Source organism: Pempheris klunzingeri, chromosome 10 (genome assembly GCF_042242105.1).
Source record: "Pempheris klunzingeri isolate RE-2024b chromosome 10, fPemKlu1.hap1, whole genome shotgun sequence".
In the NCBI taxonomy this organism is placed as follows: Eukaryota; Metazoa; Chordata; class Actinopteri; order Acropomatiformes; family Pempheridae; genus Pempheris; species Pempheris klunzingeri.
The window spans coordinates 21781137-21989237 of NC_092021.1; the positions used below are offsets into that span (position 1 = coordinate 21781137).

The window sequence follows — 208101 nt, forward strand, 5'->3', positions numbered from 1 at the left end:
ATCCAAATGCAAAACACAGAGCAGTCAAACAGGGAAAAGGGTGCATCCTTGACAATAGTTAAAACAGCAAAACTTTACGTAACACGTAATGACTAAAATCAGATAGCAGATGCACATGATGCTAAAGTCATTTTCAGGCCCTGACACACTGAAAACCGCTCACCTCTGCCTCCTTTCAAGTGAAAATCCAGCATCATATTTAGGTTTAAGGTTAAGACACATTTCTGAAATAATGTTTTATGGTGGAACGTTGGCAGGCCATGACAGGGCAGTCTTGTACAGTACACGAGTGCTGCAGAATGGGTCAGTGTGCTCACGGCAGAGCAAACACAGGATGCATTCAGAAGCCAACGGATAAATTGTTTAGATGTGTTTGTATGCGGGGCACGTCTACTCGCTTCATTCTTCGCCTACACTTCATCATTTGTGTTATTGTGAAAGTTAACACTGCACTTTTGTCTCCAGAAATAAAACAAACACTGAGATGACGTTAGTGCAGCAGCTACAGTATCCTCACCAGGGAAAAACTGTAGATGAGTGAATGCTTGTGGTAGACTGTATATAAGAAGTGGACAAATCCACTGTGATGTCATCCATTGGTTTGTGGACTGCTTGATGGGCATCGCCATCTTGGTTAGTGGAGCCAGAAGTAGTGTTCATTCCACAAAAACCGCCTCTGATCAGTTAGTTACAGGGTAGTCCTGCACTAAGGCATTCCCCAGTTTATCTCATTTCCTCTAAATGGGACCATAATTTAGAAAACGAACATCATGCTGCGTTAAACAAGACTTAAAACTAACGAGTGAGTCAATAAAATCATTAGGAAAATGTTTACTGAGGTAATAAATCAAGTGAGAAGTAGGGTCATTTTCTCATAGACTTCCATACAATCTGAGTTCTTTCTGGAGCCAGTGGAGTCGCCCCCTGCTGGCCATTAGACATAATGCAGGTTTCAGTCACTTTTGCATTGGCTTCACTTTTCAGACCCAGAAGCGATGTCCACTTGTTTTATACAGCCAATGGTGGTGGCAAAATATAAGAGTGGCATGATTTAAATGTTTTCTTATGATCACAGAGACATATCACCACATGCTAAGCTAGTTTAGAGCATCTTGAAATAGATTAAGACCTGTCACTCGATGATGGGAAAATAAAGAGGTTCAGCGACTGGGAGAGAGGGAAACAGAAAGAAAGAAAAGATGGAGACACAACCTCTGATTGAAGTGAGTTTGTTTTCCTGGCTTGGTAATATGATTGTACTAAAGCCTTCGTTGGTCTCGGCTCCGTCTTTGATCCCATGGTTTATTTGTATTAATCACCCGGAGGAACAAACTAGGACAGGCTCTGGAAGACAGAGCGGAGGAGGACAGGAGAGATTTGGACATATTTAGAGCAGCCACGCTCGGTAGGTGAAAGCAAACGGGAAGCTGGTGCACTAGACTGTGGAAAATAATCACCCACTCCACATCACATCATCACATCATTTCACACTTACCGAACAGAATACAAACGGCACAGTTTACAGTAAATGATGCAACAGCCTGAAAATCAGCACATTCTAGAGAAACAAATGGCTCCTTCTCTCCATTTTTCTATCCCTTCATTTATCTGTTAAACCATCTGGATTCTGGATTGTGAGGTACAGAAAAACAGGTTGTTCCAATGAAGAATTTACCTGGATGTGAACCAGAGTAAATCAACAAGTGACAGATGATGAAGTAAGAGGCACTATACAGATACACAGCAGTCCTTGTTTGACCTCACAGGAGATAAATATAACTCTCCACAGGTGTCCCTGTAGGGATTCATCTATTCGTCTTCATGTCAAAGAGTGGAAGGTTGGCGCTGCGGCAGAGCTGGTTACTGCATCCTGCACTGGCACAACATATTCATGAAATAACAGATTGAGGGACCACAGAAAGATGAAATACAAGGAGTAAAAAATTGTTTAGGAAAACTATTCTATTCTCAGTGTGAAACTGAAGAAGGAAAGAGGCACATTTTCTTATAGGTTGCCTGTAAGAATCAGATATGTCCCAAAAAGTCCAGATGTCCACTCTGCTATCAAGAAAAGAGTTCATTGGAAATGTCCTTTGTGAAAGTGTCCATGTGGCAGAACTGACAGGGGAACATATAACTTCACTGTGTTGAACTGACGGAAGAGACAGGGCGCATGGGACTAAATGGAAATTCAGATTTAGAATAATTTGGGTCTTTATAGTTTTGTAACATAACATTGCACTCACGCTACACAAGCTGAGCCCTGGAAACATGACATGATTTACAGTGGCATGCAAAAGTTTGGGCACCCCTGGTCAAAATTTCTGTTAATGTGAACAGTTAAGCAGGCTGAAGATGAAATTATCTCCAAAAGGCATAAAGTTACAGATGACACATTCCCTTTATATTTTAAACAAAATAATCTTTTTATTTTCATCTTTTACATTTTCAAAATAACAGAAAAGGAAAAAGGGGCCGCAGCAAAAGTTTGGGCACCCTGCATAGTTAGTACCTAGTAGCACCCCCTTTGGCAAGTATTACAGCTTGTAAACGCTTTTTGTAGCCAACCAAGAGTCTTTCAGTTCTTGTTTGAGGGATTTTCGCCCATTCTTCCTTACAAAAGTCTTCCAGTTCTGTGAGATTCCTGGGCCATCTTGCACGCGCTGTTCTTTTGAGGTCTATGCACAGATTTTCAATGATGTTTAGGTCAGGAGACTGCGATGGCCATGGCAAAACCTTCAGCTTGCGCCTCTTGAGGTAGTCCATCGTGGATTTTGAGGTGTGTTTAGGATCATTATCCATTTGTAGAAGCCATCCTCTTTTCAACTTCAGCTTTTTTACAGATGGTGTTATGTTTGCTTCCAGAATTTGTTGGAATTTAATTGAATCCATTCTTCCCTCAACACGTGAAATGTTCCCCGTGCCATTGGCTGCAACACAACCCCAAAGCCTGATCGATCCACCCCCATGCTTAACAGTTGGACAGGTGTTCTTTTCATGAAATTCTGTGCCCTTTTTTGTCCAAACATACCTTTGCTCATTCTATTTTAACCTCATCGGTCCACAGGACTTGTTTCCAAAATGCAACAGGCTTGTCTAGATGTTCTTTTGCAAACTTCTGACGCTGAATTTTGTGGTGAGGACGCAGGAGAGGTTTTCTTCTGATGACTCTTCCATGAAGGCCATATTTGTGCAGGTGTCGCTGAACAGTTGAACAGTGTACCACAGTTCCAGAGTCTGCCAAATCTTCCAGGTGGTCTTTTGCAGTCAAATGGGGGTTCTGACTTGCTTTTCTAGCAATCATACGAGGAGTTCTTTCTGATATTTTTCTTGGTCTTCCAGACCTTATCTTGACCTCCACTGTTCCTGTTAACTGCCATTTCTTGATTACGTTCCGAACTGAGGAAATGGGTACCTGAAAACGCTTTGCTATCTTCTTATAGCCTTCTCCTGCTTTGTGGGCATCAATCATTTTCATTTTCAGAGTGCTAGGCAACTGCTTGGAGGAACCCATGGCTGCTGATTGTTGGGACAAGGTTAGAGGAGTCTGGGTATTTATAAAGCTTTGAAATTTGCATCACCTGGCCTTTCCTAACGATGATTGTGAACAAGCCATGACCCTAACAGGCTAATTAAGGTCTGATACCTTGGTCAAAGCTATCTGAGAGCTCAAATCTCCTGGGGTTCCAATTCTTTTGCAGGCTGCTGCTTTCCCCTTTTTCACTCTAAAACTGTACAAAACAAAAATAATACACTGACATTGCTTAAAATATTGAAAAGAGTGTTTCACGTTTAACTTTATGCCTTTTGGAGATAATTTCATCTTCCACTTGCTTAACTGTTCACATTAACAGAAGTTTTGACCAGGGGTGCCCAAACTTTTGCATGCCACTGTAAAAGAAGGTCAAGAAACATTAACTGTCTAATGACCATACAAGCTGAAAACAAGCCGGCAGTTTACTTAGATTATCTAAAAACGTTATATAGAGGTAATGTCAAAAATGGGCCTTTCAGAAATGTCAGTATTAATCCATCAATGGAAGAAATAAATAAATTCCTAACATAAAGCAGCTCAAAGTGTATAGTTGAGAGAGTGCGTTTGGTATGACAGGATTTTAACTAATGGGACTCTAAAAAGACGACATGATCTGAAACTATGACTTTCTATAACAACTGTTTATGATACAGAAAAGACTCTTCTGTTACCAGTGATTTAACGAGGAAAATCCTTAAACTGACAGGGAGACTCATGAGCCAGTGGTCTGTGGTTGTTTACTATGTTTTCAATCTCCCCTAATGACAAAAACACTCCATTCTCATTCACATGGGGAGTGGATTTTCTGCTCTGCAGGAATGGATTACAAATGATACAAGCTGTGGAAGAACTGGCTGCCACACAAAAGGCACAGAGACTGTGACTTGATGCATCTGGAAAATATTCACCATGTAATGATAACTTATCAGCACCAGCCTGCAGCTTTAAGAGCGGCAACAGATCTTTACACAGGATGCAAATGTCCGTGCTGGATTACAGACTGTTTAGTTGTGAGGTCGGGCTTTCAGGGTTCAGAGGTGCTTTACTAACTTCCAAGTGATGACTTCTACCATTCTCCAAAGACATAAAGAGGAGAAAGACTAAATATCAAAGCCATCCCACCTCATTCAGTGTGAACCCAGAGCTGAGGGCAATGATATTTAAATTATTATTATTCTTCGGCCCATAGAAACAAATGACATGTTGATTTTATTTTCTAATGTTTTAGCCCATTTACTCCTGTTTTACTTTCCATTTTCCAAAGCGTACCATAAGGTTTTTTTAATTGATTTTCCTGACTTCCAGAAAACCAGCTCGCAGAGGCTTGCTTGAGATGCAATCCATCACGCAGAACATTGTGTGACCATTACAGCATTTCATCGTCTAAGTTATGTTATTACTGGGTGATCATTTATTCATTCATATGTTTGCAGTGGCTTCTTGTTGGTGCACTCCAGGATACCAGTCAGATGAGAGTCAGATGATGGGCAAAAAATAGCATTAATCAATTCAAAATATCAAGAAAACAAGAGAGGGAGATCCATTTGACAATAATCAGGTGCTCCTGATGCGTTGGTAGGCAATCACTGCCACCAAAAAGTCAAGGCACACTTTTTTCATACGAAACTTAAAAAGCACACAAAACATGCATTCAACCATGCAACGGTCTTCCTCAAGGTCAAAAACAAACACGGATAATTAAGTACCAGCTTCAGTCACACATATAACCCACATTTACTTTTTGGTTGTCTTGCAGGAGGTTTTTTTGCCCAACAATGTTCTCATGAATGCAATCACAAGCACCCCGTCATCCATTGTTAAGAATAACTGTTAAGAAGAAGAGAACACAAGCAAAAATCATCAAAGATTCGCGGAACGGACTCTAACTTCACCTAAACACAGCTGCACAACTGTCTCCTGCAAAGAGCTGAAAAGTGAATGCGCGCACACACCTGAAAGGCTCCCACTGTAAAAAGCAGTGGAATAGGCTGCAGTGATCGGCAGATAACCTGACATCATGTGCAGCATGTGGGAGATATTCTCCATGGCAGCGGCCAGGGCCAGGTCTGTAATTACCATGGTAATGCCTGATTGCATTTAATTTGATACAAATGAGTACATTATCCAGCAATTTACCAGGAGCAATTATTACATAATACCTCTCTTCATTAACAAACAGGGTATTGTGACTGGCATGTCACACCAAACATAAGTGTCAGTTGTGAGCTGGGAACTTTTCTAATCCTCTGTCTGTCTCTCAGGGGACCGTATATTCTCGGCTCTGATGTACTGCTGGTGTAATAAACTATGATTCCCCGAAAAACTGCTGAAAGATTCCTGACAGAAACAGGCCAGCATCTAATTGGGCCTGGAGAAGAGGGAAGTTCTAACTCTTAACTCTTTTTTTTTTATTATCCATCCCTGTGTTTCCCATTAAAATAGTTTCCAGCCACTGAAAAGAGGATTTGAAACAGCCAGCATCAGGTAATACCTGCTGGAGCGCTTGCCAGACAGTTGGGCTGAACTCTAGACCCTGGTCCTGGTGTTGGACTCTTGCCAGTAACTCCTCAACCTTTCAGCTAAGTCTATACCATTTATTCGCTCCTTTCTTGAAAATCCTTAACACGCAGGTCACTCTCAAAGTACTTCAGAAAAATAGTAAGATAACGCTGAATCATTTGTATCTGTTGTATCATAATGTGGCTGCTGTTTGTTTGCTTTATGTGAGGCTAAAAACAAGCTAAACATAAGCAACTCAAACCACAGGATAGTCTGCAATACTAGATTACAAAAGTAGTCTGGCCTTTGTTATCCTCTCTTTCACTTGGAGGTGGACACACAAACACTAATTCTTAGGCTACGGCAAGTCTAAGTTTTCAGTAAACTAGCCACAGACGTTGAATTCAACCGATCGAATTAGAACTGAAGAAAGACTAATGCAGATAGCCATACAGACTATGTGTTGTGCGTGAAATAAGACATTTGACAGAAGAAGAAATGTACACCAAAATGGTTCCATCTGTAGGGGCACGTGATTTTCATCCAGCTGGAAAAGCTCTGAAGAGAATTATGCTCAGAGGACCATCTTGTTGACACATTTTAATCAAGGCAACGGCGATGCAAAGAGACACTAAGTTTGGGTAAGTAGGGGTTGTTTATTTAGAGGTTATTCTATCTTACGCTGCATTCACAGCATGTCAACAAAATCAGGAAAAACCCCTGCTGATTCTGACATGGGAAAGTTTACTCATTACTCCAAGATTCATTTTAGCTTTGACTTGTTAGCACTTTTTTGTCAAGCGGAGGATATGTTAGAGTTGAATGCAAATGTAAAAATATATATAATCAATGGGGGAAAAAATGCCAATTCCTTTCTTTCTGTTTTTCAAATTTATCGTTTTCATATACAGAACTATTTTTCCTGCTTATGGTTTTGATTCCACTTTTTTTTTTATTACATAAACATTCCTCTGAGCTCTACTGGATGCCATAGAGCGACTACGAAGCTGGCATGAATGTTTTCTCCCACTTGGTCATTGATCTATACAATCGGGTGCTAAACGAGACATTTGGCAGCCTTAACTCAAAGTTAGCAGGAAACCAGCTTTGATGACTCTAAATAAATCGGTAATAATATTTATGCACAGATGGTATCAGACTACCAGTGGTCTGTTTTAAGAATTGAAGAGTATCCTGAGTCTTAGACTACTTTTAAATTACATTTACAGTTTGGAACTGATCCTTTGTCAAAGCTACACAGTCCATTCAAAGCTTCATGAAATTTCAGGAAGGCTTTGGGAGACAGATGAAGGATCTCAAACTGAATATTAAGGTTAAGAAGATACCCTGAGATAGTTTTACGTCTTGTGTCTTTTTGAAAACCCGTAAGAAGCTGCATGTTTGATAGCAAAACCATAAAGCTAAATTCAATGACATGAAAGTGTAGTTTTGAGCTGTAATTTATTGCTTTGATTCAAGTCCCTGACGTGTGTGAGAGAGGCCCCGTCTGGACAATGATTGCTGAGGCCATAGAAGGAGAAAAGAGCAAAGACATCCAGGTCTAATTGTGAGCAGGTGACCAGACGGCGGACGGTGGACAGATTGGAAAAACTGCCCCCGCTTCCAAATGCCACAGCCACCCCAACTGGCCTTTCTCCCTCACAGGCCTTTTTAATTTTCCATAACATTCCTTAATCCACCTGGCCGACTCTGCACACACCATACCCAGACGCATGCAAACATGCACACGCTTTCACATTTTTCCTCAGACTTTCATTATTCCACCAGTAGATGGATGTGTGTGGGCAGCTTTCAATGATGCATGATGCACACAAACCACAGCATGAGTCAACAAACAGTGGAGAAAGACCCACAACAATCAGAGAGCGAAGGACAACCAGAACACAAGGAGGTATAACTTACATACACACACACATAGATGCATTGCGTTACACTATACATGATACAACGTACAACACAGGGTTGTTTATCTTCAGTTGACAGGTCAGTGTGTAAGCCACAATCTCTTGATTACACACACTGGTTAAAGCCTTGGAAGATTTGTTTGGGCAAAGGACCATCTGGTTTCCATATGTCTTTTAGAAACTCACTATTGGCTGGAAACCAAAAAATATCAGCATCGCTCAGATCAGCCGTTGGCCGAGGGGCTTGTCGCTTCCTGAAGAGAGCAGCCCTCTGATCTATTAAAATCCCAACACAAAGATGGATGCTTCATGAAAGCATTGTTGCACCCAAGACTTCATTTAAAACAAGTGTAGCTGACCTGGGGGGAAATGGTGTTTTGCACCACACAGCTAACTCCTAGTGCATATGATCACATTATGCAGCAGCACATATCCCATCAAATATACACGGCAAACTACGTAAATGATGAGTTAGACGAAAAGTCTGATGCATATCTGTCTGTCATATGTGAAGCTGCAGCCAGCTGCCAGTCAGCATAGCTTAGCATAAAGACTGGAAACAAGAGGAAAACTGCTCGCCTGGCTCTGTTCAAACTTAACAAACTCTTTAGCAACACTAAATAACATATTTTTGTTGGTTAAATCTGTGCAAAAAACGAAGTGTAAAAACACCACATGTGTGGTTTTTCCGGGAGATTATATGCGGCTCTGTGTTATGTTCTGGAGCCCATGCTGGTTTCCTGGCAAATCAGGAAGTCACTGCAGCAAGCCAAGAAAATCTGACACATAATTCCCAGGAAAACCTCAACTTGTCCTCTCTACATTTTGTATGTGGAATTAATTTACAAAATAAATACAAAAATGTTAGACTACTCTTTTGAGTAAGTAAGAAAAAATAAGTGCCTTAATGGTGAGAAAATGGGTAGCACTGTGGCGCGGTGGTTAACACTGTTGCCTCACAGCTAGGAGGTTCAAGCCTGCTGGCTGACTGGGGTCTTTCCAATACATGATTCCTAATTCCCAGAAATCTCTAAAAACGTGTTGATATTAAGAGATCAGCTATTAATATTATTATCGAATCTCACATCTAAAAATCGGCGAAGATTAGTTCAGTCACTTTGCTGCTGTGCTGTGATCCCTTGAGGTCAGATCTGTCCTTAAAGTTATCACAGAGTCCATCGGGTTGGAGATGTCATGTCACCCAGGTGTGACAGGTTACAGGCACATCAAAAGAGAGACCCCAGGTGGTGCTCTAACTAGATTAGTGCCCTTTTTGCAAGGAACACTTTGGTGATGAAGCCTTATCCGTGTTACTACATCCATCTGGCACTCCTGGCACTCCTGTGCCTGTAATTTTGGGCACCTGAGATACTGCCATGGCATAGTCCCCTTCTCTGGGGGGGATTTATCTTCTTTAAGCTTAGTGCAACAGCCCCTAAACATGTCTGCGCATGCTGCTGCCTTACTACAATATCCTTTAACATTTTAGAGCCAGTGGAGGAAATGAAGTATGTATATAATAGGAGGTAGAATAAGAGGGGAATCAGGTTAGACAGAGAGAAAAGAAAACAAAGACAAACATCTGGGAGGAAAAGGCTAAGTGGATCAAGAGATTCTTTAAAAGGAGCATTGTAATCGCAGAAGATTTAAAACATCCTCCCAGAGTGTTATTCCTTCTTAGATTGGTTCGTTAAGCCTCAGCTTCTTCCTCACAGCACCATGACTCAAAACATTATCGCTGTCGACCACAGATATGAGAAATACCTCAACAGATGGGCCAAGAAAAACTAACCACGCGGCTGAAACACAGCAGGGCTGATGGAGAGGCAGAAATTAAATCTGCTCTCTACTTGCTTTGGGATCCTTTCCTCACCCTCCTGCTGCAACGCACCTCGAGAGACATCAAATCTTTTCTCATCCTGTGGCAGAGATTATTGGTATCAATCAGCAGGTGGACTAAATGTCTTCCCTATTCATTTTTTTGTTGACAGTTTCTTGAGAAGGTTGATACCACTCCCATACCACCACTAGGAAAAGTAAGTACTTGTGCTGCAGGAAAGGACATCTGTATGGATGAGCATCACTATTTAACAACCGATCATTTTTTAGATTGGTCACTGAACAATATTTTATTCATCTGAGGACTGGTTTGTATATTCTGTTTTGTTTAGTGCTGCTGTAAGGTACCTATTTTACCTTCTCCCATTCCAGCCATACTGTTTGTTTCAAATGAAAATGGCCAAACCTAGAGCACCAAACTGCTAAAGTACTATGAGAACAGTAATGGTTGACAGAGTAGAAGGAAAAAAACGAAGATAATCCCCAAAAAAGCCACTTCCCACCACTATTTCTCAACAAAAAAGACCAACAAAATGTCCAGAGGGATTAAACATCCCCATCAAACCCATTTTTACTTAAAATGCACTGTACTGTCTGTACATCAAGTAGTTTGCAAGGAAATAAATAAAATAAAAAAATGCACAAAGGAACAGCATTAATGTTGCACATGCAGAATTAATTTTGTGAAAATGATTGAGGCTCTGACTACAGCAGCATTATCTTTGTTTAGTATTGTGATTGGTTCAGCTCCTTGATGATGAGAAACAGTCTGATTCTGCTACTGTCTGCTGTTTGCAGACTTAAATTAGACACTCCACCTCCTCTCTCCACATGAGCAGAGGGCCTCAGAGGGCTTCTGGTGCTCTCCAGTTTTTACACCTGCACTCTGTCTCAGACATTTTTCCATTTCCACACAGTGTCTCTCTTTTAAATGCTGCCTCCGTGTTTCTGCCACCAGTTCATGAGAGTCTCACACACACATACAGACCACAAACACACATGAGGTTAAAAACGTAAATGGAGAATTGTAGCCGATCACAAACACCATTTAGACATTATCTCATCTTTTCCAGAGGTGAGAAAACTTCACTGACAATCCCACTTACATTTGTAATCATACAAATAACTTAAAATCCAGCCGGACGACGTAGCCTCTCTAAACAGTGTGTCATGTGGCTCACTCTAGAATGTTTATCCAATATTTCTGGGTTTTTTTTCTTCCCATGAGCCCTGGACAACAGCAGGTTAAATGTTACGGCTCGACAACAGAGGTGAGTTCAAGGGCATGTCGGTAAAGACAGAATGTTTTAGACAGCAGAGAAAAACAAGCTACAGTGACTCTGTTTACATGCACAAACTATTCCTAGTTTTTCTTGTTATTCCAAAAAAGACACTGTTCCTACTGAGCTGTTTACATTACTAATGAAAACAAATATCCCACTAATATATCATTTCCTTTATTATCTCAAAATATGGAGAAGAGAACGGCTTGAGCCGCTTCTGCCATTTTGCTTCTTTGTGTCAAAATAGGATTTCTTTTTTAGTTTTACTCCCCAGTGGTGGACTTGTTTGACCGTGTCTCGTTCAATCACAGTCTTGAAAAGCACTGAAATATCCAATCATTTCAAACTGTTTAAAATTAGAAACAGAGTGTTTCTCATTCCAGAAAGAAATATGTGCTTTTCTTTTGGGCATGCATCTCTACTCTAGCGAACTATTTGGCTAGTTGGTTTGTCAACAGGATAGAGGCCACAAAACTGCAGTTAAAAACTCCTGTTTACTTTTCCAAAGAATGCTTCTAAAACTCAAATAATATCAGCATATCCCAGGTCTTCATCTAAAAATGCTACATTCAGAATAAGGCCTTATTATCGATATCCAAATGTAACATGCTGTTTACATGACCCATATCAAATCAGGCATATTCAATAGCAGAATATCAGTGTGCATGTAAATGTCATTGACATAACAACAAAATCTGCAGCTTGCAGGAGGAGTAGTATTTTGTATCACAAAGTGATTGTTTAACTTTTAAATCAAGAATATTTATTTGGATGCCATCTTGTTATAGAATATCGAACGTAAACCCAATAAACACGCTTCATTTTTTCAGATGAAAGAAATATTGAATGAGGGATTGCACTGATTTTCAGAAGCCATGTGGGACAGAGGCCAGGCCGGACATGACGTCATGACTTCGGCTCTCGGTTGTTTTGCACAAGCTTCTTAGATCAATGGCCCAACATTTGGGCCTGTATGGTGAACAGCAGCCCTCGTGTGACTTGAGTAATGTTATTCCACACAGAAAGCCAACCAAAGAAAATAAGGAGAAATATTTAAGACTTTGATCAAAATTCATGCAGGATGCTGGCTTGTCTTCTGTGTCACAACAGCTTTCCCTCATTAACAGTCAGCAACCAAAGCAACACTCATGATCTCACAACACCAATACTGTAAAATCATAATCTCATAAACGGAGAGCATTTATTTATCATACGGGACTAAGAACTCATTATTTTTTGGTATTTCAGACATTAACACTGTGGTCTCTTAAAGCTAATGTGGATGACGTCAGTTCATGAGCAGCTCCTTCCCAAACCAGGAAAGGCACACCTGTCACTCACTATAGGCTGAGGAGTTGACGAGCCAGAAGAGGTTTCCCTGCGACATCCCTTCCCTGTGAGGAACTGCTTATTCCACTGGAACAAGACAGCTGAGATCATGTTTTTAACACTCTTGATTTACCAGTTCCAGAGTGGTTATAAATAATGCCGTGGAGTAAACGCTCCATTACACCCATATAATAGCAAAAGGGACATGATTGGAAAAGAGAATAAAACAAAAAAATATTCGTTTTGCATTTTATTTATGTCAGTGGGGACAAATGCCTCATCGTATCAAAGGGTTTTTTTAACCCAAGCTGTCTCAGCCTATTACTGCGGGTCGAGTGTTCGTACAACACAACAACAGTCACCAAAACAGAGGGACAACCAGTGCCAAACAGCCAAATGATATTTGATAATAAATAGCTTAGTGTTACTGCCTAAAGAATCTGGTCGAAATCTACCTCTGATTAAAGAGGGACAACAACAAAAACTGTGTTTGACTTCAGCCCTCTGAGGTAAAGAAGCTTGGGTTTATCCTAAAACTTTATATCTAAATTTGAGAACCAACCTCCTGCAAGGTAACAAAAAGCACAAACATTGCTCCTTAATTCAGCTGCACAGGGTACGTGGAGACTGTGGTGTAGCGTAATTAACATCAGACTAGAAATTACAATTTGATTCTTAAAAATATCCAAATATTGAGACAGTCTGAACATCAGATGTTGCAACTGAGAAAAACTAGCTACTAAGCAAGCAGAGAAGTGACTTTTCCACCTGGATGTGGATAACGGTGCAGCTCTCAAGCTATTAGGGATCTGCAAAACATGATTAAGGAGAAGGAAAGTGTTGCTTCCAAGATTTGCAAATTGTTGAACTGCTCTCAGACGGTTAGATGGAGTGTCGTGTCCTTCAAGGCAAGTAGGAGAGAGACCTGGGAGTGAACTCAGGTGTCTGGGGTTGACCGAAAAACTTCACAAAGTCTTTAAAAATAACTATAAAATGGTACATTAGATATATCCCAAGTGAGAATAAATAGAGTGAGCTTGTTACTGTAGATTTGTGTTGGCATTGTCGGCAGGAACAGAGGAGTTTATATTACACGGTCTGGTCTGGTCTGGTCTGGTCTGGTCTGGTCTGGTCATGTCCCGTATGTAAAGCACTGACAGATAAAGTCACTTATTCTCTAAGGGTCTTCCTGAACCACTCAGTCTCCTCTGCTGTACCTCTTTAACTTCACACGCCCTTTTTTTTTTTTGACATGTTGGTGATGGAGTCACCACATTGTTGAACTACATAATTCGGAATAATGGTTCGTGGTGGTTGAACCAATCAAGAAAATACCACTCTTCGATTTCAGTGGTCTTAACTTGTGACTTTGTTATCACACAGCTCACCTCTTTAACACCTCAGATGTATTTAGTTAATTTTCTTACCTTGTTTTATTTTTTCTAATCATTCTTTGATTACTGCTATGATTATGTTACGCATTTCATAACCTCTGTTTCTATTTTCTAGTATGTTATTATTGATTGTCTACGTGATGTGTGTGTTTATGCCTTTTAGAAAATAACAAAAAAACATCACATAAAGAAAAAGGGAAGCTAAATCTAATAGATAAATGGTTAGAACAGATTGTAATAAATGAATGATGAACTAGCTCAGATTAACAGATAAATGTCATGGCTGGTGTGTGCAGGTTTACTGATATTAAGTGCAAAAACATGACAGATGCAGGGGTCAAAACCAGAGGGGCAGTCCAAGCAGGCAAAACTGACAGAAAACCCAGAATCATCGGGCAGTGTTCAAAAACAGGTGGGTAACAGATTAGCAGAGCATAACTAACTGAGGCAGATGGCACCTCTGGGCACGTGTATATATACCACTGAGTGGCTGATGAGGGAATAAGGAACAGGTGGGGAGAAGGTTGGGGAAGCTCAGATATCTGCAGGGCTGATGAGAGAAGTGGCAACAGCTGCTTAGATTAGTGAGGTGCTTAGCTGATGGGGAAAAGAGGTAAAGGCCAAGGCTATCTGATGGATCAGTGAGGAATAACACTGAAGGGACCTGGGAAAGTGGAAATGTGAGAGACAGAGAAGCAGATTGTGACAATAAATGGACAGCTAAACGTAATGGATAAATATTAAAAACAGATGAAAGTGATGAATAAATGATGAAATATCTAAGAATGATGGATAAATGGTTAAGACATTCTTAAAGTGGTAGTACTGGTACTGTAAACTTGACCAAACCAACATAAACACCAAACACTTCCATTGTATGATAAAATATTGTAACAATATAAACTTGTTGTTTCTAAACAATTCACTTTTCATATATGACGGTGTTAATAAAAGGTGCTTGAGGTCATCTGCATGGGGCGTCAGAGAAAAGGTTGGAAACCACAATGATATAGTACGACTGCACTAATCTGCCTTTTCTGGCTGTGATCATCAACAGGATGGATTGAAAAGTGAAAAGGGAAAAGAGTATAAAAGTTTTTTTCATTACAGTGCCATACGACCTTAAGTGTTTCCCCTGCAGACTACCTTGGACAGCTCTGTATCACAGCTAATGGCATTACACTCATCACACAGACACGCACACACTACTTCCCAACAGGCTAACTGCTCATCCCACAACATCTGTGTGGTATAAATCACCCTCAGAGAGGTTACCTCACAAACCTCCAGGCCGCAGAGTGAAAGCGAGAGAAACCCTCAGCAGCGACTGCCAAGCAAGAGAAAGGAATTTAACTTTCACAAACTGCAATACATCATCTTTTAATTGCCAAAACACTGAAATAAATGCTTCAAGTGGGAATTGGAAATGAGAAGTAGGAGCGGGCCGAAAAATGAGGCGATGCACCGGCAAACTGAAATCAACACCACATTATGCTAAATGTATCTCCAGAGGTCTGTATCGCTGTGTAGATGTTAATCAGCCTCCCTTGGATGCTACAATGCTACTATGAATTACATGATGCACGATAGGAAGTCCAGATACTTCGCTGGGAAATGACCTACACTCATCTCTAGGCTGTGATTTTTGGGCCAGTATTAATAAAACATGCAAGAACTACACTTAAGAATGCACTTTAAGGAGGAAACGTTGCTAATGAGATGACATGGGTGAACCAAAACAGAAACATTTCAAGCCAGGAAACCAAAACAGTGAGCAAATGAATGCTAATTCACTTACAGCAGCTTGATAATCAAGAGCCCTGGTCTGAGTGTTTAATAATGGCCAGATTGGGGCCTGTGGCAGTTGACTATCAGGCCCGTCAGACTTGGGAAAAAAAGCTAATGATGACTTGCACACTCCTATCAGCCAGTGAACTCTTGGTCACCCATTACATGCACTACACTGCTGGTGAGGCACGTGGGCCGAAAAGAGAGCAGCAATCCAGCCACGTGCCTTTTCTTATTCTTTCTCCCTCCATCGGATTCGCCCTCCTCTTCTGTCCTTCTCCCTCTGAACACACACACCCACAGAAAACATACTGGAGACATTAATGGGTCCACATCGGGCTCCGAAAGAAAATATCTAGTCATAAGATATAAAAGGATATGTCAAGAGGAGGGACTAGTGCGAGTGCAAGACAGACTTCAGGAGAACGAGGAGCGAGTACCATGTGCCATAGCTTACTGCAGTAAAACATATTATTAAAGCTGATTCGCCTTCAGACGCAATTTTATGTTATTTTACAACAACAACAAAAATCCCAAACATCTGCTGAGAACGATGAATAAAAGTCTTAGGTGTAAATGGGGTCACATTCAAGGGTGCCAGCGTGTCAGTAGCAAACACGTGGCAGTGATGGGAAACACTTTGGTGCTGCATAGGTACAGGAGATAAACCCTCTGGTCCGTGTGCAGTGTTTCACAGCCAGCTGGTGAGGGCCAGGGTTGCACTTCATGTCATTTATCTGCTCGTAAATCAGCAGACTTTTATAAGACACTTAACAAGAGACTTCACAGACGGGAGGGAATGAGCTGCAGACTTATTGAGATATCAAATAACACCTCTGCAGGCTTATCAGTATAATTACATGATGCTGTTGTTGAAGAAGAGGCAGGAGGACAGGAAAAGATCTGTACAATTACAGGTCTGTAACTTATTACCGTCATGATGGCTGTCCAAAAGGGTTTTTATTCAGTGTCCTACTCCAACTCATGTCCAATCACACTCAGAGCCTCTCCAAAGGACACCGATTTCTTGACTTGAGACATAAGATCATTGCTCTCGCTCTCGCTCTCTCTCTCTCCCTCTCTCTCCCACACACACACACACACACACCAAGTGTTGCTATCTTTGTGGGGACTTACCATAGACACAATGCATACTGTAACTAAAGAATACTAACCTATCCCTACTTTAAGTTTGATCAATAACAACAACACCCTCCTTGTGAGGTCCAGCAAAATGGCCCCACAAAACACTGTGGGCCCCACACTATAGTGTTCTCCCAGTTTTCTGGTCCCACTAAGTGAGTAATACAAGAACATACATACAGACACACATTTGAGTTATGAAAACACAAAGAAGGGTAAAATCTCAAAAACATATTTAGATTTTCTTGTAAATAATACACACAGTGCCCTGATCCCTGATATATATTGTACTGTCAATATCTTAGACTCTTAACTTTGTGGCACAAGGAGCCATTTGTAACTGTGTGGAGCATGAAGACCTGCTATTTCCAATACAAACGACGAGGCTCATAAAAACCCATAAATTGCTAAAGAAACTTGTGAATTAAAACTTGATAATTCTTTTTGGTGTTTTTTTTTGGTTTAAGTTGGTCTGGTTTAGATATTACATCAAAGCTCAAAACAGTGTCAGTATTCATCACCAATGATCATCAGACACAGATTTAAAATATAATTAAATGATTAAATTAAACTCAGTTTACAATGTCATAAAACAGAGAAGAATCCTGAGTGAAAACATCACTACATTTTAGGGGGTCCAGGCTTTTTGCAACAGGAACACTTGCACCCCTTGGCGCCCATCCAAAACCACCTCAGGGTCAGAAGACAGGAAAACATCATTTAAAAGAAAAAACGGTTCATTTAGTAATTATTATTATTACCATGATGGACTCATACAGCAGTGAAGCCTGCAGGTCCCCAAGCAATATGGGAGTAACAAAAATGTCAGCTAAACACAAGGGTTAAATTAGTTTTTCCCGTTTTTCCAGAGACTAGTCGGTGTCATAAATTAGGCGCCCAGAAACTTGGCAGACAAAGTCTGAGGTTGGAAACAGATGCTTTTCTCACACGGGCAAACATCAACCCACCTGGTCAGGAACATCCTCCCCCACTGGGACTTTTCATCACTCCTCTACCCAAATTATCATCCAGCATGACAACATTACATGTCGGTCTGTCAGTGTGCAGTAATGATTTCCTCCCTCCTTTGGGGTTTTCCATTTTTCACCCACTTCCCTGCACTGCAGTGACACTGACTTCATGTGGGTGAAGGATCCAAACTGAGTGAGTCCAGAGCCACTTGTTGCTTTTGCTGTCACTCTTCATCCTTTGCTGTCTTTTAAAATGATAAGACTTCAAGCAGACACACCCTCCTGCTCCATAAGCTTGGTTATTTCTAATATCAAATTTAATTAAATGACGCCATCGCCGGCCACCCGCACGCCCACTGACCTCACCAAACCACCAAATATAATCCAAACCTCTGGAACAATACTCATAGTAAAACATAACAAACTGAAACAGCAGCTGGATCCATTTTTTCTGCATATAGTTCAACAGCACACAGTTCATAGTTGTATTGTTTCACAATGCCAATGTTTATACAATGTCCTTAACTTGTGCAAAGGCGTTAAATTACAAAAACAAATCCTGGCACTAGTGTGCAAGTGTGTGACCAAGGCTGATTACTGGTACGCACTCTTTTAGAAACTGTCATGGCCACAGACAAGCCTATAATCCATACCTGCTGAGGCTAATCTCCTTTTCGGATTATCCGCGAGCCGCTAAACACCTGGTCCAACAGCATAGCGGAAAAAGCAAATATAACAGCGAAAGAGCGAGTCTCACCCCACTCTTTTTTGTTTTCTTGACAACGACAAGAATAATGGTACAAGCATTCACATCCTCTGATTAATTAAAGTATCATTACCACCGTGTACATTTTCTCTGCTAAGTCATATTTTCAGAATTTTACATAAAGTGAACTGAAAAAAAGCCATGTTGTGACATCTGTGTGCTGCCAGGCAACCAGCTAAGACCCCCTGAGAATAGTCCAGACCATGAACCATTTGGTATGGGTTAAAAAAAAAAAAAGATATAGCATATTAATACATGTTAAGAGGTGCTGCTGGACAGATTTAGTTATCTTTGTACAGAGCCAGACAAGCTGTTTACTACTGCTACCGGGCTTTAAGCTAAATTGAGGAACTTGAACTAGCAGCTAATGGCGAATAGATTCATAAAACATAAAGGTAAATTTACTAATTTTGTAGAATAATAATTATTAGTTTATCATTACAGACACATTACATGTAATCAGCAATTTGTGCTGGTCAAAGAGGAGCTACTGCTATTTATTTGATAATGAATCGTTATAGTTTACAGGCTGGTGATGTATTCTCTAAACAAAGTCTTAATTTAAAAGTAACTAGTAACTAGTAACAGCTGACAGGTAGTTGCATTAAATGGAAATTTTAAAGTTGTACTTAAGCATGGTGCTAAAGTCATTCAGTCTGCATTTTATATAAAACATTTTATTTTTGTACAAGTTACAGTTTTTTGTTGGTAATTTACACAGCTGCACGGTGTGATAACACTGTTAAAATGGTGAAGCAGTTGTCAGTATAAAAAGAATATGTTCATAGAGTGAAACATTTGAGACACACATGATTTATATCCTACAACAGTTAACACTATCTTTACATGACAGAACACTGTATGGATGATTGGCCATTTCTCCAGGTGGCAGATGGTATGCATTGACACAAACTGTATGCAGACACAACTAAAGCGTGCATATAAAACTAAAATTCAGATTGCTAGAATTCTAAATATGCAGATTGCAAAAGGCATGACACTGTCACAAGAGTCTGCTTCAGCGGTGTATCTCGCTTGTGTAGACCTCTAAAATAAGAGCAAAAGATGAGAAGCGTGCAATGTAAACAAGAAGCTAGGACATGATCTACGCGTCTGATTCTGACCACCTAAGAGAACCGACGGCCGCAGCGGCCGACGGCAAGCGGAAACCTACAGATTGTAATCAGCTGCAGCTGTGAGGGCCCACTCAAGGGACAAGAGGGATCAAGCCCAGCGAGTCCAGAGAGGAACATATGACAATACCAAAGAAAACAGTGGAATTAGTCTGTCAAAGGGTTTCAGATTGAGGAGCATGATTATGGCCAAACAAGTAGTCACAGGGCAGATCACTTTATAAGAATTGCTGGCAACCTTGAAGTTTTTTCAGCAGGACACGCAGCTTGCGGTTGTCCTTCCAAAGAGCGCATGTTGTTTATCAGCTTGCAAATTCCTGCTTTTTCAGTTGCATTACATGTGACATCTGAAACCAGATTGATTGATCTGGGGCACTTGCCCCTGAAGCGTTTTTCCACTGAAACGTGTTTTCACTTATTTCTGGATCCCAGAGCTTTGGAGGGTTCATGCTTTCTGCCTTTCTCCCATCACCACCGTTTTCACTTTCTCATGTCTACAGTACCACGTTACACATTTTTATAAACATGCACTAAAGCGTCTGATTGATGGAGCCATTAAAAAGGCAGAAAAATCACCTGCCAGTAGTGAAATAGCTGGAATAACGTCCCACTCAACGTTCACATTGTGAAAGGCTGCTTTTGCATTGATGAACAGGATAATACACACACTACAGCTAAATTTGGCCCCTTAAAGGAATAGTTAGACATTTTGGGAAATATACTTATTGGCTTTACAGTGGAGATTTATTGATACCGATTTCGTATCTCTACTGGATTGTTTCCAGTCTTTGCGCCAAGCTAAGCTGACAGACATGAGAGTTCAGTTATTCTCATCTAACTCTCCACCAGAAAAGGAATACATATACTTCCCAAAATGTTGCACTATTCCTTTAACGCACAGTAATATATACAGAGTTGACCCATTGAAGTGTTGCTTTTAAAAATGAGTCATCATAGACCACTACAATTTAAAGAGCATTTCAAATTAAGATAGCACCATTGACTAAAAAAGAGCAGCTCTCTCAGTGTTTTTTCTGAGGAGAACTAAAGAGTCAATTTGAGCTTTGTAGAGGAAAAAAAGTAGAGAAAACTGTTTAGAATAATATGTCAACTAGGAAACATCAACAGTAACACTATATACATTTTCACAGTAAGTTCTTCCCTTCAAGAATGGACAGATATGACATGACTCATGACCAAAACTAATTATTCCACAAAGCAAGAGTGCTACTTTAGATAGTATTGTCATGAGTCTGACAAGAGTTCAAGTAATAGGATGAAGTCCGAGTTTCCCCAAAAGGAGACAGTAGATGAGCAGCAAATGCGTCCCAGCTTGCCCAGTCAAGAGAAGGCACCAAGGAAGGAGGAAAGACAGTCCACTCCTCTGCCCACACAGGCAGGGACATACACAGAGGAGGAGAGAGGTCGTTGGTCAGGAAAACACAGAGCAGCTAAACAGTCCCGAGTCCGAGTGCCATGGTGAGCAAGTGGAGAGTCTTGACAGGGAGCCTCACTTTTCTAACACAGAGGCATGTTTCTGTGCAGCAGAAGAAGTGTGTCAGTATGCAGGGTCCACATTTTCTACAACATGTATTAGACATACATAGCTAACATACACACTGTTTCATCATCAAATGTTTCTGTTTCTGGCCACTATAATCTCTTACTTATCGGTGTTTAAAATGGTCTTGATTCAGCAAAGTGAATTTGCCCTTAAGCTCTTGGAAACACCTCATTCTATCCTGATTTATGAGGCTGAAATATGCTGTAAGCCTCCAACCTTTTAAAGAATAGTTTTAGTTAAAAAGACCTTTTTGGAAATACATAACTATATAAATATGTAAAGAAGCCGGTTAGCAGCTGGTTAACGTAGTAAACAAATGATCCATATATTTTAGTTAGGTGTTTAAAAACGGTTTTTGAACCAATTTTGTCCTCTGGTCCAAATGCATATAAACAATAATTTGTCCCCATTCCTGAAACTGTTGATTTAATTGTTCTATAGGTAGTGATTGTAAAATGTAGGGACCTGGGGGGGAAACATTTACTAGCATTAAATAACACTTATGATCACACTTCTAATCTTCCACAATTTCCTCACTGAGATCTTTGAGCGTACATATATCCACATTATGTCTTCCAAACAAATGTAGCTGGTATTTTAAGAAAAAGAAAAAGTAAGAAAAAAGAAAAAGTACCTTGCTGTTCACAGGAGAGTTTCATGTCTGGATGGAGGAGCTCTCTCTGCGGGTATCCAGGACACTGCAGGACATAAAAACACATTAGATTTTGCCTCTTTAGGTAAATTAGTTACTTTATCTACTGCTCAATTGAGTACCCACAACTTAACTCAGGTTTATCTGGGATGAAGGATAGCCGTGGCACACAGAGTGGTGATCTACAGCCAGACGCAACTTAAAAACAGTCACCACTGTTACACGCAGACACACTGCTACTGCCAGACTGCTGGCAGAAGAAGGAATGTCTGTGTCTCCTAATGGTCTCTGTCTCACTGTATCAGCGCCAGGCCTGGCTGGTGAAGATTTAAGAATGATAAATCTGCTTCCACACCGGTTTGGCATTGGCTTGAACTCTTCATCTCCAGCTCTCAACTAACAAACTAATCCTTTTCTTCAGTACAATCTTGCCAGACTTGTGTATCTCAAACTCACTTCCCCTTTTTGCTCATATCCTGGTTTGCTTGGAACATGTGTTAATCTCATCACCACATAAAAGGAGAAACAAGAGAGGCACTCACGCTTGATGCTGCCGTACAAAATCTGCAAACTGCCTGTCCTTAGCGTAGAGCTCAATAATGCGTATCCTGTCTTGGATTTCCTGTAGAAACACATGATATCAGTTGGGATGGAACATCACAGTCAGATAAACAGAGCAGCGCCTCAATAAAAACAAGATATCTGAAAAAAAACTACAATGACTTTCCTATTTCAGGGACGGAAAAGACACGTGGTGATATTAGAAACTTACAACCTGAGATTTCAGATCCTTGTCAGGCAAAATTTGGGATGTGGGAAATGAAAGTGATTGTCCAGGGTCATTACCTACAATCCAGATGGACTCGAACAAGGCACAACTTTCTCTTCAGTACAACTGTATGAACTTTTATGCAGGCATGTCCACATTTGGCCAGTTAAACTTTAGTACACACATTTTTTTCTCAATTTCAGTCGTCCATCCAGGCTTTTCTGACATTGAAGTATGTGATTAAACTGCTAATGTCATTTTCCTGGAACATCTAAGAGTGTTGCAGTGGTTTGTTAGGTCGTGTACACAGATTTACTATGAAAGCAGGTGATAAGTGGCTATGCTGAATATTGCTAATAGTTTAGCCTTTTGAACATTAGTGCCTCAAATCACAGTAGATCATCTGATCATTCCCACAAGTTTTTAAAGAAAACAGGCTGGTAATTCTTATAGAGTGTCCAAGATATAACAGGATTGGGATCACAATCACAATAGGGATGAAAACTGTTCCTGCATATATGAAGCGCATGCATATGGCCATGCTCATCTGGTGGGAGGGACTTAGGACAGAGACAGGAGGACTACATTTTTCATATAGCAACTGTCTTTATGCTTTTTCCAGAGGACTGACTGCCTCCCCAGCTTTAATGTGTCTAAGGCATCTCCACTAGGAGCCCAAACACACCTCCTTAGTCAGTTCACTGTTCTCATAGATATGTCGTATCTCCTCGCTGCTGAAGTCAGTGGAGGCCTCAGCGCTGGCACTGCTGTACGCAGGAGCTTCAGGATAGCGGCGGTAGTAGTGGCTGTAGCCTGTGGTGGCCTCACTCTCATACATGGGGTTGTACTTAGTCGCCCTCTCCAGAGACGGGAGACTCTCTGCTCGCCTGCAGAGCACACACACAGAAATCAGTTACCACGTAGAGGCAGGATCATACACAAAGCAACACATCATCTAGGAAGACTGCAAATGAAGCTGGCAGTGAATAAGATGTTAGTGCTGTTTAACCAGACTGTCAGAAAGTTTATTGTGTTAGGTGTTAAAGGCTTTTTGGAAATAAATCAGCGCCATATCTGATCCGATAATTGGCTGAGGTTAACACAGCGTTTCTCCAAAGGCTGCTGGGAACAATGCCAGACACACACACACACACAGACAGATAGTGAACAGACACTTTGTGTGTCTTTGTGTCTGCAAAAGAAAGAAAAAGTAAAGGAAGGATCAAAGCAGGACGGGAGGAAAGAGACTCACACAAAGGGATAAGGGTGGCTCCACAGCTGTGTGTCTAGAGAAGTTTAAGAATGGTGCAGAGGATGAATATGAGCCATCTAACAGAGGATGCAGTCATGGGATGTCTCAACTTATTCTGTCCCCTGGAGAAAATAACCAGGCTCCTTTACAATTAGGTGGAGGAGAGAAAAACTTCAAACACACTTAATCTAAGGATCTCTGCTCACTATCAAACAGCAAAGTAAGGTGGGTTTATTTTCAGGAACAGCTTCTGGGGCTGATAAAAAAGAATCATTTACTAGTTATACATATACAGGATATACAGAGTTAAGTTTATGAAGTCTTTTTCCTTTAAATGTTTCCCTTAGATTTTTTCGACAATCTAATTGGTACCAGTCATCATTTTAATTTCAGATATCCGAAATCAAAAACCATTCCAGATATCCATAATGTAACTTTGAATATCCAGAATACATGGTTGGCATTATGACTAGAAACGATCCAACTGCAGATATCCACATTTTTATTAGTGAGATTAGTGAGTGAGATTAAATTCTGTATATCCAGAAATATAATGATAAAAGGCAAAATGGTTCGCTTCACTTTTTACGAGTAACAAGTGGATTGTAAATATCTGAAATGGGGATTATATTGTAAATATCCAAAATGTTCATTCTGGATATCAAAAATGACACTGTGGATGTCACTAAAAGCTCAATACACATGATACATGTGTCCAAAGTGACATTATTCCTAGGAAAAATTATGTTGTGCATATCTGAAATCTTATCTTTTTGACTGGGAAGAACAGATTACAGATATCCATCCATCCATCCATCTATCTATCTGTCTATCTATTTTGGATACCTATAATTTCCATTCCAACCAGTGAAAATACAATTTTGACTACTACTTTTATGGAAATCTAAAACAATATTAGGGTTAAATGCTTCATATAAAATATAAAAAAACAAGAAAGAGCAGACAACTCAGATATAATCTGGATCATTTCAATCCAGCTAATCCTGAACCTTTAACTTTCTATAGGACTAGCAATAATGTACTTGTAGATTGTACTTTTTGTGACAGTATCAGTTATTTATTATAAAATAAAAGAAAGTTCTATGGTATTCATTTTCTGTATGTATTTGTTCATGTACTACAAAGGGTTTACCAAACGATACGTCACACTCCAGTCACACAAACAGTATAATCCATCTCTGCTTGTTCCACAAATTAATTGCACTTTTATTGGACGTAACTTCATATGGATGCATCTTGGATACATCAAATAGAAATATTCTGTGTCTCTCTTTTGTACCCACATTTTTAAATTCAGCCTGACATATTTGTTATCTTTGTGTGGTATCTTTCCATTAGATGTTAAAATACAGCTGTTCTGTAGGCTTTTAAAAAAAAAGGTGGGCCACATAACATTTGTAGGTAAAGAAGTTTAAATGACACAAATGCACTCCTTTTTATTCACTGACAACCACACCTACGCAATCTAACTCTAAAAACTATGAAGGGATGCTGTGAGAATGAATAATGTCTAGTGCGTAAGACTTTCTGTTCTGTGTTGTTGAAAACGTGACATGGCATGGATTAGAAGTTTGATTATGTGTGTGTCTCTCATTATCATGGATGGCTGTTTGGCTCTATGGTCGATGAGCGGTTTCACCCACCGTATGGGGTCCTCTGATTCATCCTTGTCATACTGATCCCGTAACGTCCTGGCGAGGAAGAAGATGACTCCGGAGGCCACCAATAGGAATCCAGCGACGGAGGCGATCGCTATGCCGACCACCAGCGGCTCAGACACGTACTCCTCACAGTGCTCTCCTCTGTACCACCAGTTCTCCCCGACACGACACCTGAGATGAGGATGGATTTGTCAGCAAGGAGATAATTTCCTCTCAGAACTTTTTTTAGACTCTTAAAGCATTCAGGGAACAGTAGAAAAGCAACGTTACTGACCGCACTCTTCTTCTGCTTTTTATTTCAAGTTGAATGATTAAAGAATGGGGAAATGAATGACTGAATCCTCAATCGTATTGTCTTGACATAGTTAATAACATGTCTACAATTATAATGTTCTGTATGTGCCATTAAATCATGTTCATGATCATCATCTTGTTTTGGAATAAAAGCTCTTTGAATATTTGTTTCCAGTCTCCATGGAGCAATGCAATACATTCGGTTGGACAGCGTGAAATAAACAACAATCCAACAGCATCTGGAGCTGCCTGCGTGTTTTATGATGTGGTGGAGGGTGTGAAACAAAGGTTAGCGCTCATCTTGGCTCGCAGTCTCTCGTCTGCCTGTTCATAATCATTCAGCTTAAAGTGCACCACATACAACAGCGCCAGAGGACATGTTTCTGTCACTGATTTGGATTATTGGCGTTTCATTTTACACATCTCACACACATTAACCCGTGCAGATGTCTGTTTGGATATGAATATCCATGTTTAGACACAAACACTTACAAAAACAGGCACACACAGCAAAAACTGTTTGCAAGCAAGCCTCACTAATGTTCTAGATAATTAAACAAATAAAATACAGCTGTAACACTATATAATCAACAATATTTGACAGAACAAAAATATAATATGCATACTGGAGCTGAAGAAATGGATCACAATGTTAATCTTAGCAATTATGCCTCCCCTGGTGGTACTATTCATTCATGTACAGTAGATTTACTGCCAGAGGGAACAATCAAATTAAAAGTAAACTGGTTAAGTGATGACACAAAATGTTGACATGCTGATGTTTCTTTATACAGATCTTGATTTAGGCTAAAATATGTTAAGTAAATATTAACTTTGAAGACGATTTATTGGTGTTTGACAACAACTAAGGTGTAATACAAAACCTTTATTTCATTTCAGTAGGTCAAAACACATTTTTACTTATGAGGAGCCAAAAAGAAAATGCATTTTAACAAATGTTTGGAGTGCACTGGACTTCTCTCATCTGCACATGATCAACATCCAGCCAAGCAAACCCACATTAGAACTAGAAGCTAAGAATCTGAGATCCTGCACGTACTGCAGTGATATATTTGAAAAGCTATCTGGTTTTGTGTGATGAAGCGCTGGCCTGCAAACCTGCAAACTCAGACACTCTTTCCCGCACACACGCTCTTCCCCGTAATCCCCACCCACCTGCAGATGGCTCCCTGGCCGGGGATGATGTCACACTTGCCGTCATTGAGGCAAAAGTCGGTCTGCAGCTCGCAGATGCTCTGACAGGGCAGGCCATCGACGCTGAAGTAGCCAGCATTGCAGACGCACTCTGCCTCCCCTGACCACTTGTTCACCTTACATGCCGCATACTCGTTACACGCTTGGAATTTACAGGGGTCGGCCTGGTCACCTGGAAATGACAGAACCAGGAGTGATGACTTAAAGGTATTAAGAGAAACTGTAACAAGCAGCAACTGTAACTGTAATAACTATAACAGGCATGTGTGTGATCAGCATCTAGTCAAGATTTAAGATTATCAGTATTTCACCTCAAAAATCCATGAATGCCATGTAAAAAAAAAAAGGTAGGTCTCAAAAGAATAGTTTAACATTTTAAGAAACACATTTATAATGATAAAAGAATATTTACCTAAATGTGAAACTATTCTTTTAAAGTGTGACAGAAATAAAAACAAAATGAAACAAGCTCAACTCCACAATGTATAAGCCTACTGTTACACAGAGGAGTATAAATATTTTAGATTATTATATTAAAGCGGCCTGTAATGACATACAGACACATATAAGGGTCATTCTCCTTCCTTTTCTAATGCAGCCTGAATGCATGTTGGGATCCAACGTTTTGCGTTGGCTCTGACTCAGATTACGACAGCTCAGTCATGAATCATTGATATCATGAATGGCCAATTACAAGCTGACTGATGTTTTCATCCACAGAAGACTAGAGATCAAATGCTAAGAAAGTGTCGTGCTGGGTCCAATTTAGCCACATCATACAACATGAGGGAAATATGCTGGAATACACAGGCTGTGTAAAACCAGAGCTGCACCCAATAATCAGTCGGTCAAAGTGCAGTTAATGATATGTGTTAACTTGGCTGCCACCCGCGAAACCCTGATTATCTCATCCCAGCTGATGTGGCCGTGACATTCGCCTCATGAGAAGAAGAAGTGTCACAACAGGGCTTCAGCACCTGCTTTCCCAGGCCTTTTCACACACTGACACGTTTTTCAAAGCTGACTCGGTGCTGTGTTTTTACAGAACAATCCTCTGAGATTACACCCATTTAAAGAATAGTTTAACATTACTGGGGAAATATGCTTTCTTGCCAAGAGTTACATGAGAAGCTCTGTACTTTCAATATGAAGCTGGAGCCAGCAGCCAGTTAGCTTAGCTTAGCATAAAAACTGGAAACAGCTATCTTGACTCCAAAGATAACAAAATCCACCACCGAACACCTGTAAAGCTCACTCTTTAACAAGTTATAAATGCTGTAAATATTTGTAAAAACTACAAATTGTGGTTATACTGGAGTTAAAGACGGGACTATTTCCTCCTCTTGGGTTTTACAGGTGCCGTACGGCCAATTCTGTTACCTTAGGACAGAGCCATGCTAGCAGTTTACCTGTGTTTCCTCTACGTTAAGCTAAAACCATCATTGGCTCAAGCTTCATATTTACCAAAAAGACCTCATGTCTGTTTGGTATTGATCCTCTAATCCTCTATATTTTACAAAACGTCTAACAATACCTTAAAGAAACACCAGTTGATACTATCACAGCTGCTCATAAAAACCAAAAAGTGAGAACCCACCTGACTCGACGTCCAGCGAGTACTTATCGATGGCCAGGTTCATGGTCTGGTAGGCTGTGTTACAGAAGTCCTCCAGGATCAGATAGACAGTGGTGGTGAGGCCTTGTTGCACAGGCTTGCCAAATTTCATCCGGCTGTTGACCACAATGCTCCCATTCCTGAAGTTCAGGATCTCCAGGTTCTCAAAGTTACTCAGGTTGGACTGCAGGTAGGGCACAAGCTGGGGGGAGATTGAAAAATTGACAGTTTGGTGCCACAAACCAGAGGCTTTGACACAAGAGTGGGGATACCGATAACCACAAGCACAGTAAATGTGTGAGAAGTTTACCAGCTCTAGGAAGCGTTGCTCCAGAGCTTTGTACTCTGGGGAGCTCTTGTTAAAGAGATCGTCTGAGAAGATCATGTTGGTCACCCTCAGGCTGAAGAACACCATCAGTGCTCGTCCAGGGTTCACAGGCATGGCGATACTGACTTGGTCTGTGCCATGAGCCACGCCAAAGGGAAAGCCAGAGCTGCCCTCCTCCGTGTGGTTAATCAAATCATAACCATAATGAATCACATCATAGTCCTGGTTGTCACTGGTGACGTCATCCATGCCTTTGCTAGTGGTCAGGATCTGGAGGATGAAAAAAATGTATTAATTTTGAGTTCAGTCTTTTTACTTTTAACTGGGATACAACAATTTTTACTTTCTCTTATTAGACAAATTCAAGTTAAAGTCAAACTGAAATTAAAATTAGTTTTGCATTTACCAGAATAATAATTGATAATAACTAAAAAGAATTTTAAAGGTTTTATCAATTTGTCTGTAGAGACAGGGCCTCTTGTTGCTGCTACGGTCATTTGTCATCGCCACATCTGAACCACTGGAAGATATTATTGATATTTTCTTAAACAAAACGTGAGAATTCAAATTTTAGCTTGACTTTAAACATTTAAAGGCAGCAAGACATGCTTCCTCTATTAAAAAAAAACTAATAGCGTGTATTAGGGATAGTTGATGCATTTGCGTCACATCAATTCTTTAACTTTACCTCCACCAGCGAAGGGCTGATGATGTCAGGTTGCCCCTCAGTGGCAAAGCTTATGTCAGAGATACGAGTGAAAGGCGACTCCTTCTCTGGAGACAGGACTGTCGGTTGAGCAGGACTCAGAGAACCTGTCACTGATGCCTCTGATTCATCTTTGTTAACCAGTAAAATCTCATCCTCTGTAAGATCCTCTGTCAAGATCTGTGGAGCTTCCGGAGTCTCTTCATCTACAGGAGGAGCTTCAGGTGCGGTCTCCTCCTTTGCTGCTGCTTCCTCCGTGCCGCCTACAGGCTCCTCAGGATGGGTCAACACCACATTAATACCTGGCTCTTCCACTTCTGGCTTTTCAAGGTTAACTTCCTCATCTGCAGGTGGAGCATCTGTGAGGTTGAACTCTTCTTCTGTGCCCTCTGCTGAGTCTTCACCAACAGGAAGCAGACCTGTTTCTGCTGCCTCCGACTCTGATGTTTCACTTGGCACATCTACAGCCTCAGGAGGTGAGACAAGGGTAGGCAGGCCTTCTTCTTCTGTAGTCTCACCCGCGATTGTGGAGATCTCAAGCTCCTTTGGAATCTCTCCCTCACTCACAACAACCTCTCCCGGATGCTCCTCTTCCAGAATTGCATTAGAAGGTTCTTCTCCTGCTTCTGCAACTTCCTCTGTTACCGCTTCAGAGATGACATCTGCATTTATGGTGACATCTTCAGCCTTCAGCCCGCCTTCTGCACCAGTCTTCTCAAGAGACACTTCTTCTTCTGCTGCTGCTGCTGTTGGTGTAGGAGGCAGGAGCAGAGTCTCCAGGCTGTCTGTGCCTGAACCAGAGGCCTCGACCTCCACTGATGGTTCAGGCAATGTGACGCCCTCTGGCAGCTCTGGGGAGGGGAGCTCAGCTGGGAGCTCCTCTGGTAGGGGGGCTTCTACAGCGGGAGTCTGCACACTGTCCTTCACCAACAGACCCTCCTCCTCAATGCCTGGAGAAAAAAGATTTATCAAAACATTTGATCAGATTGCCAAAAAAGAGAGCAGAGAGAGATATAGAGAATAAAACCATCCGTTACTAAAAAGTAACATCAGTGCCAACATAAAGCTTTTATGAATTGTTCTGGTGTGGATGCTTTAATGCAGCCATTTCTGAAGAAGAGCCACTATAAGGGGATGGACTGTTTGTGTGAATGTGTGCTTGTGTTTAGGATAAACACTTACTGCCGGCTTCAGGTGCAATCGTAGTCAGGACAGTAGCAGGAAACATAACTGCGCTCTCATCCAGAACAATGACATCATTGTCTCCCGTTGACACTGTGTTGGTTTCGGAGATCTCGGGCAGGACGTCATCTTTGTTCACATCATCAGCGTCCTCTTCTAGGATCGTGACCTCAGGATGCTCATCAGCAGCATTAATCTGCAGCAAGATAAAGAATTTATCTATTAACCTTCTGGCACTGTTTCACTGGAGTGTACCATGCGAGAGGAGCTTTGATTGGCCAGCTGTGTGTTTACAGGTCAGGCCAATCAGAGGGGGTCATGTGGGTTGGACACAATTTTCAGCAGGTAAAGTGCGAATCACAAAACCAAAAGTATAAATTATGAAGCAACAAACAAATGAACAGTGAGATGGAAGATGACAGCAGTCACATAAGGTAATGCAGTACTAAACATGACATTTTACATCACTGCTGCAAGATGTAATGAAACGTACTTATTAATTGGCATTTTTTAAAACTACTGTGCCCCCACAGTGTACTATGAGTGCTTATCAGATTAATTACTGCGCTGTCTTTCCTATGAGGACTTAATGTTTATCTTTCACTGGCGACACTTTGTTTCTTTCTGGCATGAAGCACAGTTTGGCAGGAAAATTTATTTGACAGCTAGTCTAAACTTTTGTGGATCCAGTCTCCTTGTTACTAAACAAATTCATTTTACAATGCGTTTCTCAAACACGTGTTTATCTTTACTCTTCTTTTGCAATCACCCTTTTAATTTGTTGTCAATCAATGTTTCACAATTTCTTCCACTTAAAACTTTAAAGGCAATCCGTCTTCAACTTTTATGTGAAGTGTGTTTACCTGACTGCATAGCTGTGCAGCTGTATAGTGGGACAAAATTCACTTTGAGTTTATTAATAAATCTAATTATCTAATGGTATATATATTATTTTGCTGGTATACTACAGGCTTTGCACTTCTACTATCAACTCAAAGACAGCTTGAAAAAAAAAAAAAAAACAGCAGTTGAATCTAAAATGCCCCGAATCCAAAGCAGGACAGCAAAGTGCTTCGGTGGCACAGTAGCTCTGTGCTCTTCCATGTGAATCAGTTACTGATGAGAAGTTTGCCAAACCCTCCCAATTCATATAATGATTCAAATTAATCACTTAGCGAGCTGAGCTATAAAGTGAACCAGCAGACACTTTTAGTGCAACCCAAACTCTGATTATCACCAAAGAGCACAGTCGACCGCAAGACAGCACAAATGAAGACAGACTTTTAGCTGGTATTACTGGTCTGAATGAACTCATATGTGCTGTCTCTCTTCTTTACTCACCGCTGTAGTGTGCTGTGCTGTAGCATTTACCCCAGAATAGCAGTGGATTATTATAGCAAGAGCCAAACTAATCCTCAAAGCCTCACTTCATCCTCGCTGGTGAGCTCATCCCCTACCTGCACTGGTGTGGTCTGGATAACATCACAAGCCAGTCTCAGGTTATCGCAACATCAGTTACACTACAACTGTCAGCTTCCTTAAACAAAAGTGATTTATCAACTTAGTGGAGCTCAAAGCAGCTGCATAGCCCAGAGAGAGATTGTTGTCATGATAGTTGTGGAGGTAACTTTTTACTCACCGCGGCTCCATCTGCAGCGTTGACAGACTCAGGGATCTCAGACACTGTGGAACCAGTGGGGAAACAAATATTAATACAAACTGACACACAAAAGACCAATGTGCCAAATAGTTAAAATAATCATGCCTGCAAGAGTCTACAGAATCCTTTTAACTGGTACCATTTCAGCACTGACAGCTTTCATTTTGACAGCATTAGCTTCAGGGGTAAATATCTACAAATCAGTGCTAAAATCTGGAGTGAATATCAGCCGCTGTGGGCCAAAGCTATTACTGCATCAGCAACAAAGCAGAAAAACAAAGCCAAGATGTGCCTTTAAGTTCCCCATCCACACATGTCTGCCATATGAGAGTGTTTAGCCCCCATTTCACATGTCCAAGCCCATAATTAATGTGAGCATCAGATGGCATCCATCTCCTGGGGAGCTTGCTAACACAGTAAAGCATTCTCTCAAAAACATGAGCAGGGAGAAATCTAACAGAAGGAGGAGATGCTATTGACTTTATCACATCGTTCATTTTCTTCACATTTCTGGAGAAGGGCCCTGGCAAGAGGTAGGACTTAGGACGTTGTGTGTGTTTGTGTGTGTGTTACTTTTCTGTCCACAATGGCTGTGAATTAAAAGGGGAACTCCAACGACTTTACACATCAGATCAGGGTCTTGGGAAGTAATGGTAAATGATAAATGGTCTGTATTTGTATAGCGTCGTTTTGATGACTCGAAGCGCTTTTACATCACATCCTCACACATCATTCATACAGGAGGAATCTAGGTTTGCTAGCTATGCTTCAGGAGCAAGTTGAGGTTCAATGTCTTGCCCAAAGACGCAAGGACTTGGAGGAGCTGCATGATCGATGGATGACCCACTATGTTTATCTCTCACAGCCGCATTTGAAAAAAAAACTTGCTTGAAGCCTTTTGTGGCTCCAACAGGGTCTTTATAAAATGAAATGTGTGTGTGTGTGGGCAGCTCAGTGCTACATTAGCTGCTACATTGGCTACTACATTAACACATCTTAATGTGGTCAAGTTGCATTGTGGGTAATGTAGGCACCAGTTTTGACAACAAAGAAGAAAGTGTGGAAGAAAAAAGAAGACATCTCCTGTTCTGATGCATTAATTCTGTTTTTCTTAAACTGGACTCTCCTTACAGTTCACTTCTAGACCCACTTGGTGAAAATAAAAAAACTTAGGTAAAGGCTCAGACTTCAAACATCTTTTTTGCAGATCACTTAATGACAAGGATTCAAGTGTAGCACAGAATAAATACACAGTTCTTACAACTTATGACTCTTGAACTGTTATTTGTTCATTAAAAATGTCCCACTTTTGAGCTGACACTACTTTTTTTCATCTTCGACAAAAAGAGCAGACAAATAAGAAACAGATGAGACCCTGGAATGTCTTCTCAAGTGCTGTGGCGTATGTTGTAATATCAACGCTGAGTCTACTGTGTCTTTATTTGATGTGACATTTGAAAGTTTGCCTGGCACTGCATGCACAACCTTCTGCCAACGCGCTCCCAGTGACTTCACTGCCATGCCAGTTAAATAAATAGCTATAATGGTGGCATGTGCGTGCTATGTTACAGTGCAGGGAATATCGGTCATGCGCTGGCCATCGTCTTACCACTCTCCAGCTCGACGTTATGCAGGGCCTCAGTAGCAAAGCTTTTGACCTCGCTGATGGTGTCGACCAACGTAGGGCGCACCATGACCTCAGGGTAGGAGTTCTCCACCCGGTTCGACTGCAAGGTCAGGTAGTTCAGCTGCTCGTTGCTCACTCCTGCTCCATCCACCACCACTGTGACAGCGTAGTCCACCACTACGCCATCCACGCTGAAGACACAAATATGTAGTGGTTACACCCAATCCACAAATTGAACAATAACTCAATATTATGGTACATTCACTCCACTGCAACTTTCTTAGGTCCAATTATACAATATAAAGTAATGTAATAAAACAAATCTTCCACAAATTCTACATTTAGGATGTTAATGATGCTCAGTTTTTGTTGACACTGTCAGAGAGGTGTTAATTCGACTATGTGTTCATGACTAAGGTCATGGAGTTGGAGTTGTACTGGACTGGATTGTGTTGAATGTGTGTAAATGGAGTGGACAAAGCATATAGAGAAACACTTCTCTATATAATGCAGACCAGTTCAACACCACAGCAAACTACAACCTCAATGATAAACATAATAGTTAAATGAATACCTCTCTGAGAATGTCAATCAAAACTGAACATTATTATTTTTGTAAAGGTCGAATTCATGGCTGAGCTGTTGTACTGTATTTGATCATACATTATATTGTGTTCTCTACATGCAATTTTGCATGTTTTGCATATATATATAAAGATATGTATATATAAATATTTGTATTTACTATAGGACCATTGTGTAACACATGCATATTTACAAGAACACTGCAGAGCATGTGAATATATGAACATCATAAGCTATAAAATGGACTTTGCAATGAGATTGTTTTATTTGCCTCTTTCAATCTCAGTTCTTATTGGTGTTGTGACATTGATTTCTCTTCAAAAGCCCTTAAAGCATCAGTCCAGAGCACTTTTGTTTTTCTACCTGCAACTTCACCTTGCGAGCATTGTGCAAAAGAGCAATAAAAAAGATAAGTGTCTTGTTAAAAAGCACCTTAGTAGTTGATGGGTGAGTGGAGAAGCTTTCTTTTTCCTTTTTTCTAACACAAACTTGGTGAGAAATGCTCTGGTATCTAAACGACACCTAAACACCTAAAGTTTTACTTTCACCTTATACACACATTTACAAAAAGAAAAGTATTTTTAAAAAAAAGTCTCCTGGATGAGGGAGAAGTTCTCTACGAGGATGAAAATGGCTCAAGCATTAGTGAAATTTAACGTCCAACCTGTTAAAAAAGTTGTAGAGCAGTCACAAATGACTGATGACTTGAGTGATTTACTCCCGCTTGGAACGCAGGAGTTTGACTGTATAGGCCAAAAAACTGCAGAGTCAGCAGAATGATCAATATCATCATAATAAACATGGAAACCGCACAAGAGATTCCAGACCCTGGAAAAAGCCATCTATCAGCCTTCATTTGACGACTGGGAGCCCTCCACTCTGACCTAGTTTGTTGGGTTTCTGGCGACAGCTGAGCGTGTGTCGGCCCGCGGTCGGCAACATTTAGATGGAGATCCAATTTTTCCCCCATAAGTTTCACACATACACAGAGGCAGACACACGGAGCTCTACCACTGCTGTGCCCTGTGATCTGCATTTAGCAGCAGCATGCAACATTGAAGTAGAAGTATAGTAAGAGTACATTTCTCACCGCTTTTAATTTGTAAATATTTGCATAATAATGGGTTGATAGGGTTTAAAGTAACCTTAACAACAACAAGAGCAGGACATGCATCTAAGACATCTTTGAATTTTACTTGCAGGATTTAGCAGTGGCTTATAACTAAATACACTTTCTGCTGCTACTTTTATTTCACTATATTTCAGGGACAAATATTGTACTTTTTACCTCACAGCATTTATCTAATGGCTGTAATTAACAGCTTCTTTGCAGATTAAGAATTTATATACAAAGTATATGATAAACTTAAATATGCTGAATTGTTACGATTAAACTGCCCAATAGTATATAAGGTTCTCAAGTTTTTTTGCAGAACGACACAGTGAAGTTGACCTTTGACCTTTTGCATGTAAAATGCCATCACTTTATCTTATTAGACATTTGTGTGGCATTTTGTCATAATTAGTGTTAAAATTCTTGAGTTATGGCCAAAAATGTCTTTTGTGAGGTCACAGTGACTTTGATCTTTAACCAGCAAAATCTAATCAGTGCATCTGTGAGTTCAAGTGGACTTTTGTTCCAAATTTTAAGAAATTCCCTGAAGGCGCTCCTGAGATAGAACATTCTCGAGAATGGGATGGACAGACAAACAATACGAACAGACAGTCGACCCAAAAACATAAAGCCTCTGGCCACCCGCGTGAAAGCATAAAAACACATTAATACCATTAACTTCTCTCCCTCTATTACTTATATCTTTTTAAATTCCTCTCTTTTTCTTTTTCATCTTCACTCCCCTGACACCCACAGCACCTTTCCATCTAACCGTCCTCCTCTCCATCCCTCTGCCAGAGGTTGATTGGCGACGTCGTAAAGCCCTGATAATCGTCTCTATAGAGGAGCACCTGCTCGCTGTGGTGAACCAATCCTGATCCCACTTAACAGGTGAGTGGCCACACTAAGACCATTAACACAGCCAACTACTGACACACCTTAACACGTGCCCACGCTCACAAGTAAACACAGCGCGAGATGAAGGTGACGCCACACACACTTACGCAGACCTAGCTAAGGAATGGTTGACAGGGATCTGTGAGCTTAAATACAAGACAGGATGAGGATAACTACTGAAGGTCACACCGTTAGAGCCAGTACTGATGACTCACCCTTGGGTGTCCCTCTGGGGCCTATATAAAAAAAACAAGGAGAGTGAAATGGTGTTAGTGCTACAGGTTGAGGTAGTTTTGGCCGTATTGTGAGGACAGGATTAAACCACAAGCAGAGAGACTGACCTGAAGTCCAACACAGACACACTCTTAAATCCAGGAAGCCCCTCCAGAGCATCCTCCATCTGCAAAAACAAAAATGATCATAAACAAGCCTCAACTGGAGTGTGTTTCCTTTTTTGATAGGCTTACAATGAGCTTGCTTGGCAAAATAAATTTGATTTATTGTTCCAAAAGGGCTCAGTTCATTCAAAGCAATTAAAAGTCTTTTGTGCTGTGGCCCACATCATTATGCATGGGAGGCAGACTGTTGCATTGCGGTCAACTTTTTTTAGTGGTCTACAAAGCTTCGCTTCTAGGCGTAAAGAAAAAACAAAACATTTGCTGTTCTGCAGACTCACTGACCCAGTTTATTTAATCCATCAGAGAGAGGGGATTCTAGGTCTCCAGGGCCTTTTGTCTCATTCCTCTACATTCAGTTCTTCACACCCCGTCCTCCCCTCTACTCCACTCCCTCCAGGCTTATAATCTCTGCAAGTCACAGGAGTTTGTGTGTATATATCCGTGCAGGTATGCAGGTTTTATGTGTATAGCAGATATCCATCACGAATAACAAAAAAAAAAAAAAAAAAAAACAGGCCACGATTTGAAGAAACGTCCTCCTTTGCAGAGACAAAACCAAATATGTGCTTACAATATTGTTATTTACCGAAGTGTGTGTGTGCCCTCAAACATTTGTATGTCAAGCTCCATGCCAGGGGAAACTACCTCAACAAATTTGCAAAATTTTCCGTGTACCTTTACAACCTCTGATGGTGCTTCCAAAGGTAAGTACCTGTGCATATGTGTGCATGTGCAAAAGTTTATCTATTCCCATGACGAGTCATAAACCTGAATTTTCAGCACATACTTATTTCACTAAAACCAAATGCGTGCCATAAAATCTGTGTTTTTGAACTCCTCTGTTTGGTTTTTGGGTTTAACTGCTGCTGCTGTTTAAGTGTGTGTTATTAAAACTAACAATGCATCCATCACAGACCATAAACCCGGAGATATAGTGAGTCCAGTCTGGAGCCAAGACACAGTAGCACTGAGGGGAGTCATAAAGAGAGACAGAAGGAGCTGGAGCCAGAGACAAACCTTTTCAGCAAGCTGTCTGCTGAGTGTTTGGTACTGGAGGCTGGCTGGATCCTCGAGGCTGTCGCTGTACATCTCTCCGGTTAGGAGGATACTGAGCTCCACCACCTGCTCCAGCACAGCCGAGGTGGGAGGCTGCACGGCAATGTCATTGTCCAACTGTGCCATAAGAGAGAGATGCAGTAATATAGTGGTTAACTGTGCACAAACATTATCAATCCTAATCTGTAAAGGTCCTGCATGAGCACTCACTGGACTGTCCTCCACCTCTGGGACAATGGCGGCTGCTTCTTCCCCTTCCACTCTTTTAGCAGTGTCATCTGGGTGGTTGAGTTCATGTGTAAAAAAAAAAAAAGCGACTTGGTTTATTTCAAGTGGATGAGCGATTAAACCTTTGGCAAGTGCCGTGATTCCTGATGGCTGTATGGATTAGACTGTCCTGACCTCGAGTACTTTCAAAACCAGCCAAGTTCACTCACCAAACCAAAAAAATCTGTATTTTACTGCATAAACCAGGAATTTTGTAGGAATTTTGTACATGAAAAAACACTTAAGATAATGGACTGATGCTCAAACAGCAAGGATGCTTGTACTGGATGTTTATATGACACAAGAGACACCGTGTGATCAAAGTCACGTGAAGTCCTACAGCTAACAGTGCGGCCTGCAGTGACACTGACCTAGCTCAGGAGCCTCGACGGTTTCCGCTGTGTCTTGTGTTGAATTGCTGTGAAACAGAAGAAGATTGTCTCAACAGTGCCGATACTCATTACTAGATAATCAAAAATAAAAAAGGATGAACAGGACACAGGTTTTTGAGGGTGATTCATACTCTGGGAAGGGATACCAGCAGGATTTAAAGGATAAGGATAGGGTTATTCTATTCTTTTATTTTTAATCAACAAATCCTCTAAACATGCCAAAACCAATCATTAATTTACTCTATAAACATGTACTGTACTGTGTCTCAGCCAAAGCCTAATGTAGTTGCTCCCATGTTATAGGACTTCATTGGTGTCCTAAAATTAGTTTAACACTTAAAGGAATAGTTAGACATTTTGGGAAATTTTTCATTTTCAGACGAGAAGATCGATACCACTCTTGCATTTATATGTAAATTATCAAGCCAACAACTGCTTAGCCTAGCTCAGCATAAACCACATTGTATCTCATTTGTTTGATGCATACAAGAACCAAACTGAGACTGTTTCACAGGGGTTAGGTCACAGACCGCTTCTTGGCCAGTGACTTCTCAGAGTCTTGTCATCGTTGTTGGGCTGAAAGGCAACCAGTGGTGCCACCCTTTGGAAGGAGCCAAGCTAGCTGTTTCCCCCTGCTTCCAGTCTTTATGCTAAGCTAACATAATCAGCTGCTAGCATCATATTTACCGACACATGAGACCATAACATGAAAGCATTTACTATATCAGACTGTGGCTACACAGCCAAAAGGTGTTTGCGGTATTAATTAATTGTTGGTTTTGCTTTGTTTTGATCGGATTTGCTGAAAATAATGAAAGGATAAAATAATGTGTTATCTTTTAAGCTCAGAGAGAGGGAAGGCAAACATAATGGACAAACTTATTCAAACCTAATACAAGTAAAAGTGCACACAAACACAAGCAAATGAGACATCTGAAGTCATGTGTGGTAACGGACGAGCAGGAATATGAACAGGTAAGGTTGAAGAGCATTGACAACCTTACCTGCACATATGTTGCCAGGGCCTGGTGGGCTCACTACAGATGGTGGGAAGAATGACACAAAACATGGACTTAATGATGAGATCATGTATTTATGGTTGAAATGGTGGGTTAGCGTTGGGGAAAAGAGGTGGAGAGAGTTTGTTTACCTTTTCAAACCTGGCAATGACATTCTCTGGAAACAGGAGAAAATTGGGGGAAAAAAATGGTGTAAGCTACAGTGGCAGCCACCTGCAGAGAAGTATAATATGTTGGTAGACATTAGTCATCCACTCACCTTTCTAACCAGAGCCTGATGCTCCTCTGATTGGCTAAAGTAGCTGCCAATATCTTGTGCCGTAACTGTGCCCTCCTGGCATTGGCTCATCCAGCTTTGGTACTCTTCTTGTTGCGGGAGGCGATCCCAGAAGATCTTGTACGCCTCCCATATGGTCTCCTGGCACACTGGTCAGACCAGAGAAAGAGATCATCCACTTAAAAAACCAGCTTGCAGAACTTTCTAACAATTATTTTGGTTGGGGTATCACTTCTAGACCAAACCGTGATCTTTTCCTAGACCCAACCAAGTGGTTTTGTTTTCTCAATGTAACCAAACTGTGAGTGAAAACTGATAATAATAAAAGAAAACTGAAATATGAAAGTTCATCAAGTCTACATACAAATAAACATAATTCTGGGTGAATAACCTGTACCTAAACCGTTCTCCCACCATACTAACTATTAATTCATTCTTCAAACAGCACGACCAGACCAGGTGTACAAAGCCGAATCGTCTGGTTATTTGCACTCGGGTGCAAATAGACTTTTCGGCAGCAAAGACCACTCTTAATTTAAACAATGGTAAATCTAGAAAGTGGAAGTTCCAAATGCACAAATATATGTCCATTACCATGTTAACTACATGTGTTGTAGCCACTTATTCATAATGTTTGATGTAATATATGTTTGTAGTATTTGTCTCATGTGAAACAGTGTGAATCTCTCAAATTTGAGAAGAATATTCTGATAATTAAGTGAAATCAAATCAAATGTCATTGCTCCTTTTAATGAGTCAGCCTACTGGGCACTGATCCAAACATATTCTCCAACCTTCCTCTCCAACCGACGCTGTCTGTGAGACCTGAGACGACCCCGGGCACTTCCAAATCCAGATCAAGCTTAAATAACCAACCAAACTTTCTACCATTCGTTAACACCTTATCTCCGCCCACTCGCAAACATTACAGCATGTTTCTAAAGCAATAAAAGATCAACATGTTAATTCTCTGTTAATTTTGTGCTGTTTCACAACTCATGCCTACCTTTGATTCACTGTAGGCCCCTACCTTTCTGTTTCTTGGGGTGTCAATTCACTAGAATGACACAAAAAAGGATGTTTCTCTGATGGAAGAAGTATTAAGATTCTAACTCTAAAGTAAAAATAGCAATACCACTAAGTAAAAATACTCCATTACAAGTAAAAGTCCTGCATTCATATTTGTAAAAAGTAAAACTGCGTAAGTATAAACAGCAAAATCTACTTAAAGTGTCAAAAGTAAAACTACTTAGTATGAAGTGTTTGATCATTATTTATTCTATTATTGGTTTATTATTATTGAAACTTTATCATTTTACCGTCGTATTTGGTCAAGGTGGAACTTGGATCTGGTTTGAATCTTGGTTCTCTCTCCGGTTTTTATAACTAAATATCAGGTGACAAAAAAAGAATTTGCCAGGATAATCTGTCCAAGTTCCAGTGAAATCTGATAGATTGACTCAAGTGATGTCACTGAAGGCTTCATCGGCTGGGACTGCAAGTTTGAAGACGAAGACAAAATGTGGGAGGTGCGTTTGCAAGACCTCTGTAGTAAATTAGTCTGATACAAGTACACTTCTGTGGGTAGATGCCTCAAAACCTGGCCACATACAAACAAAACCATCTGCATGGGTAGGTATAACTGAGGAAATGACCTTTAAGGAGGCTCCTCTCCCTGAAGTACACCACAGTCTGCAAATCTAATAAGACCTAATTGCAGCTGGTGTCCGTGTCTGTTTGACCCTGGTGGATCTCTTCCTGTCAACGCGGCAAAGGTTAACACTCATGCTTATTGGACAATTAAATTCTTTCGACACAGAGAGGAAGGGGCAATGGGAAAGTTTGTTTTGTTATTGCCGACATCACTTCCTGCTGTTTGTGCGTCCTCACCCTTTATCTAACCCAACAATTACAGCGTGAATATCTATAGACTCTCGTTTGTGTTCAGTCTTACCTCTGAGATGAAAGTAGCTCAGATGGTTTGCAACAACTTGCGGGCCGGTCTCTTGTGCACAGAGTTTGACTCCATTTGGGAAAAGGATGTTCCGTTTCCGTCGAGAGTTAACTGCATGGCCTTCATGAGATACCTTGACATCAGACACACGAACGATGTCTGGAAACACCACAGGCTCCTGGCTATAAGGCAGACTCAGGTAACCCATAGAGGAGCCTTCCAGTGTTGCATCTGGGGTATCACAAAGAAACAACATATTTAAGACATGATGTTTGACTGTTGGTTGGGTGAGTAGTGAGTTAATGAGTTAAATGCCATGATACATACCTGTCCTTATGTCCAAAAATATTATCACAAAACTAAATACAACAGAGTAGAAAACACATCTCCAGGATACGATGCTCATGTTAAATCCGTGGTTGTGTTTAAATCCGTGGACTTGGAAAAGGATCAAGTAGATATGTACTTCCTGTCAAGTCATCTATCAGCGGCGAGAGCAGCTTCCTACAAGTTTGCATAGTTCAGAAGTCTCAGGACGCAGAAAAAGAGAAGCCCGTGTAGAAATCATTTGATGACACTATGACATACTGGTTTCACGCTTTCCGCCCCAGCTGGAGAGAGGTGTGTCCATTGGTGTTAAGAGAACAGCTCCTCGACCAGGTAGATTGGCAGATGGCTCTTGGAGAGAGGGGGATTCTTTAATCTTCTCTAATCCCGTTTACCCTAAGTCTTTTAGAAGAGCTCGCCAAGAAGTTACTGGAGCAACAGTGACGGGAGGGCGCTTAGTGTGGAGGAAACGTGGACAGAGAGGAGGAAACGAAGGCCACAGAGTCAACAGCAAGCAGAGACATGCAGCAATTCATACAGATATTATGATTACTGCTTTTAGAAGGGAATTTAGATGGGATTCAATGTTTTCTGTAAGAGCCCAGCAAAAAAACAGGCTTGATCCGGGTCCACCAGTTGAAGGACAGACCTTTTAACTGTTAAGCACCTTTACACCTAATCAGGCAAACAGCATTAAACACATCCAGCCTTTGGAAACCATATTGGCTGTCACGCATTTGCTGCTGTAAATGGGGGAAAAAAAACAACATCTATCCAAATCATATGATAGAAGAAAGTGCTGATCTGACAGGTGCAGTCGGCATTTAAATATAATCATATAAACTGCATCACCTCAGATAACTTCCTATAATCTAGGAAGAAGCTCCTTACAAATAACTGATGCCGTTTTGTAGAAATCCCCGACCAACTCACCAGTTCCCACGTAAAAATACAGTGATTATCAGGCTGGTCTAGTAGCTGAGGTGAGGAGCTGAGGAGGCCTAACTGAAATCCTCTCAGTATGCATATATTGACATCAGTGAAAGTCTTGGGCTTAGTCTGGAGCTGACCTTTGACCCCAAATTCTTCCTATGGGCTTTATCCTGTTTTTAAAAGGGAAATCTTCCTCTTCTTATTTTTAAGTAGCTGTGTTACGTATGTGAAAAGAAAAAGAGGACAAGGCTCACAAACTTAGGTTTAACTAAGCTTCTGACCTGCTTATCTTCAATTCAATGTAAAGGCGACGCATTTATAAAGACGTTTTATTACTCACATATGCTTTATATCCAGTCGTTAGCACGTTAGCATGCTCAAAACGCCAATGCTAACATGCTGATGTTTACCAATGTTTACCATCTTATTTAAGTGTGTTAGCATGCTAACATTTGCTAATTAGCACCTAAAACAGTAAAATTGAGGGTGCAAAATTTCAAATTCTTGACAAATTGAAAGTTTGACCCAATGGTCGTGCTAAGTGTAAAGCCAGAGAACCTCTGGGGACCATGAATGTCTGTACCAAATTTAATGATGATCCAACCAACAGCTGCCGAGATACTTGACTTACAACCACAAATATCATCCTCATGGTGGCACAAGAGTTAAAGTCAGAGGATCTCCACAGTTATTAAGACACATGGTCCAAGAACTATAAATATCCATAAATATTTTGTTCCAGTCGATCCAGTAGATGTTTAGATATTTCACTGTATATGTAAAAATTTGGCGTTGCTGGTGTCACCATCAAAGTCAAGCAATCACCAAAGTTATCATGATGCATCACTTGGGGACCGTGACTGTCTGCACTAAATGTTATTCATCCAATAGATATTCTAGTCTGGATCACAGCGGTGGATTGACAAACAGACATCACTATGCCTCAAACCAAGCTGCTAACATGGCGAAAACCACTAACAAGTACTTACACAGCTGACATTTTGACACCAGAGACAGAACATAGCAGCAACGTGAGGAACATTTACACACTGAAGCATCTACATGATGGCTGCATTGCAAGTATTTTATTCATGGATTCAACCTGAAGCAGAAAAACTTCTAACACAAAGACAGACAGAGGCGATCAATTTGAGAGGACTAACGGCCCTCTCTATACTGCAGGCATCTGGCTATAGCAATTGGCTGAACAATGTTTAACTCCAAAGAGTGCTTGATCCCATACCTTGAGATCATGGACAGCTAGCAAGAGAGCCAAGTAGGCCTAGAGGGCAGTGGTTTAACTCGCACCATTCGCTTACTGTTTGCATGCATTCCTGGATGAGAGATTTCAGCAATGTTATGTGAAGCTTTCCTCTGTTTCTACCATTATCACTTCAAACACAATACTATGTGCTTGCAGTGGACAGAACTTGCAATTCGTAAACATTTGGTGATATAAAGTAGATGCTGTACACTCCGAATGGCTGCAGCACAGTGCCATACAAAATGTGAGGGGGGATTACTCAGAGTCAGACTGCAAGGGGATCTGACAGACTGAGACAGTAAATACACCTAAGCCGACCATGTAACCCTCTGAACAGATTATATTGGCAAGCATAGTAATGTGCTGTACAGGCATTTCAAACAGAAACCCTTTTGGCTTGAGAAGAACAAAGTTGGATCCTCTTTGGATCAAAACGAGGTGATAAACAGTAATAGAAAAGAAAATGGTTTGCAGAACAGCAGGCAAAGACCTCAGACCTGATTTAGACATAAAAATGTCTAAATCAACTTATTTACACCACAGACATTCAGGCTCTGTTTTACTTACCTGGTCAAGAGTCACGACCACGCCCCATGTCGTCCAATTTACATATCACATATGATACTTAATAGAAAACATACTGGGTTTGTTTAAAGCAACTACACAGGTTTGTGCTTCCAGATGGAAATAAAAACAGTGAAAAGAACAACAGAATAACAAGTGTAATTGCATCTACAAGTTTAATGCTCCTGTACATTCATCCAACACAAGGTCTAAAAAAAAAAAAAAAAAAAAAGAAAAGAAACAAAAGTGACATCAAGGACGTCATAAAGTGTTAAAGGAGAATTTCAACATCTGGACGAAAAGGAAATAAACTACGAGACTATCAAGACTGATCTCTGTCGAGAGGAATTTAGGCAACAGTAGAGAGGGAGTGCGATGTTTCTTAGGTATTAAATAGGTGTTATGTTACGTATGTTAATATATGGCACCCCTGAATTTATAAATGGTAGCATACAACAGTTCTGCAGGGACAGGTGAGTGAATTATCCTAGTTTATTATCACGTGTGGACACAGTCACGTCTCCCATCGCGAGATGAAATGTCAAACAAATGTCAGCAAAGAAAATAAACCCAACCATAATTGTTTTTGAAAATAATTGTTTTTATAAAATATCTTGCAGTATAAAAACAATCAGAAAAAACAATCATTTTCATGTCAAGCTATAACCTACTTCCTGGTTAGATGGACGGCTACCTGTTTCAATTCACTGATGCCTTCATGTTCACTCACAGGACCGACCGATAGTCAAAAGTTTACATGTTTTGTTCAATTAAAAGTTGTTCAAAAATTAAATGTTTTCAGTTAACGCTGAAGTGTCAGTCGCTCAGTATGAGCAGCGATTTATAATGACTACGGGAAGTTGATGCACTGAACAGCAGCGCTGCGTCGTGTTTCTAGCTGTTACTGGCCAGTTTTTGATGTCGGTATAGGTGAAGTACCAGATCTCTGATTTCATCTCGTTTCCTTCGCACCTGCTGCCGTGGAAACCAACGTCCTAGGTGTAGAGGAAGGTCAAAGTGCACCACAGGGTCCTGAGAGCAGAAGCACAAGCAATGTCCCGTCACTGTGAACATGCTTTATAAAAACCTTTTAATGTTCCACTGAGGTTTACTCTAAAAAAAAAAAAGTAAAGTTGTTGCAGATCCAATATCACAGCAGCTATTTTCAAAACATGCCTGTGTGAGCTCTAGAAAAATAGAGGTTAACAAATTCCTTCATTTACCTTCAAAAAACTCTCTACATATTGCAGCAGGTAGAGGCCACAGTCGCTGCTGTTGTCCTGAAGGGGAACTTGAGAGTGTGAGCTTTGCATCTGATCAGGACTGAAGTCCCTCGATGAACCACGGCGTACCTCCCACTCTGACTGCAAGTACCTGAGGGACACGTACGAGTTATCTTACACACAGTTACAAACACACACACACACACACGTAGCTACATGCACGGAGTAAAAGTGTTTTACTTACTCCCGTAAAAGTTTGAAGACTCGCTCATGGAGAGAAAGTTTGAGGGAATCCATGATAAGAATACACGGCCTACAAAGAGAGGTACAGCTGTCATCTGATGTTTAAATCCCCAGCAGACATACATTCTCGCTACATTTTTAGGGTAGTGTGTATGCAACAGCAAGCAGATCATCAAGACCAACAAGTAATGGCAGATCAACTGTGGTCCATTACACCACCAGCACCAAACACAGGCATATTTTGCAGATTGTCTTAATCTGCTCTTTGTTGCTTTTGAGACATCCAAACCACTTCCATATAACTGACGTCATGCTGCCAACAATTTCCTCAGCTTTGGAGGACAAAAGTTCACATTAACCATCACTTTCTTGTGTTTTATTTATGCTGTGTGATAAGCTGTTAGATCTATTAGGGTGTCCACATTTGACACAGCGAGTTTAAGTGAAAGACTTTATAATCTACCATTTCATTAAATTAAGATTAATAATTAAAATTAACGTAAAATTACAATTATACAGGTTCATTTAAAGTACATAGTAGTACTTACTAGTAGTATTTGTCCACATATATTTGTTAATGTGAAAATATTTGTCCTTCAAGATATTAATCACTAGAACTGTCTTACAGCCAGAGTCACATTCATTACTTGTTAAATGAAGCAAAACTGTAATAGGAAAACTAAGACACTTGAGGTCAACTCTGAAATTATTATGTCACATTTGATCTTGGAGTGGATTTTAGACCATGTTACAGCATGCATAACAATGTGAGCTGCTACACTAAGGCCTTTTATAAGTGAATGGAAGATATTTTAAGACTTCTTCTTAAGGACCTGATGCCGCCCTGTCTGTCCATGTTGGGTAAAAGTGTTCAAAGTTACAGAACAGGATTGGCATCACGTGTGAAAAATGTATGAGTTGTAACTTTACTCTCAGAAATCTGACTTAAAACTCAAGAGTTCATGGTCATTACCAACAAATTTGATCACAATCCCATATCAAGATTGTTTTATCGCTTAGTCCTGATATCCAGTGTTTGATAGGATGCACATTTCTACGGTGCCCAACTGGACATGCAATTACTTTCAAGGGCTTTACACTAAATAATGATGGAGATTGTGTTGATATGAAAGTGTTTTTTCATTAGAGTGCTTTCTGGATACACCTAATTATTTAATACAATCATCAGCATGTATGTGAGAAATTGCACTAGTTCTCGTGTAACTGTACGCACACACTCACCTCTTGCAGACAGTTTTCCTATGACAGGTTTGCTCTGTGCAGTTCTACAAACAAAGGGAAAAAGTAAGTAACAAATGAAGACAAAACATTGTCTGTGAGATAAAAGCATTAAGAATATGTATTTTCATTTAGAGCAGAATTCTTTCTTACCACCACTGGATCAGGTGGGGCGTCTTTGGAGGTTTCTTCTTGAGCGCTTTCTAAAACACATGAAACCAATCATTACCTCTTAAGGCTGTGCTTAGAAAATACACCGGAAATATTGGATAATTGCAATGAAAAGCAGCCTGACAAGGACGGAATGAGTCATTTAGTCAAACATACCCTTCTCTGTGTCCACGTTGTCACTGTGGTTTAACGTGGGTGGCGTAGGTGGTGTCTCTGTGTTATCATTTGGGCTTTTAGATGCTTCAGTCACCTGTTGATCCAGTGACTCTCCCTTTTCCGTCCGTGACTTTGGACCATTCCAGGCCTCAGATTTTGGCTCATCCAGTCCAGGGAAGCAAATAACAACTAAATACCAATGAGCCCTAAACAGAAAAGGGAGCAATGTGATGTGTGTTGTGACCAAAAAACAATACAGAGTCTGTGCAGCGCAGCTCTTCATGTATTCAACTTACTCCTGATTGACAGGCACGAACAGGAAGTCCTTTTTGAAAATGTCTACATGACGTGTCCATGTCTTCACCCGTTGGTGCCTCCTCTGCCTCTGACAGCTGAGAGTGGGAAAAAAAAAAAACAGGGACACAAGTTTTGACAGTGTTTCACATGTCGCACACACAAGTAAGCAATGAGTCTTGCCAAATGTGACAGGCAGCCAGGATCCTCGGGCTAACAAGCACCGAGTCTTCTGTCTGAGTCTGGCAAGTGAGTCTCAAGAGGCTCAAGAGTCTGTGGCTATTTCCTAGAAGCTGGTATGTAACCAATGCAGGCCCAGTGCAGACCAAACACAGCAAAACCTAAATAGAACAGATTTGTTTCGTTGATGCTTTGCCAGCACCACTTACGAGTCATTGGTGCCTCCTTCACTGGCATTGTCCCTCCGTGTCAGCTGCTTGTAGAAGAAGCTGCTGAAGATGTGGCAGCGCTCGGTCACAGCTGCAGAGGCTTTCTGGAGGAGATATCTGGTTAAAAAAAAAACACATCAACACAATTCATTCAAAAGTGGATCTCTTCTCCAAAAAACTTGTGAGGAACCAAAGGAAATGTAAAGTGTTCTGCTGGAAAATGTGTTCATTACTTGAGGTAAAAATCAATGATAACATCATTGAGGAACTGCCCACTGTCAAGGCACTGCAGGTCCTCCATTGTGACCGTTATTCCTCCTTTCAATGGCGGGGGAGGAAACTGGATCAACCTGAGCAGAGGTGGAAGAAAGGAGAAGGAGCCTATAATACAGATGTAGCAGTATCTGTTCATGCACAGAGCACCAGGCTGCTGTATTCAGACTGTAAGCATTACACTGGTTTTATTAAGAATGTATTGATCTGATTCAGTCACAGTAGGGACAAGACTCATTCCCTGGTCCCTTCATGTCTTACACAAAAATGATCTTGAGGAGTTACATGTAGTGAAAGATAAACGTTCAGTTCACCTTCAGTCGAGGTGACATAAAACCCTGGATCGGTGCATCCCTAATTTTTATTATATTCTTAAGATTGTTGCAAATATCCTCATTTGGAAGCCACATACCGACCCCTGTTGGGCGAGGGCTGCATGAGGAGTTGCACATATGAGATAATACAGGTTACTTGCCTATGAGGCAGGCCCTGGTGTTTATATTTGGTCCAGCTGGAGTCTGGTTTACACAGGGACACAGCGTAGGATCCTTTGGTTCTACGATGGCACAGTGTATATACAGGAGTGGGTTCCTCCTTTTTCTTCTGTGGGAGGAAATATATACCATGTGAGCAAAATTGACATTGTGATCATTTAACATTGGTGAAACACACAGACCAGTTGGTGTCAGGAATCCTGCACAAAATAAAGAGGGAGGAAAAAGATGAAAAACCCTTTCTGCTACTGACAGTTATGCTCATTTTAGTTAGACTTTCCTCCAATTTCTGCTTTGGTTCTTGTAATTTAGCACAATTGTATCTATTGGGAATCTATAAGTGGTTCAAACATAGCAAATAAAATCCCTCTGATTTAACCGATCACAGCCCGTAAACGTGTAACCTTACCACAGCAGGATGTTCGTCTTCTTGGTCTTTCTGATCCTCCTCTGGTTTGAGTTGTGTCTCTGTGTCTTCTTCTGTCGCTGTCTCCAGCTCCTGTACCATCGTGTTCTCTGATTCAACCTCCAGCTGGATGAGCGGTGTGGTGTTTTTCTCTGTATCAGGCTTTGGATCATCCTGGTCTGTGTTAGGTTCAGGACCCATGCTCTCCAGGCCCAACAGAGACAGCAGATGGGAGTCCAGTCCACTTCGTCTAATCAGCGCTATGCATTCATCCAAAGAAAGAACAGGAGAGTGGAAGTCTTGCAAGGGGTCTGCATCCACGGGAACAGTGGGTTTTTCATCTTCAAGACTGTTGAGACAGTCAATGTCCAGAAGGGAGCGCAATAAAGCCCCCTCCATTCCCTCCAGAGGATCTCTCAGAGTCAGCAGGATGAAGGGGCTCACCTTGCCTATTAAAATAAGACATCATCACAACTACATTATGTACCATGCCCATGCATTTATATTAAGAATAACGTGACATTTCAAATAATAGTGAAAATGACTATGAAAAAGCGATAAAGCACTTATGTCGGCTTTGACTTGATTGTGATCTACGTGTCACCAGAAAACATTTTAAAATGTAGGGTCAGAACTTGTCAGCGGTCTCACCAGTGTTCGTGGCTCCATCTTGTTTGACAGACAGCTGGAGGAGGTCCCGCTGTATAGCAGCTGCAGCAGTATCGGACACACAAAACAAAAGGACGGCAGCAGGGGAAGGCTGCTCTTCACCCTTGAAGTACAGCTCCCGGTCCTCCATTTCCTGCTGCTCCCAAACACTGTACCTCCTCAGTTCTTTACGCTCAAAGGTTAACATCACCACCACCTCTTCACTAGTGTCTGCGGACAAGAGATCGTCAGGTTAGCTTAGCAGCTCACACTGTTGGTACTGTTGGCTAATGACGAACGCTGTTTCTTCATCTTTACCACAATCAAAACAGCGTCTCATACACATACAGCACAAAAATATTCTAGCAACTTCTTATTCTTCTGTCTGATGCAGATTTATGTTTCTCTCTGTAGACGTTTCAGTGGTCCCTCTGCAGATGCCTAAATACAGCCCTGGAGCTTTCCTAACCACATCCTACAAATATTTTTTTGACCATAGAAATCTCAGTGCACACTGGAAACATCTCTAGGTCATCTTCATTCGAGGAGTGAACCTGTACCATGATGCAAACGGATTTAAAATTATGTACGTCTGAACTAATAAATGAAGACGCTCTAGACATTTTTAATGTGCGCTTGAGATATTTCAGAAAGACTTTGCCATCTGTATAGTCATGCTGCTAGCAAGGCAAAAAATATCAATTTTTCTGGGAAAAATAAAATTGGACTGTAGAGCTTGACTGAGTATATCCTGTTAATTCTTGTGAGACTTTCTGAAGGCTACGCTGAAGGCTAAAATATTCAGCCGTTCCTTCATTCAAGGTTATTGAATCATGATTCATTTTCAGAAACAAACTTGTGCTTGCTAGAAAATGCAGAATGTTGGTCGGTTTGCCTGAAATTTTTTTAACAAACCTAAAATGTAACCTCTTTTGTTTAACAGACCTACTTCTTACACACACATGGCCAAGATCAAGTCTCAAGGAACAACCACCTTAGCTCACTGAACAAGAGATTTCACAGGCTCAAAGGTGAAAGGGCACTAGGGCCTTTTGAGGGTCTAATCCAGGAACTTACACACACTTTAGCATCTGAAATAGATCTCTAAGCTGGGAGTAGATAGTGTGCAGACTGTACAACCAAAACAACAGTGTTCAGTGTTTATACAACCCAGACTAAAGGTCACAGGCAGGCCACAGCCACTCTACAAACACACACAAGTGTTCACCAAATTTAAAATAAATAAATAAAAAAACATTTCACAGCATTACCTTTCAGTGGGATGATGATTTTTTTGTCTGCTATCTGTGAAAGGAGAGTAAACAATGTGTTACACTTCATGTCCTTGTAATCATCAGAAAAATGTATGCATTTGTGGTTTATTCAGGTTACCATAACGTCTCCATTCGCACTCCCTTTGTAACCCCCACAGTGGAGGGTGGAGAAGGCTACACCCATGCAGGAGAAGGCAACTCTGGGGATGAGAGAATCTGCCACTGAACCGGGGATATCTTCTACAACTACATGCAACAACTGCAACACACAAGCACACACACACACACACACAGTTTGGAGAAGATCAGCCTTAGGTCAGCATACTAAGGCAGGCACACATATCAGTATTACACAATAACCTCCAAAGTACAATGACACCAAGCACTAAGGTCAGGCGACAGTAATGTTAATTTTCCAATTTCAATTTTAAGAGGCACATGAAAAGTCCTAACTTTGGCGCCATCTAGTGGTAGTATCAAGAATGACACCAAGGTTGACAAAGCACACTGCTACTTTTTTTGTAGAAGTCAATCATCTTGTTATCAAAGCATCTCTCTCATGAATATGTTGTGAGCAGGAGAGGAAATGGAGGTTAAAACTTAACATCTCCTCTCTGAACGTGCCCAGCTGACAGTAGTAAAACTGTATGAACTGTATGACGTATGAATCACATATAACAGCAGGACACATTCAGCCAACCTGCACGTTCTGTATGTCAGAAGGTTCTTGCTGCCCGGCCACAGCTCCCTGTGGGGCCTGTCCCTGCATTAACGTGTCTTCCACGGTAACCAGTGTATGGAGCTTGGGGCTGCGGTGCTGAGGAACGTCACGGCTCTCCTCATCGTCACTGGACAGCACGACTGAAATACAAGTGTGAAGAGCGCATGAGGCCTAGTGTGAATTATGCTGTTTTACTGCTGTGAAAAACAAGCACACTCCCAAGCACACACATGCCCTTAAATGACACTGCATGAAGGAGTTGTAATGGGCTTTAAACCAGAGCAAGGACAGTAGTAATCCCAGAAAAGACACATGGGTAGGCTAAAAAAAACCAAAGGTAACACAGTGGCCACTAAGATGTAGAGCATACCCACATGCAACATAAACCAAAGGTCCAAGGCAAAATGGGATTAAGCTGTTTGAACATCTGTTACCGGAGTTTCCTCACAAATAAATTGCAATAGAAAGAAGCTTGCAGGTCTAGAGGATTATCTGGCACCACTTGGCCTGTGTAGGTGTACTCACTGGGTTCAAAGGGGCTGTTTTTGGTTGCGTTGTCCTGGCAGGGTGAAAGACTTTGCGCCGGGGTACCAATAAAGTCTCCGGTCTCCGAATTAGGACTGATGATTGGAATCACTACTTCTGTTCGATCATCTGCTCCCACAGTGAACTGGACAATAGTTCGGTCCAGGCTGTCCAAATCCCCATCATCTCCAATTTCTTCCAGACTAATACCTGCGGCAGCTGCTCCTCCATCACATCCGTCTTCTCCAGTGAGGCGAAGCACACTCTCACGGTGGCGTTTGGGGCTGCCTGTCCCATTGCACTGGGACCCTTCATTCTTTCTTTTCCTCCTCTGTGGAGACGGCAGCAGAATACAGCACCTCAACTTTGGTGTGAGTTTAACAAGAATGAAGTCCATGTTGGACTTCATGCATGACGTTGGCTTCATTTATTATAATGATTGTGGCATTTATGCTTTAAAAAGTAGCATTTCTGTGATGCTTTATTCAAACATGACAGATCATTAAGAAAAGAACCACAATATTTGTTAGAGTGTTATAGAAATGTCACTCCTGGGCTTATTCAAAACATGTGGCTGACATCAAAGTGGCAATCATGTTTATATAAGGAAGTTCGTGTCTGGGCTTTTGTTTTAGGAGTGGGTTATGTATGGATAAAGTTAACTCCTTGATGAGACTTTGAAGGCTCTCTCTGTGGTCCTGTATGGTACTCACCAAACTGTGTTTTACTTCTTTTTCTGAATCAGTCCATCTGTCCTTCATGTTACCTGGTGAGAACTCATCACAACTCAACACATCTTCAGCGGGCTCCCAGCTCACCGACAACCCACAATCTGTGTAAGATAGAGAAACATGAATCAATTTATCATGCCAAAATAAAAACATACAGCACCGACAACCCAACAACTACTACTACTACTATAAGAAAATAGAAAAAGAAATGGCTAGTTTGTGCATGAAGAAATGCTTGTAAGAAAGAAGCTGAGTAAATTCTGCTGTGTTTTATTTGACAGAACTATAAAGCGTAGCATCTGTTTATTTAGTCTACAAACAAGGTCAGGAGTCGATAAACCTTTCCACACTGGAATAAACTTGGAATGAATAAAAAGGGCACTCTGAGCGGTTCGACAGAAAGCAGGAATGATGCTTTTCAAAGTGATAAAGCTTCAAGCAAAACCAACATCAGAATAACCCAGTGAGGTTCAGTGGAGGTGGAGAGCAGCACCACATCAGTAACGGTGTGTGTCTGAACTCCTTAAAGCTTACACACCCACAACTTCAGAGAATCTGTAGTCCTCGTCGCTGTCCTTTCCTATTATGACCTCCTCGATATCTTTGTTTTCCTCTCCATCCACTTCGTCATCAACATTGTGTGACCTTTTCCTGAGTGTCCTTGACCTGAAGACAAGAAAGAATTAACACCACGTCCTGATAAGACTGTTTAGATTATTCTCACGTTCAGCAAAGACACGTGAAGTTCTGTAAAACCTTGATATACTAAAAATGTACCTAATCCCAAAATATCCAGGACTACATATATTGAAAAACAAGTGCAGAAACACATATTTGAACTACAATCTCCAGCTGTGTTCTCTTTGTGTGTGATATTACTCCAAATAAAATCTCCTCACTTTTGCCTGGAAAATTCTGAGGGCCAAAGATGTAGCTGAGCCAGACTCCATTTAAAAGTGGCTTTTCACAAATAGAGGAAATTACCCCAAATAAAGAATACCTCCTACTGTTTTGTGGCAATTTTCACAGGTCTATGTGAAAAACCACCTCAGTATTCCAATTTGTGAAGCTTGGTCTGTTCCTGGAGCAAATACCAGAACGGCATCATGTGTAGGACAAAGTGACAGCCCACAAAAAAAAAAAAAAACACTTTTTAGGACAAATTGACCCGACAAGTCTTTTGTGTAAGTGGGTCCCATTTTCTGACTCATTATTCACAGTCAGGCACTTAATGGTGTGCGACTCCTTTTCTCTTCTAACTGTCTGTCTATGGCATTTAGATTTATTCAAGAATGAAGCTGTGCAGAATCTACAGGTGGGACTGGCAGCCACATGACACCCTGGGACTCAGAAGCAATAAAAGAGAGGATACATTCAAGAAAATCACAAGGCAACAATTATAACAATAGTTGATGATTTTTGGTGTCTTTGTTGGCCAGATAGGCACTAAATATGTGTGTTATTACCACAGAAGTGGAAGAAACTGTTTGAATAATGCCCTCGCTGAGCTGCCATCACTGGAGTAAGTAAATAGGACGCCATGCTGGAACTCTTGAGTACAGAATTGGGGTTACGTGTTGGACTATTTCTTGACCGGGCACAGTTACTGCCAGGCGGCGGTTGCCTGGCAACCGTAAAGTGACAACAAAACTCCAGGAAGTCATTGCTCCAGGCCAAGAAATAGGCAGTCAATAGGCTTGTTGTTTTTACTCTTCGGTTTGGATTAAACAAGCAAGACACATATTTTTAAACCCCCCCCCCCCATTTCCTGACTTTGCGTAACGCTAAGCTCACTGGCTGCTTGCTGTAACTTTATATCTATTGGTATCATTGTTTTACCCTAATTCCCAGAGTCACAGCGAAAAATTATTTTCCTAAAATGTCGACCTATTCCCTCAACAGTGACTTCCTACCTTTCAGAAGGTGAGGAGGTGGTTTTCTGGTTGTGTTTAGTGGTTAAACTCGAGCTTTTGTTATTCCTGGTTTCCCTCTGACTGGACCTCGTGTCTCTGCAGACCGGGGGCTCCTCTGTGCACCGACCACTCTCCCTCCGTGTACTGGACTCTTGTCCTTTATTAGCCCTCGTGTCTCTGCAGACCGGGGGCTCCTCTGTGCACCGACCACTCTCCCTCCGTGTACTGGACTCTTGTCCTTTATTAGCCCTCGTGTCTCTGCAGGTTGGAGGCTCCTCTGTGCACCGACCACTCTCCCTCCGTGTACTGGACTCTAGTCCTTTATTAGCCCTCGTGTCTCTGCAGCCCGGGGGCTCCTCTCTGCACCGACCGCTCTCTCTCCGTGTACTTGAGTCTTGTCCTCGATTTCGTAACATATGACTGCGTTTTATTCTTTCCATATATTCCATGCCCCGTTCTGTCTTCAGGACATCTGTCAGGATCAGACAAGGCTTCCTCCTACAGGATGAAATAGAGAAGCAATTATTCACACCTTCCTTGAGCAGCGTCTTCGCCGCAACATTGTGCCCCTCAAGGTATTGTAACTTACAGCTCATCTACCATTGCAGGTCAGAATCTATGTAGACCAGCTGCTCCATAGGGAGGGGTAGGCAAGTCGACTGGTGTAGATAAGCCGTGTGTGCAGTCATGATAAGCTTGGCCTTGAGTAATGGTGTTTATAAGCAATATTTTTCAAGTGGTACAACTTTGAACACTGTACACACAAATGCACAAACAAAGATGTACTTGGCAAGATTAATAATTAGACAATGGTAGTTTTATGGTTGCGGTTTGTCATAAAGAATGTCTTGAGGTACTACAAGTCACATCAAGACAAGAGGATGATGAACTTTGACACATGAACATCCTCAGTAGTGTGATAATGGAGGTATAACAGGAGCGTCAAATTATCTCACATTAAAAGGCCATAACTACTTAATCACAGACCCATTTTTATGAAACATTGGAGAGTCATAAGTTGTAAAACTGACTGAGGCACACGTCTCTATTTAATCAGCAGGAACAGCATTCTACTTGCATACACTAACTTCTCCACTAGCAGCATCACAGAAGGCAAACTGCTGTAGAATCGAACGTGCAGTTTACAGTATATACCCGCTCTAACTATGCTTCAGAAATGTTTAATATTGCTTATGGAACTGCTGTAACTCACCTCTGTAAGAACTCTTATTATTCAGGGTGCCTCATCTTGTGAGAATTTAAGAAACAGCAATGAATTACATGGGCAAGGCAAGTTTATCTGTATAGCATCTTTCAGCAACAAGGTAATTCTAAGCGCTTTACATTATTTCAAAACGGTATAACACTGTTTAACCCTCTCGAAACATGTAACGATCTGTAAATCACTATCTAATGCCAATGTCTGTCCGTGACTGACTGAATGAGTCCATTGTTTCAAATAAGACACCCTCTGGTGGTTCTTACTCTGTTCAGCGTTATAGGTTTTAACCTAATTTTGAGAAGGTACAGGTACCAAATTGACTTGACAATTTTGACCAACTGACCAATGAAAACTTAGTTGATTTAGACTTTTTTTCATCAACTTATGTTTGGTCGACTATTAGGGGGCAGCCCTAGGAAAAACACACACACAACCAAGAATTTAAGAGTAAATGAAACAGTAAAATAAAAGTTGTAGTGCAGTGTAAGATAGGAATAAATGCAATGAATGCAACGGCAAACTAGGAGTTTGTTCTTTCTAGGGGTTTGTTTCAGATATGTGGCGCACAAAAATTTAATGCGGCTCCTCCATGTTTAGTTTTGACTGGGGCACAGTAAGCAGAAATAAAGTAAGCAGTCCTTTGTCAACCAAAAGTAGTGTTTTACAACAGTTCTTTGACAAAAAGGAAGCCAGTGGAAAGCTCTAACAACTTTGGGGTTTTTTGTCATCTTTGTTATAAGCAAGGTTGGCGTTTCAAAACATGCTTAGTTGGGGTGAAGGCAGACAATGCCAGTATTTTGAATCCCAGATGGAGTGATGCAGGGGAGGGGGAGAGTCAAGAGAGGAGGAATTAGATCCATGAGCTGGTTGTCAACATGCTGACATTGATGCTGTGATGTTTTGCCTCTGTGGCTGGTGTGTGTCAGGGAGCATCATCTCAGGCCTGGCCAATGGGTGTCGAAGACTGACCCAAAAACGGTCCATCAGGACCTTTAACTGCACATCTGCTTTGGCAGAGACCATCTGCCCAGGTCCTCAGAACAGACTGAAGTCATCAGTGTAGTTGATGACGCTGCAGGTTTTCTGAGCCATGTGCTGAGGCCCAAGAGTCTACTAAACCTGTTGATCCCTTTGTTGACTGTTGGCAGTTTGTCCAGACAATTAAACAGTTCCACAAAATCCTGCTTTGACACTTCTGATTGCTCTCTGCAAACATCATGGGCTGTCTAAGGGAAAACAGTCTTCCACTTTAGGTCTTTAGGTCAGTCGTCAGATCAGTCAGATTATCCTAGCAGGTAGAAATCCCATTCACAGCGCATAACTTGACTGGTAAGTGAGTCTTGGGGAAGTTATGGTGTCATTTAGAGATGGCTGTCCATTTAAATCTTCTTTAAAGCTCCTCAAATCTTTGTCACGTTGAATTCTGCTGAGCTAAGTCACAGGCAGAAAACATTTCCAGTGCATATATCAGAGTCTACTGTAAGGAAATCTTCTGTAACAATTTATGAGTCTGTGCACTTCATCTGATGAGAAGAGAAGCTAACGTCCAGGCTACAATTCTGTCAGAAGTCCTGTTTGGGTGGGGTTGTATGTGTAGTAGTGTGAGAAAAGTAGGAATATGTGGGAAAAAATAGCAAAACTAACAACTAAGCAGGCGGCAAACCAGGAAGCAAGTTTGGAAAAATAACTGACTGAACTCACGGACCAGTAGTGTAGACAGCAGAATATATGTTTCATCTGATGAGCAGAGCAATGACCCGGTATTTCAGTCTCTCACCGAAAGGCTAAAAATAAGTCCATCTGTCAAACCTCTTGCGGTCTTACCTTGCCTCTTCGTGGTGTCTGACTCTGCTGCCTGCAAATGCAGTCCAAGAAACCTGTTCAAGGGAAGGAATAGGAGCGTCAAGAACAATCCAGAACAGCCGTGTTATCCCCACAACATTTGTTCATGTGGTTGGACAGGGAACAAAGATATGGCTGTACCTGTCTTTCAAATTTCCCACACTCTGATGAAAGACATGTCATAGGGATGGTGAGTGGGTTTTCCATCTAAAATTTAAAGAGCAATGAATTTCCACGCTTATGTAAAATGAATGACATACAACTCTTGCTTAAATGTGCAAATACAGCAAGTGCAAATGAGCCAAGCATGTGACTTTGAGTTGTAATCCATTAGGATAAGAGTATTTTCTCTGTTGCAAGCATGTGGTTGCAGCTGTTTAGCCAAAAGGAACATATGGTGTTAAAGACACATACGTACACTCAGTTGCCAATTTATTAGGTACACCCAGCTAAAACTAATGCAGTCTGAGGCAACAGTCCTACATTAAGTACTCCCTTCATGAAGGTTATAATGTTGCGTTTTTGACTTTTAGAGAGGTGTTGATTCAACTGCATGGTCATTTTAGAGGATGTGGTTTATTGCACAGTATTACTGTCCCCACCCCATTTTTAAAAAAAAAATGAGGGTAGGTTAAATAACGGGAACTCTCTGTACACAGTTCATTATCACTTCAAATCACACAGTTGAACCTCAACAAAAACTGAAGAATATAACCCTCATTCAGTTGGGATTTATTGCAGGACTGTTGCATCAGTTAGTTAGGTGTACCTAATAAACTGGCGACTGAGTACATGTTGTCATTTTCCAGCTACAACATTCCTCAAATCCATTCAGCAGAAAAAAATCAGAATGAAAATAATTTTTATTAGCTGCCCCAGTAAAAGCTTTTGAGGCAACTGTATCTAAGAAGCCACATGGTTGCACCTTTGATTATGCAAAAATATATTAACTGCAGCCTCTCATGCTTGTGTCTGCCCTTACTGAAACCATTTCTTTTGACAAAAGTGTGCTTACTGATCAACAGAATTTGGCGATATGGAAATCACAAGAGCAGGCCTGTGTAAGCAACCGCAGAGTAGAGCCATTAAACAATCACAGGTCACGATGAGCTTGTGAACAGTACATGATCTGCACAACTTATGATGACAGCCACAAAGCAAGCGTCATCACAGTATATTGCCAGGGTGCAAAACAATTTTTGCTGCACAATAAAAGCTTGCAAGCGTACTATATAAACTGGATGTTTCAAAAATATGGGTCACCCATACCAGGTTGTCCTTGTCAACAGTAAAAGGGATAGTTAAGGCTCTTCTTTGCTCCATCATGGTCCACGATTTGGTAAGGCACAGCTAGAACACTGCAAGAAACCCAAACAAACACTATAAAAAAGGCTTGCTCTGTGAAAACAACTCAAACTCTGGAGTTAAAAGGTCCTCTATGTGTGGCTCAATTAAGCATTTTCAACCACCATGTCGACAGATTGTTACTATTGGGCTGAACAGGAAGAAAATGTTAATAAAACACAGACAATCATGACAAACAAAGGGGACAGGTAGCACTATACCTACAGTGCAAACCCCTAAAAACACAAAGAATCTGCACTTTTGATGAGATGGAAACCTGAGGGTAAAAACAGAGTGCCTACTTAATTCTTAAAAACAAGAAAATTGTTAATAGAGATAAAATACTGAATGACAATGTTTGTGTTGCTTAGATATAACGTGAAACGCCACCAATTCAAAGCAACCCACCGGTATTTTATCATAACTGTAATGCTCAACCACATGTGTGATGTTTAGGTTGATCTTCTCTAAGTGTCCGCGCACAACTAAAAGTGAATAACCAATCAGCTAGCGCTAGCCGACAGAGCTAATGCTACTTTGTCCATGAAGCTAGCTAAACGTAGGAGCGCCAGAGCTTACCCTCGGCCAGGGCTTCACTTGATACTAACACAGACTGCAGGCAACTGTGTTCCCACGTACGTTTCTACCAGCACCATGCAAACGCAGAGGACAGTAACATTAAGTTACTCATTTTGGCTGCTTTCGACTCTGTGTTTAACAAGCGCCTCAGTATTCCTTTGCAACATCCGGCATACACCGGATGTGCACCCGGATAAAGGGTCCGAAGAGATCAACACTTTCCCGGGCAGGATGATGGTTCCAAGATTGGTGCAGTTTACATCTCGAATTTCAACAAAATGAATATGAACTGAGATACAACAAGGGGAATAAGTTCTGTAGAACATAAAACTGTAGGAGTCTAAACTTAAATGAATAATAATAAAATAAATAATGACATCAATAAATCGAACTCATTTTAAACAGGGGCTACAGTAAACATTTTTTAAAAATATAGCAGCTCACTTGTTCTACTGTCTGAAGTGTGTTCTTTTATTTGAGAGAGATATTATTCTTTCAATGTTTCAGCATTTCATTTTAAGTTCTATAGTTATTCTTTCACTTCTTATTGTATTTTATCTGTTTGTACATTAATTTTCTATTATTTTGTTAGATATATTTTACTAAACGCATCTATTTGTTAGATATTTATAGAGCCAGGCACATGAGATTTTCACTACACTTTGTAGCTACTGTGTATGATTGCAGTGAACATGTTCATTTTACCCACATCAGTATAATACCATGCTGACATTAGGATTAAGTTCAAAGCACTGCTGATTTAGGCTGCTTTTATGGCAAAATTAATATGTTTTGCAAACTATCTTAAGGGAAGAGAATAAAAGAGATCTGGAGTTCATAAAGATATGGATTTTTGAAAACACAGCATTTCTGAACGGCATGCTTGTAAATCAGTCAACATATCAAATACGTCAATGTTAATTGTTTTAATGCACAGCTAGAGCTTTTAAAGGGTTACATAAGCAGCAGCTGTTTTTACCACCTTAAAGCACATATTGGATGTCAATAATGATGTGCTTTCCGCTTCTGACTTTTCATGTCTGACCGTAAACGAACCTGCTACTGTAGTCCATTAGTGTCTGTGTGGCAGTCAAGCTCAGAACAGATTTTACATACTGGGGTCTTCAGAAGAGCTGTTGCTACTAAACAAGCACGTCTGGAAACCTGTTGTTAGGAAATAGAAAATGTGCAGGCACGCTTATGTTAATACATTTTTATGTTAATACATTTATGCGTTATTATCATGAAGTTTTAGCCTGATGCAGGACTGTGTGATAGTTGCTGTGACCTTTACACAGACCAAAGAGATGTGTGTTGGTGTAGGATGTATCAGACTGTGCTTGCATTCTTGAGATAAAGAAGAGTTCCCACCAACCGCCCCTGTGAGGAGGAGAGGGAGCAGGGTGCGGCGGAGGACTGCTGAGAGGAGGAACTTTGCTTATACATGTTACATATATGCTTGAAAGACACTGAGACTGCTCAGTGCAGATGTAGATCTTTGCCTGTACTCCTTTGCTTGTTGCAAGTAAAACTTTGAACTGAGATCTCCGTCTCTGAGAGTTTATCTTGTGTGTTGGGAAATTAATGGTACGAACTAACAGCGAAAATACAGTTCTTGTCTTATAGAAATAATTTCCTGACACCTGTGAAACCCTTTTTCACACAAGACACCATGTATTTGGCAGCATCAGCCTCACTATGCGCTAAATTCTAATACTAAATAAATCCACCGTTTTACAACTATTAACTAATGACAACTATTTCTGAATTACATTTAGGTGTTTCCCTGCTGTTGCCACCTTTACTGTCTGTAGTTATACCTGTGCTTTTCCTTCCATGTTAAGGCAAAATGTCATTACAAAAGGTCTAAACCATTACCTTATGCAAGTATACAAAATGACCCCTGTAGTATGTATGTCACTGTCACGTATTTTTTATTGATACAGCAGCAGAAACATCAGGCCTGCTCAGCCCCTGGACAGAGGTTGGTGAGTCGGGCCGTCAAACACTGCAGTACATACAGGCCTTTCTCACAGAGAACATGCTGACTCAACAAATAAATGTAATAACATAAACATGTCCATTGCATCCATGCGGCTGTTTGAAGCTCACCAGCAAACATAAATGAGCAAGAGTCATCATTAATGTTATTGGTGGTCAAATTGTCCGCTGTGAAAAAGGCCTTAAATGGTATCATTAAGAGCTGGACACTGGACAGCAGTGGAATGACATCCTTTGTATTGTAGTCCGTAAGGGTCTATTTTGACATAATCAATGTTGATGCACATGTAGTCATCCAGGAGAGTGTATTATTGTCCTTTAATGTAAAAACACGAAGATGTTCAATTATATTTTCCCACTGAGGTGACCACTGTCCCAGTGTCCAGCGTGATCTTTAACGTCAGGAGCCACATTTCTGCACAGCTGTCTCTGAGGACGTCCCAGAGCCCTCCGCTCCTCCGACACCAGCGCCAGGTCCTGGGCTCAGTGCGGCCACTGAGACGTTTCCTCTAGACTCATGTCCAGCCCTCATTTCAGCTACACAGAAAAGAAAAACCCATGTGAGTCAGTGACATGTATAGTATAATGCTGCTCCATAAGCCTACGTGCACTCTCTTCTACCTCTAATGCCCCTAATCTCACGGACATGACATAATGTTGCATAATGGTAAAACACATAAAGAACAAAGACATCTGAGCAGTTTAATGTACAATAAAGCGTTACCTGAACAAGTTTGGTATGTAATATCAAACAATTGGATAGATTGTTCGTTTCAGATGTCACATTGACGAACAAAGGGCCAAGTTAACACGAAACAAAGGTCTGATGCCCCTTGAAGACTAAACAGTAAGCTGGCTTTCCTGCAAAAAGCCAAAAATAGCTGCAGGGATCATACAGTGAAACAGCTGACATACAGGGTTCTGTCTTTTCTGCTGGTCTCTTACCAATAGCACTACATGGTGTTATTATGGGCTTCTCCAGTTGCTCTCCCTCAGCGATGGAAGCCCGGATCCTCCTAACCACATAGATGGTAGCTGGGATGTGAAGCAAAAAATATTTAGAAAAACAGCACTGAAGCACTAGAGTTTAATTGAAAAGAGGTTTTGTATATAAACAGCTTTCATAAGTACATGAAAACAAAGCTAAGCTACTTGCACTGTTGGAAGACAGTTAAATAAGTACCAAAACAGCATTGAAGTCTTTAAGAGTCATTATGAAACAGTTTTTCATATCAACTGTATCAACATACTACTAAAATAAAAGCGAGTAAAATAAAAGTAATCAATATGTAGAATGGACAATTTCTGAGTAATACATTACATAATACAATATAATATAATATTTACTCGTGCATTAATGTATGTATCATATTAATGTTGCAGCTGGTAAAGGCAGGACTAATCTTATGTTATATACTGCTGGGTAGTTTAATAATAATAATACATCATAATCTATTGGTTATATTTTGTATCTGTGATCTGAAAATGTTAAGTAACTTAATTTTTAGGAGTAAAACGTGCATAGATAGATAGATAGATAGATAGATAGACAGATAGATTGATCAACTAGAACATTTTAATATTCAGAAACAAGAAACAGTTCCTACCTTTGATCAGCAGTCAGACCATGGTTGTTTTCTGTTTTAATCTAATAGCTGAGATAACCTCATCCGCAGCACGAGCACAGTAAAATATGTTCGCTGCTCTCTGCTCCTTCCAATAATAAAGCCTGGGTTGTTACAAAAGCAAACCGGAAGTTACATATAAAGGACAACACCAGGGGCGGGACTTAAAGCTCCTACCTGCACTCTGATTGGCTGAGCGTGACGCAATGGAGCAGAGGAGAGGGGACACATCCACAGAAAAGAGGATTGAGATTAGTCATCAATCATCCTGCAGTGATCACCTCACAGTGCATGCTGGGTATCAACTTTACTGATTCCAGATTAATTATTAAAAGGAGAGAAAAACTGTATTTTACAGGTTATATTTCCCAGGAAACTGTGGGACCCATAACACCAAATCTACACCGACTTCTCACTTTCCTCATCGCCCACTTCACAGGTGAGGCAGAACTCATTCAGCATTATTTTGAAACAGTCCAAGTGGGATTTTTCATGAATTAGAGAGATTAACTGGAGACAAATCAGGGTGTAACCATTTAATAATTTATTGTCAGGCTTTTCATTGCGATTTACAGAGCTTCATTTATCCTTCTCTAACCCTAATAGCTGACCGTGAGATCAAGTCATGTAATCCAATATGCATTTGGAAATGAAGCAGGGTGAAACCTACCTGGAATAAACAATGCGCAAATCTTTTCACAATAACAGTACAGCAGTTTCTCATATAGTTGCATTTGTATATTCAATATATACACATAGATTTGATTTAACTTAAAACAGTTTCACATAAGCAAGACAAGCACAACCACTTCACACAGAAACCAGACAAATCTCATTCTTTCATAACATTACAATGGTTTGTTTTTTTTACAATAAAAAATACAATTGCAATCACCAGGGGAAATGAAACATAGTTAGTGAGGAGTTAAAGTCGTAAGGAATGATGTGAGCTGTAAAGCTGAGGGGAGGAAGTCTGAATTTGTTCAGTGTATACACCAATGGGGGATGATATTAAACCGCTTTATGTAGGCAAATTTAAGATTTTGTTATTGTTAAGTTGATATTTTTTGTCCGTCATCATACCAGTGTTGTAGACTTAGAGGTGGTTCAGTATTACGCTCTTCCTCCCATCAAGCTGTCGTAGTTTTTTTCACCAAACAAGACCTCACACGAAACACAAACATTCACTAGAGGGATCTAAGAGGACAGCTGGAGTGTTACAGTCGGGATTTAGTCCATCCTGATCTTCTGATTGGTCATCCGGTAGATGATGCTGTCGTAGCCTGGATCCATGTTCCACAGGTTGTAAGCGATGGCGATGACAGCGAGGGCAAGAGCGATCATCAGCCACAGCACAATGTTGAAGATCACAGCATACTGGAAGTTGTACTTGTAGGCCAGGTTGTAAGGGCTGCCAGGGTTACTCTGCAAAAAATAAGAAATAAAAGATAGAAATCCAGAAAAGTAGATGCATTATTACGAAAACAGTGCGGTGCGGTTTTGGTCCGTCCTCAGCGCACCTTGAAATCCTACTAGGAGGGTTTTGCCTGGCTGATTAACTGACTTGCTCAGATTTTGTTTGATTTTTGTGCTTCTAACATGAGCAAACAGGCTACGTTTCTTATTTTGTTAGGTTTAAATGTGTTTCTTGCTCAGCGGGTTAAAGTGAAAGTGTTTTTCCACATCTAAGACGAACCTCTCGTCAACCTCTGACCGGTTAACGCCTGGCGCCACCGGTTATAAAATATTGATGTGATAGTGGAATATACGATTGAATGTCTGCACAGAGGCTTTTATTTTGAAAACTGACCGGATTCTCTGCCCGCCTCATCAGGCCGCAGCTTCAATCAAAAACAGACCAGGCGCATAAACTTGCCTAACAGTTTCTGTGACGCGCCGCGGCGCTTCTGATGGGTTTTAGAGCACTGACTAGAGCTGACTCGATCAGCTCCGGCAGCCACGTCGCAGCTGGAACGCGACACAGACGCCCCCCCTGTGGGTTTTAGCCTTTAGTTAAAGAATAATAACTACCCACTTTAAATCAGTTTTATTCATCAAATCTAAGCAGCCATGTTACACGTGTAGTGCAGGTGTGCTTTCCCCTGCTCCCCATGCCAGACCTCCATCTATTCAATTTCTATCACTGAGTATCCAACAGGATGTGAGTGTGATAGAAAGGCAACGTCTGACAAGAAGCATTACCAGGACTGCCTCTGGAGGACCCCTCCACCCTCTCACCCCCTTTACCCCGTTTATATTAGAGTGGATGATCAAAGCATTCTTTGGTTCCAGACCTCAGTCATAAAAACCAAGCAGCACGGACTGGACCTGGGTTTACACTTCATGAAAGGGGTTAACAGCAGTCCCACCATAAATACCCTCTGCGCTGGTTTTGCTTTTAGTTGGGTGTCAGATTTCACCTGTTGATGACAATGCTAGACACATCTTTTGTACGTAATCAGGCCATATTGCACTTTAATTATATTCCCCACAGTAATTAATCAGCCACTGAGTGAGTTAGAATTTACATGTTATAGGATGGGCGTTAAATCCAGGTCACTATTATTTAACCATTATAACCCACAGCAGGAAAAGTAAATGAAAGTGAAACATATTTCATTGATGAACGATTCGTTACCATCAAGTCTCCCAGTAAACAACAACAGTAAGCCAGCGTGTACAATACCTGAACCCTGAATAAAATAATGTTTGTTACTTAATTAAATTATTAATTAATAATGTCTGCAGCTGGTCTCATGTTCTTTCACTGTGACATAGAGCAGTGATTAGGTGAGCAGAGACGTCTTTGCTATAGGAGTGTTACTAAAAAGGAGAGAACTACTGGGGATTTCTTCAGCTTGCTTCATGTTTTCTGTGGCAGTCTCCACCAGCACTTACACTGCCTGGAGAAAACACAAGCAGGCCAAGCTAACCAATCACATCTACGCGGCATCTCCGGAGCCTCAATGTGAAGTTACATTTTTGAGAACACGCAGGTCAGCTGCAGTGTCGCTACCTCATCTACGTTCAGCACAGTTTCTCTGCTCTCCTGTCTGTAAGGTGACGCCTTCTTTCTGCTGGCACGCTTGAGTAATCATTCAACTTTGGCAAACTGTTCACAAACAGGTCAAACTTACAATCTGTCTGGACTCCAGGATCGAGCGGGACTTCCTGGTCAAAGGAGCCTCGAAGGTCTTTACTGTAACAACCTCCACCACAGCACTGTTGCCATAAAGACCATACACATCCTCTCCAAACTACAAAGAAAGAGACATGTATTATCATATACAGATATTAAGCTAAAGATTAAGGTGGTTCTGTTAATGATGCCCACTAAGAAAGTCTCCTTACTTTCTGCAGAACAGAGGCGAGAATGGCAGTGGCATCGCGATACTGGGGAGAGTCCTGACCATAGAGCCTGCTGAGCTCCTCCAGGCCAGACAGCTCCAAGGAGTACAGGTCAGGAGAGTGGTCCTTTGCCAAATGTCGGTGTCTCTGCAGCTACACGAAGGGCAGAGGACAAAGACATGTGAGCCACAATGCAGGTGATTTCCTCATTTTCCTAAGAATAAATATTGGTTATTTACAGAGGACCTGAGCAACTTACCAGAGCTGTGATATCATGCAGCACTTGGACCTCAGACAGGAAGAGCAAATCAGCCTAGAAAGCAAGGATAGAAGAGAGGTAAGAAGGGAAACACAGACTCCAAGTGCACCAAATTGATACATTTCAAGGATTAAAGTTGACAAAAAACAACCTTAATCAGGTAAATCTGGTCACTTTATTTTTTACGGTTGGACGCCTTTGTGTGGATACAGTGTTGCTGTTTGAAACTGACCTCTGCATTTCTGCTGAGGGAGTTGAGGGGCAGGGAAGCCAGCACTGAGCCATCCTGGGACAGGCGGGCACGGATCTGTTGCAAGGTGACTGGTAGGTCCTCAAACACAGCATTGGCCTTACCCAGCATATACAACCTCTGAGAGCGACAAATAAAGTAAAAGCAGATGAGCATCTTCAGAGTGATGTCACACAGAGTAAGTATGCCTTGTCCAGTCTCAGGATACTTTCATTACCTCCTCACTGGGGGCCAGCTGCAGCACTACAGGGGTGTCCTCAGCAAACAAAGAGTGTACCGTCTCAGCAACACTATCCAAGGTGAAGGGTACCGGCTGCAAGCAAGAAGACGACCCAATGACGACGCCGAATTACATTGCAGACTTCAGTAATATTTCCACCATGGCATTATGTTTGATGTACAAAACATCATCATAATGCCACCGTCCAATCTGACTCACATTCTCCAAAGGGTAGGAGGCCACACTCTGAGGCAGCGCCAGGCTGTCGACTCCTCTCACCACCACCAGTATGTTAGCTCGGGGACGCTTGAAGAGCGGACCAGACTGAAGGCCTGGCCAGGACAGATCCTGCACAGAGTATCAAAGGTTGATATGGTGAAGTTGTTAGCAGACAGTCGCTTACTTACACATTCAGCAGCTGCAGAGCAAAAATATCATGTATTTGGAGTTGTGTTTCTGGTCATTTGGTGAATTTAAGTCCAATATTCACTCTCCTTTAACTTTAGTTTGGCCTCTATCAACTCCTGAAGTAAATATCTGATTCTTTAGCAGCTAAATGCTCCACAATGTTCAGTCACTATCCGTGTCCGTTTGCTGTTTGGTGCTGAGCAGGTAGTGTGCTGTGCGTTTTTAGAGCTTTGCCAAAATCAGCTGCCTGCTGCAACCAAAAGCTTTAGCATGAGAGTGGTGACAGTGAACCAAAACAGTGAAGTTGGCAGCAGGACAGGCAAACAATGAACTCCAGCTCCAGAGAGCCGAGGAGAGCTGCAGATTCAGGTGATGATTTTCTGTAGGTTCATTACTACAACTTCCCCTCTCACAGAGCTTTTTTTAAAAAAAAATAACAAAGCACCTCTTGAACAGAGAAGCCCATGGTTAAAGCCACGAGGTCAGGGATCTTCTCTCCAGAGACTGGCCATTCTCCTTTCTGGAAGGACACAAACTCTGGAGCCTGTAGCACCGTTAAGCTGTCTCCATAAACACCTGTGAGAAAAATCAGGTGTTAATCCAGGTGAAACGTGTGGGAAAGAGTAAAGTCACAGAACAATTACTCTCAAGAAGAAAACCATCATCTTCTCACTAGTTCAAGTTCATAACCCTTTAAATGTTCAAATAATGTAAGTATAATGTTGAGTTATTTTGTATGCAATCTTGAGTAGAGTAGCGTTTTCAAAAATTTAATAAAAATGTAGAGTCCGTGGCATGTACAAACGATCCCACTTGCAATGCTTTGTCATTGGTTGATGTAAATATCAATATTCACAGTACTCAGTGACGGCCCCCAATGTGAAATTGCTGCTACTACTACAGCAGAACTACTAAATACTGCAGAACTATGATCTACTGATTATTTACTATGTGGGAAATAATGAATGAGTGAAAGAGGAGGTGGAGACAGTGTTGCTTTTGTGGAGCTTTAACCTTGTTAATATCTATTATTTTGCCAGACCTGTGCCCATTATATGTGTTTAAAGTGAAAGTCAGGCAGCTGTAGCCTTTTCAAACTGATTTTTTTTTTTTTAATTTGGGGAAAGATAATTAATATCAAAATACAACATTTCTGCTATCCATGAGTATTGGCATTTCATCAATACTAGACATGGAGGTGACTGTACCAACTAGTGCCTGGCTTGACATTCACATGTAATGAAATTCAGATATTATAATTGCACATTCATACAATTCAACTTCTTCATTAACTATCTCTGGGCCACACCATCCACTGAGAGTTACCAATTAATATTAAGGCTCTCCTCTTCCTCAGATGCTGTTGTGCAGTAATGGAGAGTAGGACCTCTGATATGAGAAGCTGTGCCACTTCTGTCAGTGTAGTGGGACAATTAATCCTCACTGATGTGTTAACTGGCCGCTAACAGCCTGATTGGTCCCAGTAGATATAAACCTTAAACGGTACAGCGCTGCTCATGGAGCCATTCACTTGTGAACTCGTGACAAAGTCCTGATGATGAATGTTGAAGAGGAACTACAGAGTCACATGACAGCACAGTCTAATGTAAATGACTAACCAGCTCTGAGGAAGCAAGCACATGCGTATTTAACTTAAAATGTGAATGTTTATGACCCTTTTCCAACGAGATAAACAACATATTCTCATCCTCACTGCTAGCGTTTATAGCTGTAGATCATAATGTTAGCTTGTTGCTAACAGTTAAGGTATTAGTACATTAACTGTTAGCTACAAGCTAACATTACCGGCTCCAGTTTGTAAACCTGCTTATTGGTAGATTCAGTACTCGAAATATTTCACACATTCTAACTTATCTAAAACAGTGAAACATAATGTGTAGAATAGTAAAACTGTATTATAGCTAGAATTAATTTCATCAGTAAGCTAAACGGCGATGTTAATGATGTCCCATGCTAGCTTGGCTGAGCTGAGCTGTCAAACGCAAATACGGCGGAAAAAATGGCGTTAATCGTGCTGTAATATCTAATGAAGGAAAACTAACAAGACAAAGAAACACTCCCGACTACCTCTCGGTTGCACATTTCTTACCGGTGATGGCAAGAAGGCAGAGGAGAGACGCTGCGGAGAAAACAGCCTCCATCTTTCGACAGTTTGTCAGCGACATCTTTCTCCTCGGCACAGCAGGGATCAGCTGACCTGACGTCACGACACCGCAAAGAATGATGGGACGGTATCTGACAGCAGTGGGTGTCGGTCACAGTTCAGTCCAGAGCACCCACAGTTTTCTTTAGTTTTCTTTTCCTCTGAGACTTAAAATGAAGCAACAATATTTGTCTTTCCACGAAAAAGATAAAAAATGTATATAAATTGGCAATACTTACTCATTTACGTTATCTATGAAGCCAAAAGGCCAAACATTTGTAGTCTTATACTCTCTTTTCTCCATTTCATGTCATACTGAATAGGCTGAATATCTTCAGGTTTTGGACTGTTGGTGGATTACAAAATATATTTTCTGACTTTAAATGGACTAAGTGACTAATTATAATAATGTTCCATCAACAATGAGTATAATCATTAGTTGCTGCCAAGGTTATAAAGTAGTTTAATCACCTTTACCTCCTTGTGGATTTATTATTCTTGTAAGGCCTGAGGTGAGTTTATGTTGTCCCACACAGATGTCTGGCTGGGTCTAATGCCTGGTGTAACTGCAAAGTTTCACTTCTAAATTCTGGTGTACAAATGAGCAACAGTTGATGCAAATGATTGTTTGATTCTTCTATGTTTCAGTTTGCCAACTGTGTCTCAAAAGCCTGGAAATGGCTAATTAATGATCAATCAGATGTTTCCAGCGAATAATATTTGTTGCTGATGGTCTGATGGTTTGACTGAGAAAGATAATTTAGTTGTTCTTCTATTTCTAGACTTTCTTTGTTGTTTGAAAATGTGTATCACTCTGTCGCTCCGTCTTGTTTGAATTCATGGTGTCTCGTAAGCCCATGCAGGTTTTCACATAGTTATATGTATGACACAATGATACAAATTGGCCCAGATTGGCACAATCACATCTGTTTGACAAATATCAGCACAAATATCTTTAAATTTACCATCCAGATCATAAAGTATGTAGCAAGCTTTTTTTTTTTTTTATCTTTAATGTAAAATGAGTTTAATTTTCAGGCAAAGATCTGAAGATAGAAATAGAAAAGACCAGTGAATTTACTTTAGCACTGACTTTACAAACCTAAGAAAAGAAACAGCTGGTTAAGTAAAACCACCAAATAGGACCTTTGCTACGATGTCACAGAGTTGCTTAAATCAACCCTCTGGTAGGATGTCAAGAAGTAGTTTGAATGTACTATGATAAAAAGCCCAAAAAAGCTGATATCTTGAGGGTTGGCTCAGGTGGAGAGTGGTGCTCTGAAATAACCTCAATAGGTTGGTGTCATTTCCACAACAAAGAAATCAGGCTTTCAAAATAAGCTCTTTGTATGGCTAAAAATACTGTTTTGGTCGGTGCTGATGTGCACCGGAGCAGCTGGGTGACGTTTCAGCGCTGGTTTATCAGCAGTTTTACAGACTACGAATGTCACACATCAGGTATTTTACCAAACTTCTTTCTGGAGCACTATGATAATGCAAAAACAAATCTCCATGAATCGCACACTAACAACTAACAACAAAATGGAGCTGCACACAAACAGCAGTTTCAAGGTCTATTTCCCACCATTCTGATGTGTTTTACTGACAAACAGGAGAAAGAAAAGGGCGGGTGATGGCCGAGCACTGAAATCCTGTTTAATATGTACACAATTATTCTCACCTTGATCATATCCATTTATAACAGCAGGTTATTAGAGGCTTAAGTACAGGACCGTGACTTTATCTCTGAAATGACACCCCCCTGCACCTTCTGCCTCTGGACATGACTCTCTTACTTCAGTCTGTAGGCTGAGAATCTTAAAGTCTGCGAGGCTCAACTCATCTCAATTAGCAGTCCGTGAATCCACGACCTTTACCTGGACGTGTGAAATAGGCCAGCAGCACCTACCCTACTCCTCGCTTAGCTCCCGCCTCACTGCACAAGGCTCTCTGAACTTTGCTGCTAAATAAAACGAGCATTTATCTAGCACATTCTTGGTAATCTTTTCAACATTAGGAGAAGTCTTAAGATCATCCCGGAGCCTGAGTCTGATTTCAGTGTGCTTCCTCTCTTTTCTCCAGGGGCTCATTTATGCCCCGAGGGGTTGGATTGCCCATGTCCCTCTCTAAAGCTCCATTGTCAGCTTGCGGATCAACTAAACACCCCCCCAACCCCCACCCTGAGTTTTGGCATGGCTCTTGGCAGCCTGCCAGTGATCTCTTTGCACCCACCCTGCGGAGATAGGCCATTTGGGAATTATATTTGGAGTCCATCTACCTTGTGTGGCTCCCTTTTTTTTACTTCAGTCACCAGTGTTGTTGAAGCTCAGCCGGATTGTCCTGCTGACACGCTGCTGCTCGTTCGGTGCCTCTCTGCAGAGCCTCCTGCACTGATGTGTTTTCCTCAGCGCCTTATTGGACACGCCAATGTGAGCAAAGATCAAACGTTGATGCACAGACTCAAAGCATATTCAGTATGTGATGCAGACCATCGCCGGATTAACCTCCTGTGGGGCCCTGGGCCAGTGCCGTGGGCCCCCCTAACCTCCCGCTTCTCCCGCTCTCCGCACCGCATGAATGCACCCAGTCAACCCCTTGATACCTGATACTCCTATAACTTCAATACAGCTCCAGGTTTTCACGTCTCAGCTACTTTGTGGTGATTGTCTCATTTGTCCATATTCTATATTTTTGATACCAGGAAAGAAACAACAAAACCAAAAGTGACTCCCTATTTCCTGCAACGTCTGTTCGAGACACCCCTGATAATAAAAGAGCTCGACAGGGTAGTTGTTAAGAAGCGCAGTGAATCTGTTGGAGACCGTAGCGTGGATTTTCGTGAGTCTCTCTGGCTTCAGGATGTTGTATAAGGGAGTGAGTCAAGTGCTCGAGGTCATCACAATGAAGAAGCAGAGCAACAATGTGGCTCCTTTATGTGTTTTTAATAGCCGACAGTGGAGGTCAGTGCCGAGGTCAGAGCAGGGGAATGAAAGGTATCAGACCTCGACTAAAAAGTGGGTTTTAGTCTTTTGGTGACACTTGTGCACGTGAAGAAAAACAGAGTAGACATACTCTAAAAATTACACCACCAAAAGACCCAGCAATTATCACCACCTTACAATAATTATATTTCAGTTAATACTGTGGTAAAGGGGGGCATTTTTCTAAACTTGTTACTTGGTTTGGGAAAATGTACTCAAGTTAACAGACACTGAAACACAATGAATTCTGTGCTCACTTTGCATCAAAGCAGGATGACCAACAGAATAAACAGCACGTCAGCCTCCCTTTGGTCAGTCAAATTAAATAATACTGCAAGTATCCCTGGCTTTTTCACTTTTAAGGATCATGTCAACATTTAGTTGCGGAAAGGTTCTAAGTAACAAATTCAACACCTAAACAAGAGTTGGATTTAACACCAAAGGCCCGTTAAATTCAGCATCTAATAACAGCTTCTGCACACTGGAGGGCGCTACAAGCCACTAGCTGTCCAGCATATACGTAGAGGCAGCATGTAATAGATGGCCAGTCGCTCAGTCATGGCTGCAGTAAAGCTTTGCATGACACCTACAATACTAAAATATTCCAAGAGGTGGCAATATAGGATTGTGGTGTAGTCAGTTTGGGCAGCAGGCAAAACTTTAGTTCTCTCAAGTCTATTTAATTAAACACTGAGAAAAAAGGAACAGAACAAGTTTGTTCTTGCAGTTTGTATATTTATTTTAAAGCAACTTCTTTTGTAAAATATAAATACAAATTATGAGATATTTTAATTACAAAGTTAAAACAAAAATGAACACACCAAAAATTACTTTACTGCAGTAGCCTCCCTGTTATATACAAGCTCTGTGCCAAAGGGTGAATATCAACATTATCTTAAAACTTTATTATACAAACAATTTTGTAGTTTTGCATGTTAAATTACAGACTAAACAGGAAGCAAAATTTTAACAAAAAAAAAAAAAATACAACAAAATAGCCTGAGGCTCAGACGAGCTCTGAAGGCTGAGGAGAGAAAAAAAAAAAAAACAGGACATCATGTGCTTCCTATAAACACAAATACCACATTCAATAGCACAGCCTCAGTACTATGTCAGCTACACACAGACACAATGTGCAGCACACTCACACACTCCGTCCAGCCGCTGACAACCACACTGTGTTGCCACACTAAATCTTTCTGGAGACATGAGCAACATCAGAAAGAAAAAACAAAAAAATCTCTAGATATTTTATATGTATGTATGCATGTGTGTAATATCTATATAAATCTATATCTATATATATATAGATATATATAGATATTACACACACATTTATATATACACATATATACACACACATTTATATTTATATTTATTTATTTGTTTATACATATATTAATTTATAAAAATAAGACCATTATTACGTCTATTGAGTCACAAATGTCTTGATCCTCAGTTAATGGAGGGTAACGTTTCAGCTGCCCAGTCAGCCAGCAGGTCAGTCCATCTGTACAATACGCCAGCGCTGGTTCAGAGCAGGGCCGAAGCGTGGGAACTAAGGGTCAGGCTAAGGCATATCGTCATAACCCCTGGTAGGTTCTAAAGCAAACTGCAGTCGGTAAGGATCAAGGTCTGCGTGTAGCGGCCTCAGGGGTCACGATGAGCCCAGTTTACCAACAGCCTTGATTCTGTCCTTCAGTTTGTCCCCCTGGTGCTCCCAGTGGTCATCCAGACACTCCAGTGTGGAGCCCAGAAGAGCGGCCAGCTCAGCACTGTCTTCCACCAGGTCCAGCAGGTCCTTGCTGTCCGGATGAAAACCCTCTAGCTCCTCTGGGCAGGAGAAGAGCTGAGACAAAGAGGCCTGCCGGTAAAACTCCGCCTCTGCCACCGTCACCACCTCCATGTGGGGGAAGGCCTGCCGGAAACTGCGGGCAGACATCCGCAGCCGACGAAGCACGTCGGACAGTAGCAGCCAGTTTCTTGGGCTGAAAGAGGAAAGCGACCAATGTTTAGCAATGAGGGCTGACAGGGAGGCAAAACATTTTAAAGAGGTGTGTCTGCTCTTGAGATCAAAGCTCACCCCTGGGAGAGGGACACCTGGATGTTATAGCAAGGCAGCAGAGGTCGGTCAGAGAACTCAAACTCAAACACCTCTCTCTTATCATCCTCATCCTCATCCTCTGGGCCCGGTGGGTCGGCCAGAATGTCGTAGGCCCCGCCCTCTTCGCTCGACTCTGACACACAGAAATACACGAGTAAGTGTAAGTGTGTGCGTTCACATCATCATAAAAGACACGGGGCTGTGTAGACACATAGGCATGACTTTGTAAGCACTAAAACACAGCGTGCTGATCAGCACTCACCACACACGGCGCTGCCATAGAATTCCCAATAAAGCCCTGGGTCATCATCTGAGCGGCCCTGAAGGTCAGCAAAATAATCTGTGGAGAGAAGAGAGGAGCGAAGCCTGTTATTCAAGAGCCGGAGCTCTGGGGACACGCAAGGAGGCAAATACAATTGCCCTTTAAGACTACAGCAGAAAAATGGATAAAGAGCACAGTAAAATAGAAGAGGAGGGTGAGGAGGAAGAGGAGGAGGGAGGGGGGGGCAGTGTCAAGAGAGAAAAGAGAAACAAACAGAGCAAATGTTTTGGGGGTGGAAGGGGGGGGCACTGATGGTCAGGGGCCAGCGGCTGTACCACGGGGGAGGAGAGCGACGGTCTCCGCTGGGTTAGAGCTGGCTCAGTTCAGAGCAGAGCTACAGAAGGCTGCCAGGAATCAAACAAGAACCACACACAGCCGCTGAGTGCACACACACGCACACACACACACACACACACACACACACACACACACACACACACACACAGAGCGAGCTGGAAACAAACAAGCAGAGGGAGCTGGATAAGCACACACAGCAAGAGCAAAGTGTGTATTCAGCACACACACACACATGCGCGCGCACACACACATTCACAGAGTGAGAGCTGGGCTTTGTGCCAGTGCTGAGGCGTGGGGCGTCTGGCGTGTGTTTGGAGGGATTAACGGCCTCCAGATGAGTGGGACCAGGTGGAGGGAGGGCAGCAATCGCTCGCTCTCACTCATTTTCTCCGGTGCTCACCCCACTCTGTCAATCTTGCAGCCATCGATCCGTCCATCCACACTCATTTCAAAATTCAACACCATCTTTCCAGCCGTCTACATACAAATCTGTTCACCCTTCTGCAGACCGTGAACTTACACCTGTTCATTTTCACCCCCATCTACCACCTTTTCTCCTGCGTCTTGTCTCTTTTACTAAAGCCTCTGGTGTGTCTCAGGTAATCGGTTTTAACTCGGCGGATGTTCATGTAATATTAAGCAGCTGGCTACAGAGGAAGACTCTGCATATATGATTCCATTTCCTCCTCCTGTACACAAACTCAAACCGTTCAGACGAGCCCTCTCAACATATAAGCAACAAATACAGACCGCGTCAGACTCTAGCGTGGCAGCCTTGTTAAAAAAAAAAAAAAAAAAAGAAGAAGGGGAAAAAAAAAACAAAAAACAGGCGCTCGCATGCATGCATACAAAAGCAGAATCTCCAGCCAGAGCGAAGCCCATTTCCGCACGTACGCTGAGCAAACACAGTTGGCGTTGCTAAGTAACCAGATAGAGGAGCTCAGAGGCAGCAGCACACAACCCGGCGGGCTGAGACTCCCTGTCTAACAGGTGGTCAGGGGAGGGGGAGAGGAGCACGGGGGAGGGTGCCGGAGGGGAAATGGGATGACAGAGACGGGCATGTCTTATAGCAGCGGTTGGGAGGAGGAGATTGACTCATACCAACAGGTTGCACAGAGGTCAGGAACATTGAAAGAGCAGAAAACAGTGAATGAGCCAAGGTTGGGGCATTAAGGAGCCGTGTTGCTGACTGTTCTTTTTAACAATTCACCCTCGCCCCACCTTGATATCCTCACATCTGTTTGCGTTTTAATTCAGTCCTTTTCTAGCAATTGCCATTTCATGATTTGCAGTCAAAAGGTCCACTGATATTCAAATTTCCTGGTTTTGCTTTCCTCTTTCTCTGCACAAGGGAGGAAACCTTCTACCATTGCACTCATCGCTACAACAAATGCATTAGTGTATGGTACATTTTAGGCAATGAAAACAGTAAAAACAAAAGTTTAATCAGGGTCTCAGAATCCAAAAAGAAAACCAAGGTCAAGTCCTCTGCATGACTCAATTCATCAAACCAGTCCAATCCTGGTTGAGAATCTCAATGAGCCTGATGACTGAAGGTGAGAGGAAAACCTGTCTCAGGAGATATATGTGCTCTCAAAATGCAGATTTATACTAGTCTAGTCTAGAACATTTCCAAAGGGGGGCAGAGTAAGGATGTGGACTGCAACTACTGCCTTCTGCATGTTTAAATTTCTGGCTAAACCGTGTCTGTGACCAGGTGGAAAAGTCAGCTGGGATCTTACCGGTGAGGAAGCGCTCCATGCTGTCGCTGTGGGTCATCTTCAGCAGGCCACGGCCAGAGTAGGTCGCCAGGGTGGGGTCAGCGCCATAAGACAGCAGGACTCGCACCACGTCAAGGTGGTCATTCTCCACGGCGTCATGAATCGGTCTAGACACACACACAAATGTACATTTATATCAACAATAAGGGAGCAGGAATGACTGACAATGTTTGTAAGGGGATGTTTGTAAATTAAAAGATGCTGTGTGTAACATTATAAACATGTCACTGTCAAAACAACTGTGATAACTGATTCTTTTTTATTTCAGCGGTATTGTTACTGGCAGTGTCTCTCAAAGTTAAGTGAAGTCTTCCCATGAACCACTTTCAGTGAAATTTAAGAGAAATTAAATATTTTTTAAGATGATATTTTGTAGTTATTTCTGCTTTATTTGATGGGACAGTGAGGATATTCAGGAAAGGCAGGGGAGAGATAGAGAGGATGACATGTAGCAAAGGGCCTGGGCCACTGCTGTAAACACTGAGTGTTAATGGTATGCACTCTAGCTCGTCACCCAAATAGTTTCGACCTATTTAGATTTCCCTTAAACTCTGACCTAGTGGTGTGTTGGTGATGTAAGCTCGTCATTAGAGAGCGCCAACCTCCTGTAGTAGTGATAGTGGATCACTTGCAGTGAGACAAAGTAAAATTTTGATTTCTATAACAGCCCATTTCTTTTACACTGCACAGGTGAGACCACTGCAATACTATGAATGTCACACACCGGGTAATGGTTCAATAAAAGTTAAACTGCTGCACAATGCACCTTTAAAACCTGTACACAGTTCCCTTGGACAGACCTCACACTGTAAATTTTAATTGCACGGCAATGAAAGCGCTCGTCTCTCCCATTTAAAACTGCAGCTGATCTGTCAAACAACTGCTTTCGCCAAGCGAATCCCAGAATGAATCCAAGAAACTTTGTTATGAGCAAGTTCACGTGATTTAATTGATGAGTAAACTTGCCCCGTTGGGACACAAAGAACAAGCCGTGATTTTGTTTGCACTGTGCGTCAGAGGCGTGTTCATGTAAGCAGAAGTTTCTTTGACTGTGTTATGCACGAGTGTGTGTGTGTGTGGTGTGTTTACCTGGTGCCATCCTGTGCGCTGCAGTTGATGTCGGCCCCGTAATCCAGCAGGTGTTGGACTATGCTGAGCCAGCCACGGGCGCATGCCTCATGGAGAGCACAGTAGCCTGCGTAGTCTCTGTGATTCACCTCGCATACTCTGTTCTCCAGACAGTACAGCACCACCTCCTAAAGGGGAGCCAACGGAGAGGGAGAGAAGGGTCTTAGTGCGCGAGAACGTGTGTGTACGGATGTATGTGTGGCGACAACCCAAAAAACACAAGACCAAACACAGAAGTCAGACAGAGCAGACACATACGCAAACAGTCCTTCCCGTTACAGTTCCTGTGGGAGAGAAATTAGGCAAAGGAGGAACTGAGCGTGTTCCTGTGCAGGACAAACACACACACACACACACAAATGCTCTATAATACTAGCGCTGGCGCCAAAACACATTGAGGAGACTAAGTGTGACTCAACTGTAGTTAGCCTGCCAGATTCAGCTCGTGCACGTATGAGTGTGTGTGTGAATGTGTGTCTGTGTGCCATAGCTGGACCTGGACGCCACTGTGGCAGCCAGTTATGATGGTTGGGCTCTGAACACAGCATAATGGAAGCGGAACAAAGAGATTTGATAGAGGCGCTCAAGAGCTGGAAGCGTTTGCTCTGGTCTAGGGCTGTGACAGTTGGCCATCTAGCGCTAAGTAGTCAGACTGGTTTTTATTGGACCCGAGCAGCGTCTGCTGCTACTAAACAGAGGAGACAGAGAGATACGAGGCAGCCCAGCAGTGTGTTGATATGGGGCCTGTCCGAGTGAGACAAGTGTGTGTTTCAACACTGCGGGTACGTGTTTGTATCTGTGTGGATATGCAACTTGGCGAAGGACTGGGCAAAGGAAGTGGCACACCCTTGGAAAAAGTTACATTTTATTATATATTTTTATACATATATGTGAATGCAAGACCCATGCATCCAGACACTCATACTCTATGCTGCTAACAGTCCTGTGCCGAGGGGAGGAAAGCTGCTCATCTGAACCTGGGGAATGACTCCAAACTTCCATTTCTATGCTAATTCTAGCCTGTCGTCTAGTCCAAGTGTTTATCTCTCTCTCACTCGCTCCCTTTCAGCACGGGGCGGATGGAGGGTGGAAGGAGGAAGGAAAGGCAGGCAACAGAGAGAAAAAACAGACTGACAGAGGGATGAGGAGAGGGTTAGAGAGGGCGGAAGGGAAGGAGAAGTGAGAGGCGACACCCCAGCAGATGACAGATTAATGAATCTGTGGATGAAATCTGCCGGGGCTGTTCTCTGGGCTGCAGTTGATAATAACAAGAGTTGAAAGGGTGGGGTGTAGTGGGTGGCGGGGGTAGTGCGAAGTGAGGGCCGTGGCGGTGGGAGCAAACGGAGGACAATCGAGCCAGGGAGAAACGAGAGACAATGAAGAAAAGGGGGAGAAGTGGAAAGAAGTGAGCAAGTGTGAGCAGGGCGAGAGAAAGAGAGAAACGAGGGGGAGTGGGACAGCGCTCCAACTGGTTTTCGCTTGCTGCCAACACTCTGTTTGCCTGCTGGAGAGAGATTCAGGAGCGCTGTGCTGAAGCTCCCCTCTGGGGGATTCCACTCGCTGTGTGTGTGTGTGTGTGTGTGCATGTGCATGTCTGTCTGTGTGAGTGAATGAGAGCAAGTGTTAGAGAGACTGGCGGGTAGAGAGTGTTGATATGCAGCTTGCTTAAATGTGTGCGCACGTGTATTTTTGTGCAGAGTGCATGTGTGTACGTGTACGTGTGTGTGTGTGTGTGTGCGCGTGTGTGTGCGCGCACGGCTGTGGAGGAGGCGTAGCACTAAACCTCCGAAGCCGTGTTTAATATCGCTGAGAGAGAGCGAGGAGCTTAGCACGAGAGCCACGGCTTCCCGCCACACACACACACACACACACACACACACACACTCCTCCGCAGTAAAATGAGACACCCCTCGCTCCCCCCCTCGCTCCTTCCCTCCGTCCTCTAATCTCCCTCTCTAGAATGCTTCCCTGCGCTCGCCTGCAATCAATGCATCACTCAGACATTTAACCCCTTGCAGCGCTGCCTTGTATGCTGCTCACATACAACAGATGTGTGTGAGAGTGTGTGTGTAAACACATATATGTAATAAAATGCATATTACATGAAGCAGGTGCTGCACAAGTAGCTTTTCCTGCGCGACAAGGAGCCAACAGTCTAAGCAGTTGATTCCTGCCTAGACAAGTGAAACGTTTGCGTGTGTGCCTGATGTGAAATGACTGTGCTGCCGAGAATCTAACCTCTGATGATCTTAAATAGAGTTAAATAACATTACATCGACTCACACACACACGCTTTTAGCAAACTGAAGAGTAAAGACCAGGATAAATCACCTGTTACCTATTCGTTCATAATAAATGCCTCCAGTCTAAACTAACAACCTGCACAGCACATTAACACTCATCAGCAACAAACCTAACGATAAAACAGACCTTCAATAATTTAATTGTTGGTGTCTGTTCTTACCAGAAAGTGTCATCGCAAAACTCATTCAAATGTTCTTGCGAATACCAATACGAGTTGCCAAAAGCTTGGGGACATGGTGACTCCTCGTGGGGCTGGTTACTGAAGGAGCTAGCTGGCTTGCCACCAATTAGCCAAGAACTAGTTAGAAAGCTAGCTAGCTCAGAGGATAATAAGTTGAAAAATGTTAATTTAAGGGAACTTTGCTTCCTCTATTTAGGACCCTGATCCCTCAAAGGTCGGCACTGTCAAAACTGTTTGCCATTAAGGAACAAGTTTGTGAGTCAAAGTTCACCAAAGTTGAACTTGAAAAGTCAGTTTGGATTTACTTTGCTTCCACAAGCAAATTCACTAATTACCACAATTTAGGTCCAATTTTTTTCGTTGATCACGATGCTGGTCTGACTGGGCACTCAAAGTGTAATGTGTTTTTTTTTTTCCTTTGCTTGGATCATACATGGATTTGGGAAAGGAAATCAGAGGTGATTCATGTGAGGAGAATAAATGACAGATTGCACCTTTATCTGAGCTTTCAATGAGCAGAGCTGAGGGGCCCCGGCACGAGGGGGAGAGGGATGAAGACATCCGCAGAATCTCTCCTCATTACCATTTCAAATGCTCAGAGAGCGAGGCAGACGAGGGAGAGCGAGAGAATAAAAGGGGAGTGAGGGAGGGAGGAAGAAAGAGAGAGTGGGCTTTCGTGTGCAGAGGCACGGATCGCAAAACTAAACGAACATGAAATATGCACGGTGTCGGCCGGGCATCAGGAACAGCACAGAGTGGTGCGCGTGTTAAATTACATGCATGTGTGCATGACGTGATTGTGCATCCTGCTTGTGCAGGTCTGTACAAGAAAAGAAGCCTGCACGTGTGCTTTCAGGGTAAAAACCGGTGCTTCTCCGTGCACGTGTGTGTGTGTGCGTGTGTGCGTGCCTGTGTGTGCGCGCATGAGCTAAATTTGCATGTGCAGGGCTGTGTGAGTGCAGAGAGCCGTCACTCTGTGCAGCATATGGAGAAGAACACGTCAGGATGCCTGTGCATGTGCTTATTGGGTCATAACGGGTGTTTCTGTGTGTGTGTGCTTATGTGCTCATAATCAGCATGTGAGCTGTGTGTGTGTGTGTGTGTATGCGTGCCTCTGTCTCTCAAGCCCTCATATCTTTCTGCCTGTGTGTGATAAGCCCAGAGCTTGCGGCGCTAAAACACCAGCGTGAGACAAGCGCTCTGTGCGTCTACAGGCTTGTAGGCAAGTGTGTGTGTAGGGCGGTATGCATAAATTGGTGTGTCTCTCTGCGCACGTCCTGTGTGTGTGTGTGTCTGAGTGTGTGTGTGTGTGTGTGTGTGTGTGGGAGCCCCAGGGGTCTGCCCCAGGCTTATCACACACAGGCAGTGAGAGACGAGCTTCCTGAGAGAGCGAGCGAGTGAGCGAGAGAGAGAGAGGGAGGGAGAGAAAGAAAGGGAGGGAGGGGAGGAAGGGGAAGGCGGGGGTGTTGTTTGCGCAGCGGTCAGCGCCTTGTTTGTGTAGTCTCAGGTTTTCTCCTCCCTCTCTCCCTCTCCCTCTCCCTCTCTCTCCCTCTCTCCACACGCAGAGTGCAGGGAGGGAAAAATGCGAAGGGGGAATGAAAAAAAGAGAGGGAGGGAAAAAAACGTTCGAGAGAGACGCATAAATCAGAGAGACGAGTCAGCTTCTCTCCAGCACGGCTGACTGAACCCTGCTGCTGCTGCGCTGCACCCTGCGTGCGTGTGAGTGTGTGTGTGAGTGTGTGAGGGAGAAAAACAGCCGCCGCCACTGCTAACCACAGTCACCACGGCACATTAGAGGGCCATTAGAACGCGATTATACTCCCAGTGCTTACCTCTCATTCACACTCTTGCTCTCTCCCACTCTGACTCGCACACATTCACACATAATCACGGAGACGCACACACACACACACACACACCTCATCACCATAAATGTGTACAACAAACACACACAACCATAAAGCAACCGGTTAATGAGCAACAAAAGCCACCCACACCTATTTACAGTTCTGTGAAGATACCTCTGCTGGTGATAAAAAATCATCACACACACACACACACACAAAGACAGCAGCAAAGGTGAGTCAGAGACAGAGTGGACACACGGCACAATCTGCAGCTCAAGTGGCATTAAAACCACTTGGGTCAATAAATCAATTTGTAAAATCAGTAAACAGGAGGGGGGGGGTGTTTAGGCTCATGAACAGAAACACAGGGGATGAGGGAGAGTGAGACAGTGGGCCTTCCTTCCAACCTTAATTAAAAGCTTTCAGTGCGATGGGAGTTGAGAGATTCAGTAGAACATACACCAGACTCATTCGCTTCTGTTTGTGCGGAGAATGAGAGGATCTGGTTTAAGAGCGACCAATCGGCAGCTACACACAAAGAAAGAAAAAAAAAAAACTTCCGATACTAGAGAGAGGCAGCGAGCATCAGTCTCCGTATAATGATCCCACCGATCCCTCATGCTGTCTGCGCACGCACGTGCATGTGTGTGTGCGTGTCTGTGTGTGTGTGTGTGTGTTTCTGTGTGTGTGAGTGTGTGTCACACTTCGCCTCACGGAAAATTAATGAGATGTGAGAGCGGAGCGAGGCAAGAGGAGGGGAGGCGAGGGGACTGTGTGTGTGTATGTGTGTGTGTGTGAGATCGCTGGCAGGAGGAGGAGGAGGAGGAGGAGGAGGAGGAGGAGGGGTGCCAACGACAATCTGAGTCACAAAGAGAGGAAGAGAAAGAGAGTGCTGAGAGGAAAGAGGGGGGAGGAAGAGAGCGGAAACCTGAGAGAGAAAGACAGAGTAGCGGGCAAAAGAGGCAAAAAAGATGGAGTATGGTGAGAACAAAGCGTGAGTAAGGGTGAAATACAAGGAAATGGTACAAAAAGCAGAGAGAGGAGGAGAATGGGACAGATGCAAGAGAAGATGGAGGAAGATGATTTTGAATTAAAAAAAAAAAAAAAAAAAGTGTCTGCCAGAGTCACAGACAGGAACAAAGTAGGGGGAGAAAATGAGCTCAATTTAAGAAGAGGGAGAGCGTGAAGATTTGGAAGAGACGATGAAGTATGAGAGTGTAAAATGTGAAGAGAGAAAGAGATAAGGAGGGAGGACTTTGAGCGAAGCCTATTACCTCGTAGCCCAGGCGTGCAGCTCTCTGGAGCAGAGTCTCTCCGGCGTTCTTGTTCACGATCAGCCGCCGAGCCTCTGGCGGAATCGGACGCACCATGGGGGGCTCGGCAGGGGGGGTCCTGTGCAGCACCGCCGCCTCTGGTGGGACACAGCCCGCTCTGCCGTTCGCCTGGGGCTGCAGGGAGGGCGGACAGAGCGCGGCAGGGGAGCAGGGCTTGACTGGAGAGCAGGGATAATGATTAGGAGAGGCGGCTCCCTTCCTCGGAGCGCCACGCTGCTCACTCAGCTGAGGAGAGAGAGGGGGGGGAGAGTGTTAGAGCCACTGCCACATGGCAGACTGGACATGCATTCACGCACACACACGGACACTCAAGGGCACCACACACACACACACACACGCACGCACACACACACACACACAGAGACAGCAAGGAGATGCAGCTGTACATATATGGACACACACTTAGACAAACATAATTGCTTTTGGCAAAAGTATGACATTATGTCAGCTCTCACTATAATGCCAAAATCCATCTAGAAAGATTAATTATGATTTCAATAAAGCTTGACTTTTATTTTCCTAAAAAAAAAATCCTCTTATCTTCACATTTGTGGCTCTTGTACACTACCTACATGTAGCTTAAAATATAGATGATTGTTCATTTACATCATCTGTGTTGTGTCGGATTACTGTGCATTGAAGACACGCTGTGCATCACCGCAAAAACACACAGGCACACAGCTTTCACACCAACTGTTCACGCCCCAAACACTGCAGGTTGGCACGCCACTTTTCTTTAACCGTTAAACCAACAGAGCCTTCGGATCACGACACTTGAGAGGGAGTTGCCTGCCTCTGTGCGTGTGTGTGTGTGTGTGTGCGAAGTGTGCCTGCCCTCTCAGTGGAATTCCATGTCAAAGCAGCTGTCAGGCTGAGGAGGAGCAGGGGAGGAGAGCAGCGCGGGCGGAAAACAACTAGCCTTCTTTTTCCTCCCTCAATTTTTCCCCATGCTCATTTTTTTCCCCCTCTTTTGAACTCAGGCGCTTCATACGGCCGGCCATGGCTGCCACATTCCTCACTGTGGGAGCGAGGGAGTGTGTGTAGCCTTGTGCTCGCCACTGAGTGCAATGCATAATTGCTCCAGGGTTTTGTTGTTATGTCAAGAATGCTCACAAACGCGCAGACACTCACAGCCCTGGCACGCATGTACACACAAAACAGCGCCGATGACACACGTTCGACAATTAAGGCCAGAGACAAGCACACATGCATGCGCTCCGCAGGGAGTCGCTAAGGGCACAAGGAGGTCAAAGCTCCAGCAGCCCTCTAAACATTGTAAACATACTTCCTTCCTCTCTCCCTCCCTCGCTCTCCCAGCTGCATAATCAGAGGCGCCGACAGGCATACTGAAACAGACTCCGCTGCTACAAACATCCAGATGCCCGTATCGGAGCCCGACACCCTATCAGCACTCACCTTGTCATCTTCAGCTGCTCCCAGATCAGCTATACCATGCTGGCCTGGGCTGTTAGGTGTGGCCTCTTTTCTTTTCTCCCGCTCGCGCTCCCTCTGACTGGTGTGTTTGGTCTTGCACGGCCGCTTGCCCTTGGGTTTGTCCGTGTCACTATAGCGACGGGGCTTGAGGAGAGGGGGGCCTCCCACGGACAGCTCCGGGGTCGGAGAAGGGGGGCCCCTCCTGGGCTCCTTGAGGCCACGGTCACCTGAGAAGGGGCCCAGCGGTTGCGCTCTGTCCTTCAGTTGGCCGGGGGGAAGGGGAGAAGCAGCTACTCCTGGAGCAGGAGGAGAGGGAAGAGGAAAGGCAACAGTGAGCGGCTGATAGTGCGAGAGCTCAGTGGAAGGGGAGGATGGGAAGGTACTGCAAGGCCATCTCTCACCCTCTGTTGGTTTATTAATGAGCGCACAGAGCTGTCTGGGAGCGCAGCATGCCTGCTCGCTCAGGAAAATAAATAAATAAATAAAATAAAACACACACACTTGCACGCACAATACGGGCTCACATAAACACCCCTGTAGTGAACAAATGTGGCACTGTGTGGTTTCAGCTTTTGGTTCATATTCACACAGAAATAAAAATCTGCCCCCGAGACCATAATGTCAAAATGCTGTTTAATAGCTTAATGGAAATACATTTCCTCATAAAAGATCATTGCAAAGCATTTCTATTCTCAAAAATGTGGTCCAGGACTGATGGCGCTATGATAGAACTTGAATAATTTCACTTCCTTCCTCATTGGTTCTCATCTGACTGATTTACTTTTATCTTGATGATGGCTAAACATATGCACTTTCTATGTAACCCACGTTGCAGGAAAAAAACATTTTGCGATGTGGGATTCTTAACCGAACGGAACGTGTTTTATCTGATTATTGGAAGCCTGAAAAAAAATAATAAATGGAGGAGGAGAGAGAGAAAGACAGACAGCCCTGACAGACGCACAGTGGAATTACCACATTCATTGTAAAAACACAGCTGTTGCCAAGGTGATGTTATCTAAAAAGGTGAAAGCAAAAAAAAAAAAAGAAGAAGAAGAAAAAAAAAAAATCAGTGGCCAATCAAGGCCTGTGGTTTCTGCAGGAAACATAAAACCAAAATCTCCCCTGCTTTATTCACTTCCTTTAATCTCTCTCCTGCTCTTTTATTCTCCCTTCGTCTGTGCCTCCCTCTGCCTCAGTTTGGGCACATGAATAAGGGAAAGCCCTGGTTTTAATAAGTTACCCCCCCGTCCCCCCCGCACGCACGCACACACACACACACACAAACACATTCCCCGCCCTCCCTTTCTCTGTGACTGCTCTTGAGGGGAAAAAAGAAAAAAAAAAATCATTGATCACACATTAGTCACACTACACCTGCCCACGCATATCTCCACCAGCCACTTCCTTCATTCGCACTTTCATTGCTCTCACAGAGCCGGCAGAAGACCAGCTGAACAAAAAGCCCATAACCACCGGGGGGCCGCCTTTTAGCTTTTTAGTCCCCAGGTCCTGTTTCTGATTCCCAGCCTTTCCTCTAGCAGAAGGAAGTAACCCCCTACCTCATTTCCTCTGCCCCTCCCCGAAAGGCTCATGGGAAATCCCCCAAAACACAGACAACTCAACAAGAAAGTGAAAAGTGAGCCAAAGATAGATTTCCGTTACCCTAGCTGAACTCCGAGATACAGCAGCGGTTTGCACGGCTGGCGGTTCACTCTTACCATTAAGTAGCTTCTCGCAGCCCCATTTCCTGTTGATCTCGGCTCTCTGCACTGCAGCTCTGTCCTCCGGCTCACCGGCCCTGATCTTGCGTTCCCGTAGGCTCTGGGCCGGGGTGACTAATCGGGCCTGAGGCCACGCCCTCTCCTGTTTGATTTGGCACCCGTCAGGTGAAGCCGCTCCGGCAGCAGGCTTGCTGAGTCGCAGTCCCTTCAGTTCAATGCAGACTTTGAGCTTCCGCACCTCGTCGTCATCTTCATCAGAAGCGGCCTGCTCACGCTCATCTGCAGACAACATCAGCACACAATTTGCATCGTTTGCCATCGCTCATTTACAGCTAAATAGCCTAGAACTCGAGTTTTAACCTCAGTTAAAAGATTAGATGAGAACATGCTCATCCTTCACTTATGTAGGTCATTAAAAACCCAGTGGATAAACATTGTGGAAAAGCCTAAAACACAACAGTTTTTCTTCAAAGTGTCTTTGAGTTGACATTTTAGGGTTTCCGCCCTTTAAAAGACACGACTCTCTCCTTATGCAACACACAAACCTACTGTATGTACATACATAGCACAAAGAACAAAGGCCAGTAATCACTATATTCTTATAGCTGGTAAAACCCTGTTTAAGCCTTACAATTTCACACAGGCACTCAGGCAAGACAGAGAGGGAGTGGGATGTGAAACAGACAGACAGACAGACAGAGAGACAGAGAGACAGACAGCCAGACGGCCAGAGGAGTAAAAGGGGAAGAGAAGTCAAGAATCGGGCGGAGACACAAAGCAATAAAGACCGGAGTAGCAGAGGGAGAGTTCTCTCCTCTGAAATTCACGGGGGACGGGTATTTGACTCGTCTGCCAGTGCCGGGGAGAGCAAGCGCGATACCGCATGCCAGAAAAAAAAAGGGAACCCAAACAGATGAGGGAAAAAAGAAAGGAGATGAAAAGAGAAGAAAAGAGCAGCTTTGAAGAGGGTGGGTAAGCGCAGCGGAGGAACGGCAGAGCTGAAAGGAGAGAGAGAGAGAGAGAGAATGGCTGTCCCCCTTCCTCGCTTCTCTCTCGCACTCCGCTCAAAGGCAGGATTAAACACTTCTCTGAGCTGGCTGCCACACAGAGCGAAAGATGGGACAGAGAGTGGTAAGGGGGGGGGGGGTTGTGATGGAGCGGGTTTAAGGTGGAATTGATTGGAAAGGAGGAAGCGACAAAAGGAATAGAAAGATTTTTTAAAAAGAACAAGGGATGAGACGGGGCTCAGCATAACACGGGATGAGAATTAGAAGGGAAGAATTAGAGAGAGCCACGGAAGGCAGATGAAGAGAGAGGGGTAGGTGATTTGAGGAAAATGGAAGTGGCACATGAGTGACGAAGCACGTTTTATGAATCCTCACCCGTAGAAATCTTGGGTCTTTTCTCTGGGTGGGACGCCTGCTCTCCTTCCTCCCTGTCAAAGTCCTCCTGCTCAGTCTTGAGACAGAGTGAGCGTTTCCTGCCAGGTCCAAAGCCAGGGCAGGCCCCCTCTTCAGGGTATCCTTTTGCTGGTGTCAAAGTGGGAGGCACACAGTTACCTCCTTCAGACTCCCGCATCACCTTCCTGGCTCCATCCTTCAGCCCTCCCTGGCAGACACCTCTGCCCCCGTCTCGGACCCCGCGCCCTGGGGACAGAGGCTCCTTCTGGACCCCACACCTCTGGAGGACTGGAACCCTGTTGTTTGCATACACCGGCCGGACACCTGAGCAAAGCAGAGACAGATGGATGGAAAAGGGGAGGAAGAGGTGGGGAGCGGGCAGGGGCAAAATGAGCAACACAAGATGAAAGGGAGACAGACGCATGGGGAGAGAATGCAGACGGACCACAAACCAGACAGACAGGGAGAGAGAGAGCAGGAAAACAAGGAGCGGGGGTGAGACGGGTTGGGGGATTGACAGAGGGAGAATGCCAGTTAAACACCAGCCAGCTTTTATTCTGCTTTAAAGACAGGCAGTAAAACTTTGATGGGGTAAAGACTTTTTAATCTGATGTGAGCCGAGCCAGCGGGCTGACGCTTCAGTGCAGCCGCTCGCACTTCCAGCGAGGAGAAGCAAGAAAACATCCTGCGCACTCGCTGCGCACGGTGACCCCCCCCCCCCCCCCCCATCTCTCTCTCTCTCTGTCCTCCCCCACGGCATGACCGCACCACGCCCTTCTCACACTGAGCGTGACTCTGTCCCCCCTCTCTCCTCCCCCCCTCTCCTCCACTCCCTCTCTGTCTCTGTCTCTCTCCATGCCATAATTAGGCTCACACGTCAGCCGCGGCCTCGCTCCAACACACAGCTGGGCTCTGAGCCAACGTAACTAACCTCCCCCTCCTCCCCTCCTCCCCTCTCTTTCCGTTGCGCTCTCCCATCCGCTTTCACCCACCGACCCCCCCCCCTCTTTCACTCTCTCTCTCACTCACGCAATCTCTGCCCCTCCTTCTCCTCTTGCCCTCCCTCTCGATCGTCTCTCCGCGCAGATAAGCACAAAAGACTTCTTGAAAATAAAACTCCCCCTCTCTGTCTCTCTTTCTGGCTCGTTCACTTGCGCTGCCTGGCTTGTGTAAGAGAGTGTGTGTGTGTGTGTGTGTGTGTGTGTGTGTGTGTGTGTGTGTGTGTGTGTGTGCGTGCATGGAAGAGTGTCTTTTTTTAGAGTGACCCGGTCTTGCCTCAGCATTTGCTGCAAGTGCATGTGAGTGTGTACACGCATCTATTGTTTGTGTGTGTCCCTTTCCGAGTGTTCATTTGCAGAGTGGATGCATGTGTGTGACTGTGCGTGCATTACGAGCGTGTGCACGGTGCTGGGTTACTCACCCGCTCTCTCTCCCTGCCTGGTGGTGTGCTGGCAGTGCTCCAGTGCTCGCTCTCTGCGTTGGCCGTCTGCCAACTCCCGTCCTGCTGCTGCTGCTGCTGCTGCTGCCGAGGCAGACACACACACACCGCCGCCCTCCTTCTCCTTCAGCTCCAGCTCCGAGAACCGCATCATTGCCCGCTGCGCGCACACACACACACACAAATGCAGAAAAAGCCCATGAAAACCACTCATCGTCTGCCCACGCCGCATACACACCTCTCTAAGCCTCAATCTGGCCTCAACAGCTACAGAAGCAAAAATTGCGTCAGAAATCACATTGTCTCAAAATCAAAGAAAATGCCAAAGAAATTAAACCCACACACACAAACACACACAGGACAAAAAAGGTAGACATAAATCACAAGCATGGCATCAAGACACAGATTAGACTACTGCAGCCACTGTGAGTCCATGCGCTCTGGGGCTTAAGTCCTGGCATCTCCCTTCCTGAAACATAAACATGGCTAAGAAACATATACATCTAAGCCCTGAGGCAGAGAGAGGAGATGAAAAACAGGAAAGAAGGGAGCGGGAAAAAAGGAGTGTGCAGCGATACAGAGTACAAAGGAGACAGAGCCCATCAGAGGCAGATGTGATAAGAAATGTAAAGAACTGACCTCCCAGTTAGCTGCAGGTTGACTTATATTACTCCCCTCTCGTGATATGACTTCCATCTAAGCAATTAGAATGGGGGGGCTCAATATATCTGTCCATCATTTCATCTTTTTTTTTTTAATGAATTTGTGTTCCCCACATGTTTCTTCACACACAATAGGTAGCCACAATCCCACAAAATAACACAATCAAATTAAAGTGACTCAACAGGTCAATTAACACTGCATCAAAACTATCAAATAATTTCTGAACTGCATGAATAACAAATTTGAAAAAGATAATCAGAACAATATCTTCATTATAAGCATGATTGATAACGCTAATTCGGTTTTAGTTCATTTCATTTATTTTTTATTCCAAACAGACTTCTAGATCTAATTTTTACATGTCCAGAAATGCAGCCTTTGATAGCTTTGCGTTGCAGCTATGCATCGACAAGAATGACACAGACAAAACCACAGTTTTCTAGGGTTAAGTTCACAACATAGACAGCCATGTGCAACCTATTAACATATCTGCCTCTGAGCCAGTGGGTAATACAGCATAGAGTTTGTTTGTGTTTCTGGGCTGAAATTTGAGCATTAGGAACCAGAGATAACAGTCTAAAATTATTAGCTCAATGTGTGCATATGAATGACATGGGATGACGGCCAAGAGTAGGGGACGTTGCTGCAATTGTGCATTTATAGGTGTAGTGCGATGTGTGTGTTAGGAGAGGGTCTTTTAGCCAATCGGTTGGGGTGAATTTGGAACTTGGACAGCAACCAGGCAGGGCAGCGTAGGCCATCGTGGGAGGAGGGTTAGGGGAGGATAGCGACCGGTGGATGGGGGCATGCAGAAAGCCTTAGAGGAACCCCAAAGAGGGCAGCTGCTGGATTTTAAGCACACTGCAAGCCCTCCACTGCCCTCAACCTTGGGGTTAAGCATAGCCAAAGGCAGTGTGAACTGTGAGGTTGCCACAGTCATGCTCTAGAACTACAGTATATGGCTCAATAGCACACCGTCAGCACTAACACATGCTTTAGCCCCAAGGCAGTCACACAAGGACAGGCACGTACGGACACACAAACACGCACGCACAGAAATAACCTTTACAATGACTGCTCACTAATCAACATACAGAGATGGCAGCTCTGGTTAACCTTTGAACTGCCCTCCCTGATAGAGGGCTTCAACTGGCCTTGCACCAGCTCACTAAGACAATGATAAACTAAGGGGAAGGTTAAGCCTATAGCCAGGACAGTAGCATGAGAGCACTTATATTATTCTGTACTGTGTTGTCAATGCAGAGTATGCCTATTTCATGCGGGGTTTGTTCTACAGGCAGCTATGAATATTGCAGTGAGGGAATAAAGACAGTGGCCCATGGGGGTTTATTTCTGCGCGGATGTTAGAACTGAAAGTATGTTTGAAATGTCTGCACATAAGAAACATTGGTCATAATGACCTCTCCAGCTCACTATCAACTTGAGCCCAATATATCCTTCACTATGTATATACACACACAGAAGTGTTAATGGTCTTACCTGCAGAGCTCTCTGTTCACGGCTCAGCTTGCTGGAGTCAGCATACAGCTCAGTGGTGACACATTTAAAGCGATCGCCAACGTAGCCCGAGGAGTTGGCGATCCTCTTGGCCAAACTGGATCTACGAGAGCTTTTAGATGAAGACTGGCTACCATCGTCTTCTTCCTCTTCTGCTTCTTCTCCATGAGACTCCCCTAGGTCAACAATGCTGTCTTCCTTTTCAGTCTCCCTCTCGCACACATTCTGCTCCTTCACCACATCTGTGCTGCGCTGACTGAAGTGACGAGCTCGGCTGTCTCTGTCCCCTTTGTCCTTGCCAGAACTGCGCTCCCCTGATGTGCGAGCACAGCGCAAGGTGCTCTGGTCATTGTCTCCAGGGTCTGGGCTTGGGCTCCATTCATCCGGGCTCTCCTCTGCTTGAGCGACCTGCCCTGGAGAGGTTGGAGATGTGCTAGATGTCACCCCAGGACAGCCAGTGTCCTGAAGACCCTTTGGTTTCCCAAAGGAGGCTTCTGGCTGTCTATCAGTGTGACTGGGCATCAGGGTGGGGCTGTGTCTGGAGTGGATTGGATAAGGTTGGGGGAGGTAGTGTTGGTGTTTTGGCTCATAGTCAGTCTTTGTCAGATTTTGGTTACTATGACAACATTCATTTTGGTTAACCTTGGTGCTGGTCTCAGCAGAAGGTTGTTTGTGGACTGCTGGGGTAGACTCAATATCTGTGTCCGAGTGTACAAGGTCAATGCAGACAATCTTTTCTCTGGATGTTACAGAGGAAGAGGGGGGTTTGCTTTGACTGCCACCCTGTCCTTGTGCTCCTGCTTCCCTGTCAGGCTTAATTTGGCTTCCTTCGCCCATCTCTTTCCCAATGTTGTGATCTCTGTGGCCACCGCATTCTTCAACAGCTCCCCAGGATTTTTCCTGTCCCTGGGGCTTCAGAGTTGCATCTCCCCTTTCTGGCAGCTTGTTGTCTGAATGAGTCTGCATCAGGGGATGGGCCATCTCCTGTGAGTTATAAGTGAGGTATTCCCCTCCTGGACCAGCTGGGAGGTTGTGGTAGGGTAAAGGGTGTTTTGCTGCCAAGTGGGTTGGGTAAAGGCTGTTGCTGCCCAGCAAGACTGGGTGAGGGTAGACAGGGCCTTTCCCTGTAATTGGCAAGGAGTGTAGTGCCATGCCATCAGGAATGGGGTAGTGCAGATATCTATTGGCATAGGCCAAACTGTGGTTCAGGTAAGCGTCACTTTGAGGAAGGTAAAGGTGGCCAGGAGGATGACCATTCTCTAAACAGGGCCTCTTGTATGATGACACCTCTGGAGTCGTTTCACCTCTTTTCGTGGTCTGGGAGGACTTCTCCGTTCCCTCTCTGTGGTGGCTTACAACCGGTGGATGTTCTGATTGACTGGGGCTGTGTTTGACCCACTCACCATTGGGTTTAGGAGAAAGTGCCCTGGAGCCAACCAGTGAGGAGTGTTGACTCGAAGAAACATTATGGTTGGGCTCCCCTATCCTTGGACAGGATGAGCTACGCTGCTGAGGGAGTACTCTCTCAAGACCCTTGTGTTTGATGACAGAGGGTGAGGAACCTTTGGCTTGTGAAAGGCCCAGGTCTGCATGAGGCCTTGGGGAGGGGGGCAAGCCTGATGTGTGTTGTGTATGGGAAGGAGACGGGCTAGGTACAACCCAGGAGGAGTGTAAAGTGCTGATCATCTCTGGCCTCTCTGGGACCTTTGAAGAAGTGCTGCTGACCACAGAGTGAGGGTGGGATGAGGGAGAGAGGGACAAGTTTTCCTTCAGAAGCTCTCTGTTAGGGGGCAGTCCAAAACGTGCACCTGATGCAATACTGTCCATCTTAACTGGGAATCCATTGGGAGGCAGTCCAAACTCCAGCATTCTTCCAGATAAATCCAAGGGCTTCTCTGCTGAGTCTTTGGTTGCTTGGGGTTGGTGAGCTGGCCTCTCAAAAGTGGGTCTAGAGGGTGACTTGCTGGGTCTCCTCTCAACCCCTACACCTCTGTGATCAGATCCCCCATCTCTTGACCTATGTTTGTGGGGGCTGGGCCGGGCAGGAGAGGGCTGATCTGATGCCATGCTGCTCACAGAGAATGGATGAGGAATGGGCTGCGTGGATGAGGATGAGGATGAGGCAGATAATGAAGAAGTGGAGGTGGGCGGTGGTCCTATTCTAGCAACTGGCCTTTGTAAATCCAGTGAATTGTCAATGAGGGCAGGAGGAGGGGGAGGTTGGGGGAGGCGCGAAGATGGATGAGGAGAAGAATCAGTAGGCAGACTATTATTATTCCCACTATTGGTGCCGCTAGTGCTACTGTTGTTATTGTTGCTAGAGCCCTTCCTGGAGGGAGGTCTGCTTGGTCTGCTGCTTCTGCTCGGGGACCGGTCCCTGTCTATGGCAGCCTGATGGTGCTGAGGATGAGGGGAAGGTTGGTGAAGCTGCTGTGCAAAGGGAGGTGCAACACCGAGCCCCTTGTCCTGGCAGTGTACCAGTGATGTGGGGGCCACTGTGACAGCTGGAATCCTCATTGGGGGCGCCACCAGGGGAGAAGAGATGGGAGAGGGCGGATAGGGGGGCATAAAGTAGAGTCTCTCAGCAGCAGAGGCGGCTGCAGCAGGGTTAACATTGCCCCCTTGGGCGGCACACAGAGACGGGTAGGCCAGGTGCTGGGTAAGATAGGGGTTGGGTTGGCTGAGCAAGGAGGCTTTGTACATGTTTAGAGCCGCATACTTGGATGTGTCCATGAAGGGATACATGCTCGCTTCAGGGTAGGGGCTGAGCCACGGCAGGCGGAGGTAGCTGCCACCAGCACTTGCCAAGCCCAGTTCAGATGCTTTTTCTCCAGGCCCTACTCTGCGTTCCAAGCCTAGACTTTCAGCTCCAGGAACCAGCATAGGCTTGTGGAGATTTGGATGTGTGCCCTTATAGAGGCCCAGGTATCCATTAGTGGGCTTACGACTGTCCAGAGGGCCATCAGGCTTGTAGATGAGCTCTGGGAGACCATCCCTGTTATAAGTGAGGGGGAGGGTGGGCCCCTCTCGGCTCTTCTCCGCTGGCAGTGCTCTTATCCCTGGATAAACAACTCCGCTATGGAGGCGAAGACCATCGTGCATCAGAGTGCCTCGGTCCAGCCCCATCGCTGCCAGTGGCGTCAACCTTGCATCCACCTGCAGCAAAAAGTGGAAACTAGAGAAGTAAATGTGACTATCACCACAGGAAACAGATCTTTAAAAGAAAATTTGGAAACATGACACTGAAAGCATGAACTCTAAAACAGTTTCTGCTAACCAAAGCACAAAAAGATATTTCCTAGTGTTCTACATTACTTGTGTGCATGCACATAGTGAAACGGACCAAGTGTTTATTTCCAGATAGTGAATAGCAAATGAGTAAATGGTACTGAGGACAAGCATGGGGACTTGCCATGTTTTGTGTGATGTGGTTCCCTTGTCTTAGTTCCAGGTTGGTTTGTGTCTCAGCATCGACATCACGAACAGATGTTGCCCTGTGGAGATGAGCAAACAGTTAGCTGTCAGTGTCTTGGCTCTGCCATACACAAGCACACACACACCACAGCTCCGTTGTAATCCCCTTGCCAAAAAATATTTGACAGGGCAAAAATGTCTGTTTATAAAATCTCCAAACGAGAAATTACATAGAAATTAAGTACTGAGGCATGCAAATCTGAATAATATATCAACACGCGGAGGCACAGCGATGTGGAAGTGAAATGGGGCACAGCGAGTAGGCCAAAGGTACAAAGAAAAAAAAAAAGATAATGCCACTGTTCGCTACAGTTATCGCACCCTTCCTCTCTCTCTCCCTCTCTCTCTCACTCACACACACACACACATCCACTGAAGTAGTCACTGGAGATGAAAGCACTGTGTGGGCTGCCCTCCCCTCTCCTGCCCTCCCATCCGTCAACACCCCTCTGCAACCCCCCCCTCCATCCTCCTGTCCCCCTCCTGCTCACCCTGTGGGCTAGACGTGCATTGTGGGGCTCCGTCTATTCAGTCACGTTCCCCACACACTGGTTTTTCTGTGCCCTCTTTGACCTGCACTCTCGGCTGCCTCAGCCAGCGAAGCGCGGAGAGATTATACATCAGAGACCACTTCGGTGGGAGACCATTTACCGCCCGCCAACACGGAGCAACGGATCAACAAACACTCACACCAACAAACACACGCAAAAGTATGGTATGCAAGACAGAAAGAGACAATATATGCAACTAACATGACCATGAAAAGGAAAACTGTTTCTTAGAGGGTTATTTTTTTGAAAATCTATCAACAAAAACACCAAGTTCCCTTTAAGTGTGACATTACCATTAATCTGAAAATATTGTGTTTACATTTGAATTTCTTTAAAAACACTGGAGCATAACTAACCTGTATTTTAAGATACGAAATAGGTTACAAGAAGATTGTTATCAATTATTCATTAGAGCAACAATTTACAAGATGACAAATTCAATAATTGGTGTTAAACATTAAATCAGTGCTTTTATCAGCTGGGTGCTGATGAGGCTGGATTTAACATTTTTCTTAAAATAAAAGATAGAAAGAAATGACTCTCCAGAGCAAAATATGATTTTGGTTAAGCGGCTAACCCAAATCTATTTTTCAAAAATACGTATTTGTGCAATACCTCGAGTGTGTGTTAGTAACACAACTAACTAAGTCAACTTTATTGACTTATATTGATTCATATCTTAGTGAGACCTTGCTTCTGCATGACTGAGTGAGGGATATCGCAATCTTGTGAGGGAAAAATGCAGGTAAAAAAAGAAAGTTAAAGAAACTGGATTTCATAATTCACAAAGGGCAAAACTGAGATATCACTGAAAACTTTTGAGCCTCGGTTAGTCAAGTGGCATCTTAATACTAACAGAGTGGTCTGCCAAATTTCAAGAGGCTGTTTCAGAATCCTCAGGTGAAATAACAACAGGGAAATGGCCAAATTATTGTTCCTACTCGGCAGATTTTGTTTAAAAATGGAATCTGTAAGTGTGAATATTAGACTTGATGAGACTTTATGGTGGGTATTTCTGCTAGGGGAGCCAGTGCAAGAATGAGATGGGGGGGAGAGAGAGAGAGAGAGAGAGAGAGAGAGAGAGAAGAGCCTCTGAGAAGAGATATTGAAGACTCGCCATGCTCGGCAGTGCTGAGAGCAGCAGAGACACTCGGCTCCTCGATCATCGCAGAGAAACGCCTCAGAGCCTCGCTGCCGCGCCGCTGGCACGCCACTTTTATTGCCGTGACCCGGGGCCCATTAATCAGCCTGTTGCGGGCCCCTCGGCACGGCTCCTCCCTGCCCCGGCGCTCCCTCCCACCCACCCCCCGCCCCTACCAGCGCCCCCCCCTGACCCGGCTCCTCGGGGCCAGTCCTGCTTCAACAACATCCGCGTGTGACGGAACTGAAGCGGGGAGAAGAGCCACAGTGCAAATGTGAAATGTGTGCGCAGCCACGTGCACGAGTTTCTGCAAATCACACAGACATCTTTGAGAAATCACATCACTCCCGTTTCCTGTATTTCCTGGAGCGACACATGCACCCGATTTTCTCTCTCTCTCTCTCGCACACACACTCACACACACACACACACACACACACACAGGCTCCTCTTGCGCTCAGTGAGACAAACATATTTTCATGATTCACACAGACGCATTTATCCACCGACATGATGCCTTTATGGACATTTCCGGTCTCACCGTATTTATTAAACATGACCCTACGTCTGTGTTGCTTCTCCACAAAAGCAGCTGGGGGACAACTGAGAGAGGAAACTCGGTTCTTCTACAGGCCAGTACATAAAAAAAAAAAAACACCATTTCGCGTCTTCAGGCCCGTCATTCACTCCTCAACGTGCCCACACTGTGCAGGTGACCGAGTGGTTGGCGCGGCCACGGCATCCGTCATTTCCATGAAATTAATAGCAGTCCAGCAGAGATGAGAGGCTGCGCTGGGCCTCAAGGTCAGGATCAAGCACTTGACAGCACACTGCGTGCACCGCCTGGAATAAAATTCAGCTTTTAGATGCGCGGACAAGGTCCTGAGCTGCGCACTCAAAACTAATCAAGATCGCGCCAAATCGCAGGGGAAGAAGATGCTCCATCGGTCACTGTGTTACCACCAGCCTGTGATGCGTTTGCTAAATGCTTGTGTGCTTTTTTGGGGGGGGGGGATGGGTGCACAACAATGATAATATTTTGTACAATCTCAGTAGCCAGGGGGGAAATCTTGTCGATGAGGAATAAAATAAATGCCACGAATATTCACGTTTTATTTTATACATTTCATTTTATATATTGTTATACATGTAAATTGGACTAAATTGATTTAATTTTAAGAGGCTGTCGCATCGTGGTCCTTATTCCAGACACGCTATTTTGTCGATTGTGTGTGATTTTGATTTAAACATGCAGTGCATTTGTAATTTAAACAATAAAACCACCCCTCCTCAATACAACCCCCCCTCTCAGAAAAACAGTATGACAGAATGAAAAAGGCCAAGTTGAGAGATGCAGGCTTCTTTAGTCATCAGTAGCTGTAACCACACTGACAGCACGGCGCTTTTTTAAAGCTGCATTTAAACTTTTTTTTTTTTTTTTTTGGTGCTGGAGAGGCTGTCTGAATCCGGTCCAAACCTTCCTTCCTCAACATATGAACAGGCCTACAGACAAATGGCTTCAAGACACAACACAAAACATTATAGGAAACCATCTGGGAAGCTGGCACAGCTCACAATACTTAAAACAAAAGATATTCACATCTACAACTAAGTCTGGGAAAGAGAGGGCTTTAAGTGGACACGCACACTTTTTAAATCTCACCTATAATTTCAGTGAAGTCTGGACATAAATAGTTTTTTCTCCTGGATGTTTGGTTGTCTTGCATTAGTAGCCTATAAACTGGGTGCTTTGAGGATATTCTGGGAAGAAATCCTACCAAAGTGTCACATCATGAGTGGAGGGACGGGGAAGGAAGATGGGAGAGGAGGGGAAAGATGGGAGAGGAGGGGAAAGATGGGAGAGGAGGGGAAAGCAGCGTGTTGACGCTCATCCCCTCTGCTAAGAATAGTTTGCGCAACAAACAACTCCCGACGGCCGTCCAATCCATCATGCTGGTCGGCGGCAGCAGCAGCAGCAGCAGCAGGCAGGGGGAAGGAGGAAGGGGGGGGGGAGAGGAGGGGGGAGGGGGGAGCGCAGCGGTCAGAGCTGCGTTTATAAACCAGACCGCTGGAGCGGAGCCCCGACTCGCACCATTAAACAGAAAACCACCGGGTGTTTTTAGCGGAACCTCGTGGCTCTGTATTTCGCTATTGTGCGCCTTTTGGAGGAGGAGGAGGAGGAGGGGGAGGGGGGGCAGACGATGACACGAGGACAGACTGATAAAAAAAAAAAATAGGGGAGAGGAAGAGGGGGAGAAAACCAACTCGCTTTTCGATCTCGTCCCTCCCTGTTCCTGACGACAATGATGTGAACTCTCCGTGACCCGCTGTAACGCACCTGCAGCGCTCATCATGTCCTCCAGGGCCGAGGCCTCCCTCTTCCCTGCGTGCGTTTAGCTGACATGAGTGTGTGGGAGAGGCAGAGGGCGGACGGCGGAGTTGGGAAGGTGGCTGGATCACTTCCTGTCCTCCGTTGATGCATTACCAACTAGAAACGCAGGTCCACATTTAAAAAGAACCCCCACGACATCAACCATTCACACAACTTCTCCCGCGTTCATGGTCGATCAGGTTTTTTGCAAGTCTGCTCGGTGCCATAACGGGGAACTGAGAAGATGTGGGTCTGTCTGTGTGACGGGAGCGGAGACAACCTCTCGCTCTTTGTCCCTGGAGCCCTGCCAAGCTCTCTGGAGCGCAGAGCTCCGATCAGCTCTAAAAAAAAAAAAAAAAAATGCAGTATGACGCAGGATAATCTCCGCAGAGACGGGGGTGGGGTGGGCATAAACACGGATTAAATGCGGGCGCGCTCGTACACACGCGCAAACACACGCACACCATGTGTGCCCGAAAGGAAGAGGAATTCAGCGCACAAAGCCGGTGAGCAAAGTAGAAACCAGCGGGAACAAATCTGGAGAAGAAAAAAAATACACGCGGACCAAAACTCCAGGCTGCCTACTGAGCACGGCCTCAGGGCCGCACTCTCACCAACATCAACACCCAGCACCGACAGAGAGAAAGGGGAGGGGTGCCCACTTTTAATTGTTATTGATTATCAGGCTGACGTGTGCCAAATGGTCCAATTGATCATCTCAATGTAGACTCAAGAGTGCAATCTATGGAAAGCAGCAGTTAGCGCACTGTTTGTCAGCGCAGCTGTGATATAACAGGGCTGTGCAGACCGAACAGAGGCAGGCTGAGGGAGGCAGAGGCAGAGGAGATAAACGCCGAAGAGTGACACAGAGCTGGAAAGAACCAGCGGCGTCTCTTCAGCTGTCACATTATTAGCGACCGAGCTGTAAACAAGGGGCCCCTGCGTCCTCCTGGGCCGCTGCACAGCCGCATGCAAGTCGGTGCGCGGTTCAATTCCTCCCCTCGGCAGCACGGCAGTCAACAACGGCGACATTGTGAGGCCCCTCGTGCTGTCACTAGGGTCCGGGCGGCGGCTGCTGAACTGCCTCTATTCAGCCCGGGCCAAATGGGGACTAAATGGCCCTTTATGCCACCAAAGGACCCGATTGTAATAGGGATGTGCATGCATGAGTCGACCCGCGCTTACCGGAGGTTTCTTGACTTTCTTTTGAAATGTTGGTATTGCTTTCATGTGTTGGATGTTCCTAATGGCGCTGAAGGACTGACTGCCCCCCCTCCTCTGCATATGCCCCCCCCCCCACCACCACCACCACCACCATGAACAGTCTGTTTAAAGAGGAAGTTTAATTATTGGTGGTGCGTAAAGCCCTAAATTAGGCTACATGAATGTCAGTTTAAACAGGTGCTGAATCAGTGTGAGGTAAACCTAAGCCTCCACACCTCTGACATAGCCTAGATTTCTGACTTTTTAAGGGTCGCACACATTAGAGTGACATGAGGAAATTACTCCGGTGAGAATGGGATCCCATAAGTTGAAAACTACAAATTAATCTTCCCCCCAAAAAATTTACCTCTAGGTGTTTACTTGGAGTGGTATGGAGCCTGGCGACGATCCCACACTGGAAGGTCAAAAGCTTTAATATACAGCCAACATGCAGCCAGCGGTGTGCCATCCAGACGGCAGATAACACATTCCTGCTTTGAAGACGGTTGGTGTAATAAACTCCTATCGCCATCACCCCGCTGCTCTGCCAAGTGTATGTGGGATTTCGTCAGACAGATAGATGCCCGAGGCACCGACATCTAAAAACAAACGAGGAGGCCTGATCAAGACTGAGCCTGCAGAGACCCGGAGGAGGGAGGTGAGGTGTGTCATCATTACTGCGCTGCTAAATCAATCTTCCAATAGGCCAGAGCGAGGTCAGAGAACCAAACGCAATCAAAGCGAGATTTTGATTTTAAATACAGTCCCTCCTTCACATCACGCCAGGTCCCTGCATCTAACATTTATCAGCAAAAAACAAAAAAAGTCCAAATGTTGCTTTTGGAGACGTGAGTAACAAACACTAGACGTGGAGAGGAACTAAGAGACAAACACCAGTGCGCAAGCGGCTGCGGAAATGTCAGTTTCAACATGACAGATAGTTGCTGGAGTAGAATAATGTGAGCTGTGCTTCGCTTTGCCCGTCCTGACCGCCTCTGTGCCGGTGAAACGATACTGGGGGCCGATACATCTCTGCAGGGAAGTGATCCGTGCGCTCCAGACCTCGTCGAAACAAAAAGCTTTGTGGAGCGCTGAGAGAGAGAGGGAGGGAGGGAGAGGGGGGGTGAGTGGAGGAGGGAGGGGAGGGGAGGGGAGGAGGGCTCTCTCGTTTCATCGCGAGGTCCCGGGAGGCCAGCACGGAGCGTAGCTTCAATCAAACCGTGACGTCTCCTCCGGGAGCTGCGCAGCGCCTGGAAAACCGATCTCTCCTCGGCTCTCTGCCGTGCCTCCGCTTTTGTTCACACGCACCTCGCCTCAGCAGCGTGTGCAGCACCGGCAGCAACGAGGCTGTTGTTTTACATCGTGAGTAAGAGAGGCGGGGGTTTAAAAAAAAAAAAAACAACCAAAAAACAAGCGCGACAACGATAAAACAGACCTCATGTCTCGACTGGATATGAAACAGGGACATTTCTTTTGACGGATTTTACCAATTTCCCTGCATTTAGTCCCACATATCAGAGCAGGATTGCCGAGCAAAAGCGGTCCCGTGTTTTTATTGACGTGCTCTCTTTCTGTGTATAATATTCCCCGCGTGGTCCCTATTGATTTCAGATTAGAAAAGCGGACAAACAGCAGGTTAATGGGTTTAAAATGGAGGTGGTGTGATTGTTCCTATACACGCAGCAGACCCCCCCCCCCCCCCCTCCTCCTCCCTCCCCCCCTCCAGCCACCCCACAGGGCACCACGCTGACACATCCACTGTCACACATCACTCAGCATGACAATATGCCCCAGCAGGCACGAGGCTGGTGCTACACATCAGGTGCCTCAACACGCATGCATCTTCAAAGTCTTAACAACTGTGAATTTCACCATAAAGTGCTGTAAAAAAAAAAAAAAAAAAAGGGGGGCATTTAAGGCTCAGATCGCTGAGATCACACAGTATTTTGTCGATTTGGAATGTGTGACAGAGTCCAGGCCGAAAGAGGTGAAAGGGAAACCTCAGATTAGAAACCAGCCATTTCAGCATATTTCTACTTAAGAGCATGTGTGATTTATAGTGAATTAAATCAGATCTGAATGAGATCTGTTTTGTCTGAGGACCACCCTTGAACTCCACTTTGGCCTGGGTAATAAAGCGCAGTTTTTGGAAGAAGTGCAAAGTCCTCTGGCATGAAAAAGAGGGAGAGAAACGGGGTGAAAGTCAGTATGTCAATCTATGGTAAGCGGCCCTCCCCCTCTGTGCTCCAACACCTGGAAAACAGATCAGCCCCACACTGACATCACGGCGCACAGTGGAAAAATGATGCGCAAAACAGTCTGACGCCTTCCACTATAAATAAACTCGGCCCACACAAAATGTGAAGTATTGGTCTGAAGCTTCCACAACATGCACCACATGGGAAACTGGCTCTATCACCAAAACATCAGACATTAGCAGTGTAAAAGGCCATGTCATGTGCGCGGCTCTCTTTGCTCCAAAGTTTGTGGGTTACCAAGAGGAGACAGGAGGATGGATCTGAGAGTCAGATTGTTCCTCCACTATGGCTGCAAACTACACGATCTCCGTTTGTTTGTTTTTTAAGGTAAGAAATCCATAGGATGGAAACCAGAAATGCCAAACGAGATTAAAACCCACTACTGAGGGCGATCCAAACCCACAGGTCTGACTCAACCTGAAGTCACGACGCACTACAGCCCCTAAATGTCACCACTGCCACCGAAACAAACCAAATCCAAGGAGAGCAAGTGGAGCAAAGCTTCCTCACAGCATAACAATGTGTTAGTTGGACAATGTGGTAAACAATTAGACACGTGGCTTTGTGAGATCTCCAGTGTAGCTTTAAGGTGGAAGTATGAACAGTGTCCTCCACCTTGCCATACCATCAGAAACAGAGGTTGAGTTTAAATACAATTAAAGCTTTTATTCTGCATCAAATCCGCTCCCCTGAAGTAGCCTCCACCCCTCCACCCCCCCACTAGTTAATCTCCTGCTCCGTTCCCTCGAAAGGTCCCAACACGAGGTCCTGCTCTCCCAACCTGCCCGTGCGTCCGCGTTATGAGCGATTCTCTCCACTGTACATCCTGAGCCGATTGGCTGCCGGGGCTGAAGTGGTCTTTTAGTAGCTGCTTCCCTCACTAAGCTCGTCAATGAGCTGGAGCCAGCCAATATGAGGCACATCGATCGTCCTAAGAGAGCGTCCCCTAATTAGTGCCTGTGTGGCTCCAGGACAGGCGGCAGGCACGACGGCACGGAGAGGAAGGGGGGAGGGGGGGGGACTCCTGAGATAGGAGCCGTTCTCCTGCGGTCCTGATCCACTCATTTTAAGGAAAAACGTCTCGGTTAAACGCTGCTTTGCTGGTCGTGAAATGCAGGTTACGTAGCCCGCAGGAGCTCTAAAGAATCGTTAGGGAAGACGATTCAGTTTGGAGCACATCCAACACGCCCTGCAGCGCTTGTTTCAATTAAATAGGAACTTTATAAGAAGTGGTTCCTACTGATCGCTGCCACCCACCACGGTGCGGAGCGAGGCGACTGTAGAGGAAGTAAATATGAATGTTTTAAAGTTTATGCTGGTGGTGTGGAAATGAGTGGATTTGATGTCGAATTGTAAAGTGGGTTTTAGATCCCTCAAGAGCTCAAAAAAAAAAAAAGCCACTGAAGCAGTGAAGAAATGGCAGTGACAGCAATGAGTATCACTTTTAAACTATTCTTTAATGATATTAAAAGTCTCTCTGGCAGAGAGCAGCGCGTAGCGGAGCCGCAGGGGGGGAACAGGGGTCCCAACTGGCGCTACATCGGTCCTACGTGCGCTAAAGGAGATTTACCCCGCAGTGCAAAGAGGACCAGTCATCCTGAAAGACTGCGTGCAAGAGTGGGAGACAACACGCCGCAGCGCAAAGTCATAGCGGAGAACACCTGCAAGACATGAGCAGTGTGTGTGTGTGTGTGTGTGTGTGTGTGTGTGTGGTGGCACGATGCCAGAGCGGTTTCCGTCAACTAGACAGTAAGGTGAGCGGTGCAGTCCCGTCCTGCCCTCCCCTCCCTCCTCACCCGCCGTCTCTCCCACACAACACCTTTCCCCAACACCACCTTTGGGACTGATGAAACGACCGATCAACGTCCACTCTGTCCAAACAAAGCCCCCCCAAACGTCCCCCACGAACACACACACACACACACACACTCTCAGCTGTCACACCAACACACACACACACACACACACACGGCGGGGATGCCCTCCAACTGAACTGAACCGTGTATAAACGGAGCAGCGCCGCTCGCTTCCCTTTGGCAGGGCGAGGCTGAATTCCGTAACCTTGTTTAGCGCAGAAGCTCCGTGTGCGCGCACGCACACGCGTACATACACACTCCCACCCTCGCCCCACAGGCACTCACACACGTCGTCACTCCACGGAGTGCGAAAAGCCTGAATATTCACCATCGAGGACGGCGCCACTTTCAAGTCCGCTAATCTCTGGGACGTCCTTCTCACCTCGGACCGGTTGACAGGACAGTTGTAAAAAGGCCAAGCTCACGGTCGGATCATTACGTGTGTGCGCGTGTGTTATTTATCAACCACATGCCACTGCCCCGCCGAAACGCACAAAGACCACCCTATGCGCTATTCTTAGAAGTGGCCGATCCTCTCACAGTCTCTGCGCACAACACCGGGCCATCGCGTTTACATTCACCCCACAAGAAGACTCTTTGATTAAAAAAAAAAAACACACTGGATGAAAACACGGGATCCTTTAGAAGCACCTTGGCTCTTACAGCCGGATACTATTTTAAAGAAACTGAGCACTGTGCGTTTTCTGTCATCACAGGGGATTTCACTTCGCCAAAGACACAAGCGAAAGAAAATACAGTATTATTTGCCATTCATTGCCTCACCTGGTTAATTGGTGCCAGTTCCAGCCGTCGTTCCGTGCGCCTCAACTCACGCCTTTTTCCTGTTTTTCCCCCAAGTTAACTAGGAGGACAGGGATCCGTGCGCACGTAGACTAGCCCGGTTACGGTCCTGCCTGCTGGAGACAGACAATCCCAGCCAAAGAGAAAAAAAAAACAACTAAAAGTGTCTAACAGGTTATCCACTTGTCACGAAACAAACAAGTCTCACATATAAAGCTCTCAGTCCTTGTTCTATTGTCTACGGGCAACTCTCATCCATTACCCTTTATTTCAAGCGGACTTTTTTGCTGCTGTAAATGTCACTTGGGTTGCCATAAAGCAACAAAAAAAAAAGATCCTGCGCGGAGGAAAAACAAACGTCAGGATGTTTAGAAATCCACAAAAGAAAATCCGTTAAGGTCCTTTAAGTCGGAGAGCCAACGCGCCGTGCGGCCCGGGCCCCCAAAGGATACAGGTGGCGAGGTCGGCGGACTCGCGGAGAAATTAATTCAGCTCGGCCGATCCTCGCAGCAGCGCCATGTTGGGTTTCAGCGGAGCACGCCGTCCTCGGAAAAAGCCCCTTTCTCCCGCTCTCCGTCACTCCATGTCCTCTCGCACACCGGAATCCGCGTCTCGGAGGGTTTGCTGAGGGTTATTCCGTGTGGCTTTTCGTCCCGCGTTTTCTTCGAGGAGCGTAGAGAACAGCCCGGTTCGCACCGAGGACGCACGGAGCTGTACGGGGAGTGCCGCACAGAATGGATGAACGCTGCCGAGACCGAGCGACTCGCTCCACTCCCACTCGCGCAGACTCTACCCAGAAGGCCAGTCGGGAGACCGCAATTACCATAAGCCTCCAGCGCACGGCCCAGGCTGCGCGCGCACGAACACACAGAAAGACACACACACACACACACACACACACACATACAGATACAGAAAACACACACACACAAGCTCCGCTGAAACTCCAAAACAGCACAAGGCGAGGTTTCAACAGCAGATATGAGGCGGAAGATGAAGTAGAAGTAACAGCTACAACAATTGTGACGATAATTCAAATGAAAATAACAGCAACAATAATAACATTATTGATTATAATGGAGCAAATAGGGGAAACGTTTTGCAATTTAAGATAAAAATAGATAATTGATTAAAGGGAAAGTGCACACAGCCAAAGTTATGTTGAGAGAGAGAGATAAAGAAACACACACAATCCAGTGTAAGGTGATAGATAGATAGATAGATAGATAGATAGATAGATAGATAGATAGATAGATAGATAGATAGATAGATAGATAGATAGATAGATAGATAGATAGATTACTACCTCATCCGATTAATATAGGTGATCCCTTGTTTTGTTTTTGTACCTTAACTCTGCAATTTGATCCATTTCTGTTCATGTTGTTCATATTCTGTCAACAAAATTTGGCCTGTGAGTCCAGATTAAATGTCAGTTTAGTGTTTTTTTCTTTCTCCCCAAACCAACAGATAAGGTAAATCTGTGAAGCACAAGGCAATAGAGAGGGGAGAGACGGGAGAGGATGTGTGTGTGTGTGTGTGTGTGTGTGTGTGTGTGTGTGTGTGTGTGTGTGTGTGTGTGTGTGTGTGTGTGTGTGTGTGTGTGTGTGTGTGTGTGTGAGGGGGGGTGGGGGGTGGGGGGTGCAGCTCAAGGCTGGGGCACATCTGTTAAGGCTCCCATGTCAAGTGAAGGAGGAGGCGGCTATGAATATCAAGCCTGAGGTGTGTGTGCGCATTATGTGCCTGCATGTGAGTGAGTGTGTGTGTGTGTGTGTGTGTGTGTGTAGGAGAGAGAGAGAAAAGAGAAGGACGGAGCGAGAGAAAAGCCAGCAGACAGACAGACAGACAGAAGCAGAGTAGGAGTTGGAGAAGAGAGGGGGACTTGGAAATGGAAGGTCTGGCTGCGTTTGCCACAGCTGTTGAAAGTAGGAGTTAAAGCAGACATTCATACACAAACACAACGCTCACAAAGCACTCGCATATGGACGCGTTTACAGGGAAAGCTCATCTCGGAGGGCAAATTGTTCAGAAGTTTGGAAAGAGGCACAAAGGAAGCGAGCAGAGAGAGGAGGAAGAGATGAGAAGGGGAAGAAGGCTGGTTGTGTTCATGCATGGCACGGAGGAAAAAAGTCCATTTTCTCCTTCTGGACAAAAGCCCCTGCACTCCTCTGATGAAAAATGTAAAAAAAATCCTTCTCTCAGTCTTAAATCAATCTTGGGTGAATTTGCAGGCATGCGTGCGCTCATCAGGCCAACACTTGACACCACTATGACCACAACCACAGGTAGACTCCATCCTCACAGACAGGAAATTCATGAAATCTCTTACAAAACTACAAAACTGTGTGTCACAGCCAACAAAGAGCGAGACAGGTCAAGGCTCTGCTCCCCATTGGCTCTTTGTTATCACTATTTAGATGTTCATGTTCACATACTTCTTTGTTTTTTGTTTCCAGACAGCTCAAAGAGCATAAACTAGTAAGTTGCTTTTGCTACAGCGAGGTCGTGTTAACATCTCAGCCATTAGCGTAAGACCCGTCTCTCTGCCAACGCAGAGGGCCCCTGCAGAAGCAACACAAAAAAAAAAAACACAAAAAAAAGAAACAAATGTGGCATCTGGCATGAAAAAAAAAAAAAAAAAAAATCTGGCAAGACTTTTGCACTTTCAGATTTGCACAATGGAGTTTTCAAAAAGCTCAATTTCAAGGAGGGGAAGAAGGAGGTTGGAGGCCAGAAACTGAGAGAGAAAAAGATGGATTTTCAAAATGTGGCCAGCTGGAGTGGAAGTACTGTTGTCTGTGACTCAAGTACCTGGTCAAGCGCTGACAGCAGGGACGGTGTAACACATCCTATTTCATTGACTTTCAGAGTGGTGACAGTGATGTGGATGAGTGTGAACATTTCTGACCATTCCAACAAAAGTATGCTACAGTACACTTAGTGAAAAAACTCAACCTGGCCGACACAGAAACACGTTCAAAAACACCCTGCCACATACAATTTCCTATTCACTCACTGTGGTGTGGTGTGGTGTGGTGTTGTGTTGTCCCCTGCATGCATAATGGATATGCATGTATCTATTCCTCCTATTATAATAAAACAGAGCGTTGTGTCTTGTTTATATCTCTCAGGACGTATTAAGATGTGGACCCTTTCAGCTAGCTGAGACCCTAAACTAAGCATTCTTTAGGAGATGAAAAGCAAACAACCAGTTTTCATTTTTTTTACACGGTCACAGTGGCAGCTGGCACGCAAAGACCTGCACTCATTCAACCGGCATACCTGCAGTCGAAACAGCGCCAACGTGTCATTTTGTTTATACAAACATGCCAGCATGCATTTCCCCAAGAAGTGTACCACCACCTTCAGCCTTGTGTCAGGCTCCATGCATTTAGCCACATTGCACCACGTGTCCCGTTCATTTGTGCAGGTAGGATCCAGCCTGTCTGTGTTGTTAGTGTAAATACAGGCCAATAAAGAGATCTGATGTGTAACCATCAGAGCTGTCAGCAGGGACCTTTTTGGATGCAACCTGGTCCAAGTGTGACTCTGGTTTCCAAACAGTGTGAGGAGCTGCTCTGCTGTCAGCCAAAAGTCTCACACACACACACACACACACACACACACACACACAATTAATAACCAAGTTGAAAGGTCAGATGGGTGTTTGAAAGATACCGGAGGAGTGAAATCACACCAGGTCTTCCTCTCCCTCCTGCTCTGACTCAGAGGGCGGAGAAGGCGAGCGGCTCTCTCCATCCCTCACTGGAAAACTGGATTAGGATGAATATTGCTCAGAGGAACCGCAGGGCAGACTGAGGCCCTGACGCTCAACACACACACACACACACACACACACACACACACACACACACACACAAAACACTGATTTAGATGCAGAAAAAAAACACACACCTTTGCTGAGACTCTGAGGGAGACACAAAAACAGGTCTGGGGCTCGAGCGCTGGCCTTTTTTATGGCTGCACTTTTACGACTGTGTGTGAACTTTGTGGTTTGAACAGCCAGCCGGAGAACAGCATGTGCCCTTGAAAATGTTCTTGTTGGATAATGGTGACGGAGAAACGTGCTTAAATCTGCGATCCCGTCCTCTAACTGTCATTTTGCGGCTGGGGATTCACGCATAAGTGTGTGCGCGCGCGCGTGTGTGTGCGTGTCTTCTATAAACCAAAACAGCGTGAACATGCACATGCACGTGCACACATGCACGCGCACCTCGATGTAGAGGGAGCCGCGCTCTGGGAGGTCACAGTGAACCAGCCATCTGCTGCTGCAATCAGACACTGAAGCGGCGGCCTGACAAACACACACGTATTCGTGGCAAGTTCACGTGTGCACACAAACATACACCTTCAGCTCACATTAAAGCCCAACATACACATCCAAAATACACACACACACACACACACACACGTGCGCGCGCACGTACGCATGCACGGCACAGCGCTGACACATTTTGACAGGGCTGACTGCCAACACACAAGCGAGCTCGGCGTTGCGTTCACGCACACACACACACACACACACACACACAGTCGGCAGGCTCAGATTGCAGGAAGCTCTTTGCACGCAGCTCAGTCTACAGCAGCCGGTACTAATCAGCACAATCCACCTGCAGATCGTTATGGATCGCTTACTGCAACTCACACAGTCACACACACACACACACACACATACACACACACATAAGGGGAAACTTGCCCCAGCACGCACGACCACGCGGCATGCGCACACTCAATAGATCTCTACTTGCACACACACCTTTAAAAACTCTGCGGAGTTATGGTGCGTTTTTCACGTCAGCCTGGCAGTCAATAATATGTTTATGTGGACTCGTTGTTTCTGTGTTAGTCAATGGTGACTTTATGGCGAGCGCGTCAATTATTCTGAATCAATTCTCTCATCTAAAACGAGTCTCCAGCGCTGCGAGGCTCGTGGAGCCTGAGGACTTGCTCTGATACAGCCTACTGGAATATCAACACAGCACCATTTTCTCCCTGCGTGTCACAAACACACACACACACACACGTACAAGACGCGCGCGTGCACGCACGCATGCACACTCGTGCGCCCCCGCCGGTGTTGTAGGGCTAACCGGTTCCCCACAGGCGCGCCACGCTGCGTTAGCGCGGCCTCACCGGGGATAATTACAGCCTGGCGCGGCAGGGCGAGCGTGGCTCCGAGCCAACACTGCTGCTCGGGAGAGAGAGAGAGAGAGAGAGAGAGAGAGAGAGAGAGAGAGGTGGGGGTGGGGGATTATTGGAGCAGTGAGAGACACGGACCTATAGATTAAGCACTAATCAATAGGCTGCTAAATTCATCAATGCAATCAATCAGTGGGCCCGTAACGTAGAATAACCAACGCGGTCAATCTTGTCTCTTTCCGAGCTTGGGGATCATAAATGCCCCCCCCCCCCCCCCTGCCCCCTTTTCCAGAGCGTGCGGACAGAAACATCGAGCAGTCGAGTCATTTTTTTTTTTTTTTTTTTGAGAATAAAGATTAAAACCTTCAAACGAGCCTTATCAGAGAGGAAGGAGAAGCGGTGGCGGCTCTCAGCGCAGCACAAGAAAGAGCCGCCACCACCACCACCCCTCCTCTCCTCTCCTCTCCTCCCCTCCCCTCCTCCTCCTCCTCCTCCTCCTCCCCCTCTTCCCCCTCCTTCTCTCTCGTCTGTCGGCCTCTGTCGAGTTCCGCTCATAACCTCGCCACCCACCCTCCCAGTTCCCCGCCTCTCCCTGCTTTCCGCTGCTGGCGGGGAGCGCACACACACACATTTACACACAGAAAGAGGGAGAGACACACACACACACACACACACACACACACACACACACACCTCTTTATAGCTCTCTCGCTCTGACACGCACCCACAAGCATGCACAGCCTTGCGCGCACACACACAAACAAAGACACGCGCACACAGACACACACACACACACACACACACACACACACACACACACACACAGCCAGGCAGGCAGGCAGCGTCAATAAAAAGCCCAGCGCTGTGAGAGGCCGCCGGCTCTCCACTCCCCCCTCCTGCCACTGCGATTAGCGGAGGCTGGCTGGCTGGGGAGAGGCGCCCCTCTGTTATCTGGGGCGGTGGCAGCCTGTGTGTGCGTTGAGAGAGTGAGAGAAAGAGAGGGAAAGAGAGAGAGAGAGAGAAAGAGAGCGAGAGAAGGGTAGAGGGAGAGATTAGTTTAACTCTTTCGGGGCCGGATCGCTGCGCTCTGAAGCTCCGCTCGCTCCTGCTCTCCGCTCAGGCAGCAGCAGCAGCAAAACCTCCGCCGAGCTGCTGTTAGACTGCAAGCAGAGGCACGATAAACACCAGATTCACCACAAATACGACTGTGAGCAGGGCCACAGCCACCGAGGTCACGTCCTTGGGAGTATTTCATGGAATTTGGGGGGGTATTGTACAGCTAGACACATATTACTCATATAGTTTTTCTGATTTTTGGGGGTTTTTTTTGTATTTTTTAACAAGGGATTTAGTGTCCTCAGCCAGTGTGACCTGCTTTGAGACTACATTTAAACAGATGTGATATGATCAATCAATCCTACAGAAAATTACCAAAGAAAATGTACCAAAAAATCCAAATATTTGTTGGCTGCAGCTTCAGAAAAAAAAATTTCTGCTGCTTTTCTCTGACTTGCATCACAGCAAACTGCACATCTTTGGGACTGTTGGTTGGACAAAAATACTTAGACGTTTCAACATGTCACCTTGGGTTTTAAGAGTGATTGGAATTCTAACAGTCCAAAAAAAAAAAAACGTGAACAGAGAAATTATTCATCAGATTAATTAAAAATGTATGGATTTGTTAATTAAGCCCGTAATTTACAGCCTGATATGAGGAGATACAGAAAAAATAAATGAAAAGTTACGTGAGTGTGGAAGTTTGGTGTTTGCTTTGTTTAAAATATTCAGGAAATTGCACTGAGTTTGGTTTAGTGACTAGATGAATAAATTCTGAGGTGGGTGGGGGTTTCGGATGCTATGTGTGGTGTTTACAAATGACTCAAAGTGCTGCTCCTGCACCGCTGAGGAGCTTTGCTCAGCTCTGCTCTGAGCAAATGATCACAAATTCAAGGTCGGCGTCAGGAGCAGTGAGGAATCAGCACTGTCTTTGCATAACTAGTCTTTAAGGCCACTACGGAACAAAGTAGCTCATAGTTTGAAAGTCTGGGGTTAAAACAGGGATTCATTTTACACAACAACTGTTTCTATAGTTTTCTTAACTATGTTTCTAAAGTAGGTGACTGACTTATTGTGTTTGTACACTGGTGACAGGGATTTAAGTTTACTTTGGGTCAACATTACACAGTCCTGCTGCCATCAGCACTCGTGTGTATTAATCCACAACTGAGAACATTTTTAGGAATAAAAGTTAGAGACGGGGAAGGGAAGTTGGTTTTGGCCTCTTGTGGGTTTTGTTGCCAGTAGGAAAAGTATAGAATAACACCAGATTTACCCTTTAACCACTTGAGGCTGTTGCTCATGTGCTGAATGTTCAATCTCTGCAAAATACTAGTTCAAATTAACCTTTTGCTTCTGCTCAAGTTTCACCCCTTTGTGGTAAAATGGTGAATGGTCTGCATTTGTAAAGCTCCTTTCTAGTCATTTCCACTCCTCTGTGCGCTTTTACATTACACCCTCACTCACACATCATGCATACAGGAGGAAGCTCAGTTGGAGGCTATTCTGCTCTCTTTATGTCTGAATATAGGCTAAAAGAGGCCAATCCCACGTACGCTTACAACCCTATATGCCAAGCGTGGAAGGCTCCACTTTAATAGGCCTACCAGCAGCCCACAGCAAAGCATGCTAATTAAAACATGTGATGTGAAGGGCTACACAACTTCCGAGTCAATTATTTATACTTTTAAGACATCACTCGTGCAGGCTATAATCTCCCCATTAACCTTCTCTAGCCTTATATTTACAGTAAGCTGAGTTTTTAGGAGGGGCTCTACCCTCCACCACACCCCCGCCTGGACGGTAAATACTGCTGGGGCTCTAATAAACAGCAGAGGAGGCTCCTGCTGGAAGCAGCGCAGAGGAGAGACAAACTCCCCCATCAGGCCTGCCTCTCTCTCTCTCTCTCTCTCTCTCTCAGAGGTGACGGAGCTCCGGCTTGTTTTTCAGTGTCTGGGCTGCTGCTGCTGTCGCCTCTCTCTCTCTCTCTCTCCCTCCTTCTTTCTCCCCCTCTCTCCTCTCTCTGTTTCCGTGCGTCACAGCTAGGTCATGGCCGGACTCCAACAATGGCTCCGGTTGCTCGAGCCACATGCACGTGCGCAAACACACACACACGCACGCACACACTCTCTCTCTCTCTCTCTCTCTCACACACACACACAGGCACACAGAAGCACACAAACACAGATCTGACAAATGATAGGGTGGCGAGGCGAGGCGAGCTAATAGTAGGCAGTGCGCCTGCCGACATGCCCGTGGGCCACGGGTGTTAAATTGTATCCAATTACGCCGCATGCGACGATATGCGGGGGGAATAATAATTCTTCTTGCGTGACAGGGAGATTCGCTTATTTCCAGGGCTCTTTATGTGGAAGGGGGCGCGGGAATCGAAACGTTCAAGCGTCAGAGAGAGACGTGGAGGTGTGAGGAGGGAAAAGTCTGGTTTTCTGGAGGACATGCCGCGCATATTTCATTAATCAAAATCCAGTTAACCAGATTTGGACACACGGCTGAGGCCAACGGGGTCCGACCAATAATTAATATCCATTATTTAAGCAGCCCAGGTCTTTCATACGTTCATACACGCTTCCACGCGCACACACACACACACACTTCTCAGGAGGGAGAGCAGTGGCATGAGGGATTGCATCAATGTGAAAATGAAATAAACACGCCCAGTCTCAGCTTTGTTATGAAATGTCTCTCCTGCTCATTTATTTGATGGAGTGCACAGTCAAGTAAAACCAGCAACAGTGCCAAAAGAGGGGTAGGGGCACAGTGCAAGTGTGTGTGTGTGTGTGTGTGTGTGTGTGTGTGTGTGTGTGTGTGAGAGATACAGTGGTGGGGCTCTGTGAACTGCAAACTTAAGTTACACTCTGGTGTCATTGACGCCCAGCAGAAGAGTTCAACAACTGGAGGGCAAAAAGGGTCAAGTGCTAGTTCATTAGTTCAGCTTGTCGGAGAGGCGGCTGACAGCGATGAAACCACCTCGATGTGGGGAAAAACCAAATGGGCTGAGGTTGAATATAAAGTGACTCTATTATACTGCCAATCCCACCTCAGCTCTGCCACTGACAACGGCCATGAGATGATGAACCATCAGAGGCTGTTGCTGTGCCATGTGTGTCATCTCCTCCAACCTGTTTTGACAGGCACCTTAGACGAAACGCGCAAGTGAGTGAGTGAGTGAGTGAGTGAGTGAGTGAGTGAGTGAGTGTGTGTGTGTGTGTGTGTGTGTGTGTGTGTGTGTGTGTGTGTGTGTGTGTGTGTGTGTGTGTGTGTGTGTGTGTGTGTGTGTGAGTTTTGTTTGACTGATAACATTTTTTTTAGTTGTTCTTAAGGCTTTTGAATCAGGCTCTGCTCACCTGGCGCCTGAGAGCAGCAGGAACGGACCAAGAAAGTCACTGTCTTCACATTCCAGTCCGAGGCACGTACAAAAATAGAGTGTACAATTAAATATAAACAATACATTGATCTGCTATAAATACAGTATAACACACAAATGTAATATATCATAAAAATACAAAACAACTTCTCAAAGTAACGCCGAATGCAAAGAGGAAAACTGAAAATACTGTCTGGGGAAGGAGACTCTTTGCAAACAACACTCTCGCTTTGGGGACTTATCTGCCCTACACAACATCCTCACGGTTTTTTAAAAGCCCCCTCCTGTATTGCCTCTGCACCCACCCCCCCAAGCCGCAATCGCCAAGAAAATCGTTCAGTACTGGGATCAATCTCAGCGCCTATGTCGATGCTTTCATGTCTGACACACGGGGTGCTTTTTAAAAAGGCTTGCTTTTCACCTCATCCCCTGCAGAGAAGTGCAAAGTTAATTGTTGCAATTGCTCAAATAACACCTTGTTATGACTGCTTTTCAGCAGTCCTTTCTGTTTTTTCTTGCTTTCTGTCATTTTTGTGGTTTGCCAAAATGCTGCAGAATGCAAGAGTCAAGAAGGTGGTGCAGAGAGGAAAATCATTTTAAACCTTTGGGATGCTGCAGATGCCTTTAACATTAGGAGGATCTTTAGAGCCGCTCCTTTCTCGCTCCTCTCTGAGGTTGGTATTGCAGGGAGCTGCAGCTCTGCTCTGTGTGTGTGTGTGTGTGTGTGTGTGTGTGTCTTTAGGATATTAAATAGTAAAGGATGGGGATTAATAATGGAACCTGACAGCTCATCTCCGGCTTCTATCTGCCTGACTGTCCCCCCAATCTTCCTTTCCATTCCCTCCCTACCTCTTGTTCCTCCTTCTCAGTTTCTAATCCGCTGCGTTTCTCTCTGGCTGTGACCCTCCTTCGTGCTCCTTTCCTCCAGCTCTTTTGTCTCCCTCTCTGTCTTTTTCGCTCTCTTTCTAGCTCCCTCTCAGGGCCCTCGTTCTTTCAGGGTCATGTCAGGGGAGTAGAAGAGCACGTTGGTGTCATCGTCGTCGTCATCGCTGAGGTCGAGCAGTTCAGCCTGAGTGTAGCGCACCGCCCCGGGGTGGTACTCTCCGATCCGAGTCCTGTCACACAGCCGCGACTGCAGAGCCAACTAGAAAACACAGACACAGATATACACAGGTTGAAATGAAAACACACTGTTTATACTGGTGGAGAGAGGACGTTCACACTAAGCCGGTTAAATCAGAAACCCTTTTCTCTCCGTTCTGTTCATCCAGTCACACGAAGCTTCCACGGGGATAAAACCAATCATCAGTGCTTGTTCTGATTCCCTTCGGAAACTGAAGTTGTTTCATTTTCTACTCCAGTCACCTAGCTAAAGCCAGCATACAGAGCTGTTCGTTGGATTCAATGGCAGCCCCATTTAAGGACCAACCAGGGCCTCAATAAGAAAAACTGTGTGTGGAAACACATTGCTCCAATATGGACTACTTTCTTGTGCAGGTCTCCATCCATTATCTATACTGCTTATCTTTAAGGGTCGCGGGGAGCTGGCGCCAATCCCAGATGACTTTGGGCGAGAGGTGTGGTACACCCTGGGCTGATCGCCAATCAATCACAGAGCCGACACACATTCACGCTCACGCTCACACCTACAGGAAATTTAGAGTCACCAATTAACCTGCATGACTTTGGGCTGTGGGAGGAAGCCGGAGTACCCGAAGTGAACCCACGCAAGCACTGGGAGAACATGCAAACTCCACACAGAAAGGTTCGAACCACAACAACCTGAAGTTGTTTTCCTTTTCTAGCACCACAACCAAGAGGTAGATAAGGAACGGAACCTTCTTGCTGTGAGGCAACAGTGCTAACCACTGCACCACCATGTCACCATCAATCGTCACCTAATCATTCAGTCAAATTGAGATTATGATCTCTTTTACAAGAGAGACCAGAGAACAACAACAGGAAGACACAGCTACACAATAAAGAAGACGTAAAGAAACACTCACAGGAATCATAGAAAGCATCACATGATAAGGCTTTGAAATCTCCAACGCTGACTCTAGTTTGAGGGCAGATTGTAGTTCAGTTCATTTAAAAAGGTGCCAGCATCAGTGGGTACGTGAGGGATATCTAAGGTTCAGTAGTTCCTGGATCGTGTTCTGTAGTTATTGGACTTATATGTGAGAAGAGATGTGAGGTAATTTGGAAGCTTCAACGCGAGTGAATGACAAGAGAGCAATTTCTTCTTCCACCCAACCGTCTGGCACAGAGTACAATGATGAGCACTGAATTTGTCATTTGTGATAAAGCGTAAGGAGCTATGATACACAGGGTTTAGCTGCTGAAGAGTTGATGGGGCAGCATGAAGATATGAATATCTCCATAGTCGAGGACAGACACAAAGGTTGACTGAATTTTACGGTTGGATGAAGACAGACATCCGTTAATCCTCTGCAAGAGGCCTTGTTTGATTTTTAATTCTTGAGTCAAATCTTGAATATGAATCTTAAACGACATTTACATGCTTAATCCTAAACACTCTGGTAAACCTTCCGCTCTTGAGGAGCAAGAGACAGGCTGCTACTCTCAGCCGTCAGAGCCGATTGTCGGATGCTTCTTCGGAGACACTCACACCTGTCTGAGGTGTGAGGGGGCTTGGGGGGGGATGTGTTGGCCAATTTCTGTAACTTCCCTGTGCTACTGTACTGACGCCTTTAGTTTGGACAGGGCCTTTTGAAAACAGAGAACTAAGTCTTGTCGAGGACCGTATAGCAGAAAAGTTAAGAAGACAACCCTCTGACTTTCTCTGATCATTTATTTTACACGTCAAACAACTCTCACGCAGTAAAAGGTACTGTGATCAAACTGTATCTGTGCTGAATTCGTCAAGGGACTCTGCCATTATAAAACAGTGACTTGACTGAAGTCTCAGTGTAACAGTGCAGGGACTCCTATCCATCTGAATAAGGCAACATTTATGACCCACAATCGAATGAATCACTATTTGATGTTGCTTTTAAAATTCAAATGCTGATGCTATGCACGGAGCTTCAGACTATTCGGTACGGCCCTACTGATACATCGGGCATGGATTAGCTTTAGTAAAATATATATTTCAACAGGGGTACATAAACTTTTCAGCTTTACCACAACATATGTGGTGTGTCTTAACTGTACATATCGGGTTTTTTTTTTTTTATATATCTCCTCCTGTCTGCTGTGACATTGTAAGTTTCCCTGCCGTGGGACTAATAAAGGAATATCTTATCTTATATTGGGCACATGGCCTGTGTGCATTATGCCGGCTGTGCCTTCTGTGACGTAGGATTTGGAAGATACATCGACAAAAGGGACACTTTTTCCTGGCGCCTAGATGATAATAATAATGAATCTGAGCCGTTTATAGTGCCATTCACTTGACATGCGCTGGGATGAAAGTCACAGGATTGTCATCTCATTCAGCTGAAAATAGGGATGTGAATTTCAGGCAAAAATACTATTCGATGGTCACTGTGAACTATTTGAATGTTATTATTCATAGAATCAGCACAGCTTGTTCAAACTTCACTACATTGTTGTTTTTATTATCAGCCATTTTCTTCACCTTTACTGCTGAAACACTTATTACTGAAATGAGCGTTGGGATTAAAGCGGACGTTGAGTCGATCCCTGCACACAACATCTTCCGTGGGAGGGGCAAGCTAACACAGTTTGTACCTATGGCTGCTCCTGGAGAATGTCCTGGATTCAAATTGTCTAAGCAACGAAAAATCTGAGACTGACAGAGCCCACAGCTTTACAGAGAACTTCTCAATGGCCCGAATCAATCTACTGTCCCCGACTTCCAGGCGCCAGTAAAAACGAAGGAAAATGTATTTTTAAAACAAGACGATAGTCACGTGAACTATTTGATTTTTTTTTTACATTAAACTGTTCAAATATTCAAAAATCTTGGCCCATCTTTAATTGAAAAATATGTAAATTAGAAAAACAAAATGAAGTGAAGTTTGACTGTTTGAAAACCACAGTATGGTTGATCACAGACGGCAAGACTGGGCAAAATGTTTAGAGTTAAACCGGCTGAGAAACCAGGCTCTGTTTCCTACAGTAAAGAGGAGACGCCCTGAAAACACACGTGTGGACAAACATTATTTTCACACGTAAACCACATTTTCAACATTAGCTGGCTAAGCGTGGATGTAGTCTGAGACTGCGGTGATACCGAGATATATGGGGATAGGGAGCAGCTTTCTCCTGCGTGCACACTCACAAACACAGAGAAGAAGTGCGAGGTGAGCTCATTGCAGAGCCACAGGCAGTTCAGCTGTATGGCTAGAATGCAGATCAATATCAGGGAAGGAAGGAGTGGAAGAGGGGGAGAAGGAGCGAGAGGGAGAGTGCACAGGTGGGAGGGAGACGCTACACAAAGGAGGGCGGCAGAAATAATGTAAGAGAGATAAATTCCTGAGATGCTGTAACAGGGTACAGGGAACAGAGGAGGCAGGGGAACAGACACACATACAGTACAGAGATAGAGATAGGCAGAGAGAGAAGTCAAAGACTGCCGTGGAGGAGACATAAAAACAACTGAGAACTAGATGGAAGCAAGAGATACGAGGCAGGGAGACAGCAGCAGAGCGTTTACAAGAAACCAGGTTACTGACAGATATCTGGTTACACCGGTAATTAGACAACACATATAGCACTCTGTAGTACCCTGGTTATTTTTAAAATCCTTGTATACATGCAGCAGGTCAGTAATCAGAGGAGGCTACATAGTGAAAGTTCAACTCGGACTGCCGAAGCCTTGTTTTAAGATGACCTCCAGAATGCCTTTTAGCACAGGAACAAGAAGGAGTGGCAGTCTTTGGTTTGATTTTCACTTTCTGGTATCTCATTTCAATTCTCAATTCAATAAATAGAAGACGGGCACTACTTTTAGACTCTTACTTAAGTGGACCGAGTGCCAAACCATTCACTCATGTTTGAAGTCCACTGAATTGCAGCATGAAACATAACTGGCAGTTAAGCTAACTGGTCTTAAAGGTCACTGTCTGGCCAAACAGAAAAAGCAAAGAAAAGTGTGTGGGAGTATGAAGCCTTCTTTTATTTGAAAAAGCTAGTGTAAAGTAATAATAAAAGCAATAATAAATGTGTGTTCTGTCAGAAAATGTGTTTTTAACCATCTCGCCAAATTAAAGAAATTTCCAAGAATAAAAAATTATTTTCGAAATTGAGAAAAATCAGCTGTTTCCCTCCTCGTTTGTTGTAATCTGTTTATTCACTGACTTCTCAGGCTTGATCCATCCACGAGTGTCGCAAATGTCTGCACGGCCAAAGTGATGTCACATCATCGGATGCTACAATTTCTAACGGCGTGGACGCAAGTTTTCGCTACACTGCCCCCTACAGTTTGGGAGAACATCAGTTACCTGTTTCACCGGTACTTTATGGTGCTAAATTTAAGCTGATGACTTTACTTCGAACTGTTGTAGGTGTTGAGGGAAGCCCACTGCTGCCTTGTTAGCTTAAATTAGCCTTGCCTTATGTTACCACTTTAGCCTTTTTCAGCAAAGCTAACCCAACCTCCATGAGCAGTGTTACGATGGCTTGTGTTGACTGTTGCCTTCCCACTTCTAGAGAGACGAGACCGTGAGTTAGAGCAGCTTCTCTCTGCTAGCGCTACATTAGATAACACGGACACTTCAGGTACTTTTCGCTGCACTGGCACTAGCGTAGTGCGTCCCTAACCGGCGGTGTGGAAGGGCACGCAAGGTCAAGCGACTGTGAACTGGTTTTAAACCTCTGATTCCCCTGTTGTTAGCCCCATTTGTTCGCAAGACTTTCCCACTCCCCCTGAAAGGGTTAAACAACACATGCTAGTGATAGAGGACGCATAACGTCAGGTTAACGGTGCTAACTGAGTGTCTCCAGACACTGTTCACTGTGCTCCCAGGCCCAGAGCTTCCAGGATAAAGGTGCTCCAGTTTTTATATAGTGTATTTATATAGTGTTAGGGGAGGGGTCGTGCTGAGCATGACCCAGGTGTGTCAAAAAGCCATTTCAGGCTCGATCAAAAACGACACAAAAAAACTCCACAATTCAGTATTCAAGTTCAGTCTCTTTAGGTGTTTCCAGCAAATTTCTGAAATGTATAATGTCTTTAGGAATAAATCTCTGTGTTCTGGAGTCAGAGTGCTCTGCTGTGCTGTTATTAATTATATCTCCAGCAGCAGAGAACACCCTCCCCTCTGTAACGCTAGTCTCAGGGAGACACGCTGTAATCCACACTGCTGTGCCGGCGCAGTAGCCTGATGATCAGACTGAGCTGCCCTTTCGTCTCACTTCATTCAACCTGACATTGACATTGTTAGGAGTTAGGGGGGCGTTTTGTTTTGCTCTGACCAATCGGCAGCGAGTGACGTATCCGTCTTGCCATCATTTTCAGTTGACATAGAACCTGCAGTACCAGTTGCTAGGAGCAGTTAACCTGACGTGTTTCACCACATTAAAGCGGTGCAGCACACTTCAACATGTTTTTAAGCTCTAAACTAAATTCTATGACTATCTTATAATAAAATACATCAATGGTGGTATCAATTTTGCCATTTTTCACTAAATGTATAAAAAACCTGCATTTGATGGGTTGAAAACACACCATTCGTTGTTCAATGCTCCAATGCTGAGATAGTCGACCAATTGGGACCTCTCTATGTCAAGAAAAAATAACGCTCACCTCCGTAAAACTGTGCAGATTTTCAAATATGTGCTGATCTCCACTCATCGTTCACAGGATTTTACGCTATTTAGAGTTACTAATTAACGCTAAATAACCTCTCTCATCATTCACAGGAGTTTTTAAGCAATAGAGAGGGAGAGCGCTCTGAAGGAGACAGAGAGACAGAGAGACAGAGAGAGAGAGAGAGAGAGAGAGCCGAGAGCTTTGACTTCATGCACTCACTGCTGCTGGAGTCAGCTGCTCAAATTGAGACGGCTCGGGGTCCTTCACCGCCTAGCTAGCTAGTTGTGTCTGTTAATTTTTAATCCTACCAACCTCTGACTGGTCGAGTGTTTCTCCGACTACAAGAAACAGTTGTTAATCTGAATCCCTGAATATATCTAGGTGGGCAGTGACTCAGATGTATGAAACAAGGCTACGGGTGCAGGTCTCTTAAAATGAAATGAAAGCCTATACCAAGTAAATCTCCTTAGACTAGACCAAGGGTTTTCAAAGTCTTACACTCAGGGCCACACGAAATCGAGACAGCTGCTGCCTCCCACCCTCATTTCCTACCGCCCTCCATGAGTTGAGGGTGTAGCCTGTACTTGTTCACATTTTGGCAAATTTGCAAGGTTTGCTATGTATGCACAGACGGCTATCACTGGATTACTTTGATGCTCAAGAAAATGTAAACTTGATGATTCTCAGACAAGTTCTGGAGTTAAAAAGAGTCTTTTGTCTGTGGTTTCTAAGTGGGTTTATGGACGGCAGATAATCCAATAATACATCCTTGCAAAGTGTCTCAATCTAAATCCAAAAATAGGAGTATAATGCACATTTTGTCTGTTCAAATTTGACTGAGTAGCGATTCCAAGATGGCCTTAATTGCCTCCACGAGCTGCTCGTTACAGCTACTGTTGCTGCTGCACCTTTTGAGTGTGCTGATCAGCGGGCCAAAGTACAATAACTAACTTTTAGAACGATAACTTCCCATTGGTTTCACGTTTCCAGCTGAGTACCAAGTGCTCGCCTTCATTCGGGGTGCCTTCTATTCACAGATATGCCTTTTTCGTTGCGCCAATATAGCGAGGAGACACGCTTCAGCGTTGTTAATGACGTATAAAATCAATTTTTTGTAACCTGTGAACCAATTAGAGTCCTAGACGATAAAGATTCTGATTCCTACATCAACTTGTTTTTTTCCCCACTCATAGGAACAAGGTTATCACATCAGGAGGGGATCTTAATGGCAACTATGGAGAGGAGAGACCAACATCTCTTCCAATATACAAACTGCATATGAGCATTGGATTAAAACAGACTTGAAAAGATCTCAGCCCATTGCAGGCACACAGTTAGAGAAGCAGACAGAGAGCTAGAGGAGGCAGGGTTGGAGGTGGTGGGGAGGTGGGGGTGTCTTGTATGAAAGCGCAGATTTGTTGCATTGAGGGAGGAACATTTTGAGGCTGTTACAACCCCCCCCACCCCTCCCACCAACACCGCCATCACCACCTCCTTCTCTCCCTTACCCCTCCTCTCCCCCGCCAATCTCACACCTGATGTGTGGGGGCTGCTGGGAGTCGCATGCCAAGATGAATAACAACCGGCTGTTAGTCACGATAGAGCATGAACACACACGCCGCCTCTCTCTCTCTCTCTCTCTCTCTCTCTCTCTCTCTGTCTTTCCTCTGTCTCACGTTCTCTCTCTCTGTCTTTCTGAAACACACAAACAGTATTTTCCCTTTGATTTACGAACACATTGAGATTCCATTTCGCTCCTCTGTCTCTCAGCGTCTTTCTCTCTCGACTCACCACAGTGCTACATTGACATTTGGGTTGAAGGTCATACCACACATTCCACTCTTCCACGTTGTGCTCATGACCCGTTATCAGCGTGGCTGGTGATACTGAGTACGTGACACTATGTGTGTACACATAAAATAAGACCGCAGAGAAGTTTTTTTTTCGTGGTTCAATATCAGCTCTGACTCACATTCGCAGATGCTGTCAATGTTTGCAGATTGAGATAAATCTGTGGAGAACTGTATTGATTGTGGTGTTTATTGAAACGCAACCAATGAGGTTTGCGGTTCAAATGTAAAAGTGTCATCCCTCTGGTAATTTTGACTTCATCACACTTCCCTAAAAGCTCAATTTGTGAAAGACAGAGAAAAGTACGTCAGCGATTTGTCATTTTACTCTTTAAATAAGGGGATTTTGTATCAGACCCAACAATCACATCCTGTATAAGTGATGTGTGAGCACCTGTGACAGATGGTACCAGTCAATTTGGAAAGTTAAATAGTCTAATCAGAAACTCTGAAGCGAATATGTCTCACTAGGAAAAAGGCTAAAAACACGAATAGAGGTTTTTAATATAAGCATGTCAGTTAACTTTTAGAAGGGTTACTTGAACTCTAATAACAAACAACTATGTGTTTATATAAGTAATTATGAAATACAGATACATTAGAGATATTTTTAGGGCTACAACTGACATTTTAAACTAAGGTGCTGGTTATTTTCACAACCGTCAGAAAGTAGCAAAACATTTTTCAAAGAGTCCGAGTTAACGTCACATTGGCTTAAATAACAGTCCGAAACCCAAAGATCTTCAGTTTCTGATCATAAGAAAATTAAGATCACATCCACATCGCATTGCTTGACACATTTCTATTATTTATCAGGTAGGCTTCTTTATTGAACCTCTCACAGCCGTAGGTCTGCTGTTGTGGTTCCAATGTGTTAAAACATGCCTGTGATTGTCTGAAGCACGTAGTTATAAAAATGAAATGAAAATAAGATAGTAAATATGGTAAACAAATTAGCCTGCCAAACAACAACATGTCATTGTGAGCATGTTAGCATACTGAACAGAACAAATGTCTCCATGATGTTAATGGAAGTGTTTCCAGGTCTGACATTGGCATAGCAACTTTTATGGAGAAATTATATGATCATAGTGTTGATCAGATAATTTACGTAGTGATTTGCATGTATGAACTGGGCTGTAGATGTATGTGTGTGCAGCTGCTGTACCTGCATGCCAGTAGGGCTCAGTAGGCTCCACCAATCCCTATCCAGGCCAAAGACAAAGGCGTTGGCCAAGCCGTGGAGTGGTGCTGACATGACGTGCAACAAGGTGAGAGGGAAGGATGGATTCTGTGGGTAGAAGGCATTATGGAGCCTGTTGGAGGAGAAAGAGAGAGAGAGAGAGAGAGAGAGAGAGAGAGAGACAGAAGTGTTAAATTAAAAAGTTGTAAATAAAGAGACAACCTGCAAGAGAGCTTCAGGGGTGACGATGGAGTAATTGAACAAGAAGTCAGCAGGAGTAGAAAGGCCGGCAAAAGGAAAAAGAGGAAAGGCAGAGAGTGAGAGGTTGATAGACAGAGTAACGGAAAGAGGGAGAAAGAGAGGGAGAGGACAAGTGAGTGACATAGTGAGGGACAGGGTGAGAACGGGAGGTAATGAGAGCGAGCGGCAGAGGCAGAAAAAGAGAGGGAGAGAGAGAGAGGAAAAGGGGAGGGCGAAAGAGCGAGTGAGCTTTATATCAGCGTTTAAGAGCCCATTAGGCAGCGTGAGACGGCTGGGCTGACACATTCTTGGCTGCCGCTTCGACAGCACACAGCACTTTACAAGGACAGGGAGAAGCGTAGCGCTCAACTCCCTTCCTCTCCTCCTCTCCCCCGTTCTCTCATCTCAGTTTCCTGCTTCTCCTGACCACAATTTTTACCATCCCGTCTTCTTCTTTTTCATTCCGTGCACGTTTTCCTACACACCGCCTCCTTCCTCTCCGATATCTCTCCCATTTCTTTGCATTCGGTTTCATCTGTCTGGATATCTCATTTTCATCTTGACTGCTGAGGGTGATCCTCGATTCTTTTCTTTTCAATTCCCCTCCCTGTGCCTATCTCTCTGGGAGCCCGGGGCATGACTAGGAGGAGAACCTGATATTGTGTGGTGCGGCTGCAAACTAATGGCTGCCCCCGAGAATGATGCTGCTCAGCCATTAACCCTGGATTAACCCTGTATTAGTCCTGCTCGTCGGGTTAGCCCACCGCTAATGTCTTTTATTGATCTATTAGCGAGAGAATCAAACCGCGCACAGCTCCCAGCATTTTCTGCGTGCGTTGTGTTGCCGGGATGGGTGTGCAGCGTGAGCTAAGTGGCCACGGTGGTTGACCTCAAGGTCTGGAAAGTCATCCCCGAGCTACCTGTGCCCCGCAGGGAAGGAGGATACAAAACCAACCATTTGAGGGAGAAAAAAAAACCAAAACACTGTTGTACTGTGGTTACAGGGAGTTACGTGAGACATCACAGTCACTCATCTCTTCTTGAGTGACACAGTGGCAGAATGAGACATGTCCCTAATTATTCAAAATAAGGATTTTGTTGAAATCTTTGGTGACAGCACTACCGTTGTGTTTCGAACTATTCTGCCCATTAATCACTTAACAACAGTGTGACATCATTGGCCTCGGCACCTGGCACGTACCTGCACAAACAAGCCTGAGTGGCCATAGTGACACAGGCCGAGCAAATAATGCCTTATTTGCACCAAACTTTCTGCTGGTGCCTCACAGCATCCAAATGTAAATGCGGAGCTATCCACATCCATTATGCTCATTATGATGAGGGTTTTTTTTACCTCTGAAACTCCAGTGAGAACTGCAGGTGAACGGTACAGAAGATGATTATGGAGATTCATCCACAAATCTGGTTATAATCCTCTCTTATCCTCTTTTGCAGCACAAGGTTGAAAGGTTTATTTGCTGGTAATCTGTCTTCATTTACCTTCCAACTACCCTTTGAGAAGTTATGATAGGGGGAAAAAAGCAAGTTGAGTTGGCCAAAGGCTGGAGACCAACCTGTAACGAGAACCTACATGCTGTAAGTAATTCTGGCTAAGGGTGTCCGCTAAATGTCTAAATGCAGCTTAAAATAAAACCAGCAGTGCAGGTAGTGGAGCGTAGAGTGGCGTGTCCTGCCGCTTGTCAGAGTAAGGACCATTTCAGAGCAACGCCGCCTATTTTCTGGGTTAGCCTACTGCTGTATCTCCGAGGACCAGACCAGCTGCTGCTCACATTCATTTCACTTCCCATTAAAGGTGAAATAAATCAGGAGTCCCCACACAACCTCCTTGGAGACGCAGGAAACACATACACATACATGCACACGGAGGAAGCTGGACACATGTGGACATGCATAAACACACACAGCACTGCCTACATGTGTGCGTGGAGGTGTGTACACGCGGTATAACCTAGGTCATATGCATTGAGGATGTCAGGTGGTGAGGAAATGCAGTGGATGTGTGTTTGTGTGTGCGTCTGCCTGCGTGTATGTGTGTGTGTGTGTGTGCGTGTGTGTGTGTGTGTTTCTCTGACAGCGCAGCGGTGAGAGTGAGTGGGTCTGTGTGAAGGGGGGCTATTTCTGGCGTCTCATTTTTTTTTTCCTGCTGCCGCAAAGAAATGCGATCGGCGTCCGGGAAACGAGAGCTGGCAGCAAGCAATCATCTGCCTGCCACACACACACACAGTCGTGCGCGCACGCACACACACACACACACACACAGTCGCGCCCGCACACACAGTTGCACACACACACACACACACACACACACACACACAGAGCACCTCGCAGCACTGAGCAACACGCGCCATGGCAACGGAACAGCCGCAATTAGAGGCGAAGAGCCTTTCCCCTCCATCGAGGGAGAGACGGAGAGCGAAATGAAAGGAAGAAAGAAAGAGCCGGCAAGAGAGAGAGAGAGAGAGGAGAGAGAGAGAGAGAGAGAGAGACAGGAAGGGGGGGGGGGGGCACAGACGAGTGTCAGAGAAACAGCACTGCACAGGAAGGAGAGAGGGAGAGTGGAAGAGGAAAGGAGAACATGATAAAGAGGTGAGAATGCAAGAGTGAGGCTGTGAAGGGGAACGAGGGCCAAGAGCAATGATGGAGGAGGAGGAGGAGGAGGAGGAGGAGAGAGGGCTGAAGGAGTGAGGCTGAATAGAAAAGACTAAAAAGCAGAGGAGGCAGAGAGCGAGGACGAGGAGGAGGAGGAGGAGGAGGAGGAGGAGGACGAGAGATATCCAAAAAGACAGATTGCGAGACATGAGCGAGATAAACAAAAGAGATTACGTGCGAGAGAAACCAAGATAAGACAAGGGGGGAGGGGGGGGGGAGAGGCAAGGAGGTTAGATAGAGAGAGAAGGGAGAGATGGAGAGACGGGTGGAGGCGTGCAGAGGTGGAGGCGGGGAGGGAGGGGGGGGGCAGGCTGTTTCTCCTGTGTGAGCCGGGCTAATGAAAGATGAATGAGGGAGGCAGTGGTGGGAAGGAGAGTGTGGCTGCGGGCGATGCCTTGCTGAGCTGCTGTGCGTGTGTGTTTGTCGGGGGTTTGTGTGTGCGGCGGAGACAAGCGAGTCTCACAGTTGGCTGGCTGGTGTTGGACAACGGGGATGATACTGTGTACACTGTGTGACTCAGGAGCAAATGGTCAACAAGAACCACACGTAAACACCCATACGCACACAGAAGGAGACATATGCAGCTTTAAGAACCAAGTCTGCCGCCACCTGTAAGCATGCAGTCAATCATTAGCACTCGCACAGCGTCTCCAAGCCTTGCTCACTTATTCAGACCTTCCATCTATCATGCTGTCAGTCACTCTTTGAACCCGTCTCTCTCTCTCTCACCCTCCAGATTCTGTGCAAAATCCCTCATCCGCTGCCTCTCCCCATCTCTTCCAATATCCCACCCTGCCAGTCTATACCACTTTCCAGCCATCAATTTCTCTCCTCCTTCCATCCGAGTTCACCTTTTTGTCAGCCTCTAATTGTTGTGCTGAACATCCTCATAGCTGTGGGGCGGGTGGGGGGTGGAAACGAGCTGTAACAGCCTGAGCAAGAGCACCTTCCCCAGAGTGGAGGGCGACCAGACAGAGAAGTCATCCTGACCCCGATCGCACTTCCTCCCTTCTCCCCGACTGACTGCCCGGCTTCTTCTTTTTCTTCCTCCAGACAAATCACATGCTTCACAGTCCCAAAACAAGGCCCTTGTGCTGCCCGTGGTGCTGCTGCTGCTGCTGCTGACAGCAAATCTGAACTTTTCTCAGACTAAAAAGGGATAATTCTGCCAAAACAAGCATAATCCCTGGACTCTCTGTAAGGTCAGAACGTGATTCCTAACTTTTTTTCCCCCCCAAACTCCCTAAATGTTTAGCTGTGTCTAAATATGACAAGACAAGAGCTACCCATTGAAGCCCAGGAGAGGCTAAGATGTCAAGTTTAATTTATGAGAATAATTTGTATTTGGGACAAAAATCACTGCTGCTGTGGCGAGTCTCTCAAATTTGAATTTGAAAACAGTATGACCACCTGAGGTGATATTCACTGCAAAGCATACGTGTAGTTTTCAGAAAGCTTTTAGACTCATTATGATGATTTTGAATGGAGCGGAAATTAAATTTAGGTCCAATTAGAAAAACGAAATTTGAATGCCGAAATAACAAAAGAAAAACATTCGTCTCAAACGGACATTAGGAAACAACAACTGGACATTGTCACAGTTCATTAAAGTCCAGTTTTGCTTCACAACGCTTTGGGTGCATGACGGCCTTTATGTTGAATTTGAACCAAGTAAAATCCAGTTATTGAAGCCAAATTCACCAAAGCATGATCAGATCTGTATGGTTTTCAATTCTTAACAACGTTATGCAACAACGTGATAAATAAATGATTTTTAATGAAATAAACTCAAGGATTGGCATTCGGTCAGGAGAAAACCTGACTTATGGATGCACTGGTCAAGTCAACAGCGTATCCACGGGGAATATTCTAGGCTGATCAATGGAGCCGTTTTAGCCAGTGATCAAAAACTTCTGTTGACCAGCCTTTTCTTCCTCTATCTCTTGATTGTTCATTTGTTTATCGAGCATGTGTGGCAGCTTTTGGAGCCTTTTAAATGCGCCTCTTAAATGTCTTTCCTGGTTAATGATTGGGGTAACTTTGCAGCCACCACCAATGATTCTAGTCACTAGTTCACTGTTCTCACACGCCGCTACATTCAGAAACATTTCCGCTTTGCGCCGTTTCACTCATGCCATGGCAATGCAGGAACGGGTGGGGCAAGAAAGAGTCCAGCAGATCGAGGTAATGCAACACTTCTACATGCCGACCGCCTTAAAACTCAACAGAAGAAGAACAAAACGGGACAGGGCTGGACGTGAGTGTTTGCAGCGATACGCTTTAGGAAAATGTCAGCGGCGGAGCTGTTTTTGCTCTGCGTCAGTGTTCTTGTAATGTATCTAATATAAATTTAACAACGCATTGGCAAGGCAGCCGTAAACAAGTCATGGATTCAAATGCGTCATCAGCTCTGCAAGGAGTCTTGTGATTGGTTGACTTGCTCCACATGAGAGCGTCTTCACATGCATGTCCCTGCAAGGTACTGCTTTCTTTCGCAACACGGCCACAATTGCATTTCTCCTGAAATTTTACTAGATTTAGTTTAGTTCCAGATTTCCCTGAACATCGATCCCTTCTCCCATTCACACATGACTAGATGCAGGAAATGCTGGTGAATATTTTGGGGACTTGTGTGTGTAAAAGAGGCTCAGGGCAGCAAAGAAAGAGGACAGGCCTTTCATTGTTCAGTGACAACATGTGATCGGCCACTCAAATGTGCTCTAATGCTTGTGAACTATCTCCAGGAATATGGTGTGCTCCATGGATATGGACATGTGAACAATCTGCTTTGATCACAGGGTCAACAGGGGGATAACTGTCACAGCTAAGGGTATGACTCCAATTATACACACACCCACAGATGCACAGCACACGCGCACATTTGCACATTCGCATTTCTTGTCAATCTTCTGTGCAAACATAACATTACATCTTTCTGGAATCGGAACGAAACACACAAACAGCCAGGCATGTTGTGCAGAAACAAAACACACACACACATAAACATGTGAGCGCATGCACACCTGCACGGGTGCACACACTTGCACAGTAAGAGACAAAGAGGCACACAGAGACCCTGGGGACTGAAGCGGCTAACGTTCACCAACAGAATAAAACCCAAACAAAGAGACATCCTGTTGCCTGGAACACAACACCACTCAACCCTCTGTGCTGGGAGCAGCCAGTAAACACACACACAAAAACAAAAAATCTGTTCATTGTACATCGCCGCGCATGTGTTTCCGTGCCCGTGCGCCTGATTCATGCACCGGCGTGTGTCTGTGTGTCCAGCGATGCCACTGGCTGTGCCTTTGAGTGCTGGTGGACGTGAGTTTATCGCTGTGAGTGGCTGTGGCCAGAAGTGTGTGCGCGTGTGTGTGTGTATGTGTGTGTGTGTATATATATGAGAGAGAGAGGAAGAGAGAGAGGGAGAGAGAGGGAGAGCAGATGATAGAGTAGGCTTTAGCGATTCCCTGGAGTGTGAGGCAGCGTTTACGGCACTCTCAGAGCAGCCAGAGTGATGAATATTTAAAGACGTGCCTGAAAGAGCAGAGGGAGGGGGAGCAGGGTGTGTGGTGTGGTGCGGTGTGGTGTGGTGAGTGTGCGTGTGCGTGCGTGCGTGTTTGTGTTTGCATGCGCCTGTGAATGTGTGCACATGCCGAAGTGTGTGTGAGAGAGGTTATCTGGTTATCTCCTTTAGCATTTGCGTGCGCTTGTGTATACCACATGCGTGTCCGTGAATGTATGTAAATGCCTATATGTGCCTGCAGTAGTCTGTGTGTCTATAGAAGCGTTTACACATCTATACGGCTCATGTGTACACAAGAGTTAAAGCGCTTAAAGATTTGTGGAGCCTGAACTTGTCCAGAAGGAAATGTGTAAAATGTATTATATGAATTTAAAGCTGCTATATGCCTGAAATCAGGCGTGGTGCCTGAGAACTTAAAACCCTGTGTACACATATTGGGACTTATAGGTATGTAGTTAATGTATCTGTGCATTTATCCTATATGTGTTTAAATATGGGTCTTCTATGTCCTCATATTGATCTGCATGTATATAAATACGTGTGTATCATTGTGTATGTATATATGTCCAGAGCCTCAGTGTGTGTGTGTGTGTGTGTGTGTGTGTGTGTGTGTGTGTGTCCAGCCTCGGCGCAGGCTCCTGCCCTGTGTGTGTTTGCACTTCACACAGCCCTGTAGGCCAGCTCTCTGTCTCGCTAAATGGGGATGAATAGCGGAGCGTCGCTGCTGCTCAACGGGAGACGAATGGCTGCGGGGCTCTCCGTCTCCAGTTACACACCGATCACTGCCTGAGACGCGGGAGCACAAGAGCACACACATGGGCACACACAGCAGGCACGGTCATATATCCACCCAAATATTATCTAGGCCACCCGGCCACATGTGGCTAGGTTATCAGACAGGCGACCAGAGCGTTCAAAGACCGTGGCAACTGACACCACAAACATCTTTGACTCATAAAGACTTTTGTTTTCTGTGTGTAAATAAGAGTAACGTAAATGGCAAAATAATGAAATTAACAGAACTGACGATTAGAGCAGTCATTCTATGTGGCTCCTTAATGTGTTAAATTCTAGTCTATGAAATTACACTCTAATTCTGGCTTTGGTGGCGACCCCCTGGAGCCCAGTAATGGAAACCTGGAGCTTTGAAATGACTCCTGCCAAGATCCCCTGCATAGAGATCAAAGCAACACAAAAATGATAGAGTTTTGCCTCCAAATCTGAAAAAAAAACATCACATACCTGCAAGCTATATCAAGTTCAAAACTTATTTTAGTAAACAGGCCAGTGCTGCCACTCTCATACAGTAAATTGAATGTGAAAAGATAGATAAATAAAAAAGGCTCGCAGACAAATAAAGATGAGACTTTGGAACCTTGCATACTGCCTTTCAGCATCTGAGGAGCTCACTTGTTCAAGTAAACAAAATACACCACAAAAGATATTAGGGTATACAGTACAAACCACACAGCAGCCTACACACACCCAGGCACAAACACACATCGCTGCGCGCTGAATGCAAGATATTCCGAGAGGCGAGGAACGGAAGGAAGGGAGTGTAGAAAGGAAAGAGAAAGCGGGAGTGAGAGAGAGAGAGAGTGAGAGAGAGAGAGAGACAGCGTGCATCCTGGGATGCAGAATGCCAAATACAGTGAGATAAGAGTTAATGTATCCCCCCCACCCACCCCCCTTTATCCCTCCCGTTTGGCTCTCTCTTTCTTCCTCCCTACATCCATCCCTCCCTCCCTCCCTCCCTTTCTCCCTCCCTCCCTCCCTCCTCCGCCTCCTCCCCGTTTGCTTTGAGGGATGAATAATAACTGCTGCTCTGAGATTTCCTCCCTCGTTTTTCAAAGCGCAGAACGGAGATGGGGAAGGTCTGCCTGGCCCGGGTTGCGTGTGCGAGCGCGTGTGCGCACACACACATACACACACACACACACACACAAAAGCGCAGACACGCACCGTCGCACACACAGAAGCGCGCACACACTGTCTTGTTCTCACTGCTCGCCTGGAGCAGGGAAATCAGATCTCCTCCAGAGAAAGGCGGGGGGGGGTGGGGGGGGGGCTTAGACGCTGTAGGGAGCACATACAAAAATCCCCTGCAAGCACGTATAGGACTATACACACCACAAAACCCACACGCAGCATCGAGGGAAACCAAGAATAACTAGGAAGACGCAAGCTGCCTCCCCGGAGCGACAGGGTGAACTCAAGGTTACAGACTCATCACTGGTTCAAGCCCCACTGCCAGGGCCAATCCGTCCACATCGGAGCACCGCTCTGGAGGGCACGCACCCCTGACTGCTCAAAGGCAACCAGCTCTCCTGCCATGCGCCTTGCTTTGGAGGTTAGTTTCTTCAAGACAAAGCCTTATAGAAGAGGGGGGAAAAAAGACACTAAATGGGGGAGCCAGCTTCTCCCTGCTTGGTGTCAAAAGGGGGAAAGGGGGAGGGGGTGTTTAAGGAGAGCAAGAAGTCCTCGTAAAAGGACGAGCGGGCTTGTCCAGGAGGAGCACTCGCACATGAAGCCGCGGCGGGCAGAAATCGGCAGCAAGGTTCCGAGGAGAGGGGTTATTTATGCAAACAGGCGTACAAGCGCGCACAGTAGGATTCTAGACAAGCCTTGTAAACAAACACACACCCACACCATAAAGCACACAGGGGAGGCGATGTGAGAAGCAGACTGTGAAAACTGCCCGGGCAGTGCTTACACACACACACACACACACACGCAAAAAGCTGAGAGAGAAGTGAAGTGGCATAGAGGGAGGGAAAAGAAGGACAAAGAGAGAGGAGGAGAAGGAGGAGGGATAACTGCGAAGGTGTGAGTGTCTGGTGCTACTTTTGTGTTGCCAAATGAGGGCAACTGAATGAGTGTGTGTGTGTGTGTGTGTGTGTGTGTGTGTGTGTGTGTGTGTGTGTGTGTGTGTGAGGGTGTGCGAGAGGGACGTGTACAGTAAAATGATGTATAATGGCTCGTCCATGCATGTGTGTGCGCACGAGTGTGGGAGAGGAAAAGTAGGAGCGCTTTCCCATTTCAATTCGCAACAGCTGGTGTCGAATTAACACATTTACCAGTGTGCATTTGGAACAGATTAAAATTGTGTGTGGCGTGTGACTGTCTGTGTGTGTGTGTGCAGTAGCAGATGAGGGCCAAAAACAAGAGTGTGTTTGTGTGTAGGAGTGTCTGTGTATCAGGGCAGGGAGAAATGGCAGAGAGAGAGAGAGAGAGAGAGAGAGGGAGGGAGGGAGGGAGAGAGAAAGAGGGGGAGAGAGAGAGCTCTACCCTAAGGCTTTAGCTGCTGCCCTGGGCCGTCTCTCTAAGCCCTGTTTAGGAGGCTTTGGAGCTCAGATAGAAATAATCCCCCACTCAGACACACACACACACGCTAGTCATGCACACACAAAATAAAAACACACACACACACACATACACACACGTAAACACACGAGAATGCTCATAGACAGACGTGCAAAAGCACCACGCTCAAAAACAAGTGCGCACACACGCGCAAAGGACGCACGCACACACGGCAACAAGCAGCGACAGCACATTCGCCTTGACACGAAACCAACCACCCGCCTACACACACACACGCACAGGGAGAGAGAGCGAGAGAGCGAGAGAGAGAGAGAAAACACACACACTGAGGCTGTCTGCCGTGCGCTGCTTCCGCACGGCGGAGCACAGCGACATCGGCACGGCACCGTGACAAACACTTTACACACTCCAGCACTCAGCAGAGGGGAGGGAAGGAAGGAGGGAGAGATGGAGAGAGAGAGAGAGGGGAGGAGGAGGAGGAGGAGGAGGAGAAGGAGGCGGCGGCGGAGGATGTGAGCCAGGGGGAGGGAGGTGAGTAAGTAGGGGAAGGGGGAAGAGGGAGGGGAGGCTAACAAATTAATAGGAGCCGGAGATATATACAGCCAGCGCTGCTGAACGGAGGAGGAGGAGGAGGAGGAGGAAGAGGAAGTGGTGGTGGAGGACGACGACGAGAGAGCAATTCATTCCCGTTTTCTCCTCGTTCGCTCTCTGCAGAAAGGCAGAGCGGAGCGGAGCGTGTTTGTTCAAGAGAGGGAGGGAGGGAGGGAGAGAGAGAGAGGGAGGGAGGGGGGTTTGAGTGGCAGAGGAGAGGAAAAGTGGAGGAGGAGGAGGAGGAGGAGGGAGTATGGAAAGGTGACATAAAAACACAGGAGAAAGACAGAGAACCAGAGCGAGGAAGTGTGGAAATAAGGGGGGGGGGGGGTTCTAACAAAGGCATTTTGAGCGGAAAAGAGGAGGATAGAAAGAGAAAGTGGCATTAAGGGAGGGATGGGGGAGGAGGGGAGGGGGGTGGAGGTAGTTTGGGGTTTGCACAGGATGCAGTTTGTCATCTTCATCAGCCGACAGTCGGGGCACGGGAGGGAGGAGGTAGAGGGCACTGGAATGGATGGAGAGGTGAAGGAGGGGGAGGAGGGGGGGAGGGGGGGATGGGCAGCGTTTAAGCCGAGCCTTTGAGAGACGCTGACCCTGTAATTGACCTGTGTCTCCGCCTACATCGCCGTGGCGACAAGCAGAGCCGCCGCAGCTAATCACTTAGTAACCCTGACCTGTCAATCACACCGCGTGGAGGGAGGGAGGGGGGGGGGGAGGGGAGCGGTGGCAAATGAAAGAGAGTGGGAGAGCGAGAGAGGGAGGGGGGGAGGGAGGGAGGAGGGGAGGGAGTAATAACAGCGCCGGGGTTATCATTTACTGGACCACCCGCCTCCTCCCACCAACCCTCAGCCGATGAAGCCCTGGTTTTAAAAAAGCCAATAAAATGCTCTGCGCCTCCAACACACACACACACACACACACACACACACACACACAACACACACACACACACACACACACACAAAGCACGCACGCAATCTCCTTTAGTGCTCGTGCTGCAACAGAGAGAGCGAAGCTTTCTGAGAGTTAAGATAAGAGAGAGAGGGGGGAGGAAGAGCAGAGTGAAGGGGGGGTGCAGTAGTGTGTGTGTGTGTGGGGGGGGGGGGGGGGGGTGATGGGTTGTGAAGAGATAAGATAGAAGAGAGAAGCCAACATGCAAATAATACAGAGCGCAGAGTCTGCGTTCCGTACAGCTGTGTGTGTGTGTGTGTGTGTGTTACCTGTTGATGAGGGGGAAGATAGACACCAGCAGGTACACGGAGGGATACCACTTCAACGGCTTGATCTCCTCCGCCAGGGATACCTGAGGAGGGGTGGGGAGAAACACCGACTTCTGACCCATGTGGAGGAACATTAACGCATTTGTCTGTCTGTCTGTCTCTCAAACACACACACACACACACACACACACACACACACTGAGTCGGTGTCTTAACTGGAAGATCAGTGCACTGAGGCAAACAACAAAGGCCAATTAGAACCTAATAAAATATTAACCTGCTGATAATACGCAACATCCACGCGGTTATGAGCAGAAACGGGGATTCCAATTAAACTGGGAGCCAATAGTCTCCTCTGCCGTAATGTGAACGGGATGGATTCAGTGTCTGTATACGCAGGAAAGACGGAGAGATGCGGCAGCAGCTAAAAGTCGAGGAGGGGGAGAGAGCGAGAGCCAGAGAGCGAGAGAGCGAGAGAGCGAGAGAGAGCCAGGCGGTGGAGAGCTTTTACAAGCCCTTATCTAATTCCCGGGAGAGGAGGACTCATGCGTCCGGAAGAGGCTGAGAAGCGCGGCCCCTGGATCGATTTTCTGCGCCGTGCTGTCCCCTCTCCTCCTCCTCTCCTCCCCCAACCTCCCCCTAGGCTATAGGACGCAGTAGAGGAGCCAGCTCAAAGCCTCCCCCCTCTCTCCCTCCCTCTCTTTCTCTCTCTCTCTCTCCATCTTTTACACGCAGCCGGAGCCAGCAGCCAGGCCCACAAGCTCTGGTCTCTACCCCCACATGCTGGAAATTAATTACTCATCAGAAAGACCCTGAGGCGTGCAAGCTCTAACGCAGGCATTTTAAACAATTCAAATGAAAATCACGAGAGCCCCCGGTGGTGTTTTATCTTATATGTGAGTGTGGTGCTGTTGGGTATGTTTAAGTGGGTTTACTGTTTCCGCCGTGCGCGCTGGCTGTGTGTGATCAGCCTGTAACGGCACAACTACAAAGTTTAGCCCCGCGAATGTCGATCACAATGGGCCGAGTCAGGAGTGAGCTGCGGCAGAGAGCTCGGATGAAATGTAGGTGAGGTGCAGACGCAGGTATTTGAGGAATTTCAGCGCGCAAAGGAGACAGGATGTGGAACACCGAGGAGGAGGAGGAGGAGGAGGAGTGCGGCTGAAGAGCCTCGTGTTTTTAATCACAGTCCTCCCGTGTCAGAGGCCGGCGCGCAGCTCGGGAAGCAGAGGGGAGTGAAACCGTAATTATGTGCAGCGGGCGCAGCGGTCCCAGCGTTAATGACGCGCGCCAGATTACAGACGGTTATCGGGAGCCACGCATCCCCTTCACCACCCACTGCACACACCCCCGCCACGAGGAGAAAACTACTCTAAAACTAACAGCATCAGGTTTCCCGTCTGCACTTGAACATCAAATTCAAGGACTTTTTCAAAAGGTTTCTTTTGGAGTGAAATTCAAGGACTAAAACTTAATAAAAAATAAATAAATAAATAAATGTGTTTTTTTTCCAGAAGACGTGGTGGGAAACCAGACATTTGTCATCATTATAATCAAATACATCTGCAGCAGCATTAACACAAATCATCACAAGGTTTTTCTCATGATGTGTCTGTTGCTTCTTTTAAGGAAAGAGGTGCAATGTAATGGTAAATCACAAGGTGTCTGTTGTTTTGACAACTGCTATTTGCAACATTCAAGCTAAAACGTTAAGGCGTCATGGATGAAATGAAAAAGAAAAGATGGAACTCCAAATGCAAAGACAGCTCGACGAACTCCATCAGGTGAAGAAGATCGTGTCATACAAGTGAAAGCTCCAGAACAGCTACAGAACACCGTGCTCTGGGTGAGATTTGAATCTGAAATGATAAAACATGCGTTTGAAATCCAAAAAGCATCATGTCAAGACACAAGAAGTGAGCAAACTGGTGGAGAGTCGGATCCTTATAAAGAATAAAAATGAAGGCAAGTGTTGAGAGCACGTGAGAAATAAACAGAGAGAGAAATAAGAAGTTCTGCTCTTCGGGATGGTGCCGATAACAATGTGGTGAGGAAACACACATGCAGAGGTGACGCTCACCAAGAAACGAGGTTGTGCGTGCAGGCACAAGGCGCGTGCACGGGCGCACGAGTAGACGCTCCGCATTGTGACTCAAGGCGAAGCTTGTGTGGATCAGTAAACAAACACCCTGGGAAGATAACGAACAAGCAGCTCGCTGTTTGCTCAGCCAGCTTTGTTGCTACCCGACGGGACTGAGCTGCTGTGTGTGCAGTTGTGCAAATGCATTTAAAGGTGTGTGTGTGTGTGTGTGTGTGTGTGTGTGTGTGTGTGTGTCAGACTTAAACACCCTCCTCCGAATATCCTCTCATTGACCTGTGCTGCTGCGAGACCTTGTGGTGCTTGTGTGTGTGTGTGTGTGTGAGTGTGTGTGTGTGTGTGTGCTCATGCATGACCACAAACAAATTGCTCGAGACACACAGAGATGTGTCCCAACCATGTGACTGACAGCCCTGATAACTGCCAACACTAGTTATATACGTCATCACTCCAGCCACACACACACACTCTCACACACTCACACACACACACACACACACACACACACGCGCGCGCTGACAAGAGGGAGGGGGGGTGGTGCCAGGCTGAGTCACACAGAGAGGAAAAAGATCAAGAATGGTGAAAGCGGGAGGCTACATGTGTGAGTTCAACACACGAGAAGTACGCGTGTGTGTGTGCGTGTGTGTGTGTGTGTGTGTGTGTGTGTGTGTGTGTGTGTGTGAGTGTGTGTGTGTGTGTGTGTGTGTGTGTGTGTGTGTGTGTGTGTGTGTGTGTGTGTGAGTAGACACGGTAACATGTGAAGCGCAGGAGGGAGATGTGACGAAGTGAATGGAAATCACCAGAGCCAGCGGTCTTCAGACACCCAGCAGGAATCGCTTTCTCTAGTTTACACCTGCTGCTACACACACACACACACACACGCACGCACGCACGCACGCACCAGAGCTGGCTGCACAATCACGAGGCTGTTGTTGTTGTTTTAAAGCGTCGCAGCGCGTGCATACACTCTCATAAATATTCATGTCCATGAACCTGGCTTGCTGCTTTATTCATGCTGGGTATGACTACAAGAGTGAGAGAGACGGAGGGAGGGAGGGAGGGAGAAAGAGAGAGAAAAAGGAAAAAGAGGGGGAAAAGGAGAGAGAGCGAAGTGAAAGACGGAGAGAAAAACAGATGGAAACGAGGAGTGCGACTGGATAAGAGAAATACGAGGAAACAGAGAGTGTGATAAAAACCACTGCTGACTTATTTACACTCTGCGCTACACATAGCAATTAGCCCACTTGAGCAGTGTGTGTGTGTGTGTGTGTGTGCGTGTGTGTGTGTTGTGCTGCCACACACACACACACGCACGCTCACATCACCCGGTGAGGGTTATGCCAGTTCAGTGTGCAGTAATTACATCTGCCACTTAGGGGCAGCATCTACATAACCTTAACCCTAACCTGCCCTCCACGCCTCACCCTGCAGGGTGGAGGTGCAACAGCAGAGCAGAGGAGGGGGAGGAGGGGTGAGGCAACTAAGAGCAATGTAACAAGGGATTGCAGCTTTGAAACTTTTCACGAGGAGTGCTGTGACACTGGCGAAACTGTTGTTGTTGTTGTTGTTTTAGGTGAATTTCACGGCTTAGGCCTCCACACAGTAGCTATTGCATGATGGGTGGAGGCAGGTTAAGGTGGAGCAAGATGTAGCATCCGTAGCGAGCAGGTCAGATGAACTGTGTAGCAAGAGGCTAGAAGTCGAAAGACCTCTCAGTACCGCCATTTGACAGGAAATCCATTGCTTAATTTAAAGGGCTATTCCAGCAAGTTCGTAAAGTTATAAGAGACACGCTTCAGAAACTTTGATATCTTAAATCAAAGCAGCAGAGGCCTAGAGTGAGCAGTAAAACTCACATTACTCATAATGCCGCCAATGACACCTTTTCTTTAGACCTTTTGTGGCCATATCCTTCAAACTCTACTCCACCAGTTTGTACTGCAGGCTTCCTGTTTGGTATAAGACAACCCTGATGACATCACCGGGGTCATTTCTTCAGGCTTTGAGGGGGGGGGGGGGTTTGAACTTTTCTCTCTATCTCTATTTTTTCATCCTTACACGACAACAACTTTCACCCCTTTTCATGTGAACAACCAAGTGCAACAGTATGAAAACCTCCCGGGAGAAAGCACCTGAAAGTGCGTCGCCGTGTTACAACAATATCAACAAATCAGCGGAGAGCCCCGTGATGTAAAGAAACTGACATCACATTTACAAACAGAAGCAGATAACTCTCTCCCCAATTCATATTCTGTTTCTCAATCTGACTTCTCTGGGGGTTAATATATTTCACAGGAAGCTTCTTATTTTTCCTTTTCAGTAAGGTCAGCACATACATGTTTGTATAAACATATCTATTTGTAGCGTTATATGTAGAAACAAACGCATATGTGCACACCCACATTTATAGATTCATGCACAAACACACACACACACACACACACACACAGTGAGAAGAGTGGGTGTCACAAGGTCAAGGGGCTCCCTGCTGTTTGACACCTACCCACTGTGACCACAAAAGCTAATCCTGCTCACACTCTAATCCTCACACGCCGCGTGTATTCGTGTGTGTGTGTGTGTGAGTGCACGCTCGTTGTGTATGAAATGTGATAGCCGGGCAGGATATTACCTTTCGCCTCTCTCTCTCTGGGTTGAAGGTTCCCAACCATGACTGCATCTGTGCAGAAAACACACAAAAGTGACAAAAAAAAAAAAAGACAGTTAAGAGAAGTTTTTTACTTTGGCCCCCCAAAAAAATAAAAAAATCAGAGAAGTGATTTGATCATTTAAACAGAGAGGTGTGACCTGTGGTTTAGAGGTCAGTGCCTGCAGTGACAAGCTGGAACAAATAACACATTCAGTATCGCACAGACACAGAATCCCTCCACCTTCTCACCCATCCCTGCAAAACTGCCTAATTCGCAGCAGTGTGCAGAGCTTAGAGGCAGAGGGGAGCACTTTAACAGCTCCTGGCATCTCACAAAACGAGGGAGCTGATCAGCTTCAGTGCACACAATATAACGCGAGGAAGAAGAAGAAAAGGCAAAAGGGTGCAGAGAAAGGGAAGAGAATTTTTTGAAGAAGTGCTAAAGAGAAAGGAAAAAGTGGAGCAAACATGGCAGATCTGAGATCTCCAGAGAGAACGTGGGAATACTTTTCGCTCTTCCTCTGTCTCCTCTCTCGGGGGAATGCAGGGAAAATGTCAACAGACACGCGCAGGAACACACACACACACTGACATGCACACGCACCCACACACACACACACTGACACACACACACACACACACACACACACACACCCATGCACAAGACTGGTATTTCTAATGGTGGGATAGGGACGGGGGGCCATAGGAAGCCAGAAGGTTTATGTAACCCAAGACATCAGAGACAAATCTCCTGAGGCCCAGTGTGAGCTTCATGCGTACGCACACAGAGGCAGCATGAACGATATGCACTAACAGCTCCTCTGTTCTGCTGTTTATTAACTCAATGTTGCCATGGTTTCTCTGCGCTGACGTGACTGTCATTGTAAATCTATGTGTGACCACACTGCGTGTGTGTGCAGTGCAAGAAAAAAAAGAAAAAAAGAAAAGACAGCCGCCTAGTTAGACTGAAGTTGTTCCAGAGCACCCTTTGCTGCTCTGTTATCCATCAATATCGGCATACACTGATAATAAGTGGCAATATCATTAGGCTGCGGTCAGGTCTCCAGCACACATGCCCGGCGTTTGTTGCTGTTTTGTCTTGACCAGCGTCACCGAAAGCCGAGCAATTCAGCCGGTTAAGTGTTGAGGCGTGAGGCTCAAGAGGGGTGTGTGTGTGTGTGTGTGTGAGTGTGTGTGTGTGTGGGCATGTAAAAATCACATCTATAAAGCAAACACACAAGCACACTCCCAGACTTCTCCTTTCTGGCCTGATAATGACTCATTAGCTTTCAAAATCCTCCAGTTAGAACGAGCTCACACAGTCACTCAGAATGTGTCCATGTTTCTCTAAATAATCCCAGTGTAAATGACTTGCACTTGCTAATGAGCTACAGAGTTGTTTTCGCCCATGATCCTCCCTCCCCCAGTCTGTGTCTGGAAAGTAGAGAAACTTCTCCGTCCAGCTAACTTCCCACCTCTCTTCCCTCAGCCTCCTCGTCTTTATCCCTTTCCCCGTTGCCTCGCCACCTACCCTGCTTTCAAAGCTTTTAAAATTCTTTCAAGTGAGACAGCCTGCAGCTGAAAAGAGATAAGGCTTGAGCTCTTCATAAATATGATAGAGAAAGCAAAACGGCAGCATGAAGGGGGAGAGACACATTCAGGCAGAAAGGAAAAGAGGTGGCATACAGACGGAGACAGAAAGAGAGAGAGAGAGAGAGAGACGGATGGAGGTGGAAAAGAAAAGAGAGGGAGAGGGAAGACAGGGAAGGCTGGACAGAGAAAGACAGGCGGTGGAGGGAGAGACAGCTCAGTACTGTGAGCTGAATGAGTTATGAGATGCAGATTGCAAACCAGCTACATTCATTCATTCTTTTTATCACATTCATGATAAAGAGCTGTGCGGTCTCTCTCCCTTTGCCTTCCCATCAGCTACAAGCTGTCTGTCTCCGATGTCGTCTGTCTGCAGCCCGACTATCTTTAAATCTCTCTCTGCCCACCCAAAAAGAAAAAAAGGCAAACATTCACAATGTCAATTCAGCGTGAGGACGCTTCAGTCTGATTCTCCCTTTTGCTCAGAAACCCAGACACTTGTCGCTGTAACGCGTCTGCCAGCGACCCTCCACTGGCACTGCAGCCAGAGCGTGCGGTGTCGTCAGATCAGGGGAATGGCAGCTATGTGAACTTTGTGGAATGCTGCCTCGGGGCTCCTACTGCACCCTTAAAATGGAAAACAACACACAGCTACATGGCCAACAAGAGGAGGAGGTCAACTAAGTGGTAAATCAATTCTTCGATTGACTACCTACCCAAACCGACTCAAAATAAGAGTATAAAATGCTGAAAAAACGAGAGGTATGCCCATCACACAAGTACAGAGAGCCAATGGAGACGTCTTCAGATAACTCTTCACCCAACCAACAGTCCGAAAACTCAAGGAGATCCATTTACAATCTCACAAAACATAGAAACACATGGAATCCAAACATTTCAGTTGCTGAAATAAGTGAATGATGGACATTTTGCTCATTAATATAAATTAAAGCCATTATATGCAGAGTTAGAATTAGACTTTCTGACTTTGGTTCCTCCCAGTAAAAAGACATATATAGGTACTTTCTAAACACGAACAGTAACGTGATCTAAATTGCTTATTGCAACTTGGATCTCAGCTTTATAGTTTTGGTCTTCATTCTAGTTCACTATAACATAACATCCACTCTAGCCACCAATTCTAAACTATATTTTGTGGTTAAAACAGCTTTCAACATATCATTATTGCCAAATATAAATCCAAGCACATTGTATATACTGTCGACTGTATAAATGCATATACAGTCACCTCATGTAGCCTATAAAAAGCAGCCCATGACATTAATCGTTCCATATTCATTCCAGTATCTTTGCACTCTGCGTCACTGCAATGCTGTCTTACTGTTCACTGTTTTCACAATATGTGTATATAGTAAATGTTTACCTTCAGCCTTGTTGTAATATAGGAGTCCAATTCCTTGTGTGTGTTACACATACTTGACCAGTAAAGCCGATTCTGCTGCATTTACCATGTTCATTGCTGAGATCTGGAAAAATGTAGTAAGTTCACTAAAAAGCAGTCAGACCAACAGGCAAACTGTAAAATTATGACCCAAACTGTCTGCTGTAAACATGTATTACAGTTTACAATCCGACCTTCTGGTTCAATTTCGACCTACTTGTGCGCTCACATGTTTACCTCCTAGTCAGGTGGCACAGACACCTTGTTAAGCTGTTGGCTTGTTTACAACCTGTCTGACTGTCTGAACGATTGTGTTTTTTTGCACCATTAGATGTTGCTGAAGTGATGGCACCATGTTCCCAAGTCTCAGCCACTGCAGGGCACGATGGGAAGCACAATGTTACTGCGATCAATAAAAATAAGGGCAAAAAGTATGAAAATAAGATCCTAATTGTAATCTGTATTGATGCATTTGTGAGATTCTCCACTGATGACTTTCATTTCCTTCTAAGACAAATAAATGACTGATTTAAACCCTAGACCCACTCCTCACCCTGAAATAATATATTACACACATAAAATGTTTCAGGGGATTTTTCTTGACTGTATTTTTTTATTCCTCTCAAGTAGAGATCCTGTCAGAGAGCCTGCTTTCACTAATGTCACTTTTCTAAAAGGTCACGATGCATTTGGACTCTGCTAAATTGCCAGTGTCTTGGTCTGCTGCCGCTCCTGCTGTATGGACGCGTGTTGTGCACTCACCCTCTCGTTGGCCACGCAGATTATCCTCGCGTAGCAGCAGATCATCAGGAAGATGAGGCTGAACAGAGGCACGTACCATCTGCAAAGCACAAGCACAAGCAGGCAGTAAGAAAACTCCAAACGAGGAATGTTATTAAGAGGTCATTTCTGTTGTTTGTTCGTCTGCGATGGTTGTTTTAAAAGGAGGAACTCTTCTCGCCAAAAGAAAATGTTGAATGAAGACAAAAAAACACCACCCAGGATTTAATTTAATCTCCAATCCACAAGTACATTAATACAAGTCAAATATCCTAATGGAGTTTATACCGTGATAGGTTATAATAGCATACAAGGTGTCCAGTGTTTAGATATTGAGGCTCTCTAAACAGATTAGACCACTCATTTAATAAGATTTCCTCTGCAGGGCTGTAACCTGAGAACACCACTGTTGTTAGAAATGGTTTGGTGGATTTCATGTAGAACAGGACAAAAGGATGTTCTGATCTGATGCTTCACTTAAAATCACTCTCATTAGGCCTTGCCGCTGTTTAAAACATGAAACATTCCTTAAAAGCTCCTTGAAAACGCCAGACTGACTACTAGTGCACTAAACTTAACTTTACCTAGGCCTTACTGCAGTGAACAAAAGAAAACACCACCAATGTTACAACGCCGGAAATGCGTTGCATTCTATGGGATGAAGGGTTGGCAATCAAGGGAGGTGCAGGAGAGACTAATAATGTGTCAGGTATTTCTGAGCCGATGAAAGAGAGCGAGACGAGCAAGAGAAACGGGGGTGATGGCTTCGTTGGAATGGCAACCTTGTGTTATGCAACCTCTTGGGAGGTGATGTAAGCTCAGAGGAGTTTCAACCTCTCCCTGTAATCATGAAACAGGCCTTTGTCTCGCTTTGATAGACAGGTTCCTGGCCACCGCGTCTCTGTTCAGCCTCAGTAACTCCAAGCAGTTGAGACCGAGCTGTGTGACAGCCAAGTCCTCCTGAGCACCTGGCACAGGCAGGGAGGCACTGGCCAAATGCACCTATGTGACAAACATATTGGATTGTGCAAAGGAAGAGCATCAAGAGTAATTATAGTCCTAATCGGGATAAGGAGGATAAAAAGACGCTCAACTGATTATCAGAATAGAGTAACCGAATCTGTCTCTGACCCACAAATGCAGGGACACACACGGTTTCAGAGGAAAATGGATTGGGAATAAATGTCCAACACTGTGCCTGAAAAGTCCTTGGCATGCTTAAAACTGCGACTTTAGCAGCATCTAAAAAGGCAAATTTTAGGTCCTTGGCCTAATTTAACTTTAAACATACTTCATCCAGCAAGCCCGCGGGTCAAAAAAATCTCACTGAGAATTATCAAATTAAACTTTTTATTGACAGGGGAATCGGAGATAGTGTGAGATGGTAGGCGTTTGTCTCACAGCAGGAAACGGGGGAAAGAAAAAGGCTGCTTCCTTCACATCTCGTAGGGAACATTGGTATACAAAGAATACACTCTTTGAACATGTGTGTGAGTGCATGTGTATGTGCGCGTCCACGCAGGTTGAATAATGGCATGGGACAATGATGAAAGTGTTTCAGAGGAGACCTGTGCGAGCGTCACCTCGATGTGATTTAATAACCCGCTCTCCGGAATAAACAGCGTCCAATTACACCAGCGCGCGTCCCGTTAATGATGGAGAGACGGGGTGGGGGGTGGGGTGGGCGAGCTGCCGGAGAGGGGAAAGGAGGGGGTGGCCTTTTTAACGATAGTGTGGGGGGCTGCGAGGAGGAGAGAATGACGGGCGGCAGCTACAAAGTGCTCTAATTAGCATGATAATGATCTGCCATTAGAGTCCGCTGTGCTCTACAGCTGAGCACTACCCTGAGAGAGAGCAAGAGGGAGAGGGAGACGGAAGGAAAAGAATGAGAGAGAGAGAGAGAGAGAGAGAGAGAGAGAATGGAATAGAAGCATAGAGAGGGAGAATATTCAGAGTGGGCAGGGAATGATAAAAGTGAAGACAAGAATAAAGGTGAGGACAGTAAGGTGGATGGATGACGGCAGATTGTGGGTCAGGACCAGAAAGAGCAGAAATAAGAAAGAAGCATCGAGTAATTAAAAGACAGGGAGAGGGATAAGGTCATAGTGAGAATGAAAGGAATGACAGAAAGAGGCTGCAGCCAATAGATCGGATGGATAGAGAGAAAGATGAATAACCACAGAGGGGTTTTTGAGAGGACAAGAGTGAGCAAGGGTGGAAGCCTGAAACGGGCAGAAAGAAAGATCATCACAGAGCCGCACAGATTCAATCTCTCTGCCTCAGCCTGCCCTTCCCTCCAGTACCGCTCTGAAGTGAAGAATGAGGCTTGAATGAAAGGAGCCTCAATTGAAGTGCTTGGTAGAAGATGAGAGTACGGTGGGGACCTGTCTGCGCTGGTTAGTGCTCAACTGCAGCCGTCAAGTTTGACCAACAAGATCTGACTGCTGAGTGAAAGATCTCGATTTACCTGTTCAACCACCTAGACGGGGATGGGGAACAGCCTGAGCGACAGAAAGGAAGGAGGTGACACAAAGACCAAGAGGAGCGAAGTTTCAACACATACAATAATGTAAAAGTAAAAGGTAAACAAGACAAGAGTCGATAACCGTGCTAGCAGCTCTGTGAGGCTCTACGCTTGAGCTAAATGCTAAAGTCAACGTGCTCAAAGTGACAATGTTAACATAAAGAGGTTTAGCAAGTATACGTTTACCAATGCTCATCATCTTAGTAGTGTGTTACAATGCTACAATGCTGTCCTGACAATGACAATCCATCCAAGGCCACAGAGGTCACCAGTGACACTTTAGTATACATCCTCTGGGGACCATGAATGTCTACGCAAACTGTTATGTGAGACCATCTAGTAGATGTTGAGACATTTCAGTGGATAATTTGGACCTGCTGGTGGTGCTGAAGGGAAGGTCAGCTGAATAGCAAGTCATAAAGATTCACCCTCTGGACACCATGAAAATCTGCAATAAATGATAAATGTCACCCAACACTTCTCAAGGCGTGTAATTAAAGACAAAAATGTTAGCCGCATGGTGTTACTCGGAAGTCAGAGGATCACCGAAGACAGTAGGTTCCACAAAACTTCATGATAATCCATCCAATCGGTGCTGAGGAAATGTGGACTTAAGTGGTGAGCTGACTGACCAACTGACCGGCTGACTTTACCCTCACAAGAGCCAGGCTGCTAAAATAGCTACAAGTATCTGGGTAATTCAAAGCTTTCATTTGTGAACATCATTCTCTCAGTTTTTCCTCGGCGCTGTGACTGACCGCGGCCCATGATACACACCGACTGGGACCTCTAAGAGCGGTGACTCAGCTAAGCTTGAGTGCTTCCAATTGCTGACTCAACCCCTGAAATTCTGCACCTCCGTCACAAAACGCTGTCCTCTGCTTTTCATTCTCCTTCCTCTTTCATCCCCTTTCACACCCTCCTCCTCCGAGCCTCCCCCGCCTCCTCTGTCCTGTCTGCGCGCTTCGCTGAACTCTGATGAAGACACACTACGGGGCGTGGGCAGAGACGGGGGCAATCTATTTCTCTCACTCTCCTCTCCTTCCCGTCCTGCTGGTCCGCCCCTCTTTCCCGCTCCTGCGGAGTAATTCCCCATCTCTCTAACTGTGCCCCGTATGTCTCCCCTCCCACCTTTTCCACTTTTCACCTGTGATACTAAAACCTCTGCTCTCCTGCGACTTTCCCAGCCAGCTGTCAGCAGGGTGTGTGTTTGAGCGTATGTGTTTTTCCTTGACGGGTGCTGCCTTGGCCTCTAATCTCCCGTCTGGTTTGATGTAATTAGAGCTAATGAAGATTCCCTGATCCTCTGAGCGGCTCGTCCCCCTGGGCCACGACAGTGTGGAAAACCAGACAGAGCCGGGGAGCAGAGGAGCACTGATAAAAGAGACAAAGGCTCGTTTAGCACAGCTGATAGCTATGTGTTGTTCTGCATGTGTGTTTATGTCTGAGTGTCTGCGTGAGTCTGTCTGTGTGTGTGCATGCTTATTTGTTTAGAAAGATTGATTCCCTGCTGATGCTGCGAGCAGCAACGCGATTACCTTGGCTCATGGCAAAGTGTTGTTGTGTGCATCTGTGTGTGTTTGTGTGTGTGGCTAAGCGTCTGTGCCGGGGATTGGCAGAGCCCTTGCAGACTTAGGGCCAGTTGCAGAAAGCAGTAGACAGGCATAATCCTTCATAGCCGTCCTAAACACTTAAATACACAGTGTAGCAACTCCGCTAAATCTGACAAGGCAGAGGCAGACACAGGCACATCCATGTGTGCACGTACGTACACACACAAACACACACACGCACACATCTTGGCCTTACACCAAGAGGGAAAAAACCCTGCAGGCTCCCCTGACATGCAACCCTTCACATTACCCCACAGAGACAGCCCTCCTCCCCACGCCTTCTCCCTATCTCCCCCACTGGGGGAAGCTTTGATGCCGGCGCTGAAAGGGTCTACTTACATCCCAAATCTCCAGGCTACGTGATCGTCTGTGATCCAGCTGGGGGGAGAGAGAGAGAGAGAGAGAGAGAGAGAGAGAGAGAGAGAGAGAGAGGGAGGGAGGGGGAGAGAGAGAGTGAGAGAGAGAGAAAGAGAAAGAGATGAGGGGGTTACAAAGGAAAGGGAGAGCGTGAGCGGAAGAGAGACTTGTGTGACTGCGGAGGGGAAAAGCTGTGCAGCTGTAGCTATTAATAAGCCGAGAGTGGAAAGAGAGAGCCGAGCCCGGAGATTAAGGCTCTGTCCCAATTCTCATTCCACCGCCTCCTCTCCTCGGCCTCTTCCCCTTTTCCTCACCCCTTTAACTACCCTCCAAACAAATAATGCCTTTCCTATTCACCACAAGAATTGGAGAGTGTGAGGAGGCGTTTTACTGTGCAAAGATGTGCTGATAATTGGCAATTTTGATCACATAAAATCTTATGAGGGAAGGAGCCTGTCTGGAGCTGGAAAGAGGCCAGTGCTGTGGCCCTCCTTAAAAGAAAAGCCATTTAACGGAAAGCACACTGTCGCTGGCTGAAGAAACATACAAATTATGCAGTAGCTGGACTGTTAGCTGTACTCACCACCAGGCTCCTGCAGGGCCATAGTAACCCTTTAGCAACGGCAAAGAGGCCATGACCAGAGGAACCCCCCACGCCATCAGATGGTACAACCTGATAAAAGGCAGACATTTATTTCATTATGAGCAGCGAAATCAGGGAGCTTTGCCCCTGAGGAAAAACCCTATAACTAAATCAATTCTTTTCTTCCTCAGCTCATCCCTTTGTTGGCACTCGCATCGTGGTCATTTTTCAGGTGCAGACAAATGCCTATACACCAAGACTACCAATTACTCATGGTAATATAAACCATAATTACTGTCACTGTTGTGGAAAAGATGATTTGCTGAGGAGATTTCTACATAACAACCACAAACAGGATCCAGCTTCTCACTCAGCAGGTGCTAGTGACAAAGCTGGCTAACCTGTGTGAGATCTTTGTTGCACAAACAGCCTATTTTTAAAGGAAAGGGGTTAAAAGCTGGAGAGGCTCAGACTGACTATCAATGAAAATGACAGGATCAGTGACGGCCCTCTAAGAAGTTCAAATAATCTCGATCACTGAACACGGCTGTGCGTGTCTGTATGTGAGAGTGTGTGTGACAGATGAGGTGTGTGCTCCAGTGTCTTGGGCGTCGGTGTGGGCGTCGATACTTTATAGAGCGTACAGCGTTGCCTGGTCAATAGAGTGGAAGTCCTACCCTGACTTGTTCCAAGTGTGGTCAATCGAGCGGTGGCGACACGGCTGACACACTCAATCCCTCTTGAGACAGACACACACACACACACACACACATTGCCACTCTTACTTCAGTGGGGCTCACTGTATCCCCCCTCTCTGCCCCCATCTGATGGACTGATGGACAGCAGTGTGCGAGTGTGTGGGAGGTGGTAGAGAGCGAGAGAGAGCGAGACGGGGCTGGTGGTTTAAATAGAACAGAATAGTGGGTGGGAAAGAGACAAAACAAGGAAGAAAGGGGTGAAAAGGAAAGGATGGAAGTGAGAAAAAAAGAGAAAGCAGTCGAGCAACTGAGCGAGTAAAGGGGGGGAGAGAGAAAGCTTGACGGTGGGAGGAGAAATACAAACGGTGAAATAGGTGCTGCCAGTCCACGGCGTGATGATTGGTGCAGGGGGCTTGTCAGGAAATCAATGTCAAGAACTCACAGACCAGCAGACCCCCACCCCCACCCCCACCCCCACCCCCCTCCACACACACACACACACACACACACGCACGCACACACACGCACACACACGCACACACACATATGCACATAGCACATACCCTACACACTCGCAGCGCTGTGAGAGGGAGATGACGAGGTCCGGAGCTGCGCACAACATGGGCTTAATGAGGCACAGCAGGACTGCTACGCACTCTGCATTTCACACACCTGCACGCACAGCCACACACGTGCAAACACACACACACACATGCAGACACACACACACACACACGTGCAGATACACACACACACAGTGCTACCTCATATAGAAATCTCTCTCGAGGCCCAATCTCACACCACTTGCCTGAATCCGTCCTTCAAACACACATACGTGCACGCACACACAAACACACTTCCCATCGTCTCTTGCATCCACTTCAATCACTCTTAGATCATCCAGCCTCCGTTCTCCATCTCCTCTGGCGATTTGTTCATTTATAAACCATCACACTGCGCCGTCACTGTGTGTGTGTGTGTGTGTAAGAGAGAGGGTGGGAGGTTGGGTTAGGGGGCTGAGGGGTAATTGTGCATGCATGCAAAGCCACATACCCGCCTGCCTAAACACATACAGCTTATCTATGCGCAGTCAATACATGACAACCCCCCTGACGTCGTGTCTTCGCTTCACTTTAACCCATTAAGTGCAGAGTTGTTTTTTTTCTTTGCATTATGTGTGACCAGCCCAACGCCGAAATATAGACACATCCACCTCCCACCTAGTCCCTCCGGACCCATGAGAGGTATGCAGCTGATAAGGCTCTGAAGCAAGAGGATTTTGGCCCCCTAGCCTACCCTCTTCCCTGTGCCCATAAAGCCGTCTCTTTCTGAGTTATACCACCATTATATCGTCTGGCTTATTGCTAATCAATGCAGGGAAACTCCCACGGGGAAGGTGGGGGGCGCGCAACTCCCTTTACCGGCCCAACCCTTCACACGCCAGGCTAGGAGGGGTGAGCACAACTAGGAACATCTACAGGATACAACCATGAACAATCGTCTTGCAAAGCAGACTTGCCGCTAACTTGTTAAAGCTTTCTTTTCCGCCCACAGAGTGCATATATATATATATTTTTTTTAGAATATGTGTTTGTGTCACAAAGCTAGCGCTAGGCATGGAAAATGAGAGAAATATCTCACACACACAAGCAAATTCACACTCGCGCTGTGGAGAGTGCTCATGGGAGTTTGAGCGACAGAAACATAGAGCCGCAAAGCGTGAAGATGGGTGCGCACGCACACACGCACGCACACACAAACAAGCACACACACTTAACGGCTGACACTCACTCCCTTTTCAATTAGAGCGTCGGCTGGCTGGAACAGAAAAGGAGGAGGAGGAGGAGGAGGAGGATGAGGAGGAGGAGGAGGAGGGGAGGTGGGGGGCTGTCAATGCTCTGCGGGGAAACATATGCTCTGGCAGACTAAACACATGCACGTACACACACACAAACACACATGGAGAAAGAAATGGCCACAACGAAACAGGACGCAAATGTACAGTTAAGGCTTGACACAGAAAGGGGAATGGAGACAGAAAATGACCTGTTTGTGCACATTGTTTCCTTAGAATTTGAATATTTAGTCAATTAATCAATGAGTAGAATGTCCAAAAAAAACAACAAATGGCAATTTTTTTGATTATCAATTGAAAAAATAAGCATTTTTTTCAAAAACAAAAACAGCTTTCATTCTCTGGCTCCAAAGAAAAAATAATCAGTAAATCAACCAATCAGTAATGGAAATACGTCTAAAGTCTCCTACTCACATCTCATATCTGTTGGTGCTTACTTCTCTGACCAGGTTAAGGTACAGGTTCAGTGTGATGAGGCAAACCCATGCCAAGGCACTCCAGTCTGCAGAGACACAAGCACACACACATACAGAAAAACAATAAGGTCAAATTACAACACGGCTCCCCCGCCACACAGAATGCACCTGCAATTGTGGGTCCAAACACACACATATGTATGAGAGTGTGTGTGTGTGTGTGTGTGTGTGCTCCACTTTTTGATAAATGAAGGCATATTCTGCAGTAATATGAGGGAAACCTGTGGCTTAGGGTGATGGATGAGAGGGGGGAGCTCAGAGAGAGATAATGATGAACTGTGGAAAAGCAGAGGGAGATAACGCAGGAGTGGGGAGGAGAGAGGGAGAGGAGAGAAGAGGAGGAGAGTGTGGGTGAAGGGAGGGGGGGCGTCGAACAGAGTGGACTGGAATGAGTGTCAAGAAACTGAAAAGAAAAGAAGAAACGAGGAAAGGGAGAGGCAGGGAAATGAATGCATTTTATGGAGACGAGGAAGAGAGTCTAGAAAGTTCACTTCCCTGTTTCTGCCCTCATATTCAGCCCTTTTCCTTTGTGTGTGTGTGTGTGTGTGTGTGTTTCTGTTGACAGGACAGGCAGGGCTGGTCGTCACAATGATGGATTCTCTGAGCCACATACTCAGCTTACTCAGTTTCACACAGCAAACCCCCTCCCCTAACACATGTACACACAAATATACAAAACACACACTCCTTTTACACTCACGGAACCTTTAGGAATAGAGTGAAGTGACTAAGAAAGAAGGAGGCTGGCTGTCTATGTCATTATCACAATACATCACTGTCATTGTGATGGCAAACACGTCTTACACAACCAGGCAGCAGCCGAGGCTCTAACTTGACAACGCTCAGTTCAGCTTCACCACCTGTCCTGACGCTGCCCCTGCTACCATCTCCCTCCATTTCAAACACATTTCATAAAATTTTATTGGTCAGAGTTAAAAGCAGAGCCGTGCGATGCAGCTCCCACTGGACTTGGAGCTTTGCAACAGAACAAAGAGCCCGTTCAGCTGGTGCTTATGTACAGCGGTGTGTCCTCAGTGTGAGGATCCTCATGATAAACCGAGGTGACAGGCACCAACCCTGCAGCCCTAACTCACTGCTCATCGCCCTGTATCTACTCGAGTGTGTGTGTGTGTGTGTGTGTGTGTGTGTGTGTGTGCATTCTTGCTCTTGCTACAAAGTGAGGACTGTAACCTTATTTAACTAACAGAGTGAGGACATTTTGGGAAGTGAGGACATTTTGGCCGGTCCGCACAACTTCAAAGGACTGTTTGAGGGTTAAGACTTGGTTTTAAGGTTAGAATTAGGTTTAGCTGAAGGTCAGAAGTTAGGTTAGGCATTTAGTTATGATAGTTAAGGTTAGCGTAAGGGGCTGGGCCAATGCAGTATGTTTATGAGGGTCCTCACAAAGATAAAAGTACAAGAATGTGTATGGGCATGTGCCTGCAATACCAATAAAACAAGCCTGGTGAAGTACTGTATTAGCAGCCAGTCCTAACTAAGAATCTTTAAGCTAATCAAGGCTAAAGGAGCTGTAATTGCAAAAATGCCAGTGATGCTGATAAAAGCAAGATTTTTAATGTGAAAACAATCCTGCGTTAGAAGTTCAAACCACAAAGAGATCTTCCCACTAACAACAAGTTGGGAACCTGTACGTGTGCCTCATTAGTCCACATAAAATGCTACATTCCTGTTCTGTCATTGGAGGAAAATCATCTCCTCATACAGGGAACGGTGATGAAACACTGGAGGTGTCTGGTTTGAGGGCGGTACGCTGAAGCATGCAACACGGCGCTTGATTCCCAAGTATTACGCCATCGTTGTGGGTGTGGTATTCGTGTAAAGGAGTGTGAATATGCCTGAATGATGTGCAACTTTTAACCACTGCGTCACAAGCCTGAACAGCTGGCGTATATCCAACTGGAGAGTAAATATCCTCGCCTTTGTTCTGAGAACTTTGGGATAGGATGCACAGGCTGAGTTGATGAAATGAAAGTAATAAAACACAAGAGGGTAGGCTTTTACACATATAAAACAGCCCCTACATTAAAATTATGGCAACGTCGTTACTTAGGGCTGGGTGATATGCATTATAAATAATATCTCAATATTGTTAGGCTATGCCAAGATACATGATGTGTACAGTTTCTCTAAAATAATATACCAGAAATTCTCAAATATGCCAGAGGCCAGAGGACAGAAGGGGCCGAGCCTTTATGCTAAAACAGGCTTACATTTGTGACAGGTCTTTATTTCTAATTCTCTCTGTTTCATAACTATATTTGATTATGCTTTATGTTTTAGTATGAAGCCTTACTGTTTTCTGATCTTGAGCCTCAACCTTTAAGGGAGGTAGCCTTGTGGGGCGAGTTTGTTGTGAAAGTGAGTCTCTCCTGGTGTGTGAGAGAATCACAAGTATGTTGAAAAGTTCATGTTAGTAGGAGAAAGTTACGTTGCTTTAGCCATTAAGTGTACAATGGGGATACTGGAGATACAGGAGCACAGACCTCATCTGTCACACACACACACACACCTTTCACACCAAGTCCCTGTTTATGTAACGTTACCACGGCGTCTTCTTGTACTCTTCACGGCAGAGTTAGTCCACAGTGCAGCTACGATTCAGGCCAGAGTGAATTAACTCCAAAGTATGGTTCAGAGCTGCAGAGCTTGAGTTCAACACGCTATCTGATGACTGATGTTGAAACATTTGTTTTGGCCACTAACAGCAAATACACTGAAAACACGAATATAACAATATGCTTATCTACTATATCGCACATTCATTCATTTGAATATATCAAATACATTCACTACATCGATCGCCCAGCCACGAGAGAAAATAACCTGTTAAAGCATGCAACTGTAGATAAAATATACAGTAAGATATGATGTGTAAAATGGGATAAAGCTTTAAATGATTTGTGTTTTGGGACCAATGTGCATTCTATACATAGTTTTTTGTTAGTTCTTTTGACCAACTGCAGTGGCTTAACAAACGCTTATTTAAAAGCATCTGTTCATCACTTTCAAAAGCTCACTTTCTGTCCCACATCTCGTGCTAAAAGATGAAACAATCTGTGTCAAGGCACAAAAAAAAAACCAAACAACAAAGTAATTTTATTTTCCGCTGTGATAAATGATGTCTTTGTTATGTCTTTGCTGTCCTTCTCAACTCTGAAAAAGTTAAAAGTGCGTCTGCGAGAAATTAATTAAGTTTTGCCTTACCAAAGTACGTTAGCCACCAGGCCTGGAAGTCGCAAAGCGATCCTTCTGGATGCGATTCACCCTGGGGAAAGAGGGAAGTACAGAACAGGGACACATTTTCACAAACCACCCAAAAAAAGCCACGATGTGTGTGTTTAATGAAATAGACAACAGTAACTCACCATGACATATGCCGTGCTGTCGAAGAAGGCAGCTACAGTCAGGCAGAGAATCATCTTCTGCACAATGAAAATGAGAGGACGACATGAAGAGGAATTCTCTAAAACAAACTCCCTTGTAAATATCCCAGTGCGTTTATATTCACTTAGAGAGAAGGGCAAATTATAGATCAAATGATCACTGATGTGGCTGACAGCCTTTGCATACGACGTCCCTGGTGACAACGTGAAAACATCACAGAGGAGAGAGTCTCCTCAATTCCTTATGTACAAACTGAAGTCATTATATTTCACATGGAAAAAAAATCAATAACCTGCATGCTACTGAAGTTTGAAGAGGATGGTTGCAAGCTGTCAGCCTGTAGGGGGGTTACAAACCGAGGCTGTGGTAGGTACATAAAGAGGCATTTGGACGCACACGCAGCACTTTATCAATCTGAGTCCAGCAATGACCCTGCCAAGGCTACCAAGGAAGAGGAGGAGGGGGAGGTGGAGACGGAAAAAGAGCGAATGAGGGCCAGAGAGCACTAAAGACTATTGACTGACGGATAACCTTTATAAGGGTATGGCGGTAAGGAGAGGGTTTATGTGGTGTGAGAGAAGTGGAGGAGAAAGAGGAAGAGATGGGGCCGAACTGGTCATAGAGGTAACAGATGCATGGGAAATCCATGTCAAGGTGTTCTTTACTTCAGATTAGGAAGAGATAACATGGGGCGCTCCTGAACTTGACAAACCTGCTGGACTGGCTTCAAAAACACCAAACAAGCTGCACACTCAAACAGCCTCCATAAACAAAAGATGAGGTCAATTAGAAACTAGATTTCTTTTTGAATCAAAGAAAACATCTAACTAATATTATTCATTGTACAGTCACACCTTTAATCCAATGCAAACCTCCTCATTTTGAGAGAGAAAAAAGCACAAGACAGCAGTCATTATTATCACAGAATGACCATGAGTCAATTAACTCCACAACTGATTAATTTGTGCAGTTTAATTGGGTTCAATTATAGTAAGATTTGGAATGGCTAATTGAACACATTCCCAGTGGCAATGAAGCAAACAGAAATGGAAGAAGAGGAGTCGAAACATACTGTACATTGTAGTGTAAACTCACCTGGGCCAAAGAGTGATACCTCCGAAGCAGCCAGATCACAAACAGCATGAAAATGCTGTGAAGAAAGAAGAACGACAACAGTGAGATGTTTCCTACTAAGCACAAAGGCAACCATTTCAACAGGACGGGCCATTTGCAGTCCTAACGATGTTAACGATGACATAAATACATCATAACAAGTCCGACACTTACTCTAACTACTGATATTCTTTAGCTTGGAGTAAGATCACGGACCATTAAAGCAGCGTCTGTTCAGACTGAAACTGATGAAACCTTCTTAATTGAAACATCTGAAGGAGTGAATTCACCAGCGGAAGAGTAACCACGACAGCCAAATGATGAGGCTAAAGTGTTTAGACGCAGTTCGTCAAATGACCACTAGACGCCGCCTCCAAAATCACAGCTGCCTATTCAAACTAATGGGAAAACCTCCAATGACTCCTTTGAGTTTCTTAACGTGTCCCAACTTAGTAATTTTCCTTGTTCTAAGGTTTGTTTTTAAAAATGATTGCCCAATTAAACTGATATGTCCATCTGCAGAGACCAGAGAGACTTTACATCAAAGCATGAAAATGAACTCTCATCCAACATTGCTAGCTGTTAGCAACTAGGTATGAAAACATTCAGGGTATAAAAGGTTAAGAAAAAGATTCTCAAGAAGACCAGTTTCTATATAGACCACTAGTTTATAGTTAACTCACACCAACCTTATAATCCTAAGACCTCTTAACAGAACAGATATGTGACTCAAGCTGACACACTTTTCTAACAGTTTAATATCATGTCCAGTTATATAAAGAACAAATAATACATACCAGTGTGTCCTTATAGATATGAACAGTTCAACCATTTGATGTGTAATAAAAGTCAAGGGTACAAGACAAAGTATCATCTGAGAAAGAAATAACTTGTAAAAAAAATATTTACCATCCTACTAAGGAGAAGGTTCCTGTGGCTCGTTTTACTGTCAAAATCACCACCTGTAAATCAGAAACAATTCTTTACTATTCGGCTCATAAGCAAAGACAATATAAACACCGTCTTAATGTGTAGAGTTGTCATATGCATTACTTTGTGTAGTGTTTTGTTTTCTTAAGTAAACCACTGTGCAAACTTAGTGCCATGCAAATACTGTCTGTCATTATAATCACAAGCTTACAAATTACCGGGTTGACAAAAAGGCGGTCATTTGTTCAAGCAGGTCTTTTGTGTGTTTATGTGCGTGTTTGCAAGCAGACGTTCAAGGGAAGGAAGTATAATAAAATTGACTTTGCCTGCACTTCACTTCAGAGCGTCACACGCAACACATATGGTGTTTGTTTGAATGTCACCTCCACATGCATTTGACCCATTTTAACGTGCTGTTTAAACAAAGGGGGCTGTTAAGTGACGACTGAGCGAAACGAAACACAGAGAGGCAGATGTGTTAACGGGGCGAGAACCTGACACTCAACATTTTTGTGCAGAGTAACATCCAAGCTGAAACCGATCTGAGAGCTACTCAGAGAGAAAGACAAGAGAGGAGAGGAAAAGAATGGAAGAAAGAAAAGAATGACGACGGTGTGAGTCAGTTCTGTAAACTTCAGGAAAAAACGAAGAGGCCGGCAATGGTCTTGCGTGTAGCATCAAGGCTGTGGCATTATCTAATGTCATACACCTGTTTCCACAACAAAGGTCTGCCCTCAATCAGCAAAAACACGTTGTCATGTTTGATGCTGCAGAGGAAACGGGGGCATCTATTGCCAAAAGAGTCAGGAAATGTGACTGCTTTTATCAAATGCATGGAAGAGGATTTTAAGTTTTATGTAGTTTTTTGTTTTTGCAGCAATGTAAGCTTCCTGGAGTCTCTTAAATATGTGATTTACCAAGAGAGGTGGACGACACACATTTTCTCTTAGGCCTCTAACCAGTCAATCACCATTTTAATTACATTTGAATGCCTCCCAACATAGAACTGCAGGAGTGATCTTGCATTTTGAACTTAATTATGCTATTTTTAGGGCAGATTAATCTCCTATATAATATGCAAGTCACGCAAACATCTGTATTGTGGTTATCATGGGCAAATATATTACCATGAGTTACCCTCTGATTTTCATCAGTACTAAATACCAAAAAAGGATGAGCAATAAACTTGAAGTCAAGACAGCCTTATCATATTAATAAAGATCTTACTCTTCATTTCGAATGAGTAAAATAATTAGAGCTGCGACTAACGATCATTTACTATCAATATATCTGCCAATTATTTTCTCAATTAATCATCTGGTCACTGACACTCAAAAACCAAAATATATTCAGTTTGTTATTACAAAAGACAAAGAAAAGCTGCAAATTTTCTTAATCAAGAAGCTGGAACGAGTAAATGTTTTGTCTTTATGCTTGAAAAATTACTTACATGATTACCGATTATCAAAATAGTGCTGATAACTTTTCTGTTCATTGACTAATTGTTTCATCTGCAAGTAATAGATTAAATATAGCCTTATGAACCACAACAATTCATCAAACTATCTGCTGTAACACTGTACTTCCAATTCACTCAACGGCATTGAGCAGAAGTGATTATCCCCAAATAAATATTACTAGTCGGCCTAGTTAACATCCAAACTGTTCAATAGGCCCGTATAGTATTAATGGTGGCCAGTCCAGATTTACGAACACGATACTTTCCAACAAAGAACAAAGAGCCCACTGAATGATTATTTTAAATCTGTGACAATCTGCTGTTCAGCTGACGGAGAAAAGACGATGTTGCAGGCATGTCAGCAGCACACAGGATTTGGATACGCCTGAATAGTGAACAGGATGGGAGAGTACGGGGACGGATGAATTTATGAATGCTTTCTATTTAGTTTTCATTTAAAAGTGTGATACCAAGCTCAGACTGGTAGGCCATCTGCACGGAGAGAGATCTAAGACTAGAAAGAGTCAACTTGTGTCCTGTAGACGGGAACTTGCATCTTGGAAATTGACATTTGAATGAATTCGCAAAGATTTGTACAAATGCATACATATAACAAAAAGAAACGTCAGCACATATGTGTCAAGTGGTAGTTAACTACTTTTAATGTGTGATCATTGTCTGTTCTTTTCTTTCAATGGGACTTTTTAACCACAAAAGGTTAAAAAGTCTCATTGAAAGTTTATAGAGCGCTTGTCTTGAAACTCTAAGACACTATACAAAAATAGTGTCTTAGAGTTTCAAGACAAGCGCTCTATAAATAAAATGTAATATCATTATTATTAGAGAAAACAAGATTATCTCAAAACTACATCACTTGATCCACAAATGCAAATTAAACCATTCACAAGTCAATTTAAGATCTGATACTGTTTCACTGCAACTAATGAGTAAAGACAGAGGAAATATATATATATATATGTAGTTTTTCAGGTATTTGTACATAAACATGTATGTATTGGTACAAATCATTGCACATTCCTTCAAATACCAATTTACACGACACAAGTTAACTTCTACATCACACAAGTTAACTTCTACATCACACAAGTTGACTCCAACTAGTATTAATGGGACAAGTCTCCCTCCATACGTCTGTATCTGGGTTAGTTCAACAGTCCATACAACACTGCGATCAAAACCTCACAATTATGAGCGACTGCTTGTCAGAACGGGAGAGCTTTGCCTCAGGACGAGTCAGCATTACTGCAGCATTCTTCCATTGATATAGTTAGGTCGAGAGAGCAGACAATAACCTGGAGCCTAATGCTGCTGGCACGCAAAGCTACGCCTACTCACATTAACACATTCGCAGCAACAGAGGCAACACTGGTTAGTTAATTCATCTGCATGTGTGTCAACCTCAACTGATTCAATCTGGGTATTTTCTATCAAGGTTACTCTGAAGACAAGGGAACTATTGAAGGGTTTATCATCATCTCTAACACAAATCCTCAGAGTGTGGACTTCATGCAACCTTCAAATTCAAAGCAATCTAATTTGAAGCCTGCTTTTCAGTCTGGCAATATCATACGGGATTGCACGACTGTGTAAAGTGCTCCTACTGATGAACATAACAGGAACAACTAACTGTGGAATAAATTATGATGTTACAAACCATTACATTACATTCATTTGGCAGATTTTTCTGTCTTACACAAAAACGCACACAAAATGAGCTCAAGCTTCATTGGAACAAGAGCAAGATGTCATCCAAAAACCATAAGTGCGTTCCTCCAAAACAAAGAGCGTGTTCAGTGCTACAGTGCAAGGGCATGGAAATATTAATACATTTAGGAAATGACATATGGGTGTTTTTGTTATGTCTGAAAATGATGTTTTTAAGTCTCAGGCAAAAGAAGGGCGGCAAGAGAAGTGCACCGAAGCGTAGCGCTGCACTGTGGCTGACAGGTATAAAGGTGCGGTTCACCTCACTCCCAAATGGGCAAGTACCTGAGTCAAGCAGCGACAAGGAGCCATTATGGTGAGCTGACAGGTGGAGTGGTGTGGATAAAGTTAGGGGTGTTGAACACCAGGCGGACAGCAGAGCTCTGGTGGCAGACAGAGGGGCTTCTGCAAGGAGGGATCTCTCTCTCTTAATAAAAGAGTTTGGTCTAGACCTGCTCTTTATGTAAAGCGTCTTGCGATAACGCTGTTGTGAATTGGTGCTATATAAATAAAGATTGATTGACTGAATGACTGAATTACAGTTATCCAGGTGGGAGCCACGTCTCTGGTGAGGGAGGGACAAATCCTCCGGGCATGAGGAATCTACAGGAGCAGGTTACTGCTGCTAAAAGCACGTCCTCAAAAAATGACATAACATTGTGTTAAAACCTGTCTGACAGTCTCAACAGTATCTAAGCTTCACAAGGCCTTTACCTAAATAAAAGTATCTCACTCAGTCTGTGTATGTGACTCATCTGTGCCATATCCGACTATTGATTGTACAAGTACCTTTTTGTACAGTGCTTTCATTTTAACAACAGATACATTGCACATATAGTTTTTTGATATCATATATTTTTTTATATTCTACATTAACTATCCCTATTCTATGTATGTTGATGTGGCACCATATATATCAAGGCAAATTCCTTATAGTATGAAAACCTACTTGGCAATTATCAGCAGTATTATCAGCATTTATAAGACTTTAAGTATCAAAAGTACGAATGCAGAATTTTCCCTGCCAGTGTTATATTAATGTATTACTTTATCATTGTTGTTGGTGCAGTAGCATGTTCATTTAGTGTTGTACAAGGCTGGAAAGTCTTCCCTGCTTTACATATGACTGAGCAGTTTAATCTAACATTGTTTGTAAAATCTTAATCTGCAAAGTAACTACAGCTCAATAAATAAATGAAGGGGAGTAAGAAGTACAACATTTCTCTCAGAAATGGGTAAAAAAAAAGGTCTAAAACAGCATAGAGTGACTACAAGCACTTTACAAACAAAACACTGTTACTGTTGTTGTGTATTTTCACCTTCACAGTCTGCTAACACCTGAGTCTGCACAACTGGTTCCCTCATCATTTCAAGATAACAAATCTGACCTTTATTCTGATAATCGACAACAAAAATAGATTCTTCACACGTGCATGTCTGAGATCCCACTCCAAAATAACGTTGTTTACCATTAAGGCACAAAAACATTGTTGCGTTAACTGTGTGTGACAATAACTCAAATATAAAAAGCTGGTAATGCTCAGGAACCATGCTGTTAACATCCAATTGTTTTGACAGAGCGTGTAAATGATTAGTAAAGCTAGTAAATAACCCCCAAGTAAGCTAACAGTGAAACGTTATGTAGTTAGCTAACTAGCTAATTAGCTCACAGTGAGTTTACAGTTACTATCAGCTACTTACGCATCGAGAGTCTTCTGAATGTGTGTTAAAAAATACGCAGCGTGAATCGTTACTCATTGCCTTTGGATTTTCACTTTCCAATTACAGCCACAGTGATTTTTTGAGATAATTTCCCTCCAAATTGTTTATGTTTTTGCTGTAGCTACTCTTCCACTTCCGGTTTCTACGGCGCGCACAGAGGGACAAAAAGCACCACCGACCCGTTCTGAGGCAAATGTCGTCCAAAGGGGGAGAGGTGTCTTATAGTTTGGCATGTACATTAAAACTCTGTGTTGTAATGTTTTTGTCTTATTCGCAAGTCAAAGTGCATCTTTGCTGTATTTTTCTTTAACAAAATGCTAATTACTTCCTGTAAAAGTTGACAATAAAAGCATTTGTATAAATAGTTTCAAATTAAAAGAAGTTATGTAGCTCTATTATTGGAAGACCACAGTGGTGTATTGTAAATATATTTACTCAAGCACTGTGTTTTTTTTGTGGTACTTTCATTTTTTTACTAGATTTTTACTAGATGCTTTACAAATTCATTTCTTACATATAAAACATGTAGTTTATAGAATATGATGTATTATACAGATTAAACTTTAGCTTCACTTCCAACAGCTACATGACAGTAAATGCTTCTAACACAACAGTGCATCAGTAATACTTACATTGCTGACACTTTAAGTACATTGTGTTTTCTGATCATACCTGTGGGAGAGTGAAAGCCCTTTACTGTGGGCCTTTGCCATTCACCTCAAGATTAATGATCATGTTATCTCGGTGGATGTTTTTAGAAACCAGAAAACATATTTGCAGCAGATTGCAGCATGGTATGTTACCTTTGTCCTAAATGTAGACAGCAGCGGCTGCATTTCCTGTAAACAGCCTGAATCTCATAAAAGAAAGAATTTTCAAGGTGTGTCTCTTGTTTGAGGAGTATTCTTCCCTTAGTAAAGGGTTTACAGAAGAGTTTTATGTTTCTCTGAAAAAAGGCAGACAGGCACAATACTGAAACTGTTTAAGTCATTTCGCTGAGTTATGTGTGATTTTAAGTACTGACTGAAAAGTGTCAAAATTATTCACAGAATGAATCCTATATACTTTCCATAGTAGTTGAAGGAATCTTGTACATAAAATGTAAAATAGTTGTACTCCAAATATTGGTATTTTGGAGTATAACTGTATGATATTAGTCTATCTCTAACTATAAATATGTGTTATGGTGTTCGATATATGTCCTCTCTGGCATGTACACTGAGATCTATTAAAGTGAGTTTCTATCACCTCTATTGTCTCTCTATTCTGAAAAGAGGCAACTTAGCATCGCCAATTAAACATTTTTGCATGTGCTTTCCTGTGTGTTTTGTATGAGAGTGTAAGCTGCCAGTGGGTGTGTTGCACCCTTTGACCTTTTGTGACACTGAAACTCCAGCTGCACCCATTTTCCTCTTTGGCCTTTGAGGCTGTCACTGTCAGTTACTCAAACAACAATGATGGAAATCTGTTACCTCTTTTCTCCCTCTGACACGGTAGAAAACAACCACATGCATGTGTGTCTGCACACAGACACACATATCTTTCTTCAAAATACATATAAATGTATAAATAGAAAGCAAATTTGATTCTGGTACTTTCCACATACTGCAGCATAATATGTTTCTGTGTGAAGCTGATTAAAATAAACCAGTGCATCAACACTTCTACTGTTTTATATGATGCAGCTGCTGTTCTGTAGTTTGGGAACTGAATGAGAAAAAGGCTTTTAGCTGCGCTCAAAATGGCCGAATACATGGCACATCTTTGAGCAACCCATTCCTTTTCCTCAGGCTCTTCGGTTTCAGATTTCATTTCAAGGTGTTGTCACTTAAAGCTTAACTACAGGCAACATTCCTCACCCTGCAGGTAATTTTGAATCCACTGTTTAACAGATTTAAAACTGCTGGTGGCCAAAACTGTGTTACCCCTCTGCAAATTTTCGTGTTTCAAACAAATCTGCTTTTTGTTTCCTCGTATGATGCCAATAACACGACAGTATCGTAGGCTGTTACTCTCATTCACCAGGGTTCACCTCAAACACAAAGGGCCTAAAAAAATCAAATTATCAGACTCCGAAATAAAATGTCGGCATGTTTTAGGTGCTGTACTCAAACATTATCTTAACTAAAATAAACTATAGGACAGCATCTATATCAGCAATGGTTGAGGCTGACAGTCAGTGTTTATATGCTGTCTATGAAGGGAAACCAAAGATAGTTCTCACTGACAGTTCTTTTCTAAAATGAAGGGATAGACCTGAAAACGACATTTTCTGAGTGTGATTATCAGGCTTCCTTGGTCTGACTGTTTTTTTTTTAGTTAGAATATCAAATACTTGAGCGAAACAGGAAGACACTAAAAAGGTGTTTTATACTATCCAAGATGCATAAATCTTTGTTTTTGACAAACTACTGATGTGTATTCAGGGTTTCATGTACTAACACTGCACTATGGAGAATGGGGATAAATGGAAACCTACAACTTAAACAAGTTTTGGTCATCTGAAAAGGCAAAATGTATTTTTTTTCCCTGTTTGCTTTGTAATATAAAGCTTTTTTTTCCTTTGATTAAACTGCATTCATGATAAAATAGCACATAACAAATGAAGTAAGTATACAAAAGTTTATTTTAGAAACAAATATCAGTACAAAAATTGTGCAGAACGTGCATACAAAAGCATTTGCTTGTTTTGACAGATGGACATCTCCAGTAACACCCTGATAATAGCAAATGAATGAAAATAACAACAGAGCTTCTCATTATTCTTTGTGTATTTGAATTATCAGCTGATTCTGGTTCATTGACCATGTAGGACATCAGGAGATCACAGGCGGCTGCAGTAAGCATCTGCCTCCCTCCGTGCCATTTAAAGACACAGACACATCAGGTTTGAAGGAGCGCACTGGTCACACACACAGACAAATAACGTCCGAACACACCGACATCATGAGCCTCACAGAGAGGAGGCTAAATCTTTTGTCAGTATCTCCCTCAGAGGGGCGGTTCAGACGACAGGTCCCCGTGGTTCATGCGGTCCACTTCCTCTCCAACTTTGAAATAACATTTGGCTCTCAGACTACACAGTTTGAGGTAATAAATAACATTAAATAAAGGTATAAATATGTTTCATCTGTGCGTCACAGGAAGGCATGATGTGTACAACACTTTGGAGTGCAAAACATATGGGTTTGATGTTCAGTACACAGAGGCTTTCTTCAGGATCAACACATCTACAGTCACAAACACAAGAATAGACCAACGCCATGAAGGCCTATAGAGAGAAATAAGCTGTCCTTTTCTCTACCATCCAAGTGTTTGTCCATCATTTTCATCAGTAGTAGCAGGAGCAGCAAAAAGACCCATTATTAGAAGTCAGTCCAGCCAGTCTAATAAAAAAAATAATAAAATCTGTGTTTCAGTTTCTGTGGGCTTACTGGCCCCATCCGCCGATACCAATCTCCTGCTTGTAGCGCTTGGTGAGGGAGACGGCCTGTACTGTGAGCTTGGACAGCACCCCTTGCAGCCCATTCAGGTGGTACTGGAACTGCTTCTCCAGGTCGTCGTCCTCCTCCTCGTCTTCCTCCTCCTCCGATGATGATAATGATGATGATGATGATGAGGCGGAGGAGGTGGATGCGGACGAGTTAGTGCGGGTGATCTTCATGCTCTCCTTGCGCATCTCGTCGGCAGTGGCGCACCTGACCCCCCACTCCATGTCCATGCGGATGGACTTGAGCAGCTGGTAGTAGCTGTACATGTCCCCCTCGTCCTCGTCCGATTTCAGGGAGCTCATCTCCCTGTCCTCGTCCAGCGGGACGTCCCGCAGCAGGCTGGGCACCATGACCGTCTGGTCCATGTTGTTGACGGCGCCGATGAAGCGGTTCATGGCGTTAAAGAGGGAGTTTTTCTGGTTGTTGGTTTCTGTGAGCTGCATCATCATCATCTTGGCGAGTTTTGTTGATCAGAAATGAGATCCGAGTTTCTCGTCTTGTTTTTCTCCTCTGTGGGTCTCTGCTTTAATTCCGGGCTGATCGGCTTAAAGAAAGCGTCTGCTTGTCTGTAGAGCTGCAGCGGGGATTGGCTGTCCTGTAAATCAGGCGAGCTGCTCTGGTGACTTGACTTTTCCCGTTGAGTGTTTGCGCCCTTCTTGTAGTTTCCTGTCTGTGGGAGGACGGGTGCGTCCTTATATAGGCTACAGATGCAGGTGGTTCCGTACGTTGAAGGCGGCCCCACAACCTGTTTGGCAAGTTCTTCCACTGCAGTTGTAACCGGACCCAAATGACCTGAAATAACACAGAGCAGAGATGTTTGGCACATTTTCTAGAAGAGGAGTGGCTCCAAACTGACAGTTGGGGGTATATCCAGCTCCACCGGGTGCAGATATCCCCGTAGATTTCCCCGTAAAAACGCTGTTGCGCGTATTTACGCACAACAGCTGTCACCCCACTTGTCACAACTGTCTGATAACTACCTAAACTCACCGTGCACTGCGCTGTCCTGTGTTTCTGCACTATGATTAGTCTTCCGGTAAAAGGAGGACTGATATTGCATCACCACATTTCACATACTGTTCCGATGAACCACACACAGACAGGGTGAGGCCCGACCGAGCGGACCGGAACATGAATATTCATCAGCCCTGCCATCAGCCCACTGCTCGGGCTTCCAGTAAAACCAATCTGATGGCCGTATGCGCTCCGTCGGAGGCGGGAAATGTCGATTTTGGACCAATGAGGCGGCCACGGTTCTGATTCTCACACATGGAAAGCTGGTGCAACATGTGGTCGAACACCAAAGCTTTGGAATAATTATTATTTAACTTTTCTCTCAGTCATCTGCAGTGGTGGAAGAAGCATTTGGATTCTTTAAGTAAAAGTACAAACACATTAATGTAAAAAGACTCCAGTACAAGGAAAATACAGACAATGATCAGAATAATGTACTAAAGCTATCAAAAGTACTGTTTCTGCTGACAAAATGGTGCATTAACTTATATAACTGGTCCTAACGTACCAGCTGTGTGGCACTGTTAGAGTTTTAAGCAGTATTTCACAGGTGTTTTATCACAGGTGGGTAGTTAAGTCCACTGGTTGACAACCAAGGGCTCAGACCCTCCAAAGGGTCACCAGATAAATCTGAGAGGTTGTGTGAGGATTAATGGAGTAAGAAAGAAGAAAAAAACTAACTTCTGCAACACAAATATGTGTTTTCTTTCCTAATGTTTTTCTAATCTTTGTTTTTTTATGAAATGAAGGAGAGCTTAAAGCACCTGAGAAGTTCATGTTGCTTCAGTGGTACTGAAATGTGACAACAGGTCTTAAGTAAGATGTCACAAACCAAAACGGTTGGAAAAGACTTGTTTAAATTTAAACAATGGATCGTATCTTATAAGATTATATTAAAATCCTACTCTGAAAAGCTGCCAGCTGTCAAATAGAGTAAAACAGAGTGAAAAGTATGAAATTTCCCTGTGAAATGTGCTGGAGTTGAAGTATAAAGCAGCATAAAACTGAAATACTCAAACAAAGTAGAAGTACCTCAAACCTGTACTTGAGTACAAAAACTGAGTAAATGTACTGTAGTTACTTTCTATCAGTGATCAGCCCTAAAAATGTCTTCTGTGTTGATAATTTTGAGCATTTTCCCCTTGTTAAGTACATTTTTAGAGGTGCTAAATGAAACCAAGAGATCCACTGATATTCAACAGGGAATAACTATGGAAAAACATTGCGATAATCCAATATGTCCTAAATTAGTAGTGACTTGGTGAAGTGATTGGTGCCTGTCCTGGCTGCAATTGTCCAATTATCAGACAATTCCAGTGAAAACATTGGGAATTGAAAGTACAAGCTCACATCCTCACAGAAATACCACAGGCTTAGGTTTTCCCCCTCAGGGTAACTTTAGTCTAAGACAGTTACAGTAGATTTCCATTAGATTAGATTGCATTTAAGAGCAAACTATTGCACCAGGCTGTTTTCAGCAGTGACGGTGGACACCTGATCCCCCGCACCCCCCTATGATCTAATCATAACAGCCGGTAAACAGGGGCACTACCACACAGCCCACACAGAAATAACCCACCATAGGCACTTCATACTGTACACGCACCGGCGGCGTGCTCATCCCGAAATCTGAGCTTTGGTAAACACTTCTGGTCAGAATGAAACTATAGAAACATGTTTTTCACTGGTTGGCCAACAACAAAAAGAAACCACCTGTCTGGTGTAAAATAAAAACAAGTCTGACTGATAAGGAAGTTTAATATAGTGGCACACTGGATTGGACTCATATATAGGAAGGCCGTCATTGAACTGAGGGCTGATTGATACTATGACGAGGGCGGTATGGGCACAGTTTACTCTAGAGAATGAATCACAGTTAAAGAATTGTTGCTCTACAAGAATGGGGAGAATGCGAAACATGGACGGCAAAAAGCTGCTGGATGAGTTTCACTCTCCGTCTCTGTCATTGTCCCGTCCTACTTCCGGCTCCTCTCTGCATATCTTTTCTCTGCTGGTGGCACAACACCCCACCCTGAGGCCCAGAGTGACGAAGTATTCATCTTATTTAAAAGTAGGGTTTCCACATTGCATCAGTGTTATATTATAATACATTATATTTTTGGATTATTTTAACTAATTCATTAACATGTAAGGAGGATTTTAGTGTTGTAGGTGGTCAAGGTGGAGCTAATTTAGATTATTAGTGTAGTTCAATGTAACTTAATAGGTTTTAACATCTTACTATTTAAAGTAACTTACAACTATTTAGCAGCTGGCTACTTAAAGTAAAGTATAAGTTGCTCATAATTGTACTTAAGTGCATGTAGAGTAGTCTGGCCAAAAAGGTCAAGGAAGGTGGTGGGCAGGCAGACTCAGCAGACTTCTTATACAAAAAAGTGATTTTATTTTACAGTGCTCTTCCATTAAGTGGAACTTAAATTACAAAAGAAAAAATTATTTACAAAGAAACATAACTTGTAGCCACTCAAACCAAAAATGACAGTGAACTCACACTGTGGCAGCACAGCCCTCTCCTCTCTGTGGCAGCAGCCACATCTCTACTCATTATATAGGACCTTCAATTCACACCTGGCTCACTTCAGCTCTACCATTCTGCAGCACGGTGACCTATTCTGTACCCAGAATGCAAAGAAATCTGCAAATATCATCCTTGTACACACTACAAACTTCTAGGCGTTTCTAAATTTCTCCCTGCAAACTAAACAAGTGAAATCAATACTAGCTGATGTGTTTTAATACCAAAAGAAAAATTTATTAAAAGGCAAAAAACCCTCCATTTGGTCTGACCCGATGATGTCACTGTGACATCATCAACACCATAAATTCGGGAAGTGCTGGGCCGGCCTCCTCTTTAACACTCCTGCATGGTGAGCCAGAACAAACAAAGAAAGGTAAGTGTGAACAAAGGAACAAACAATCGGACCACTTTTTACCTGTAACTTAATAAAAGATAACCGAACTAATTAATGACTTTTACTTTAATCCTTCATGTGATGGATGTAAACTGTAACATAATACTAACACAAGCAAACCTGGGATAGTATGTGTTTCAGTATTGCACTATGGCCTGGTTAGATAAAAGCAAAACACACATAGGGAAAACAGTATGTAGCATGAAAGTGTCCAGGGACACAAGTGGTGAAGAGAAATGAGCTTCTTTAACTTCAGTAAAAGGAAGAATACGTCAATGTGAAAATTACTCCATCACAAGGAAAAGTCCATTTAAGTTTTTACTTAAGTATTAGGAGCGAAATACACTTCCAGTACAGTAAAAGTGCAGCAGAATAGAGCCTGTTGGTGTTACATTATTGTATCAGTAAATAGTACACTATATATACTATTAGCATACTGCTGGGTTAGTTTAATCATTCAGCTCATGTATTGTAACTTTTGTCTATTCTAATTGTCACAAATCTCACTCTCCACAGTGTCTAGTAACCACAGCTTCTAAATAACTAGTAAAGTCGATACTTCAATGTGGTGGAGTAGGAGGAGGCTCTGGTTGTGGACTGCTGATGTTTTATTAGTGTCTTTGTTTGTTTTTGGATTATTTATTAAATCCTATGGCTTGGGCCTTTTTTTTAAAATAAGGTTTTATTTGTGAAATTAGGGTTCTAATGATGGAGTACTGTTCACCCCATAAGGCCGACTAGTGGTGAGACGTAACAACTCCTTGAAAAATAGATTGTATACACTATACACAAGTATATTTTGTACAATTATAAAGCTGATTTGTGATTATTGTTTGTGAAAGTTTTGAGTGTGTGGAGGCTCTATATCCTGTAAAAAAAAAAAAGATTTTCAATAGATTTCAACAGAAAAACAGCGGAAGATGAGAAAACTACAGTACAAGTGCCTAAGAGTTCTACTTAAATAGTAGTTAAGTACTTGAGTAAATGTGATTATGTAGTTTCCGGCCCTGCCTGAAGCCACTGTACCCACATCCCCTCAATCTGTCTGGGAAGCAAAGCAGCACAAACACAATCCAGTTAGAGGGGAAAAAAGGCAGGTCAGCAGAGCGAACGTACGCCGCAGCTGAGCGGAGATCAGATAGGAACAGGAGCTGGTTTTGCTTTCTCAACAGGGCTGTCAATCAAAGCCCCACCTCATTGACTTCCTCTATTCTCCCCTGTGAAAGGCCTTTCCACTTGTCAGAGGACGCACTGTGCCTGAATGCAACAATGAAACCTGGATCAGTGAGGAAGGGGATTTTTTTTTTTTTTTCTTTTCGATTGTGTGTCATGTCAGAAGCTGAGCATCCACCGATTACGGCGGGTGTCATCATCATCCCACAAGGCTTCAAGGCAGGAGAGAGAGAGGGGATGGGGGAGAGAGAGAGAGAGGAAGGAAGTGAAGGAGGAGGAGGAGAGGGGAGAGATGGGGATGCTGCACTATAGGAGCAGGCAGCTTGAGTGGGAACTCTAGTTCTTGTCATCACGACTGCATGTTTCTCTGAGAAGTGTGAGGCAGAGGTGCCTCACTTCTGCAGGGAAGCTGGAGGCGAAGCAGCGGCGGCAATTAGAACAACAGCAGCGGCAACAACTCGCATGACAAACAGACGGGCGGAGTGGGACAGGCCTGCTGCATCACTCTATAAGGCCGTAAATGAGGCATCACTGCGGAAGGGAAGAGAGAAGTTCTCTGTTTGCTGGAAAGAGAAAGCTTAAGTGCTCCCTCTGCAAGCTCTTGAAAATGAAATTCATAGAAAGACCATATTAAAGCAGCGAAGTGATTCCTGTCATAGATTTAATAAGATTTTTATCTGATCAGATTGCCATTTGACAACATATTTCTTTCATACTGAGCCACACGAGCCACTTAGTGTTATGATTCGAGGCTGGTAATCTTCACTAAAACAAATTATTTCTCTCATGAGCGGCACTTTAGTAGCACATCAGCGTGGCTATATGTGACGCTGAAATGGCCCCCAAATCTACGAGCTCTGAACAGAATGTGATGAATTTAAGTTGAAAAGGAAGCATCTGATTGGTTCCTCTCATCTCTGGGGAGTGTAATTCTCTAAGTATGGGGGGTTTTAACAACCTGGTGAGGAGTTTATGGGTGTTCACTTGGGTTATTCCACTGTTTTTCAAGTCAAATTTTGCCCATGTGAACGCTGAAATAGGTTTTGCTGTAACTATTTCTTCTGTTAATACTAGCCATTTAAAAAAATCCCCTCCAAAATTCATTCACGAATCATGTGGAGTCTTTTAAGTAAAAAATTAATTCTTTGTCACCATTCTTCCACTGCAGCCCAACAGAGAAACACTGTGTGGAAACACAAAGAGGAAATGCTGCTAAACATGTAAACACCTGATCATTGTTTTCAGACCTATCTGATCCTTTGAGGATTCACAATCTCCCCACGTGTTACTAATGTGTTTCAGCTTGAATCACTTAATCCGAGATATTAGGGGGTGAAAGTTGGGCTTTAATGTTGGTGTTAGTGAGTCTGTGCCATGGAGCCTTATTGAAACCCCATGTGGATAAAGATCTACCCTTTAGACGCTGGAATACTTTATTTTTTCTTTATTTACAATGTAAATCTATAAAAGTGTAGCTGTAAAAACTAAAAGAAAAGCTGTGGAGACAGGAGTGTAATGCTGCAGAGTGCAAACATGCTTGAATAAATATGGGATGATTATTTACAGGTTCCATTATATGGATGTATACAATATATATACTGGGTGTTTAGATTTGTATTTTGCAGTAATGGTACGTTAAAGTGGTGTTTCTTCAGCAGTTCTCTGGGGTGACCTGTGTGGTTCTTCAGTTTAGTTTAGTGGGGTGAAAGTTTTCATTAACGAGGGTGATGTATGGCACCTTTTAAAGGTCCCAAATTATGCAAAATGCTCTTTTTAATGTCTGTTCAACATAAATATGTCCCCAGTGTGTTTACTGGCTGCCAAACGTTTTCTCCTGCTCCATCTTTCAGTAAAAACAGACTGTTTGGATTTGGCTCCTCTTATTATGTCATAAGGGGATCTGGTAAACATGTGACCTCCTTCAGCAGGCCGACTGGCTCCGTGAGGGATGGATGTGCCGATGTTGGCCACTTCGAATTTTTCCACATTACTCCTTAAAGGTTGAGACTTCACAACGAATAGCTGACGCATTAGTCAGAATATAATATGAACGTATTCTATTGATTTATTAGCTGTTTCATCATTTGAAGAATATATTTTAAAAAAGCATAATTTGGCCTGTTTCATCACAAATTAAATTTTTAGTGGGGCAACAAAAGTAAAAAAGAGAATATTACCTGTAAACAAAAGTTACCTGATTGACTATAAGTTGTTGTTATATAGCTCACATTTGCTCACTTAAAATTAAAGGCCCCAGATTATATATGTATTAAAAATGTGACCCAGTGTGTCTACAAACTGCCAAACTGAGGAAAAACCATCCTCTGTTTTTCTGCTGCTCCATCAGTCAGTAAATGTTTGTCAAAACACACCGTTTGGGTTTGGCTCCTCTTATGATGTCATACAGGGATCTGGTGAATATGTGACCTCCTCCAGCCCTTCAGCAGGACGACTGGCTACTTCCACCTCTTGTTTTTTCCTCTCCATGAGCAGCTCTCAGTAATACGAAGATGTCTAGATGAGAGTGAAGCACACAGACTGTCCTGTTCTTCTAAAGCGTTCAAACAGAGGCTGAAAACAGCTGCAGCGGTCATGTCTGCTAGGAGGGAAATAAAGCGTTTTATGAACATTATCAACATGTTGTAAGGCCTCCAAATACACGTATGAGCTTTAAAATGAGCAGAATATGGGACCTTTAAAGACAGGTCCAACATGGCACCAAAAGTGGTTCCCCTGTGATTAAGAACCACTTTTATGTAGCTGTTGAATCCTGTTTAAAAACAATTCAAGACTTTATTCTAAGTGTTTTCTTAGAGGCTGTTATCTCCAGAATACATGGGAAGAGTCAGAAACGAAGCTATACTAAGCATTCAGTATTCTATTCTGTTTTTTCTTTTTTAAATGTCGTGGTTGCAACCAGCCTTTTTCACATTTACACTGGCTGCTGCACTTCAGCGCGTCCGTGCGCTCCGGAGTGCGGGTGTGAGTGTGTGCGTGTCTATGTGAGTAATAGCGCTTCCCCGGTGGATGCCTCCCTCCAGCCTATAACCCATTAAGTGTAATCGGGAGGCGGAGGTGAGGAGGAGGAGGCAGGACGCGGAAGCCGGCGGCACGCTCGCTCCATTAGCGGACCCACTGCCGCGCCGCTCCGCCGGTAATTTGCGTAACGAGATCGGAGCGAGGCCGGTTAGCGCGGTCTCCCCGAGTGACAGCCTCTCTGCGCCGCCTTCACGCCGCTTTTTCCCCGGCCTCGTTTCCGCAGCAGCGCCGGCGGACGGAGCGAGACGGAGGAGGATGTGTGGAGCCTTTATCTCCCACACATGCGTCTCTCTCTCTCTCTCTCTCTCTCTCCCTCTCTCCCTCCCCCACTCTGTCTCCCCCCTCAGGTCCGTTTTCCGCTGATGCCTGAGCGCCATCATGTGGATACGGATGGTACTCAATTAAGTGAACCAGCCTCAGGGAGCTCAGTTTCTGGGAGCACAATTATAGAAATTATAGTGATGATGATAATAATAATTTTCTTCTAATTCGGGGAGATTATGATGCAAAAAAAACGAGCTGTTGCAAACAAAAATGTAAAAAATAATCCAAATATCCCCAATAAATGAATACAATTATGCATAAATGTGATAAAATTAGGTTTTGCATGAGGCAGATTTTTGGAGCAGGGTTTCATGTGGTGTTCTGCCTCAGAGGTAAAGTCACTGTTTTCCCAAATAAAGGGTGGGATTTGTTTTAGCCTGAAATGTTCTTGGTGCTTTATTTTGGTGAAGCAAAACTTAGTTTCCATGTGTTCACTTCTTGTTGGCAGAGGCAATGCGGTTTTCTCCTGGTTTCTCCTGGTTTGTTTGGTTCTCGGTTGCAGGTTGTGGTCATGCAGTCTGTTTCTGTTGTTTTAGTGTTGTCTTATGGTATGTTATATGGGAGAGGTCAGATGAAATCTCATTGTACTTTGCTGTATGATGACAATAAATCTGATTCTGATTCTGTTGATCAGTTGTTTCAGGGTAACCAGATAATCTGCTGCAACAGCTACTGCACATCTGATCTTCATCATCTTGAAATGAGGGAAATATTTTCCATCACTTAATTAAAAATAGTGAATTTGCCCATTTTAACTCAGTATCCATTGTTTGCTATGTTTCAGTTGACTTTAATGTCCTTCCAAGGGTGTGAATGTTCAAACTGGGTGTTTCTTCAGTTACTATTAGTGTGGATTTATCATGGACCCTGCACTGCTAACGTAAAGCTCACTCCTTTATAATAACTGGTTTCATTGTGGGATTGTTGTATTTGTTCTTCCTTTTAAGATTCCTCCTCTGTCAATCACAGCCAAGTTATAAAATACTGAATGCAAAGTATATATAAGTAAGTTCCAGCTTCGTTTCTGACTCTACCCATCTGTTTTGGTGTGTTCTGACAAACATTTACTGGAGCAGCAGAAAAAGAGAGAGGATGGTGTTTCCTCATAGTTTGGCAGTCTGTAGACACATTGGGGACATATTTATGTTGAACAGACATTAAAAAATGCATTATGCATAATATGGGACCTTTAATTTGAAGTGAGCAAATATCAAATAGTGAGCTATATCAACAACTTATGGTCAACCACTAAAAATATAATTTGCCCTGATTGTGTCGAAACAGCCCAGATGATGCCTTTTTATATTCTTCAAATGATGAAACGGCTAATAAATCAATAAAATACACTGATCATATTATATTCTAATACGCCGGCTCCTTGTAGTGGAATCTCAACGTTTGAGGAGTAATGTGGAAAAATCTGAAGTGGCCAAACCGGCACATCCATCCGTCACATTCATCTTTGGTAAATATAAGTAATAAGACACCTGTTTAGGTCTGTTTTTAATTGAACAAAGCTGCCTCACTCATAGCAAAATGAACAAACGCTGGACAAGATTGTTATTCTGTATATTTATTGATAATAAGACCACTGATGGTGACTTAGTCAATAGTAGACAGCAGGGTGCAGTTCTTTTTGAGTGTCTGGTGACCCCATGTGTAAGCGGGATGGTATTACAATTTAGTATTTACAGGACAATATCAGTTCGCAGAGGGAAAAACAAGTTTCAGAGTGTTGGAAAACATACATTCACTAAATAAATGTACAGCTTTGAAAGCATTACGTCTGAAAAGCCACAACTAAATACTGACCAAAGTTGATTTTAACAGGATCAATAAAGTCTAGACGCTCTCTCTCTATCACACAAACACGCACACCTTCTTTCATACAAGGACAATACACACTCAAGGTTAAGGAGACAAAAGAACAGAAATCACATGCACGCACACACACACTCATCATACACACTCATCATACACACACACACACACACACACGCTGAAAGAGAGATAGAAAATCACTTGGTGAAACTGTAAACTTAATGCCAACCAAACCATTATTAAATATACAGCTAAATTCAAACAGCTACATGTTGCACATTACTCTCAACGAAAACATCGGCCACAATTATTTTTTCCAGTGCGAGGTTTCCTATAAACTATCAAACAAATACAGATTAACGGCACAAAGTGCAGAATCCAAACTGTGACACGACATTTATACTGATTAGCATATTAGAATGAGAAACATTACATCATATAAATTACATTTCCAATAAATATCTACAGATGATAATGATGATGATGATGGCGTGTTGATGCACTACGTACAATACTGTAAATACGAGATGAACACTGTTGTTGGAGTCCAGTGTATCTGCTTATCCCACATTATATTCCACCAGGAGACAACAACTCATGAGCCCGCTGATTTGATGTTATCCTATCAGGCTGAAATTCAGTGTTTCCCTTATTTGGCAGGTATACCATCAGCGAGAATGAAGACTTTCAGCTGGTGTCGAGCTGGTCTTTAAAGCTAAATCTTGACATTTTGGGGTTTAGTCAGTCAAGAAGAACATGGGCACATTACTGAGGTGCCAGTATGCTTCAAATAAAGTGCTTGATGGATCGTCGAGCAGCGCATTTCCATCTTTCTAATGTCAGAATTGCGGATGGCTGTGTCCCACAAAAATTTTTTTCTCCAAAAACCGACAGTCTGACAATTTCCAGCCACACTTCATGCACAGATTGGCCACGTGTGAAAGTTGTCAGGATTTAAAGCTTTCTCAATCTCCCCCCAGTCTTCACGCGCCTACTTCCGTCACTTTTCATTTGATAGTCGGGTGCAAAACTCTGAATGCCTTTGAGGAGACACTGTCCCCAAGTGTTATCCCTATTTGTATGATTCACTGCATCTCACCTCTCTGTAAGACGACAGAAGAAGAGTTTTTCACCCCGGCTTCAAGTGTGGCCGTTTCTCATAGCAAGAAACGCTTTCTCCCTTAGACATGTTCAGACGACACCTCATACAAACCACCTTTTTTGAAGCATACAAACCTCTTAGATAACTGAGTGTTAGAGGCTCAATCGCTGGGTCACACCACCATTTCAAACTGCTAACTTCTGGGTTGGAATTCAGTGAATTTCAATGAAATCTCTGTGATGAGTGGATTTGCTGGCAAATCTGTGAAAGTTGGCACATCCGGATCAACTTTGCGGGACTTTGACGAGCAAATTCGCGCAGTTCACCAACAGCAAGTTGTCCTGACAGTGCTGACAGTGGATGTATTAACAGAACTGACCTTTGAGGGAACAAATCATCTGTGTTCCTTCATCCACTTTAATTTAACCTCGCCTATCAGAGTATAGACTGTTTCACAAAATGGGGATGGCTTGCATACAGTTATGAGACAGGAGTCGATGGTACAACACAGTCTTCTGAATTAACTGTCAACTTATTGTCCTGTTAGATAATGTGCTTGCTAACTGACTGTTGTGACCCGGGCCTCAGTCTTTATTGTGAAAGAAATGTTCTACAAGTGACCTTATTTGTTTGTTTGGCTTGATAAATACATTTCACTCCCCTCATGGACGGCTATTTTAAGTTATTGGGGAAGCTTGACAGTAAAGGCTCCCATTGAAATCCACAATCTTGTGTATTTATCCCAGACTGAAGCTTCGAATGATACTTAATTACAATTTTAACATTAGCACGTAAAATATCGTGCCGCATCTACAGATAAAAATACTCTCATCCCTTTTCTCCCCTTTGTCTTTTCCTTATTTTTCATAAAAACTTAAAATATCATCCTCAGTACGCATAATCAGTTCACAAAATGTCACAACCATAAGAATATACAATGGTGAGCAATAGCAAAGTCAAATGCAAAACTAAACCTGTCAAATAAAGTATTACTTTCAAGCTTTAGTAATGTCAGTCTGTACAAAGATGTGCATGCTGCAACCAACTGAGAAGCCAAGTTGCACCCAATCGCCTCTCTGAGACCTCTGTCAGCTCAGACAACTCCGGTTTACCTGCCTGTTGTAGGTCGAAGGCCGTACTGATATGTGCTAATGAGCGACTTCTACACCAAGCAGCAGCGTGATGTGTGGTATATAATGCTCTGATGCAACAGCAGTGAGTGAAGGAATGGTGCTTTACAGTAAGATACATTAAGATATTACATTAAGATCACAGGCAGAGAGACGGAGGAAGGTAAATTCCAATTCAGACATGTGATAGTGTTTCCGGGAATTTACTCATGTGTCAAGGCTCTTTGTCTCTTCTTCTCTTCATCTCCCTAAAAAGACAAAAAACAAAGAAGAGTTAACTGTGTATGCGTTAAACCTACAGTATTTGATTGTATGGCCACTTAGAGGCAGCTGAACACGCTGAAAACACGACATCGTCACCATAGAAAGTTGTTCTAGTGGAACAATTGCCTATTTACACATCCAGCGAACATGACTCAGCATTTGTATCTATCTGGAGTTGTGGTCGTGGCCACCTGATGAGTGTCATATCCAACACTGGCTTTCCTTTTAGCTTTGTTTTGGTCTCCACCAACTCCTGAGAAAAATATCTGGCTCTTTAGCTGCTATCGGCTCCATTACAGCCATCAGCTGGTTACTAACTTTGTCTGTCTGCTGTTTGGTGCTGGTCAGGTGGAGCAGAGTGGGTTTATTTTTTCAGCTGAAAAAAAGCAGTTGCTGCGGCTGGACGTGACGCTAACGAGACCGGTGAGGCTGAAAGAAAACAAAAGAGCTGTGGGCTGTGAAACGCTGTGCTGAAAGGTGCTAATACGCTCGGTAGAGCTGAGTGGAAAAGCAGGGATGCTTGATGATAATTGCAGAGGGGTGGGTCTGTCACTACAACTAACACCTATTACATTAAACTAGTCATTTCATTCATTAATATGAAAATATTGACTACAGCAGCTTTCACTCAAAATGTTTGCGGTTGCTTCTGTGTGTGGATTTTCATTGTCTCTCACCTGCCACTCACATCAGCTAGACCATCTCATACTGATTGGCAGTGATGATCCTGGACAGACAGCAGGCCAGCAACATGCCAATCAGCTGCAAGAAAAAACAGAGAAGGGCTTTGGGTTTATTTCATGTATGAGGTTGGAAAATACTTGGATTAACATTTGGTAACGTTTAACATTCTCAAAATCAAGACACTATTTCCTGTTGTGAAAGTGATGGTGCAACAAGTATTTCCTTCCTCCCTCTGGTCTATTATTGGTTGTTTAGAAGAACAGGAGGAAGGATGAGAGCCTGTTAATCAGACATTCTGACTTCACACAGTCGTAAAACACAGGTGTTACTGATAATATCCATTCTGTTCAAGTGTCTCAGTGAGCCTGTAAGACAACAACTACATCAACATGCACAAAATATTCTGAAAAAAAGTTCCTACTAAAGTGTTTACATGGCTAATGAAAATTAATATTCCACTAATTTTCTCATGTGCATGCAGCAGTGAGTACTCCGATTAGTGTATAATGCCCCTGCAATGTATCCTAAAACATAAAGACATCCAGAAGTATTTATTTAATAAAATAAATAAATAAAATGTCCAGCTTGCATCCGTACCCCAGACTGTTGCCTGACAGTTATTAGGTTTGTTCCCAACGCACAGAGCAGATCGTAAACAAAAGGCAGCGTGTTGCAGACTGTCGTAAAGACGTTTCAGAACGTGTTCAGAACGTGCTGTTCACACGTCCAAAGAATGGTCCTAAAACTGAAATAAAGACAGCATATCCCACACGTCTTAATTTGGAAAATGCTGTTTACACGAATATTTTAATAATCGAAACAAAAGTGGAATATTAGTGTAATTGAATGCACAATACCAGGACCCAGAAATTGAAGCAGTGAAATGGAATTCAGCCACCTTTTATTTTATTAGCTACACTTGCTCTTGCCCAGCATGTCTAAATCTAATAAATAGCATCTCTTTTTTTTTTGTTGTTGCTATTTTTGCTATTTTGCTATCAAGCCAAAGCTGGCAGCACACAATGTAACATAGAACATATGATCTGTTGATCTTCTTAGCACTTGTCCTGCTTGTTTTCAGTAATTATGTCTCCATCTTTAAACATATTGATAATTCACTGATGCTAAAAACACTACATGTGCCACCTTTTATTCGCAGGTCATCGCCTGGCTTTTTCGGCTCTTACCTGGGAGAAGGCAATCCCGAACGTCACTCCTGCAATAATGGCCATGTTGGTCTCCATGAATGAAGTGACCAGCTCATAGCAGCCCTGAAACACAGGGGGCAGGTTAGTTCGCAGAGGGTACAGGGACATGTTATATGTGCAAATTAGGGGCAGGATGGAGAGTATCTGAGGCAATTGTTAGTGTATTAAGGAGGGAGGTTTGAAAAGGTGAATCAGGACCTGTCATGTGATTCATAAACGACATAAAGTACTTAGCAGCAGACTGCAAGGAGTGAGAAAATACACTGAGATACTGACCTGGTGGTAGACCTTGTTTGGGGCTAGAGTTGCGTTGCGGAGGTCTTCTGGGTTGCAGTCAGAGGAGTTAAAGCAGCAGCTGGCAGGAATGCCGTTGGATGGGTAATACACACTGCCAAACCAACTGGTGTAGTTATACACTCCACAGCAGCGCAGCTAGAAACGCAAAGAGAGCACCGAGAGCAGATGGGGGTTAAAAGATAAGGCTGGTGTTATTTTCGATTTTTCGTACGCTCAACAAATCCCACATGATGATCAAATCAAACAAAGTGAGTCTGTCTCTGAACATTTCACAGCTTCCCTTCCTTCCTTGTGTGTTGCCCTCAGCCCTACTGGTTCTTACTAAACACATAAATAAAGAAAATAGCTACAAAAAACAGCTGGGCACTGCAGTTTTGAATTAACGCCAATCAAACAGGAGTAAATAGTGCGTTTACTGGGGACTATTTTGAGCCACGATTTTCACACATAATTGCAGCGCTAGTGAGTATTTATGGTGTGTATGTGCGAATAACTCAAAATAAACTACAGTGCTATTGTTTACCGTAATGAAGGAGCAAGTCAAACAGAACAATGGTGAGGCTAATTTATGTGTTTTTGGACAACAGTGGAGCTCAATGGCACAAACTAATAAACTTTATCATCCTCTGGCTACACAGGTGACACTTATTAGTGGAATTAATACATTTTTATTTTTGTTTTTTTCATTGGATTTGGCGATAATAAGAAAAAGAGAGAATTGCTATTGTTGTTGCCTTTAACAAATGCAAACCTTTAACATTCAGGGTTGTATGTTGCTTTGCTGCTGACTCATTTATTAGCTTATTTACTTACCTTGTGCTGTAAGTTATCAACGGCGCGGCTCGCCTCATCCTCAGCGTTGTAGTTCAGGACCGCGTCGGTGTATGTCCTGCGAAAGGTTCCCTTTATCTGCAGCACGCAAACGAATGCACATGATCACGCACAGCAAAGGAGGGCCGCTGCACAGCTTTAGTGTTAGATTTAGAACGTTGTTTAAGTGGAGGGTTGCATGCTGACCTCATGGCGAAACACAAATCCAGAGATCCCCGCCACTAACTCAGCGAGGAAGACGAGCGACAGGAACATGGCATACTACAGAGAGAGAAGAAGTAAGAGGGAGATTTGCATAGTTTGCATGAAAACCCTCTGCCTCAGATGTGTACTATTTGCATATGCATGACACACACACACACACACACACACACACACACACACACACACACACACACACACACACACACACACACACACACACGCAGAGTCTTGACTTGACCATTAACCGGACAAAGTGCCCAGGAGCATCTTGTGGATTTCTGATCCCTCTCCACAGAATGGAGGTCAGCCATTATTCCCTTTCCCGTGTGACCTCAGGCTAATTATTCAGCTTCCACAACCCTCCCCTCTCTCTCTTTCTCCCTGCAACATTACACCGCACTCTTCCCCCTGCAGCGTCTCACCAGTTTCAGCATCCATGGGCTTCCTCTGCAGGTGGCGAAGCATCCGAACAGGCCAAAAACGATGATGACCGTCCCGGTGCCAATTAGGACGTACGGGGCGTTGGTGGAGTTGTCGGCTATCAGAGAGATGTACGGGCCCAGCATCAACTTCCCCCATACTCCCACTGCCAGCAGGATGGCTCCTGTTATCTAGAGGGCGGGGGTTGGAGAGATGGACGTGACACAGAGAGAGAGAGAGCACAGGAAACAGAATGAAGGCAGGGAACAGGCCTTTATCTCTGCACTTGTGCGATATTACAAAAGGTGTGTTTCAGCAGCGTGGCGGGGGGGGGAGGGAGAAAGAGGATCAAGGTGGAACAAGAAAGGAGAGCAATTAGAGTACGGAGGAGGAAACGAAAAGACAGAAGACAAATTCATCTGGAGTGTGGGATAGCGATCACCTGCTTTATGAATATGCCCGCACTCACAACACACAGGCAGGGAAAAAAAGAGAGAGAGAGAAAAAAAAAAAAAGAAAGGGGACACGTCAAAGAAGCTCTTTGATCCGAGGCGAGACGCTTCCTCCTGTTGCGCCTCTCTTAGCATTTCAAATGAAGGCTGCTGATAAAAGCGCGTGTTGTACGAGGCAGCTGAAGCGGCGTGTGTCTCAGCTGGGTATGTCTTGCTGGCGTTGGAAAGGCAGCGGGGTGTGGAACGATCTGAGCGAGGGCCAACTCATCATACTACCCTTATCCCTTCCAAGAGGAGGCTGCTCGCCGTCCTGCTGCCGGGCCCTGTGCTCGGAGAAGAGGGCAGTCTGTACAAAATGTCTCTGTGCACCCTGAAACCTGTAAGACTGATGAGAACAATCCTCTCAGCTCTCAGAGGAGCCAGTATGACTGAAACAGCGGTGGGGAGACTCCATCAGTTTTGATCTTTGAATTAAAGCTCCCTCTTAGCAATTAGTCAACAGTGTCCTAAAGCCTAGAGACATGTTACGTAAAAAAACCATTGTGATGAACAACAACTTCACACACACTTAAGCTGCCATGTTGCCTCTCTGACTGTAGAGTAAACTGGACTCTGCACTTTGACCTGCTAGCTGTGTGTGCACATGATGACTGTGTAAAGGGTTTTTCACCATGACAAGTCACCACCCTGTCCTCAGACTGCTGTGTTGTTCTAATTCAACCACAGGTAGCAGGAGTCCTTCTATGCTCACACACGGCGACAGCTCAGCTTGAAGAGCGTCTGCTGCAGTCACTGTGTAAAACAGCTCAGCTCGACCGTGTCTCATGCAAACATCCACGCGTGGATTTCCTTATCAACACTGTGACACGCGAGCACAAAGAGTTTTAAGCGGCGGGTGAGATGGAGGGTTTACAGTGAGAGGAAACACACACACTGAGACACACATGGCAGCTAACAGCTACAGACTGCAGCTAACAATTATTCTAATTACTGAATAATCGTTTGGTCTATGAACTGTTAGAAAACAGTAAAAAATGTCCATTACAATTTCCTTCAGCCCAAGTTGACGAATTATAATCGTATTTGTTTTTGTTCCAGACAAAAACCATGAAACATTTACGTCTGAGAAACTGTAACCAGTACATTTCTGGCCTTTGTGCTTAAAAAATAGCTTAAATGGTGAACTGACTGTTAACTGACTGTCATACATACAAAGAGATAAAGTTTAGTTAAACATGTGGCTGTGGTTTGTATAACAACTCTTCTTTATCCTGTTTGTCTCTGTACTTCTGTGGGGCCACTAGTATTCTGGCTTCACACGGGATGCAGCTGTGCAGGGTATTGATTTTCATGTCATATAAATATGCATCATAACATATCCTGAGTATGTATAAATGCTCAACACTCGGGCTGCATGATGCTGATTTGTTTTAAAAGGTAAGAAGCCACATAGGCTGAGAGCCAGTGGCCGAACATGCAGATATATTCAAGGGATGCATCATTGATTAATCTGCTCGATTGACTGTTTTGTCTTTAAAATGCCAGATTGTGATGAATAATGCCTCCTTTAATGTCCCACAGCCTAGTGACGTCCAACCAGCTGTCCAAAACTCGAAGACATTCAGCTCACTATCACGCACGTTAAAGAAAAGCATCACATCGTCACATTTGAGAAGCTGGAACCGGCAAATGTTTTGCTTTTTTTGCTCACAAAACAACTGACCGCTCCTTATCAAAATAGCTGCTGATAATCTAATGACAATGGACTAATGGTTGCAGCTCTAATGTAAAGGATCCCTTCTTTTCACTTGCTGTCCGACCGAAATGAACGACTGCGGACTGATGATGATTTGATTTGCCGGTAATGACGAGGAGTGTACGTGTATCATTTCTATTAAAGGTCCCATATTATGCTAAATGTACTTTTTAATGTCTTTCCAATATAAATGTGCCTTGAGATCACCAAACTCTGAGAAAAGGCCGTCCTCTCTCTTCCTCTCCTGCTCCATCTTTCACAGTAAATGTATGTAAAAACATGCCGGTTAGATTTGGCTCCCTTTATGATGTCATAACGGGATCTTTTGATCACGTGACCTGACCGCACCAACTGGGAAACCCATGAATCCACCTCGCTGTCCGCCATTGTTTGTACTTCTTTAGCACCAGCTCCGAGCAAAGCACATCAACTGTTCTGCTTTTCCAAAATGGAGCAAATGTCTGTTTCTTCCTGTCTGTTTTTTGAGCATTAAACCTTGTAAAGCTGTTCTGGTAGGACCTCCAGATACAAGTGTGAAGTTGACAATGAGCCTGATATGGGACCTTTAACGGTGGTTCCAGCAGCCAGAGCAGACTGTGCTCATGTTTACAGCCTCCATCAGCAACAACAAAATGTCTGGTGCCTTAAGAGCTGCTGTCGCATACAAATGATGCGTGTTCATTTTAAAGCCAACAGGGAAATCAAGTCGAGAGAGCAGGGCTGAGAGAGAGAGAGGGGGGGGGGGGGGGAGTCATCTAGACCTCATGTCTGTTTGCTGAATCCCAAACAGCTTCAGAGGAGCCCCCCCCCACCCTCCTCCTTCTCTGCACGTTTTGTTGGGAATTCAATGCCGGGCCGGCCACCCTGGTTACAGCACAGAGTTTAAAACAGGTCACCCGGTCCCTCCTCCTCCTCCCCCTCCCCCCCCCGGCCTAATAAAGAAACAGAAGGTGCGATGACAAAATATGCTGGCGAGGACACCACACGAACTCCACCACCTGCTCTGCGTTTAACCGCCCTGCATGTGTGTGTGTGTGTGTGTGTGTGTGTGTGGGTAAAGCATGGCGGCCAGGCTATTCACACTCGAGACATTATTCGCCACGACAAGCTGGTGACAGTGGAGCCGAGGCCTGACACCGAGGCGGCTCCCTGGCTTCGAACTCCGTGCCAGTGAGCGGCTCCCTGCTTTGCCCTCAGGGTCGAGGAGAGCCGCTGAGCTGTGAGACACCTCTGCACTTCAGACATCTGAAACCTGATGCTGTCGATGTAAGGCAGCGCCAAGACACGGTCCAATCCTGACTAAATATAAAAGTTCATATCTGTGACACCCGACGCACGTCTGCAGCGCAGGGACACGCACAGCACAGAGCTTGTTTTTAGACCTCAGCACGAGGACAGAGCTGAAACCAGGACTTTGGATTAGTTTGGGTTTTACCAGGTCTTGCAGGAGTGTTTACGGTATTCTCACTTCCTCGTGGTTCAGAGTGGGAAAGCAGAGAAAGTGCTCTTCGTGTCCTAATCACATTATGTGGAAGATAAATCTCTTCCACGTGCTCTTATTAGATAATCCTACACTGGCTATATCTGGCTGCTGTCAGAAATCAGCCTATGACACACAATCATAGTCAAAAAATACAGTCAGAACTACTAAAGTTCACCAAATCTTAGTCACACAGTCCTGTGCTCATACACCATGTGGCTTTGGATGTATATTGTTGCCCGTGTGAATGTTAGATCATATTTAAAGACTCGACTAGTAATAAAAATGGAAATTCAGGCACATCCAAGCCACTGAAAACCAAATACGAGACACTATCTCACTGCTCAAGTTAATCTTAGAAGTAATTTATCCAAAAGTGGAAGCAGCCACGACCAAATTTATCTAGTTTGAGACTTTCTGAATGATCTGCTGGCTCAAATCATCTGCTACAAAGACTTTTTATGACAGGGAAAACACAGGCAGCAGATATTCTTCAAATGAGTGTTCAAATATACTGCGTGGTTAGCACTGTGGATACAGATTGCTGTGAATTAAAGCCTGAGTGAGGCTTCGCGGTGTGATTCAAACTCTTTGGTATAATCTGAGGCCTTTGTGGTGCAGGGTGGGTCTCATGCTTTTGCTCCTCTATGGTATACAGCATGTAAATAAGGTGGGCAAAGTGGACAGTGCACACCCAACCCCAAGGTGGACACGGATGCAGGACAAAAAGAGCACATAAAGGAAAATGAGAGGTCGTCCACACACCCCCAACACATTTAGAGTCAACACAAATCATATGTGAGTGATTTCCTGTGCATGTAACCTGCTTCTTGCTCATCCTGACAAAAAAAAAGGTGCAACAGAGAATGAAAGGCTGCAAGTTTCCATGCGCTAAACACCTTATTTTGCTTTGCAGACAAAATATTACACAGTGGCAACTATTTTCTAAACCACTGCAGTCATGTATCAAGCAAACGTGCAGAGAACCTGCTGCTTTTTTCTCATCTCACACTAAAGTAGACTGAATATCAGAGGGTTTGGGGCTGCTGGTCGGATAAATGACACTCGTAGATGGCAAAATAAAAGTGTGGCGGCTGATTTTTAAACTATTTTCTCATGTAAAACCTGGAAAACAGTTAGTCAGACTAATAGATGTTACAGTCAGTGCAGCCTTACATTTAACACAATGCTGCATTATACAACAGCACAACAAACAGACAGCTACAGCGGCTGTCTCAACTTTTGACATGGAAAGCATCTCTGACAGCTCTGATTCAATTGCACTGCATTGCTCGAGTGTTTCTGTTTCTCTGGACCCTCAGTTTAAGGCACTTTTGGACATTTTCCTGCACAAATCAACGAGTCCACTGGGGTGTTAACGATGTTCATGGCGTGGTTATATAGAGATGCACCAGCTAAGGGTGCAAGCTCCCTTTAGCAAAAAACACCAGCGGCTCCAAAATGTTGCTTTAAACGGGCCTCATCGCACAGCCGAGGCCCGCACCGTCAGACGGACTCACACCGCTGCGGTGATGCGAACATCCTCCGCCGCTGATGCTGTGAGCTGTGCGCACTCACTGACGCCCAGCAGGCTGGATGTGCGTTACACACACACACACACACACACACACACACACACAAAGAGGAGAGACGAGCTTTAAACAGGCTTTGTCGATCATTTAACGCAGATCTGTGAAAACACGACGCTGGCGGTGTCCACCCGCTCATCACGCACGACGACAAACACACACACACACGCACACAGACGCGCGCGCGGCGGGTGAGGATGGATCCTTTTCCGCAGGGTTGTCGTTTATTTGTTGAAAAGACGAAGAGCAGCGAAAGGCTACGTACCCAGAACACGAAGGAATAGACGATGAGGAGGGTTTTCAGGCAGGTGATGACCGGTTTGGTCTCCATCCTGGAGCGAGCGCTGGTCCAATCGTGACAATAACGCAAAATAACGCCCCCCCCCCCCACCGCCTCTCTTCCTCCTCTTCCTCCTCCTCCTCCAACCACGCGCTGATGCAGCCGCACAGCGTCACGGAGCCACGCACGAGCCCGGCCGGCAGCCCGCGTTAAGATCGATGACTTTATTATTATTATTTATGATCAAATGGTTCGATAAGGGTTTTAATGGCTGCAGCACCAGTGTGAATACTCACTACTGCACAGACACGACGATTTATACTAAAGGACCGAAGTAATGTGATTTTATTGGCTGAAATTAGTAAGAAAGTCATTTTCACATGATCATTAAATACTGTTGTCAGTAAATATCTTAGATATCACTTCACTGTTTCTGAAGAAGTGATGCAGTGACAGAAACATGTGATTTAAGTATCTAAAGTGAAAGTAAAACTACCTTTTTTTTATCCTAAATAGTAATTTTATTGTCTTAATTATGTAGCACCTCCTACTAGTTATTAACATTATCTGCATTAAACATGTTAGATATCACCTCACTGTTTCTGTGGGAGCGATGCAGTGACAGTAAAATGTGATTAAAGTATACGAGTCAAAGTAGAACGACCCCCATGAACATTTATTATATACATTAAGATGCATGGAACATTTTCATGTTGTAGCTGGAATCTTTAAAACATTGAATATGTAATGACCTCTCCCCAATAATGAGCGTATAACTCATGAACTCTACACCAGACGACAGATAAAACATTCAGAGTCCAGTTTTATTCTTTCTTTATTACTTTAAGTGAGTCGTCGCTGCTTTTCACTGTTGGGATTACAGCCACTGGACAGAATAATGCATGTGACAGCCATAGACTGTATAAATATATATATATATCATTAATATTATTATACAGTCTATAATAATATTAAAGAGACAGCATTTAGATTACTCTATAGCAGAAATACTGCTCACACTATCAAGACTTTATTATTTTGCAAGTACTGAGTACTTTTGTCACTTTGCTCACGCTGCAGCGGACGTCACAGGTTTAATAAACCGAAACAATACTTCACCAGTTTGACTAAATAATATCAACTCAAGGTACATTTACAGGCTTTTTCCTGAGCTTTAACCGAGTCTTCATTGTGTTTGCTCAGCTACCGCCGAGATGGATGTGTTGACATCTCATTCTCTTCTCTTTTTCTTAGCTCCAGTGACATTAGATCCATCTGCATGACAACTGAGCCGATGAAGACAGTGTGATATCTTTGAAAGGTTCCAGAAAAAGCTAGTAAGTTGACCGTGAGTTTTTGAGATTTTTCCAAACTACTTCCAAGAATGAACTCTCTAAACTAAATACGTCAACAGTCTCGACATCGTGGAATAATTCTGTCGAGATTTAATGTGAAATGTGACCAACAGGGTAGTTTGTGGTGTAAATGGAGCTTTTAGTGGTTTGTTTTTTGCCCATAAATGTTCGAGGCAGCCTGAAATTAAATCTCAAATCAGTAGGAAACAAAAAAATATTCCTCTTGTTGCTCGACTCTCACCTAGAGCTCTTTGTCTCTGTCAGGGATCTGAACACTGAAGAGCCCGATGAGCTCCAGGAGGACGAACGGTCTACAATCTACTCACGCTCCGTGAATGTGAGACATAACCTGACTCAGCTTAGTGAGACCAATTTAATAAAGTTCATAAAATACAGGAACCAAGAAGTAGCTGAAATTTTAGGAGAGAATTAACTGCATCCTACTTGTATTCTACATTTATTTGTCTCAACAGACCAGAAAACAAATATTAAACCTAACAAAAAACACAAAAGACAAAAGCGGTCGCTGCACAACACAGACATTGTGGCTCTTCAAGTGTGTTCAGTCAGTAGTAAGCACATGGGCTCCTGAAGGAAATACATTAAAAGGTGCTCAAACATACATTTCTTTAAGACATTGGGCCTCTCTCGCAAGAATCACAAGTACTGACTGATTTCAGAGTGTGTTCTTGTATTTAAATTGTTCTCTTAGGTGAGAATTAAATTCACAAACAAGTGGTCCAGATCTGGCGTGCAAATCCTGGACAGAAAGTCTGAATCATAATGCCTTAATCTGAATGGATTTTCAGTTACAGAACCCAACTAAAACTAGTAACTAAAACTTTACGTCAATTTAAAACTCACCATATCACCATCAGCACGGCTTGTCAATTTTCTGAGTCTTGGAGATTTTATTGGCATATTTTGGTACGACAACCCAAAAGAAAAAAGACCATTTTGTTGGATGATTCTGTCTCAGGGTCTTTATGAACATCCTCTGTTACACCTGACAATCTAACTTGTCTTAATGCCTCTTTATTTCTGTCACAATACGCTGCTGCTCTGATCACAGTTGCTGGCAGCTGTGTTAAGATTTTGACACTGCTAAACTTGTGTTTTTGGCTCAGCAGTGTGAAATTTCTACTCCTTTTTACTAGATCAGTTTTTTTAGGGGCTCTGACATAGTAATTTTTGGGGAGTAATGATTATCCAGATGAACAAATCTCACAATTTACAAATTAACATTCACCTACTTGTAAAAAAGTGCCATTCATCAGGTTGAAACCTGCAATTTTACTACAAATTTCTACAGAGTTTGGTGAATCCGACGTGGAACGCTCATACTAATGCTTCATGGAGCTTCACAGAAAAACTGAGTGGAGTTTAGGATGAGAATACGTTGCAAGATATTGCAAGAGGCCTAACAAGTAAGTAAAACTAGTGCATTCCCTGGTCCACCTGTGTGTGTCAGGCTACTTTTTACATTAAAAGTTCCCTGTGAGAGAAAATCGGCCCGTTCTTCCTCAGGTCACTTTAGACAGTTAGCAGCTGGATGATGGATAGTCTCTACACAGACAAACCGTGTCGAAGCAACGACAGCCGGGGGGGGGGAGACTACGTGAAAAGGGCCACTGAAAGTTCTCATCACGCTCTCTCAAAGGCACCCGTCTTCTGATGTGAACTTGAGCCCCCGTGTAATCTTTATCCCTGATGTGCTGCCTGGTTCACATTCTAGTGTTCACTCAGCTCCATCACACACACACTCCTGCGTCCCTCCTCTGCAAGGCTTTCATAATTTTCATAGCTGCAAGTCCCCCTTTCAAGATTATGGTCCCTCTGGGTCTGAACGGTCCTGTTCTCTATACTGACCCAAACTCAGCCATCCAGGCTTCGTATTTTTCCAGGTCGGCAGCAGACACAGACTTGGAGATCTTCTTGAGCGTGAGGGTGAAGTCCTCCATGGTGACAGGCATCTGCAGCTCGTCTTTGGACAAAGCTCGGATCTCCTCGGGGCTCAGGCCTTGGATTCGACGGCGCATCGCCATCATGGACGCATCCCTGATGTACATGTCAGGACAGGAGCAGAGACGGGGCAGGAGTGTACAAACACACACACATTACTTCTTTTTTTATATAAATATGCACCCGAAAACACACTTCAGACAATATTTCTACTAAACAATCCACTCTTGTCAAAGTGTCTTGGCTGAAATCCTTTTCGGCTACAGGCTGAGTGTGGGTGATACACACACACACACACACACACACACACACGCTCATCCAAGGTCAACAAAACAATGCAAGTCAAAGATGAAGTGAGACAAGTTTGGCGACATAAAATACTTGAATAACTTGAATACTTAAAAAGCCAGCATAGCTATGGTAGAAAGGCCCACAAGGACAAGGACAAGATTGTAACTATTGAGCTATGATTAAAAGAAATATTCAGCTTATTAACATATTCCAACGTAGCCAAAACCACAGACTGTCCTTACTCAGAAATGCCAGTAAACTTCACATTGTTAGTGATTCAGTTTCACGGCCAAATGCTAATTCTTGCTCATAAAGATACGTAATGTGTCTCTCTCTCTCACACACTGTCTACGGTTGCTCTTGGAATTACAAACTAATGTAAATGTCTGTTACACACCTCCAGCAGCTGTATTTACTCAGGTTTGAATACACTCTTTATGACCTCTCTGCAGTGGTCACATTTCTCTTAACATCGCACACATATTCTTGGCTGTAAAATATTATTTATAAATCCCACAGCAATGTGAGCAATGTCTGGTTAATGTGCCTTCAGTTCTGCCCAGCAGGATCAGTAAAATAGAAGGACACAGAAAAGTTTCCCTGAGGCCAGACACACTCATGACTTTGGTAATGTAACAGCATCAACCTCTGTGGAGCCGAGTGCTTTTGTTGACAAATAAAAATCCAGAAAGCATGCATTTTATTTTTTTCCATGTTGCTGTTGTTCTCAAGAGTTAAATTTATATAAGTCAGAAGGGCTACTTAATTTTTAAATGCAGATTAGATTATTATTTCAGGTAGTAGTCTGGGTTTTCCCTGCCTATCTAACTCACACCACTTTTGTATTTTTTGCCGCCATCTTTGTTGAATATTCTGGCTTTTTTAAGCCAAATCATTTATCTGCAGCTGCTTCACCACTTACTCATGGTACTCGAGTGTGGTGGCAACAAGGGAACGACATATTCAATCACTACCGTAGCTCCTCTGAGGAATAGAGCGCAGTGTGTGTAAGTAGCGAGTGTGGGCGAGAGGCAGAGAGTGATGGTGAATGGTGAAGTGATGGTTTACTCAGTCTAGCAGTAAAGGCACACCGTCACTATGTAATGACCTGATAAGCCATTAGCATTACTACTACACACCTGCATACGTTGGTGATGTCTGCTCCAGAGTAACCCTCAATCTTCTCAGCAATGAGGTCCAAGTCCACGTCAGCAGTCACCTCCACCTCCCTCAGGTTGATCTTTAGAAGCTCTACACGACCCACAGCTACACACACACACACACACACACGTACATTTATATATTATGTTCGACTACTACAGTGACTGTGTCTCTAGTTTGCTGCACGTTGGGGGTTGAGGTCACCTGTGGGAAGGGGGATGTAGATCCGCTTCTCCAGCCGTCGCCGTAGCGCCTCGTCGATGTCCCAGGGGAAGTTAGTGGCAGCGAGGACCATCACCATCTTAGAGGGGTCATCGTTCTCCAGAGCTCCCCCGACACCTGGTCACAAAGCACACAAAACCACGATTAAACTATATAATACACATTACTGTACACATTCAGCAGAAGTAGACCCCAGACAAGAGTTTTGATATCAAAAGATGCTGCTGCCATTGGAAGAGCATCACTGTACCTGCGCTGTACAGGACGTAGTTGTGCTTTTTATGCTTTTGATTCTTGAATTAACTCCACAAACAACTTTACTAGAAACCCCTTCAGTGCTTCACCTCCCCGCTCCTCTATCCCACTCACCATCCATCTGAACCAGAAGCTCTGATTTGACCCTGCGGCTGGCTTCATGCTCATCAGATGTTCCTCTTCTGCCACAGATGGAGTCAATCTCGTCTATGAAGATGGTCGTTGGTGCATAAAACCGGGCCTAAGAAAATCACATAGTAACAAAAGATTTAGATCTTCAGTTTGGTTCTGTGAGGTTTCGTTAACAGATACATGCACATGAATAAACGTACCATTTCAAACAGCAGACGAACGAGCTTTTCTGACTCGCCCCTGTATTTGGACGTGAGGGTGGAGGAGGACACGTTGAAGAAAGTAGTCCCACATTCTGTGGCCACAGCTTTGGCTAACATGGTCTTCCCTGTCCCGGGGGGGCCGACCATTAACACACCCTAAGACGAAATGTGACACACCGTTAAAACCTAAGACACATTAACACATGTACACAGACGCACTGAAAGGATTTTGGGCTGATGGGCTGTCGCTGTTACTCGGCTGTGTGTAATCTCAGCAGAAAAGCTGAACTATTTAAAGCAGTTATCAGACAACTGTATTCACTTCAGTACCTGAAACAATCACCTATGACACAAACACATCAAAATAAACACTATTATTGTTCTGATTTTTTATTTATCCACATTTTCCCCATGAAGTTAATGTGTTAATCACATTAATCACAAGTATGCAAGTTGCCTCTGCATGTTAAGCTGGCCACTACACTGCCTGTTTTTAAATCCCGCTTAAAAACATATTTCTAATCCTTGGCTTTTAACTCTAAGTATTACAGCTTTTACTCTCCTTATTGTATTGTTTTATTGCTTTGTCTTATGGTTGTTGCTATTCTGATTGAACAGCACTTTGGGTCAACTGTTTTTGCTTTTAAATGTGCTTTATAAATACAGTTGGATTGGATTGGACTCAGTGTGATGTGGAAACGTGAAGCCTGTTGCTGAAAATGGACTTTTCAGTGAAGTGGGAGGAAAATTGTGTCCTGGACATTTGTGTATTCATAGATTCTGGATATCTGAATGCAGAACAAAATAGAAAACAGAAAATGTCATTCTAAGATTATGTTTAGGCTATATGTTTTAAAACATGCCTGGAGAGGATCTTTTTACAGAAGCAACCACTCTGTGTGATTTTACTGGTCCCCAAATCCAAAAAGATTGAGGAACCCCTGTTAGAAGTGATGAGGTCCTACATGAACACACAAAGAGAGACAAAGAGATTCCTCTATTTAGGATATTTTGGTTCATTCTTTAAATTTGATTGTTGCTTGTTTAGTCCAGAATATTTAATGCTATAAGAAATACATCAGATTGGACTAACTTCAGGTGCTGAGAGAACTTGTATTTGCTTGATAATGAGGCTAAATTAGAGTGCAAGCCGTCCATTGTTCAATTTTAGTAATGAATTGCTGCAAACCCTGTACGTCAGACGCACAGCAGTTAGATCGAAGAGAAGGCAGATAAAAGGGAGTGCAGACTGACAAAGAGAGAGAACAAAAGAAGCAAACGGTGGACCATTCTTGATATTAGTTTCTATTTTTCAGAATAAAAAATATCTTTCGTGCAAACTGGGAGCAGACGTCTACACTGAGAGATTTTGCCTGAATGTGCTGCAAAGAAAGCAATAATGTTTGTTGTTTAAGCTCTGATTCATTGAACCTTGGCAGAGAGTTAATGCCAGAAACAACACCGACCTGCAGCTGTTAAGTCAATTTGTTAAATGTAAATGTCAGAGCTGCATTTAATTACAGGGATGAAATGAGGACGTGGGACAAAGCACCACCACTGTGGATTCAGAATAATACTGATGTTCATCATCATCATCATCAATGCTGGAAGAACACAGGATGAAATTTGATATATTAAAATATGAGAGGTTATTAATGGTCTTAGCCAAGAATGTAAATGAAACTAAACTGTTCACCTGTAAGCAGACAAATGCATTTTCAGTTTTGTCCTTGTCCCTTTCTCGCTTTTATGTAAGACTTTGTTACATACATTTCTTCTTCAATACTTGATGAAAATCTCCTCTGAAAATTGCTGCTCTGACGTCTGACAAAGCATCTGCTTTGTGTCTGTTGCTATGGAGATTATATAAACCACAAAAGGACCACTGACACAGTCCATAATATTTTTATGTAACCGTAGTCCCTAATGCCTCCGAATCCATACGGACTAACGTGTGTTATATTCCTAACGAATGAGACGGAGAGCCTTTCAATATAAAACACTGATCCAGGTTCGATTGATCAGATGCTGAACAGCAGCAGGTGGGAGTGGGATGGCTCACCTGCAGTACATGTGCAGTAATAATCAGACACCATGTTCAATGAAACAAACACCTTCAGCCTAACTGTGTGCTGATACAACACCTAAGAACTTAAAATGTCTTTTTTTTCTTTTCTTTAATTATTAATCCTTCATTTTTCTGAACTTTCAGTTATCTGAATTAGTAAGTAAAAAGATCAATTATGTATGCATATATCGGACGAATTAAAGGGTCTGTGCTGCTGTAAAAACGAATAACTTATTCACCCTCACATGGCAGGCCTGAGGGGAAGAGGCCTCACATGATGAGGTTCAATGGAGGCTGCGACAGCGGGGGAAACTCCCTAACTGGTCATTCGCCAGAGTCACGTAGATACTGAGAAGCAGCAGTAGGGATGGGGATCGAGAACAGGCTCCATCATCAGAATCGTACCCCTCAGAGCTTATCAAGTTGTTTTATCGATGCCAGCATGTTTTACTGACAGTTGCACATTGCAAACAAAATCACGCCAAACTCATAGATCTACGCTGGCAACGAGGAGGAGCCGTGCTGGAGAGGAAGAAGTGGCCCAAAGCGTGGCTCTGATTTAATCAGAATCAGAAATACTTTATTTATCCCCGGGGGTAAATTTGGAAATAATCAGTTAGTTACACATTTGTATTCCAAGTTATATCCCTTTAGGAAAAGAAAGGAGCATTGTAACTTATTTTAACATGGTCAAATGTTATTAGGCAAACTTGGTGGCCAGAAAGACTCAGAGATAATAGAACAGTTGTGTTGATGCTGAAAACCTGCACAGGCCCGTTTCTATCACTATTAATGATACAAACATATGTAAACATTCGCATTAAAGTTGTGTTCATTGAGTTCATTGAGGATGTTGTACCAGGTTCTAAAGTAATTATATGTACTATAACTCCAAAGAAACAGGTGCCAAAGCAAGTTCACACATGATCGCATACATTATTTTCTCCTTTTTAATTTGTCGTTTAAAAAAATATATAATGTTTTTAAGCGTTCTGCTTTCATTATAAAGCTGATACTATAGAGGCAGAAATGGGGGACACTGAATTGTGGCTGTGTGGTGACTGTTCAGCTACCACGGTGCCACAACAGGTCTCTTTATTTCTGTGCCCTCACTCTCTGCAGCAATGTTCTTAAAGTCGACTTAGTGAATTGATGGCGTAACCAGAGATGGTGCAACTAAAAAAGTGGCAAGTTTAGTGTGAAACTAGCCGGTGAAAACGTAGCAGATAGCGTTAACTTTCCTGATTTAACATTTGCTTAGCTGGTGCAACAGGCAGATGGTGGGTGTTATAATATTCAGATTCAAAATGTATCTTAAGATTGAGCACAGAACAATGTGAGCTATTCCCTGCTGAACAACATGTCTCTGTTGATATTTAAGGAGCACACTAAAGAAATACATACAGCTTAGAGCATGTAAGCGAGTGTGTATTTGTGTGTATATGTGTACCTTCCAGGGGCGACGAATTCCCTTAAAGAAGTCAGGCATCCACATGGGCAAAACCACTGCTTCTCTCAGCAGCTTCTTAGCATCTTCCAGATCAGCGATGTCCTCCCTACAGTTTATCCAGAGAACTCAGTCAACAGTGCAAAGAAAAAAACCTTCCCCCGGCAGCAAAACGAATGAAGGAGTGTGTAAGAATGTATGTATGCCACCATACCAGTGTATGTTAGGGTTACGGGACACAATATCTCTCTCCAGTGAGTCCACCAGGTCGCTGTCATATCCTGTGCCATCAAACTTCTTCTGCTCTACATCCCCTGGTGCGTCTCCCACCCCTTTCTTTCCCTAGTGAAGAAAAAAAGATTAATAAAACTAAAAACGTTAGGGACAGATTGACTCATCGTTGAGGACTTCACTCACTCGTCTATCTCCCCAATCAACTAATAAAGTCTGACCTTATCGTCTTTGGCCTTTGTGCCTCGGGCGTCTCTGAATCCCGGCCGGTCTGGTTTAGAGTTGGCCTGACCGCGACCTCCTGGTCCTGCCCCTCGATGCTGCAGAGCAGGAGACTCCTTCCTCTGCTGCTTCACTGCACTATTGGGCCGCTTCACTGCAATAGGATTCCTACAGACACACACAGGATTAAAACTGTACACATGGGTAATAGTAGGACGCACCTGCAGACAGACACATCAAAGATAATTTGCAGTGAGGAAACTGTGGTAATAACATTGTGTGCGAATGTTCCCACAGAGTGGCATTAACTCTGTGGAGGTACAGATTGATATGTCCACTTTAATGGCCAGACAATAAAAAAAAAAAAAATCCAACATGGTGAGTCACATTGTTCTGGTAGAGATGGAACAGATTATGCAAAATATGTCTCTTTGTACTTCAAAGTGCTTCCTTATTGAGTTATTTTGTTCCACAGACTTTCTGGATAGTATCAATAACAATCAGCTCTGCCAGAAAGTGATGGAGGCCTTAGATCACAGTTCGCCCCTGAGCGGGTGGCTGAAATAAAGAAGCCACACTGGGAGAAAAAAATTAAATGCCCACACACTCCAGTTCTTGTTCCAATTAAATAAGAGCTGGCAACGAGGCAGCTGTGTTCAGGTTTTGCATCATTATATAGAATTAATGGATGTGCATATGCTTCTTGGAGATTCACTAAAATTATCCTCAATCAAAGGGTTTCAAATGTTTGTATTTCAAGACATGAGGTCCTAATCTTTCATTTAGCCTATGCTTACTTGTATAAAAAAGATTTATTGGGGCTCAGACCATGGCTATTTACTTTTAAACTGATGAGATATAGATGATGGCAATATAGTGTGAAATATTTCATATGACCCAAATAACTGTTACCTTATGTTTTACACTAATATCTCAGACAAACTGAATTGCTGGCACACTCACACACTCACACACACACACACACACCTGTGTTCTGCGGGGGTGGGAGGAGGCCAAACCGCCGGATCCTCTAGTCTCTCCTCGGACTGTGGGGCCAGGATGTCACTTGGCCTGTCTAACTTGAAGCTCTCGAGCGTTCCCATGATGATTTTTACCTGCTCGTACTCCTCAGTCAGTTCCTGCCTGACCTGGTCACAAACAGAGGACAGTGATTATTGTTTCAGCATTGTATCACAGAACATCCTGCTAAAAATACAACAGCTGATGTGTTATGATGTTTGTGATAAAGCAACACAGGGTTTAGAGTACAGCTTTAATGTCCCAGGGTGGCTATCATTATTATTATTATTATTATTATTATTATTTGTAGTGGTAGGAGTAGTAGTATAGCAGTGAAAAGAAGAAGCCAGAAACTAGACGATCATCCTGTCGCATCCACAGATTGTGACATTTCAATAGCTGACGGAATAAAAGATAGACAGATAGACAGATAGATACTTTATTCATCCCCTTGAGGAAATTCAGGAGACCTCCGCCCTGATTGAAACAAATTAAACTGACATGACACCGACTGAGATAAGGGTACTGGGAAAATGCCAGTCCAGAAAATGGACCTGACCTTCAGTAAAGATCACTTTCAGTTACACCGGTGAAGTTACAGCATGCTTTCACAGTGTTTCCCCTTCAGGTTTTAGACAAATAAAATCATTGCGGGCATTAAAAGGGAGGCTGGACTGCAGTCACAGCACAGAGTCCCCTGTAATGATGGCTTAATAGTGTGTGTAATAATGATGGTCAGGTGTTTGGATGAACTCACCTGCTGCCATTTGACTTTGAGTGCGGGGTCTCTGAGGGACTGACAGTGCTTGTGGATCTGCTGAATGACCCCCTGGTAGTACACCATGGAGGAGTCATAATTCCCCAGCAAAGCATACTCTCGGCCCTTCTTGGCGTTGTCACAAATCTCTGCCAAATTCATGCTGAACAGCAGCTATATGGTGAGGGAGAAAACAAGACACCCATTTGACGGCTACAGCGTTTAAAACCACATGTTCTCACAGTAAGTCTCACTTATTAGAGGATGGTGACGCTCTATCAAAGGCAAAGCACGTCAGTCAGTTAAGCTAGCACACGCAGTGGCTGTCGTTTTCAATGTTTTTTCATCGCACCAGTCTGTTAAATCAAGCTACAATTCAAATTAGCGTATTTTCGTGTCTACTCCGAGTCGTTTTGCAGACGTTAGCTTCTGCTAGCTTCGCTGCTAGGCCCGCAGACAGTCAACAAAACGTACCATGGGAGGAAATAAATAACGTAAACGCGGCTTAATCCTCCCCGTATGAGTCAAATATTACGTGTAGACAAAAGCAACAGCCCGACGAACTGAATTATGCTCTTTAGCAGCACACAGAAGGTGAAAATAACGCCCATACCTGCATGAAAAGCAGCAGTTTGTGGTGTTTTTCTGAATCAGAGGTCCTTTATTGAGGGAAGTGTTACCATGGCCGCGGAGAGACGCCGCGTGAAGCATACACGATTACTGTGCTGCATTCACGTAAAACTAGTAAACACGACAACCCTCCTCAGTGAGGTACTATCGGGGTCAACACTATATTATCACTCCAGCGAACTGTCGCCATCAAATTACTTTAATTCACTATAGTAGAAAATGTTATATGATTGTAAAGTTGCATTTCTAGCTATGTTTCGTGGATGAAATCAAAACCTAGCAAGGCGACGCCAATTTATTTGTGTAGCACCTTTCAAACACAAGGCAATTCAAAGTGCTTTACAGGGACATAAAACACAATACAGAAACATTAAATCGCATAAAAAAATAATAGTGAAAGCTTAAGAGAAGATGCATTAAAAGACAATAAAAGCATGTGGATAAATAGTTACAAATTAAAAGAAGGTTATGTAGCTGTATTATTGGAAAGCCACAGTAAACAGTAATGTTTTTAGGGCCTGATTTAAATGCGCTGACAGTTTTAGCAGACCTCAGGTGTTCAGGAAGCTTGTTCCATAGGAGGGGAGCATAGAAACTAAAAGCTGCTTCACCTTGCTTGCTAGCGACACGTGTTTTGAACGTTTGCTAGTTTACAGGATTTCCTGAACGCATCATCAGAGCTATAGTTATGCACAAGTTGGCCACTAGTTGTCGCTACTATCCTGTCAAATACTGTGTGTGAACTTTGTTGAAGGATGTTGGGAAAATCATTACAAGGTCCTTTTAAAAGCTGTCCTGGAGCTTTCAATGATATCACAAGAGCTTCATCAGCAGCTGGAGGTTATATGGTTGTGAGGGAACTTCTAGTACCTTTTGTCCATGCAGACTGAATGGATGGATGAAGGAGGAAGTTGCTGTTTTACAGGCTTTCCATCCATCTATTGTCTGTACCACTTATCTTTAGGGGTCACAGAGGGGCTGGATCCAATCCCAGCTGACATTGGGAGAGATGTAGGGTTCACCCTAACCTCTCATTGACACATTCACACAAACAGGCAATTTAGAGTCACAAGGTAACCTAACCTGCATGTCTTTGGACTGTCGGAGGAAGCCGGAGAACCCAGAGAGAACATGCAAACTCAAAAGCCAGCAGATTCGAACCTGGAATCTGGTGCAAACCACACCACCATGCTGCCCCCACCAAACACAGTGACCAATAAAGTAAAATAAAATACATCGATTTATCCTTCATTATGTGTAAAGTATGTCTGAGCGCATTATACTGATAAAACTGCCTTTATTGAATTGCTTGAATATTGTCACAAATGTCCATCCTGTTGGAAATTATTGTACACATGCAGCCAAAGTATCAGTCAGTTGTGATTTTATCTCGTACCATCGAAACCTTCCAGCATAACAGTTTCATAGACTCGTGCTTTTCTAGTGAACTATGTGCATTTTGCATCTTGTCCCACCACTTGGCGTTTGTAGCGAGCGCCCTCCAGAGGACTCTGTGGGCGAACGAGCTGACGCAAAGCTGGTTGTGTTCATGTTCATATGTGAGAATTGCACATTCAGCAACAGCATCGAATCTCATGCTGCATTTGCATTTGTAAGGAACTGAAATATCACCACAAAGCTTTTAACTTAGAGACAGTGGTTGCACGGTTTTCTTCACAGTTTCGATTTACTTTATTGGTCCCTTGGACATTGCGCTTGCATCTTTTTTTGTCTCTAAATTTACTGTCTGCACTGAATACTGCAGAGAGGTTGTAGAGCTACTGAACGGCCGGTTGCATATCATTTTTCTACATACTAAAGTGCACCCTGCATTGCTCTGTCTTTTCTTGACTCAAAAGTGATTTTATGTGCAGTTTGAGCTACAAATGTTTGGTATACCTCCATGTTCATTCATGCATTTCACTGAAATGTTGATTTAATATTGTGCAAACTTATAGGCCTGCACTGTCGCTAGCTCAGGCAGGGAAACGTCTCTTCCTTTCTTATCGCATGATCAGAAAAGGCCTTTCTGAACTCAGTCTCAACGTTAGGAAGAAACACTGCACCCTAACTGTCCCTGAAGGCTGTAATGACCTTCGTACACACTCTTAAGTGCATCTAAACAGAGATGGAGGCCATCTCAGCATTCACAAGTTGATGCCTCCTGCTCTCTCTGGTCCCACAGCTGCCTCACGTTGCTCTCACTCGGCTGCTTCAGTCTCAGGGGTTTGTGGCTCTTCAGTCTGTAAGCCAAAGTCAGAAAGATAGCGTCAACATTTTCCTTCTCCGTGGGCTCCTTGGCTGAGGTCTCAAACAGCGGGAAGTTGTAGCTGTCGGCGAGGCACTGCGCCGCCGACGTGGGGACCTCCCGGCGGTCCCTCAGGTCGCACTTGTTGCCCACCATGATGCGGGGCACCAGGGGCGCCACGGAGTGTCGGCTGCACTCCTCAATCCACTCGGGGATGCTCTCGAAGGAGGAGAGGCTGGTGACGTCGTATACAAATATGACGGCGTGGACGCTGCGGTAGTAGTGCTCCACCATGCTCTTCCTGAAGCGCTCCTGGCCTGCCGTGTCCCAGATCTGCAACTGGCACATCAGAAACAGATAGTGATGAGACTTAATCATATTTAAAGGATAACGTTACTGTAATTTAGAGTTTAATTACTGTTAAACAATCCTGAGGAAAAATGGACCAACAATGTTAGTCCACCTGTCAATACTTCCTGATTTCCTTACTCTGTCTTTGGTACTTAAATTTATACATACATACATACATATATATATATATATATATATATATAGTTTGTTGGAACTATTTTCAGCAACAGATTACTACAAATGTGGTAGATAATGTAGGTGTATGTCTGATGTACTGTATGTGGGAATGACTCAAAATAAATAATGTAGCACAATTATATATTTTCATTAGTTTTTGGACAATAACGACGCTGTACACAGACAATACTTGTTATCAGAGGTTGACAGAGAAGAAGAAACATGAAATATCACAAATGTATGCGCTGCTTGACAGTTTACTTTAAAAGGAGCATGATCGTTGAGGGGTATGGAAAATATGGGTCCCTTTAAAAGCAAACCACAGAGTCACAGTGGGGGAAAAACACATGTGTAAATGATTAAATTAATGGCGACTGGATTCCATTTAGCTGCCTCAGTTTCAGGGCCGTGCCCGGTATTGCACATGCTGGCTCTCTGTCACATTTTCACAGCTTACTGGGACACGAAAAGACAAAGACACTGTTAATGTTATTAGTAACACCTGTGCTTGTTCCAGCTATGACAAGTCATTGCACAGAAGCCTTTTTTCCTTTAAGGTCCAAAATGTGGCCACGTTCAAACCACTGATCAAAACTCACCTCTACGGATCTGCTTTTAATGTGCAATGAATGTTGTGTGGTTTACGTTTCTTCGTGCTCTCATCAGTCCCCCGTGCAGGCTGAAAGGGGGACTGCGCTTTTTCCATTTTAGCACCAGCTCTCTGGAATCACCTCCCCCTCTCTATCAGGTCAGCTGAGGCGGTTCCAGTCATTCAAAAAACTTTTAAGAACTCACTTTTTTCAGAACTTTTTGCTCAACTCCTATCGGTTTTATTGTTTCCTCTTTGTGCCCCTTTTTCAGGTTTTATATTGTATTTAAATGTTTTTAATTAGTGTATTTTAGTTGTAGTTTAGCTGCTCATTCATGCATTTAATTTATTAAGATCTGTGAAGCACTTTGTAACAGCCATTTTGTTTTATATGGTGATATATAGTTCATTATTATTATTATTGATGAGTGTTTTAACCTTTTGAAAGGTGTTTCATGATAAGGTCTCTACAATAAAATGTATTATTATTATCATTATTAAATTAACAGCGACTGTTGCCAACACAGAAATGATTCTTACTGTTTCAGAAAGGTCTTGTGCAGCACTTGCGCTCCCTCTGTGTAGCATCATAAAAATGCTGTGGGAAGATTGGGGATTAATGTAATGGAAAAGGCTAATCTGACTAGCAGATTAAAATGTTAAATCTTATTTTTAGGCATCACTGTTGCACTGAGGCTGATTACCTTTTCCTGCAGGGTTGTAATGCCTCCTAAAAAGTGATTATCTATGATTATCATCATTATCATTAGAGGCTGGGAGGTCACATAGCCCATCAGCTGGTCATTTTAAAGAGGTATTTTTAACATCAGGCCTGAGCTTTGCAGGCTAGTGGTGAAATCACCATGCACAGCCTTTGAATGTATGAAAACAGACTCCAGGTCAGCCGTAGCTCAGGAACATGACTGTGTTTAATCTTGCAGCACACCGAGCTATGTGTGTGTGTGTGTGTGTGTGTGTGTGACGTTTAAGTGCTGATGTGTTTGCAGGTCTTCTCACCTTGATGCTCTCTCCATCGAGCTCCAGCGTCCTCTCTCTGAAGTCGACCCCGATCGTTGCCTCGGGGTTTTTCAGGAAAGTGCCCCCGCAGAACCTGTACGTCAAACACGTCTTCCCCACATTTGAGTCTCCTATGACAATTATCTTGAAGATCCGAGCTCGTGCGGCTTCATAGTGGCGGTGCGATGAGAGCTCCAAGGAGTCATTTTGACAGAAAACGGTGTCAAATTCCTCCCCAGGTTTGTTTTCTATTGCCATCGCTCATCTTCTCGCGGTCTGGATGTGAGCGGCACCGAAACATCGCGAGAACGGGACAGACCAATAGCCGTCAGTGGAACGTGCTCTCGTCCGCCTCTCTGTAGTCCGGGTTCTAGAACGGGTTCTAGAACGGGTCGGTACTCTTGATGTTTTATTTGGGCAAATTCTTGATTCTCTAACATCATATTTCTGCGCCCCTCCCCTCTCTCCTTCTAGCATACATTCACAAAACGCTGAGAAAGGAGAAGGAGATGTTTTACTAATACTGAGCAGCCTAGTGCCACTTTAGCTCAAAGCCTAAGTGCTCAGTGTGATATGAGTTACTAATGATGAGGCGCTGCACTGTGTACTCCCTCCCTTATATTGTGTTGTTGTTGCATAATACATAATTAAACAGTTTTAAATTTGTGTTGCATTCATTTGTTTGTTTGTGTCCTTTTTTGTGTGTCTATTTTGTTTAAATGTAAAGGTGTAAAATTAAAAAAATAATAAAGAAAAATATATTTCCTTTTCCCTTATTATCTGCAGTATTTTTCCAATATTTATCTTTCATTTCATTAAACAATGTTATTTACAATTATATTCTATTTATGGATGAATTCATGTAGTTTTACTGTCTTGCCTGACCTTTTATATGACATTTCCGGGGACTATTCAGATTATTCAGTCAACCGGCATCTAACCACAAATAATGATTCATATATTCAGCCTCTGACAGCACAATACAATGACCTCATGCAAATTAACACAACCTACAGAGTGTGACCCAACAATGGAAATTAAATAAGTACATATACATAGTCTCACATGAA

General features: G+C 43.9%; 9 protein-coding genes and 1 long non-coding RNA gene across 13 annotated transcripts; all 10 read right to left on the reverse strand.

The window, feature by feature from the left end:
* Positions 1-20865: 20865 nt before the first annotated feature.
* Positions 20866-42516, reverse strand: impg2a (interphotoreceptor matrix proteoglycan 2a). The gene is made up of 21 exons (XM_070838407.1): positions 42438-42516; positions 42111-42341; positions 40139-40305; positions 38163-38318; positions 37089-37147; positions 36963-36983; positions 34134-34342; positions 32504-32547; positions 30865-31060; positions 30577-30632; positions 30457-30531; positions 30135-30342; positions 29665-30041; positions 28959-29246; positions 28631-28850; positions 26995-27205; positions 25507-25695; positions 23276-23477; positions 22364-22443; positions 21804-21867; positions 20866-21142 (listed from the first exon to the last, which is right to left on the reverse strand). The coding sequence occupies exons 1-20, from the start codon at positions 42514-42516 to the stop codon at positions 21825-21827; spliced, it is 3111 nt and encodes a 1036-aa protein (XP_070694508.1). The 3' UTR covers positions 20866-21142; positions 21804-21824.
* A 2839-nt stretch (positions 42517-45355) lies between these two features.
* LOC139208518 (sentrin-specific protease 7) lies at positions 45356-61048 on the reverse strand. The gene is made up of 23 exons (XM_070838223.1): positions 60886-61048; positions 60232-60320; positions 59104-59169; positions 58945-58997; positions 55899-56396; positions 54524-54651; positions 53968-54086; positions 53255-53585; positions 52709-52869; positions 52127-52267; positions 52006-52039; positions 50738-50965; positions 50090-50535; positions 49662-49789; positions 49147-49263; positions 48914-49030; positions 48527-48622; positions 48231-48436; positions 48057-48106; positions 47907-47950; positions 46666-46734; positions 46422-46572; positions 45356-46230 (listed from the first exon to the last, which is right to left on the reverse strand). Exons 2-23 carry the CDS (start codon positions 60286-60288, stop codon positions 46093-46095), a joined length of 3378 nt encoding a protein of 1125 aa, XP_070694324.1. The 5' UTR covers positions 60289-60320; positions 60886-61048; the 3' UTR covers positions 45356-46092.
* A 1754-nt stretch (positions 61049-62802) lies between these two features.
* Positions 62803-64608, reverse strand: LOC139208791 (uncharacterized). Its single transcript, XR_011585186.1, has 3 exons — positions 64494-64608; positions 63832-63921; positions 62803-63423 (listed from the first exon to the last, which is right to left on the reverse strand). It is a non-coding gene; the product is annotated as an uncharacterized lncRNA (long non-coding RNA).
* Positions 64609-65040: 432 nt separating this feature from the next.
* Positions 65041-71218, reverse strand: atp6ap2 (ATPase H+ transporting accessory protein 2). Its single transcript, XM_070837930.1, has 9 exons — positions 71107-71218; positions 69442-69572; positions 68808-68936; positions 68586-68681; positions 68351-68488; positions 68119-68172; positions 67863-68012; positions 67649-67768; positions 65041-65936 (listed from the first exon to the last, which is right to left on the reverse strand). The coding sequence occupies exons 1-9, from the start codon at positions 71180-71182 to the stop codon at positions 65742-65744; spliced, it is 1089 nt and encodes a 362-aa protein (XP_070694031.1). The 5' UTR covers positions 71183-71218; the 3' UTR covers positions 65041-65741.
* Positions 71219-74868: 3650 nt separating this feature from the next.
* Positions 74869-108030, reverse strand: bcor (BCL6 corepressor). Of its 2 annotated transcripts, XM_070837775.1 has the most exons (14): positions 107254-108030; positions 97029-97110; positions 93599-96772; positions 92075-92131; positions 91418-91595; positions 89980-90321; positions 88595-88876; positions 86856-87169; positions 85380-85664; positions 79735-79901; positions 78607-78752; positions 76508-76585; positions 76225-76378; positions 74869-76129 (listed from the first exon to the last, which is right to left on the reverse strand). In XM_070837775.1, exons 2-14 carry the CDS (start codon positions 97029-97031, stop codon positions 75799-75801), a joined length of 5511 nt encoding a protein of 1836 aa, XP_070693876.1. In that variant the 5' UTR covers positions 97032-97110; positions 107254-108030; the 3' UTR covers positions 74869-75798. The 2 variants fall into 2 exon arrangements, with proteins under 2 accessions (XP_070693876.1, XP_070693877.1); XM_070837776.1 differs by lacking the exon at positions 92075-92131.
* Positions 108031-116182: 8152 nt separating this feature from the next.
* Positions 116183-165335, reverse strand: LOC139208344 (cyclic AMP receptor-like protein A). The gene is made up of 13 exons (XM_070837992.1): positions 165181-165335; positions 160275-160327; positions 159348-159402; positions 158234-158290; positions 158073-158133; positions 154786-154873; positions 151819-151908; positions 151218-151256; positions 146724-146802; positions 142952-142999; positions 138225-138307; positions 126636-126783; positions 116183-118019 (listed from the first exon to the last, which is right to left on the reverse strand). The coding sequence occupies exons 1-13, from the start codon at positions 165235-165237 to the stop codon at positions 117852-117854; spliced, it is 1026 nt and encodes a 341-aa protein (XP_070694093.1). The 5' UTR covers positions 165238-165335; the 3' UTR covers positions 116183-117851.
* Positions 165336-167809: 2474 nt separating this feature from the next.
* Positions 167810-169402, reverse strand: LOC139208811 (mid1-interacting protein 1-B-like). Its single transcript, XM_070838560.1, has one exon. It carries the CDS (start codon positions 169142-169144, stop codon positions 168632-168634), a length of 513 nt encoding a protein of 170 aa, XP_070694661.1. The 5' UTR covers positions 169145-169402; the 3' UTR covers positions 167810-168631.
* A 9355-nt stretch (positions 169403-178757) lies between these two features.
* On the reverse strand, positions 178758-190782 carry tspan7 (tetraspanin 7). Of its 3 annotated transcripts, XR_011585189.1 has the most exons (9): positions 190679-190782; positions 185139-185327; positions 184699-184773; positions 184495-184590; positions 183661-183816; positions 183364-183447; positions 182170-182254; positions 179162-181476; positions 178758-179130 (listed from the first exon to the last, which is right to left on the reverse strand). XR_011585189.1 is itself a non-coding variant. In XM_070838598.1 (8 exons), exons 1-7 carry the CDS (start codon positions 190742-190744, stop codon positions 182186-182188), a joined length of 735 nt encoding a protein of 244 aa, XP_070694699.1. In that variant the 5' UTR covers positions 190745-190782; the 3' UTR covers positions 178758-181476; positions 182181-182185. The 3 variants fall into 3 exon arrangements, 2 of the variants coding, with proteins under 2 accessions (XP_070694699.1, XP_070694698.1); XM_070838598.1 differs by having other exon boundaries at positions 178758-181476; positions 182181-182254; XM_070838597.1 differs by having other exon boundaries at positions 178758-181476.
* A 3023-nt stretch (positions 190783-193805) lies between these two features.
* On the reverse strand, positions 193806-202714 carry katnal1 (katanin p60 subunit A-like 1). The gene is made up of 11 exons (XM_070838440.1): positions 202633-202714; positions 202020-202193; positions 201230-201390; positions 200242-200410; positions 200004-200131; positions 199793-199898; positions 196272-196430; positions 196054-196180; positions 195667-195801; positions 195441-195567; positions 193806-194106 (listed from the first exon to the last, which is right to left on the reverse strand). The coding sequence occupies exons 1-11, from the start codon at positions 202636-202638 to the stop codon at positions 193908-193910; spliced, it is 1491 nt and encodes a 496-aa protein (XP_070694541.1). The 5' UTR covers positions 202639-202714; the 3' UTR covers positions 193806-193907.
* A 1278-nt stretch (positions 202715-203992) lies between these two features.
* On the reverse strand, positions 203993-207292 carry LOC139208090 (ras-related protein Rab-33B). The gene is made up of 2 exons (XM_070837652.1): positions 207032-207292; positions 203993-205236 (listed from the first exon to the last, which is right to left on the reverse strand). The coding sequence occupies exons 1-2, from the start codon at positions 207287-207289 to the stop codon at positions 204790-204792; spliced, it is 705 nt and encodes a 234-aa protein (XP_070693753.1). The 5' UTR covers positions 207290-207292; the 3' UTR covers positions 203993-204789.
* Between the last annotated feature and the right edge of the window lie 809 nt (positions 207293-208101).

Coding starts and splice junctions, on each gene's coding strand:
- LOC139208811 (XM_070838560.1), bottom strand. CDS start 169,144: ATGATGATGATGCAGCTCACAGAAACCAACAACCAGAAAAACTCCCTC.
- tspan7 (XM_070838598.1), bottom strand. CDS start 190,744: ATGGAGACCAAACCGGTCATCACCTGCCTGAAAACCCTCCTCATCGTC. Junction 184,591..184,698: donor GATTTGTGTTTCGCCATGAG/GTCAGCATGCAA, acceptor TGCGTGCTGCAG/ATAAAGGGAACCTTTCGCAG. Junction 183,817..184,494: donor TTGATAACTTACAGCACAAG/GTAAGTAAATAA, acceptor TTGCGTTTCTAG/CTGCGCTGCTGTGGAGTGTA.
- LOC139208090 (XM_070837652.1), bottom strand. CDS start 207,289: ATGGCAATAGAAAACAAACCTGGGGAGGAATTTGACACCGTTTTCTGT. Junction 205,237..207,031: donor TCGATGGAGAGAGCATCAAG/GTGAGAAGACCT, acceptor CTGATGTGCCAG/TTGCAGATCTGGGACACGGC.
- atp6ap2 (XM_070837930.1), bottom strand. CDS start 71,182: ATGTCGCTGACAAACTGTCGAAAGATGGAGGCTGTTTTCTCCGCAGCG. Junction 68,937..69,441: donor TGGGCTTCTCTGTTCAAGAG/GTGCTTTGTTAT, acceptor TACTCTGTGCAG/GATCTGTCCTGGCCAGGCCT. Junction 67,769..67,862: donor TCGCCTCTGTTCTGCAGAAA/GTAAGGAGACTT, acceptor CTTTCTTTGTAG/TTTGGAGAGGATGTGTATGG.
- katnal1 (XM_070838440.1), bottom strand. Junction 196,181..196,271: donor TTCGTCTGCTGTTTGAAATG/GTACGTTTATTC, acceptor TGATTTTCTTAG/GCCCGGTTTTATGCACCAAC. Junction 195,568..195,666: donor CTACATCCCCCTTCCCACAG/GTGACCTCAACC, acceptor GTGTGTGTGTAG/CTGTGGGTCGTGTAGAGCTT.
- LOC139208518 (XM_070838223.1), bottom strand. CDS start 60,288: ATGATGGAGCAAAGAAGAGCCTTAACTATCCCTTTTACTGTTGACAAG. Junction 52,040..52,126: donor GTGCGAATGGAGACGTTATG/GTAACCTGAATA, acceptor CTCCTTTCACAG/ATAGCAGACAAAAAAATCAT. Junction 46,735..47,906: donor AGGAAAACTGTCTGCAAGAG/GTGAGTGTGTGC, acceptor CTCTCTTTGTAG/GCCGTGTATTCTTATCATGG.
- LOC139208344 (XM_070837992.1), bottom strand. CDS start 165,237: ATGAGTAACGATTCACGCTGCGTATTTTTTAACACACATTCAGAAGAC. Junction 160,328..165,180: donor ATTCAGAAGACTCTCGATGC/GTAAGTAGCTGA, acceptor TCTGATTTACAG/GTGGTGATTTTGACAGTAAA. Junction 146,803..151,217: donor GTAGCCTGGAGATTTGGGAT/GTAAGTAGACCC, acceptor TGTGCTTTGCAG/ATGGTACGTGCCTCTGTTCA.
- impg2a (XM_070838407.1), bottom strand. CDS start 42,516: ATGAGCATCGTATCCTGGAGATGTGTTTTCTACTCTGTTGTATTTAGT. Junction 31,061..32,503: donor ACGCTGCAGATGGAGCCGCG/GTGAGTAAAAAG, acceptor ATCTTGCTGCAG/ATTAATGCTGCTGATGAGCA. Junction 23,478..25,506: donor GAATCAGAGGACCCCATACG/GTGGGTGAAACC, acceptor TGTGCTCTGCAG/GCGAGCAGAGAGTCTCCCGT.
- bcor (XM_070837775.1), bottom strand. Junction 91,596..92,074: donor AACCTGCAGCTAACTGGGAG/GTCAGTTCTTTA, acceptor GTGTGCGCGCAG/CGGGCAATGATGCGGTTCTC. Junction 79,902..85,379: donor CTGCACGCCTGGGCTACGAG/GTAATAGGCTTC, acceptor GCTCCCCTTTAG/GAGGTGGTGCTGTACTGTCT.